Source organism: Sphaeramia orbicularis, chromosome 9, assembly GCF_902148855.1.
Source record: "Sphaeramia orbicularis chromosome 9, fSphaOr1.1, whole genome shotgun sequence".
Classification (NCBI taxonomy): Eukaryota; Metazoa; Chordata; class Actinopteri; order Kurtiformes; family Apogonidae; genus Sphaeramia; species Sphaeramia orbicularis.
Genome location: NC_043965.1, coordinates 32,181,281 through 32,469,638, shown reverse-complemented (window position 1 = coordinate 32,469,638; position 288,358 = coordinate 32,181,281). Strand labels below are relative to the sequence as shown.

The 288,358-nt window shown below is 38.6% G+C and overlaps 13 protein-coding genes and 1 long non-coding RNA gene across 18 annotated transcripts; 7 read left to right on the top strand and 7 right to left on the bottom strand.

The window, feature by feature from the left end:
- Window positions 1-80,729: 80,729 nt before the first annotated feature.
- mfsd3 (major facilitator superfamily domain containing 3) lies at window positions 80,730-114,825 on the bottom strand. 2 transcript variants are annotated; one of them, XM_030143187.1, is made up of 6 exons: window positions 114,734-114,825; window positions 113,439-114,267; window positions 101,385-101,532; window positions 91,199-91,299; window positions 85,930-86,039; window positions 80,730-83,492 (listed from the first exon to the last, which is right to left on the bottom strand). In XM_030143187.1, the coding sequence occupies exons 2-6, from the start codon at window positions 114,139-114,141 to the stop codon at window positions 83,286-83,288; spliced, it is 1,269 nt and encodes a 422-aa protein (XP_029999047.1). In that variant the 5' UTR covers window positions 114,142-114,267; window positions 114,734-114,825; the 3' UTR covers window positions 80,730-83,285. The 2 variants fall into 2 exon arrangements, with proteins under 2 accessions (XP_029999047.1, XP_029999048.1); XM_030143188.1 differs by having other exon boundaries at window positions 114,771-114,814.
- A 1,574-nt stretch (window positions 114,826-116,399) lies between these two features.
- anxa1a (annexin A1a) lies at window positions 116,400-121,519 on the bottom strand. Of its 2 annotated transcripts, none has more exons than XM_030143189.1 (12): window positions 121,376-121,519; window positions 120,702-120,782; window positions 119,810-119,900; window positions 119,495-119,589; window positions 119,272-119,385; window positions 118,939-119,029; window positions 118,760-118,839; window positions 118,285-118,429; window positions 118,117-118,212; window positions 117,960-118,018; window positions 117,021-117,143; window positions 116,400-116,899 (listed from the first exon to the last, which is right to left on the bottom strand). In XM_030143189.1, the coding sequence occupies exons 2-12, from the start codon at window positions 120,759-120,761 to the stop codon at window positions 116,843-116,845; spliced, it is 1,011 nt and encodes a 336-aa protein (XP_029999049.1). In that variant the 5' UTR covers window positions 120,762-120,782; window positions 121,376-121,519; the 3' UTR covers window positions 116,400-116,842. The 2 variants fall into 2 exon arrangements, with proteins under 2 accessions (XP_029999049.1, XP_029999050.1); XM_030143190.1 differs by having other exon boundaries at window positions 120,702-120,778; window positions 121,376-121,450.
- Window positions 121,520-126,508: 4,989 nt separating this feature from the next.
- kifl (kinesin family-like) lies at window positions 126,509-140,512 on the top strand. The gene is made up of 11 exons (XM_030144223.1): window positions 126,509-126,674; window positions 127,170-127,338; window positions 128,507-128,695; window positions 136,312-136,504; window positions 136,650-136,830; window positions 136,913-137,150; window positions 138,973-139,133; window positions 139,223-139,327; window positions 140,111-140,208; window positions 140,301-140,379; window positions 140,462-140,512. The coding sequence occupies exons 2-11, from the start codon at window positions 127,239-127,241 to the stop codon at window positions 140,510-140,512; spliced, it is 1,395 nt and encodes a 464-aa protein (XP_030000083.1). The 5' UTR covers window positions 126,509-126,674; window positions 127,170-127,238.
- A 776-nt stretch (window positions 140,513-141,288) lies between these two features.
- On the bottom strand, window positions 141,289-147,632 carry cyp1d1 (cytochrome P450, family 1, subfamily D, polypeptide 1). Its single transcript, XM_030144585.1, has 8 exons — window positions 147,492-147,632; window positions 147,096-147,392; window positions 146,381-147,010; window positions 145,685-145,808; window positions 145,458-145,547; window positions 143,130-143,253; window positions 142,946-143,032; window positions 141,289-142,785 (listed from the first exon to the last, which is right to left on the bottom strand). The coding sequence occupies exons 2-8, from the start codon at window positions 147,384-147,386 to the stop codon at window positions 142,503-142,505; spliced, it is 1,629 nt and encodes a 542-aa protein (XP_030000445.1). The 5' UTR covers window positions 147,387-147,392; window positions 147,492-147,632; the 3' UTR covers window positions 141,289-142,502.
- A 4,936-nt stretch (window positions 147,633-152,568) lies between these two features.
- LOC115426082 (retinal dehydrogenase 1) lies at window positions 152,569-160,274 on the top strand. Its single transcript, XM_030144029.1, has 14 exons — window positions 152,569-152,712; window positions 153,836-153,984; window positions 155,509-155,613; window positions 155,693-155,833; window positions 155,946-156,075; window positions 156,158-156,219; window positions 157,000-157,128; window positions 157,293-157,406; window positions 157,659-157,761; window positions 157,941-158,125; window positions 158,316-158,480; window positions 158,576-158,733; window positions 159,061-159,135; window positions 159,649-160,274. Exons 1-14 carry the CDS (start codon window positions 152,673-152,675, stop codon window positions 159,719-159,721), a joined length of 1,629 nt encoding a protein of 542 aa, XP_029999889.1. The 5' UTR covers window positions 152,569-152,672; the 3' UTR covers window positions 159,722-160,274.
- Window positions 159,992-173,987, bottom strand: tmc2b (transmembrane channel-like 2b). The gene is made up of 21 exons (XM_030144028.1): window positions 173,961-173,987; window positions 173,381-173,527; window positions 173,195-173,236; window positions 172,417-172,813; window positions 170,450-170,593; window positions 169,302-169,392; window positions 168,324-168,405; window positions 167,594-167,700; window positions 167,408-167,506; window positions 167,123-167,265; window positions 166,792-166,939; window positions 164,880-165,074; window positions 164,589-164,768; window positions 164,177-164,335; window positions 163,917-164,045; window positions 163,139-163,206; window positions 162,078-162,317; window positions 161,623-161,748; window positions 161,356-161,434; window positions 161,115-161,247; window positions 159,992-161,019 (listed from the first exon to the last, which is right to left on the bottom strand). Exons 2-21 carry the CDS (start codon window positions 173,424-173,426, stop codon window positions 160,814-160,816), a joined length of 2,814 nt encoding a protein of 937 aa, XP_029999888.1. The 5' UTR covers window positions 173,427-173,527; window positions 173,961-173,987; the 3' UTR covers window positions 159,992-160,813.
- Window positions 173,988-176,309: 2,322 nt separating this feature from the next.
- tmc1 (transmembrane channel-like 1) lies at window positions 176,310-201,984 on the bottom strand. The gene is made up of 19 exons (XM_030143812.1): window positions 201,862-201,984; window positions 198,225-198,666; window positions 197,937-198,128; window positions 197,751-197,841; window positions 197,591-197,672; window positions 191,092-191,198; window positions 190,872-190,970; window positions 187,715-187,857; window positions 187,472-187,616; window positions 185,159-185,353; window positions 183,262-183,441; window positions 183,023-183,175; window positions 181,668-181,796; window positions 181,478-181,545; window positions 179,298-179,537; window positions 179,084-179,209; window positions 178,523-178,601; window positions 177,686-177,821; window positions 176,310-177,518 (listed from the first exon to the last, which is right to left on the bottom strand). Exons 1-19 carry the CDS (start codon window positions 201,896-201,898, stop codon window positions 177,289-177,291), a joined length of 2,874 nt encoding a protein of 957 aa, XP_029999672.1. The 5' UTR covers window positions 201,899-201,984; the 3' UTR covers window positions 176,310-177,288.
- On the top strand, window positions 180,652-185,471 carry LOC115425929 (uncharacterized). Its single transcript, XR_003936289.1, has 3 exons — window positions 180,652-180,704; window positions 184,821-184,888; window positions 185,178-185,471. It is a non-coding gene; the product is annotated as an uncharacterized LOC115425929 (long non-coding RNA).
- Window positions 201,985-211,654: 9,670 nt separating the features above from the next.
- Window positions 211,655-219,083, top strand: zfand5a (zinc finger, AN1-type domain 5a). The gene is made up of 6 exons (XM_030143135.1): window positions 211,655-211,888; window positions 215,312-215,473; window positions 216,029-216,131; window positions 216,257-216,342; window positions 216,870-216,998; window positions 217,123-219,083. Exons 2-6 carry the CDS (start codon window positions 215,314-215,316, stop codon window positions 217,269-217,271), a joined length of 627 nt encoding a protein of 208 aa, XP_029998995.1. The 5' UTR covers window positions 211,655-211,888; window positions 215,312-215,313; the 3' UTR covers window positions 217,272-219,083.
- Window positions 219,084-224,951: 5,868 nt separating this feature from the next.
- snrnp200 (small nuclear ribonucleoprotein 200 (U5)) lies at window positions 224,952-240,736 on the top strand. Its single transcript, XM_030142973.1, has 44 exons — window positions 224,952-225,227; window positions 225,447-225,610; window positions 226,368-226,539; window positions 226,644-226,836; window positions 226,943-226,998; window positions 227,102-227,200; window positions 227,316-227,468; window positions 227,571-227,670; window positions 227,763-227,899; window positions 228,012-228,089; window positions 228,201-228,374; window positions 228,486-228,623; window positions 228,718-228,873; window positions 229,006-229,176; window positions 229,284-229,477; window positions 229,677-229,800; window positions 230,324-230,473; window positions 230,568-230,810; window positions 230,896-231,084; window positions 231,181-231,378; window positions 231,478-231,630; window positions 231,716-231,796; window positions 232,081-232,164; window positions 232,263-232,369; window positions 232,467-232,585; window positions 232,666-232,820; window positions 233,840-234,029; window positions 234,125-234,298; window positions 234,513-234,673; window positions 234,767-234,994; window positions 235,096-235,287; window positions 235,401-235,579; window positions 236,348-236,499; window positions 236,594-236,702; window positions 236,797-236,905; window positions 237,055-237,244; window positions 237,369-237,533; window positions 237,630-237,751; window positions 237,857-238,000; window positions 238,091-238,267; window positions 238,362-238,522; window positions 239,151-239,232; window positions 239,889-239,981; window positions 240,081-240,736. Exons 1-44 carry the CDS (start codon window positions 225,183-225,185, stop codon window positions 240,228-240,230), a joined length of 6,411 nt encoding a protein of 2,136 aa, XP_029998833.1. The 5' UTR covers window positions 224,952-225,182; the 3' UTR covers window positions 240,231-240,736.
- A 26-nt stretch (window positions 240,737-240,762) lies between these two features.
- ciao1 (cytosolic iron-sulfur assembly component 1) lies at window positions 240,763-246,194 on the bottom strand. Of its 2 annotated transcripts, none has more exons than XM_030142975.1 (7): window positions 245,784-246,194; window positions 244,859-245,007; window positions 244,663-244,774; window positions 244,493-244,581; window positions 243,038-243,239; window positions 241,834-241,903; window positions 240,763-241,220 (listed from the first exon to the last, which is right to left on the bottom strand). In XM_030142975.1, exons 1-7 carry the CDS (start codon window positions 245,920-245,922, stop codon window positions 240,986-240,988), a joined length of 996 nt encoding a protein of 331 aa, XP_029998835.1. In that variant the 5' UTR covers window positions 245,923-246,194; the 3' UTR covers window positions 240,763-240,985. The 2 variants fall into 2 exon arrangements, with proteins under 2 accessions (XP_029998835.1, XP_029998836.1); XM_030142976.1 differs by having other exon boundaries at window positions 241,834-241,900.
- A 230-nt stretch (window positions 246,195-246,424) lies between these two features.
- On the top strand, window positions 246,425-250,157 carry tmem127 (transmembrane protein 127). Its single transcript, XM_030143732.1, has 3 exons — window positions 246,425-247,200; window positions 247,584-247,748; window positions 248,685-250,157. The coding sequence occupies exons 1-3, from the start codon at window positions 246,963-246,965 to the stop codon at window positions 248,993-248,995; spliced, it is 714 nt and encodes a 237-aa protein (XP_029999592.1). The 5' UTR covers window positions 246,425-246,962; the 3' UTR covers window positions 248,996-250,157.
- Window positions 250,158-250,779: 622 nt separating this feature from the next.
- gatd3l (glutamine amidotransferase class 1 domain containing 3, like) lies at window positions 250,780-258,978 on the top strand. The gene is made up of 7 exons (XM_030142596.1): window positions 250,780-250,985; window positions 251,075-251,127; window positions 251,628-251,741; window positions 251,856-251,987; window positions 252,103-252,195; window positions 256,626-256,791; window positions 258,462-258,978. The coding sequence occupies exons 1-7, from the start codon at window positions 250,863-250,865 to the stop codon at window positions 258,594-258,596; spliced, it is 816 nt and encodes a 271-aa protein (XP_029998456.1). The 5' UTR covers window positions 250,780-250,862; the 3' UTR covers window positions 258,597-258,978.
- Window positions 258,979-259,905: 927 nt separating this feature from the next.
- Window positions 259,906-286,469, bottom strand: igsf9b (immunoglobulin superfamily, member 9b). 2 transcript variants are annotated; one of them, XM_030142594.1, is made up of 22 exons: window positions 285,914-286,469; window positions 279,414-279,509; window positions 277,812-278,018; window positions 270,918-271,064; window positions 269,973-270,124; window positions 269,713-269,830; window positions 269,205-269,346; window positions 268,810-268,955; window positions 268,527-268,669; window positions 268,289-268,429; window positions 268,081-268,197; window positions 267,835-267,985; window positions 267,609-267,720; window positions 267,308-267,483; window positions 266,973-267,208; window positions 266,684-266,768; window positions 266,374-266,544; window positions 266,220-266,256; window positions 262,611-265,940; window positions 262,304-262,461; window positions 261,930-262,138; window positions 259,906-261,731 (listed from the first exon to the last, which is right to left on the bottom strand). In XM_030142594.1, exons 2-21 carry the CDS (start codon window positions 279,472-279,474, stop codon window positions 261,942-261,944), a joined length of 6,027 nt encoding a protein of 2,008 aa, XP_029998454.1. In that variant the 5' UTR covers window positions 279,475-279,509; window positions 285,914-286,469; the 3' UTR covers window positions 259,906-261,731; window positions 261,930-261,941. The 2 variants fall into 2 exon arrangements, with proteins under 2 accessions (XP_029998454.1, XP_029998455.1); XM_030142595.1 differs by lacking the exon at window positions 261,930-262,138.
- Between the last annotated feature and the right edge of the window lie 1,889 nt (window positions 286,470-288,358).

The window sequence follows — 288,358 nt, the reverse complement described above, 5'->3', positions numbered from 1 at the left end:
CAATGATACAATCTGGACAAACTGTGACACTATTGAGCAAATCGATAGTGTCACAAGATCAAGGTATTTAAAGGTAAACATGCTGGTTAGGGCTGGGAGAGCAGGAAAAAATCATATCACGCTAATTTTTTTCATATCAGATGATATCGATATGTATACATGATATACATCAAATCACTATTTATGTCAAGCTTAAATTTTCCATTATCATACTTTCCGGACTATTGGCCACATCTGACTAAAAGCCGCACCCACCCCATCTCCAACATCTCACCATTGATTCATTGATGCCAACCTTACATGCAGCAGCTCTCTTTCCTTCTTTGACAGCTGTATCGATCATTAGCCCACAAAACTTAAATTAGCCGCATCATTTTTGAGCATCAGGTTCACAGCGTGTGGAAAAAAGTAGCAGAAATTACGGTACTCATAAATTAGTTGTGAAGACATCAGAAGGTTATTTTTGATTTAAATCAGGTTTATTTTCTGTCAGAGGTTGAACATAAGAGATGTGCTTAAGAGCATTATACAGCTGTTTCAGATAAATAAAACAGGTATACATATTTACAACTAAACTAAAAGTCTGACCAGCAGGCCAAAGCTTTCAAGGCAACACAAACAGACCATCTTCAGATCACCAAACAATGCCAGGGGTATATACGAGGGGATGCATTCCGTAACTGGCATAACTGGTGTGTAAACCGAAAATGAAACTTAACATCCTTTGAACGTCCGACTCCTGGCTTCTATGCTGCATCCTACTTTTCAGTAACGCCCGAGTTCTCTGTCGAACTTCCGTCTGAGGGAACACTCATTACCTCCCACTGCACCCCAAATGTTAGTGTGTGTGCTGCGGCTGCTCTTACGCCTGTGCTGTGTGTGTCAACCTAACTTGACATGGCTCTAGCATGATTGGTTCGGTGTGGGGCTATTTAATTAGGATTGGCTGTTCTTATGTCTGTCAAAACATGGATGAATGAATACGAAACTGTATCGAGCATGTGTCATATTTTTATCAAGGGAAAGTTAAATCGCGATATATATCGTTATCGTTTTATCGCCCAGCCCTAATGCAGTTATTTTATTTTTTGGTTTCTGTCCTGCATTGTTTTTCCAAGTGGATAAATATAAGTTATGACTCCACAGTTTTAACCATTTTCATTTTAGTTTCTGTTCACACTGTAATACACAGAAAATGTAAGATATACAAAGAAGTCCTGACAGAAGCTGTAGACCAGGAGTGTCAAACATATGGACTGTGGGCCAAAACTGGCTCGCCAAAGGGTCTAATAAGGTCTAGGGGATGAATGTGTAAAGTCCAAAAACTATACAGAAGACATTAACAGTCAAGAGTTTCACTGAGTCTTCACAAGTTGTATTGATCATAAAGTTAAATACTATATTTTTCATTTCCAGATACCTGTTACTAAAGTGTTTTGTGTCTTTGTAGATCTGATGTGATCTGTAAGTTGTAATGCACAATGTAAATGATAAACTGAAGCATAATATTGTTGAAATTTACTTATTTTTCAGGTTATCCGTGGTTTTTTTTTTTCAGGTTATTCACATTTTCATAATGTAATTTCACTTTTTTTGCACTAAAACAAAGAGAAAAATCTGGATTTGACATTATTTATACATTATGCTATTTTTTTACAGGTCCAGCTTAAGATCAAATTGGGCTGTATGTGACCCCTGAACTAAAATGAGTGACAACCCTGCTTTAGACAGTTTACCATAACATTAGAACATGGAGCCACTGAAGTTTCTCACACCATCTTTTTTTATCACGTCTTTATTGCTTTACTATAGAGGTGAACTGTTAGGTAGAGATTACAATAGGCTCCTGCTTCCCAAATGTACAATCTCTTATATGGACAAATAAATAAATACATAAACAAGAAAAGCACTCAGAGAGTGCAGACCTCCGCCAAGACAGATCTGCCCCCCCCCCCATCACCACCAAAATTTAATCATTTCTTCCTTGTGCCAGTTTCAACATTTCCTGAAAATTTCCTGAAAATCTGTCCATAACTTTTTGAGTTATCTTGTTAACAAACAAATAAACATGCACGCAAACACACAAAGCAAAGTGATCACAATACCTCCTGGCAGGGGTAATAAACAAGAAAAGCACTTGGAGACCACAGACCTCCACCAAGACAGATCTGCCCCCCCAGATCACCACCAAAATTTATCATTTCTTCCTTGTGCCAGTATCAACATTTCCTGAAAATTTCCTGAAAATTCGTCCAGAACTTTTTGAGGTATCTTGTTACCAAACAAACAAACAAACATGCAAACAAACAAACAAACACGCAAACACACAAAGCAAAGCGATCACAATACCACCTGGCGGAAGTAATAATATTCAAATGGAAAATTATTTTTGTGACAGACATAAAACACAAAGCAGTGGGTCAAGATGTTGACCCAATGTCAGAACAATTGGAAAATCATTTGGACTTTATTTTATTTATCCATTATTTGTTGTTTATCTATTTAGAAAAGTCCCACTGAGATACAGGATTTCTTCTTCCAGGAAGTCTGACTCAAAATGGTGACACATAGGAAATAAATTCACATATAAATCACACAAAATGCACAAAAGAAGAAAGTAGAAATAAACTAATAGACCATATCACTGATTCCATAATTGACACCCTTCTACACAGTATATGCAAACACCAACACGTTTATTTCACATCAAAATGAAAAATATCTTATTATTTTAACAAGGGGGTATTTCAAGTGAAATGGTGTTTGCATTTTTTTGGTCTATTTCTGTCTTGTTAATTACTCACAACTTTAATACTCTAGATCTCACCTCAACTTAAACTTATGTACTGACAAAAATGTCAATATCAATGTGTTCATACATTACTTGATGTGACTTTAAGTTTTCTGATGTGAAATCACTCAAACAACCACAACTGCCACATCAAAATCACAGAGCTTGGTTTCAGGTTTACGTTTTTGTGCAGTAAGTACATAAACAGGCCTAATGTTGATGGAAGTGATAGCAATCCTCATGCCTGGAATTAGAGTGCCTGATTTGACAGCGATACTGTAATGAAAAAAAGTAAGATGAAACATCTTTTAAAGGATCAGTTGAAATTGCCAATCTATTTTAATCTATTGTCACCTTGGGAGAGTAATGTTCCGCTTTGTGTGGACTAATTGGATTTTAAAATGTATATTGAAAAAAGTCTAATTAGATATTCATCACGCGGGGAGGTACGATGTGATTGCATGCTAAGGAGTGCTTTCCTTCATGCAGGTGACAATCCTTCACCCTCCTCACCTTCATCACCCCACCTCGGTGTCTCTTTTCTCCTTTTCTCTGTCAAAAATAGTTCCCTACCTTCCCGCCTCACTCTAAACTCCACAGTGTCGACGAAACCATTCTCTTAAGATCACATGGATAACCATTTGTCATGTTCAACTAACCTCACGGAAAAATGAAACACATCAGAGGAAAAAGAGAGTTTAACCATTGCACGTCATATCTGATCGTCATGTCATGTTAGAAAGCATTGCTTCGACATAGATATCTAAATAGATCTCCTGAGCCTCAGAAGTAACACTGTCATCTTTACTTTCATGTAAAACTTAATGTAAGCATGTAAAACTTCTGAACAAGGTGTATAATGATGATGGTTATCTTCTGATGTACCTCTGAGATTATTACTGATATCACAGATATATTCTTGTCTGATGTAAAAGCTTTTATGGTGTAACTGAGTGAAGGAAAATTGCCATAAATGTGGATGAAATGTAAAAAAGCATTTCATGTTCAAAGCCTGCATGTATATTCCTGCTCAGAGAAGGGAGATGGGTTTGCTCTCGGTCTACAGTGCTCTGCATAAAAACAGTTTAGTCCATGCTTGCTGCTTGTTGAGTAATGTGGAGTATGTGTCCGCTGCCTCTCGCCCCCTGTGCCATGCAGAATGGCTGTTTAAATGAGATTAGTCTTGACAAGTGAACTTCAGCTGGTAATAAAAACCCCTTTTTATCTGCAAAGCAAACATTAGAGCCGCCCACCCGAATGAATACCTAACTCCTGAATTACCATAAGAATAGCTCAGCTGAGTACACTCATAATGCTTAAACTAACAGTGCAGAACACACACACACTCATGGCTCTGCACAAAGACACACACACACACACACACACACACACACACATACACACATACACACACCGTCCACGCTAATGAGTAGTTTCACTATTTGAGATTTGCTGTCCCATTTGGGGCGGTGGCTGTGGTGGCTGTGGTGGCTGTGGTGGCTGTGGCGGCGGTGACAGCGTCGCCGTGACGATGAGCAGGAGGAATGTCGAGAAGCAGACAATATTGTTCTGCAGCGTCCATCCAACACTCCCACCACCCTTAACCCCAAAACCTTCTCACTTCCCCGCGCAAAACCACTTCCAGACCTCCATAGTCTGGGGCAGCAGCTTAAAAGTCTGTGTAAACTAATAAATTCAGAGATTTGTGTCCAACTGTGAGGAACTTAGTCGTGAATTGTGGAGTTAGTTATCAGTTTTGTCTTCAGTGAGTCAGAAACACTGCTGGAGCCTTAATTAGCTTGAGCTGTCTGCTAACACTATAAGATAACAATATAAAAAACAGAGCACAATAGTAACAATGAGTCTCCAACTTAATAGTGACTAAGTTATGCTAATACAGTAATACAGATTGACATCATGCAGAAATGGAAAGAATCACTGACATTAATGGGGGGAAATGACTATAGTTGTATTTGACACTTAGACAGGAGGTAGACAGGGGTACTAAGAGGACAGCTAAGCCATGCAGACTACTGCTAAGGACAAACTAAAGGTTGTTTAGCCACCTAAAAAGGCTCACCAAAACATATCAATGTCCATTTAATTGCATGCTGTTTTTACTATCTTGTTACTACTTCATTCCATCACACAGCTGTTTCTGATGGTTTCCATGAGTGTGATGTCTTCAGTTTATCCATGGCAGTGAGATGAAGTGGTGAAAATACGTTAAATTCGTGTACACTTAAACGGATACAGATTTTTTAAGGTGATTAAAATGTCTTGGTGCAGTTCTGATACAGGTACATATTAACTTCATATACTACTTTGTTGGTGCTGGTTCTTCTGCCTGAATCTGCACCTGCAAACAAACCTAACCAAAAATACTTATCATTTATTATGAATCTTGATTTTGCAAAAGAGATTATACAAGATAAGAGATCAGATTCAGGCAGTTGTCAATAATACAATTTTGTGATGAACTGTAAAAAAAAAAAAAAAAAAAAAAAATCCTGTTGTTTTTACAGAAGAAAACTTGCAGCTGTGTTTTCCAGAACAATACTGTAAACACACATCCAACTGTAAACATATTTACAGAGTAACATGTAGGTTTAACATTTTAAACATGTAGATTTAAATGGTAACTGGTCTGCACTTATTCAGAGCATTTTCTACACCTTCATGGTATCCAAAGCCACCAGGTCAGTTTAGGGTTCAGTGTCTTCCATGGACACTTGGACATACGGACAGTCAGAGCCAGGATTCGAACCACCAACCCTCTGGTTACTAGACGAGTCGCTCTACCAACTCTACCAACCCATTAATTTACAAATTTAAAATATTAAATTGTTAAATGTTTACTTTTTTCCTACTTTTTTTATTGAAAAAAAAAAAAAAAATCGAATAGGCTGTTATTTCAACATTATGGTCTTGCAAATTAAACGGCATCACATTCTTTTTCAATTTACAGTTTTATTTTCTAAAAACAATAGAAATACATCATTTCTACATACAAATCTGGTTTTGTTCACATATTCTTCCTGTAAAAACTATAGCTATATTTGATTCAATTGTTAACACAAAAATCTTTTCAAATAAACAACTTTGCTTTGTATTGTCACTTACAGTTTTTTTTTATGTTGCAATTTTACAACTTTTTGGTGTTAATTCTACAGTCATTTTTTACAGTGTGTGCCAAACTCAGAATTTATGTGTGTTTTTGCTTTACGAGGACTTTTTATCTGAACGAGTGATTATATATCTGAAGAGTCTCTGAAGTAGATTAGCATTGATGTCAATTTTTATTACTGTTGTGCTTTTTTTAATTTTATTTTTGCAGTCTTATTGTTAATTTCTTTCAGCATTTGATACTAACTTCATTGTGAATCATTTAGTTGTGCAGTGAAATGTGCTGTACCGTATCGATTTATTTTAATGTCATTTCTTCACACATAACAGCCTGTACTGTCTAATCCACTACACTCCATACCTGTGCAGATTCTGTCCAAATCTTTAATCTAAGAAAACCTCTATCGTCACCCACTCCCAAAGGTCTGAGATCCCAACAAGTCCAACCTGATCGACCCGATATGTCAGGCCCCCAAACCACAGGGGACCCTCGACCCATCCCATGGCCAAAGCCCCTTTGTCTCCCTCCTCTGCTCCTCACACCACCACTGTCTCCCGCTGTCTCCCCCTTCCTCCCTGCACCCCCACCTCCAAACCCACAGGACCATCGCAGGCCCGGGCTGACCAGAACTGCAGCAGGGTGCAGAAAGCAGGCCGTTGGTTCCCAGGACTGCCGCGCACTTGTCATGTAAATGAAGAAGTCACAACCAATTAGAGTAATTGCAGCGCATCGCCCCGTCTTCTCCACGGCTACTGAGTTGAGGAGGGGCATGGGAGAAAGAGAGAGTGAGGGCGGGGGGGGGAGGGATAGAAATGTGGGAAGGATGAAAAAGGAGGGAGGAAGGAGAGGAACAAGGGAAGCGGAAAGACTGAAAAAAGAGGATGCAAAGGAAGAGTTAAAGAAAATCATCAGTGGCTTGTTTTTATTCTAAGTGCATATCTGAGGTGTTACTGTTAGATACTGTTTAATGTTTGTCTGGCTCTGTAACTATAATCGGATGTTAAACAAGATAAAATTTGACGCATCATTAAAGAGTGCATGGATGTTAGATCAGTTGCAATATTAAAATTTCCTACAGGTGAACACATCAATTATGGAAAAATCATTCAAGTACCATTATCTTTTAATTTAGAGTTGGTCAGTGTTTTTCCCCAAAGCTCATTCATGTTTAAACACAGAAATGAGTAGAAAATGCAGCAAATATTGCAGCGCATTTGTTTTTTTATGTGCGTAAGAAAGAAAGTAGTAGTGAGTAAGAAAAGGCAATTTTCTGCCAAGTGTGTGTGAGTATGTGTCTGAGTGTGTGTGTAGAGAGACAGCATGAGTGGGTGTATCACAGCAGGTGGTAGGGGTTAATGGAACCCCCTCTGGCCTATCAAGAGCAGGGGGTGATGGTGCGATGGAGAGTTTGTGTTTGTGTGTGTGCATGTGTGTGTGTGTATGTGTGTGTGTGTGTGAAATGGTGGTAGTGCAAACCTGAAGACATAGACAAAACTGGAAAAAAAAAAAAAGTTTCTGTTCCAAAAAAATCAATAGGAAATACTGAATTGATGGTTTGGATGGTTTAAAAAAAATCATATAATCAAATGAGTTAAATCAAAAAAAGGTGATGAAAATGATCAGAATTAAGAGGAGGAGAATTTGTGGTAAAATGGACAGACAGACAGACAGAAAAAAAAAAGAGATGGACAAAGAGAGAAACAGTGATAGTGCCTGAGGCTTCAGTCTCTTCCAGTGCGCTCAGTCAGCATGTAATGTAATGCCTCTAATATATCCATCCATCCAGCCATCCATCCATCCATCCATCCATCCATCCATCCATCCATCCATCCATCTGCACTCTCTGTCAATGGGGTTCGGCATAAAGCCTCGGCGCCTTAGGCTACCTATACAGCTAACACAAACACAGCATGGCTATTATAGTCAGAGTATGTGAGCGTGTGCGTTTGTGTGTCTATGTTAACATGTGTGTGTACGTGTATGTCTGAATAAAAGCCACTTGTAATGTTTGCTGAGATCCCAAGAGGTCTAGACAGTTCTGCTGAGAGAACACCACTTTTATATCCCTCCATCCCCCCACCGCCTCATAGTCGAGCCTACACTTCACTGTAAGACGCTCACTTACTGTCACTGCTTATACAAAACACATTAAACAAAGCAGAGAACCCAGGCTTTAGTAGATACAGTATGCACAAGTGAAAGACAATAACACGGCTCATGTCGTTTGCTGATTTCTATCCTAGTGGCTGATTGTTTTTGTTGCTTTGGCACCAGTTTGCAACAGAGTCACAGGTTGAATCACAGCAGTAAGAAGCTGTATTTTATGCTTACGTTTGACACACACACACACACACACACACACACACACACACACACACGCACACACACAAGCACATATGCCATATTTGGTGTTTCTCAGCCTATTACTTTTTAATGTTGTGTGAATATTCCCACACAGCACTTCCTAGCCTTGGCTGTGTATGCGCCAGAGGCCTCTCCCAAGGAGAAGTGAAGATTCAATATGTCTGCCTCCATTTAGGCTCTGAAACATTCATGCCAGCCAGCACAGACTGGGACACACACACACACACACACACACACACACACACACCTTGAGCTATGATTGGAAGGAGGATTGCTCTAATTTTGTGTCTGTATGATAAAAGTCGCAAGAAAAAAAAAAAAAACCTGCACAAATGACCATCCATCAACTCACGACACAGATTTACATATAATGCTTAAAGTTTATTTTAGGCAACTTCTCTTTTTTAATACATCTTTTCACATGTTTTTGTACATAAAATAACTTCTCTTAAATTAAAATCTTGTACACCTTTAAATTAGTTCCAATGATGCTTCTCTTTTTCATTTAGGGCAGCGTCTCAGCGTCTTCTGTTCTGCAGCACATCGTCCCAGCAAGCCACAGCGATGAGTGTATATGTTTCTCCTCTTATGAATTATAAACACAGTTAGCTCTTTTGTTTATGAATTATTACTGATCTGCCTGCTTCCACAGGATAGTTGCTGAAACAAATGCATTTACAGTGTAACCAATCACATTATTGGCCTTTTATTTTAATACATATTTGTTTCATTGAGACTTAGTTGTTTGGGGTCGAGCACGAAACTAAACAACTCATTTCAGAAACATGCTTTTCATTAGGAGGAAACAAATGTTTATTTTACCAGCACTTTGTGAGGAATCATGAATAAATATGGTGTTTGTCTCTGAGGTAAATAAAACAACAATGCAGCAGCAGAACTGAAGAGATGTAGATACAACAGAGATGTGGTTTTGTTCTCTGTGGACTTCTGGTCATAGCTGAGGAAGAGGGAAAAAAAACAACAAAAAAAAAAGGTCTGTTATTCTGGTTCCAGTATAGAGGATCCGATTCAGTGTAAATAAGATGGAGGCACAAAGTATTCTATAAATACGGTCTTAAATGAAGAAGTGAAGTCAGAAATGCATGATGGGGGGTGACTCCAGACGAGAGGGGGGAAAAAAAGCAAAACAAAAACACAGAGGTCATGAATATGGAATGTGTATTCCTTGTGATTTAAATATTCATGACATGACGATTAGTATGTCATAACGGCATTATCAGCTTCAGCAGCCAAAAGACGAGAAACTCTGGCTTGATTGATCTCATCAGGACATCATCAATAATGGATAACTCCAATCATAGTACAGGGAGCCCATGCTCACAAACACACAGGCAAGCACACGCACACCGCGACATGCACAACCAATTATGACACAATCTGTAATTTAAACCTGCAGTTAAATCAGCCTTACTCCCAGCCCAAACACATCATCACAACATGATTCACCTTCTTAGGTTGCTAAGTAAGAAAATATTTATTAAAAAAAAAGGATAATGCTAATAATTGAGCTGTACATGCCAAAGGCTACATGTGAGCCCACACGTAAATAAAAATACGTAACGAGATGTACTGCAACTGAAACTGTTTTCCTCCAGTTACCAAAACTGATTAAAAAAAAATATCAGCTGTGAAAATAAAACACAAAAGTGTTTAGATTTTTATGCCTTTTGAATATAGTGGACAGGTGCCAGGAACCATCTCAGACCACATTTATTAAGGTTTGCAAAATATGATGTATTTTCCATAAAGTGTTACCGTTATGCATTTATATAATTCCACCATTTCTAGAAAAACAGTGTATTTACTATCAGTGTTTCATTACCGTTGCTCTTTCATTTGAGGAAACAAAAAGGGGCAAAAGTAACAGCTGTGTCTCCCAGAAACAACAGGATTACTTAACTTTCTATGGTTAAGTTTCGAAAAAAAATACTTCTCTGGAGCCATAAAAAAGGTTTGATCCCTTTAAATGTAGGTAACAGATGGTATAAGACACATACATAAGACATATTTTAGTTGACAAAATGTCTTTTTTTTTAGTTGTACGATTGCTTTGTTTCATAGTAATTACACTATGTTTGTCTCTTTCTGTAAGTTTTTGGCATTAAACCATTCAAACACCAAACTGTGCTCATTTAGGACATTAATGCTCTTGCTTTTGACACTACTGCCTTTGGTACTTTTTTAAATATTAAACATTATTTTGTCCTACTGAAAGTGAATGGAGACGATTAGAATGGTAACGTCACACTCTAGCTTTCAGTGTTTCTGCTTTAGAAAAAAATGTCTCACTGAAGCTCTTCTACCTTTGACCGATTTCACTTATGCAACCCAAAAACGAAGAGAAATTTGTGAACTTTAAGGGAGAACAAAGTTAAAGTTGTGTAACTCATACTTTCTGAAATTTTTCAAGCCTAAAGCAACAAATGGTGATTGATCCCAAACACAATGAACACACACACACACACACACATACACACACACACACACACACACACACACACACACACACACACACACTGCAGCTCCATCACACACAGAAGAGGTGTGGTGGTTCAGCGCTTAAGGTTATTATATACTCAGGGCTGTGAGAAAAGAATGATGTCATTTTTTTTCTACAGCTTGTTCTTGATTTGTCATTGGGGCAGAACTTTTTTCTCATTTAGTGTCTGACGACTATTGTGTGATTGGGCAGAAATTGGAAGTGGTTAATGCCAAAGAGCAGAGGATTTTTCTAACAAACTTTGTTCTTTTTGCCTCTTTGAGAAAACAAACAACTTTCTCTGTTAGTACAGATCTTAAATGCTGTTGCCTCAGCCACTTAAGTAATACTTTGTAACTTAAGCAGTTTCAACTAAATTCATGTTTCAACAATATTTCAGCTGCATTCCAACAAAACTTCATCCATCAGGAATCGCACAAGGTTGAACCTGATCTAGTTCTTGACACAGTCCACACATTTTCTAAGATTGACTGAAAAGAATGACAGCATTTTTGTCCATTTTCAGAGACAAAACATTGAATATTTTCCTGTACCATAGAGTTTTTTACGAGTTACCTTCACTTACACTTCATATTGAAGCTGTCACCCTTCTTAGACTTGGAGTTGAATTGGTCACTCAAATGATTTCAGATTCAGCTTCTTTGTGATTCAGATTTTGGTTTAGTCCTTCATTTAGGTCTGTTTAGGTCCAGTTCTCATTTAAGGCATTTCTTCTTGACTGTCTGGCATTCTCCATCTTATCACAGGAGATTTTGTTTAGATTGTAGTGAAGTAAAATAGTTCAAATAAAATACTTGTTTTATGTATAAAAGAAAGGAGTAAACTAAGAGTACATCCACTCCTGACTTAGGTGTTGGTAGTAGACAGAAAAAATACTGGACAAAGTCTGCAAAGGTGTGATAAAAATGACTCACAGTGTGTTTTTTTGAAAGATATTTTTACGAAATAACACTATTTCGCTAATAGTAACTGAAGTGCTTTTAAAGCCTAAACCTGAGAACATACTCTAACGTGAAAGCGGAGTCTGCAATGCACTCTGTTGATGGTCATGGATCTGAATTTCATCCCAATAAATTTTTGTCTATTGAAAATAGTTAGATTGTACAACTATACTGATGTTGAAAAATATCCAATGTCAGTGGAAAAATACAGTGGCAGCATTTATTGTGGAGTCATGACAGACATTCTATTCTATTCTATTCTATTCTATTCTATTCTATTCTATTCTATTAGATAGATAGATAGATAGATAGATAGATAGATAGATAGATAGATAGATAGATAGATAGATAGATAGATAGATAGATAGATAGATAGATAGATAGATAGATAGATAGATAGATAGATAGATAGATAGATAGATAGATAGATAGATAGATAGATAGATTATTGTCTTCATTAACTTATTGATTATTTTTTACTGAAACACTATAAATATCTCTTATTCCACTGAGATCATACTAAAGCTGAGGAGCAACAAAGAAGCGTAATAGTGAAAAATTTTCTCTACCGCTGTTTTCTTCCACCTCCCCTTCCCCCTGCTGCCTGAGGAGACGATCTAAAACAGACCATGATGAGGATTTTGATAATTGAAATGTACGTATGCGTAAGGAGGGGTTAGAGACAGATATAGCAGGATGAAACTCGAGGATGTGTCTCTTGGAGAGTGTTCCATTTGTGAGAGAGATGTCCTGAGTGTCTATATGAATGTCTGTGTAAAGGTTGTTCGTACGCTCTCATGTCTGCCTCTTTCGCCGTCTCTGTCTGAATCGCTAATTCAACCCCCCAACACACACTCATATCTAAACACACACCGCCTCCCTCTGAGTCGTACAGTGAGCTCGACTGTACTTAGACCTCATAAAAATTACATTGAACCTCTTTTTACATCACAGCCAGTATTCCATGTTGGAATACAGCTGCAAACACCTGAAAAACAACCCTTAATTTGAAGACTGTAACCTTTAAAGACCTAGAATCTTGACCTTTGTGGCGACCTCCAAATGAATTTCTCTCTACATTTAACTATTAGTGATTTATCACCATTTTGCATTTTTCAGTGAAAATTAGATATTTTCCTATATTTAATCTGCTAACCATGTGGATATTCATAAAAGCTCACAGTACATTCAAAGGGTATAAATATGGAAGAAAAGCATTTTTTTTCTGCCAAATGCATGATTAACTGAACATAAAAACACCCACAGTCATTTATCAAAATACATGGGACTTTCTGGTGAATCAATGTTGTAGAAGACGACAGTGTTTTCACATTCACTACGGAACCTCTGAACGTCCAAAAAAGACACATCTGATGTCAATGAAAAGCTGAGAAACTGCATTTTACCTTCTTAAATGCATTAATAGGATTAATGGTTCAAAATGTATTATGCGTTTTAGATCAGAAGATGCAGTGGGTCGGTGACAACTGCTTAGGTTTTTGAGGGTTAAAGGTTTGTATTATTAATTTTATCATGTTGCCTTTTCCTTTCTGTTTCATCTTCTGTCTTTCCCTCTTCTTTCCTTCTCTTTAGTCTGGTTGCTCATTTTAGACTCTGTGTAGCCTGGAGGTAATGTTTAGAACGTGTCTAGCCTCTTTACAGCTGGGCCTCTTTACCAGACAGACCAAACACACATAGATCCAGTGATGGGCGCAAATGTTAAGTATAAATCTAAACTAAACTCTCCAAAAAAAGCAGCTTTTGAGCAGCTGGAAACCTGACACTAAAATTCTTGCACTTGTATTCTTGGCATATTTACTCATCATCAGTGAAACCACCTTTCTGGGAAAAAGGTAACAAAGAAGTTGTTTTCCATCCAAATGGACAATAAAGTGTCTTTTGTTGAACAATTTCACAAGCAGTTTTTTTCTTTCTCTCTCGCTTTTTTTTTTTTTTTTTTTTTGAAAGCAGTGGAAGACAGAAAGAAACCTGCATCCCTGCTCTTTTACACCTCAGTCACAATAGGGCAGGTGTCTTGTCTTAGATTACCCCTGAGATTATCATCAGACCTGCTGCTGGTGCCAAATATTGAGAAAAGTGTATCAATATACACACAGCTACACAGGCATAGTCATTACACACACTGTATTCATGCAGACAAAAACAAGGAAAGGGTTTTTTTCCACTCATGCACTATCATCTCCCTTTGCTTATACTGCTTTTGTTCATCTTTCTCTGACCCGCGCTCATGTTTCCTATTCAGATTCCGTCTATGATCCCACTGTCCAACCTGTCTTCCGAAAGCTGATGTGTAGTTTACAAACTGTCTACAGCCAATGAAAAATTGCTCATCTTTATTATATTTCTCTTGTTCTTCCCAAATCTGCATCTTGTCCCACTATCTGAACTACAAAAGAAATGTTATTGTGTATGGAAGCGCATATGACATAACATTCCCACAACCTGTGCTGCCCTATTTTCACAAATTACAGCGTTAATTATTATATTAATACATAGAAATACATGTAACGCACTTGTATGAATAGTAATAGCTGTCTTAAGTGTGTCTGTGCGTGTGAGGGGCAGGTGTACGCTGTGTTTTTCCTTAGGCTGTTAAATGAAGGTATGAATTATTCGATGGCCCGACTCTAAGGTGCATTTGCTTTGGTGTACAGTCGCTTCATCACAGTGACGTGTCATGTGATGCCTTCCAGTGTCAACAGCTGTAAGACTCTTCTTCTTCTTTGATCTTTAGAGTCAGTCCACTCCGTCACCTGCAACCTGATCACAAATAATGGGATTCATATACATTCATGTCACTGTCGTTATAGTATAACATGTTTTTGAAGAGGCTAAAGCCATAACCTTCCTACTGCTAATGTGTCTTTACAGCTGTTTGTATATTCAAAATATGCAAAATCATTCCCTCAGTTGTCGAAGGCTGAACTAACACTGAGATAGGATTAAGGTATAAAGACATGGATTTATAACTGAATGGTGGAACTGTCATTTTCTGCCATCAGTTGCGCTCCAGCCACAAAAACATCATCAAATCGGTCTATTAAACCACAAATTATGCAAATATTTTCACAACTAGTTAGTGTAATTGACAAGGCAACAAAGGAGACCTTAAAGCTATTTGTCATATATCTACTTTAAAATATTGAAAGATGATTTATCATTGGATCATTGGAGTCTGGTCCGCATAGTAATAAGCCGGATCTGTTCCCAGTGAGGGTTGGACTCCGCCTGGGCTGCCCTTGTCACTGGTTCTGTTCATAACTTTTATGGACAGAATTTCTGGGCTCGGCCTTAGAGATAGGGTGAGGAGCTTGGACATCCAGGAGGGACTCAGAGTAGAGCCGCTGCTCATGTCGAGAGGAGCCAGTTGAGGTGGTTAGGGCATTTAGTGAGGATGCCTCATGGACGCCTCCCTGGGGAGGTGTTTCGGGCATGTCCGGCTGGTAGGAGACCTCGGGGCTGACCCAGGACACGCTGGAGGGATTATATCTCTGGGCTGGCCTGGGAACGCCTGGGGATTCCTCTGGAAGAGCTGGTGGAAGTGGCTTGGGAGAGGGCTGTGTGGGCCTCTTAGCTGAGGCTGCTGCCCCTGCGATCCAGACCCGGATAAGAGGATGAAGATGGTACGGTATGGATTTATCATTGGAGTGTGTACAAAAGAAGAGTTTGATCATCAATCGATCCATCAGAAGCCTCAACTATGTATATACTGTATATAGTATAATATGTATATATACTATGTGCAACGTACACAAAATCCTTACTAATGTTGAACATATTTTTGTGTCAAAAAACTGTTGAATGTGTCCTTGTGGACATACTGCTCAGAACGTGAATACATGTTAAATCCTGAAAACCTCCTTGACAGTTGGAGGCACGTAACCTTGGAAACTGGCCAATGTCACCCCTGTGATTCTATCGACTGACTGGGCCACGAACTGCATTGCATTATGGAACATCCATGCTAATAACATGTCCATAGATTTTATACTAGAATATTTACCCAGAAATAATATGCAGTTCATGTACTATTGGCTCTATACTATGGTTTCAGACATATTAAATGATCTTACATACAGTTGTAGCCTGCTCATTAGCATGTTAATATGGAATTTTAGACAATGCCAATGAGTTGAATTGCAGAGACTAAACTGATTCACAGCCATGGGCCGACGTGTCAATGGGAATGTATGAGACCACTAGAGGGGGTTGTGAGCCACTCTGTAGTCTCTCATGGCAAAGAAAACTAATGCCAAAGCTGTGCTGAAGATGAGAACCAGTAAGACACAACTTACAGAGTCAAAGAAAGGGATAAAGTGACAAAAAATTGTATTTTTGTTGATTTCTTCACTGGAAACAGCTCTAAAGTAAAAAAAAAAAAAAAAAAAAGTTTCATTCTATTTCTTACTCTAGTTGAGGTTAATTATGCAGCTTATGAAGCTATAAAGTTATAATGTGATGTTATCATGTCTTCTAAGTTCATCAGGTGATCACACATGGTTTAGATCAAACTATGACAGTTTTGATCTTTTTGTGGACACTTCCAAACAGGTTTTTAGTGTAGCTATTAACACAAACCATACAGAAAACCATAGTAGTTTAGCTGTTTTAAGACAGCTGAAATATTATGAGACACAGTGTTATTACTGACTTTGGGTTTTGGTTTGAAGGTTAAAATGTGATAATACCATAATACAGATGTGTGTGAACAATCAGGTTCATACTTTATTCAGTGAGTGTTACAACCTGGGGTGATGTAGCGTTGATGATGGTTTAAAGGTCAAGTACGAGATCTTGGAAAAATAGTTCAAACAAGCTACATCGTGAAAATACACAATTCAAAACTCAAACCCCTTTCTTCAGACTGCCCACCGATGCCACATCTTCAGAGTACCGGACTGTGCAATGCTTGTTCTGGAGGGTTCACGAGCACTGTGCAGCATCAATTCGCTAACCTTCGCTAACTTTTTCTCATGGCTCATTCACAGGTAAGAAAATACCTGACATCATAATGAACCTAAACAACAAATGATTATTCTTTCAAGTTATGTTTATCAGTATATTAGATTAGAAGTTGGACTTTTCACTTGTTATTTTGATACATGTTCGAAGTAATCTCGGGCTAGTAAGAACATCTGATTGCAGTAAGACTGATGTCAGGCTAGCAGCCCACTGAAGTTTAATTTGAGCGCTGTAATCTATGCATTTCACTATAATGTTTGTCAGTGGAACAGCCCCAATTCATTCCTAGCTGGCTAACATTACATTCCCTAGTGATTTATGCTAGTGACATTAGCATAAGCCCTGTATGGTCCACCATGCTGTTTGGTTTACATCTCACTCCTACAGTTCCTTGCACTCAGGCAGGTCATGTCCATACGAAACTGCAGCTCTTCCTATCCAATGTTTATCTTTGTCGTTTTCAAAAAAAGTGCTCCATAAACACAGAGTCATTTCAGGAAATATCTGCATCTCAATGAAACACAGCATTAGCCCTGTAAAAAACTGCAGCAGAATAATTAACATAGCAGCAGGGCTGTTTCAAGATATCTGGGGGCCCTAGGCAAGAAAGTAAAGTGAGGCCCCTAATACGTGAAGATGTGGTGGTCGAATCACCGAAGAACAAAAATAAAATCTAGATGCGATTTCCTGTTTTCTGGTGCATTTAATGAGTCATGAATTACTCTGTATTACGCTACACAGAGTATCCACTAGAGTGTAGTAAAGGACACAGTGTCTTCAATTAGGCACTGTTGATGGGAATGACACAAATTGTCACTATCAATTGGCGCTGACATGAATTTAAGCAAATCACCTAAAAAAGCAAAAAAAAAAAAAAAGGCATTTGGTGAGTAGGCTACTTTTGTCCTTATTCTAGAAGTATATGATTAAAGTCCGGAGGATTTGATAGTAACTTCGCAGGACAAGATCTTCACTTCCCATAATGCACCAAATGGTAACATCAGATTTCATTGGCAAGACTACCTGAGCACATGATGCAAAGTGTTGTGATGTGTTGATGGGCAAGTGTGGGAAATATAGATAATTACAGAGTTTTAAATGTAGGATTGTGATTACATAGTTCACAGACATGGTTTACAGACACCGCCATTCTTTTTTTTTTTTTTTCTTTTTGATGTTGTATATGAATAATCTGAATATTTGACGGTCTTGAAAAGTGTTGTAATTTCCTAATTATTCTAATTGTTCCTGAACGCCTCATGTATTGTTTACGTGTGCCTCCTTGAACGTGAACAGAACTCAGTTCCGCAGTGAGGGCACAGAGCTGATGTGAGGGACTAGAACAAATGTTGGCTTGAAAATCCAAACTTTTGCTGCAGTCCTACTCTAGTCCTCTTCTGTGCCTAAACCAGCTGACACACAAGGAACAGACGAATGGATGAGACGGACAAACACAATGGAAAAGGGACATTTTTCTCCTAATGGGATGGACAGATCACAAACAGAAATTGCTAGCTAACCGAAAATGTCCACTGAACTGGATGGATTATTTGTCCAAACTGGATGGGATTCATTGGACCAGACAATTTTGTTTGGAATAAAGTTGTGTGGGTGACCGCAGCAGGAGGCAGACAACCGTCCAGAGTAAGTGAAAACACTTCAGTAGGCTTAGCTTTGGCTTTTCATAACTAAATACTGTTAATGCTGTCGTACTTCGGTCCTCCACATCCAAATTATTTAGCTCCAAAGAAGTTTTGGAACGCTGTACAACAGTAGAAAAGGGTGATGGAGAAGTTGTGTTTATTCTCTCCTTAAATTCTTCAACAGAACACAGTTGTGTTGTGTGTATATGATTAGTTCTTGAACTGAATCCTCTCCCTCTCATGCTAACATCTCTCTGTGTGTTTGGTCACTGATGTGAGGGCTTTTGTTCGCACACTTTCAAACATATCACACAGTTGTAGCCAATTTGGAGAAAACAATGGTTTACTTAATACTTACCGCTGTGTCATTGGCATTTTTCCTCTTCTTTCTTTTTTTGTCTTTTTGCAAACCCTGAAGGGTAGGAGCTTCATCATTGATGTTCTTTTAAAATGGCCGCCGCCGTGCTCAGTGTGGACAGACCGTTTGTTCCTCCACTGACAGAGAGTGGGGGGTGTGATGGGGGGTGCGCGAGGGTGGAGGTCACTTCTACATGACCCTCATAGCGTTTGTCATTGCATAGGGGGAATCCCTCTAGTTTGGGGGGCCCCAGTCACAAAACAGTACAGGAGAGGGTTTGTACTGCCTCACTGTGGTGGTTTGTTTGCAATGGATGGTTTTTAATAAGTTGTACAGATAAATGACCATACGGCCATCGGGGGCCCTCTTCAGCGAGGGGGCCCTAGGCAGCTGCCTACCTTGCCTACGTCATCCTGATGGCTCTGCATAGCAGTTCGTCCAATTTGTTTTATCTGCTAACTTGACTGGAAACTTGTTAAAATGACAACATAATGCCAGAGACCAATGAAAACTCTTAAAAAAAATCCTAAAGTCATAATGTTATCTTACCTATCAAGTAGAAATAGGGCCACCATGGCATCACTTTGCTGCCCTTTCTTTTCCTTTTTCTTGGCAGTAGCCTTCTCAAATACAGTTTTTCGTTTTTGACCCATTGTTTGCACCTTTTCTGCCATAATGTTCCAGAGATACAAATGTCTACTGTATTTTAATTTAGTATGCTAGTACAGCTACCCAAGCTCTGGCTTTGGCGTCCTTTCCTGTACAAGTGCTCCAAGCCTCTGAGAACGTGCGATTTGTGCACGAAGAGGGGTACACGCAGAGGGGGGAGGGACAAATGGCAGGTGAGTTTGACAGACTTATCACCATTCAATCACTCATTCAGTCACTTTAACCGACCCCTCATTTCAAGGGGTCGGTTAAAGTGATTGAATGGTGTTTTTTCAGTCCTGTCCGTTCCACAGGTGACTAAAATTTTTTATTTTTGTGTTGGTGCATTTAATTAATTGGTTGCAATCAGGGTGTGAAGGGGATTTTAAGCAGTATAGTAAAAAATGCTCCAGGAAAACATCTCCTACCCTACCGTAAAGTGTCTTTAAGTGTGTTCTATTTCATGACTCACAACAGAATACTACATACAGTCCCTGTGAGTTCACACCAGGACAAGAAATGTAACTAACTCTAATGATATGAGCATCCTGATGAACAGTAATGCTCTGTAAACATTGTGCTCCAGCTGTGTCAGAGCCCCAAAATGAAAACTGAAAACCTGTTATAAAATACAAACTGGATGCAGAGTGTGTCGACATATATTTCTTTTGTTTTATCTACTACGTGGATTAGTGGTGTGCACGATCATTCAGTTCTAATTTGTGATTAGGTGCAACTGGTGCTTTTGGTTTTTGTTTTTTTTCTCAATTTTTTGTTCTTTTTTTTTCCATTGTAATTTCTAAGCTTGGGGCTCTATAATGTTAAACAAAAGGGAAACTCAATTCCAGTTTTTTATGCACCATATGTTACCCTTCCACCACATCTCATCAAAGTCAGTGAGTCAGTTTTTGTGTGATCTTTTTGAGCGATGGTCAGACAACCAGAGGTGAGCACATAACCTCCAAGGTGGGGGTAATTGCAATTGATACTTAATCATATTTCATCTTTTTTTCCATTTTATTTAACACATTTGTATTAATTTTCAATTAAATATGCAACCAAATATGCAAATACCTGGGTCTATGGTTTGTTTTTGACTAGGAATCTCCATAATGTTGTAGTTAATAATGAGTGTGATATAGGAAATAGCAAACTGCACACCCAAGCCACATCTACGTAACAAGTATGTACTCTTTCAAGTTGAACCTCTTTGTTTTATTTTGGCTAGAGACCAATTTTTGTGCAGAATTACCCCATTCTATTTCTTTTTTTTTTTTTTTTTTCCTTTTCTTTACAATGTAAAGTGTTATCCAAATTATAAAGTATATTCCTATAGAAATGGGATAGTAAACAAAGGTTTTTCTGTCATCACACAATATATAACATGTTATCAGCCAGCCTCAGTTGGTTTATATTAATGCTGTACATGTGTGTATGTATGTGTCTAACATGCTCAGTCACAGTGTTGTTTTTGTTTATGTTGTCTGGTGTGATCGTGTCTCAGGGTGCCTAACCAAATGCCTCACTGACTTGGTTGTGAATATTTGTGTGTGTGTGGCCTGGCAGTCTGTTTGTTGTATTTCCATGTGTCACACTGAGTCATCAGTGGGGTTGTCACTGCCATAGCGACTGTGAAGTGACATATGCTGGCTTCTTTGCTCTCTGACTGACAGGACCGTTGCCGTGGTGAAATCCAAAGGATGTTGGAACAAATCACACCTCTTCCTCTTCCTTCCTCTGACTGACACGCTCATCTCATCTTCTCTTGTTCTGTTTATGTACTGCAAGTTTTAGGCTAGTTGCAGATCTATTATATATAAACAAACATCAGTGAGGTTTTGTTAATACTGGAGTATTGTCTCTCAAGGTCTGAATTCAACCCTGGATGTGACGTAGCTGTATCTGCAAAGATATAAGAATTGTTTCATCTAACTGAGAGAAGGTGGACATGTCTCTACTTGACATCTTTAACAACATTTCCAATTTTTTATACACACGCACACACACACACACACACACACACACACACACACACACACACACACGTATATGTATGTACAGAGAGAGAGAGAGAGAGAGAGCTGTTGTATAAGTGTGACCAAACATGTACAGAGATGTGGAAGCACATGGTCACACAGTGTTAAAAGGTGAGACAGGGCAGTCAATAAAAGCATAGAGCGCCAAAAGACATCCTTAGGCAAGATCTGCTTTTGTGTTAGTTTATGCATTCAATATGCTAATAGTCAATACATTTTTACAGTTACTTTGCTGGTTTTTATTATGCTACCATTTACAGTGATGCTCAGCCATATGTGATGATACCTAGATGTCCTTGGTCATGTCAATCTTTCCACCCAGGAGTTACATAGGCAGCTATCAACAAACATGTAAATGCAATGCATTCAGGCAGAGAGGCTTTGAGCAGGTCAAAGTTGACCTAAGCCATGATCTTTTCCTAAACCAGTCAATGTACATTTAAAAGTAACCAAACAGAGACCAAAAATACAATTCAAGACAAACAAAACTGCAAAAATTCAGTACTGTTTAACAGGAACTTAATCCAGTTACATTGAATCTTCCATGATGCATATTTTGCCTGCATGTTTGTGGATGTAAATAGCTGAATATTTTCTGCATTGAATTTATTTATTTATTTATTTACCAAAAGCTAGAACAGTCAGCCTTACAATATTACAGATGTTTGAACATCTTTCAGAGGTATATAGTTGGTCTTCTCCATTGTTTGGTACCAGCTCAAACAGATCAGTGTGACTGGTCATCAGTGTGACTCACTCGGCATGAAACTGACATGGTGTTATCTTTTACATGACACACATGGGAACAATGCAATATATCAAAGGGTTGTTGTTGTTGTTGTTGTTGTTGTTGTTAATCCTTGTTATGTGGCTATTTGTCACAGCAAGGACATAGATTTAGTTTCAGAACCTGTTGGCAGAAACACGAAGTACTGCTAAAAAAAATAGGAAAGATTGGGAAATATACAGTTCAAATGACAAGACGACGCAGTTATAGTGATGATTCTCATTGAACACTTATAGTCTGCAGTGTTTTCAGCTCAATTCTCAAATGTTCCTCAGGTCACTCAGAACCTTAGGAGCGATGATACAAAAAAGGAGAAAAGGTACAGGGTGCCAGGTAGTGTCCACTTTTGCTCAATGGAAAACCAAAAAAAACTGGTGAACCCAAGTGAATGTTTATACCCAATTAGACAAAGGCTTTAAAGAAATACTGCATAAGATATTCACTTTTGACCAAACTTGGTTCAGTCCATCCTTTCATTCAAGTGAATGTTTGTGTCAAATTATTAAATTCTCTCAAGCCCCTTCTGAGATATTAGGGGGCTGTATATATGAAAAAAAACACCTAACCCTAAAAAAATTCTAACAAAAGGTTTCTCAGCTGTTTTTGTAGTATAAGGTGTCCTTAATAACATACTAAAAGTTTACCAAAGTTTGACCACTAGAAAGGTATAATTTTCAAGATGGTGTCCAAGGTGGGCGCCCTTAAAATATTCTAACTCCGTCATTATTTGACTTAGCCAAGTAATCTTCATGTCTAACCCTATGTTTTCTGGGTCTGTGAATCCAATGGATTTGTCTAAATTGTACTGACATGATTACATACTAATGGAATACAGGTAACTCCTACTCAGTACATGTTTTTGGACACATACCCTTTTTTTTTTTTTGCTAAAACGCAGACTTGACATTCAGTGTAAAAGTTATTGGACCCAAATGTAACTTAAGTTGTAGTTGTATAACTTTGATTATAAACAACTCTGAATTAGCCCGAACACAGGCCTGCGTGTGAATCCTCTAGTCCTCTGACTAATGGTAAATCTAGTGAAGGTCACAGTGCAAAAAAGTATAAAAAAACTGAAGAAAATAGAAAAAGATATGTATGAATAAGAAAAGTATTAAAAACATATTAAAAACAACAGGCAAACAAACAAAATGCATTATACATATATATATATATATATATATATATATATATATATATATGTATGTATGTATGTATGTATGTATGTATGTATGTGTATATATATATATATATATATACACACACACACACACACACACACACACACATACGCACACACGCGTTTTTTTGACTAATTTTACAGTATCACACAGTTCTAAAGAATTTATTCTTTACTGGAATCAAAAGAATGGTTATGAACCACAGAAACCACCAACACTAGGCAAAAGGATATGAGAAAGGAGACATATGCAATTACTTAAGAGAAATTGTACTTATATTTTGCATAAATATGCTTGTAACCAATTGCTTTAATATATAATTGTACTTGTCATCACTTGTCTATTGTGCAAATATGCTAATTAGAATATTACATGCCAAAACATGTATCAGACACCAGTATTCCTGGTCTAGGAGGAATACAAAGGAGTAATGGTCATTTTAAGGAGTCAAACTTTGGTAACATTTTAATATGCTTTTTTGTACATCTGATACTATATCATACTATACCACTCAACAACCTTTTGTTAGAATTTTTTTGGGGTCAAGCCATATTTGCAGCTGACTATATATATCACATTTTGCAAATAATAGGGACAGAAGAATGTAGAAAGTCTTACAAAGATACCTCATCTTAAAAATCCAAAAAATTTTTCTGGCTATGACATAATATTTTCAAGTAGCTGGTAAAATGATTTTGTCACATTCTTAGCACAGAGACTGATTGTGGTAAACTAGAAAAATTCCCCAAACACACTTAAAGTTTTAAAAGATATAACCTAACAGTAGAATAGATTAAAATAAATTTTCATTGATAGGAAATGTGACTATGTTCCATTTGATTATTTCACCACAGGGAAAAACCATGACTGTTTTATTGATAACGTCATGTTATTTAAAGTGATACATATGGCATCATTTGTGTGTCAGTTGGTAAAAAATGTAATATTTTATCCCTGTGCTAATGTTGTGTAGAGCCACTTCATTGTAACTGGGCCTATATTCACACGAGAAATGTCGTGGAATGTTTTAGTGTCCATTTACATTTCGTCTTTGCATCTCATTGTCCACAAATCAGTGCGTCCTTGCCGACACAAAGGGTGTCTCTTCACTCTGGTCTGCAGCTCACTAATGGGAGAACAAGCTGTGTGAAGAGACAAAATGTCACTAGGCGGTCCCCACTCCGCCACCTCCCCACTCAGGGCATACTTAGCATTTAAAGCCCCCCCACCCTACCCTGAAAAAGGCGTGCTAACATTTATCAGTGAGGGAGGAGAGGGAAAGGACGCACAGACGGGCCTTGCCAGGCAGGCGGCAGGCGGTGGAGTCTCGCGGCCCTGTAGTGGAGCCGTGGGGAAGTTTTTAATTCCTCCACCCTTATGGTTCATTTGCCCTCCAGATCCCCCATGTGAAGCTCTGCGATGACCACTCATGTGTGCACTGCTGTTGAATTATTAACGAGAGAGATAAGGGAAGACGGAGGCGTTGGGAAGATAGAAGGACAAGGGAGAGGGTAGGTGAGAGGAGGAGGTGAGAGGGGAGAGGTGTGGAGGTGAAGCTGAGAGGCGACGTGGGGGAGGTGGGGCCGGTAAAAATTAGGTGAGAAGAGCATTTGGGGGTGAAGGGTGAGGGGAGACACAAGAGGAAATATGGACAGTGAAAACATTTTGCCATCATCTCTGTGATGAAACAAATGTCTTCAGCCTTAATAGGATATTCATGCTAATACTGTACTATATTTAACAGGTCAAAAGCTAAAGTAACAGTGTGCACAACATCCCAGCAGAGGAACACAAATATTTTATTTATTTTATCAGTAACACAAACACAACTGTAATTTCATAAGGACTTTTTTTTGTTGTTTGAAGATCTCGCAGTAGCTAGCTAGCTCAATACATTGCCAGATTTTTTTTTTTTTTTTTTTTACTCAATCCAATATCATTTTGCTGTATTTCAGAATATTTGGCTCATTTTGGGCTGTGAAATGTCTTTTTAATTACAAAGTATGCACAAATGGTAACACACCTCAAAAAATGACAGCATCCCATGACTTTCTCAGCTGCATATATCTATGGTAATAGCCCATACACGATATCTGCGTAGATGCTTATTTCTCTGTGAAAACCCAAAGTGTAAATAAATGTTTATGCTTGAAATTGAGATGAATCCACTTATATCACAGAACAACCAACTCTAGACACAATACTAACTCATGCACTGTAAAAATCAAAATCTTACTAAGTGTATTTTTCTCATTTCTAGTTAAAATATCTCATCACACTTAAAATAAGACATAATCGCCTAAACAGTAAATTTTCAGTGAGATATAAGAACATATTTTTGGACAATAGATCTTGAAAATCTTATTTCGAGAAATCTTACCAAGACAGTTTTCACTTGTTCCATTGGCAGATTTTTTTTTTCTTAATTCAAGATTTTTTTTTTTTTTTTTGCTTAATTCAAGATTTCTTGAAATAAGATTTTCAAGATCTATTGTCTAAAAATAAGTTCTTATATCTCACTTACAAGTTACTCTTTAGGTGATTATGTCTTATTTTAAGTGTGATGAGATATTTTGACTAGAAATTAGAAAAATACACTTGGTAAGATTTTGATTTTTGCAGTGTGCGTACGTGTAAATGTACATATTACACCTTTAACATATGTTGACTTAGTGAAGGTCGAGAGAAGGAAACAAAAATAAATTATTGTATGCTATTAAATATTAGTGTAACAACTCCCTGTTTTCAGGTGGGAGATATCCTCAAAGCCTAAAACCGGTACTAAAATCAAGATAAAATGTGTACATCAAATGAATTCACACATAATTTAAAAAATTTAATGAGTCATGCTCATCTGTTTTAGCTGTTTTCCATATTGATGTTCAGTGAAAGGTGATACACCTCTCTCCACTGACCTACTGCCTTTCACTGTACAGTCTCATGTGATCACAGTGATTACATCTCTATTGTTTGCTGTGGGAGACTGGCAGGACCTGGTTCCACGTCACACAGTTACCAGACTGTTGTAATGTACTGCTGTGCGCTGTGATAAGGACATAATTGGGTTATAGTGACGCAACACACACTGTTAATGTCAGCAACATCATTACACAGTGACAGTTACCTGAGTATGTACAGCGTTCACACATGTATCCTGCCCTAACTAAAGAAAGGTGTATATCTGCAAACATGCACAATTAGCTGTGATTTATCTCTGCATGTCGACGACTAAAATCAAGTATTCTGACTTAAATGTGAAGACAGACACACACAGACAGACGGAGAAGGTGAGTGCTCTGATTGGACCGTGTTTATACACTTGTGTCTGCATATGCGTGTGTGTGGGTGGGGGTGGTGGTGGTGGTGGTATCATCCTAAGGGAGAAGAGAGAAGCCCTGTACACCCCCCACCCCTCTCCACAGTCACACATACACACAGTGTCTGGGGGGTACAGTAAGCCCTGGCGGATTTGTAGAAAGGCCCGGATTGTTCATTAATAAAGAAAGGATGAAAAAGGGGGGGTGAGGTGGTTGGCTCTGTGTGTGTTGGGGAGGGGGGGAGTGAAGAGAGTGGGAGAAAAAGAGAAGGGAAAGAGAGAGGGGGAAGAGGATGAGGAGGAGGAGTGGGTACACAGTATTAGACAGTAATTAAATAATCATCTGTGTTGCTCTCGTTTACTCCCTCCCCTCTTCCTCCTCCGCCTTCTCCTACAGCACTAGCGGCCACAACACCTGTCACAACTCATCACCCTCACACACACACATGGACACACACTCACACACGTGCACAAGACGAATAAATAACATCAGAGCCATGTACGTACAGTATTATGGACGCACTCTTAAAATATATGCACTCATACATAACAGAGATGCTCACATATGGCTCTGCTCTTAGATGTGTTGAGAAAACACACAAGGGAGACAGTGTCAGTGATGGTGTGAGGGTCTAGGGTGGGGTTTACAGTGGGTTTTGGGAGGCTGAGTGCTTGTCAAATTAATTTCCCCTACCCTTTGGTTCTTCTGTGGCTATCCTCTCACCATCATTACCCTCCTGCTCCTCTGCTTCCATCTGTTTGTCCACTATGTCTGGGCTATTACCAGGTAAAAGCTGTGGTCGATGGCAGGTAAATTCTGCATGTGACAGACTCCAGAAACTTCATCAATAGTATTTGCATCAGGTTGCAAGTAGTCGTATGCAGACAAATGATGTGGAATGTTAGATAACGTAAGAGTGTTGCGAGACTCTCACCCAAGGAAACTGATGCTTACATGAGATTTGGAGTTTTTTTTTTTCAGTTTTCAATGACACCAGAAGTCACATTTTAGACAACAAAACCACTTAAGGCACTAAAATCAGTTGTTCAGATTTAGGGGAGATTGTGTTTTAGGATCAAATAGTCCTATTAGACAGCTTTTCTGGCAGAAGAATTTTCACTCAGGTATATATTGGATACAGTCACAAGAGTACAAATTGTTTCTGCCATAAAGGAAATGATTATTGCTATCATAGAAAACCTTTCAGTGATACAGTAGCAGTGGCAATTATATAGCAGTCATCAAGAATAAAGGGTAATTCTGGTGAATGAAAATGTACATGCTGTTCAGAGATGGTGCGTTTGTAGATCTCAACTTAATTTCGGTTATTAGAGCTGGGAATGTGGTTTTATCGATTCAACAACATCAAACTGTCCAATTATAAAAAGAAAAATAACAAAAATGTGTTAAATTAACTCTATATAAAGTGGTTTTGATGATCTGAGTAACTTTTACAACCCGTGAGATCATCTGGTTGTTCCTGTTTCTTGCTTTGTTGGACTTTGCTGTTCCTAGATCTCAACAGTGTACAGTGTGTACAGAGTGTATGGTGCTATAAGTGTACAAATGACTCATATAAATGGCCATAGCTATATAACTACAGAAAAAAAGAACAGAGTTGCAATAAAATGAAATCATTCTTTAGAGCACATTCATGTAGGTGCAATAGCGGGAACACTCACTTTGTGATATATTTAGAGAAGAGCGGGTGAGTTTGAAGTGTAGGTCAATGTTTAGTGTTAATCTAATTTGTTAATTTTGGTTTATTACCTTCAGTTGTAGAGCTGAGAGGAACTGGTGAAAAAATAAATTAAAAAAATTAAAATCTGCTTTATTTTTGTTGTACTTGCTTTTAGTTACTACAATAAAAATAATAAGACAATGGCATTGTCCTGCAGAAAATTGTGGCTGAATAATTGTGTTTTTACTAAAGCAGATACTAAACCTTTTAATTAACACTAACACAGAATATTATACTACATATTCCAAGAGAACTGTGGCATTATAGTTGATTATACTGACATACTGCTTGTAATTTGGTTGGCGCTGTAATCTCCATCTGGCTACATATTAACCACATGCATGTACACATGTATACAGTACACAGCACGTATAGCAAGATGAGCATGCACTGTACATACAAATGGGAACAAACACACTAATAAAGACTGAGACATACATTCTGCACATGCTCACCAACATATAGTCGACAAAGAAACTCCAACCTGACAGAAAGTACATTATGTATAATTACAGCCAGCCATATGGCCATAGGAACTGTTGTCCAGACTAACAGGGTTGAGCTGGAAGGGGAACACACACACACACACACACACACACACACACACACACACACACACACACACACACACACACACACAGACTGCAGAATAAACATGCAATAGTGTGTTACTGTGGATTTATTCACTCAGTCATTGATTAATATTCCTGTTCGCAGCCACAGGGCCTCTCAGTGAAATCCAGCGTACAGGCCGGTATGGCTGGATAATATGGTCTTTGTTAATGACGATCAGTAAATTGTGCCTCTGTGCAGCAGGAGGTAAACAGGAATCTGATTAACATCTGCTGGGAATTACTCATTGATTTTGTCTCCTGTTTTGGTGGTGATTATAATGTTGCTTGAAACAATCTGTCCTGGGCAGACAAAAACAGTCAGACTGGTCAACCTGGTGTCCCATATCACAAAAGACTGCAGACAGAGGAAATGGGATTCTTGTACCTCTGTCTCACATATAAGTCACAGCCTTATTCAACTAAATTCTAACTGCAAGTACCCTGCATTACATTTTAACAAGATAATTAAATGTTATTTACATTGATCATAATCGTAAATGTAAATTGTCCACAGGCGTATTTTGTTCCATTATAACATCAGCCATGGTCATTTACAATATGACAAGGTTGAAACTTTGAGTATCATTATTGTGAAAAAAATATTGTGGAATAAATGTATACCTTTCATGCAGTGTCATGTGTTAAATGTATTGGAAAAATTGGGTAGTTTCAGAATATAACATCAAAAAATGTATATCTCTTGTCCTTGTGTGACTTTTTGCATGATGTTTGCTGAAAAGTGGGCAAAAATTACCCTTTTTCAGTGACAAATAATTTGAAAACCCATATTAATCCTGTTGCTGCTTTCAAATTTTCATTGAACTTCCTTACTTTTAACCTTAGAAGAAGAGCGTATGGTATGCCCTTTTGAATGAGTATGAGTTTCAGTGATTTCAGTTCAAAGTCAATGACGTCATATCAGCCAGTTCCTCAGAAGACGTCCTGTGACAATTTTGTTTGGATTTTTTGGCTTCTAGGTAAGAATTTGACTTGTAATTCTTTATGTAGAGTTGATATTATCATAGATCTGTATGTATTATACCCCATTCTCTTTCTTTTTCCGTTGTGAATAAAGCATTACCCAACAATTAAGTATATTCTAATATTAGATAAGTAAAATCCTTACTTTTTCTAACCCTACCCCCATCAGTTTTTAGTTTGTGAAAAAAATACATACCATTGTAAAAAAAAAAAAAAAAACTTGCATTCACTCAATTTTCAATATCTAGCCTCCAGATGTAATCAATTATGCCCACCTACATGGGCTACAATTAGTTTATATTATTTAGGCCCATTTACTTTCCTAAAGTGAGATCAAGTTTATTTACAACCAAATTTTCATATTTGTTTTTGAAACTGCCCACCAATTTGTTAGATTTTGACTTGCTCAGTCAATGATGAAGCCAATTTAACCAGAGATTTTGCATAAATGATTTCAAATTCAGATTCCTGAGAAAATTTGACCCTAAACTGTTATATTTTCAGTCCATAACCAAGAACTTGAATTTTTGCCCTTAATGTCACTAAAATGCAAGTCAAACCTTGAACCTTGTCATATCAGCTATTAAACTTGTATGGTTAGAGTCACAATCCTGCCTAACACTTACCAAAATGCTTTTACTCATATATCTAATTCAGCAAGGGAACTTTTAATTCGTGATGGCAAAGTCCTGGATTTTATTAAACCAACAACCTACTGAGCACTAAGGACAAAAAAATTAAAGCTTTACTTACGTTTATGGCAAACATAAAGGTAGTAGTTTGGAATGTATTACAAAACATAACTGCATTTGCTGTTAATTTAGACAGGAATCTACACTATATTGACAATATTAGGTCACATTACATGTACAGCTTCTAAGACTTTCCATTTCCGTTAATTTAAAGGATTTTTATGATGAAAATGTTCATGTTATAGTAATAGTCCCAGTTGCTGAATGCTTCAATAAGATGCAAAACACCACAAAAAAAAAAGGTTAAGTTTCTAATAAATGTTCTAAAATCAAACTCAAAGCATTTCGGCATACAACGCTCTCATTCGTCAATGAATGTTGATATTTAAGGTAAAAACCTGATGGCTGGAGGAAACTCTGGGTGAAAACTGAAGGTATTTAGATTGTAACATTGACTCCACATTCCCATTGATTTGAAATATTACAATTAAAGTGTTCAAATCAATTGTTGTCAATAATTGTCATGATTAAGTTAATATTAAACTTATTATTTAAGTTTAGAGGCTGATTTTTCTTTTTGACTGACAGCTGACAAAACCAGATTTATGGTCAGAATGGGAATAATTATTTCAGAAATCTACAACCTACAACCTTTGTTTTACAAAATATAAGATGTTTTTTTACCTTTACACAATAACAGTCCAACTCTTTCCAGCAAATAACAACAAACTACAACAAATTGTACATTATTTATATGGCTGATGGTGGTTTTCACATGCATCCTGTAGAGTTTCTGTAGCTTTTCAGACAGTGGTTTGCTCCACTGAAGATCCTGAGACTGAATAGTGCATTACGTTAACTATCACGTCAGTTACCTTCTGTTAAATCAATTGCTTCTATTTAATTAATCAATTCTTCTTATGTTGCAGTTTATTTTACACTCCAAACAGAAAACCATTAGGCTGCAGGCATTTGGTTGGTATAAATGGTATTATCTTCTACATCTGGGTGTGAAAGGACAAAAGAAGAAAACTAAATTCTGTTGTTCTGTATTGACACATGTAAACTTACGGAAGTTCAGCAGCAGCAGCAAACAAACAAGCTGGAAAACAAACACATTAAAAGTTACAATATCTGTAAAAACAGAAAAGCCAGGATGTGATTATTGGAAAGAATGAGCTTCTTCATCTGTGTAACATAATGAAAAGGAAATATTCATATTAGGGGAAAACAAACTATTGAAAAGCTGCTCATTAAACCTCATAAATAAATGCAAATCATCTTAATTAGTTCGAGGACCTTGGGTGCCTCTGCGCTTCTTAGGCTCCTCTCCCTTTTCTCTCACTTGTTTTTTCCCTGTTGTTTGTTTTTTGCCGTTGTTGTTGTTGTTTTTGAAGTCCTTTTCCACTTCCCCCACTATCTCCTCCTCCTCCTCCTCCTCCTCCTCCTCCTCCTCCTCCTCCTCCTCCTCTCCATCTCTGCCATTCGTCTCTCCCCTCTCTCCTCCCCTCTGGTTTGGTTGTGGACTCGTGGAATCGTGGTTCTTTCATCACCGCATAGTCGACCCAGACTAACCCTCTCTGGATGCCCGAACCAGTGGAGAGTGACTGGGACGTTTGGGTGGAGCAGATGGGTGGGGGTGGGACACTGGGGGTTCTGGTGCCATTTTTTTGGCATGTGAGACATATATGGGCTGCAGCCAAGTTATCACAAGGAACTCAGGAGCACTAAAAGAAAAAACACAGTGCTTTGGTTTGAGGAAATGCTAATACTTTATAGTGTGGTAATGCAACTTACAGAATAATATCAAAACACTGATTCTCAAACAGATTTTCACATTTATGTATTGTCAAAAATACCAGAGTGTTGGACATCTGTGCCAGACTAAAAACCCTCTTGGGCCATCATAGGAATTCAGGGATGTTTGGGTAGAAAGTTCATGGAAAATCAGGGAAAGAAAGAGTCATTTTGATTGTTAATAACCAAGTACATGTTTATGCACATTTTGATGCATCACAAAATATGTATGGAAACCACACAACTGGAAAAAACACTCCCCAGTTCAACAAGACTTTCACACCTGCTTAACCCATAAAGACCCAGTGCTACTTTTGTGGCAGTTCCCGAATTAATTTTTCTCTAAACTTAACCTTTCTTAAGTGATTTATCACCATTTATTATATTATCCTCTGTATTTTGTGTTTTTTTTTTTTCAGTGAAAATCATGTATTTTCTTGTATTGAATTTACTGATCATATAGATTTTCCCAAAAACTCAGATTAAAGTTGAGGGTTATTATATCAAAAACAGAGAAAACTGAAAAAACAGTGACTTTTTCAGCAAAGATTTCAAAAATTGAACATAAACCAAATGTGTCCATCCAGTGTCATTGATCCAACTCCATGGGTTTTACTGGTGAATCAATGTTTTAAAAATGACGGTGTTTCCACGTTCACTACGGAGACTCTGAACATCCAAATGGGTCATATCTGATGACCATGAAAAGATGATAAACTGTATTTTACACCAGTTATTTACATGGATTGATATGATTAATGGATCAGAAGTTATTAAACATTTTATACCAGTAGATGATTGTGTCTATATGGGTTAAGGTGGTTTTCACTGTATTGAAAATAAGTGCTTAATGATTCATGGAAACAATGACTGTTGTGTTTCTGTACTTGGAATCTATATTGATGTTTATGACTTTCATTTTGAGCAATTATTGCTGTTAAGTTTTTTTCTGTGAAAGTTCATTATCTGAATGTTTTTAAACTCTTTGTTTTAAGTAAAAAGGTGGTAAAGTCAGGACTGTAGATGCAGACTCATGGTGTTTGGTCTAGATCTGGCTTTCTCAGCTGGTGAGTGCTGATGTAAAAGTCTGTTGTGGACCTGATCTGAAATAGTCAGAGTGTGCAGTGATGTAGAAAAAGAAGAAGAAGAAAGAAGCATAGTAATCTGATGTACAACATTTACTCTAATGTAAATATTAAATATATATGAATATTATATTCATGTAGCTATATATAGAAAATGTGCATTTAATGTGAATGGTTTTTGCCACAGTAACATCTATATTTGATAGGATGTTTGTAGGAGGACAGAAAGTAAACAGCAGAGATGAACATGAGAGCCTGGACTCTGCTAGTTTAGATGATTTCACAGAGGAGCTAGAGTAGTTTAGCGTAAATAAACCTCATTATCACCAGAAAAACTGAGTATCAGGCTTACAAAGCGAACCATCAGCTCAAAGTGACTGACGCGACAGACTGATCATGAGAATCAGTTTGGACTGTATGACTTTTTATGGAATCATTTTATTGATATATTAGCAAGTAAGAGTGGTATTGCTTTCAAATATTTTTATAGTTATATAGCATTTTGTATATATTAACTCCATCCAATACAGTTGAAACTGTACTTTCTCAGTTGAAGCATTTAGGCGCTTTGTGAAAGTGCTTTGTATTTTCTATGTAGAGAACAACTTCCTACCCTCCATCTGCTCCAATATCAGAGCAGGGGAATGATCAGCTCTAAATATGACATGATGGGCTATTTGCATTGATTGTAGGCATCTCATCTCATCTCATCTCAAATATGATTGTGAGATGGTGTTAAAATACTAACAGATGGCGAATGAAACTATGAAACCATCAAAACTGAAACATGCAGAATCGAACGTTTCCATTCTTCCCACACCTGTACTTGTTCAGTAAACTGGGTAAACAGTTAATTGTATTCATTTTATCAAGAATTGGCAGCACCCCGCTGAGTAATGTGCTCTTTGTTATCATAGTAACATATTTCAAATCCAGAGACAAAAATATGAGTATGATGACATTATATGTGCGGACCAGTCCATATGCTTCTATTGAATGAAATAAAAGTAGATCACTTCATGATCAGGTGGGTCTCAAAGTGAGACTGAGTGAGAACCAGTGGCCCAGACTCTAATTGTGACAACAGCATAATTATATCAGCAGCCAAAATAAATATGTAGTAAAATAACAAGCCAGATGAATTAGTGAATTTTATTAGTAATTAGGTGCCGGACAAATCTCAGTCACTTCAACAGAAATGTAATCATAGATTCTAGATTATAATCTCATGTTTGCAGGGGTTGGAGGGCTGAGCTTTTATATGTTTTGCATTTGTATTCCTAATAAATCTACATACACTTATTGTTTGAGTCCGTCAGGGGTTTGACTTATGTGTCTCTGGTTTGTTTGGGTGTAGACTGGGCCTTGGGGCTTTGTTAGACACATGCAGCTGTGAGAGAGATGTAGACTGGATGCCTGTGTTGTCACTTTGCTACCTGCTGTTATTAGTTTAGGGACACTTAATTGGTCTCAGGTCTATCTGTGATATCTTTATGGACCTCTAATGGGGCCTTTTGGTTACAGATGACGATGAGAGGAACAGATAATTGGTCCTGAGGTGAACACAGACACCGGACCGCTGCTACGCTCAATTTGCAATTTACCAGGACTTCTCACACCTATTCACTCTAACAAGGTGTTGTAAATCACACCTGTCCGGCAGAGAGAAAGCAAGTAAAAATAGATGCAAAATTCCCCTAACTTCTTGTTTTCATTCAAATGCCAACATTCTAGCTAACACTAGCCAGACCTGCTGTTTGATGGAATTGGAAATGCATCAAACTGTCAGCATGAGCCTTTACACAGGAGAGTGAACAAGAGATCAACAGCACCTCAGTGTGAAAATAACCAGTGAAGTATCATCAAAAGTTACATGGCCACTGGACTTTACTGTGCCTTTATTACATGTGATCTGTGGCCTTCAGGAAAGGCAACCAGAGTTTGCATTTGGTCACGCTTTAGTTAGCAGAGCCACAACTTTTCCGAACATATACAATTGCATAATCCTGAACATTCCTTAGGCATTTATTACGTCCCTGCTGGCTGTACTTATGCAGAGATTCGAAACAGTTTGATATTGCTAAAACCTTGCCAATGGACATTAAAAAACTGAATTTTGTATGAGGTGTTGCAGAAAATTTGTTTTGCGACAGGTTACATTTTGTACATTTGAGGGAATCCCAGACCTAGTATGTGGACTGATATGCAGGGTGGAGAGAGGAGTGCTATGAGATCTGCGGAAGTCAAAGTGTTATGCAACATAATCATAGGGTGTGACCCCTGGTGTCACTTACACCGACCTACATACTGCATACAGGCCACTGACACACATACACACACTGACACAGATAAGCCTGAACTGCATTCACAAGGTACAGGTGTTAAAAATGCATGGCGATGCTGCTCACCACAGCATGCAGAGCAGCATATTATCACCAATATATCAACAAATTAAACAATTTAATTGGCACTAATGACCTTCAGAACTGACAACTGATAAGTTACAATACGTTTAATCAACTAATAAATTTGTGCTGCTGCTGCACCAGCTCCCTTCAAGCAGTTATGATTATTTCAATGTTACAAAACACCCAGAGGAGGTCTAATTAGATTAAATGACCAATAAGTCACACTTATTAAGAGTGCTCCTCAGCTACATTCCTCATAGACGGACTTCTTTCCCTCCACTGGCTCCAACAGCCTGTGATTTCTCATGTTGTTATTCCCGCTACAATAAATTATTCAATATTTGTTTGAATAAGTGAACATGAAAAATAATCTCCGATGGTTACAGAAGGCAATAGTTAATTGGAATTTTAAAAAAAAAAGTTTGAGGGTTCTTTTTTGTTGTTGTTGTGCTTCTTTCTTTTGCACTCTTGCCTTTTATACTTTCTTGCATTGTACCATTGGACTTTTTTCTTCTTTCATGTCAGTTCATTACATTTAATTTATTAATGTCCAATATTTAATGTGCCAAAAATGTCAGATTCAAACAGATGAAAATGGGGCATTTTCTCCTGTTACGAGGGATCCACAAGCTGTTTGCTGCTTCTTGTTGTGACTCTGGGGGCCGAACGAGGGATGGGAGGGGAAGAAACAGAGAGGGAGACAGAGGGAGGGGAAGAGAGTGAGAAAGAGTGAACTCTTCAGTCAGACCTGAAGTTTATCTTTAACCAAGCTTCAAGCTCCCAAACCACAATGCTGCTTGCTGCCAAAAGGCACAACTTTACAGAAACTAACCTCAAAACAGGGCTGGAGACGGCGAGAGGAAGACAACTTTACAGAAACAAACAAACAAACACAAACCTTGCAACCTTACTGTAACTCCAAAAAGAGCAACTTTCTATGGACTAAACTTAGTGCTGTTCAGAAGTACAAATCAACTTGACTTTTCAGAGGTTCAACTTTTGCATTGCAGTGAAATCTATATTTGATAAAGTGATGTCTTATGCAGCAGCAGTTTAAATATGAAATGTTTTCCTCCATAACAGAAAAACAATACAAGCTTCAAGCAGACACACACATAGTGCAGCAGTGCAACTATTGATCTACAAGCAGTTTGTCCTTGGTGTTTGTCCCACTGTCACTGTGATCGATGTCTCATTGACTCACGGGGGGAGAGTCAGCTGACAGACACACAAACTGACACACACACACACACACACACACACACACACACTCTTTGGTGATGATAAGATGTGTGAGGCTACAAGTGTGACTGTCATCACCTTCCCTCTGTGATCATCCTTTCCGAAGAGAGGAAACAGACAGACACTGGATCACAGCACAGATGTGTTTTCTTTCCTGTGTAGGATTTGGTACTTTTTCTTCTCAAACCTTGTCGCTACTTAAAATTATATTGTCTTTGCAAAATGAGGAAATGACCCACCTTAAGCAAATCCCGAAAACCCAGAAAATTATTCATCTGAAAGACTGTGGAGAGACTATGCCATGTACAGTCAGTAATAGCTTGACATTTTTGATAATTTCATCTTAATAATGTAACTTATTACATTTGATTCCATTTAATACTATTCTAACAACTAGGAAATCAAAGTAAAAACCACCAAAAACATACATTCAAACCAGTGCTCTGCTCTAATGTACAGGTCTTTTATGATTTCAATGGCAAAATATTGATGAATATCCATCAGCAAAAGGCATTTTTGTCCAATAACATACTCACCCACTTTGTCATGTTATAGTCTACATGTCTTTTACCAAAAAGAATTTGCACCTAACATATAATGTATGTTTTTTCCTCTATGTGGATGTATGTCTGCATCTGTAACCCAAACTCTTACAGCACTTTTCCACTCACAGTTTTCACATAAGATCCTCCTCAGAGATGTCTTTGATGGAGTTCATTAAGGATTCTTCACCTTTGAGAGATAAGGCACATAGACATTATGGCACATAGGGATCTAAGAAAAAAAAACAAAAACATGACACACCAGATGCATGACAATATGTATCAAAATGGCCAATTTCTTGTTGATCCAGAGGATGATTTTACTCAGAGGATTCTATCATGAATACTTAATTACAATACTTGGTGTAATTCAGCTGCATTAGCTGATTTTAGCTTTCATTCATATTAAATTAAATAGTACACCACTAGCCTGCTAATAAGCTCAGGTTTATTAGTGCATTTGTATATTTTATCTTGACATTACACAAACGTATGTGTTATTCATTAAGTAGTTGAAATTACTTGTCAGTGTTTATTATCACACAGTAAATCAATGTGATTTTTGGTAAATTCTAGGTTCACCCATGGGTTCTTTCCAACTCAACCTGATTGCTTTTCCATGTCAACAGAGGGTTTCTCTTCATTTATTCAGTTTATGTATGGGACCTGTCTATAGTCTGACCACAGAACTGACACTTAAGTCACATCCACTCCATCAAAAGTAACTTCAACACAACTGATGATCAAATATATGTTGTCTTTTTTAGTGGATTCTCAACATAATGGAATCATTCAATGTGACGGATGGGATTGTCTTGTTTACATACTTTTTTCTAAGTTACTGTACTTGATTACAATTACATGTATTTTGTAGCTGAACGACACAACACTGTTAGAGTTGAATTGTTACGTGTAACTCGTTACTGATGGTAATTGTACGTGTTTGGCTCTGGATGGATGTGTGTGGTCCTAGATGATGCTTCCGATAATCATTTGTGACTTTTAATGTGGTCATCAGACACAACACACACACAAATGTAGACACAAATTTAGAGTTGCTATAGCAACCACGGACAGCACAGAATGTTCAAGAGGCGGTTTCTCGAACCATTTGCCAATTTGGTTAATTATGTCTTTGTGCCAGTGAATAGGCTGTGACTCCCCTTGCCTCCCCATAGTCCCCCACTCCGATCCCGGCTCCGGCCTGAGCGCAGCCAGCTGACACACGCACACAGACACACTCACTCACACACCAATTTTGTTTGGGGGGGCTGGGTCCTGGAAAAAACTGGGAGGGGGCGAACGGAGGTAGGAGCATAGAACAGCAGCTCTAATGAGCCACTGGCTGTCAGGAACGGTTAGGCTGCTGTGCATGGAGAGGAGGGGCCAGCGGAGGGGAGGGGGTATTCACACACATACACAAAACCACACACACAAAATTCACATCATACACGGTGATTAAGACTGAGGTGGTCAAGCAAAGGTCTCCGGCTCTCACGATGGCCTGTCTGTTCAACCCCTCTCACAGTCAGAGGTGGGGAGTGCAAACACTTTGATACTGTGCTTAAGCAGAGTAGGAACTTTATTTACTTTTATCCACTTTTTATTTATTTACTTTTCATTAAATTTCCATATAAAAAACATAAATAGAATCAGAAGTTGGTATGTACCATTTGGATACAAAACATAAAGAGGAAGAGAAAGAAAATAGTAGAAAAGAAAAAAAAAGGAGGAAGAGAGAAACTTTCACAGAAAATAACACACATTATATACACAGTCACATGTTTACATGCTACGCAACTATATTATATAAAATCAGTCCTTGTAGTTGGCATACATGAGCCATTTTCAACTATTTACGTGCTTTTCAGGCATTTACCTCAAATTCGCCGTTGCCCATAAAGCTGGAATAAAATCTTTTCACCTCCTCTCATGAAATGATTGTGACACTGATTTATTCTTGATAGACAAAGTGTAACATGGGAGTCTGTGTCATCACTGCACCTGCTCAAAGCTAATTACTGATGTGTAGAACTAGGAATAAAAAGAAGAATGTGTCTTAAAATTCAATTATTCCAACTTTATGAGGAACTTAAAGTTGGCCTTAAAAGGCAATTTTTTGCATTTTAAAATAGGCTTATTATTGTGGCTTTAATGTGTCTGAGCAGAAATATAACTGCACACCTTCGTGACATCAAGATTAATTTTAGCCAAAATGAATGGGATAATAGCAATCAGGTACAACAAGTTTAATGACGTTAACAACACAAACAAGAGAAAACACTTGGAAAGGAGAATAGATTGTAGGCCCTGTCATTTTTTAAAACTGAGAAGACAACTGATTTGCAAATCAGAGTAAAGTTTCATATATTATATGTTTTAAATAATTTTAGCCATAATTATTAAATGGTCATTTGGGGTCAGTTTTAACTTTGCTCAGAAACAACCAGCAGAAATGTCTTTTAAGGGGCTGCTGTTTATACATTTTTACATACATCATACCTGTACTTCTACTTGGGTAAAGAATGTGCGTACTTTTGCCACTCCTGCTCAAACTTTTTCATTGTTCATGGTGTATATGTTTGCCTCTTTTCACTCCCTCTGGACATTTAATGCTTCACAGTCTTTTCTTCTTCCAGCACAAACCTCCCACTGTTTGTCAGCTCCTACACTGATATGATGATTTCATATTAAATGTAATTTTTGCTTTTTCTTTCACAAGAGCCTTCCTGCCAAACAAAAATCCTTACTTTAAGGAGAAAATTCAGCTTCTATCACAAAACACACGTATGAGTCACACAACTGGCAAGAGATTACCTTTGTTAAGAAGGTTACTTTAAAATGTATTAGACCGTAGATTACTACCTAAGTGTAAAAAGTAGTAATACTTATTTCAGGATTTTGTCTGTATAATATATCTTATTATATTTGATTACAATGATTACTTCTCTAACAATAAAGGACCAATGAAGGTGAAAAATCCCAACTTTGAGCCAACAATTTACAGTACTGTTTAAACCATTCTCAGATTTGTGAATTTTCTGATTACTGGGGAAAAAAAACAAAACAAAAAAAAAACAAAACTGCTCACTTTGGTGTGGTCAGCAGATATTCATATCACAAGTACAACTTTTACCACCAATATGTTGGTTTTATATGTAGTAATTAATTCATTATTTTTTTCTTTAATAAGTGACCAGAACTGGTCAGAATTGCATTTTATTTTGTAATTTAAATAACACCATATGTTTATTATTTCAAATTATAATTTGTTATCAGTTACTATGACCACATAATCAAATACAGATCTATTAGTTTTCATTACCTTAGAATGAACTGTTTATCTCTACAAAGTAAATAAGTCCACTATGTTACTGCAGTACTCAGAACAAACTTCCCCCGGTTTTTTCTTTTTACAGTGGGTGTGAGTGGATTTATATTGTCATGGAATTTGTACTTTAAAATATTTTTTAAAAATTACTCAAAAGTATCATGACAGTGTTAAAAGAAAAAAAAGTGAAGTGAATTTATTAAGCCATGGACCAACATGTTAGTGTGAATATATCTGACCACTAGAGGGAGTAGAGAGTCACCCACTGAGGATGAGAATCAGTAAGAAATTACTTTGAAAGAGAGTGACAAAGTGATCAAAGCTAAAGACACTGTTGGTTTCACCATATATACTGTAAGTATATATTAGTACTGTCAAACATTTAAAATTCTTAATCAGATCAATCACAGGGTTGCCGTGGATTAATTTAAATTCATCACAATTAAATATCATTCATTTTTAATCTATATTAATCACGTTTCATTTTCTGTGAGCAAACGGAGTCAAGAAAGAAGGGAATATATATGCACTTCACGTGTTTATTAAACACCTTCAACAGTTTCAACAAAACAACTTGAAATAAAACAACTTGAAACGACTGTTCCGTCTTGGATTTTTATCCTCATATTTCCATCCAGAGGGCCAACGTGTTGTTTAGTGTCTTCCATCTTTATGGGTTGGTTCTGCTGCCTATCACTACCAGATCAACTGCCCATTTGTGTGAAGGTAACTGTACTTGGTCAAACTGCCCCAAATGTGGTGGCAGAAACGTTCAGAGTCATTCTGCGCTGCAGATGGGTTAATTGCGTTAAAAATTTTAATCAGATTATTCATAATGATGGATTAATTTTGACATGATGATGGATGAATTTTGACATTATAATACATATATGTATGAATTGTAGTGTTGGTAAATTAAAAAAAAACCCAAAAAAACACCCTAAACTGTCACTTTCAGTTTTGCTCTCATACAGTCTTTTCTCAGTTAGCTGTATTTATACCAGTTGTTTTTGCACTTCACTTTGACATACTGTATGAGTAAGTATTTATAACACTGGCCTCTCTGCTTACATGCTAATCCCCAATACTATAGAGTACTGATGTACAGCTCATATAGCCTGAACATGACTGTAATTGATGCAGTCAGAGTGTGTTTGGCGTGTGTTGTGAACGTGCATCCTTTACTTCCAGTCAGCGAGTCCTGCTGTCCACTACATATGTTGACTATGTTTCTCTGCCTCTATTACATGAATGTGCAAACCAGCTCTCATACAATGACAACCATCTGTCAATACACACTCACGCATACCCACTTGAATTGTCGTAAGCTCCGCCTTCTAACAGTATTCAACACTGTCTGTCTATAAAGTCAGCAGGAAAATCAATGGAGTTCTGACAAAGACAAAAGGCCTGGGAGGAGAAGCAGCTGAACTTTTCCGTTTGTTTCGTTCTGTCCCGCACTTTCCTCTCCAGCAGATGTCACAGTAAAATTTGATGAGCTTCTCGTCCCGCGTGTCTGTCGAGATAACATAGCTGGAACACGGGCTGAGGTTAAACCGATGTGAAACCACACCTGAGACTTGAGGACTCCACTGTCGATTTCATTCAGCAGCTCCTTTGCGTTGTCGTGCTGTGCGAGCATTCGCTTTGATTCTGGAGTCTTGACAGTTCAAAAGCCCAAGCAGAAAGTGACTGGGTAGTGACTTGTGCTGAGTCCTCACATACAGCACACTTCATTAATGTACAGTGTAGTAGGGAGTGTGTTTGCTGTCTGATCGCAGGTTGTAAATTAGTAGTGCAGTTTGCCCTCGGTAGGACAGAGCAGACCTGCCCCAAAGTGAAAAAACCAGCACAGATGTTGTCAATTATCAAAGGCCTAGGAGTCATTTACTGTTCTCTCTGCATTCTTCCTTTACTGACGTAGATTTACCAGTATGTCTAGTCTACAGTCCCCATTTCTTGTTGGTAATTGGCCTGTTTTTACTGCATCTTATTCCTCTTGCATTGTCACTTTTGTACATGCCTCTCAGCCTCTTCATCTATTTCTTTTTTTCTGCCTGTCTGTGCCTGTTCCGGTGACATGAGCACCATGATTTGATAATGAATGTGTCAAGGTTTACTCTGTTTATTGTATTGCTGTCCTTTTTTTTTTTTTTTTTTTTTCATTTTTTTCTTGGCAGCAGAGGAGCCTGTCGGTTAAAGACATTGTCCTTCTTCTTGCAGTTTCAAGCCATCATCTTTTCTAAAGTGTCCTTGGGTGTGATGAGTCACTGTCCAACTCCAAACAGAACTACTGCACTGAAGATTTGCAGACAGCATGACCTCTGACCTTTACTTAAGAATGTGGGGTCTAAACGCAATTTCCTTTCAGTAACAATGGTTGAGCAGTCTTTTCTGTTTAGGAAGGTTCTTAACTGAGTGAAATGACCCAGAAGTATCTAAGTGGTCACCATGGTAATAGTCAGTTGTATCCTCTGAACTCTAAATGAAGTAAAACTGCTTCATGGCTTCGTTATTCGTCTTCTTTACCATAAAATACACTGGATCATCCTACGAGACAGGAAAGGAGATAATGCTGTTCGACATATCCTTGCAGCAACAACATTTAAATCAATATACCGCTGACTACTTACAAAAATAATCAAAGTAACTGTTGCTTATTCATCCCTTTTTTTATTCAACAACATATTAAACCTATCATCAGTCTATGAACATCACACTACTGCTGTTTTAAAATAAAGTCAATTAACTTTATGAATATCATTACTTACAAATCAGTTTTTTGTGTCTCCGGACAAAACTAAAACTATAATCTTTCATTGTGTTGTACAAATGTTTTGTGAAGAAATAAAACTTCCATGTAAATCTTGGTGTTGTTTGAGGCTCTGGAAAATCTTGACTACAGTAGACAATGTCTTGACTAACGTACGGAGAGAGGAGGGACCTGTAGGAGGATGCTTTTTTTTTTTTTTTTTTTTTTTTTTTTTCTAGGTTTTTTTGACCTTTGCATACTGTAGCTTTAAATTTACTTCAGTCAGAGACGTCTTTATAAACACAAGAGTTAGAGTAATTTAAGTCTTAATGGGGCTACATATAGTATTTCTACTTCAAGTAATAGAAGATTATCTAGAAGTGGCATTAGAGTGTTTAGAATGAAAAGTTCTGAAGTTATGGCAAAGACACCAGTGTATGATGTGAACTGAACATATTTACACTGACAGGCGGTTGCATTTTTGTGACCACTAGAAGGAGTTATGGGTTGAAAGAACGTAACAAAATGATAAAACCTAAAAGCACTGTTGTTGTTTTCACCACTGGATAAAGCTCTAAATGAAAAGAATGCAATTTGATGCTGAAATCACAGAGTGATTACACGTGATTTTGATTACAAAGTAGGGCTGCTCGATTATAGGAAAAAAAAAAATCACGATTATTTTAGCAATAATTGAAATCACGATTATTAAAAACGATTATTTGTTAACCTTAAAGTTGTTTACTTTTTTCTTGCAAAACAATGTAAAATATACTCTTTAAACATAAATAAAGCTTTTAACCACTAAAACAAAGTATGTTCACTTTTGTACGAAACAAAAAAATCTTTGAATGCAAATAAGTGTACTGTAAATTCAAGTGTTTCCTTTTGTAAATAAATAGTGCACTGGAATTAAACTGCTATAGACTTGCCATAGAACTGTAGCAATAAAAAAAAACTCACGTAAAGTGCAAATTATAAATTCAAGTATGTTCAATGTAGTATGAAACAGTAAATTCAGTGGCGTGCCGTGAGGTTTCAGTTCAGGCCTTCTGTATACATCAGCCATCTAGAATACGTACGTTAGGGTTATACAGGTTAGGGTTAGATTAATACGGGAGTTGCAGCGTAAAGAGATTCGGAGACTGAAGATTGCATTGCGGACGAAGTTGTAAATGGAGTTGTTTTTATGTTTTAGTTTTTCATAAGATTATGATAAAGGTGGCGGTGGTTAAACTTTAGATGGTTAAAAAGGTTTGTTGTGCTAGCAGTCGGTGCGGACACAACTACGAAACACTTTTTGCATGTGATGTGTTTTTGCTCTTCGTCTTCTTCATCAAACCCAAAGTGATTCCATACAATTGAATTGGACTTGCCTTTTTTGTTTACCAAGCACTTCTGCTGTGATTCTCCTGCCGTTTTTCCAGACCGCTAGGTACAACTTTCCTCTTGGGGTGGACCTGCCGGCTAGCAGCAGCAGTAGCTTAGAGGGGGGCGGGGCAGAGCAGCTCATGGGAGCTTGCGTGCGCGTGAATTAAATCAACTCAAAATTAATAATCGTTTTTTCTCGATTATATAATTTTTGTAATCGTTGCGTGTAATAATCGAAATCGTAATCGAATTTCGATTAATTGCACAGCCCTATTACAAAGCGTATGAAGATATAACATTATTATGAAATGTTATTATTTTCGCTAAGTCCACTGTTTATTGATCCATACCCAGCTAGCAAATTTTTGTTCTCAAAATATTCTGAGAATGTGGCCAAAAATGTTCTTGTAACGTTCTCAGCAGGAAGTTTTTGCTATGTTCCCAAAATGATTCAAGATAATGTTATCTCAAAACATTCTAAAATGTTTGGTGGTATCCTTCTTAAAATGTGTGGTGACAACATTGTTTGAACATTATCCCCTAATGTTCTTAAAACGTTCTGAGCGGGAAGTTTTCTTTACGTTCCCAGAATTATCCTAGATAATGTTCTCTGCAAACATTCTAAAAATATTTTGGGTTCACCTTCAGAAAATGTTAAGTTAAAAGCATTGCTAAAATATTATGCCCTAATGTACTTAAAACATTTTCAGCTGTTTTGTTTGTTCCCAAAATGATTTAGGATGTTCTGTAAAAAACATTCTAAAAGTGTTTGCATGCAACTTCTTTTTAGAAGCAAATTCACACAATTCCTGAAAGCAGACATCTGAAAATGAAAACATTTTCCAAATGTTGCTTTGAGAATGTTCTAACTATGTTATCATGTTACATTGGGGGAACATTTTGTAAAAGAACATTCTATAATCTGTTACCTAAAAAATGACCCCAAAACATCCTCAGAATGTTACAGACAACATGTTCTACCTTTGTTCACATATCACATCACAGGAACGTTAGGGAAAAACTTTATGTCATCTGGGGCCGTAATAATAGCTCAAAATCATTTTCAAAATGTTGCTTTCAGAATGTTCCCTCTTTGATATCATGTAACATTGTGGGAACCTGTCATAAAAAAGGTCTTGTAATCTGAGGCCTAAAATTACATCCTTAAAACATTTTTTGAATGTTGCTAGGAGAGTGTTCCTCATTCGTTACCAGTTAACAATGTAGGAACATTTTATAGTAGAACATTCTATGATGTGTTTCCTAAAGAATATCCCCAAAACATCCACAGAATGTTGGCCCTTAAACGTTATGCCTCTGTTAACAGTTAACATTATAGGAACATTATATTAAATGATAAACATTTTTAAAATGTTCTTTTTGTCATGTCTGCTCCCAGACTGTGTCTGTCTTTTCTGTTTTCTCTGTCATTTCCTGTTTTATTTTGTTAAGTTTCCCTCTTGTGTCATGTCTGGTGTCTTTACTTCCCCTCCTTGATTGTTTCACCTGCTCCTGATTACCTGACTCCTCCCTGATTGTCTCCACCTGTGTCCTATTGTCTTCCCTCCCTCTTGTGTATTTAAACCCTGTGTTTTCCCCTGTTTCTTTGCCAGTTTGTGTTCTACCTTTGTGTGCTCACTTACCAGCGTTTTTGGATACCTGTCAGTCTGTCTGCCCGTTCTTGACCCGTTTTTGCCTTCCGACCACCGATTCCGCCTGTTCCTCGTCTGCCTGCTCGTCTGGTTCTGACCTGGTTCGTACATCGACTTCTGATTCTGCCTATTCCCTGACTACCTCAGCCTCCAACGTGTTACCTTGTGTTTCGACCCTCGCCTGGACCCTGACCGTGAGTAGCCTTTCCCTCATGTCCCGTTGCCTCCTGAATTGCCCTCCTGTGTATGACCTGGCTTGTTTTTTGACTATCCTCTGTTTTGCCCTAGTCGGGGTGTTGACGGGAATCCTCCGGCTCGGCCGTGCTGACCATCCATATTCTCCGTTCACAGCCCGGACGAAGAGTCCAGTATCACACGCCTTCATAGACGTGTTAACAATTTTGTGCTGTGTTTTTACTACTGTGATTGTGTTTAATAAACACACTCAATTGGTCATCTGTGTTCTGGTCTTGCATTTGGGTTCAGCATTTGTACTAGTCCCATTACAGTACAAACTGGCCAATAAGATGAACCCAGCAGACCTAGACCAGGTCCGGGAGGCAGTTCGGTCCCAGGGGCAACGCTTAGGGGGACATGAACAGATTTTGCACTCCCTAATGGATAAGATGACTCAGCTGTCCGTTCAGTTTTCCCAGTATTCTGGTAACCAGGCTTCTGCTCCGGTCCCGCCAGTCGAGAATATTAACTCTGTCTCACCCGTTAAAACCTTGGAGGAACCCAACATCCCACCTCCATCTAAGTACACAGGTAACCCTGATACTTGCCGTAATTTTTGTACGCAACTGCAGCTCATTTTGATTCCCAGCCCCGCCGTTTTGCTAATGAGTCAGCTAAGGTTGCATATATTGCTAGCCTGTTGGAAGGCCCTCCTTTAAGCCTTTTCAACGCAGCCTATGAACAAAGGTCTCCCATCACTCAGTCAGCCTCGAGTTTGATGGCTGAGCTAAAAAGGATTTATGACCATCCTATCCGTGGACCACAGGCCGGTCAAAGACTCATGAGGCTGAGGCAGGGAGATCGCCCCATAAGGCAGTATGTCAGTGAGTTTCGTTCGTTGGCAGCAGAATCTGAATGGAACGAGAAGTCTCTGATCTCTGCGTTCCAGAGCGGTCTTAACCGCACTATCGGTCGTGAGATGGCGCTCCGGCAGGAACTCCATTCACTGGATGAGGTCATCGAGGCAGCTATTCGGGTCTCTGACCAGTCGGCGTTTTGGCAGCCAGAACCATCATGGAACCGCCAGCCTTCTGTGAGTAAGCCCCACTCAGAACCCCCTCACCCAGTACCTGAGTCCAGCGGGGGTTCGAAGGTGGAACCGATGCAAGTGGGTCGGACTCGTCTGTCAGCAGAGGAGCGTCATCGCCGTCTGGTGGCTGGTCTGTGTCTTTACTGTGGTCAGGAGGGGCACCGAGTCAGCAACTGCCCAGTGAAGCCTGGAACGATGGCAGGTGAGGACTCTCTTTTGAGCAGAACGTTCTGTGTGTCCAGCGCCTCTCGTGTTCAGCCCTTGGTCTGTGTGTGCTCTAACTCTGTGTCTCTGCAGCTTCCAGTCCTGATAGACTCCGGGTCAGACGCTAATCTGATGGATGAAGAATTAGCTAAGCAGCTCCACCTCAGTCTGCTCCCGGTTCTGAAGCCCCTGGAGGCGAGGGCTTTAGACAATCACATTATCTGTAGAGTGACTCAACGGACTCAACCAGTTACTGTCCGGTTCAAAGATGGTCACTCTGAGGAAATCAGTTTTCATATTTACCACTCTGACTCTCACCCTCTCATATTAGGTCACCCCTGGCTTTCTTTCCATAACCCCTGTATTAACTGGCAAACGGGGGAGGTCCAAGCTTGGGGAGAGAGGTGTGGTTCCTGTCGTGAGGGGGTCCGGGATCCTGACCCTCTGTCCAAGCCAGTCCAGGTCACTGTGGCTCCTGTCATTTCTCCGGAGGAGCTGGAGACGGTGTTTCCTGCTCTTAGTAAGGTACCCGAGTGTTATCACGACCTTAAAGAGGTATTTAATAAGTCACGCGCTACTGCGCTGCCCCCTCACAGACCGTATGACTGTGCCATTGATTTGCGTCCTGGTACCTGCCCCCCTAAGGGGAGGCTGTATTCTCTGTCTGGTCCGGAGACGGCTGCTATGAAAAAATATATTGATGAGTCCCTGGCGGCCGGCCTGATTCGACCATCCTCATCTCCAGCTGGGGCAGGGTTTTTCTTTGTCGACAAGAAGGATAAGACGCTACGCCCTTGTATTGACTATCGTGGCCTTAATGACATTACCATCCGTAATAGATATCCGTTACCCCTCATGTCTTCAGCCTTCGAACTATTACACGGGGCCAAAGTATTCACCAAGTTAGACCTCCGTAACGCATATCACTTGGTGAGAATCAGAGAAGGGGACGAGTGGAAGACTGCCTTTAACACCCCAAGTGGACACTATGAGTACTTAGTGATGCCGTTTGGTCTCACTAACGCCCCCGCTGTTTTTCAAGCATTAGTCAATGATGTGTTACGTGACATGCTCAATGTTTTTGTATTTGTGTATCTGGATGACATTCTTATTTTTTCTTCGGATGAGAGGTCACATGTCCAGCATGTCCGCCAGGTGCTCCAAAGACTGCTCCAGAATCAACTGTTTGTAAAAGCTGAGAAGTGTGAGTTTCACCGCCCGTCTGTTTCCTTTCTGGGTTTCATCATCGCGGAGGGGAGTGTCCAGATGGACCCAGACAAGGTCAGTGCTGTCAGGGATTGGCCCACGCCCACCAGTCGTAAGGATGTCCAGAGATTCCTTGGATTCGCTAATTTCTACAGGAAGTTCATTAGGGGGTTCAGCAGTGTGGCTGCCCCTTTGCATGCTCTAACCTCTCCCAAGTCCGTTTTCAGATGGAATCCCGAAGCTGACGCAGCGTTTGTGAAGCTGAAGAGGGCGTTCACTTCGGCCCCCATTCTGTCGGTTCCGGATCCAGCTCGTCAGTTCGTTGTGGAGGTGGACGCCTCTGATCTGGGGGTTGGGGCAGTCATTTCGCAACGCTCCCCAAAGGACAACAGACTTCACCCGTGCGCTTTCCTCTCCAGGAGACTGTCGAAAGCGGAGAGTAATTATGACATCGGCAACAGGGAGTTGCTAGCCATCAAGGTGGCCCTGGAGGAATGGCGCCACTGGCTGGAGGGGACCGAAATACCATTCATGATCTGGACGGATCACAAAAACCTAGAGTATCTGCGGTCGGCTAAGAGACTCAACTCCCGTCAGGCCAGGTGGGCTCTGTTCTTTACACGATTCAACTTTTCACTGTCATATCGGCCTGGTTCTAAAAATGTGAAACCTGACGCTCTGTCTAGACTCTTCATGCCCGTCAACTCTGATTCTGAACCGGGACCTATCCTCCCTGAGACCTGTGTGGTGGGGGCGGTGCAGTGGGAGATTGAGAAATCTGTTATTGATGCTTTACAAGACTGTGATATCCCGGCTGGCGTTCCGCCAGACCGTCTGTTTGTCCCTGATCACCTCCGCCCGCAGGTCATCCACTGGGCTCACACATCCAGGCTGACATGTCACCCGGGAGTTCAGCGGACTGTTTTCGTTATTAAACAGCGTTTCTGGTGGCCCGCTTTGGAGAAAGAAGTGGCGGAGTATGTCGCTGCCTGTCCCGTCTGTGCTGCGTGTAAGACCTCCAATAAACCTCCGGTTGGTCAATTACACCCTCTACCTGTTCCCAGTAGACCCTGGTCTGATGTGTCACTAGACTTTGTGACGGGGCTGCCCCCGTCTGATGGAAATACCACTGTGTTGACCATTGTTGACCGTTTTTCGAAGATGGCTCACTTTGTTCCACTACCTAAGCTCCCCTCTGCTAAGGAGACAGCAGAGGCCATGTTATATCATGTCTGTCGATTACATGGTTTTCCCAGAGACATTGTTTCGGACAGAGGTCCTCAGTTTGTCGCACGTTTTTGGCGTGCTTTTTGTTCCCTTATTGGGGCATCTGTTAGTCTGTCCTCGGGCTATCACCCACAGTCCAACGGTCAGACTGAGCGGCTCAATCAGGTGCTGGAGGCCGGTCTTAGAGTTTTGGCCTCCCAGAACCCTGCTTCCTGGAGCCGCCAGCTGATCTGGGTTGAATATGCCCACAACTCGCTGCCCTGTGCTTCTTCTGGTCTGTCTCCTTTTCATGTAGTTTGTGGTTATCAACCTCCTCTGTTCCCGGCCCTGGAGAAGGACGCCAGTGTCCCCTCAGCTCTGGCGCTGATAAGGAGATGCAAGAGGACTTGGATTCGCGCCAGACAAGCTCTGTTAAAGGCCTCGGGGGTCTACAAGACAGCTGCAGACCGGCACAGGACTCCAGCCCCAGTCTACCAGCGCGACCAACGTGTGTGGCTGTCAACCCGTCATCTTCCCTTGAGGGTGGAGAGCCGCAAATTGGCACCCAGGTTCGTGGGCCCATTTCCTATCTCAAAAATTATTAATCCTGTCTCTGTCCGTCTGAAGCTACCTAGGACCATGAGGATTCATCCTACCTTCCACGTGAGTCAAGTTAAACCGGCTAAGGAGAGCCGGTTAGTTCCTCCCACCCAGCCACCACCGCCACCCGGATCATTGATGGAGGGTCCAGCCTACACTGTACGCCGGCTCCTAGCGGCCCGTCGCCGGGGAAGAGGATTTCAATACTTGGTGGATTGGGAAGGATACGGCCCTGAAGAGCGTTCCTGGGTGCCCGCCTCTTACATCCTGGACCCGGACCTGATCCGGGACTTTCATCGCCGCCACCCGGAGGTTCCTGGGCCGTCCGGTGCCGTCCCCTAGAGGGGGGGGTACTGTCATGTCTGCTCCCAGACTGTGTCTGTCTTTTCTGTTTTCTCTGTCATTTCCTGTTTTATTTTGTTAAGTTTCCCTCTTGTGTCATGTCTGGTGTCTTTACTTCCCCTCCTTGATTGTTTCACCTGCTCCTGATTACCTGACTCCTCCCTGATTGTCTCCACCTGTGTCCTATTGTCTTCCCTCCCTCTTGTGTATTTAAACCCTGTGTTTTCCCCTGTTTCTTTGCCAGTTTGTGTTCTACCTTTGTGTGCTCACTTACCAGCGTTTTTGGATACCTGTCAGTCTGTCTGCCCGTTCTTGACCCGTTTTTGCCTTCCGACCACCGATTCCGCCTGTTCCTCGTCTGCCTGCTCGTCTGGTTCTGACCTGGTTCGTACATCGACTTCTGATTCTGCCTATTCCCTGACTACCTCAGCCTCCAACGTGTTACCTTGTGTTTCGACCCTCGCCTGGACCCTGACCGTGAGTAGCCTTTCCCTCATGTCCCGTTGCCTCCTGAATTGCCCTCCTGTGTATGACCTGGCTTGTTTTTGACTATCCTCTGTTTTGCCCTAGTCGGGGTGTTGACGGGAATCCTCCGGCTCGGCCGTGCTGACCATCCATATTCTCCGTTCACAGCCCGGACGAAGAGTCCAGTATCACACGCCTTCATAGACGTGTTAACAATTTTGTGCTGTGTTTTTACTACTGTGATTGTGTTTAATAAACACACTCAATTGGTCATCTGTGTTCTGGTCTTGCATTTGGGTTCAGCATTTGTACTAGTCCCATTACACTTTTAACATTAAATGACAATGTTTTCTTGAAACCCTTAACAGAACTTATGGGGAATGTTTGCCAAAGTTGTGGGAATGTTCCCTCCTAGCTGGGTAGTTCCCACTAAACTGTGACAGTTCTAATCTTCTTTGGATGATTCCAAACCGTTCTTTATTTCAGCTATTGACGACACAAACTGTACAGAAAAAAGAAGTGATTTGTGTTTTTTCTTTGGCTATTTTGTCTAAAAACAGAGCTAAGCTAACAGAGCTATAATGTAAACTATCAGCTGATGAAACGTGAAGATTGTTAGTTAGAAGAGTGTTAGTTTGATCGACTGCCAAAAAAGAACAGAACTCGATGATACCATAATACAGATGTGTGTAAACAATAACATTTATCCTTTATTCAGTGAGTGGTACAGTGTGTGGATTCATAGATTTCATTTGTTGGTGGTTTTGGTAGTCCAAGGAGGATTCTGATATGTGACATCCCCTGCTGTCAAGAGTTTGGAATATTAATGTAACATAGAAACTCTTCAACCTCTGTTGTGAAGTCAGATCATACAGAGGTCACTCTGATCACTCCTCTATCCATAAGAGACACATCATCTCCATATCATAGGGGCAGACAGGTACTGTATTTCACCTAAACTATTTCCTTCCATCAGCCACTGTACTCCTCTTAGGGTTGGTATATACAAGCTTTGTACTTTGGGAACTACATTCAGAACTGGATGTATCAACGTACTGTGGTGCTGTGTTCCCACCAACAAATGTTTCCTGTGTAATACATCCAGAGTCGTTTGAGTGTTCCTCAGCCTCTATCAGAAAGGGTTAAACTGGATTTTCTCTTCAGTGAGAGGAGAAATCACCTTGAAAGGAAGTATATTTAAGAACAAGGTTTCTCCAGAGGATGTTTTTAATTCAACATTAAAACTTAAATCTTCAGGAAATGAAAGTGTGTGTGTGTGTGTGTGTGTGTGTGTGTGTGTGTGTGTGGGGGGGGGGGGGCAGATCAGAATCTGAAAATGTTCACCTTCTCCCTGCAGCTGTCTCCTCTTAGTTCAAACCAGAGGACTAAATGTAAATATAAAGACAGAAGACCTGAAGCTGTTTCAGGCTTCTGTGGACAAGAGACAACACTTCTATACACTCATATGGTAATCTGTGGAGTAGAGCAATAGAGTTTAGTTTTGCTATTGATTGATCCTTATTATAACCACTATTTCTTGAATTTCCCTTGGGATTAATAAAGTATCTGTCTGTCAGTCAGTCAGTCAGTCAGTCCGTCCGTCCGTCCGTTTATTAGCTCTAGTCTGACAGACATATAAAATCATACAGTATAGTACATAACATCTGGAAACACTGCAAGAAAACCAAGAGAGGTAGCATTAAAACACACCAAGCAAATAAACAAATTTTAGAAATCTGTAAAACAAAAGTCTAATATAAAGCAATACACTGTTAACACACAGTGACATTACACTCATGTCTATGTACATCTTAATAGTCATTAACCCATAAAGACCCAAACATCCACCATCAAACAAAATCATCTACTGATGTAAAATGTTTAATATCTGTCGATCCACTAATCCTATCAATACATATAAATAATTGGTATAAAATGCAGTTTGTCATCTTTTCATAGTCAGCAGATATGACCCATTTGGATGTTCAGAGGCTCGGTAGTGAATGTGGAAACACCATCATCTTCTACAACATCAATTCACCAGTAAAACCCATTGAGTTTGATCAATGATAGTGGATGGAGACATTTTTTAGCGTTTCTTAGTGTTTGATATCTTTGCAGAAAAGGTAACTTTTTCTTCGGTTTTCTCTGTTTCTGTAATAATAACCTTCAACTTTAATCTGAGCTTTTATGAACATCTATATGATCTCTAAATTAAATATAGGACAATACATGATTTTCACTGAAAAAACACAAAGTAAAGAGGATAATATTGCAATAAATGGTGATAAATCACTTAAGAAAGGTTAAATATAGAGAAAAATCATTTGGGAACTGCCACAAAAGTAGCACTGGGTCTTCCATGTGCCTGAACACACCTGTAAATAGCCAAAGTCTACATCATTATCAACTGAAGTTCAGGAGGAAATAGCTCTTTTAGTAATCCATCTTCAGAACATTGTACCTTTTCCACATCAGATGAACATTAATAACTTGTGTCATCGCATAATTACACAGCTGAGTATCTATAGATGCAGTTTCAGGAGGTTATCCTGAAACTGAAGAAACATTGTGTTAAAACAAATACATGGCAGTGATGGCATTTGTCAGAGTTAGAGCAACAGAAGGATCAAAACAACAATGCACAACAATGACATAACAGACATTAGACGTGATCATGATATTATTGGACGGATGATGACGTTAGCTGATAAAGACACCCCTTGGAGACAGAGAAACAGACTCACATAGGTGTGATTGTCAAACCCTCCCCGCCGCCGGGTTTGGTTTGTGACAGACATCCAGACTGACACATGGAATAATGGAGAGCAAAAACAGAGGGATTATCTACAAGGAGACAGAGTGACACCAGTACAGGACAGGGTTTAGACAAAGATGGAGGGATGGACGGCAGGTCAGAGGGATGGACGGCGGCAGGAAGTATAGATGTAGGAGAGGAGAGGGCTGTCACCGAGACTCTGTTAATGATGTACAGATGGCCTGTGAGTCTCCCCTCCCCACACCAGTAATCTAATGAGGAGACGTGGATTACCGTTAACGCAGATTAATTTTTAACATGGTGGAGGAGACAGTGATGACAGCCATGATTATTATCATTACCATAATCATTCCCACTTTGTCTGCCACTGTGTGTGTGTTTGTGTATGTGTGTGTGTGTGTGTGTTTTTTTTTGTCACGTGGTAGATACTGTACGCACACTTACGGGAGGTTTCTATCAACCTTGTTCATTTGCATGGAGTCTAGACATGACATCACGTCATCATCCTTTTGTTTTTTAGTAAACAATATGTATACTGACCCCCAGTCAGGCCGGGGCAACATGTCTACATGTAAGACCAGCAGAAAACACAACAAAACAAAACATAAAAGGCCTTTTGTTTTAGTATGAGTGAACGAGGAGGGGAGGCAGGAATCAGGAAACAGAATACCCCTCGTCTCTCTGCTCTGAGGGGTCTGATGTGGAGTTAAAGCTGAGAATGCACCAATAATGTGAGGAGACAAAGCAGGAAGGAAACTGGAAGGAGTGAAGGATAGATTTAAAGATTTTTGTGTCAGGAAATAACACCTAAAGTCATGTATTACATCAGGATTTATTATGGGATTACTGGCTTTTAAAAACTGTTTATTTCAGCAATATTCGTGCTGTATAATGTTAATATAAATACACCATAATGTGATATTATAGTGATATCTATTGACTGAAGGACATTGTAAGTGTGGGGGTTGGGAAAAGTTTGCGTATGTTTTGTGAGGTTTGTGTGTGTTAATGATGGGGTGGGGGTGTCAGGCGGAGTCAGACAGTGTCTAATCCTCAAATCGCTCTCTCTTACAACAACAATAACACAGGATGAGACCAGATAAAACAATTTCAGTCATTGTTGCCTCAGATAATGAATAAACCTGTTGTTTGTGCTTCAGTAGCATAAAGCATGCTCTGTGTTTTCAGAGCGGTAGTTTATGGGTAATATTAATTTACTAACACTATATAACTTTAAAATAGCTCTTTGGTTGATTTAATTTATTTATCTATTTGCCTCATTTGTTCTCATCACCACCACAACTTTATTCCTGTCTCCATCTTCAGGCATAGGCGCTGTATCACTGACACATTTAAGCTCTGCTAAACATTGTTAGTGTTACCAGGATGTCAGTGATATATACACACTTTCATGATCGTACTCGCCCTCCTGCCAAACGATCGGGGTCTTTGATGCAGGGATATGGAAGCAGAGCTGTCACTTTGCCTGTCTGTCTGTCCATGTAGACACGAGTATGTGTGTGTGAGGAGTTATTCTTATTAAGCAGGTCCCTAAAAGCATGCCGATTACCCCAATTAAACAGCGTTCCCATCACATCTCTGGGTCCTGCGGCCCTGAAAGCCTGTTGGCCTGTCTGAAAGAGTTGACAATAGACGATGCTGACACACCCACTCGACCACACAAACAGAGAGAGGGAGATCTTTACTTATATAAGCTGACTTTTATCAATATGTACTCTCTTGATTCTTGAAAAGGAAAAATGAAGTGGAAAAAAGTGCATTTTTTTTGCAAATTTTACTCCACATCAATGTTATAGGACTTAAAGCTGAATTTAAATGACTTACGACTTGCACATTTCCTAAAATGTGGTGCAACTAGCATCTCTTCTACTACTGTTAAAGATTTAGGTGGAAATTTACAACAAAAAGTTATAGATTTAAGCTTTAGCTCTAATAAGACACAATTTATTTTATGGAAAAACAAGCTAGTGTCACCATTAATTTAACTTTTAACTGACATTTAAACTGTTGCTATGGCATTTAAACTGTAGCTATGAAAAATATCCATGCACAAATCTGCAAGTAAATCAAGAATGCTGAGTTCAAATTCCAAACCAAAGAGTTCTGAATTATGCATGACATCAGCAGCATATCAGGTCAGCTACTTCTATAGATCCCAAGTGATCAAAACTCAGATGCTTTTAATATCCAAAAGAAAAATTTGGTGCGGTCCAAATTGATGCAAACCTGAAAGCTGGAATTTTCATTGGACCCCAGGTTAAAGAATTCCTTGGTGGTCTTGTGTTCAAACCTCAGCTTTAGAATTTACAGTTTGGTACTAACGTATGCAAGTGGTGTAAAGTTGTCTGGTCATCTTGTTGTGGACAGGCTGAAAGCGTATGAATGAACAGGCTGCACAATGTCACTCACATTCATTTCCTCTGCTTGTACTTTTATTTTTTTTTCACACACTTTGAGTGATGTAAGTGATGAACACTGTCACTGTTTTCATTACAATATTTCTGAAAGAAAACCAGGTACCAAGAGGTTGCAGCACAAACACCATGGTGATTACTATTGGTTCCTACAACGGGAAAATGTCACAACACACAATTAGAAGAAACAGTGGGTGAGGCATTTTGGAAGAGTTTTGAGCCAACCTGATTCTACTTAGATTTATTCTTCATTGGCCTTGATGCTCATTTCCAGGGGCGCCGCTACCAATTATGGGCCCCATAAAAGCATAAATGTTGTGGACCCTACAGAAACTGGCTCTGTCGGACCGGAGGAGGGTGCGGTCCATAAACAATGTCATTTATGGTACAGTGAAAATGAAAACGAAACTTAACATGCTTTCAACATTCACCTCCTGACTTCTACACCTCGCTTATACAGCAGATCTTACACGAAATTTTCACAACTTCTATATCCACTGGGCCCCTCCACTGCTCTGTGGGCCCCCCACAAATACTGGGCCCCATGAATTTGTCATGTTGACCCCCCCCCCCCCCCCATCGGTGTCCCAGCTCATTTCTATAAGTAAATTTGAAATTTAACCCATATAGTCCACAGATTGTGAATATATAATAAAAAGTGGTGGTGTGAGATTAGAAAGGTAATGTACTGCAGAAATTCTGGTTTTAGTTTGGAATCAGTGTGCCTGATTTAGTGAAGATCACTGTTTTTCCTCAGGTGTATAGTCAGTGTATATCAGCAGAACATTAGCATAAGATGATATCTGCAAATAAAGTCACATGCACTGATAGTAACATTGATCTATTGACTTAAATTAATAGTTGTTTCATCAGTTTGTATGGTTAACTTTCTGAAGGGCTCGCAGACATTAAAAAACAAAACATTTTCTTTGTTTTCCTGGCAGAAAAAGGATAGCAAATGACAACAAATGCTTCGGCTATCAGCCAATTTGATATTTTAAACATCAGTATCAAATGGTTTTGATGGTGTTGTTCACCATGAAATCCATTCAAAGCAAAGGCCAAACAAAACATGTCAAGAAGCAAAGAATATGGGGATTATTTTTCTCTTTTTTTTTTTTTTTTTTTTACACCCCTGTAGCAGATGAGACCTGTGTTTTCAGGCGTTTTGAAAGATTATCTGTGCAACCCATTATTTAGACAAAAACAATTTCACATAACACACGTCACCTCATTTATATTGTTACTCCCCAAAATAAATATAATGATGTGCATTGTGTCTAAGTTACATCACAGCTGTCACCTGAATGTGGCCTGATGTGCAACCTGCATCACCACTGTTTAGCATCAGGAAAATGAAAACCACAGCGTTTATGTAGCATTTTGGAGATTTTGACCACTCATCTGATTATGTGACTCTTATTTTTCACACATATTTATTAGCTTTTTGCTTCCCATTCACACACACATACTTTCTTTCTGTCACACACACACATCGAGGGTGCAGTGGTGTCTCATGCTGTCGTCTGGTTGTCACAACCCACTACTGGGCCTGCTATTCAGGAGAAAAGCCTGCACTGGGCAGATCCTATTTAGACAGATTAAAAAATCCACGTCCAGCTGTCTACATCAGTGAACACACTGCCTCTGTGATGGTCCCACCAGATACACCGCTGCTCTGCTCTAACTCTGCCGCTCACATCTATCTATTTTCATCTACATGCATTACCTTCTCTGTCTCCACCTGCTTCTTCTCTTTTCAGCTTGTTCCTCTTCTCATCTTTATTTTTGCTACATTTTCTCTGTAAGAATATAATTTAGTGCTTGAAGCGTATGAGCTGCTGTCACAGGGGTTTTAGCAGTTGAATTAGATTAAGGAAAGCACAACAAATGCTGGTGGGGATGAGCTGGCTTTTCTCGGCAGCGTGGCACTGTAAGCCTTTTTTCCCTCAAAGACTGCAGAGATACATGAGTGGTGTGGCTTTCAAGGTACAGCGCGAGAGAGAGGGGGACTAAACGGTTGCTCTTTTGTTTCACGGATGACACATCAACACTTCCATGAACGTTAACACCAGATTAGTTTCCCCAGGAAGCAACAGGACAATAGGTTGCATCGCAGCATGCTGTACATACACAGTTCAATTCAACATGACAGTATGTACAGTATGAGCTCAAAGCTTTGCACAGAAAATTGTGATTTATCAGTGTGAGCAAGCAGTTCTACAAGGAAATATAGATGTGGTTATTTGTTATTTTAAATTCTATATGAAAACCTTATTGGATTGGACATGGCAGCTCAGAGTTACATGTGCATGTGTGTGTGCATAGTTTTGCACATGTGTGTTCACATGCGTCTGCTTCTGTGGCTCTGAGCACTGAAGCATGTATGAATTCAGAGCTTTACATGCAGTGTGCATTTAGAATGTGATTGTTATGTGTGTGTGTGAGAGAGAGAGAGAGAGGGGAGAAGAGAGAGACCACCATTAGGAGCTCTGGCCCCAGGCCGAATCCCTGATGATGTCAAAGAGCGTAGTAATAGTCCTGCCTCCCCCTCTGTCCTTCCGTCCCCTCTTTCCTTATTCCAGCAGATACCCACCCTTCATCCTTTCATCCTCTCTTCTCTGCTCCATCAACTCGTCACTACATATTTTCTCATATTTTCTCTCAACCAACACGCCAGTCAAACACATCTTCACATTGAGTAATGACTGGTAGTCCCAGGTCACAATACCAGTCTGGTTTTCATACAAGTATAATGTATTGTAAAAGAGATCTCGGTCTCAGTGGAACTCTATCTGGTTAAATAAAGATCTAATAAAAATAATGAATAAAGAAAATATTGCAAATTTCAGCAAAATTCAGAGAAAAAAAAATTGGAGTTCATTCACAGAAGTAAGCAATAGGTGGATATTTTAACAGCCCATCTGAGCAAAAAAGGCTAAGACTGAAACAATAGTTAATAGTTATGAAGCTCCCGTCCTTCAATGTTCAATGTTCTGGGTCAACCTCAGGAGAATCAGAGGAGAAAAATTTTTGATAGCTGCTTTTTTTAAAGAATGATAGCTAATTGTATTTTTCAGAACATTTTACCATGTGTCCCTTGTGGTGGGAAATGAATCTTGCTTGATCACAAGCTGTAACCACTTTGATGTATTGATACTGTATTAATTTTCCTGTGCATTTAAAAAATAAAATGTCAACATCTCCACACCATAGCATTAACATGAAGAAAATAAACTCTATAAATCCAGGGGGTCGATGAAGGTGAAGGTGTTATAACTTTGTGTTCAGTAGGGCATTGAATAAATGTTGTGTTTAGAAAATAACTGCATATCCCTCAAATCACACTAAGTAAGACCCTTATATTAAAGAAACTATTTGATAATTAGCAGAAGAAACATAGTATATGCCTATAAGGGGGAAAAAAATCATTTGTTCCGTTGTGATTTCATGTCTTCTCTTAACCACACGCCCATAAGTCTGCAATCAGTGGAAAGACCAAGATCTTCTCCTGATCATACAGATGGATACAGATAGATTGGATGAATGGTGTTTGATCTAATGGTTGAACTCACTCATAACCCCACAGAGAACCAAAATGAATTGCCTCGTCACAAAGGGATGTAAACTTAATGAACTCATTGCAACATGAGGTACGTTTTTAGCATCATTTAAAGCATGACTAGTTAGATTAAATAAGTCACAGGAGTGTAGTTTGTGAACAACTGCAACAGCTTGACAAATTTTACTCCACAGTAATGTCTGAAAGTGTAGCAGCTGAAGCGACTACAAGAGATTTACAATGACAGGAAAGTTTCTGAAATAGCATTAATGAGACTGGTAATATAAATGTGCTATATTTATATATTTTCATGTATAGTTTTTTGCATGAATGTATTTTGTGACAATATATTATGTGTTCACTGGCTCTTGCTCGGTAGACTTCAACTTTCAATGTCTTTTTGACAGTTTTTAGGTGTTTGAGTTTTTCTAGTTATAGTTTTTAGTCTTGTTCATCTTTTCAAAGTCCTATAAATTAAAATGCTCTTATTTTACATATTTGGTTGGTAATAATGAAGAATGCTGTTTGTTTCCTTAAGACTCCAGTATCATCACTATTTTGTACATACAAAGAACATGCATATAATCTGAATTGAGGATGAAGATGTTAAGAGAATCCATTATTATAAGCCTGTATACAGTTGCGGAAAAAATTATTAGACCACCCTTGTTTTCTTCAATTTCTTGCTCATTTTAATGCGTGGTTCAACTAAAGGTACATTTGTTTGGACAAATATAATAATAACAACAAAAATAGCTCATAAGGGTTTAATTTCAGAGCTGATATCTAACCATTTTCCAGGTTTTCTTGATAGCAACCAGCATCACTTCAGTTCTTTCATCAATAACTATGGTATTGTACTGCCAAAAACAGTGCTTTAAGGTATTCCATGTTTTCTTTTTTGTCTGTTTTAGTCACATGATACACACAGGAGTTAGTACTTGATTGCATAACCATTGTTTTTGATGACTTTTGATGGTCTAATAATGTTTTCCACGACAGTATTTTGCCTAAGTGTCTGAAGCTGCTTTATATGTTATAGCCTTGGCCTGACATTTGTTTCTTCAGCTCTTCATACATTGTGGCACTTTGGTTTTGCAGTTTTCTCATCAGTTTCCACTTTGCACTTGGTCACATTTTTTAGCTTACCGGCCGACAGGCCATAAGCTATTGTCGTCATGCAGCTTCCATCGTCGTCTGTTGTCGTCATCTGTTGTCTGTCGTCCATTACAAAAATTTCAATCGTCTTCTTCTCCGAAACTACAATTCCAATTGACTTCAAACTTGGTATACAGCTTCTTTATGATGATGTCAACAAAAGTTAGGGAAATTATTTGGATCCGGATCTGATTCTGGATTTGGTGCGACTTTGAAAAGTTTCCCCATTATAAGAGATAGGAAGTGGATGGATGCAATAACTCAGTAAATATAAATGATATCCAGTGTAAATTTCTACAGTCCAGCCCTGATGGGGAGATGACCAGAACATAATGTCCACATGCTGATCAGGATCTTCTTCTGGATCTGGGAACTTATGGAGAATTTAACATGGGCTCTTACGGGGAAAAAATTTCAATCGTCTTTTTCTCCGAAACTACAGTTCTGATTGACTTCAAACTTGGTATACAGCTTCTTTATGATGATGTCAGCACAAGGTATTGAAATTATTTCGATCTGGATCTGATTCTGGATTTGGTGCGACTTTGAAAAATTTTCCCATTAGAGCAGATAGGTAGTGGATTGATCCAATAAATCAGTAAGTATCAATGATATCAAGTTGGAATTTGAATTTTTTACAGATCTGATTGGAATATGACCAAAACATGGGCTATTTCTGTAATATAATAAATACACATAACTGGGTGATAGTAAATGGCATCTGGATACATTTCCCAAAGCTTTTAATTTGGCCAGTAAGATACAGGGCCATTGGTCCTATTTTTTCTTTTTATTGTTCCACTGTTTTGACATCTCCAAAATAGTGAATACGTTTTGTGATATTTTCAGGTTCTGAGAAACAAATATTTACTGGCAGCATATCTGTAGCCATTTTGTTTCTTAATCCAAATTCACTAACTCAGAGGTCATGGTAAGTTTATTCCAGGAAATTATTGTTGAATCGTGCGTAACAGAGTAACTGCTTTTCTAAGATGACTGTAATCAGGTATGAATAGCACAAATTTGGAGACCATCAGCTGGGTGTTTGTGTTGGCTGTAGAACAATATTTCCAAACTTTTGTAAGCGATAGCAGCATGACAAATTTGACATTTTCCATTTATTGGTAGCCTGAATTTCAAACCTCAGATAGTCTGATATGGGATTAGCAGAAATTGGAGTCTTTCTTGTGTGACTGCACTCTAAGAAACAATAGAGTATGTCCTCAGCCAAACATTTCCAAAGAACGAGTTCCCTGAAGATACTGAAAATAATATAGGTCTGGAATTAGATATGATCAAGTCTGCCAAAGAAAACTCAACTCCTGAATGAATAGTTTAAAGAGGTTTTCTGAATCATGCACAACAAAGAATAGATAGATAGATGGATAGATGGATAGATAGATGGATAGATGGATGGATGGAGATGCACGAATGGATGGAGACGGACAAATGGATGGAGAGGGATAAATGGATGGAGACATAGATAGATAGATAGATAGATAGATAGATAGATAGATAGATAGATAGATAGATAGATAGATAGATAGATAGATAGATAGATAGATAGATAGATAGATAGATAGATCTTTTTAACACCATCTCGATGCAGTGTTAACTCCTCCGTCAACAACTAGTCCTGACGGCTTGTCTACATTTGAGGGCAGCGAGATGGAGGAAATGAAAGGATGGCGTCAGAAAAAACTTGACAGAAAATGAAAGAGAAGAAGTGGGGTGTGCGCCAGAGAACGAGGCTTCTCCTGTCTTGGCCCTAATGGTCCAAATGAGGCTGGGGGAGAGGGTGTGGGTGATGGTGAGGGTGGTGGGATGGAGAGTTGGGGTGCGGGGGGGCGGTGGAGCTCAAGGGGTTTGAGCCTGGAGACTGAGGCAGACCAGAGCTAAGTGACTCAGGCTCAACACCATATGAGCTGGCAGCTTGTCACATCCCAACCCATCACTGAGGGACCAAACAGCAGAGCCTGTTTCACCACAGAGCAGTTCCCATCACTTCAAACACACACTGCTAAAAAAAATTACACTTTTCGAAATCTGTATGCGCAGTCACATCAATGTTTAAAAAGGAAACGTTCACCCTCTTTTACTGGTGTCTTTACCTGTTAGCAACTGAGCTAACAGGCTGCTAACTGGCACCAAACCACACCTGCCAATGACTATGTTTAAACTCTCATTTTTTTGCCCTTATTCTGTAATAGACAAACTTTCTAATAAGTTGTCGATATGCCAAATGAAAATTAACATTCCACTAATATTCCTGTCAACATTCAGCCACGCATACTGCTTTAACCCCTTAAAGGTAGGGTAGGAGATCTTGGAAAAGCAGTTCGAGCAGCTACATTTTGAAAATACTCAATTCAAAAGTCTAAACCCTTTCTTCAGTCTTCCCCCTGAAGCCATGCCCCCAGAGTAGGGTTCACAAGCGCAGTTGCCCCCCGTCTGTATATCCGTATATTACATTAGAAGTTGGACTTTCACTTGTTTTGATACGTGTTCTAAGTAATCTCGGGCTAGTAAGAACAACTGATTGCAGTGAGACTGATGTCAAGCTAGCAGCCCGCTAAAGTTTGCTTTGAACGCTGTAATCTGTGCATTTCACCATTATCTTTGTTGGCAGAACAGCCCCAATTCATACCTATATGGCTAGCGTTACATTACCGAGTGATTTATGTTAGTGACAAAACAGTTTGCCGGTGAACTTTCCGTCCTAATAGAGCTAATATAGCCAAGGTCTGGCTCTGGCTTCGTTTCCTGAACAAGTGCTCCAAGCCTCTGGGAACGCGCGATACGTGCACGAAGAGGGGTACACGCAGAGGGGGGAGGGACAAATGGCAGTTGAGTTTGATTGACATATCACCATTCAATCATTTTGATGGGTGCTCAAAATGATTGGATGGTGTTTTTTCAGTCCTGTCCATTCCACAGGTGACTACATTTTTTTAATTTTTGTGTTAGAGCATTTAATTAATTGGTTGCAATCAGGGTGTGAAGGGGATTTTGAACAATATGGTAAAAAATGCTCCAGGAAAACATCTCCTACCCTACCTTTAACATTGACTGTTGCAAATTTGCGTCAAACTGTTTCCATTATAGAATCAGCCGAGATAGTGTATGCATTCCCCCAGATGTTCAGGCATATTCGATATGTACTTAGTCTGGATACTGAAAGTAATTTTGTGGCATCAATAAAACCATATGTGCTACAATTAAATTAACAATCTCGACTTAATTTAGCATCTACTTGAAAGCAAAAACACAAATAATTAATTTTTTCATATACTTGTAAATAAAGTCAGGTGTTAAAATAGTGTTTTATTAAGTTTTCCACTAGTGTCAGATTGTCCACTGTGCAAACGAGTGTGAACACAGCATCCCTCTTTCATTGCTTCAAACCCCCTCTTGAAAAGGTCAGCTTTTCAGTAACGTACTGCATGTGTTTGGATGAAAGTGATGTTGTTCTACATTGCATTTGTATATGTTATTTATTACAAAAAATGTTTGCTCTAACAGTGTAACAGCACAACAGGAAAGAGAAAAACTAAGGATCAGGCTCTCAGGTTGTGTGACCCTATGCTCGCATTAGCTGATGTTTTGTGATTCTGCGCTCTCATTGGCTGGCGTTCTGTGACGCTGTGCTCTGATTGGTTGACGTTCTGTGATGCTTCACTCTGACTGGCTGACGTTCTGTGATGCTGCGTTCTCATTGGCTGGCATTCTGTGACGGTCCGCTGTTATTGGCTGACGTTCTGTGATGCTGTGCTCTCATTGGCTGGCATTCCGTGATGCTGTGCTCTCATTGGTTGACGTTATGTGATGCTCCACTCTCATTTGCTGGCGTTCTGTAACGATGCGCTCTGATTGGTTGACGTTCTATGACGCTGCACTCTCATTGACTGGCGTTCTGTGACGCTTCGCTCTTATTGGCTGGCGTTCTGTGATGCTGTGCTCTCATTGGCTGGCATTCTGTGATGCTGTGCTCTCATTGGCTGACGTTATGTGACGCTCCACTCTCATTGGCTGGCATTCTGTGACGATGCACTCAGATTGGTTGACGTTCTATGATGCTGCGCTCTCATTGGCTGGCATTCCGTGACGCTCCGCTCTGATTGGCTGGTGTTCTGTGACGCTCCGCTCTTATTGGCTGACGTTCTGTGATGCTGCACTCTCATTGGCTGGCATTCCGTGATGCTGTGCTCTCATTGGCTGACGTTATGTGACACTCCACTCTCATTGGCTGGCGTTCTGTGACGCTACGCTCTCATTGGCTAGCGTTCTGTGATGCTGCGCTCTCATTGGCTGACGTTCTGTGACGCTTCACTCTTATTGACTGGCGTTCTGTGATGCTTTGCTCTGATTGGCTGACGTTCTGTGACGCTGCGCTGTTATTGGCTGGCATTCTGTGACGCTCCCCTCTTATTGGCTGGCGTTCTGTGATGCTCTGCTCTCATTGGCTGGCGTTGTGTGACGCTGCGCTCTCATTGGCTGGCGTTCTGTGACGCTGCACTCTCATTGGCTTGTGTTCTGTGACGCTGCGCTCTGATTGGTTGACGTTCCGTGATGCTTCGCTGTGATTGGCTGATGTTCTGTGACACTGCACTCTCATTGGCTGGCGTTCCGTGACGCTGCGTTCTCATTGGCTGGTGTTCCGTGACAGTGCGCTCTCATTGGCTGTTGTTCTGTGATGCTGCGCTCTCATTGGCTGGCGTTCCGTGACGCTGTGCTCTCATTGGCTGACGTTCTGTGATGCTCTGCTCCCATTGGCTGGCGTTCCGTGACAGTGTGCTCTTATTGGCTGGTGTTCTTTGACGCTGAGCTCTCATTGGCTGGCATTCCATGACGCTGCACTCTCATTGGCTGGCGCTCTGTGACGCTGCACTCCCATTGGCTGACGTTCTGTGACACTCCGCTCTGATTGGCTGGCATTCTGTGACGCTACGCTCTTATTGGCTGGCGTTCTGTGACACTCCGCTCTGATTGGCTGGCGTTCTGTGACGCTGTGCTCTTATTGGCTGGTGTTCTGTGACACTGCGCTCTCATTGGCTGGTGTTCTGTGACGTTGCGCTCTCATTGGCTGACCTTCTGTGACGCTGCGCTCTCATTGGCTGGTGTTCTGTGCAAGGTTATAATAGTTTTGGATTTTTAATTATAGTTTAGTTTTAATTAGTTTTGACTTTTTTTTCTCTTATTCAGTTAGTTTTAATTAGTTTTTAGTGCAGGTTTGTTAGTTTTTATTAGTTATCGTTTTTTTCTGAATGCTTAGTTTTAGTTTAGTTTAGTTTAGTTTTAGTATTAGTTTTAGTTATTTCATATATTTTATCTTCCTCATCATCCTATTCAAAGAAATTAGTGAGGCGCGGATATGGGTTACCCTGGACACTTTATTTGGGGGTCGGGTTAGGGCGGCTCATGGACTGAGCAGAGACACAATGTACCGTACAATGTATAAATTCCCTATAGCAGGTTGAGGGGGGGTGCAATCCATACACAACGTCACTTACGTGAAACAATGCGAAGATGTGCAAAGCATGAGAGGAGATGCACAAAGCAGCCAGCAGTTAAACCAGATACAAACATATATAACCAGCTAACCAGCAGTTAAACCAGATAGAAACATATATAACCAGCTAACCAGCAGTTAAAGCAGATAGAAACATATATTAACCAGCTAACCAGCAGTTAAAGCAGATAGAAACATATACAAACCAGCTAACCAGCAGTTAAAGCAGATAGAAACCTATTATAAACCAGCTAACCAGCAGTTAAAGCAGATAGAAACATATACAAACCACTTATAAACATATATAACCCAGTTCCTCAGCAGTAAACCACACCTTAGCAGATCTCTCATCTCTTAATCATCTCCAGTTCCATTATTAGCCAACTTTGCTTCAGTTCAGTTCAGCTAGCTGTAGCTAGTAACATCAAACGTTTTTTACCATTCTAACAGGTTCCATACCTCTGTAATTGGATTAGTTTTCATCCTCCTCTTTTCTCCTCTTCTAAACTGTGCAGTTCAGGGCTTGGAAGGTCTTTTCATGGTGATAAACTCTCCAGTTTTAACCTGGATGCTAGTTCAACACTGACTCTGTCCTTTAGCTCTGCTCTGTCTCTGTCACTCACGCGCACACACACGGTACGCCAAAAAAAAAAAAAAACAACCCCGCCTATCACTACAGTAAACCCCAGACAGGACTGTGCTGCTGTGTCCCAGCTTTAGTCCGTATGTTCCAGGTAGAGTGGGGACCAGAAGACGACTGGAAACCACCAGTGACCAGACATGACAGACTGTGAAGTGTTGTATGGTGTTACCAGCTAAAACTGCTGGACCGAAATAAATTAATTTCATATCAATCCGACATTGACAAAGACGAAAACGAAGGGAATTGTATCCATAATTTTTATACGTTTTAGTTAGTTTTGTAAGCTCACGATACAGTTTCAGTTAGTTATCGTCTTTTTCTTTTAATTAGAGTTTTTATTAATTTCAGTTAACAAAAATGTTTTTTCAATTTTAGTTTTCGTCATTTCGTTCGTTTTCATTAACAATAATAACCTTGGTTCTGTGACGCTGAGCTGTCATTGGCTGACATTCTGTGACGCTGCACTCTCATTGGCTGACATTCTGTGATGCTCCACTCTCATTGGCTGACATTCTGTGACATTCCACTCTCATTGGCTGGGGTTCTGTGACGCTGCACTCTCATTGGCTGATGTTCTGTGACGCTCCACTCTGATTGGCTGGCATTCTGTGATGCTATGCTCTCATTGGCTGGTGTTCTGTGATGCTCCCCTCTCATTGGCTGCTCAAAACAAATAAATGAATGAATGAAAAAAAGCCTGTTTTGTTTAAAATCATGGCTTCCTGGTGCTTTTTAAGGCTAAAAACTCCAAAAAGACTGTTCTAGGTAATTTGCAAATGCCCATGTTCCTGTGACTTTAATAAAAGAAGCCTCAAATCATTGCAACTTTCACCGCAATTTTTTGGAAAAGCTGCCGCAAAATCAGGCATTTTAGGCCACAACAATCAAAAAAAAATCAGAAAGAAATCCTGGAGGGGCTGGTATTTTCTCATATCCACAAACCTGTCGATATCGTCTGTCCTCATGTCTAACAGTGGGTCTGTTTCTCCTGAGCAGAAACATGTCCTTTCCTTTGGATTCATCCATTGTCTTTATTCCTACTGATCGTAAACATTGGTCATGTGTCATAGGCTTTGGTAAAGGCTCAAAGTAAGATTCATTTTCTGAGTCTATTGTACATATATCCAGAGAACCCTCAATTATATCAGCGTATGCTATCTTTCTTAATTGGAAAAATGCTCCATTCCAAAGAAGGCCTAATGCAGAATATCCCACTGGAATCTGCTGTCAAATTCAGATATCATTCATATCATCATATTTGGATAAGTGACAGATAAACAGAGATAAAACATGCTAACCCCTAACCACCAAGAGCAGTGACATATGGATTTTCTAAAGTTAAGCTAAACAACATGATTAATAGAAACATAAAATTTTTTGTTTTATTTATTTTTCCGTAGGTTTATGCAAAAAACAGTCAATCAGTTTCATGAAACTTGGTAGAAAATGTAACACAGACCAAGAATGAAGTTAAAGTTTAGAGCAGATGATTAAAACTTCAGTGTACTTTCCCTTCTCTTTTTGGAATCACTGGGCAAAAATTCCATAATTACCTTTCCATATATTCAGTTATTTGAGTGGTCTGAGTGGAAAGTAAAATATAACCAGTTATGTTTGAGTGTGGATCAGAGTTCGTACCCTTTAACCCAAAAAACAAACTGGATCTAATAATCTACAACTTCACCACTAGATATCATCAAATATTACACACTGAACCCTTGGTGATTATACAAGTGACCGACTGACTACACACCTAAGCATGTTTTGGATGTTAGACTGAATAACATGACAGTCTGAATTTGAGGTGTGAATAGTTTCTCATATATGCTGATTGAGACTCATTCATAGGGGAATACATTAGGTTTTTGATGTTTTATTTACCTCGGCTCTCTGCATGACACCCCCCCCTCATTTTAAAATGTTAAATGTAAAAAAGATTGTAACTGTTCTTGCTGTGATTCAAACCCCGGTCTCCAACATTGTAGTCCGTGGAGTTATTTACTTAGCTACAGCCATTCACATATAATATAGAGAATCAAATGTATGCATCCCAAGGATCTCCTATGTCTGGTATGGGGGGGGGTGTGTGTGTGCACATGCACCATTTATGACAAGAGTCTATTTGGTAAAGGGAATTAAATCTAATCTAGACTAAAGTCTAATTATGAAGAGACAACTGTCTATTCAAGCAGCATTTGGGTCTGGATGAAAAACAAATGGGCAGCCACACAAGGTATGGAATGCATTACTATACAGTGGAACTATAGAACTGTATGGACTGAAGATTAAATATGTTTGAGTGGCTGCAGAACACAGTCAGTGATTGAGTGAATCACACAAAGATGTCAAACATAGGCCTATACCTGTACTGTATCCTGTTGTTTCTAATTAAAAATGATTTGGAATGCAATGGAATTCAATGCCATAACTGAGACCAACCTTATTAAGCCAACTCTTTGCTTTGGTTCCAAAAGTGGTGACATTAGTGAGGTTAAATTGTATTATTTTCTTAGTGTATGAAAAAATAGATAGATAGATAGATAGATAGATAGATAGATAGATAGATAGATAGATAGATAGATAGATAGATAGATAGATAGATAGATAGATAGATAGATAGATAGATAGATAGATAGATAGATAGATAGATAGACAGTTTTATGTGATTTGAAGCATTTATAATGTTAATTTTGCTTCACTTTGCCCTCTTGGACCCTCACCGGAGCTCCCACCCTGCACCCCACCATTCTCCTGCCCCCCCCCCCCATGTTTTTCTGGGTCTGCCTGTGATTTTGCCAAAACTCTAGTTAATATTCTTAAATTTTGGTGCAGTGATTCAGACTAACCTCATGTTGTTACTCAGACACTACCCCCTTCCTCTTTTGCACATGCATTGCCTCAGCTCTGAGGCCTCCACCTTTAGGCATTACTGGGGCTGGATCAAACCATCCTTAGGGCTCAGGACCACCGTGGACCTCCACCTCACTGAAGTCTGCACCAGTGGATTCTGGAGTCATAGGTGCCTTTGTCATAGGAGCCTTATGATTCCGTGTTGCTCTTCATTTTTCTCTGGCCTGGGGATGTCACAGAGTAACTGCTGCCTCACACATCCTGCTCCCCCTTCCCCACCTGTCCGCTCACTTTTTAGCATTTTTCCAAATTATGCAGGTGGAGTTCATCTCAAAGCTGGGGGTGAAGTTACAGTTTAAAAACACAAGACATGTCGTTAGATAATCACCTTCGTTTTCTCTACTGAAAGTTAGAAAAAGTGTGTGAGTGCACATGTGAACACATGCCATACTGTATGTGAAATAATATGTAAGCACACGCACATGCACACGTACACACACGCGCACACACACACACATACATATACACTGTTTATGCTGCCATTTTCAATACACGCTAGTTTGTCTCTCATTGGAATATTCATGCCAATTAAAAGCCAGACTCCAAAAATAGACAACTATGATTATGTTGGCAGGGAGCAGAGATCCTGTATGAAAATTAGTTGTGTATTATTAATGAAATGAGTAGAGAACATACAATTTATTCTTACATTAAGTTATTCAGAGGGCTTGGGCTTGCAGCTATTGCGCAAATATGGATTCATGGCATTTCAGTGGAAACTAATTGGAAATTTTACTCAGGCTCATCAAAATGGAAAATAGATGTTTCTATATTAAAGACACAGGATTAAGATTTTTGGAATTAACTGTAATTCCCCCAAATTCTCTTGAACACGGTTAACAAACACCACGAAGGAACGAGATAACTGGTCATGTATGTGTGTGTGTGTGAGAGCCAGTGGTGATTCTTAAGACGTTAAAACAGCAACAACATTGAATGATAAGACTGACAGTAACTACACTGTACAGTTTTTATGATTGTTGAAGTGTATAACACATTTCTCTCAGGTCTTTTTATGGGTCTGAAGTCTAAGGGGCCACATCTCATTGCCCATTCCCACAGTGGTGATAAGGTCATGTGATCTAGATACAGGTGTGTGTTGTCACCAGGTAAAGATATCTGGCTGCTCACAGTGGAAGAAAATACAGCAGCACTCCTCTCTCCTTGGGCTAGAGTTACTGCTTGGTTGCTGTGTCTTCGCTAACACCGAACTAAACCCTCTCTGCTCCTCTGTCCATCCAGCATTACGACCGCCTTCCGCTATAATTCCTCTGCATACCCTGAACAGACGTGGCTCTAGTTTCTTTTCCTCTTCTCCTACGAACAGTCGCTGCTGTAGGTACATGCATTTTACATGACCAAAATATCTATTTGATCTTTGATCTTTGTGTGTGTTTACACGGCATCGACAGTGTTCACATCACCTACAAAACAGGATGAGTGTTGGGTTTAATGCAAAGACTGAAACACACTTAGAGACGGAGCTGCCAACATTAAAACCTAACAAAGACAGATTGACAATGATCACATCCAGTATTAATAGCAATGATTTGCCACTGCTTGCATCAAGTTAGAACCTATTGAATATTCGTATTAGCCTCTTTCTGTCCTACTTTCTATTTTTGGTCTTTTACCTGTCACTTGTGTCTTTTTTATTGGGGCTCATTGTCTGTTAACCTTCAATATAATTTTCCTACTATATGTTATTTTATGACAAGAATTTCTCCACTTTTTTTAATACCTTACCTTTAAATAAACCTATATTGATGTTTTTTGACCAATCTAGTTTCTCATGAAAGTTTTAGTGTTAATTAAGAGCTGTATCATAACAATAAGTTAAGTATAAGTTATACTTCCTCCCACTCCTTCTCAAATGTGCAAATGAAGTCATGGAAGTTCTGTTTTTGTTATTTTGTTTTCTTCCATGACTTCTTACAACCTGTTTTATTTCTAAGGACTAAGTAAGATTACTTTGTCTTGTTGCATATTCAAAATAAACTAAACTAAACAAAAATAATTAATTAAAAAAAAAGGACTACTATATAAAAAAATATATAGTATTTTACTCTGTATATTCATGATATAACTATGTACAACATTCAAAAGCACTAAATATTGGAAAACTTACAACATTTTAACCACATGAGATTACATTCTTCCTGCTATAACTCAATTGAGAATATTCATTCTTGTGTGATTTCCTGCTTAACCCATAAAGACCCAAAGACCCACCACTGACCAAAACCATCTACTGAGGTAAACTGTTTAATCACTGTTGATCCACTAATCCTATTAATACATGTAAATAATTGGTGTAAAATACAGTTTGTCATCTTTTCATGGTCATCAGATATGACCCATTTGGACATTCAGAGGCTCCATATTGAACGTGGAAACACCATTAGTTGGATCAATGACAATGGATGGAAACACTTATTTTTATGTTTAGTTAAGGATATTTTTGCTGAAAAAGTTTTTTTTTCCCTCGTTTTTTTTTTTTTTTTTCAGTTTTGATGTAATAACCTTTGAATTTACTCTGAGATTTTAAGAGCATCTACATGATCACTGAATTAAATATAACAAAATGCATGGTTTACGTTGAAAAAACTTAAAACAAAGAGGATAATATTACAATAAATGGGGATAAATCATTTAAGAAAGGTGAAATATAGAAAAAAAATATATTTGGGAACTGCCACAAAAGTTGCACTGGGTCTTTATGGGTTTTAAGAAATTACATAAATCTATTATCAGGTGACATTAGAACTGGCACATGGATTATTTAGGATAATCAGGGAACACTTAATATCAAGGTCACCTTATTCATTATTAACTAGTTGCCTATTAGGAGGTTATTAGGTGAAAAGTGTTAGTTAATGGCCAAGTAACTGTAGGAAATAAGGCTTTATAAAGATAGAAAGAAAGAGCCAATATATCAGTAATATATTTGCTAAAATGCATTTAGTTTGAGCTGAATACATTGGCCTTAATATGCTGATACGGAAAAGAGATTATGAAACGATCGTCTTCAGTGTTGGTGTTTTCTGTGAGTAAAGTCAGTATATGTCCTAAGGCGCAAAAAAAAAAAACAAAAAAAAACAAAACAACAACTTTTGAGACCTTCATGTGAGCGAATAATAAAGTTAGCTGAGAAAGCAAAGGAGGAAACAAAGACAAAGGAAAAAAAACTGTGGGAAGAGTGAGAGGAGATGAGCCTGGAAGAGAGAGAGAGAGAGGTGTCCATGTCTCTCATTCTGCAAATAAACAAAAAGTAAACACCAGTGGAGGAAACACTGTGACACTTGATGCTGCTGATCGCTCCTCCACCTGCCCACTCAGGTTTCCCAGAAGACCATTCTGCCAGCCACAGGACAAAAGCAGCTGCAAAAAGCCAACACCTCTTCCCCCTGAGGTGCTCAGAGACAAAAGAGAAAAAAAAAAAAGCGATACAACACCTTTGTTTGCTGAGATTAAAACATGTTGCATTCTCTGCCTCCCTCCCTGTCATCCTCTCTCACTGCTCTTTCCTCATTCTCTCCCCAGAGGTAACTCTACCGGTTGAGAGATGTAACTGTCAGTGAACTCACTCGCTCTCTGCTCTCGGTGTTGGTGTTAGTGTGTTTCCTGTTGTTTGGGTGTCATTGTGATGCGTCTGTGATTAGCCGATCGGCCTTGGCACAGGGTGAATGAGTAGGCCTATCCTTTAGCTGAGCGTCCTGTGTGATATGGGTATAAAGTTGGGGATGTGACCAGACTTGTGCCCCGGCCCGATTGTTAATGACTGAAACTGAATATCTATTGGCATAAAGGAATACCGAGCCTTCCCCCTGCATATGGAGAATCTGACTCTCATGATAACACCTTAGGAATTCACACATGGATGAACACGAGCGCCATATTTACTGGAATTTCAAAGCAAAGCATTCACCGAACAACGTCTGGTCCGCGTTCTTTGATAATATGACACGTTCAGGTGTAAGATAAACTTTTTATTTACCGCACATGCCTGACAAATTGACTCATCTTCTCTCACATTCACGTCTTATGTAATTCACATGGCCGTTACCACTCCCCAAAGTTTATTTTCGACACGTGAGGAAACACAACACATCAAATCCAACAATCTATCACTACAATGGTTAGTGCGGCAGGGAGCGTGGCCCCCTGAGACACGCACTCTCTCCACGGGGGGTTTCAGCCAATCTGGCAACCGCAGTGGGAGGTCTCACTCTCATCAGCACTGCAAGATCCAGACCACTTGTCTACCTTTTGTCACTCTCTTGTCTGCACTGGCTTTAAAGTAAAGCTTACATGTGGTGTCCCCACAGTTGGCAAGTTTCCTATTTTATTTAGTGTTTTTCTACAGAGAAAACAGCCCTCAGCAGTAAAAAAAAAAAAAAAAAATTGACACTAGTTTTATCATCTGAAGTAGTTAGAATTTCACCTTTAAATCAATAATCAGATCATGACGTATGCTTAGTATTTGTATCTGAAAATAGTAAATTTCATGGCAAAATGGGAAACAATTTTTTTCAATTCTTTAAAGAGAAGTAACATTTTAATATTTTAATCCTCATGACATCTGAGTGGATAGTACTGACTGAAAAAGCTGGTCAGATCCAAGGTTATCATTAATGAAAACTAACGAAATGACGAAAACTAGAATTGTAAAAACATTTTCGCTAACTGAAATAAATAAAAACTATAATTAAAAGAAAAAAAAAAGATAAACTAACTGAAACTGTATTGTGTGCTTACAAAACGAACTAAAACGTATAAAAATTGTGGATCAAATTCCCTTCGTTTTAATTTTTGTCAGTGTTGGATTGATATGAAATCGATTTATTTCCCTCAAGCAATTTTAGCTGCTGGCACCATATGATATTTAATGGTCTCGTCACTTGTGGTTTACAGTCGTCTTCTGGTCCCCACTCTACCTGGAAACATAGAGACTAAAGTTAAGAGAAAGCAGCAGAATCCTGTCTGGGATTTATTTGAATACGACGGCCAAGAAGATAAAAAATATAAAAAAACTTAAACTAAACTAAAACTAAGCATTTAGAAAATAACAAAAACTAATAAAAACTAGCAAACCTGCTCTAAAAACTAATTAAAACTAACTGAATTAGAGAAAAAAAAGTCAAAACTAAATAAAAGTAAACTATAATGAAAAACTCAAAACTATTATAACCTTGGTCAGATTCAATACTCTATAAAATGGACTGTTTCTTGACAAATAAATAACTATAGTGGCCCTCTGAGAGTTTCTCCCAGTTCCACAATATTATTAAACCACAAACTATGCAAAATACAACTTATGTTTTCATCTTTTCACCAGTTGGTGATGCTGCCAAGGATATTATGTTATGTGATCACTACTATTTGTTGGTCTGTCTTTCCCCAGGATTACACAAACTGCTCTGGATTCATTAAACTTGGTAGAAAGGGAGGACGTGGAGGACAGGTGCATAAAATGGGGCGTAGGCTGCCACTGTTTTTCTTTCTTTTGGTAACAGTGTAGAGCTCCTGGCAGAACTGCAGCTTACAATGGTATCAGGTAAATGAAAATAAATGAATAAACAATAACCAACAGCTTGGTCCTGGGTCAGCTGAGGCCCTTCTTTGCATAGTTTTCTTGTTTTCCTTGTGGTTGTGTAGGTTCTCTCCAGTTTCTCCAACCATCCAGTCATGCACCTTAAACTGCCTGTAGGTGTAAATGTGAGAATGTAGTTGGGCTTTTTATAATGAACTTAACAGCCACAGATGACAGAGACCATCTACTGATCTAAATTGTTTTATAACTTTTGAACCACTAATCCTATCGTTACCTGTAAATAATTCAGGTAAATGACAGTTTTTTATCTTTTCGTTGTCATTAGATATGATCCATTTGGACGTTCAGAGGCGCCATAGAGGACATGGAAATGCTGTTATCTTCTGCAGCAGTGATTCACCACTCCAACACATTTAGTTTGGCAAATGACAGTAGTTGTAGACACTTGTTTTAACTTTCAATTAATGATATGTTTTGCTGGAAAAGTCACAATTTCTTCAGTTTTCTTTGTTCTGATAAAGAAACTTTAAAATTATCAGAGCTTTCATAAACACCTACACATTCAGTAAGTTAAATGTACAGAAACACCTGCTTTTCACTGAAACATAAAGAGAAAATTTACTTTGGAAGTTACCACAAAAATAGGTCTAGGTCTTTAAGTGTTCAAAACTAAAAACAGAGGCTTGACATGACAGTCCTGATAATATATTAACTTCATAAGCAGTAATATGTGAGTATGTGTGTGTGGTCAGAAATACATCAGAATGTTCTTTGGTAAATCATATCCAATTATTCGGAAGTAAAAGTAGAACATAAGATTTTAGTAATTCCAAACATAACAGTAAACATAGCCCCACATCCTGTAGCTACTTAAGTAGTGGAATAAGAGTGAATGCGTCCATCACACAGTGGTGAGATTATCATTCTCTTTTATTCGTCTATCTGTGCATCTCCACTTTAACGCTTAAAGCCCTAAACAGAACAAAACCATCTACTGATCTAAAATGTTTTATCATTTTTTAACCACATTGAAATAATTCAAATTTTTCTCAGGTGTTCGTGGTCATCAGATATGACCCATTTGGACGTTCAGAGGCTCTGTAATGAGCATGGAAACTCAATTTGTGCAACACTGATTCACCAGTAAAACCCATTTTGTTTGACAAATGACACTGGGCATAGATTATTGTTTATGCCCACTGATGAAGAGGAAGAGATTATAATAAATAGTGATATATAATATTTATGACATATACAGGGTGGGGAAGCAAAATTTACAATATTTTGAGGCAGGGATTGAAAGACAGTGTATGACCAATTAGTTTATTGAAAGTCATGAGAATTTATTTGCCACAAGAAAATTTACATCATAGAAAATGTTTTTATTCTATGTGTCCTCCTCCTTTCTCAATAACTGCCTTCACACGCTTCCTGAAACTTGCGCAAGTGTTCCTCAAATATTCGGGTGACAACTTCTCCCATTCTTCTTTAATAGTATCTTCCAGACTTTCTCATAATAGTTTTGCTCATAGTCATTCTCTTCTTTACATTATAAACAGTCTTTATGGACACTCCAACTATTTTTGAACTCTCCTTTGGTGTGACGAGTGCATTCAGCAAATCACACACTCTTTGACGTTTGCTTTCCTGATTACCCATATGGGCAAAAGTTTCTGAAAAGGTATGGATAATAGTGTTAGGTATGATTATGACATCAATATATGTTTGGTTTCAAAACAATTGACGTAGTGCCTGCTGAGAAAAAACAACTAAATGTTCATTGTAAATTTTGCTTCCCCACCCTGTAACAACTTAATATATAACTTATGAAAAGTTAAATATAAAGAAAAATGTATTTGGAAGTCACCACAAAACAGTTCTAGGTCTGTAGGGCTTAAAAGACTCCTTCATACATGACAGAACAATGGTCTAAAAGGATTTCATCAGAGGCCTTTTCCTGTGCACATGTTCAATTAAAACTTCTCTTCTGAGAATTATTTTTGCAAAAGTACTCTTGCAGTATCTGCATAACCCCAACTTTTACTCCTATTCTAGAATGTTAGTAGAAGGTGCCAGGTTTGGTTAAGTGCTTATGGGTGGCCCTATGTGTCAGCTGGTATAGGCTCCAGCCCCAAAAAACAACCCCACCCCCTTCCCCCACCAACTACCCTACAGAGGATTATACAGAAAATGAGTGAATGAAAGGCACTGACAAATTAAAACCTTACTTACCATGGGGACAACCAGTTATAGTGACTAGTGACATCTCAAGGTCATACATTAAACCAATCTCTCCCCCTTTTTGTGGATCCGCTTTAACATTTTAAGGGTTGATCCTTGGCCCACCCATTTCCTTAAACCTTGTATAATGTAAATCCATATAGGTTTTTACTGTAATCCTGACGACAGACACACATATGGATCACCAGACAAAGGGGACTGATCATATAACCTGATTAATAACAATGCAAAATAAACCATGTTTTAGTTGTCAGAAGTTCAAGGCAAAAACCACAGCTTTAGACTTGAGTACTGGGTTCTTCTGAGCAAAAGTGTGACAATAATCTAAGTTAAGTAATAATTTTATACTAATATAAATCATCTAGACATATACAGTAGTGGAAAAAAGGTTTCAGACACTGTTAAAACTTTACACAAATATTACCATGAAAAATATTTTTCATGCAATCAAATAGACACAAACTAATGCAAGTTTTGCTTTGTGTTTAGTGTTAAGTTTCAACATGTCATACCCTGAATGTGTTTAATTATTTTGCTGAAACATCCAATTTTGACCTCGATGGAACAGAGCATGTGCAGAGGGGATCATGTGAGTTTGGAGAATGAACCAATACTTGGCGGAGTTCAGTGATTTAAGATTGATTTCACTGGTCTACAATTTTTCAGAAATGATTTGCTTCAGAGATTAAATGTGCTAAATGTTACGTATTTTAATAAGATTAATTGGAAAATAAATGACAAAAGTGCCGGTTTGCTGATGTTTTCAGGGTATATGATTAAGTGTTATTACACATGTATATTGGTTTATGTACATTTATGTAATAGTTTTATAAATCTTCCACTAAATAGAACCTGTACAGTGAATGTATTCTAATGTGCAGACAGTGTTTTGAAGTAGATCTTGTAGCTCTGAGACAAATATTCCTTTTGAGTCAAACCCATTCTCTCATTAATTCTTGAATTTCACATTTTGACCCAAGGCTATATCTTGGAAAGTTCAGCCAACCAGCATTTTTTACTTGATTTTTCTTTATCAGTGATTCTCAAGTGGTAAAATTTCATTACTTTTATTCTGGAAGCTTTTTTCTTGTAGACCAGTGTTCTTAATCAAATACATGACAAATGCATGGGGTGTCCAAAAACTTCCACCACTGTATAAGACATATAAATGGGTAAACTCCAGATGTCTTGTCTATGATGCTTGTCCAGTCACATCAACCTCCAGACAGCAAATCTTTCCTTGATAAGCTGGAGAATATAGTTCAGCAGAGAAAACTAAAAAAAAATAACCCTGCTCTCTTCGATGCACGTCTCAAAACACACCAATGTAAACAGGCCTGTTACTCATTTCGGAGAACCGAGTGGATAAAACGTAAGTCTCTCTCCAAACCCTCCCACTCCTCAAACACTGCACTAAGATAATGAGGCCGGGTAAGAAAGTGTAAAGTGGAGGTGTATTGAGGGGCCGTGTAAGCTGGCCTAATCCTCCTTCACCGCATTTGTTGTGTCATTAGAGCTGTATGGGTTGGGGATCCTGTGACACGGGCCCTATTCAGGTCTATAGCCTTCAGCCAGTGTACCACAGAGAGCCAGCGTTGTGTTCAGAGCCGCTATAAGCCACGGTGGCCTTTCAAAGGTGGGACCGTCCTTAAAGACCACACAGAAACGCTCCCCTGTGGATAGAAAATATGGTGACAGTACAGCTACAGGTAGAAGTGCAACTAAAACACTACATACTCCAAATTTCACTCAGCGGCTTTATTTTTTTTTTGTGCAAATCTCAGGCAACACAGTAGCTGAGAGACAAGAGATGTGCTTTGCAAAGAGTGGTCTACAAGTCAGAACAAGACAGATCCTGGATACATGGATGAACCAATTAATAACTAATAACAAGTAGGATGACTTCCCTTTATTTGTTACGTGGATGAAAAGTGGCCTGTTGCAATATAGCTAAATGTGCTGAAGATATCACCGTTGTTCTTTCCCCCATCAATGCATTTAACAACTATAAGATTACATTTCCATTACATTCTCCTACATGAAGGAAATTCTCATGAAGCAAAGTGGAAAAAACATTCTGTGCTGCTGTTTCATTCATATTTTAAGCCCAGAGAAACTACTTTATATAGTATACAGTACCAATGACAGTTATATTTTTGAGTACATGTTACTGTGCATTTAATATTTTTCAGCATAAAAGACAAAGTCAAACAGAAACTGCAATGTTCCACTGACATTGGTCGTTCAAGTTTTGTACAGAACATTTGTATTGATTAATCTGATTCTTCGTGATGGCACCATGCAGTGTGTAAGGCTGAGATTCAATCAGTCTACGCTGAAAACCAGTGAGTAACTATGTTTAATATATTACTGAACAAATCCAGTATCTGCAAACCTATGTCGTCACTTGGGTAACATATGGTGTTTGTGTTTCTGTTGCCAACCAACAGCATAACCAATCATTTAATGTGAATGAGTGTACGTGCTACTTAATGCAGACACTGTACCAAGTAGAGTGGATGTGTGTGTCGTACCATACAGTGTTGATGCGAGGTAGCAGAAATTCATTCATATGTAACTGTAAACCATACAACTGAAGAGAATGATAATACTCAAATACAGTACGATATGATAGAACAAACAAAGTAGCAATATTGCTTTTGGCTGCTTATTGCTGGCTTATTAAAACATTAAAATGGCTCAGATGATAAAAAACAGCTTAGATTCTATCTATCTCCTATAGTTTTTTTTCCTTAAAACACTGTGTACACATGTATGTTACTACCAAAACATACTGTACTTTCTACTGTAACCAGTCACGCAAAGGGTTCAATTATCTCATCCAAATAAATTCAGCAAAAACTAGGGCTGGGCGATATAGCCATTTAATAAACATAACTGCGCTGTTGATTTTTAATGAATGTAATTGTAATCTTGCTCAACAAATATTGAAAACCCTGTTTTTTTTTTCTTTTTCATTGTGGATGTGGTTCTCCAGTCATTTCCTACCCGTCACGCTTTATTCTTAACAAATACAGTACTGTGCAAAAGTCCTAGATCACCTTTATTTGTCATTAATTGTAAATTTGCATGGTTGAAAAAGAACATACGTAGACTGTATGGATAGAAGTACTGGGACACAGTGAATTCATTGTAATTGAGGCTGGACTATAAAACTATAACTGTATCTTGTGATAAACATCATTGCAATAAACCATTACACTTTGTCTTTAAGGTTAATTCTGTTTACAGTCATCTAGACTTACATAATGAATTAGTTTTCAGTTTATTGAAAAAAAAAATAAAATCAAATTGTATTTCATTATAAATACTGTAAATTCTCTACCTCTAGACTTCAGAAATATTTGTCATGTTCTAACCCTAAATAATCATTGTATTGTATAGAATGCATGAACGAGGAAAGTATGTGCTCAATATTAAACACACACAAAAAGATAAGTCATTGTGTTGTAGTATATTATGTCATGCTTCCTTCTTTATATTTTATCTGTTTTATTTTTTCTTTGTCCAGGTAATTGAGCTATATTTTTTTTCTGATTCTGCAGTTTTGTTTTGTTTTTTGTTTTTTTTTAATGTTTGCACATTTTTTTAGTTGTATTTTAATGCAGAGATTGAGAAAAGCATGAGTATGATCATTATTACTTTGCTAAAATCAACCTAATAGCAGCTTTAGACTTTTACACAGTGCTGTAATCCATACTGACTCCCTTATGAGGGCTCTGTTTTATTATTGTTTGTTGATATTTCATATATTTAATAAAGAAAACTACTTTTGAGCCCTTGATTTCATGTAGAAATCATTAAAATCACAAATCCCCCATTAACACTGAATAAAAAATCAACATTTAATTTGCTGTCTGTATCACCCAGCTCTAGTAAAAACACAGTGCAGTCTTCCCTAAGTTCACTGTATCTGCATGTTTCATAGTAAGACTTTTCTAGAAATTAAATACAATATAAGGCCAGTGAAATGACAATAAGGTTGATTTGTGCAGTTTAAAAAGGCAAAACAAACACAAAAAGAATAAATAAATAACTTCCTCTGTAACAACAGAGTAAGTAATGGCATGGCTAATTTCTCCTTAAGGAATCGCGATGTAAGAAACTCAACTTATTGAATATATCTGAAACTGATATGAAGATTCACTGAAGTCATGAGGGCTATGTCTACTGGGACTTGGGAGGTGTTGAAATGCTAGTTCTCAAATTTTACATATTTTAAGACTTTGTCAGCACCTGCAGACGCCTCGTACGAAAACCCAACACCTGATCTGGATGTCACTTAGGCTGTTCTTTGAGCTGGTGTTCCCTGAGAGCACCAGTGAAGGTAGCCGTCCACACATGCAGGGCCGTCCCAGCGGAGAGGGTGAGGAAGAAGAGGAAGGCAACTTGGAAACCAAACCAATCCACTACACCTCCAGCCAGGGCGCTGAATGTCAGCTTTCCCAGCACCTCCAGAGTCGCCAGGAAACTGTAGTGGGTCGCCTGAAGGAGAAAGGAAGAAAAACAGAGTTAGGATGAGGTGACGAGAGAGGGAGGAATGTTGAGATGAAAAAATGAGATTTACAGAGAGAGAAGGGAGAAAAAGGTAGAAAAAGAAAAAAAGAACAAATGAAAGGGAGACAGAAAGAAAAACAGAGAAAGAAAGAAAGAAAGAAAGAAAGAAAGAAAGAAAGAAGGAAAAAAGAATGACAGAAACAAAGAAAGACAGAGTGAAAGAAAGAACGAACGAACAAGAGACAGAGAGAAACAAAGAAGAAAGAAAGAAAGAAAGAAAGAAAGAAAGAAAGAAAGAAAGAAAAACTGTTTGTACAGTGTCCTCAAGTGTAAAAGCAGGATTTTCTGCTGTTTCCTTATACATTTTCTGATACAATATGTGCATAGCATATGTTCTGGAAGAACATCTATGGAAAGGGGTTAAAGGAGATTTGATGGAAACATGGATGATGATGGAAATATGGAAAAGGTGACATTCTGTAATTAACCAAAACACACAAAGAAAAATGTATGATTAACAAACTTTAGGAAAAAGCCCCAAAGTTCAATAGGAAACAATAGAAGAGAAGAATAAAAAAAAAAAAGGCTGGAAACCTGAAAGAGAAAGCGTGAGATCATGGCCTGAGATGCTGGACAGACGCCAAGCGAAGAACAGTATCTGATCCCAGCCTTTAGGCTTTCAGGACAGAGTGAGAGAGAGAGAGAGAGAGAGAGAGAGAGAGAAGGACAGAGATTACCTAATCTCTCCAAGCCTCCTCCCTCTGCCTGAGAGCGCCATTCAGCAGGCAACTCCAAAAGAAAAAAACAAACTCAAGTACTGCAGTGACACTTACGCTAATGACTGAACAAATTGATTTATTAGGCTGGTACTTACCTCGGTTATTACAAAGCCTGTAAATCACCCGTCGTAAATACATGCTTTCAAAGGCTTCAAACAAAGACAGGAGCTGACAGAAACTCTGATATCCAGATCCACTTGAGGGCTACAAGCACTGACTTTATAGTAAAGGATTTCTATTGTGTTTGTGTCCCTTTTAAAATACAGTAGTTTTCTTGTGTTTTACGTTGATGTTCTCTTAAATGTCCTCTATGATCTTTTAATATATGCCTTTTAACATATGCATGTGCAAGACAGAGACAAACTTCTGCCTTTTGAGTGAAAGAAGTAGGCAAAGCATTGCAATCTAAATACAGTTTATACATGTATAAATTGTGTTTTACTCAATGACCAGCTGTACTACCACACAATTACCACGCGATGTGAAAAAAGATACTTCTTACTGGAAAAAGAGGCTGAAATTGCAATGATCTTTAGTGGCTGAGTGTTGGTGGTGGGTTTAGTCTATCTGAGCTTCTACTGTGGTCTGTAGGATGAGGGAACGAGCACTGAGAGCCTGTGTGACCACAGCTAAGTGGAGTGCCTTTATTCTAAGCAACTTGTTTAACAGATTCAGTTTCGTTCTCCTGGGGATCGTTAACAAGCACTCACACTATCAGCTTTCTGTCACTGGATACACTACCTTCAATAACACACACAACACACACACACACACCAAGCACAAGCCGGCTAATGCTCTCCCCTTCTGTGTGCACAAACACACACATACCGATTCACACACTCGAAAGCAAACTGTATATGTGTCATGAGAGCCTCTCATATTAACCGTGGTTCTCATCATCGTATGTTGTGATTGATTCACTCCCATCATTTATTTTATTAGTGATCAAATCCTGACAGTAGTTCTACAACATGTGGTTTTCTTTTCCTTTTTTTACTCTTACGGTCTCCTCTTTTAAACTGACAGCAATTTAAATGATAATTTGTCACCTTCAGAGATTGACTGAGTGACGAGTTGAATGGCTGTGTTAACAGCGAACACCTCCAGGCAACGATAGCCCAGTTACAGCAGGGACAAAAGGAGTTATGCCAAAGTGGAGAAAAACAGAGAGGAGAGGAAAAAGTCAGAGTGGAAGAGAGAGCGTTTAAACGAATCCAAGATTACAAAGAAATGGAATGAGGTGGGAAGAAAACAGTGCCAGAGATGGTAAAAAACAAAAGGGGAGGGGGGCCAAATGAAAAGAAGTGATGAATAGAAAATGGGTGTGCTAAGATGTTTGAGATTTTCCAGGTGGAAACAGCTGATGAGAACTGACAGGTAGAGTCGGCGACAGGGGAATAGGTGATGATAGGTGTGGTACTGTATGCTGAGGATCTCCCTTTGACAACCAGAGGAAATGACCTAACATTATAAAATAGCACAATTACAACCGCACATGGGGGGGGGGGGGGAGGGGAAGGAAGGAGATAACCCAACACCGACAAATGACATAATGACCAACATGAGGAGAAACTTTATTACATAAAAGCTACCTGGGTATTTAGAATGAAAGAGTGTTGACAGGTGTGAGTGATAGCCTGTGTTACCTGAATGCTTTCCTCAGCCCTTTGAGTGCAATGCATCATGGTAGTGAAAGTGAGAGTGGTGATAAGACCACCCAGGAAGTGTTGAATGCTCATGCTCAGGACAGCCATACCTAAAGGAGACGAGCAAAATCAAAAACACGTTACACAAAGAAGAGGAAAAACATATCTCACATCTGAGTGAAGTCAGACGATGAAAAATAAGTTCTGTTTCTGAGAAAAGGCAGAAAACTATCAATTTTACAATGTTCTCTGCTCACTTCTCGCTATACTCTGTACTATTCTCTGTCAAAGCAGGGGAGACAAAGCAGTTGGAAACGGTAAAGCTGCTGAAGCGTCTCCTCTTCCTTCTTCCACAACCCCCCCCTCGTCCCCAAAACACATGTAGTGTATCCTCTGAGGGGAAGTGGCAGAGCAGTGTTGGTGGGAAACACAGAGGAACCACAGAGCCTGTCTATCTCTGCTGCCGCTAACACTGAATTATTCACTCAAGCCGCCAGAGTTTTTGCCGAATAAGACTCTTCAGTCAGCGACACAAGGCTGTTGGAGTCACACAGATGCAGCGACTGATCAGTCTGGAAGAGTGAGAAGCGGAGGGTTATCATGTAATATTGAAAATTCTGAAACTGAATGTGTTCTTTTCCTCTGAAATCTTTGTACTGCGCGTAAAGCGGAGTGGAGATAGGCCTCAACTTTCAGTCTGAGTGGCTTGATTGGGGAACAGACAGCTCTAGCTGAGATAAATACCACAGATCTGAATCCCAAATGCTTTGCGACTTGCTGTGCCACAGAATCAGATGTGTCATTCAGACATTAACAACTGAATGGCTCTCTGGAGAGACAAAGCATCTGTCTATCAATGTCCTTTGGAACATTTGGCTCAATATGTGGACTTAAGGCGCAGGTTTAGAAACCTTAGCTTCATCTTTAACCCTCAAAGACCTAAACAAACACTGATCCAAACTGTTAAATAACTTTTAAAACACCAATCCTACATACATATGTTTAATAATTAGGAAATATGCAGTTTCTCGTCTTTTCAGTAGCGTCAGATACAACTCATTTGGACATTCAGAGGCTCTGCAACATTTATTCACCAGTAAAACCCATGTAGTTCAGCAAATGACACTGGTTATCGACACATATTTTTTTCATTCAGTTAATGATAAATTTTGCTGAAAATTTCACTTTTTCTCCTGCTTTCTCTGTTAAACTTTGAATTTACTCTGAGCTTTTATGAACACCTATATGGTGAGTAAATTAAATGTAGGAAAATACCTGATTTTCACTGAAAAATGCAAAATGCAGAGGATAATAATATAGTAAATGATCAATTAGGAAAGAAGATGTAGAGAAAAATTAATTTGTAACACGCTACAAAAAGAGTTCTAGGTCTTCAAGGGTTAATGGACAGATATGAATTGCTTTTCTCACTTTATATCTACTACAAAATATATGTTTGTATATTTAGAGTTTAATATGTATATATTTATATATTTCTCTTTTTCAGTTGTATTGATATTTTCTTTCCTGCTACTTATCATACTGTAATGGATAGACTGTGACACTCAATAATTTCCCCTGGGATTAATAAAGTATTCTGATTCTGATATGTCTGGGGCTAGATCTTCTCATTTAAAATTCTCCAAAAATTGTATTTATCCCACTCTTGAGCCACATGCCCATAACTGTCCATGAAAACTATGTAAGGGCCGACTCATGGTTGTTAGCTTACTGGCCGACAGGCTGTAAGCTATTGTCGTCATGCGGCGTCCGTCGTCGTCGTCCGTCGTCGTCCGTCGTCGTCCGTCGTCGTCTGTCGTCGTCTGTCGTCCGTTACAAAAACTTCTATCGTCTTCTTCTCCGAAACTACAATTCCGATTGACTTCAAACTTGGTATACAGCTTCTTTATGATGATGTCAACAAAAGTTAGTGAAATTATTTGGATCCGAATCTGATTCTGGATTTGATGCAACTTTGAAAAATTTCCCCATTATAAGAGATAGGAAGTGGATGGATGCAATAACTCAGTAAATATAAATGATATCAAGTTAAAATTTCTACAGTACAGCCCTGATGGGGAGATGACCAAAACATAATGTCCACATGCTGATCAGGATCTTCTTCTGGATCTGGGAACTTATGGAAAATTTGACATGGGCTCTTATGGGGAAAAAATTTCAATCGTCTTCTTCTCCCAAACTACAGTTCTGATTGACTTCAAACTTGGTATACAGCTTCTGTATGATGATGTCAACACAAGATATTGAAATTATTACGATCAGGATCTGATTCTGGATTTGGTGCGACTTTGAAAAATTTTCTCATTATAACACATAAGAAGTGGATTGATCCAATAAATCAGTAAGTATCAATGATATCAAGTTGGAATTTGAATTTTTTACAGATCTGATTGGAATATGACCAAAACATGGGCTATTTCTGTAATATAATAAATACACATAACTGGGTGATAATAAATGGCATCTGGATACATTTCCCAAAGCTTTTAATTTGGCCGGTAAGCTACAGGGCCATTGATCCTATTTTTTTTTGTTACACCGTTACACCTGGGACCACACTAACACATCCTGTCATCATCTACACATGCAAGGCCTCCAATTACAATGCCCCATAAGTCTAATGTTAGCAGGTTATTAATTCAGCTTATTTTTAACTTCTGTCTTTTCATTTATCTTCTCCCACCATAGCCTTGTTCAACTTCCCAACTGAAAAAACCAAACCAACACCACCTATTTCAGCGAGACCAAAGACTGTGTGTTTGGTCCACATCATGGTCCAGGGGAGGATTCAGTTCAGTTCAGATAAAACTGGAAAAGTCCAAACAAAGTAAGTGTACCAGCCCCTTAGAGCTCTGCAGTGCAAAGTTATCCTGGACAAAAAGGACACATTTTTTACATTTACATAGGTTTGTAAGGTTGAGGTATGTTTTTCCCCCACTCTGCTTACATTCCCTTGACCCACAGACCACAGACACATACTGGAAAGCCTCAGGGCGGAAGACACCAAAACTGTGACAACTATAAACTACACTTTTAAGAAAACAGTTCATTAGACAAACAGCCCCCCCGGTCAGCATCTCACAGACTACACAGGACCAGGTGTCTGATTCAACACAACATTTAGAACTTCGACTGAAGCCCATTGTCTGTTGTAAAATTCTTGCTTTATCGATGTTACATAACCTTAATATCATGTTAAATACCTGCCAGCTGAACTGACAAAATCAGTAGACGTATTGAGTAGAATGAAAGAGAAACCCGAAACTTGTGGTATGTTATACTATCCTTAGGCTGAAAACACTGAAACCACTTAATCCAAAGATAAATCAGGATCATTATAGTATTCCGTTCTGAGTGTTAGAGGTATTGACTCCATAATTTAAGGTAGTCAACTGTAAAGGTTTAATTAGCAGAGCTTTGCCAGATTTAGTTAAACTTCTAGTATTTTTCTATTTGTTTCAGACTGTCACACCCATTCCAGGTGACGATGTCTTGAAGTTTGTTGAGAAATTGCTATAACTGTACAAAGCTGTTATCAAGGTTACACACTTCTAAACGTATAATTTTCTTGTTTGATGTCTTCAAGGACAAAACACAGAATAAATATATATGCACATGCAATTAGATTTAAACATGTATGAGTAAAAAAAACTCATTATGCACTATTTTTGAGATTATACAGGAATTTTCAGCAATTTGTCACTAGATGGCATCTCATATGTAACAGAAGACAAAAGGTTAATTTTACACCAGGGGTGAATCAGGGGTGAAATTCTGCGCTGATTCCAATGTTTACAATAGCAATACCAATTGAGTTCATGCTTGGACAAAACAAAAAAAATCCCATCTATAATAATGTAAAAAACTAGGGCTGTCAAAATTAACGCATTAATGCAGATTAATTCATCATCATGATTAATCCAATTAAAAATTTTAACTCAATTAACCCATCTGTAGCGCAGAATGACTCTGAACATCTCTGGCAACGCATTTGGGGCAGTTTGTCCAAGTAGAGTTAGCGTCATGCATGCGCAAATGGGCAGTTGATCCAGTAGTGATTGGCAGCAGAACCAACCCATAAAGATGGAAGACACTAAACAGCACGTTGGCCCTCTGGATGGAAATATGAGGACAAAAAAAAAAAATGCAACAATTGTTTCAAGCTGTTTTGTTGAAACTGTTGAAGGTGTTTAATAAACATGTTAAGTGCATATATATTCCCTTCTTTCTTGAGTCTGTTTGCTAATGCAAAATGGAATTAACATAGATTAAAAATCAATGATACTTAATTGTGATTAATCAAAATGAATCCACAGCAACCCTGTGATTAATCTGATTAAAAATTTTAATTGTTTGACAGCATTAGTAAAAACGAAACTAAATTTTTAATTTGATTCAATTCAACGCACTTTATTTGTCCCCGAGGGGCAATTTAAAAAGAGCATGAAAGTAGCTTTAAAAAGCAACACTTGTCACCAACTTAAAAAACAAACACAGACCAGGGTCAACACGCACAAAACAAAGAAAACACACATAGGTAAAGTGCTTAGTGTGGTGCAGTTGTAAAGTTCTAAGTACTCAGGATTCAAAGTATATTTATGTTTCTTAGCAATTTAAATGTGTAAAAAGTAAATCATTGGTATTCAACTAACAACTTCTTATAAAAAACATTAGATCAACACTGGGTATTGTTTATGTAAGTAATTACATCACACGTAATTAGGACATTCCTGTTCTAGACTATGTGAGATATACACAGTCTGGCCAATAAACAAAAAAAAGTCCATAACTGAATGAACAGCAAGTTCTTTAACCATAACTGATGCGCTGAGTCACATAAAGATTGGACTGTGTTTCAGTGGAAGATGGTCATGTGTTTTGATCAATCCAGACTGACAATGTTCCAGAGTGATCACAGCATCAGACAGTTGATGAAGTGATTACCCATCATGCCTACTGCCTATAGTATGAGCTTATGGGGGCAGTTGCGTGAGTTATTCTGGTCAATGTTCAGCAACGTTACATGCCCCCAAAAAAAAGATGTAAATAAATGTTGTGACATTGCATAAGCTTATTGAAATGATGCCCCGGCAAATATGTGCCATAATCAAAGCTAAAGGCAGTCTAATGAAATATTATAGTGTGGGGTTTTTTCTTAGTCGGGCTGTGTACAATATACAGGGAAACTGGTAAATCAAAAAGAAATGCTATGACCACCACTGTGCCCTGGGCTGTGTTTCAGTCTCACCTTTCATGAGTGGTGATGGTTCCAGCACAGTGAGAAGAGAGCTCTGGAAGACCATGCTGATGGTTCTCAAAACAAACACACGTCTCATCAGAGCCCCGATACTGAGGAGAGACCAGAAAACACACCACGAATCAAAGACATGTTCACCAACTTTAATGTTTGACTATCGATGAGCACTATGATAAGCAGTGACAGTAACTCCAGGCTAGTATCATTAAATTCAAGAGTTTATGCACATAAACACTCACACACACACAAGGCATGCACGCACAAACACAAACATATGTGCACGTGCGTAAGTAAACAAGTCCCCAGACACTAATTGATTCCCTGTTAGTGCAAGAAAATCATCCCCCTGTGGGTTTGCTTCATGACGTAATCAATAACCTAAGGAGATCCCCAGCATGAGAAGGATAATTAATCACTCTTAACATACACACACACAAACATGCACACACGCTGTTGTGTGACATCAGGGATTAACAGTGCCAATCACACAGAGGATGCCTGCCACTCAAAGAGGTGTGTGTTTGTTTATGTTGTTTTGCATCTAATTACTTATGTGTAAAAAAGGCTGTGAGGGAGACGAGGCCTGTCCCACAGAGCTTGATGTCTGTATCTGGTGTTGGATGGCTGCGAGGGATGGGTACCCACTATGAATACTTATGACACTGAAGAAACTGCCTTCATACTATCAAGCAGCAAAAATGTCTGGTTTCTTATTTCAATACAGAGTACAGTACTGGGCAGAAGATTTAGCCCACCGTTAGATTTGTTATTTTAGCAGTTATGACCAATTCTAACCATACGTACATAATTCTCTGTTTCAGGATAAATAGGAAATATGTATGGTCATAATTCAAAACAAAGATGTCCAGAAAAAACAACTTCCACAGACAATGAAATTTACTGCATTAATTCTCAGTTTGTTTTTTTTTTTATTATACCAGGTAGGGGTGGGTGATATGGCCAAAAAAATGTAATCAGAAACACATTCACAATAAGTATATGAGAAGAAGAAAAAGAGGATCTCCAGTGAAATAAAGTCATTCTTATCTAATTTTTCACAATTTTCAGAAAGCAATCCCACAACTAATTGAATTAATCCAATGCACTGCGTAGCCCTAATACCAGGCTTTACTCAAAACAGACTTTTTTTTATTCTTTGGGCTACTTTTGTAATGGAACAGTCTATCACCAGTTTTTATCTTTCTAATTTTGCCATCCTTATGTGTCTCCACTCCACAAAAATCCACTCAAACTCCAAAATCTACACTCTGCGGTCCATTATTCAATCTTTTTATTTGCATAAAAAACAGTGTCATAAAACACTGTACCTGTACCCATACCCCTTCCTTTAAAACAGACGATGGTTATACCTACAGTGAACCCTTACTCTTAAATAAATGGACAACTAATAAGACTATTATTAACAAGCGTTCAGAGAATGCAAACCTCTGCCAAGCACCCCGAACGGTGTGCATGTGTGGATCGACTATTTCTTTTTAAAAAATGTCCACAGAGTCCACCTTCCACAGTGGATGTGGACAGTTTTGTGCCAGATACAAGATTTTGTTATAAGCTACGGGTGTATCAGACTGGAGGCTAATCGGAGTCATTTTGAATTTTTTATGAATTTTCGAAAATTGCTCAATGATGAGAGATAGAAAAATTTGGGATTTTCTGACCTTGATGTGACCTTGAACTTTGGCCTACTTGGCCCAAAATTTAATGGGTTCGTCCCAGGACCTAGGCCTATCTGTGGGTAAAATTTGGTAAAGATGGTTGTAATAGTTTTCCCGTAAAGTTGCTAACTAACAAACAAACAAACACACAAAGCAAAGTGATCACAATACCTCCTGGTGAAGGTAATAAGCCTATTTCACAAAATGAACAAAAGAGTCTTGGAAAAGTAATTATTTTCTTAAAAGGGGCAACTAAATTTTAAAAAGGAAAAGAAATATTTGCACATATTAACTCCAAATTACAGCCCTAACAAATATTGTGCACATATTTTCTGTAGTTTCTCATTGAAACTGAAGAAAAGAGACTGAAAAATAAATATGTACTTTATATCATTACAACACTGCCAAAACAACACTTTTGCACAGTATTTTAAATATCATCAGTCTCAGTGCATACATGTCACTTCTATATGGTTTCATTGGTGACATTATGTTACCAGACAAGTCCAAGTTATGGTAAATTGGTTAATTTTTAATGTTGTGAAACTACTTTGAGAGGAAAAATTACAGGGTGTGTGAAATTTAAACCAAAAATATGAAATACTCAACTTAAGCTAAACAACGCTGTGGTAAATAGATTAATGTATTTTACACTGTAAAACTGTGTTGGGTGTATAAATATTCCAAGGAGTTGAAAAATAAAACTAAAGCTCGGTACCAAAATGTGAAATATAATTTTGTTTGTTATATTTGAAAATTAATATTACCAGGAACTGATGTCAAATCCAGGTACCAGAAGTTGTACTGGTACCAAACATGCATGAATGATACCCTGGCCGAATGTCTGCACCAACTAAAGCCACAAACAAGTCTTTTAAAGTCCATGATTAAGATGTGATTAAGTCCCAGGTTATTCAAGCACACGTCTCCTGTTACCTTTAGAATCTAATGTGATAAACATTCACTGCCTACAGATATCACCGCGGATCTTGGATCAGTTTGAATTCCATGTATTTTGTGTGTTTATGTCTGCTCAAGACAGCCCTTCCTCTCCCCCTTCCCTTTTTCCATATCTTCTCTCCTCACCATGTTTCCCCTCTCCATCCGGCCTTTCCTTGCCTCTGTAGTGGAAAACCAATCCTGCATCATTCACATGCTAAAGACATTCTTCTCTCTGCTGCTCCTTTGCCTCCCTTCTCAATGACAGCCTTTCATATCACGCACTCTCAAGAGATGCTGTGGTGTGTGTGTGTGATTTCATGTGTGTGTGTGTGTGAGAAAGAGAACCTGCCTTGCTGCCACCTCACACGGGCCAGGCCCAGATAAGAATAGCCCTGTTCTCAGGTTGCCAGTGGCGGTTGTAAAGGGGGTCACTCACTGACCACTCAGCCGTTTCTGATGGTGGAGAGGATAAACCTTCCAACTGAGCTTTTAGAGGTGGGACCACAGCCTACTGGACAGCATTCCCTCTGACTGATAGGCAGGAGCCCCACAAGTACACACTATCAAAAAAATAAAGTACTTAGCATTTTTTTCATCTATGTAAGAGTCCTAACATTTGCATAAAAATAACGCTCATTGGACTCCATATGTCGCAAACACATTCCAGCTTTATAAAATACAGGCTGATTAATATATTTTCTTTCCAGGGCTAATACCAATATACCCCTTATTCACAATCAGTAGAAAACAGTAGATGACATATGTCTGTATAGATATTTACAGCAAAACTTAAAATGTTGCCTTCAAATCAATCAATCTAGTAATATGCTATAATAAATAACTTGCCACTCAACACATTCTGTCCACATTAGGTTCTTAAACTTAACAGAGGCCATATATGTACACATACTATCAAAGAACTTGTATGCCAGTTTTGATCTATATCCGAGTCAGAGCTTAGTTGAAATGGCATTTCAACAGTATTTATTGTCAGTTGTCATATTTAACTGATGGGATTACATATAGTAGCTACTAAATAACTAACAGTAAATATATTCTTAAAATAATGTTTGCTTAAACTTACTTATTTAACCAATATTCGAGTTGTAACGTGAAATTATTAGGACTGTCAAAATGACACTTTCACTTAGATAAATTCGTCCATCTTCTGAACCACTTAATCCTCCAGAGGGTTGCAGAGGTGCTGGAGCCTATCCCAGCTACCTATGAGCAAAGGCAAGGTACACCCTGGATGTGTCACCAGGTCATCGCAGGGCTGGCATATAGAGACAAACAACCAATCACTCTCACATTCACACCTATGAGCAATTTAGATTAACCAATTAATCTATTAGTCCATGTCTTTGTGGACCTTCTTGCTGTGAAGCGACAGTGCAATCCACAGCACCACTGTGCTGCCCCCTAGATAAATTATTAAAAAACATACACACACAAAAAAATCCCGATGCACCCTTGACTCCATTTGATATTCAACACTTTCCATCCACATTTCCATTTATTGTATGTTAATGTTACAATGTGTACATCTTCAGATTTCCCTCAGGGTCTGCTCCAGCTATAAAGTTTTTACAAGGATCAACACTGTCCTTGAGGAACGAGAGTGTTACTATATGGTAAATATTTAACGTTTGAAACCAAATATTTCCTGTTTTGGGATGTTTTGCCTCATATTGAATCATTCAGTGGAGGGTCTGATCAAGCGAAAGTGAACATCAACATCAAAAAGTAAATATGCACACATCATTTACCAAGTGGGCTCATATTTTAGCTAAAGATCTCTATTTTATGGAACTGTTATCCTTTTTAAAATACCACTTATACAGTACAGGAGAAGTTCCGAACCTTCTGCTAGGCTGCATTAAATTAACAAAAAGGCATGCAAAACACTGTCTATTACTTTGAGAAATTACAATTCTGAATGATGAAATTTGTGAATTCATACACTAGTCACATTTAAAAAGATTATCTGTGAACTGTTACCAAGAAATTACTTTTTATTTGTAATTTACCTATATCAGTATGGACCACCACAAGTTGTAAATAACACTGTTAGTATTAAACACATTAAATAAAGCATTGTGATTATATCTGGCTTGTTGTTTTAAGAAATAAGCCAACATTTTGGGTGACGCATACAATGGTAGAGTCGTCCACGTGTTACTATGGCAGCCTGTCCATGTGTTACCACATCCTCATGTCAATAAAACACAGACTTCTCAATATTTTACTCCAAAATGTATTTTCAGCATAGTTGAACATAATATCTAAAAGGTTTTGTCCTACTTGATATCAATTCCTGTCGAGAACTGCATGTTTTGAATGTTTGCGTAAAGCTTAAAAAAATTTGTCAGTTTCAAGTCCACGTGTCATGAGCAGTAATTTGACATTTTTCACCTAAAAATTTTATCTCCCCAAATTTTCTTATACATAATGTTAAAGTGCTTATAAATTCCTACTCAAATATGTATAATACATGCATAGAAGTTACTCTGCTTACATGACAGGGACTGTTGAACAAGAAATATGTCCATGTGTTACCACTCGATCGGACCCTGAAGCATCTTCACATGGGATCATTACAATAACGTAAACATTTTTATCATGATACTTCAAATCAACAGTAATGCAAAGTTCTTTAAGCTGTAGGTATGATGTGACCCAGTGGTTTTGTCCACATAGTGTATGTGAATATTGGATTTGATAATTAATGCATTCCAACTGTAAGCATGACGAAAGCAGATAACAAAACACTGTCCGGCCCAGTGAAGGGAAATTAATGAAATATCTGTCAGTTCAAATCTTTTTGACACAAGCTTCAACGTCAGACCAGGTCACATCTGAGGTAGAGGCAGTTTAGATACATGTGCCAGCAGTAACTTTGTTTTATGCTATTTAAACACATTTTGGAGGCAGATTTTAATTTCCCTCTCAAGTGTATCAGATTCAATAAAACACTAAGTACACTGGTGATTTAAGTATTGTGAGTACAAGTGTCCATTCCATATTCATGCACCATTTTGCGGGGTCAAATTGTTGACTTTTCTGCTTGTGCTGACTGCATACTTTAACTCAGCCAACTTTAGGTAATTTAGAAAAGATGAGATTTATTATCTAGTTTTTGTAGAACCACAAGCTTTTCATTCCATTTTATGGGCAAGACAGCGAGAGTCAATTGGACAGTGCCTCTGTTTTTAAATCGCTATGACCTCAGCTAAATTTGCACTTAGAAAAAAATGCACTTTGAGAATTGTCAAACTTTTCTGTTACTACTAAATTTACTGTTCTTTAATTTATTGTTATTACCTGTCTTTTAAAACCTATATTCTTTTATGGTGTGTGCTGCTGACCTTTTGGCCAGGTCGCCCTTGTAAAAGAGATTTCGATCTCAATGGGATTCTATCTGGTTAACTCTTTTGGTGCCAGACAGTTAAGGGGCTAATAAGCCTTAAAAGTGCCACAGATTTTGGCCCTTTTTCAGTATTTCGCATCGTTTTTATAATATTTGAAGAATCCTGCAGGAAACCGCTCGGTAACATCCGACCGATTGCTAATTAGATTCAAAACGCACCGGACGCAGCCGATTCATTATTGATCGTAATTTGCATAATTCATAATAATAATAATAATAATAATAATAATAATAATAATAATAATCTTTATTTATATAGCACTTTTCATACATTAAAAACTGTAGCACAAAGTGCTTTACATATCAGTTTAAAAATCAGTACCGCCCCCCACCCACACCCACCCACTCACCCGCACACACACACACACACACACACACACACACACACACACACACACACACACACACACACACATATACATGCAAACCCACAAGCTCACACATACTTAAGAAGACTGACTGAACACGGGTAGACCAGAACAAAAATGTACAAGTAAAAGTAAAACATCAGTTTAGGAGGTGCTGTCTCAGGGAGCCATCCGCACCAGGATGCAGCCGCCGACCCCGGCGACCAGGCACCAGCAACACAGCCCCGCATCCCAACTAGTGGGAGAGGGCCAACTGGGACCCCCACCCACCAGAAAGGAGCGGACCCCAGTGAGAGAAGGCGCCACAGCCCCCGGAGTCCACAGCCGCCCCCCGGCATGGAGGGCTCCCTCTGATGAAACACCGGAGAATAAGAAACATTAAAAAGATATAAAAATATTATTCGGTCACGTGACCTCAAATTCCCGTCTGATTGGTCTCAAAAGGGGGACACAGAAAGAACGTCATCGAAATGTGAGAAAGAAATGGGGGTGGATGGTTTGTTTGTACACAAATGTGGCGTGTTCTCCAAAGCCGATCTGATCGGCCCGTGGCACTTTAAAGGTTGTATTCGTAAAGCCGATTTAATCGGCCCATGGCACTGAAAGAGTTAAATAAAGGTTAAAAAAAAAAAAAAAGGTTGCAAGTTATATAATGAGATACATATATTAGTTTTGAGTCAATATTCTACCCTATATCTGGACTATTTATCTTTCTGTGTGTAGACTACAGAACCTAATAAAAATATGAACCAATTAAGTGTAAAAACACAACTGTCAAAGGGCTTACAGACAAATATTACATTTGTGATTCCCAGAGCATGTCTGTCTTCACCAGAGATAGTTTAGATGGTGTTACTTCATACTGTTTTCTGTCTTTGTCAGTGTGTGAACGTTTCACTAACTTTACAATCTACTGAGAGATGGAGAGAAAGAGCAAAAGATACAAAGCAAAACTATAACAATGACATCTTTTCAAAGCACTTTTCCCTCAAGAAAAATGTTGCCTTTGGAGACTTGCACTGTGTTTGCTAGTGTCACTTTACAAGAGAAGAAAAACCTGGGAGTCATATGAAAACACAACATGGGACAAAAAGACTGACATTAGGACGAGCAAAGAGCAACTGATACATGTGAACAAAACAAGCACAAATAACCACATACACATACTGTAGATCTAGATACAGTTTGCAAGGGCTGGGTGATATTGATTTTAATAACATATATGACAAAAACCAGCAGCAACTCCTGACATGTATGAGTTTGTCATTTTACTTGACAAATTAAACAAGTAATGTCGGTTCACTTTCAGTGTATCTACTCAACATTTAATCTAAAATTATTTCTGTTGTCTTCAACTTTAGCTCTTTATCGCCAGAATCACTGATCACTCGATTTAACTACTTGCAAAGTAAGAAACAACATTAGTCTCCACAGCACCTGATCTGGTTACGTTAAGTAGTTTAACTGATATACCTTCATCGATCAGTGTCCGTGCCTGAGCTCTGGATAATGAAAGCCTTAAGGTTGGACAGTTTGCAAAGTCTACAGTAACGCATGATGTGAGACCTAAACCACTATCCTTCAGGAAACCATTGTTGTTATTTATAGTCACCATTACATCACACATGCCATCGGCAGAGCTGGACTATAATGTGATACTAGTTAAAGCAGACGTAAAACCTTATGCAACAGTGTTTTGGAACTAAACATTCATTGGTAATATGCTGATGGGGTAAGCTGATGTAAATGTAACAATACATGCCATGATATGAATACACAAGATCTAAAAAGAAATTTGTAAAGGTTTCTATTTACCGGCTTTAAATTAAATATACTCGTAAAAAATACAGCTTAAAGAATACTACAGTACAGTAGGAGACACATTCCAGGTTACATGAACAGGATACGCACAATGAAAGGAAATTAACACCTCAGTAAAAAGCGGAACTTGGCCATATGGCTGAAAAACTATATCTTGATTTTTTTCAATGTTATAGTTGATTTACAATTTTAATTTATTGTTTTCTAGCTACATGAACTGAAGACAAAAATTGATGCAAAAATACTCTGTTAACTCAAACTATATGCAACATATGACTGAAGTAACACATTCACATTTAATATATTAAAAGACCCAAACAAGTTGTGTTTTGAGCAGGAAAGTGCTCCAGAGGAACAGCATCAGTTTTTATGATTTTCAGAAAGTAAAACCTTTGTTGATGAATTAGTTCCATATATTGCCAAGCCCTGGTTAAAAGTGATTTTTTTCCCCCCTACATTTCAACAGGTACAGAGTTTTCCTTGTCGTTTACAAGACTTGGGCTTGTGGCACCTAAGCTGAAGAAAAAGACAAACCCTAACACTAAGATTTCTCCACCACTCCTGAGTGTAAAGATGCCATAGGCAGTGTCCTATTCTTGGAAAGAAGCCGCTTAAAGTTGGGACTGTCTCTTATTTGTAACCTTAAAATAATTTATCCAATGTCATCAATCAGCAGATAAATTTCTTTGCGCTATTTTCTAATTATTATAATACAGCTAAAAAAAATCTGTAAAATACATCACTTTTGGTCAAATATCAACAGCAAAATAATACCCTTACACCAACTAAGCCTTCTGTGTGCAAGGTGAAAAAACCTGTGTAATCATAAATCTGATCCAATACATTGTAAAGCAGCCAACCTGATATTTATCAGACAGTCTGACATCCTAGTTTATATTTGTAGTGAAAGGTTAGAGGATTGAAATCAACTAGAGTTACTACTTGTCTGTATGATCAAACCCTGATGGTGTATGTGTGTGAATGTGCATGTGTGATGGATTCACTGCTCATGCTGTTCTCACACCACACACCACACACAGGGGGTCCCTGAGCTCTCAAACAAGGCTATGTTTACTTAAATTACTGTACACACACAGTCGGATAGAGAAACACATTCACACATACACAAAAAACCTGTAAAGGCTAATGAAAGAATAAGATGTGTGATGTGGAAGAGGAAGACAGAGGCAGAAGAGTAAGAACAACTGTAAGCAAACTGACTGGAGAAAAGAAGCAGAGGAAGAGGTGATGATCGCAAGATTTGACACGATATGAGCACAGCAGGTGAGCAGTAAGATACATAAACATATACAGTCATCTCTCATTTTTCCTCACTGCTGGAAACTCAGGAGTAGTCTTATAGAAGAACACTGGTTTCCCTTCTCTGCCCTTTAACATCTCATTTTAACCCCTTTGTCCTGTTTTCACAATAATGGGTTTTGTGTAGTGTTACAGTAGTTTGTGTAGCTGTTAAATATTTCTATTCAGCTGGCTGCAAAGTGCAAACATTCGCCATCTTCAGAATGGTTAATTTATTTTTAAAAAAATCTTAACATCTTGTCCCTGGGGCTCTAACAAATTACCAACGGCTATGTGGCCACTTGGGACTCAATCTAAATATTAAAGCTAAAACAGTTGGTCTTTTTTTAATAAAAAATAATTATAATAATGACAATAATAACTGAGAGAATTCTCAGTAGTCAGTCTTTGAGGGTAACCTTGAAAGACAGACTGGGGTATTTATTTATGCTTTCGTTTTTGTTAACAAATCCAGTGGAAAGACAAACAAAAATCTATCCATCACACAATTTAACTGATTTCTTTGCAGCATAGAGCAACACTGTCCAAAAGTGATGATTAAAAGTGCATCATTGGGAACATATACATATATATATATATTTTTTTTTTTATATAAAAAAGATGGTGCTTATGAATGCTACCTGAACTGAGCGAGCAGCAGGCCTCCGAGGGACGACCCACAGATGGAAAATCCCATGGCGATGACGCCATTCCAGAAGCCCAGCTCCCTGGCAGTCATGTGATGATCCAACAGGAAAAGGGGAAACATGGTCACTGCACCCTGCTCACCTACATGAAGGTAATGACAGTATAGAAAAGAGGGTGAAGAATAGGGAAAAAAAGAGAAATGAGAATAAGAATTAGGCACAGTAGAGAACTATATACAATCAGTTCACTGTGTATTGTACTGGTATCTCTCTGAGTAAGCATAGCTATTTTCCACACTCAATAAACACATCCTGAATACACAAGCTTACTCCAATGACAGTCAGCTATGATAAGGATGTTATGCCAAACTGTTAAGCCAGCAAGAGTGAATAACATGGGTTTCTTGAGATGACGACAACAGGATCAAATACAGCACCCCAACACTCTGCACACCTAGGCCTATTCCTGGAAAGTGTCAATAATAGATGCCTGACAAGAAAAAGAATACCCTCAGTCACTTTATCAAAAGGGGACCTGGCACTTTTCCTAAAGCACAAAAAGGAAAACACAACAAAAACACAAAAACTTCCACAGATGAAACAGACCTCACAAAGACCTTTCAGTCAAAATAAAAAGTTTCTGTCAGACAGTAAGACTTTCTCTGTGTGGCATTGAGTGTGGGGGTAATGTTCTGCTGAACATTACAGTAAAATATTCAGTGGCACCGACTATACGCCATTATTATATTAATGGAGACTGACTTCAGAAAGACAGTGGGACCAAGGAGCTGCATGAGTGACAGCTTGGTTCCCAGACTGCTGTCAAAGACGACGCAACACAACCAACGACTCACTCATTCAGTCAGCCAGGAGACAAACAAAAATAGAGAAAGAGGAAAAAAGACAGATGAAACAGACTGAAATAAAAAAAGAGAAAGCTGAGAAGCTCCCAGTGATAGGAAGTGCAGCAGGAGAACGAAGAGTGTCACCGCTGTAACAGTGGTATGACAACACCGCAAAAACGTGGGCTTGGATTCTCTGTGTAGGAACCATGTCTCTCACTTCTGTCACTCACGTTTCACTGACGGCAATTTACACATGGCAATGAGAACAATCAAAGTGGCTTTTAAAGTTAAATCAGCCAACAAAACATGTCTGTAGCGACTTTTCAAAAACATTTCTGTTTCTCAGACTGGTGCACTTTGTTCCCATTTAATAAAGTAGGTAAATAATTCACAAATGAGAGAAAACATAACAACTATGTTTATCATTTTTTTGTATTTGGTCTGGGCAACAAATGAATTTATATAATGCTGGACACAAATCTTATTGTTCTTATTATTCCCTTGGCTTCTGGGGGAATTGGGTGCTGTGGTTGCAGTTGGAGATTGTATGGTCTTAAGGTTTGGAAAATTTGATGTTATTTGACAAAAAAAAAAAAAAAAAGAACTGGCGACACGTCCAGGGATAGGCTATAGAACCCCCATGACCCTCTTGAGGATTTAGTGGTTTGGAAAATGAATGACAAAAACTATGAATTTTAACCATTATTTTGACTGTTATAATGTCATTATTTAAAAAACAAACAAACACAGGTTGCAGTTTTTCACATTCCATGATTACTTATATTGTAATTTTCAGTAACTCTAATTTTCAGTCGCTGCCATGTAATCAATATGAGAACAGTGAAAACAGCAACTGATAAAAACTGCCCAGCCAGTGAATCAGAAAACAATCCATTCCAGTCCAGCATCCCAGTTTCGCATTCATATTTTTTTCTTGATAGGCAAACAGAATACACTGGGCAAAACTACAGGAAATAATAACTTAAGAATCTTTTGTTAATTTAGTTAGTCTAAAGATAAACTTAAAGAGAGAGGAGTGGTGAGAAAAAAAGCTGTGAAATTGAAAAACAAAGACATTGCATTACTTTCCATTTCTGTCATGCCAGTTATGTTCTACAAACACAAATAAACACAAATAAACACACCCAAACCTTCACAAAACTCTTTATGGTAATGTTTACATTCCATGAACAGCTGAAGCTAATCCTTCCTTATTTCTGCTGTGTTGACATATGTCGACGTTTTGAGGTAGAATCATGAGCCACTTTCTGAATCTGAATTTTCTCTCATATCTATCTCTTAGAGAATGTAAGAGAACTGCCACCAAAACCTGACAAGTTTTCCTCTAGTTGTGTGTGGTTTCTGGAGCCTTATGATGTGTTTGTTGGCCTTTGTGTTGAGCAGAAATTATTCTCCCTTTCCTGTACATAGAACAACCGTAACTCTAGTAGTTATCTCAAACTGTGGCCTAACTTGTCCTTTTAGACCTCAATCAAAAATGTTTTTACACTCAGACCAGACTCAGCCAAACCCATAGCAGATAGGCTAACCTTACAGTAATTCTTTGCCATTACTTCCTCTTCAGCAGCAACAGAACACATTATATAACTTCTGATAGTTATTTCAAGCCAAAAACTTTAAAGTGGACAGATACTAAGTGCAGTTATAAACAAACTGAAATAAAGTCTCTAACCTAGTAATATGTACCAGTGACATTAATACTAAAAACCTGTGGGTCACACTCTGTAAAATACTGTAATTACATTGGTTAATGGGTACTTAAAACAAAAAGGACAAGTTTTAACAGCACAGATTTTTTTTTTTTTTTTTTTAACGCTACGATGTTTACAATCCCTTTGAAAAGCAGATAATGTGCCCAACTGGGATCAGTCACAATGTGGGATCATGCAACTGCCCAGCTTTAACAGTGTGTATACTTTACCCTGAGGTTTGTCTCACAGATAAACTGTGCAGTACATAAAAGGAGAGGGAGAACAGAGCTGTATAGTTTGTCCTTCTGTATTTATTGTTACACCTATGAACGCTGTATGATGCCATTATTGATTAATGGCTGGAGATACAATCCTATCACCTGAAGGTCAACACCTAGAGATGTCCCGTACACAGAACAACATGAGTAAAAAAGAAAATACAGACAGTAGGTAGTAGGTCTCTGCAGGTAAATACACTACCACATACTGACAGAGGGCTAGAAGTGATTATTGAGATGGATTATTATTGTAGGGATTGTAAATTCTTATGTGCTTTGCCTTCCGGTTAGGCGTACTCCTCCTGTGTATACATTTTATAATGTATGAGTCAGTGTGTTTTCACAGCTCTGCCCTGATGTGCAAAAAAATATAATCATCATGGTGATGACTGTATGAAAAAAGATTATTTTAGTGAAGGCATCAAAAAAAATTAAATTTAATAAGAAAAAAAATTAAATGCCAGCTTCATTTAAATCCAAAACCCATGAGTTGCTCAGAGCTGACATGACAGATTTAGATTTACATTAGCTTCATTTGAGAGCTGCACTGATAGACTTCTCTGTGCATTATTCATATTTTAATCACCGTCATCCTCCGCGCTGGACTGCTTTGAGTTGCATCAAATGTGCAGTAACCGTATTAGTCATAATAAAGTAAACATTGGCAACAGTGGTACCCATGATGCCTGTGTTGTTTACCCATGGTTCTGTGCTCCCGTGCCTGTCTGCCTGTTGTTTAGCTCAAAGCTCTGAGCTTTCACAGTCCTGTCTTCAACTAATTATTTCTTTAAAGAGGGGGGTTGGGGAGGGCGTGTACACAAACACAACCAGGCTGATTATTCCTTTCTATAAATATTCTCAAAGCAACAATTGTCCATTTCAGCAGGGATTTCATTAGACATCCGCAAAGATTAAACAAGCAGAGTGGAGGGGAAAGAGAAAGAGCAAAGGGGGGAGGAGGATGAGAGAAGGGGAATTAGAGATGTGGGAAAGAGGGGGAAAAAGGAGAGAGGTTAGGACAAAGTCAGCGATGGAGGGGAAAATGAACAAGGAAGGAAAGAAAAACAGGTGTAAAGGAACAAAAACTAGATCGAGCAGGAGATGGCGATCATAATGGTTTTGTACGAAAAAGAAGAGTGAGTTAAACATGACTGGAGTGAAAGGAGAGTAGCCAGAGATGGAGACAACTAAAGACAGAAGAGGAGGGGGGGGACAGATGAACAGAGACATTGTTAGGAGGTTAGTGAAGGGAAAACAGAGGAGGCATGGCAGGCTCAAAGAAAACTCTGCCTTTGTGCTTACATTAGAGGCAGACCGCGCAGAAAGACAAAACAATGTATTATTAAAAGGGAGAGTGACAGAAAGTAGGATGAAGGCATTGTTTGTATTGATCCTAGTTATTATAGGTGCTTCGGGATATAAATCATTTAAAACTGACACATTAGTATGGTTAATACTAGTTTGCTTGTGTAGATATATAAATAAGACAATAAATATGACTGCCTTGCAAAGGGTTTCAAGGACTTTTTAAGACCATTACAATTTTTAAGACCCATTTACAAGTACAAAGCATATGATGGAATCTTTTCTCCATAAACTGATAGTTTGGTATAAAACATAAAAAAGGAGAAAAATGTTGATCAGTGTCTCTGAAACCCCAAGGTGACATCCTCAAATCCACTGTTCAGTTCAGTCCACAACCCAAAGATGTCCAATTTACTGTCTGTAGAAGAATAGGGACACAAGGAAATGATTTTTACTATTTCTTTTAAACAATTATATCAAAATAAATGGAGATTAATTGGATAGTTGGCAAATAATTAGCTTATCAATTAATCATTGTAGCTATGATGCCATTATACACAAAGTGTTTCCTTGTATAACGACGTACAGTGGGACTCAAATGAATTATTCTCAACTTGTTTTAACCAAGCAGTAAATTCTACTTCTAGATTTATTTCTTCATATTCACTAGAATAACAGTTTTACATTCCTACATCTAGAGGTTGTTTTTTTTTTGTTTGTTTTTTATATAAAAGCAGACACCACGTTATCATACATACAAAATCATGACAATCTAAGGTGGGCTACTTATAGAATAGAATAGAATAGAATAGAATAGAATAGAATAGAATAGAATAGAATAGAATAGAATACACTTTATTGTCATTGTACTCATGTTACAATGAAATTATGCAGGCCTTTTTGTTTTATAATTTTGTTTCTAAAAAGAAAGTCTAAAGTTATCACAACTTTGCAAAAGAAATGTTACATTTCTCATTTAAAATTGTCTTTAAGATATCTTACATCATACACCACAAAAGTAAACTAGCTGTGCATAGCCTAATACAGGGTGGGGAAGCAAAATTTACAATATTTTGAGGCAGGGATTGAAAGACAGTATATGACCAATTAGTTTATTGAAAGTCATGAGAATTTATTTGCCACAAGAAAATTTACATCATAGAAAATGTTTTTATTCTATGTGTCCTCCTTCTTTCTCAATAACTGCCTTCACACGCTTCCTGAAACTTGCGCGAGTGTTCCTCAAATATTCGGGTGACAACTTCTCCCATTCTTCTTTAATAGTATCTTCCAGACTTTCTCGTAATAGTTTTGCTCATGGTCATTCTCTTCTTTACATTATAAACAGTCGTTATGGACACTCCAACTATTTTTGAAATCTCCTTTGGTGTGACGAGTCCATTCAGCAAATCACACACTCTTTGACGTTTGCTTTCCTGATTACTCACATGGGCAAAAGTTTCTGAAAATGTATGGATAATAGTGTTAGGTATGATTATGACATCAATGTATGTTTGGTTTCAAAACAATTGACGTAGTGCCTGCTCAGAAAAAACAACTAAATGTTCATTGTAAATTTTGCTTCCCCACCCTGTACTTTAAGAAACTCAACATCTTCTTCACTAAGCCTGTCATGAGTATTGCATAATCACTTCATCGCAATTATTTTAAATAACCACACTATTTTTCGGAATTCTTTTTCAGTTATGATTCTCACTGTAAATTATTGCAACTTATCACATTTAGCTTGAATCTTACACTCTGAGTTGTTGAAATGCTCCACATAACACCTAGATCCCATCTGATTGACTTGAGAGTGATGGACAGTGTGGATTTTCACTAAGTGTGATTGCAGGGGGTGGGGTGGTAGCACAGAGTGGGATCAGAGTGGGATGAGGGTGAGAGGTCAATGAGGACAGTGGGGTCAGAGTGTGGAGATCACTGAGAACATACAGTCAGCCAGCCCTCAGGACAACATTATCCCTCGCTGCCAAGAGCATGGTAAACAGAGACAGGTTCATACATACTACATGTATGAGCACACACCCACAACACATAGAAATCACGCAGTACCGACACACGCACACACACCTTTCAGCTCATCAAGTTCCCTGAGGTCAAACCAGTAAACAGAGCCCAGTCTATACACACTTTCACAATATCATATGCATTTTAGTCTTCTGACACTCTTACATACACACATGGGGTGTTACTGAAAAATCAATACAGATGTCAAGCAGTTCCCTCTGGGCCTCAGGGCTCACAATCATGGGAAACACACTCCATAACCAGGCAGGAGCAAGAAAAACTAACAACTAATATCTCTCCACTCAACTCCAACCTGCTGGGTTGATAGTTAGCTAGTTGATTGTCTATGTTTTGGGATATATTGTACATATAAATTGCTCTAAGTGTTAATTCAGCCATAACTGAAGGGGCTTTAATGTGCAACATCTCCAGAAATCTATCTTTTAAAAGGAAACTCAAGTTTAAAGAGGCTGAAGGGACTAACCACGAGTGTGGTATACTTTACTGAAGTATCCTTTTTTGTTAAAGACCATATGTGAAACCCAAACATGAAGCAAACATATCCAAAATAAATTTAAGATTAAGAAGAAACAAGAACAAAATTAAGGATCTCTCAGAACTTGAACAGTGTTTGAAACAAGCAAAAAATATCCATATTACACAATCCTAGTAGTTTTTAGATATCTTATTGCAAAAATGTTGCAAATTATACCTTTAATATAAAACATTTAGAGAGATAGTGTTTAAACTGTTTAAACAGTAATTGTAGAAGCAATTAATAATTACTGTTTTCCATGCTAATAGAGGTTTATTCACTTTGGGAAATAATAATAATTTATCTCAGCTTTTGAACATTAACACAGATAATGTACCTTTTCTTCTCTGCATGGATAAATGTGCTTATTTCTATTGCCATTTTGCTCTTCATCTCTCTCAGGGCACCATGTGGTGGTTGTTCATTAATTCATCCCCTCCTTAAGCCTCCCTCCCTGCAGTCCTGCTTTCTCCCTCTGGAAAATACACACTCATCCCTTCCCAAGTTTCCCCCGTTTTCTCATTCATTCTCTTCCATTTCCCTTCATGTCCCTTAAGTCGGCTGGGAGTCACACTGACCGTTATCCGCTGCTGTTGTAGAGTGATGTTAGGGTTTGGTGTGTGTCAGGGCAACACAAAAAGTTGAACCCATTTTGTGATTATCTTTTTTCCAATTTTTCCAAACAGTCTGACTTTAGATTATACTAGTGAAATACAGTAATATCCCGTTGTCCTTGAACTTTGTAGTTGTGGAAATATTAAGACTCAAGCATGGCAGGTGACTTTAATGCCCCTTAACACTGGACGTCACCTACTACATGTGTAATATAAAAAAATACAAGAATAGATTAATTTAGAGCTAATATAAAAACAAGACACTACAGCATGGTTCCTTCTGTTGATATAAATGTGTTATCCAAACATAACTAAAAACATAACCATTCTTATTATTGTGCAATTATACACTAATGATGGATTCTGCTTATACACAGGACCTTTAAAGAGGGATGTGTAAAAGGATGAAGCAATACCTAAAGAATCTCACACAGAGGTTAAAAAAACTATATACTTCGTATGTAAATTTCCAGTTAACAGTGCAGAAAAGAAAAAGTCGTATTGGGACTACCATTCTTTTAACAACTGAGGCCAATTAGTCAATAATTTCAACTCAGAAAGTGTGTAAATAAGCATTACTTTAATCAAACTTTCATGAAGGTTATACTGCTTTTCAACATGTGCTTTTAATGACTGGGTTTTTAATGTTGTACCTATTGCAATGGTATCAGTTATGTTGTAAATACTTTCTGAAGGGAAAAGGTTGGGGCGGGGGGAGCAAAAGGTTGTGTCAATTCTTCACTACAACCACCTGGTCATTTCCCAGAGGAATCTACCACCATGGTCTCTCACCCCTCACCATCACTCACATCTCCTGTCACACAGAGTGGGCTTCTGATAAAAATCTGACCAGTTCTCTAACAGTGCAGCAACACTGGCTTTAGAGCAACAACAATTCATGTCAAGCAGTTAACACTTACATGCTGAAATACATGCAATACGTCAATTACATTCTTACCAGCGTGAAATGATAGAAATCCTCAAGTTCATAATACAGCTCAAAAAGGTGAATAATCAGATTAAAAAAAAGATAAATTGAGCAATTATTTGATGAATATAAAAAAGCAAAAACCTTCTTCAAACATAACCCCATGCTTAACTTCCTCCTCTGTCTGACACGAAAACACTCATTACTTAGACATAAGGGACTTGTTTCACTACTTTTAATCCTTATATGGGGCAATAAATAGATTAATCAAGGGAATACTTGTCAGATAAAATCAACAATGAAAATAATAGTTAATTGCAGCCTTAGTTTGCAATATCTAAAAACATGAGGAGTGTCACTTGAGCCTAAATGGTGTAAGTCTCTGCCTGAAACCATGTTTGTATTTAGTATCCTGTCTTGTTCTCTGAAGCTCTGTTGTTTGCCTCTTTCCTTTCTCCATTACTTTCTCTGTTACTAGTGCTTATTGCCCTCCCCCCTCACTCTGTCCATCCCTGGAAGCCTAGCCAGACAGTTCTCCCAACATGCCCGAGCCCTCCAATGGCACAGAGGTCGCAGTTCAGACATGAGGCTCCCAGTGATTGGCCACTGTGTTGGACCCGGCGCAAACGCAAAGTTCATTAGGGATAGATCAGGGAGAGGGGTCTCTATGTGTCTGTTTGTGAGTGCGTAGAAGACAGAGGGAGGGGGGTTCAGACAGCCACATCACCGGTCTCACACAAACATACCCACACACCCCTTGAACAAAAACAATACTGTCTCACATAGTCAATTATGCTGGCACATCTAGGCCTAATCTAAAATATTACACAATCCCTTTTTTTGCCAAGGTGGGTAATATTTAGTCTACTACAACAGAAAACATTACCAAGAAACAAGGCTGTTAATGAACCTACAGAGCTCAATCACAACATGGAGAACACTATGAGTAATTATTGTTGTAATCATGAGCATCAGCCCGCTATTTGTGTGTGTGTGTGTGTGTGTGTGTGTGTGTGTGTGTGTGTGTGCGCTCATGTGACAGAGAGAGTGCTTGTGTGTTGGGGGGTGGGGGGGTACTCCCTAGACAGATTAGGGGGTCCAGCCAGCCTTCATATTTTGTCTAGTAGTGTTGTCTGCTGGGACTCATCCGATTACCCAGCCACCACTCTCTCAAAAACACACAAGTACACATAGTGTTAAAACAAAGCCATATACACTTACTTACACACACACACCAGTGAAGACTATGTAAATGCAAGGAGACAATTATATTCCCACCACCCACATGTACACACACATAAACACACATCGGCGTGATGCACTGTCTTCCGCTGCAGTTTCTAAACGCTACAGACACAAAGACACTCTAATCCTTACATAATCCCCTTCTGCTACCAAACACCAAACTCTGGTCATATAAACTCTCTCTCCCACATAGACACATTTCAGTTACCAAAAAAGTACTTTACGATTTCTTTTATTATAAAAATTGTCAGTATTAATTTCACATGCATTTAAGCAAACTCCACCAACTTCACAGTAGTTAAGGTTTATACTTGTGTAAATAGTCCAATATCCAGGCTTGGGTTGTTTTTCCCAGTGTGCAGACAGGATCTGCTAAGGCTTGATAAAATGCCTTACAGTGATTACTTTCTTAACTTTATCAGTAGACTCAGTCCTGATTGAGTGTTAATCCAAACACCAACAGAGACATCTAGTGGTGAACTCTAGGCTCTACATGAAGTCTGAAGTGTATAGAAGAACTCACTAATGGACAAAAGGAACTATTTAAGAAATACTTGATGCTTTCAGGAGAGTTTTGTATAGGTTATAACACACACATATATGTATGTATGTATGTATGTATACACACACACACACATATATGTATATATGTATATATATATATATATATATATATATATATATATATATACACACACACACACACACACACACACACAGGGTGGGGAAGCAAAATTTACAATATTTTGAGGCAGGGATTGAAAGACAGTGTATGACCAATTAGTTTATTGAAAGTCATGAGAATTTATTTGCCACAAGAAAATTTACATCATAGAAAATGTTTTTATTCTATGTGTCCTCCTCCTTTCTCAATAACTGCCTTCACATGCTTCCTGAAACTTGTGCAAGTGTTCCTCAAATATTTGGGTGACAACTCCCATTCTTCTTTAATAGTATCTTCCAGACTTTCTCGTAATAGTTTTGCTCATAGTCATTCTCTTCTTTCCATTATAAACAGTCTTTATGGACACTCCAACTATTTTTGAAATCTCCTTTGGTGTGACGAGTGCATTCAGCAAATCACACACTTTGACGTTTGCTTTCCTGATTACTCATATGGGCAAAAGTTTCTGAAAAGGTATGGATAATAGTGTTAGGTATGATTATGACATCAATGTATGTTTGGTTTCAAAACAACTGACGTAGTGCCTGCTGAGAAAAAACAACTAAATGTTCATTGTAAATTTTGCTTCCCCACCCTGTATGTATATCCATTGCCAATAGGTGGCACAGCTTTAATTTTACATTTTTCCACTTTTTTTCTTTGGACATTTGACATGTTTGGTCACCTCAAACCCTCCAACAAACTGTTTAAAGTAAAAAAAAAGTCAGTTGTTTTATTCTTGCAAGCAATATCATTTTTATGAAAGATGTAGTCAAAATATTAGTATAACTATGGGTCCTATGTGACAAAGGAATAAAAGTAAAAATGACCACTAAAGTTTACAATATTTGGTTTTATTTGTCTGGATTTTTTTATCAATATCTTTATTCATTATAAACACAGGTATAGCTAATTTTCAGTAGTTTATGTTGTTACCTATTATTTCAGTTAAAGCTGCGTATGACTTTCATCACCGATTTTTCATCAAATCTGTGAAACCTGAGTCAAAGCCTAAGTATCACAAATCTGTAAGTCTTTCCTTGTTTACACACCTGAATCTCTTCCCTCACTGTGAACAATTTCAAAGTGTACTCCACCATAAACAATCCATTTGTTTACAAACAGAGCCAGTAGGTCATTCAGGCATTTTTGGAAATTTGTCGCGACATGCATTGTGGGAAGCGGAGCTCCACGCAGCCGCATTATGGCCGCAGTGGCAACATACACGGAAATGGCGTCATTGCCTCTTGCTACTGCAGTTGCATGGAACTCCGCTTCCCACAATGCACGACATGACAAATTTCTGAAAATGCCCGAGTGACCTACCGGCTCTGCAAACAAATGGATTGTTTATGGTGGAGCACACTTCGAAATTGTTCACAGTGAGGGAAGAGATTCAGATGCGTAATCACGGAAAGACTTACAGATTCATGATACTTAGGCTATCACTCAGGTTTTTTAGATTTGATGAAAAATTGGTGGCAAAGGTCATACACAACTTTAAGTTTCTGGCTTCGTGTTAATTTTGGTTAGTTCATAAACTGTTTTATTTAGTTTTAGTCATTGAAGTACTTATTTTTTCAGAATAATGAACATAATGCTGGGTAGATTTTGATAAATGTTAGATGATAGAATGCTGAATATGATTTAACAAACCACTGTTTATTTGAAGCCCCAAGTCATGCAAAACTACTGTATTGTGCAACATGACAAGCTTTTTTTGGTTTTTCGTGTGTCACATTGAAGTTTTTATTTCATGTTAATATTTTTAATAGCTGTCAGTTAATAATATTATTTCTCCTAATATTTTTAGCTTAGTTTTTGTTAACTACAGTACCGCCGAACACGTGTCTACCTCCATGTAAACATGTGCCTGTCTATTAGTTTGACTCACCCAGTTTGTACGTGAGCACATACAGGACTGTCCAAGGGGTGCCAGGCACTGCCAGCAGCTTCCTCCATACTCTCCATGGCTTCATGGCATCTGCTCCCTGTCCTCCCCTCTTGCTGCCATCTGCTTGTTGGCCCCTCACAGTCTCCTCATCCAGTACAGGGGCCCCCCACACAAAAAGAGCTACACCTGCATACACAAACGTCAGCAGCATAAACATCCAGCTCCATCCAGCCACATCAATTACAGCCAGCAGCCCTCCTCCTGCGAACACAGACCCGGCTTTATAGCCAACGACTTGGGCTGTGTTGCCCAACCCGAGCTCCCCACGACCTTTCAACAACCCCACTGCTGCCCCATCTACCGCAATATCCTGGACAGAAGCCAGGGTGTTCATGGCCAACAGGGTTCCTGCTACTCCCCAGATATGTGCCTCTGGGGCCAAGGCAGCACTGGAAACACATGTCAGTGCCAGACCAGATACTGTCCCCACTAGCCATCGACGTTTAGTGCCAACTCGGTCCACCAGTGGGGCCCAGAGCACCTTGAGGACCCAAGGGAAGTAGAGGATTTTGGTAAAACCGATGCGGGTGAGGGAATGACCAGCTCCACGGAGATAGACAGGAAGCAAGGAAGACTGGAGACCATAGGGGATGCCCTGGACAAAGTACAACAGGCCCAGGAAAACTAGCTTGTCATTCATCATCTCCCTCCAAAAGTAACCCTCTGACTGAGCCAACAATGCAGTGGTCCATTGGTCAGGTCATTGTCAAACCCCAGGTTGTGTAGGCGCACTTGAAGTGGACTGGCTGATCCAGATGAAGAGACTGACCTGAAATGAAAAGACAGGGTGGGAGTCGGGGTTAATAGCTTCTTATTATAGAGTTAGGGGGTGCTTTAACACTTTCAAAGCCCCTAAAAGGAGCTGCCAAGATGAAGCTACTTGTGCTGGTTGACTGCTGCTTTACCCCAGCTAACATTAGCCACCCAAAGTCAAACGATACTTGTGCAGAGACGACTTTTATTTTATAGTGGACACATGTGCAATCCTCATTTGATTTCCATTCAAACACTAATGTGACTGTTCGTCGCTGTCATTCTACCCACAGCACCACAGCTAGCTTAATTTAGTTTGTCAAACTGACTAGCTACTGTTAGCTAGCTAGCTAACTGTCATGCTAAAGAGATTGCTCGAATTAGTTTAAAACGTATTCGTGCAGCTTGCCAGTCTTTGTTGAGGTTTTACCGCAGATCATAAAAAGTTTCTTATCTGTTAGGAGATATGTCTTGACACATACTGAGGACAGAAAGTTGGTTAGCTTAGCGTTAGCTGACCATACAAGGTGCTCCGGCTCCGCTTGTTTGTAGCTGAAGTCCATATATCTATGGCTGGAGTCTGTGAGCTATGAAGTTGCCAGGTCCTAACATAGAAATCCTCCTTCTGCAGCAAACATGGAACAAGTAAGTGGCATGGGTCGTGTTTTTTTTGTTTTGTTTTGTTTTGTTTTGTTTTGTTTTGTTTTTGTAATTATGTAGTTATTACGAATACCCAATATTTCCTGCTTTCTTTCATTTCCTTTCAGGTACATTTTAACCATTATTTAACCAGGAAAGACTCACTGAGATTAATAATCTGCTTTACAAGAATATCCTGACCAAGAAAGCAGCAGCACTGTTAACCCTGTTACTGGCAGGATAGCAGCCAAACATATATAGTCACAAACATCATATGAAATATAAGACGAATGTAAAATGATAAGTGCAGAGTCAGTGGTGTATATGTTAAATTGGTTTGATAAAACATGTACAGCAAGGTACCTCTGACTTCATGTCATTTACAGTCTCCTTAAAAGTGTGCAGTGACACCAGCCTCTTAAATTTCAGGTATTTTGTGTTTGATTCCAAACAGAGGGAGCAGCATATATGAATGCAGGTTTTTCCCAGCACAGAAGGGACCTTTGAACAGACAAAAGGATTAAATCTGGAGACCAAAATTTTAACCATCTGTACTTTTTTGACAGATGTAATTTTGGGGATATGATGAGAATATACCATTGTTTCATTCTGTGTGTTGACAAAGGAGAGCATCAAATACAAACATACAACAAACGAGTGAGATGGGTGAGGCCTGTAAAGTTCGTAATAAACCTCAGAGCTGCATCAACAGTTTCTAGAGAACAAATGCTTTGAGAGAATGGATACATGCATGTATATCACATCACCATAGTCCAGCACACATAGAAATGGTGTAGTAATAAGTCTATTTTTTAGCCTCAAAGACATTAGATAATTCTGAAATATAAACCCAGTTAAAAAATTTTTTAACCAGTTGTTGAAAATGGGTTGTGAAAAAAAGAGAAAATACCAAGAATACCTCATAAAATGCCACTATATGGGCAGTAAGATGCAATCAATGCAATGGGACATGGTGATTAAAAGCAGCTTCAGTGATTGTTTTTTAATCACATAAGGTCTCTTATGTGATTTAAAAGGTAAAGGTATAGTTTATTACTCCACCTGGCGATCATTAAAATGCACCACACCCTGAAACATACTGGCAACACTGCATTATGTAACTTTGTCTGAGTAATATAATCCAGTTAATACTGAGCTAAGTATAACTAATGTTTTACATCATTTCCAGCATAAATATGATCATTTCCCTCATTTTAAAAGCAAACCCACTTCCTCAACTTACCTATTCAGAAAATCAAGTCCATCTTAATTGTGTTTTCATTGCTAGTAATAAGCACAACTTGCTTACTTTTGTAAAGTTTCTTCTCATTAAGCAAAATCAAATTACTTTATTGGCAATTTTTTGTCATTTACATGACAGTTTGCTGTTTTTACACCCACTGATGTCTCATGCTCTGTATAAATCTTTACAATTAAATCAAGTTTTTACATTTCTGATATATACCCCATTTTGGTACACAGCAATGTTAAAAAACCAGGACACTGGTGATTGGCCTTCATACAAAAAGCACTTTTTATTTATTCATTTGCAGATTGTCTAAACTCCTTCAGTGGTGCTGAATACATTTGGCACATGGGAATGTATACATCTGTCAGCAGCTGCATTTTGTGTTCACTGAATCCAACTCCAAGCAAAGAAACCTAGCACATGTGAGCAGAGTCTATTAAAATGCACAGATCTCAGAACAGTGCAGTTTGCAGATCTCTGCTGGGATGAAAGAGGTGGGCAAGTTTTGGGAAAGTGCTGAAGCTGTGCCAATTCAATGTTAATCCCTTGCTCATTACTGTAAGCCTAAATATGTTCAATAATGGTTGACAGTCACAAAGCAAGAAGATGGTTAATTCTGCCAGTTCTCCACAAGAGGGCACAATATGTGTCAAGGGATTATTTGTCATCTTCCACAACAGGACATGAGACATGGCCCTGTTGATTAGTTTTCTCCACAAAGAGCCAGAAGGATCTTCTCATAGTCTCCTTTGGTATCATCCTGAAGAAAAAAAAAAAATGTCCAGATCTTTAAACAGTAAAAATAAGAACTTGATATTTCTGTATTGCATAGCATACAGTATCTGAATATCTTTAGCATTAAAAAAAATATGCTTGCTGACCAGAATGTCCTGGTAGAGTGTTTTGCCGTAGTTCTTCTTGTATTCTTCTTTTATCCGTATCATGTCAATTTCAGACCGGCTCACCATGATACGGGTGAGGATGTTTTTGCGTGTCCCTTTGCCCTGAGAGTCAGAAAAGAGTCAGGAGGGACAGCAACACAAACAATACCATACATTTTGAACAATATGTGGATAGACCAGTGGTGTTATTAGACTTATCTATATTCATTTTCATTTTACTCTTAAAAAGGTACAATGCTTGTAAATTAAATAAAGTACATTAAAACAAAGAATATTTTGATTTTACATGAATTAATTATGGAATATTATATGATATATTAAATACACTAATATATTGAAATATATAGAATATTAAAAGAAATTGTGGTACATAGAGAATATCACAATATAGAACAGAAAAATACTGGTCAGCATCAGCTGATTTGAATTATTAGTCCCTTGTAACATACAGAATAGTAAATGAGAAAATACAGAAATAATTGATTAGTGGTGACTGATAGATGTGTGAGTACTATGAATGTGGGATGCACCTTGTGATCACTACATTCAATTATTGGATGTATAGATGTATACTGCAGTTATTTGGTTAGTTGTGCAACTCTTCTATAGTCTAAGTGTTTATACTGTGTGTGTAGGAATATTAGAGAAAGGAATCTGAAGTTTTTGCTTGTATGACTATACCCTCAGGTAAAATTGTTAACAGCTGCACTTTTTTAATCACTTATTTTCTTGTTTGTTTTGTTAATTATTGCTTTTTTGTTTGTTTTTATAACTGCGATGTGCTGTACGGGGTTAATTTAAATAGGTGCCAGGCCCTAGGAATAATAGCTGCAGATAACTTCTAAGTTGGACTAAGTTTCCAGTGCTTCAACAGACTAATAAATGCCTCTGCAGTAGATGACACACAATGTACTGTACCTTCATGGCCAAGTAGAGCTTCTCAGCAAAGAATGCTGGCCTGCTTCCAGCGCACTTCACTACCATTTGAAAGAGAGGTCAAGCTCAAATTAAATCTGTATTAATCAGTGAATATTCAGTCAGTGGATAAATCTTCAGTAAAAGTTTGTGCTCTTACCTACTGCTGTGAGACAACTTTCAATATCTCCCTTCATCTCGAGGTCAATAGCTTGGGCCACGTCCACTTTGCTGTACTTAGAGTACCTCTCGAAAACTGAGAGAAAAATTAGGTGTTAGATCTAATAGAGACAAACATATTACTGAGGAAGGTCGCCAGCTTTCTAACCTTTACGGAGATGGGCGGCACTCCTGGTGGTGAGGATTTCTATGAAAACAGAGCAGTCTTTGCCCTTCCTTCCTTCTCCTGCCTCATACAGAGCCCTGGCATCACTGTCAATCAGTGGCTCAGAAACCCCTTCAGTCCTGCTGGCCTGTAACATGAGGAAACAGAGCAGCTATGTAGCACCAAACCAAACAGACACCAGTATCTGTAGAAAAATAAAATACCAGCATCCACTTTGAATGATGCATGAATAATTAGAATCTAATATAAAAATCTTACATGATATCCAAACCTAACTAATACAAAGCCATTAAAGTGTTCAGCTTCTGAGTGACTGTAGTGGCTACAGTAAGGAGTGTTATGTTGCCTCTGAACTTAAGGACATCCTGGTGCTAGAAGTTAACAATCATCTGTACTACGTGTGTCTTCACAGCCTCGTCACAAAGTAAATAATGGAAACAGAAAGCAATATCAGTACCTTGCATAGCTCAATGAGGGCCTTCTTGAAGTCTCCACTTGTGTCTGACTTGATGTCATCCTCCAGCTCCTTCTTGTATTCTTAGCAAAGAAAATCATGCATTTATTTTCATTGCAAGAGAAAAAAATGAAATTTTATTTTCTCTTTCAGAGTAATGGCCAAAATTTTTCAGCACGCACCTGCCTTGTAGGCTTTCTTTACCTCCTCAAGCTCTCTGTTGGTCCGAGAAGCTAAAATCTCAATGAGTGTGTCCTCATCTGTACCAAGACCCTGACACAGGAATGCATGGTTAATCAGCTGATTTTAGGAGAGCTCACACATGTTTCACTGGTCTAATTTGTGCACCCTTTTACCATCCTGTTAGGAAAACATTAGATGAATACATGGAAGTGGGTGGATACTTTTATATGCCAAAAATAATAGATGAAGGCAAAGGTTCAGTTCACAGGCAGTGATTTTCATTCTGGTGCAAAAACTCTTCCTTTTGGGTTGGATTGCATATGTTTGTGTACCTTCATGGCTTGTTTCAGCTGTTGAGCGTCATACTGGGCCGGTGTTTTCAGCAGCGCCAACACCACATCTTCCAGATCTCCCTTCAAAGCGTTCTTCAGTGCTGATTCCAGAGGCTATGAAGGAATAATCAGAGTGAATACAGTGTCTTAGTGCACATGATTATGTGTCTGTGTGAGTGAACAATCCCTTCCTAGAAACATTAACATAAATGCTTTCTTTTACCTTGCCACTGGCCTGCTGGTAAGCTTCTTTAATTTGCTGTCTCTGCTCGTTGCTCCTTTTCACCAGAATTTCAATGATGGTGTTCTCATCCACCCCTGCAGAATTTATATTCCATTACATAAAGCCATGGTTTTCCTTTGGTTTTAGTCTTGAATGTTTGCATTCTGTGAGACCACGGCTAACAGCACTGTTAGTAAAATGTCACATTTTGGCCAGCAGAGGGTGGTAAGGTTTACAGCATAAGTCAACACTGTGCTAGGAGGCCAACACATGTTTGTACATGCACAAAAGCTTCCCTTTGTACTATAAGACCACCTTTTGCCTTGATGGCTTTGTCCAAGACTGCTGCATCTCCACTGGGGCTGAAATTGGGGGCTGCAGTGACTGTTCCCTCCTTCTTCAGGACCTGAGAGACATAACACAGATTATTATGTGTTTTGTAAATATTTGACCTAAATCCAGTGGCATGCATGAAGTGGCACTGCTTGTACAGTGTTGCAAAAGGGATTTTCTTAAATTTTTCAGCTACAGAATAGCTTTTTGGCAAAGTTAGAATCACATTTAAAGTGCATCTGCACATTAATGTGTCCTTCAAGTTGTATGGCAATAACTAAAATGTGTTTTTGAAAAAATAAATACACTTTCAGCTGAGTTTAAAGTTCATTTTGGCCATGTTTTGTATCTGTTTCTGGTCTGAATGCCTGTCACAGATCATGTAGGTGCCCTTTAATGTGTAGTCACTTTAGTCTAGACTGGACAGAGAAATAACACAGCAACAAAGGCATGATAACCCTGTACAACTTTCCCCCGTTAAGAAACCAGTGAAAGGAGAAGCAGTGGAAGAGTTTATAAAGGGAGGGGCACAAATTCCTGCTTCTGAGTCACAGACTCACAAGATTAGTAGCCTATGGTCATCTTTCTCTTCATCTGTATATGTGTGTTCACAAAATTATCCGTCTCACTGTATTACTGTTCTCATCTTATCTTCCAGTTCTGCTCCATTTTTTTCTCTCCTTCTTCCCACTATTGAACTTCCCACTCATTCATTCCTCTCATTATCTTCCACACTTCACTTCTGTAAACTCTGATTTCTTTTCTGTCTCATTTTTTCCACCCTAGCATACCACAGGAAGAGGGAAAAAAAAGGAAAAAAAAAAAAAACAGAAGTTGGCCATAGCAACTGGAACACAACCACAACGTTACGTACTGAGTCATCGGGCATGCCCAGATAGATGCTTTGTTGCATGAGTGCTTGAATGAAAGACATGGTGGGACTGCTGGAGTCTGTCTGGAGAAAGAATAGAAAATGTTACAAAATATATTGCATTCAAATATGTATTCAGCACCCCGCGTGGAAGTTTTAGAGAGTAATGAACATCATTGTCTGCAAGGCTTGATTTTACATCTCACACATTACAGATAATATTAAAGGGAGAGAAAACTAGACTAATGCTGACTGTAAATGTCAGTCTTCATCCTGGAGAATGTAAGTCTGTAGATGTTTGGTGTAGGATTATGTTAGGTAGTTTTCCATGATTGCAAGCATATGGAGACTTTGTGGCCACACCCACGCAGAACTTTAATATTTATTGTAGGCTTTATTATAGAACACGTGTCCCTCAGTGTTCTCCTATACTGAGAACTCTTTTCTTGACTCCACTCACCTCACTTTACTTGCTTTAAATGTGTAAATTTGTCTGGTTCTATGTTGAGAAACTACAGCTGCAGTTTTCTCAACCACACCCACATAAGTTGCATCAATACCTTGCGGGAAAATACACTTGAAGCGTCATGAAATCACTACCAAGAAGCAAACGTCTCTTAAATCACAGCCGGAGAATAAGTCAGAGTTTTTATTATTATTGAAAGAGAGTGACTTACCGTGTGACTTTAGAAGGAGAAGTTTGTCTCACTGAGTTTCCAGGGGCGTTGTAGTGGAACACACAGAATATTTATACCCAGGGTAAACCCCACCTAGTAACGGTCCAGCCCATATTCTCCTTCACTGCTGCAATTGGACTGAGCCCAGTGCGCAGCCTGTTCCTTTCCAAAGAGCAGCGACGTGCGTAAAAACGAGGAAGAGTTTGTCCAGCAGCAGATTTAGCAGGAGATGATCTGAAAACACATGCGGATCAAATGGTAAGACGTGATCTTACCAAAGGAAAAGCTGTTCACTCTGGGAAATCTGATGGAAAATAACTTCAAAAATTTTAGCTTTCTGTCGAAGGGCGCAAATGACGCACTTTATGACGCGCTACACGGCTTTTAAATCGTATGTTGCGCTTTTTTTTTAAATTTGTGAACCTGATGTTACTTGAATTTTTTACATTTCATATTATATAAGATTGCCCCCCCCCCCCAATGAGGTCTCATGGATTCTGACACTTTTCACTCATGTTCAAACCACTCCTTGGTCTGCTCTGCATTATTCGCAGTACCTCCATCTGTTATCACTAAACTTTAGAAACTGCCTCTATACTTACAGCCTCTGCCTCATCATCATGTTGACCCATAAAGACCCAAACATCCACCTTTAACCAAAACCATCTACTGATCTAAACAGTTTAACCCTTTCATGCATACTGGTCACTAGAGTGGACAGCTATTCTACAGCTGTTCTCTTATATGTTCATGGATTTTGTTGTTCTTTTCTTTTTTTCTTTTTTTTTTCCACACATATCTTTATTAAAGTTTTAAGACACTGCATATCTTTTCTGACATGAATTGGTAACATTATGTAGATCTTTCCTGAGCATAAACCCCCAGAATCACAAAGCCCTCCCCATAGTTTTCACACAATTTATCAGTAAATACATGTTTCTGTGCATCTAAAATTAAACGTGTGGTGTCCAGCTGAGTGGACATTTTTGCAACTTCATGAAAAAATAGGTTCATAAGATTTTTTTTTTTCCATTATTATTTTTTTTTATGTTTTTTTTTTTTTTTTTTAATTTTTATTTTATTTATTTATTTTTTATTTATTTTTCAGAAGAAAAATTTCAATCACTTTGTTTTTGTCATGCCTAAAGCGGAATAAAAACACTCAGGAAAATTTTTTATTAGGGTTCTCATAATTCGTGCATGAAAGGGTTAATACCTGTTGATCCATTAATCCTGTCAATATATGTAAATAATTTGTGTAAAATGACAGTTTGTCATATTTACATGGGCATCAGATATGACCCATTTGGACGTTCAGAGGCTCTGTAGTGTACTCATCTGTTTGTAAAGCACTTTAAAACAACCACAGTGGACCAAAGTGCTGAACAGAAAAATAGATAAAAACCAATGTAACAGAGTAAAATACAAGAATAGATTAAAAGACATAGAACAACTGTAAAAATAAAATTAAAAATTAAAAAATAAAAATAGAAATAAAAATACAGAAGAATAGATAAAACCTAAATAAAAGAATAAAATACAAGATTAGATTAAGACATAAAAAGCTGTCCAGTTAAAAATGGATGTTCAGTTAAATTCACTTTTTCTTCAGTTTTCTCTGTTTCTGATATAATAACCTTCAACTTTACTCTGAGGTTTTATGTACATCTACATGATCAGTGAATTAATTAAAGGAAAATACATGATTTTTACTGGAAAAAAAGTGCAAATTACAGAGGATAATATTAGAATAAATGGCAATAAATCATTTAAGAAAGATTAAATAGAGAGAAAAATGAATTTGGGAACTACCACAAAAGTCACACTGGGTCTTTATGGGTTAATCCTGTTACCTTGAGATAGATCCCTGCATTCCCCATCACTGAACCCACCCTGATACTGTGAACATTCTAAAACCCTGTATTACCATACTGCTTAGTATGTCAGAAAAAGATTTAATAAATCTCGATGCATTGTATGTCAAATGTAATTAAACAAAATAAATAATAGATAAAAATACCAGGACCATTACAGTCACATTTTGCAGTTGATACTTATTTGCTAGTGTTGCTCTTCACTTCTTGTGAATGTAATCATGTGTTGCTTTTTCACTTGTACATTTTAAATATGACCTGTGCACCTTTTGTTTCATAGAATTTTGCATTGCTGATTTTATAATATTGTTTTTCCCCAAATGAGATGTCATGGATTCTGACACTTTTCACTCATTCTTCTGTATATCTGTTGATTCTATCTCCATGTTGAAGCCACTCCCTCTGTCTCCTCTTCATTGTTAGTAACCACTTTCACATCTTCACTCACCTGCTCATCTGTTATCACAAAAGTTTAGAAACCACTTCTCTACATGCAGGATCTGCCATCACCATGTTAATCTTGTTACCTTGAGATAGATCCCTGCATTCCCCATCACTGAGATCATCCTGATAGAACGTCAACCTTCCAAAACCTGTATTAGCATACTACTTAGTATGCTAGAAAAGGATTTAGGGAGTCCCAATTCCACTCTGTTGTAAATATGTATATAGTCTGTATAATTTTTTATTACTGTTATTATTTTTTATTTTATATTATTGGTTTTTTGCACTATCTTTATACATGTACACTTTTCTTCTTCCACTTCATTCTGTTGCGGCCTTGACAGTTGAATGTCCCTGTTGTGGGATCAGTAAAGTCGAATCTAATCTAATCTAATCTAATCTAATCTAATCTAATCTAATACAACAGTATGTCAAATGCATAAAATAAAATAAAATAACAGGATTGCCTACTACATATAGTTTTGCAGCTGAAGCTTTTTTGACCATACTTCTCAATTTTTCTGAATGTGAATCTATGACACCCAGAAGATCCTGTACAACGTAACCATCTTTTAATAAATTAATAAATCCCAGTGATATGCATACCACATGCAACAATATGCACAAACCACATATCAGACAGTATATGCTAAAAGTAAAAAAAAAACAAAAAAAAAAACAACGTATGTGACTTGGAAGTTGGAACACTCTCTGCACCACATTTTCAGCCTCCTACCTCCTGCTTTTTCACCACAATCACCTGGTCAGTCCGGTGATTATCCATTCGCACCAGTATGTCTTCATCCATCCTGCTGCTGTGTGTTCCAGTATTCACTTTACAACTCTAACTAAACAGCATTTGAGTGCGGTTTCCTGACTCCCACATCACAGGAAGAGAATTTCCTGCATGTCAGTATTGCTTGACGATCCCTACACTTCCAGTATATTATTACTAAATGCTTGTTGTAGGGGTTTTTTATGTGTTGGGACACAGATGTATACACATGATGTGAGTCTCTAAAGCAGTGCTTTTCAACCTTTGGGTCAGGACGCCTGGAATTCAAATGGGATCACGTGAAATTTTTAGTAATTGATTTAAAAAAAAAAAAAAAAAAAAAAAAATTACTAATAAAACATATATAGTGAGTTGAAAGAGACAATCCCAATCCATAAAAGACATGACAAACTCTGAATCTGAAACTGAAGCACTATGGTACTGTTTATCTTTCAAATGTTCATTGTGGTCCGTTTCAGATGCTGCAGCTCTTTCATAATTCATAGTTTGAGTTCTTGTTTTTTCAGTATTAATTGTCAGCCTTGTAAATCCAAGCTGGACTGACTGTACATATCCTGACCAGGGAACATAAAATTCTCACTTTGTGCAGTAATCTACTCCTGGCTTTTCTGCCTCTGTCCATAATAACATACATTATATAGCCTAAATGTTGTCTAAACGTTTATTTGCAACATAGTAAAGCAAACTATTGATCAAAAACAGATCCATTTTAGCCACAAAAAAAAGTCTCAGTTTTGAATGTCTGGGGCCGCCAGAAATTTGTGATGTTAAAATGAGGTCATGAGCCAAAAAAGGTTGGGAACCACTGCTCTAAAGCCTCACTAGTACTGTTCTCAACCCAGTGTTTCTCTCTGGATAAGAATCATTGTAAGTGTTAATGCTATTCTTTTGTAAATAGCATTCTCCACATTCCTGCTGTTATCTCCACTGCCACAAAATGTAATCAGTTTTTTTTTTATTTTTTTTTTTAAAGGCAACTTCATCAAATTAAATCAATGCCCTATTGTGTGTATATCTGGTCAACTTTGATCCCCAGCTATACATGTGATTAAAACATGCATATGAACAAGTTAGCAAAGACGGCCTTAACATTCCTTTATCTGATGAGGTAATGAGTTTGTCTAAGGTGTGGATTGTTGTCATGGCAGCACAGCCAAGTCATGACGTTTCCTGCTGGCTACATGCCTCAACACAGGATAATGCTTTCACACAGATTACCATCCAGGATAATGACACATTTGACTGATGACTGCATCTTTCTTACACACTCCAAAACCAAATCAAGACTTCACAGGCCTGTGATGAACTAATGCACTGTGCAAACTTTGTGTGCACTGTTTGTTTTTAAAGTCATTTTTGTTTGGTTTAATAGTCATATAGTTTTGAGATGGTCTGTTTGTTGTGCTTACATCCACAGTAGAGCACGGTCACCATTTGGATCGTGAACTTGGAATGAGGGGCAGAAGCTGTATTTTCATTAAAGTGGCATCATGAGGAGATTTATCTCTAAGTAAGGTGTGTTAACCAGATGCTGAAGCTGTGGTCCAAATGTTTCAAATGAGACTCCTGATCAAAAAAGCATGGGAAACTTTACAGGATCTAGCCATGGAAAGAACAGAAAAGAGTACATTACCCTCCATCTGCATCATCAACAGCAGCAGCAATGACGATGATAGTCATTTATTTTACAATGCACAATCTGAGAATGCAGATTCTGAACATTTTCAACTCCAAATTATTCTGATGCTGCTCCGACTCTATTTGCTTACATGTAAGTGACCTACTCTATATCAGGCTTATCCTCCATCTACTGTTCAGAAGTGTCACTTACTTGCTGTATAAATGTAGGGTATCCAGGTAAACATACCGAAACAGGAGAGACTGAGTGAACTGTGCGTACATACTTTACAATATGTGTGTGAGTATGAGGGAGCATCCAGTTACAATCTCTATCTTACACACAGGAAACCTGAGGACTGTTTGGGGCATCTTTTTACTGACAGGCTCTATGGGGTTTAAGCCAGTACCTGGTGAAACTTCATCTCTGCAGGTTTAATATTTTAAGACTATTCAGAGTTCGGTTCCCTTTAGAGATCAGGATCGGCGCATCTTCATCCTCGTGGTCAGCAATAGTCGGACTCTGAACAGAATCACACTGACGGAGTCTCATCTGCTCTGGAAACAGGTAGACTTTTAGAATCAAACCTGTTTTATTCTTTTACTATTTAGTCATCAAGTCACTTTCTTGAATATTATGTATATTTTTTTTATTCTTTGACTTTATAGATTATGTTATTTTGGCATATTAATGGGTAAAAGAGATGGCCCTTTGCCAATTCTAGTCAAGTGATGTGCAGGATTTATTCTTAGATAGCACCCTGAGGAATTTATACAAAATTAGACCCACATTTTGGGATTTTCAGGTTTTCCTGTTAATAATTTGAAGGTTACAGTAGCTTGGGGAAACTGTCAGGTGGATTTCAGCCAGTGAATCTTCGGTTTGACTTTTTTGACAACTGCAAATACTTTTAGGGTTCAACTAGAGTTCAAAATGTGAATTAGGATATTTTTTGAGTTTTCAGTTGCATTTTGATTGAAATTACAAGTGTATTCATGTGTCAAGGATCTGTGTGGATATAAAATAACCCTAATTTTTTCTTAAAATTTTCAACAGTTCCAGTTGCATATGCCTCTGGACAAAAATCAAACACAACAGGAGCAGTGAAAGCAAACCCATAACGCAAACATCATGTATGTGAACTCTCCTGGAGCCTACAATGGATATTCACTGACCTTCCTGGGCAAGAAAGTGGGGAGGCATCACTCTGTGGCCCCAGCAGGGAAACAATGTGAGTATGAAGAAGCTCCGCTATAACCAACACCTGCAAACTAACAATGCATTGTATTTTTCTTAATAATGATGACTATGTTTTTATTTTAATTTATAATATAATTGGACCAGCACCAGGGGAGTCCTGAGTGATAAATGCGGGCAGACAGGTGAAGATAGATGAGGTGTAAATATTTCAGCTGCCTGGCTGAGTCCGTTGTGAAGCAGTGAAGCAGTCAGCGTATCAGAACAAATAACACATTGTTCCTGGCAGGATCTGGTCGGAGATCTGGATCTAAGGGCCAGCTGGGTCCACGAGAAAAAACACACAAATGCAAGGATATGTGATAATATACACACTTGGAAAATTCCTCTGCAAAGGTGCCTCTCAAGCTGTGGGCGGACATAATCAGAGAGGAGGCAGAAGAATTCTAATGAACCGGTTCCTTTGGGGGTTCAGACCTGAATGTCCTGTAGATTCATGTCTTCTAGTCCAGGCAGTCCATAAGAAACTGTCTGGGTCATCTTATTTCACAGTTCTTAGGCTGGCCAGTGATTTATTTTTTATTTTTGTTTTTTTGCAACTGTGTCTTATATGTCCCCTTTAAAGAACAGAGGAAACAGCTAAGGCAGAAGCAAGTGATATTTTAATTGTGTGTGTATTTTACTTTTTTCAGGGTGTCTGCTGCTCTTCTAAATGTTTAAATATCTTATTATTTTGTAACATGCATAATATTAATCTTTGGAAGTCAATGCATAATCTTATACTTGGTGAAATCTCAATAGCCACCAATATTTTATTTTAATTCAACTTAACCTTCTTAAATTGATTTATATCAAGTTCCTCTTTGTTAAAGGTCCACATTCATTATTTAGAATTGGACTTAATTGTTGGCAAAAGTAGAAAACTCCAGTAATTTGGGTAATCTAATAATTTGTAAAACCTCTGCATTGGACCACATTTATCCTTTATATTTACTTGCAATTTTTGAATAGAAAAAAAATTATTTGTGTAAAAATTCCACAAAATTTGTTAAAAATGATTATGAAAACACTTTTCATATACGTGCAAATAAATAGCCAAAATCCTGCAAGCACAAATACATTTTATTTTTTTCATTTTTCAGCATTTTTAACATTTTCTTGCAACATCTTACACATTATTGTCTCTATGTGTATTTTCTCAGTGGCCTGGGAGACGACTAACAGAACCACCTGTCCTGATGATCCTGGTGTGTCTTTAAGACCGGGTCGGGTTGCAGCAACAGCGCCGGTGCTGGAGGATTTACCGGGCAGTGTACCAGAGATGAGGGATGAGAGGCCACGTCCAGTCATTCACAACACACAGTTTGACCAGTACAAAGACAGCACAGCAGGTCAGAGCAGCAGACCACCATCACACACACAAATGAACACAACTCATCTCCAAAAACGCATACTTAAACTGTTGTAAGTTATAATTCCCCTGCATCCTGCTCACAGTTCAGCCGAATTTATGACGTAATTTCTGTTTTCTACTAAAAGGTGTCTCTGGAAAGAAAGTAACATCATGACGACACGCCCACATTCCTGTACGAGGGAACAAAGATGGGAGAGGGTGGGATAGGAATGTAAGAGAATGATGAAATATCCAGACAGGGGGATTTTTATGTAATGTATCAATATTTTCAATAGGTCTGAACTGATTGATTAACCTCAACATAAACAACCAAGTGAACTGGGACATGCTATGATTATGTCTCCAGAAATGATTTGCATACTTTATATATTGCACATTATTAGTATTTTTAGCTGTGAGTGTATTATTCAGCTATACAGAAATGTATTACACATTAAACTGCATGCTAATCTCTTCATAAAAGATGTAAAATGTCTTTTAAACCAATAAATAAAATTATAACTTTTGCTGAGTTTTATGTGTTTTATTTCCCCTAAGACATCATTTCAGTTCAATAAAGACAATAAAATGATCATAAAATTACTTTAAACCAACAAATGAGCTTTTCTTTGAGAAATGAGTCAGAATAAGTTGACTCCTGTTTGACTTTGTTAACTTGTTCTACAGCGACAACACCTCTGAATGTCATGACACAAATATATAAATAGCAAAATAGCAGGATTTTTAACACTGGGTGAAACTCTATATTGGGTTTTACATTTAACAGTGCATTACAATGATTATATACTTAAATATTTCAGTCAGCTCTGCAGCTTACAGATCAGAAATGCTTGAGTGTCTTGAGCTGTAATGACACTTAACTATGTTTTTGGTGATGATTGATTAAAAAGGGTGTGGTGTAATTGCAAAATGCAGTGTCACAATATCAAAACATCACCAACAGATTCATGAAGTTCCAACATGGCAGTATGTGTTGCTGGTCTTGCCTATTTGCCATCCACTCCATTCCACTCCCTACATTGTTTCCAACTGTCTGTCAACATTTGCTTCATTGTTCAAGCTGTCATCCATCACCAAACCCTGTGGATGAGGAGGTGGGCTGCATTCAGACGATGGTTTGGTGCTGACAGAAGGAAACACCCCGGACCAGAAGTTAACCGAGGTGCAGTGAATAGATGAAGAAATATGTGCAGGAGGAGGAAGAGGAATGATAGTGCGCATCTTTGTGGAGGGAGGAACTGTTTTCATAGTCATGGCATTTTCTTAAGCATTTATGTTTTTTTTCAGTCTTACAGTTTGTTTTTTGGTTTTATTTCAGTTTGGTGCATAAATAATTTACTTTTTATTTGTATAATGTAGAAATTAACTTTAGTTTAGCTATGATTTGGTTATTTTTTCTCGGGTAGTTCAAAAAAGCTTTAATTTATAGGTGATATAGTTGAAAGAATGTAAGATATCAGATATACACTGTTGCCCATTAAGTTGGAATATTTTTGTTTTCAGACACATTACTTTTGTTATTCCTTTTTATGGATGTCAGTAATTACCTTTGACCAGGTGCGATGATTACATACTGAGTCCCAGTTACAATCAAGAATAAATCACAGTGTCAAAATCATTTAATGAGAAGAAGTAACATTTGATTCTAACTTTATAAGAAACAGTGGATCATAAAGCCAGTGTTTATTAAAGGTCTAATATTTGCAAAGGAACTTATACCACATTTTATCACTGTATAACATTAACACAACTAGAAAAGCACTCGGAGAGCAAAGACCTCCACAAAGGCAGATCAGTCCCCCCTCCAATCACAACCAAAATTTTATCATTTGTTCCTCGTGCCAGTATCAACATTTCCTGAAAATTTCATCAAAATCCTTCCATAACTTTTCGAGTTATCTTTCTAACAAGCAAACAAACAAACAAACAGACAAACCCCAATGAAAACATAACCTCTGCCATTCCTTGGCAGAGGTAAAAACTGTGCTGATTTTCCATTTCATTTGACTTGGTTTTACTTCTTGTTTTGATTCAGTCTTAGATTTTTGGTGAATTAGTTTTAAAGGGTGTGATGTGGGGGAAGAAAATGCCATAAATATATAAATGTTTTGGATTCAATGCCTACTGCTGTTACTGGATGCTCAGTTTAGACTATTACTTTAAATTGTGATATGAAGCATGTTATTTGTGCAGGTTTGTCAGAATCACAACTGTCAGACAGTGATCAAGCATCAGATGCTGAGAGGCCACAAGATGACAAGATATACATCCCCTATGAGTCAGCTGAGCTCTGCATCACTGAGGTACAGTAATGAGCACTGCAGGAAAGCAGTGCAATGCTATTACTGTCAAAGTGTAACTCTTTACTTAGAGGGTAACAGTATATACATTATGAAGAAAATAGCATGCATGACTCTAAAGTCAGCCCACAGGGTCAAAATAAAATACATAATCTTCTAACATCTTGTGAAACAGTGACTATTTTTTCAGATACATAACTCCTGGCTGTGTCCAGTTGCTCAGGGAAAGGGCAAGAAGACACACAATGAAAACCTTGTCACATCTGGTGTTGTTTTCTTGCTCACACTCACATGGCTGTCCTGTGCTGCTGCCGTGACAATAGAAGGCATTTGATCAGTGCACACATGGTACCAGGTTACACTCTTTATGTACGTTGTTTACACAGATAGCTGAGGACATGGAAACGATGAAGAGGAGACACCTGGAGATGGTGCAGGAGCTGGAGGAAAGCTTCCAGATCACAGCTCGAGAAAACCAGGTGAAATAATGAGTGTTTGTGTGTTTGAGCTGACTGATACATGATGATTGTGATGATGATAGTCATTATATTGTGTGATCAGGAATGGACGATGCAGCGCGTTAGGTCTTATTACCAAAACAAACTGAACACTCTGAGGAGGATGTTGAATGTCTACCAGGAAAGAGTGGAGAACAAGAACACTGACCTTCAGAAAAGAATAATGGTTAGTTACATGCTTCACTGTCTTGTCTTTTCTTTCCTTCTATTAAATATTTGGCTTAATATTACAAAATATATCTTTGTTACCTGTTTTCTTCTTATTTATTTCAATATAAAACACAAGATTCTCCAGAAACTTTTTTTGCAGTATTTGTACTGAAATAAATTTAGCAATTTACTCCACAGACGAGTTTGTGCGTGTGTTCATATCAAGCAGTTTTTCATGTCTATATCTGGCCCTATTTCCTGCAGGCCTTATCTGAACAGAATAAGCAGCTTCTGGAGGAACAGAGAGCTGAGAGGAGGAGGAGCAAAGAGGAGGCCATGCAGTGGAACAGAGAAAAGGTTGGATAGTGAACTCATGTGGACCTTTTAACAAGTCAAACCTCAGCGTGGAGCCCCACCTTGTGGTTTGCTTTGAGCACGACTAGAAGCACGATAAGCTGGTGTTCAACTTCAGTTTGTAATTATCAGATATTTTCTTTATCTCATTCTTTTAGAGCAAAATGATGGAACTGTTCTCCAACAGACTGGATGTGTTGCACAGCCACCAGGCCTCTAGTGAGTTCAAATGCACACATGGAATAGTCAAGTGTCTATATTAGAGGTGTCAAACAAGCAGCCCAGGGGCCAAATCCGACCCACCGAAGGTCCAATCCAGCCCGTAGGACGAATTTGTGAAATGCAAAAATTACACTGAAAAAATTAACAATCAGTGGTGTAAAAATAATTTTAATTCAGGTTCCACATATAGAGTCAACTGGAGTCAGTCAGTTAGGTCAGACCAGTAAAATATTACCAAAATAAACTATAAATGATGACAACTGCAGATTTTATCTTTGTTTTAGTGTAAAAAAAAAAAAAAAAAAGTTAAATTACATGAAAATGTTTATATTAACAAACTATCCTTTTACAAAAATTGCAAATAACCTGAACAAATATGAACAATCTGAAATGTCTCAAGAGAAGTAAATGCAATGTGCTGCTAAATGTTTTGTGTATTTATGATTATAATGTGAGTTGTGATGCACATGTGCAAATGATGAACTGAGGCAGAATATTACTAAAATTGCACTTGTTTTCCTTAAGACATTTCAAGTTGTTCATGTTATTCAGATTTTTAAGGAAACGTTGTAGATGTAAACATCATCATAATGTAATTGTACTTTTTTCAATGTTATTATTTTACTGGTCTGGCCCACTTGAGATCATATTGGGGAGAATGTGGCCCCTGAACTAAAATGAGTTTGACACCCCTGGTCTACATGTTCTTTAATTTTTATACTGAATAATACATTTATGAACATCCTGTAAACAGCACTGCAGGAGCTGCAGATGGCACGACAGGAAGTAGGGAAAGTCCAAGAAATGTTAACGGAATCAGCAAAGAAAGAGGAGGAAGCTACAGAAGGTGAACCCACAGAAAATAAAGAAAAACAACAGCCTGCGGTAGGTTGGATTAGTAATTATGGTATTCTACTGCCTAAGATTATAAATATATCAACAAAGCTAAGAACAGAGTATCTCCTGAGTCACTTTATGAGGGACAATACGTAGAGAAAGATAGATATTAACCCTTTCATGCATGACTTACAAGCACCTTAATGAAGATTTTTTTTTTCCTGAGTGTTTTTATTCTCCTTTAGGCATGAAAAACAACAGTACAATTTAATTTTTTATGAACCTATTTTTCTTGGAGTTACAAAACTGTCCACTCACCTGGACATCATGCATTTAACTTTAGAAGCAAAGAAACATATATTTACTGATATACAGTATGAAAACTATGAAATAAAAACATTTTATAATGCCGCTAAGATGATATTTTCTCACATTTTAACATCCTCAAATAGTAGTTATTACTTACTTCAAGGACATAATATGCAAGAAAACAACAACTTTTTGTTTAAAAAAACAAAAAAAAAAACCTGTTAATTACAGTCTAATAACAATTAGCATTTTTTACACTCAAACATGTTACTGCAGATCAGGTTTTTCAAGACGAGCAAAGTTACATTAATGGTATGACTTGCAGTGTTTGGGATGATGCTTAAGTGTCCACTGTGTTGGCTGATATATAACTAAAACAGCAAAATCCATGAATATACAAGAGAATACCTTTGAACAGCTGTCCAGTGTAGTGACCACTATGCATGAAAGGGTTAAGACCAACACAAACCTGTAATGTCACAATATTGAGATTTTGTTCATGTCAGATTTAAGAGAGACACAATTTCACGGAGAAACATCAGTACGGTCGAATATCTGATAAGAAAAGAAATAAAATATTTGTACTGGCTTGAGTTCTTGCTTGGTTTTATGTGCAGACTTGCAGTGAGTCAGGTCTTCCACTGGAGGGTGCTAAAGTCCGACTGGAAGAGCTGAAGGAGAGCCTGTACCAAAAGGAGAGAGAACTCACAGAGCTGATGGAGGCTCAAAGCCCAGCCCCTCCTATACCTCTGCCCCCCTGCAGTGTGTTACTACCTATTGTGGTACAGAAGGTGGTGTTCAGTTATTAAACTTTGTCTAATTCCTTTACTTAATTCCTGTGTGTTATACTTCTTATATTCTTTATGATTTTACTCACGTTCCTCTGACTAAGTAGTGACTTTGGTGTATTGAGTCTTTGCTTTGCCCCCTCAGGCTCATGCAGTTTGCAGTGCTGTGGCAGAAAGCAGAGCACTTTTAGACAAGATGATCGAGGAGAATCGGGTTGCTCTGATCGAAGCCAGAGACAGAGTTGAACAGCTACAAATGACCAAAGAGGATACCTGTGAAAGAGCTGGACAGAACACTGACGAAGAGGGGTTAGACAAGACAACATGAATAGCAACATCAAAAAGTCAGGTTAAATCAGGCCATCTTATGTGTTAGCTTCTTTATTTTTATCATTTTTCAGGTTAGATGAGAATGAAACTTTGCTACAACAAACTGTAAGGGAGTTTGAGGTTTCTCAGCTGGCTCTGGATTGTATCAGAAGTGGAGAAAGTCCTGTCATGAATGGTAAAGATGTCATAACTTAAAGCTTCTGCAAATTGCAACCAGTGACTGATCCCAGTAAATGACGAATAAATGAATATATTTAAATTACATACAGTCACTACTTTTAAGAGTAGTAATATTTAACTCTTTAAATACGAGTCACTTTCCAGGAAATTTGTTTCACAACAACTTTGTGTGTCTGTGTTTTCTCCACTTTCTCTACTGGGGTGCAGACTGTGATGCCGTCACAGAACTGGAGGACATCCTGGGACGAGGGACAGTCCAAACCAAGGAAGGAGTGAAAAATATTGGTCAACAACTTGTTTTACTGCAGGATGAGGTTAGTTTTCAATCACAAATACAACAAATAGGTTAATATAATAAATCCCAGAGCCTTTTATTGGTCTTCTTATATAAGGAACACAGTCAGGTCCATATATATTTGGACAAATTTTGCTGTTGTACGTCACCACAGTAGATTCACAATGATGCAATTAAGATATGATTAGAGTGCAGAGTTTCACTTTTAATTCAGGGGGTTTAAAAATATTACATCAACCATTTGGGAATTACAACCATTACACCCGTTCATCCATTTTCAGAGGCTCAAAAAGAGTTGGACGAACAAAGACTGTTATAAATATGAGGAAGTCTGGAACCTATGGACATCACCACATGCTGAGTTTCCACCCTGATGATGGTTTTCCAGACCTTTAGCCATCTACAGTTTCAGCTTGTTTGTTCATCTTTCTGCCCTCAGTTTACACTTCAGTAACTGAAAATTACGCTGGTTAAGATCAGGTTACTGACTCCCATTTCTTTACCCCAAAAGGTCTTGAGTTTCTTTAACAGTATATTTCAGGTCATTAATCATCATTATAATCATCAAGTCATAATAAATTGTCTATGTCTTCCATGTCTTTTGTTGTTGCTGTGTTGCTCACCAGTGGATTGTTTGAACCAAATTGTTGATTTGTTTTGATGTTGAGTTGAATGATGTTGAGCTGAATGACTTCACTTACATTGACACCTCTTTGGATTTCGTATTGAGAATTTCAGTGAACATCCATCTAATGCAAATTCAACATTTGGAATCAACTCCAAACCTTTAATCTGCTTTATTTGTCATAGAATAATGAGGGGATCAGTTGTCCAATTACTTTTGAGCCCCTGGAAATGGAGGGACTTTCATTAAAATGGTTGTAATTCCTAAATGTTAATGCAATATTTTTATTAAACCTTTGAACAAAAAGCTGAAGGTCCACACTTTAGCAACAAATTGATTTCTAGTGTACAGAGGCAAAATAACAAAATATGTGTCCCTGTCCAGATATGAACATGACTGTACAAGTTTTAGGGTTCTATTCCAAGAATCAATCAAATATTTCAGGAATCTATAATTATATTCTTCAGTGGTACATATGTGTGTTATTTCTGTAAAGTTGAAGGCGGCAAAAGATGAGAAAAAGAAGATTATTGAGACCTACACATCTGAAAGGATACTGAGGAAGAAGTATTACAATATGGTGGAGGATATGAAAGGTAAATGGAATCAACTACATGATGGTTTTGCATCACTTTTAGGCCTTATGTGAGTAATGAGGCCTTTTTGGTTATTATGTTTTTCTTAGGTAAAATCAGAGTGTTTTGTCGAATTCGCCCTGTGAGTCGAACTGAGGCGGCGCAGGGCGGTGCCATCATTTTGGAGAAAATAGATGAATACTCTGTCACTATGGAGACGCCGCGAGGGCAGAGGGAGTTTCAGTTTGACCGGGTGTTCAGTGCTGATGCCACTCAAGAGGACCTGTTTGAGGACACCAGCAGGTGAAGGAGACACTGCATAGTAACAGGGGAATCCACACTGTGTGTCTTTTAGTCACAATGAACATGTACTTTGTGATAGTTTAAGGTGCACATTTTTAGTAGGGTGGTGTCCATTCAGAGGTTCAGGTTAATATTCTCTCTACAGGCTCATCCAGTCGGCTATTGATGGTTACAACGTCTGTATTTTTGCATATGGACAGACAGGCTCAGGGAAGACCTTCACCATGGTGGGGGACAAAGAGCGTAAGAACCCTGGGATTATGCCGAGATCTTTTAATGCCATTTTTGATATCATACGGGAGAACGATTCTAGATTTGACTTTAAGGTATGCGGATTGTAAACGGAACATGAGTCATGTAATTAGATGTGAGTGATTACTTCTACCCGTGTGCATCCCTCTACCTCAGGTCTCTGCCTATATGCTGGAGCTGTACAATGACAGGCTGCAGGACCTCTTTGTGAGCCTGGCTGGTGAGGCCCATGCACAGCCCCAGTCCCATGGCCAGGTCAGGCGGGTGGAGATCAAGAGGAACAGAAAGGGGGTTGTGTTTGCCCAAGGAGCACAGACAAAGGAGGCCTCCAGTGCCCAGGAGCTCTACGCTCTGTTCCAGCAGGCCTGCGCCAACCGACACATCTCTGCCACCAGTGAGTCCACTATACTGTGCCATGCCGCCCAGTTCAAACAGAGCCCTGCTAAATGGTTTGGATTAATCGTATTAGTTACAGTCAGTGTGAGGGCGAGGTATCTAGGTGCATCATTACAGAGGCAAACTGGGAATGAGCAGACTATGGGAAGAGGAGGACACTGTTTCATAGCTACACACAGGTCATCAGAGTGCGTACCTGTAAATAATACAAATGATACCGATGATTCATAAGAGGGACCTAAGAGTTACAAATGGACACTCACATATAGAAAGTGTATTATATAGTAGATACATGAGTTGGAAAACAGCTCCCACTTGACTTTCCCAGTTATATCATGGAAGGACATTAGCTTACATGATGAAGCACCAGTTTATCAGGTGTTAAACACAATAACAATGGCTTTTGGCAAAAAAAAAAAAAAAAAAACAATTGGTAACATTTTACAGACAAACAATTACTTAGTCAAAAAATGTGTTTTCACAGGTGAAGTCAAATTAAATACAAGATCTATAATGAAATATAATTCTTTTAATTATACATTGGCACAACAGTACCTGCAACATTTATTTTTTTCCTTGTTTTTTTAAAAATCATTTTTAAGAGACATATTTGAAAGCATTTTTGTATTGTTTATGTATATCAAGACACTAGGTAATTTAACAGTGTGAGGATGTATTGTAAGCAAAGAAACAAACAATTGTACAGATACTGGTAGAAAACAGTCAAATTTTATTATTTTATTTAAAAAAAAAAAAAATCCTCCTTTTGCTGCTCTTACAGCTTTACACAGTCTTACCATTTGGACAGTTAATGTCTCCAGACTTTCAGCTGAAATACTTTGCCATAGGTCAGGTGACAAGGTCAACTGTTTTCTCTCTAAATAACTTACAAAGTTTGGACGTGTGTTTCAGGTCATTGTCTTGTTGCAGGTAAAGTTGATGTTGAGGAATGGAATGGAGGCCATGCCTTATGTACTGACCTAAATTACTGAACCATCTGAAAGTTTTCCATTGTTTTTCATTCATCAGTCCACTCAATTACAGTCCACAGGGTATTTAACTTACATGTACACAGTAAGTTTACATGTTCCCCAAACCTGTAGTGGAAGTGGAACATCAAAAATCTAATGTTACTGTCTAAGGTGACAGTTTGATGAATATATCTTGGAACTTTTTTTTATTTTTACCAACATCAGTACACTTATATCTTCATACAGTTAAGTTATCTAGTTTGTTACATATAAACAACATGCATGTGTCTCTCAAAAATATAAAAATGTAGATATATCCAAGTACAAATACCATTCCAAATGAAAAATATGAAATGTGAGTGAAATTGTCTATGTCAGTGTTCCACTATATGATGTTTGGATTTGATCACACTCTCTTGAATTACTTAATCTACAGAAAGGTCTAATATTTGGTATCGTCGTCACACACATTATAGGTAATGTTCAAGTCCTATGAAAACCGCATACGTCTAAAAAGTAAATTTTTCATGAACTGCAAAAAATGTTCCTTTTGTTTTGTGGAAGAGAGGGATTTTCTCTGCTTTAGTTCATCAAAAGTATTCAGAATTAACACATTTGGAGTAGGAAAAAACTACAACTTAAAAATAACAAAAGGTGTGAGGAAAACAGGTGTAAAAATAAGAACAGTATTTGTGCTACTGTACATCTCTGAGTTCTTGGCTCTGGTTGCATTTCACCAGTGAGTGAAGACCAGTCAACACAAACATCAGGGCACAGTGTTTGATCAGAATAGTTATAATAACAAATATGGCATTCTGTTCATTGCTTTCTTCATGATTGTTTCCTCAGAGATGAATGTGGAGAGTTCCCGGTCTCACCTTATTGTTGGAATCAAAGTGGAGAGCAAGAATCTGACTAATGGAAGTGTGAGCACGGGGAAGCTGAGCCTTGTGGACCTCGCAGGAAGTGAAAGAGCAGCCAAGACGGGCGCCAAGGACCACCAGCTGAAGGTCGGATTGTAGAGCATTTTTATTCATTATTGAGTGTCTACTAACTTCCCTTGCTAAATGTTCTTGCTCTTATCTCTGCTCTTTTGCAGGAAGCGAACTCCATTAACAAGTCTCTGAGCGCTCTGGGTGATGTGATCTCAGCTTTATCTGCTGAACTGCCTCATGTGCCCTACAGGAATAGTAAACTGACACAGGTGAGGATTTTAACCCTTAAAGACCTAGAATTATATTTGTGGCATCTTCCAGATGAATTATTCTCTACATTTAACTTTTTCTAAGCGATTTATCACCATTTACTATCATATTACCCTTTCCTTTGTTTTGTTAAAATCAGTTAAAATGTGTTATTTCCGTATATTTAATTTACTCATCATGTAGATGTTCTGTCAACCCTGTGAAGAACTGGCAACTTGTCCAGGGTGTACCCCGCCTTCGCCCCTATGTAGCTGGGATAGGCTCCAAGCGACCCCTGTGACCCCAGTGAGGATAAAGCGGGTTCAGAAAATGAATGAATGAATGAATGTAGATGTTCATAAAAGCTCAGTTAATTCAAAGGGTATTAGAACATTTTCGGCAAAATGTATCATTAACTGCATGTAAAAACAAGCATCTACAATCACTGTCATTTATCAGACTACTGGGTTTATATAGTGAAACAGTTATGCAGAAGATGATAGTGTATTTCATGTTTACTACAGAGCCTCTGAAGCCACATCTGATGCTTCTTAAAAGCTGAGAAATATTTTACCTTAATTATTAAAATGTGCCAATAGGATTAATGGGTAAAAAGTTATTAAACATTTTAGATCAGTAGATGCTTTTAGTCATTGGCAGAAGTATTAAAAAACAGAATAGTAACCTTTGATTAGATCTTGATAAGAAAAACGCGTTTTCAATATCTCACTCATATTTTAACTGCTAATTAAAACTGCTAATTATTTCTTGGATATATGCACTATATTTTCATTTCCCTTTAGGTCATGCAGGACTCGCTGGGTGGAAATGCCAAAACACTCATGATCGTCAATGTCTCTCCTTCAGAATGTAACCTTGATGAGACGCTCACATCACTCATGTAAGAAACATTAAAAAAAAAACAAAAAAAAACGAGGAAAATCATTTATACAAAGTCCATGCTCTCATACCTGGACTTCCTTTATCCTCCAGTTATGCCACAAGAGTGAAAGCCATCACCAACAATGCTCAAAGATCTGTAGATAGCAAAGAGATAGCCAAGCTGAAAGAGGTGTGTGTCACATCTGTAAGTGTTTAATCTACACAGTCGCTTTAACTTAATTTCTAATCTTTCTCTCTGCTCCTTTTCCCAGATAATCACAAAGCTGAAGTCAGGACAAACAGTTGAAGATGAGGACATTTAATCTGTTCTGAAATGCCAATACTGCTCAATGGTAAACTGATGAAAAGAGCTTGTTTGGACCTTTTTAATGTCCAGATGCTCATGGAGGCTTTTATTAAACTCATTCAGAATGTGCCTGTGTTTGACATGTACATTTTTAACTATCTTAATGTTAAATTTACAAGATACAGACATCATTATGTGACACTGACAGCTGTGTTTGGGTCAGTCGGGTTGTGTTCAGTTCGTTAATGGGTCCCTCATGCTTGGATCTATGTCAGTGATGACAGTTTCTATAAGTAGACGGTCTTTTGTCTGCAGTCGGGCCCACTCTTCATTATTCAGCATTTTTAATGTCTTTGTTATGCCATATTAGGGACATAATTCCTAGCTTTGCGTGCTGTGTTTTATTGGCTGCTTTAGATCAGAGGCCCCTCAGAATATGTTTGCAGTGATTCAGGGCCATATAGTGGAAATCATCCTGCAAGCTCTGTGGATGAAAACAAAGGGACAAAGGCACAGAAAGCTAGTGAGAGGACATAAAGATGGAACAGGGTTGATGAGGGGCCGAGGTCCGATCATCTGAGTGGGTTTTGTTAATTAATCAACACAAACCAACTGACTGTAAATGGTTTGTTTACATGACCACACACAGGCAAACTGGGAACGACGCTGCTCATACTGTGAAACGGCTGTTGGCCTGCCACCGTTATGAACATTACAACTTTTCATACCATAACTGAAATCAAAGTACACTGAAGCAAAACCAAAGTCAAGCATGTTCCCTTTTATTTTGAAGTAGAGGTTGTTAGAGGTTGATATTCACATTGCTATTTCAGTTCACAATATTTTAGTCATTTTTTTCATGAACATGAGACTATAGCTGCTGCCTTTTCCAGAATATTATCTGCAGACCCTGGCAATTATTATAATGATGGCAGTCCAGAGGTAACAGTTATAAATAATAAAGAAAAAACTATCACAGTTATGCATAACAAAACATCAAATTCAATGGATTTACAAGAAATTCATTCATAATTGTTCAGATTCATAATAAAAACTAAAAACATGACCTCAGCATTTAAACAGGACTAAAAGTACTTAAAATTCACAACCTTTTGTTAGTGAAAAGTGACCTGAAATCTGTTTTGTATCATTGACAAACTGCACAACAGGTTTAACAATGTGGAGTCTGTGGCTGAAATAGCTTCTTCTATATGTGAAAACATGAATCTGTCATGAAAGGTTCCAACTTTTCATCTTCACATAAGTAATCCTCCCTGAAGACTTTTTCTGCAAACTCATACTTCTGTATATATATATATGTCTCAACTCATATAGAAATGTCTTACTATATGTAATCTGAGCATGTGGGAGGTTATGGTAGTAGAACTAGCCACTAGAGAAGACTACAGTGGCCAGAGGAATAGAACATGAGGGAGACAAGAAGATGAATGTAATCTAACTGATAGGGATGAGACAAAAGAAAAGTTTATGAGAAGTGCAGAAGGGGAGAAAAAGGCTGAGAAGACCAAAGATGAACCCTCCATGAGCACAGTTTGAAGCCTGAAGCAGTGATTGCTGATGTGTAACACCCCCTCTCTCCCTCCCACAGTGTTTAACTGTAACTAATTACTTAAGATAAAGGCTTATAATGAGGCTACTTTCATTTTTAATGTGGTGCAACAGGAAAGTGGAGGGATTTCAACCTATCAATGTACACACACAGAAGTAATTTACATGACCTCCTATTGGCAAATATTGTGTCCCAGAAGTTAATGTTTTACTGCAGTGACTGCTTTTTTGTTGTGTCTATATTTTATTTAACATATGACCAGCTTTCTCTTTTGTTGTTCATTTGGGTTTTGATCGATCTGCTAAAATGGATACTTCAGTCTGTTCGTGGTGAGAAAGAAACGCATGGCCAGTAACAGCTAATGTTAATGCAATGAGCATCTGGTCTGTGATATTGTCAAACGTACAGACAGGACATCATTTAGGTTTACAAGTATCTAAAACCTTGAGGAGATGGTAATCCTATATGGACGTGGTTTCATAGTCAGGCCAAAATCGGTGCTGAGATCCAACTCCTGCCCAGGAACATTTTGAATCTGCAGCCCGTGAAGCAGCGTGGTGAGGAAGATGAACATCTCCAATCGTGCAAATCCATCACCAAGACAGCGTCTCTTGCCCATGCCGAAGATGAGAACTTTCTCTGTCAGCTCCTTGCTGAGGAGTCCTGATGAACCCAAGAAGCGTTCGGGCCGAAATGTGTCAGGGTCTCCCCAGAGGTCACTGGGAAAAATTACAATAAATTAATCAGCCAAATACACTGAACATACTTTGCCTGAAAATTTAATGTTCCAATTGAAGAGTATGGATTGTATTTCATCTGTGCTGCTATCACAATTTGTAAAATATCTACTTAATTCAGGGATTTGTGATGATTACTCACATATCATGGTTGACTTGATACTGGTTAATGAAGACACAGGTATCTTTTGGAATTAAGTACCCATTCAAAGTGATGTTTCTGGTAGTACTGAGAGGGAAAGTAGGAAAAAAGCCTTTACAGTTATACATTACAATACATTACTATCATACTATGTTCTGCAAACTAAGCTACTGCCTTACAGTACCAGTGAGGAATGGTGAAAGGAACGTAGGAGGCATGTCGAAACACTTCATAGATAAACGCCTCAGTGAAAGGCATCTCAGGCTTGTCTGAAAACCTGGGGAGTCTGCCTGTGCCAATGTGGTCATCTACAAAAAGAGAATTTTGTGAGAACTTTAAAGGGAAATTGCATTTAAATAACTATAATATATGTGTGTTTCCACATATACTATTCACTGCCTGGTCAAAAAACAAAAATCCCATAAATAATATTTCACTGGATTGCCTTTAGCTTTGGCTACAGGATGCATTTAATGTCACACACAACGCTTATGCAATGCCACAATAAATGTCACAACAATTATTGCTATCCAGACTTGCATTAATTTTTCACAAGATCTTGTGTTAATCATGGGAGAGCCGGAACGCTGTGTTAAGTCTTTTCCATCACATCTCACAGATTCAGTGTGGTTCAGGTCTGGACTATGGTGACCAATCCATGTGTGAAAATGATATCTCATGCTCCCTTAACCACTCTGTCACACACCAGATGAACTCGTTGAATCCTGGCATTGTCCAGTCTTCATGCTCTCTATGGTTGTTTAAGAAATTAGAAGCCACTCACTGCTTCTCATCAATTAGAGTTAAATAACTTGTTTCTAGTCAAAGTATGTTAATGACAGTATTAATTATCCAATGGAAGGTTTTTACTTTTTGCTTAGTTAAAATCATTTTGAGATTTTTTTTTTTTTTTTTTTTTTTCGATAATGCAATGTATTTTGAGGTATGATAAGCTGGGAGGGATGCAGTATAAAGTGCTTTAGCCAGTAAATAACTTGACTTCACCATCCAGCTCTTTATATTTCTAATACACAACATTATGCAGTATTAAAAATCCCCTCCACTCATGCTGTATACAAGCAGTGATGTCTTCAGGTTAGTGTTGTGTACTAATAAACGTTGCATATTAAATACCCTACATAGACATCTCTCTGTGTGAAGAACAGAGAAGCTCAAAGATTTATGCTGGCTAGTGTGAAAGTTGTGTAATACAGAGACAATTCCTGCAAAATATTTATGAAATCATAATTCCTACGGTTTAGATTTATTGTTCAAAGGACATCAAACCCTGCACACACACTGTGAAGCTCTGTGATTAATCCCACTGAAGTTTTTGTTACTGTTGTTAAAGTTACAGTTCCTGTAACCCACTAAAACTCATCTGGCTGTAAAAGTCAAATCTTCATTTGGAATTAAAAGAGAGAGCTAAGGTTCTTAGGGTTCAGATTCAACTCCATGTGTTGAGTTTGTAGCATTGCACATATATTAATATAAAAAAAGATGTACAGACATGTTCCCAACAACACATAGCAAATTCATCAGTCCACAACCATACAAGAAATGTAATCCATAGATCCACTGATGGTGTTAATTTAAAACTAATTTAAGTGACATGAGAGTGAGAACATTCAACTACAGTATGTGTGTCTGAAGCCTTGCGTGTTACCCCTTTGTGCCGTTCTGGAACAACTTTGTAACCCTTTTTTCTGAGGCTGTTTGTGCCTCCCTCTCATCATTCTGATTCATCCAGTCCCTTCATACTCTCACCATCTCTCTCCCTCCCTCCCTCCCTCCCTCTCTTTCTTTCTCTCTCTCTCTGTGAAAATGCAACGTGCCTCAGAACAGACAAGACCAGTTCTTTCAGTCCACTTCAAAAGTAACTCTGGCGTCAGCTAATTGGACTCATCTTCTGTGAGTGTCTCTGGTGGCTGTTTTATTTTTTGTCTCTGTGGAGAAAGGGTTTTCAGGTTGTCTGTTGAACTGTTTTTATTACAGTATGTTGACTCAACCTGAATTGACACCCAAAAATAAACCTTCCAGATCCCTTGGTACCCATATGTTGATTAATGTAAGTGATGCATTGTCAAAAACATCTTTTTTTTCAATCTCTTCTGGTTTCATCAGGCTTCATCTGTCAGAGCTTAATATTCAGGAAGCCTCTTTTTCTCCTTATATAGTTTTACTGGCAGCCACAATCGTCACTCATTTGTGACGTGTTAATCACTAATGAGAAAGCCTCTACTCCCGCACTATGAGAACAAAGTGAATATCAATATCATGTTGCGATTCATGAGTGGCAGTGACATGATAATGTTTTATTTTGTAACACTGCCCTGATTCACCTCAGATAAATTGGATTTAATGTCTTGCTTTTCAGTTAGTAAGTTATTGTAGACAAAGACTTTTAATACAAATCCTTTCCATCACTCTTTTCAGCAAAAACATCTCAGTGGGAAAACACAAAACACATTTTGTGGAACACATTTCACAAGTGAGTCATATAAAAAGATACCTATTTCCTGGTGTATTCTCTCCTGGATGTCAGGAAACTTGATGAGGTACAAGAGGCTCCACTGTAGACCAGCAATGATGGTGTCAAATCCTAAGAGAAACCGTACAATACACAGGTGCAGTGAACAGATGCAAAAAATATGCATGATTAATTTTACCAGCAGTACTTCCAGTACTATCTGATGACAAAGTACAAGTGAAATGCTCAAGATTTCCAGTGTATATCACCTGCTCCAAAGATGTCTATGACAGTGTGAATGACCTGTGAGTTGGAAAGCATAGATGCATCTTTATTTTCCTCTCTGTCCTCACAAAGTGCAATGAGAGCATCTGTAATATCCCGAATGCAATTCTGCAATGACACAAACAAAGAAACAAAGAAACACGCATCAACTGTGTCAATTATAGAGTAGCTGAGTGTCTCACAGTCATCATCATCTCAAGAAAAACAGCTTTTAAGTGATTTGTGATGAAGCAGATATAATTAAAATTTTAAAACTAACGATTCACAAACACTCAGCAATCAGTTTTGCACGACGCGTGTCTTCCAGTGAATTGCTAATTCCTAATTAGAGTGCGTGCGAACATTTTAGCCACTCTGCACAAGAACAAAGGTCCTTCCCAGGGAACTTGTTTGTTATTTTTTGGCTACAGTTGCACTCACAGCTACTACTGTATGAGTGCAAAGTCACATTCAATGGTGGATACCAAATTAGAGGGGAAAAAAATCTATGAAAAGAAAACACAGAGAAAACCCAGACATGCCATCCATTATAGTCATGAAAATATTCTCTGTGTATCCTGCGTTAACCAAAGATCAGCACTAAAGATATTTATCAAACACATGGACAGTAATATTCTTCTAAAACCTGTTGTCCCTTACCAAATATGTATTCTACTATGCATTTATATCAATATCCTTACTTTGTCAAAAGTGTTGATATGCTCCTCAATACTTGTCTCCATGAATGTGTTCATTCTGCGAATATGTTGGACCATCTTCCTCAGTGATGGACTCGGAAAGTAACGAAACACAGGGAAGAAGTCAGCCAGGTTCCCTGCAGCAAAGATCCTCAGAACTTCATTGTTGATGTGCACAATTGTGAGAAACTCCTTGTCATTGTAATCATACCTTTTCCCAAAACAAAGGGCACACACAACATTTGCCACTGAGGTAACTATAGGCATCACTGGATCTATTCCTGCTACATCTGGGCCATTTTCTTGTTTCAGTTTTCCCTTCACAGCCTGTCCTCGAATCACCTCCACCATTTCTGCAGCCTCAGCACATACATGCTCCTCCAGCAGACAGGTGGCACCAGATCCCCTGGGCTCAGTTTGTGAAAAGGACCTGAGAGCATTCTTGCATAGCTTCTTATGCAGCATCCAAGCAGGTCCATACTTTTCACTGAAGGTCATACTGGTCCCATTGGCTACAGCAGAGAAGGTGAACAGGTCAGGTCTTCCAGCAAAAGCCTCTCCTTGTCGAACCAGCGCCTGCCTGATGGTGGTGTACCCACTCAGGACAACAACAGTCAAAGAGCCAAGGCGCATCTGCAGGAAACAAATGAACAACTGATTGAGTGAACACATACGCAATCCAGTGTCTGTCTAAAACACACAACAGAACATGCTGCACCTTGAAAACATCTCCATACTGTTGCCTTAAGCAGGTAAAAGAGAGATGAATCTGGTCACCCATCTGGAGCAGATTCCCAACAAGGGGCCAAGGTGTGGGACCAGGAGGAGGGGGGTATTTCATGTAGTCCAACTGGGAGCAATGGTGGAGTTGGAAAGGATATCTGTGACTCTTGTGGGCCTTGAGGATCATCAGGAGAAGGGTAAGAAGAAGCAGTGCCACAGTGATGCTGGACAAAGAGGCATACTGGCTGTCTTTGATTGGAAAAGTCCCAAACATCACCCTCATCATGCCAAACTGCAGAAGTGCAAAGAAAGTGAGAACATTAAGAGACATAGCCACTATAAATAGAGAATAAATATTCAGAATTTAGCCCTTTTTGTCTGGAAAACTCACCTTGCTGTGTCCTCGGTGGCTTTGGTGTGAGATACAGAGTGAGTCCTGTATCTTATAAACTATAGCAGAGATCAAAACACTCACAAGGCACAGGTTTGGTGTCTGGGTCTTGGTAACTTTGCGGTCAGGACGGCTCACAGACTGGGACGTCCCTTTCAGCTGCAGCTGGGACCCCTGCAGAGGGAGCTGCTGTCCATACACAATAGAGAGGCACACATGGCGAGAAACTTGGCTCAGGGTGAAGAACAGAACTTGGCTCAGCCTGTCAGTGACCACATCGGCCCATTTGACTGCAGACTGGAACCATTCATAATTCAGACCCTCCTCCCCAGTTGCTACTGTTCCTCTTGCAAAAAAAGGCCACCCATTAAAACTTTTAAAATATGTTTCTTGCAGCGGTGCATACTGTTGGTTTGATCAATATTTGAATCAGAAAGCCCATAATCAAACATCACTTTTGTAAGACATATCAGATTCATACTTTGCCAATTTATACTTAATCTTTTTTAGGGGAGCTTCAGACTTTGACAATGTTGTTGCACTTTTCCTTTAGAGTATTTTCCTCCACCTCTTCACAGTGCACTGGCATGGCAAAAAGTACATCAAGGGAGAGTGTAATTCTGTAATGTATCACAAGAGGGCGTCCTTTATCTGTAGACCAGGGGTGTCAAACTCATTTTAGTTCAGGGGCCACATTCAGCTAAATTTGATCTGCAGTGAGCCGGACCAGTAAAATAATAACATAATAATATATAAATAATGTCAACTCCAAACTTTACTTCATGTTTACGAGAGAAAAAAGTAAATTTACATTATGAAAAGGTTTACATCTACAAACTATCCTTTCAGACAATTTGAATATCATGAACAAACTGAAAAAATAAGTGTCATTTTAACAATATTCTGCCTCAGTTTATCATTTACACATTTACATTATAACTTACAGATCACAGTGGATCTAAAAACACACAAAACATTTAGTAACAGGCAGAATATTGTTAAAATTGTACTTCTCTTAAAACGTTTCAAGTTGTTCATATTTGTTCAGGTTATTCACATTTTTTGTGAAATTATACTTTGTTTTAGTGTAAATACATGAAAATATTTACATTTACTAAGAGAAAAATTTGGAGTTGTCATTACTTATATGTTATTATGATAGTAATGTATTTTACCGATTTGACCCACTTGAGATTGAATTGGTCTGAATGTGGAACCTGAACTAAAAGGATTGTTATTATCTTCAATGTAATTTTTGCATTTCATAAAAAACATCCCAATTGCCGGACTGGACCCTTTGGCGGGCTGGATTTGGCCCCTGGGCTGCATGTTTGACGCCTGTGCTGTAGACTAACTTTCATTCAGTTTGGACCAAGGGCATAGTTTCAGGCTGCTGTGGTTTATCACTGACATCTGTTCTACCAATTATAAATAACATCACAGCAACAACACCTGAACGTAAAATGAATGAATGAATGTAATAATCTGGTGCACAACTCTATGACTGATATGTGTGTAAGGTTTCTGACTTTTCCTCTGGTGTTTCTGTGACCATTCGAGCTACAACAGTGTGCCTTACACAACTATTCAGTCTTTTTTGTGATATCCTTAATTTATTTTAGTTTTGACTATAGTGGAAAAACTATAAACATCAGATATAAATGTCAAACATATGAGCTTTGAAGTAGACTTTATACAGACTCACTGAAAATATAATTAAGTGGGACATTTTTCATTGTCATCATTGGGTTAATGAGATTCTTTTGTACTGTATAGCTTATATATTTTGTATGATTGGTCATTTTCAAGAGCAGGTTGAGATTACGATCAAAATGTCTGTCATTTATGGAGAAAAACGGTCTGTGATGTGTCATAAAAACAAAAATTAATATGACAAAAGGAATAACTACACTACACTACAGATCTTCCTGAGAACTATAATTAAGCAAAAAACAAAGTTCCATATGTGCAGTTCCAATCCAGAAGATGAGATGAGAAAAATTAATTCCACTCCAGAGGACAGGCATCATATGTTGGATGAACAAGGTGAGACTAAAAGTGACATTCATGTTTTTTTATTTTGCATTTGTGTCTACAAGAACTTAAGGGATGTAGCTATTATCTACATCAGTTGAACATTTTGCTGAACAGATAACGATATTACAGTTTCCTTCATTTTAATACAAGTTTGTATTATGTTTTTATCATTTCTCTTCCGTGGAATATTCTCTTTCTTCCTTCAGTGTCACGATCTGTTTTGTTTCTTTCCTTTCTGTATGGTCATCAAAATACATAACACCATCTTCTACAGTTTTCTCTCCCCATCTCACATTCCCTTCTTTCTCCTTTTCCCCTCACTCTCCATCAGGCTGTCAGTTTAGCTCAGAGTCAACTATGGGAAACCCGTGTGATGTCAGGCCGAGCGACAGCTCCTTTGACCCGGTGCGCCTCTTCTTCTGCCGGTCCTGTCATTAGTTCTGGCAGACAAAGCTGAAACACAGATTGACTCTGTGGAGCCAGACAAGGCAGTGCAGGGAGAAGGAGAATATGTGGCCTAATATGAAGGAAGACCGGGGTTAGATCAGGATAAACCTCTCCTAAAGCTCCTGTGAACATCTACACATGTATATGTTGGTTTATCTTTGTACTGAGTGAAAATAAAAACAGCCCACTGGGACATGAATCCCGTCTGGCTACATACACAAACATGAATCAAAAGTCTTATAGAAAACTGAACATACTGCACACTTAACCTACTTGCTTCATTGCCTAAAATGAAATTATAAATCTAAGAGATGAATACCTCCCAAATGTAGTTTTACTGATCTTTTCTTTGTTTAACAAGGGTTAATTAGAGCTCCTGTATTGTCCCAGGGGATAATTCTCAAAGCGATGTGTGTATTTCCAGACAGCCCAGATCAAAAATAGGCACACCAGACAAAGTTATGTGATCACATTGTTACAGGGAGACAGTGAAGCAGCAGGAGGCCCCTTATCAAAGCAAACATCTTCCCAATTATGTTTCCTGCATTGTAACTGCATGGGCCAACCATAGCACTTTCCTCAAACCCATGGAAAAAGGAAGTAATGGGACAAGTCGCAATTACTACAAAAACTATACAGCCATAATCCAATAAGCATGTTAAAACTTCAATATATTTTTAGGAATGTGTTCTTTTGCACACACTCTTTAAATTTTTGTACATAGATGAACATGAGTGATGTGATTAAATTATCATAGCTGTTATGTTTTCATGTCTTTGATAAATTAAGACATGGTGTTATGTGAGAGCAGTTGCTTTTTCACCGTAATCACATGCTACAGAAACTAAAAACATACTCTCTCCCTACCCTCTGGGATATTAATGAAGGATTAGCCTTCCATTTACTGATGTTAAAAACCAGTTTATACATGTAATCTGTGGTCCAGAATTTGGTATCAGTACTTCTTTTGAGAGGATTCTTGGGCTGGTTCTCACATAAACTTGACCGTAGAAGGTAGGAACAGGATGCTAGTGTTTATAGTTACCTGTAACTAACTTGTTAAACCTTAAAATCTTGGCATAGGTCTGGTAAATTTATCAAAGGAATTCAGTCAATCAAAGTTTGCTTTCTGAAAATTCTTTTCTATCATTTCCTAATCTTTTCCTTTCAAAAATTCCTAAATCATAAAATCTAGACTATTCCCCTGCTGACATTTCTTGTTCACTGAAAATTTAACATGCAACCTTTTTATGTCTTAAAAAATAAACGATAGCTTGCATCTTTCTCATCAATGTTGCAAGAAATTGTGCAATATACAGCTCTGGAAAAAAAGAAGAGACCACCGCAAAATTATCACTTTCTCAGATTTTACCATTCATAGGTATGTGTATGAGTAAAATGAACATTTTTGTTTTATTCTCTAAACTACCAACAACATTTCTCCCAAATTCTAAATAAAAATATTATTGTTTAGAGCATGTATTTGCAGAAGACGACACATGGTCAAAATAACAAAAAGATGCGGTGTTTTCAGATTTCAAATAATGCAAAGTAAACAAGTTCATATCCATTTCTAAACTGGGAAAAGTTCAGATTCAATATTTGGTGGAACAACCTTGATTTTCATCGACAGCTTTCACGTGTCTTGACTCTCCACCATTGCTGTTGGATGACTTTATGCAGCTCCTGGCATAGAAATTCGAGGAGCTCAGCAATGTTCCATGACTTGTGACCATCCATCTTCCTCCTGATTATATTCCAGAGGTTTTCAAAGTGGGTTCAGGGGTGCAGATTGGGCTGGCCATGATAGGGTCTTCATCTGGTGGTCCGTCACCCACACCTTTATCGGACTAGCTGAGGCTAGGAGCATTGTCCTGATAGAAAAACCAGTCCTCAGAGTTTGGAAACATTGTCAGAGCAGAAGTCCAGTAGTTTTCAGTAGTTATTTTTGGATTCCAATTGTGTCACTAATAGCACTGTTTTTGCCACCCAGCTAGTCCTATTGCAAGAGTGGTTGTTATACTTCTCCTTCTTAACTAAAGAGGTGTTTATTCAGTAGAATAAGGTGTGCTTGTGTTGGAATTCAACAGCTGCAGGAATGGAATGGCTGTCTTACATGCAGACCTGCTGATTTCACAGGAAATTGCAGTGGTCTCTTAATTTTTTCTACAGCTGTATATTGTAAGCAGCATATTGATCCATGCCAGCACAGTGTATAGTTTTAGGGTTCGTATGGTTTTGGGGATTGAAGTGGTGAGGTTCAAAGTTGATTTTTTTTTCATGGGCCCCCACATCCCTGTTGACACCTCTGCTGGATATTTTAAACAAACTGAAATGAACTCAGTAGGTCAGCAACATTTTATTTTATTTACTATAGAAAAATATCTTGTCCCATTCTGACTCTCGCGGTCAGATTAACTACTGTGCGCGCGCCTGTTTGGTGCCACGTGGGGTGAACTGGCTTTGCAGTCTAAATGTGATTAGCGCGTGCGGGGGGACCCTCAGAGGAGCGGTGAGATGGTATGTGAAGGGGTTCTAGTGTTTATGTGAAGGGGTTCTAGTGTTTATGTGAAGGGGTTCTAGTGTTTATGTGAAGGGGTTCTAGTGTTTCTGGAGCCGCAGGTGGGTTATATAAGGCACGTCCGTGGACTCGGGTCCGACACCTCAGCACTGAAGACGGCGGAGAGCGGCTCAGACATGCCGGTGTCAGGAGTGGGAGTAGCAGCATCCCATACAGGTACAGAAAACTAGAGACTCATCACATATAATGTGTGTAAAAGTCAGGTTAGATTCAAGTCATTCTACTTTTTTTTTTTTTGGTCCATTACATGGGGCAGTGTTGAATTACCAGGACTCCTTTTTTTTATCGTTTTATCGTATTTAAAAAAAATACATAGATCAGTTTCTTCCTTTATATATAAAGGTGAAAAATATAGGCTAATGCTATATGACCGATTAAAAAAAACTATCATAAAATATGCAAATAATAATTGAACTTTGGAAAAATATAGCCAGTATTTTCATACCTGAATGTTTTTATTTAACATTGAATTGTTTACAGGCTCCATTAAATTATTTGTTCAAAATATATTTTCAGATATACCTACCTAAATTACTGTTAGGACCTTTGAAAGCTTTTTTGTGAAAAAACTTCCAAATGGGATTTTTATAGTCACATTTTCCTTGTTTTATAAATCTACATGGTGAATATTTCATTCACAGACACTGCACAGGATTTTAAGAACAAAAATTACCATAATATATTTAATAGTGGTCAAATATTAATATTAATATTAATATTAATAGTATAATATTAATATCTCAGTGAAGAGCTGATGTAAGAGGTATAATAAACCAGATCACCTTCTCATGTTGCCCAATCCAATAAGTACATGAGAGGTGTATCGTTGTTAATTATCCTGTTTTCATCATGCAAATGTTTATTATTTCTTGTGACTATGACCATTCATGATCAAAACTTTGAGATTCCTGGCAAAATGATGAATCACACCTCTGGCAGTGCTTTCCTCCAGCCAGATATCCTGCTGTCGTCTGATCTTCTCTGTCCAAATGAGGTCAGTCCAGTCCACAGCTCAGAGCCAGCCGGACTTTACGGTGCCAGTCATAACCTCTGACCCTCTGGTGTTACCCTGCTCACAATGCCAGTACCTCATTTGGCACAGTTTCACTCTACTCCAGTCGTTTGCGATGGCATCTTGTGCTCAGAGTTATGAAAGAGGTTGAAAGGGGCTATTCTCAGTCAATGATCCAGATTAACTTTTACAATCAAGGGATCACTCACATACATGTACTCCACTGTAGCAGTTACCAATATCAATTTCTTATTTTCTGTTTTTCAGAGGGAAAGCAGACCAACATGAACACTCAGCCTGATCTGCAGTCTGGTAACGGATACAAATGGCAGAACTGCAAATCACAACATGAAGATTGCCCCGGGATGCAGGTCCTGCCCATGCCCATCCAGGATCTTAGAGTCCAGTACACCAAGGTAAGAGGTTAAACCAATCAGTCCATAAAAACATCAGGGATAGATGATAGAAGTGCACATTATAGAGTCACTAAAAGCTTACCATGCTTAATTTTGTAGTTCATGAAGCTGGGTAATTGCATTGATTGCCTTTTGCAGGTTGAGTTTATTATATTATTAATTATCTAATTAAGGTTTATAGCACTTCATTATTTTCAGTATGTAAAGGTTCAACATTTATTCAATTAAATGATTATCTGTAAGCTATTTTGATTAAGTATGTCATGTATGGAATCAAAACTATGGCTGAATTTGTAATTGGTCTGATATCTTTTTGATTTTGCAGCCTTTGTTTAGATTAATTTAGTAAAATGTATTTAGTAGTTGTTAATATAATGTATATGTGTAACATTTCCGTCCAATCATTTTCTGAACTGCTTAGTCCTCATGAGGGTCATGGGTGCCAGAGACATTCCCGGCTACCTAAGGGGCGAAAGTGGGGTACACCCTGGATGTGTCACCAGTTCATCACAGGGCTTGTGTAACTTAGTAGCTTAATATTACTTTTTCTGTGGGTAATTTCCATTCCTAAGGTTCATTGTTTACATGACGGCTACATAGGAACCAAATTTACACATGCATTGGGATGGATGTGAACACAGCAGTAATAAGGATTACAGAATCAACTTTGAGTTCCAGTTTGATTCAGAGGACCATTTATCTCACAACAGAAACACATGTTTTCCACAGGGATGTTCATTACAGAGAAAATTTGTTAAACAGTGTGAACTTTTTTGTTGGTAATTACTTATAATTACTCAATAATTTAATTATAATTGTCCGACATGAGCTTGTGTAGCTACACACAATCACTACACACACCAATCTGTATTTTCAGTAATAACCAAGCACAGGCCACATGATTCTTATGTTGCTGTAATTGCAACAGTTTCCGCAATAATTGCTAAATTTTTATTTTTATTTTTATTTATTTTTTTTTTTTTACCAAATCAGATTTATCTTCTATCCTCACCCTCTACATGTATCCTCTTATATGCAACATTTTCAGTATAGGAATACTTTTCTTTTGTCCTTTTATAAGTCAGAGTTTGATCATCTGGTTTATGTTTGTGTAAATAAACTTGCCGATAACTGGTTCTTTAATAGGGCTTTGTTCTCCAGTTTGTATGTATGGTTTATGTCAAAATGAAAGTGTGTGTTGTTTGTAATTCATGGAAATGTGGTTTTATTTAACTGTTCCATCAACAGAGGACTGTGAGAAAATATTTACAAGTCCTTTATCAGTGCACTATAGAAAGTCATTATCTGAAAAAACCTCTTCTGTGCTTCAACTTCTACTAAACACATTTACAGCATGCAGATGCATCCCATAAAAACTCCCACTGTATAAGGAGCATGTTATTATTATTCACCTGAAGGGATGATATACTGCCATGTCTTGAGAGGAGGAGTATCTACATGATAACAAATGCTTGTTCTAGATCTTTCTCATTGGATAATCTTGCTTTCTCTTTGGTATCTCAGTTGTTTATCAATAATGAGTGGCAGGAGTCAAGCAGTGGGAGGAAAATCCTTGTGAATAATCCTGCAACAGGAGAGCTGCTGTGTGAAGTGGACGAGGCTGATGCAGTAAGTACACCACTGACATGTCTGATGTCCATTTAACTTTCAGGAATTAGAAATTGAATGTGTGTAAACTGCCTTGTAGGATGACGTTGACAAGGCAGTGAGGAGTGCAAGGGCCGCCTTCCAGCTGGGGTCACCATGGCGATCGATGGACGCCTCAGACAGAGGTCATCTTCTCAACAGACTGGCTGACTTGGTGGAGAGAGACCAGCTACTACTTGCAGTGAGAAACACAAAAACAGCACTATCAGTTTGGATTTTACCATCACAAACAGCCAGTTGTTACCATGAGGTGATAGTTCTTAACTAATAACTTCTGTGTTGTGTATGTATAGACACTGGAGGCTCTGGACTCAGGCAAAGTGTTTCTCATGGCATATTATGTAGATCTCATGGCTACAATCAAAACTTTGAGGTATTATGGTGGCTGGGCAGACAAAATTCACGGCAAAACCATCCCTGTAGGTGAGGTGCCTACTTTTACATTCATTGTGGCAATATGATTCTTTATGTTTCTGTCTGTTCATGTTGTTATGTATGATTTCAGATGGTGAATACTTTACTTACACACGACATGAGCCTATTGGGGTGTGCGGTCAGATCATCCCAGTGAGTATAAGTACTTTTTCTTCAAACAACAAACAATCTAAATAAATATCATTTCACAGTAGTAGTATACTATATTGCTAGCATATGTTAACAATTTCTGCTAAATAACTGTGGTAGTAAAAAACCAAAAAAATTCAGGGAAAAAGCAACTTCTACAAACTAAAGAGGTAGTATTTAGTGTAATGCACTTTGCACTTAATATGTCTTTAACCCTTTTGTTCAGACAATTTGAGATGTATTGCATTAATTTTCTGATGTTTTATACCAGGTTTCATTGAACACATGACAGATGTTTCTAACTCTTTGTGCTGTTTCTTGTCAAGGGGTCGGGGTCACACTAAATACTGATTTTAACCTTTAGAATACATTTAGCTCAGTGTGTGTGTGTGTGTGTGTGTGTGTGTGTGTGTGTAGGTGTGTGTGTGTGTGTGTGTGTGTGTGTGTGTGTGTGTGTGTGTGTTTTACGGCTATGCACATATTCCCTGTATTTTCTTGTTGAATCTAAAGAAAAGAGAATGAGAAATAAATATGTACTCATTTCATCCTTACAAAAACAACACACTGGTCTCGACTTTTGCACATTACTGTACGTTCACAACAAAGGGAATATAGAAAAATTGTGATTAAAATATTTGAAGGCATATTGCATGGAAGAAATTACCAGACATCTGTGGGCTTAATGTGATCTTTTTTGCAAAAGGACAAATATATATATCCATCTTGGATCTTAGATCTACTCATGCATACAACTCATTCATGTGAGTATGTTTTGGTTTGCAGTGGAACTTTCCAGTGATGATGTTTGCATGGAAGATTGCTCCAGCTCTGTGCTGTGGGAACACTGTAGTCATCAAACCTGCTGAACAGACCCCATTATCAGCCCTGCACATGGCTGCACTCATCAAAGAGGTGCTTGGATTTTTATTGCTTTCTACAGTGATAGAAGATCAAATAACATATGGATAAAATCTTGCATTATTGCGCATTATTAAGACGTCCCTGTAAAAAAGTTAAAAGACTCAGCTCAAAATAAGTTTTGGCATTTGTCACTGACGTCCCCCCCCTCTGTTCAGGCTGGGTTTCCTCCAGGAGTGGTAAATGTGGTGCCAGGTTATGGTCAGACAGCAGGCTGTGCCATTGCCCAACACATGGATATAGACAAAGTGGCCTTCACTGGATCTACAGCTGTTAGTATCTGCTGTATTTAAATATAAAGAGTTCAGTTAAATGCAAGATATTTTCTCTTCTCTTCTCTTCTCTTCTCTTCTCTTCTCTTCTCTTCTCTTCTCTTCTCTTCTCTTCTCTTCTCTTCTCTTCTCTTCTCTTCTCTTCTCTTCTCTTCTCTTCTCTTCTCTTCTCTTCTCTTCTCTTATCTTCCCTTCTCTTCTTTGTTGTTGTTCTTTGTTTGTATACTATGTGATATGTTTGTCTGTTACAAGGTTGGGAAACTCATCCAAAAGGCTGCAGGTGATAGCAACCTGAAAAGAGTCACCCTAGAACTTGGTGGCAAGAACCCAATAATTGTCTTTGCTGACTGTGACAGTGAGTATTTTGTACATTAGTCATGTAAGATTGACGACATAAACTTATTACGTGACACTGATCATGATAAATACAAACATTATATACATACAGACACATTATATTAAATATTTTTTTCCTGATATCAACAGTATAGTTTTTGCACTAAAGTTTTCCATGTGCAAACATTTCTCCTGTAGTAGAGTATGCGGTGGAGCAGGCCCACAGTGGCCTGTTTTTTAACCAGGGCCAGTGCTGTCTGGCTGGCTCCAGGGTGTTTGTAGAGGAATCAATCTACGAGGAGTTTGTCCTTCGCAGTGTAGAAAAGGCCAGATCCAAAGTTGTGGGAAACCCACTGCTACCAAGAGTAGATCAAGGACCACAGGTACTGTATAGAGTCAGCTTTTTAATCTTGACAACTACTGCATTTGTTGGTGGCAACAATAGATAAATAAAATTAGATTCAATATCTACTCAAATATTTCCCTGGCACATGTGAAAGTCCTTTTACAAAAATCCCAATCTGCACATCACCACAAAGAGAAAATAAGTTACCTGCTGTGTCTGTCATCCAGATTGACCAGAGGCAGTTTGATAAGATAATGGAACTTATCGAGAGTGGGAAGAGTGAGGGAGCCAGGCTGGAGTGTGGAGGATCTGCATGGGGTCAACAAGGACTTTTCATCCAACCCACTGTCTTTTCGAATGTCACAGATGACATGCGCATCGCCAAAGAAGAGGTATAGTACTGACAGGTACACACGGCATATATCACTCCTACTGTTCTGTGTTTTTAAATTCCTCCACTAAATGTTACTGCTTTTTACTCTCTCAGATTTTTGGTCCTGTGCAGCAGATCATGTGCTTCCATAGTATTCATGAAGTTATCCAGAGAGCTAATGCCACCCACTATGGCCTGGCAGCAGGGGTGTTCACTAATGACATTGACAAAGCCCTCACAGTTTCCTCTGCTCTGCAAGCCGGCATGGTGTGGTATGGATCAAGTCTTCTAGTCTGCTTTTAGAGTTAAAGGGTTAGATTGGATTGTTTGCAGTGGGATTGTATTGCACTTGATTCGTGTTAGACCTTTGTAAATGTCTAAAACAGTTTTCTTCCTGCTTTCGACTTGCTTCTCTAAATTGAGGCCATACCATCTCCAATATTGATAATGGAATGACTATGCATCACACAACCACACTTCAAATAATATCTAAGCTAACTTCTTCAATATGTAGAATTTACAACTAAATCATTGCAGAACTCTCTCTTAGGGCCTTTGATAACCTCTGTAATCTAAGACTAATTGTTGCTCATTTTTAGGGTGAACTGCTATAATGCCATGAGTGCTCAGTGTCCTTTTGGTGGCTTCAAGATGTCTGGAAATGGAAGGGAACTGTAAGTAATAGCATTATGCAATATGCTCTGTCAAGTTCACCATGTCTTGTGCTGCATTTTAGGATGGAGTTGTGAAAATAAGATTTGCATGTCATTAGCCTCATAGCATTATTGCCTAAGTCCTATTTTTTTCAGATCATAGCCAGTGATGAAAAATGAAGCAGCAGTGTTAGGAGAGTGAAGTTATACAGATATCACAACTTGGATAAAAAAGATGCATGATCAATGCACTTACTGGTTCTCAAAAGTGCATGTAACTGCATGTGCATTTTTTGCCCTCTTTGACACCTCAACAAGGATATGAATTATACCAACATATCAGAAAGATCAGGAAAAATACCAGAAGTGATGTTAATTTTTGCCAGTAGAGAGTAGACACAAGTTACTAGGGCTCCAAGGAAATATGTTTGTGATGGTTAGTGTATATCAAGTATGACTGTTAAATGTTGCTTATGTGCAAGAATTCTTTCTTTAACAGTTGGCATTTTGTTTGTGTTGTTAATTTTCTTCCAGAGGGGAATATGCTTTGCAGGAGTACACCGAGATCAAGGCAGTAACCATCAAAATCTCACAGAAGAATTCATAACAGCATTATTCAACAGGACTCGCTTTTTGTTTTTTATATTACTTTATCAGCCCAAGGCTTCAGATGCTTCACAGATTTTGTTCCTTCATGAACTTCGATGTTTGGAAGGCATCAGGGATCCTATGTTACTCCATGAACATGTATTTGTATTAAGTCTGATGAGATAACAGTGTGCCTCTAGTCTACAGCATCTATGAATTATATTAACAGTTTAGTGGAAAGTATTTTATATGTTAGTCTCTGTTAGGTTTGTTAGTTGAGGTTTTTTCTGATGTAAAATCAAGAATAGCACTTTGATGACAGAAATAAATATTTTAATAGACCTTGTACAAAAAGCAGTAATACATTTTACAAATTATTCACAGGGATTTCCAAATGAAATCAATGAATCTGTTGACCCATATTCATAACCAGTAAACTGATTTCAATACCGTAAACATGATGATTTTCTTTCTATTCATCAGTGTTACAGCAGGTTAACAGCTGTGCTTTTGTTTAGCAAAGACTGCAGGTTCTTTCTTGTCCATTTTTACACATTAAAGTTTGAGAGGAGGGTTTGACTGCCATTGCATTCATTTTGTTTTTATCACTGGTGAATAATTGAGTAATACATTTAGCAGAGATTCTGCAGGTCCAAAACAAATCCAATAATGTGATTCTAATGTGCTTTTAACCAGTCTTAAAGTTGATTGGATTAAGTGCTAAGTTAAAACTGATGAACATGAACCCCAAGGCTCAAATTAGGAACACTGCATATAAAGTATAGTGGCACAGGAAATTGGAAAAACAAGGCTTTCATTCAAAAAAAGTCACCAGGAAACATGTGCTATCACATAATATTGTTCTGTTTTCACACTACGAACATCAACAAAGTTCAGCTCTAGGGCTAGTGAATGTAAAACAGTTCTTGTATTATATTCAGAATAGTGAAAAATGTCAAATTTGATTTGTTTAAACCTGCAGAAACCCTGATTCGTACTAGATATCAACATTTAACAATGGAATAATTATTCCTGTGGCAGTCTCCCCTCCCCAGGTTGTCTGTGGTGAGTTTTAAGTATCGTGTGTCTTTAAGTCCATGAATCGCAGCTCTTATCTTGCAGACCGACCTCGGCCTTTCTCAGGCCCAGGCTGAGGCCCCCGTGCATTTCCCCCTCTTGGTCCTGGGGCACGGGTCACTGGACCTCTGGGGTTTGAGGCAGCCAGTGATACTTCCTTTTGCAGATTTACTCCTTTCCCATTTGCAACTGCACCTGGCTTTATTTTTGGAGACTTGCTGCTCTTTTCAACCACAACATCTGAGAAGACAGGTGGAGATAAAAACAGGGTGAAGACATTGTGGTGCAAATTGGCTGATAGCATGTGTGATAAAGAAATATGAGTGTGTGTTTACCAGGTACTTCTAGCTCATCTTCTTCGGTGGGAGGCGGTATCAAAGATTTGTTTGGAAGTAGCGCCTCCAGGTCTTTCATCACTTGGTTGGTGCTGTCCTTGTTGTTCCTGCGGTTCTTCTCCTCATCTCGGGCCTTATAGAAATGACCAACAAGTTATTTTTTCAATTTAATCTTCAGTGAAAGTCAAAAGAGGGAGAGTAAATGAAGAAAACAGAGCATAGACATTCAAAGAAAACTAACCATCTGCATTTTTCTCTTCAGGTCCAAGTTTGCTTGTTGATAGCCTTTAGACACTGCATTCAGATAGTAGATGGCCAACCTGTTATAAAATAGAAATAAATGAAATTCCTCATCAGTATGCAGATGAGTTGACCCTTGGACACATTTAAGCAATGCATTAAGATTCAGTTTCTCATTAATACATTGTGGGCCAAATGAATGTAGACCATGACGTAGAAAAGGAAAATTCACAGATCTAAAACAACATTTATTTTTTATTTTACTTACACCATGAGAAGAACTGCAGGCATGATGAGTCCAGGGTTGGTTGCATATGTAAATATGTTTCCTATGAAGGAAGGTAGATCATTTTCTATAGTCTCCATTACCACGTCATACATCTTTTCCTGGCCACTAGAAGGAAACAGAAGTTGATTATTAAGTAAATTCTACTTGCAGGAAGTAAATGGCACTAGACCACTGGATCAAGAAGATAAGCAAATATAAGTTTTTTTGTGTGAGTGTATGTATAACTGTAACAGAAATCCTGCAAATGAAGTAAGATTTTTGCACTAAATAGAAAAAAACCAAGGTGCTCAAATACTGCTGTTGGAATTTATGTTAACGTTGGATCCTGAAGTTTTCCACAGAGAAAAGAATAAAAGTCAAGATACTTTGTTTTCTCCTGCTTAGAATAAAACCATTAGTTAGTTGAAGCCATACTCCTTCCATGTCCTACTGACCTAAATGGCCCACAGTCAAAGGACGGTGGCAAAGTCATGATGGTGTAGACGACAGGCAGTAGACTGAGGAAAAGGACAAGCAGCAATAGGCCCATGTAGAAGTTATTAGAGCGGGAGGCTTTGAAGACTCGCTCATGAGGGACGTTACAGGACATCACAGCCCAGCACTGGTAATACATGGAGGTCAGGAGACGCAGAACATTCAGACCCACCAGACCTGGAGCATAAAACGCTCCCATCCTGAATAAAACATCAGAGGAAGCAAGATTATTCAGAAGTTTACACTCAGAACCCTACAAACATTTATGTCGTTTAAAAGGTAAGTGAGAGATACACTTCTGGACCATGGCACCTGTTTTTAGTTTTAGCTTTGTTACATGTCATTGTGATCGGTTCGGCTGTAGATCCTGTTTGTTTGTTTATTTGTGTGTGTGTGTGTTTGTTTGTATGCGTGTTGTATATATAATCTGTTCTGTTGTTTGTTGTACATGTAACCTGTGCTGCTATTTATTCTGTTGGTATGCTGCCTCTTCATCAGGTCGTTATGGTAAATGAGCATCAGTTCTCAACTAATTTACCTGGTTAAATAAAGGTTAAATAAATAAATAAATAAAATACAGTCTAAACATTTCTCAAGTGACTGAGGGTAAGTTAAAGCTGTACAAAGATGGTAAAACAATTTGAGAACACTTTAAACACTGCCTTGTTTGCATTAATTCTATGCATAATGGAGACAGACGACACAGAAATATGAGCTGTTTTGCAACAAAGATAAATTGATCAGTCAACTATCAAAGCCAGAATTGTCACACAGAAAAAAAAATCAGCCATGAAGCTATGAGAAGTTAGACTTAGATTAGTCTTAGACTTAGACACTTTATTTACTTTATTTGTCAGATTTGCATCAAAATGAAATTACGATGTAATGGCTCAGTGCACAACAGGAACAATGACAGTCTTTATATAAAAGGATAAATATACATATTAAAAATTAAAATTGAAAAACTTGAATAAAAGATAAATAAGGATAAATACATTCTAAAATATTATATATTATTCACCATATCATTCCTTGATTGAAGATAAGTCCCAGCACATTGCCGCTGATGTCAAACTCTCCGTACGAAGGCTGGAATAAACACAACAACATAATTAGCATGCTCACCTGAATTAATAAAAAACAAGACAGCACCACTTTGCATTTGTTCCTGTCTTTGTGCCCATGCTCCTCTATCTCTCTCGGTAATTAAGTTCTCTTTGCAGTGTCCTGTTTCACTGAATGTTACAGATCAGCTGTCTTGCCAGATGTCTTTGTATAGTATCAGGTTGACTTGGGTCCAGCAAGAACAGTGCTGTACTCACACAATGTACAGTAATGGCTGGATGACATGGCAGTTGTACATAGATTATATAATGACTAAGATAGTACACTCACTTCAAGATCACAGTCAGATACATCAATGCACATACAGTACAGAGATAAACTACATCATGCTTACTTTGTGGAAGACAACACTGTCACTTACAGTAATGAGTTTAATGTACATGTGAAATATCTAACTTTGAGATTTGTCAATGAAATAAGAAACAAAATATTCTTTAAAACAATCTTATAATATCTAACAGACCGCTCTTACAGGAGTCTATTATTTGCAAAACAATATTAGTCAGACTTGATGTTGAGGTAAAATTTGAAGTTTGGTAAATCCAGAGTTTTTCAGTGAGCACATTTTGTTAAATTTTGTTTTGTTAAATGGCTAGAGAGAATTCTTTACTAATTAACAAAGCGCATTTAACCCAGCAGACACCGTGACCCACTAACACACTGAGATAACTCACAAATCCAGCCTCCAGATCCCAGCACCAGCAGTAGTTGAGAAAACGGACAATGACCGCTCTTACAAAGTCACCAATCAGGATGGTCAAGTAGGTTACTTGCATGTCAGACACAATCAGCTTGACAAATTCCTAAATGGCACAAAAAAACAACACATTAGATCAGATTCAGATATTCGGCACTGTATTCATGACTGTATTCATCTCATTTTACAACCCTTTTTCATTCACCCCTGTGCAAATTACATAGTGTCACTACTGACTATTCCCACTCCAGTTTCCCAGCAGGGTCCTCTGATGACGTCGGCTGGGTGCACATCTGGAGGAGGCACATCTGTAGTGTTGTAGAAGGAGCTGTAGTTGGCATAGTACGCATTCAGCGCCCATATTGTCTCATTTTTGATGGACTTCTCTTTCTCCAACTGAAAAAAGACAAACCCACCAAAGTAAAATCATATCTTCCTACTCCTTTTCGACCATGCAAAATTCAGACTCGCACTTACTTCAAGATAGATTCTGTTCATTTAAATGTTATTTTGTTTTTGTCTTAATCTGCTTTGTTTTGTCTTATTTTGTTTCTTTGCATGTTCTTAATAAATAAATAAATAGTTTTGTGAAATGCTCCTCTGCATAGCAATGGGGTAAATTATACACACACTGCTGCATCTGGTGTACCTTTGCAGTGACTTCATCAAACAGGGCAAAAAGGAAGGTGTAAAGGTTTCCCAAAAACAAGGCAAAGATGCGTCCCAGCTGCCACTTAAGAGCAATACGTGGGTGATAATCCTCCAGCTCAGCGATGGTTTCAAACAGAGGAGGACACACCAGCCCCAGAAGAGACATCACAAACTCAACCTGACAAATGGGGCACACGGATAAGCAGATTCTCAGGCTTTCCTCTGAAAATCTAGAAGATCATAAAGTTTATATGTAAATAGTTACTAGTTTATTGTGAGTTTGACCTACTTCATTCTTTTCAAACCACGAAAGCTCATCGTTATCCCTCTCAGCAAAGTCCTGAGAACGTTTCACTACAAAGTAGATGAGGAATCCACTGCCTCCAAGGCTGCACAGGATCAGAAAGTTTGCCAGAACTCTAAGAAACCGACGGAGATGTATGTTCTCATCTTTTTGGTTTTCCTGTTCATCCACAATTGATTCCTACAGTAGGGAAATACAGTCATTGGTAGTAATAGTAGTAGTTTTATAGATTTTACATTTTAAAGTCGCAATTGCAAAAATGTAGGGAAATTGTGTAAAATGTGACTGAAAACAGAACGCAATGATTGGCAAATCCATAATATATAGAAGTTACAACAGCAAAGTATACCACTTCAAGAAAAAATTAATTTTGAATTTGATGGTGACAATATATCAAGGAAATAATAGTTTTGGATATTTCATTATAGTTTAGTTTAATTTAGTTTGACTTTTTTTCTCTAATTCAGTTAGTTTTAATTAGTTTTTAGAGCAGGGTTGCTAGCTTTTATTAGTTTTTGTTTTTTTCTAAATGCTTAGTTTTGGTTTAGTTTTAGTTTTAATATTAGTTTTTTCATATCTTTTATCTTCCTCGTCATCGTATTCAAAAAAATCCCATACAGGACTCTGCAGCTTTCTCCCAACTTTAGTGTCCATGTTTCCAGGTAAAGTGGGGACGAGAAGCCAACTCTAAACCACAAGTGACGAGAAGTGACAGACCGTGAAGTGCCGTAGGGTGCCGCCAGCTAAAACTGCTTAAGGGAAATAAATTGACTTCATATCAGTCCGACAATGACAAAGATGAAAACAAAGGGAATTTAGTCCATAATTTTTATACATTCTAGTTAGTTGTGCAAGCACACAATACAGGTTCAGTTAGTTTTCGATTTTTCTTTTAATTATAGTTTTTATTTATGCCAGTTAACGAAAATATTTTTTCAATTCTAGTTTTCGCCATTTCATTAGTTTTCATTAACGATAATAACCTTGCAACATATCCCCAGAAAGTCTGGACAAGTTCATCTTTAATACTATGTAACATCTCCTCTTCTTTTATTAACAGTCCATAAATGTCTGGGAACTGAGGAGACCAGCTGATGGAGTTTTGGAGAAAAGATGTTGTCCTATTCATGATATAAAATTCTAGCTGCTCAACAGTCCTTGGTCTTCTTTGTTGTATTTATTTGTTTCATGATGCATCAAATATTTCCAACTGGTGAAAGTACCTGGACTCTTCTACTACGAAGAGGGTAGTGTTTCTGGATCTTATTCACATATGGCATCTTCTTTGCGCAATAAAGATTTAAACAGTATTTATGGATGTCACATTGAACATTGTTCATAGTCAATAATTCTGGGAATGTTTCTTAACCCATGCAGTAATTTCCATTACAGAACCATGGCTGGTTTTGATGCAGTGTTGCCTGAGGGCCTGAAGATCAAAGACATCCAGTATTAATTTTTGGCCTGGTCCACTACCACTGATGATTCCTACAGATTCTTTGAACATGATGAACATTATTTTGAAATTGTTCCACAACTTGAAGATGCAGTTTTTCACAGTGTTAGTCAAACTTTGCCCATCTTTACTCCTGAGAGACTCCAACTCTCTAAGATGTTTGTGTTATTGACCTGTTGCCAATTAACCAATCTGGCTGTAAAATCAACCTCCAGATATTTGTTTTCAGCCCCATCTCAGCATATTGGAGATGTGTTGAAACTCAAAATGACCAGATTTTTCTTTAAAATATTTCTCTGTTTTAACATTTTATACATTTTCTATGCTTTATTATGAGCAAAATATGAGGCCATGAGATTTGCAGATCATCACATTCTGTTTTTAGTCACATTTTATACAGTGTCCCAACTTATGGTTCTAAATCACATCACATCTGCTAACCTTGAAGCTGGTGGTAATGGAGGCATATTTATTGTCTGCAGTCTCAGGGTTTCCAATCAGATAATCCCAGCTGGTGAACATTTTCCAGCTGAAGGTAAACTGGCCTTCTTCCGCTCCATCTCCACCTTCATTTGCGTTTCGAGCCATCCTGGGAACAGAAGCAGGCAGAAAGAAAAAACAATAATTATGCAGAAAAGACAGTGTCAAAATATGTATTTAACTGTCAGTGTGTGTGTTTGTGTGTGTGTGTGTGTGTGTGTGTGTAGGTGTGTGCGTGTGTGTGTGTGTGTGTGTAGGTGTGTGTAGGTGTGTGTGTGTGTGTGCTGCTTACGTTCTAATAACAACCATCAGGCTGTATCCAAAAATCCCAACACCCACCAGTAGGTACGACAGGGGCAATCTGAACTTCAACACCCCTATCATTCGGTCACTGTTGTAGAACCCGTAGAACAGAAAGGAGTATTTGCAGTATCCCTGTTAAAAACATGTGACAGAGTTGTCATACTTTTTCATATAAAGTTGTCAAACCACTAGTATCTGTGTGTTAACATTGTCTACCCTTCATGTCTACATATACCGAGGTAGATATGAAATACAAATTGATTAAGGTCCTCACATTAAAGTCAAAAAGAACAGCGTAGTCCATAGCTGTTGCCTGTTCTTCTCGGGGCACAGTCTTCCGGGGGAGAGACCCATAAGGAAGACCCATAAGGATCTAAACAGGAAGGAGAAGAAGAGAGTTGATGGTATGTACAACACCATTAGATATCACATGGAAAATGTGTTATGAGAAATGCTGTACCTCAGGCAGCACCACGAGACCAAACATGAACCCAAACAGGACCAGATTCAGGCCATACATCCACCGCAGGAAGATGAAGTAGGATGCCACAGATGATCCAAAGTGGCCTATGAGGAGGCGAGAAGAGAACAGGGCTCAAGAAAGGAACATCAGCATTTAATAATCACTGGAAAATACATGGATTCAGTGTGTAATTTTTAGTGGCCTCCAGTGGTGAAGTTGCAGATTGCAACCAACTGAATCCTCACCTCACCCTCCCCTGTGGTTACCAGTAAAAAAAAAAAAAAAAAAAAGGAGAAAAATACAAAAGACATAACAGAACCAGTGTTTGTTCCATCTGTTTTGAGTTCTGGATAACTCTGGCCCATACTCAAACATTGTAGGTGACATTAATGCAACAAAAAGGGAAAGAAATTCATGAAAAAGGCATTCTGTAGAAACTGAGAAGTACTCAGATGTAGCCTTGTAGACTACGTGACCGTACACGACACACCATCTTCACTACATGATACACTCACACCAGTAAAAGACACCCCCACCCTGACCTCCTCTAACCCTAACCATGTGTAAACCTTACTATATCAAGGCTGAATCACATGGAATGTGTGTTTGGATACTGCAGCTGATATGAAGAACACAGTAGGTTGATTGTACACAATAAAGACATAGTTTTTTATTTGCTATTGGAAGCTTCTAAATATTTCACACTGAATTTTCAAGAGGTACTAACTTTCTACTTCTTTTATCTTCCTCTCCCACGGTATACAGGCAGTTTTGAAGTTCTCAAAGTCACGTTTAAACTTGATAAGTTTCTGCAACAACACAAAGAAATATATGTTATAAAATGATTATTGTATCAATGTCCTCCCTGTTATACAGTGGTGGGCAAAATTATTATAACACTTGGGATATTTAAGAGGTTTCATCATTTTTTTTGTTTTTTTGTTGGCCATTAAAATACCCATAAAATGGATGAAATATCTACAAAGTCATCCTTATGTTTTAAATGGAATAGAGCCATCATATGGAGATTTATGTCATTTTCCTACAAAAAACAAGCTTATTTCACTGTCAATGTCATACAATTATGTTCCCCCAGGAGAAGCCAAATTTAGTTAGTGAAGTCTTATTTCGAGCTCATAGAATCATCAGATAACAAAGAACCATACAACATGGTCAAACAAAATTTTTCAGTGCTCGAAAAAGAGTGGGAAGAAGTATAACATAGATTTCCACCGCCTTTTTACAAATTAATAATTAAATTAATTTCACTTCCTTTGCTTTGTTAACACATTTTTTTTCCTATATATTTTTACAATAACACAAAGCATCCATACAAACCATTCACATACACTTTTTTTTTGTCACCTCACACACAGTCAGATTTGCATAATTGCAAATTGCTCGTGTATTCATTGCCAGGTGTGATTGTGGTTGAACTAATGGTGATGCCAGAGTCTTAGGACACATGTGTGGGATTCTGTTGAATGTACAAGGCCTGTTCGGTTCAGTAAATATTAAAGCTAAAAGTGGATGAAAAAAATAGATAATAGGACTCACTCCATCTAATATTTGTTGTACTCAGAGTGACCATCTCCATGTATTTTTAGATATGTCAGGTGTTTTAATAATTTTTGCCACCACTGTAAACCACAATAATTTTAATGTATAAGGTTCAGGTGTCAGCAAACCTGTAAAATGACATTACCTTGGTCATCATGACTTTATATGCATACCATTTCCTGCCTTTGCCTTTTCCCAGAGCTCCTTCAAACTTTTCAACAAACTCCTGAGCCTCCCTATACGACCAATCAGAGAAAACACAATTATAATACAGTGAAGCACAGTGAGAGTAACCAACACCGCTTACTGGACATACCAGTAAGTGTATTACTTAGTGGGGACAAGATGAAAAAAACAATGGTTTGGTATGATTTACTGATTGATGATACCTGACATATGCTCAAGAACATAGACCAAGGAGACTTGGCAAAGAACAGGTCAGTCAGCCACAACAACATGCATTAAACAGTGTCAAGCTCATGAAAAAGTTAAAGCAGCTGGCCTCTCATGTTCCCCTCTCAGAAGCTTGCTTACCGAACTGTACATAAAGAAACATACACACTGAGTACACACACACTAACCTACACGGCTCTCAGTCTTGGCTCTGGCTGTGAAGAGTGTGTACTGTCATTCACCATGAATAGAAGAGCAGCTAAACTACAGCGGCTTCATGTGTGGTCATGTGTGTTTTACATTTAGAGAAAGGTGTTTCAGACTTTTTATTGCACTTTAAGAAATATGAATAAATTATTAATATGAGTAACAAAATATGTAACTTTAAAATGAGAGTAATTTCACTTTCAGAGGTTTTTTATGTTGCTCATGAGCACATTTCTCTGAAGGTTAAAGTGAGGGCACGTCATAAATAAAACATAGATCTGACCATTAAATGTATTCGTCCACATTTCTACCGGTGTCAGTTTTCCCCTAGCTTTGATTTCCAATGTCACAAACCACTTCACTCTGAACATGTTTCAAAAATGTTTTTCTGAGTAGTAATAGTGTGGAGTTTCATAAGAATCAAAGCACTGCAAAAGAGGAATCAAACAGCAAAGTGAAAAGCTTTAATAGTCAATCAACAGCATCACATGTACATGACATGTGGGATGGCAGGCAATAGAGAAAGTGATGCAATAATCAATAAAAATGATAATAATTGAATGAACAACAGGCAAAATGTAAATTAAAAAAACAAGCAGAAAGGGAAAAAAAACAGGTGCAAAGACCCATCAAAATAGAGCCACTAATAATAACAGGAAGAAGTCAAAGTTGACCGTTGGTTCTTATTTTTACTTGAGTTGAATGAGTCTCCTCTGCATGCGCCATGGTTTGTTTCTTAATGTAGCAATCAGTTTCTTTTTCTCTTCTACCTCTTCCTTCAAGGCTGCCATCTCTCCCTCCGACATAGATTCTTCATCATCATCAGAGGAAGAAGAGCTGATAGAGGGAAAAAAGTGGGAGCCAAAGCTAAACTTCACAAGTTTGAGCAAAAACAGAAGTTGCAAAACTAAAATTAACATCTTATTTTGGTGAAATTACAAGCAGCTCACTGAACCCCACATAGTTTTCTCCAAAGAAATAAAGATTTTGTCTTATTTGTCAAACCCCGTTCATCACAGGTTTTCCATGGACCAACTCTGGACTTGCTGCTGTGGTCCTGCCCCTCTCCTGCCTTCATCGTCATCACTCACTTATCCATATGGTTGTGATAGTGTTTATCATATAGATCTATAGATGGTCGAGGTTTCTATTATTTGTACTACCTGTTGTAGTAGTAGTATGTCCACTGTTAATACTTGTATTTGTAGTCTGTTAATACTTGTATTTGTAGTCATAGTATATCCACTGTTAATACTTGTTATGTAGTAGTAGTATATCCACTGTTAATACTTGTTATGTAGTAGTAGTATATCCACTGTTAATACTTGTATTTGTAGTCTGTTAATACTTGTATTTGTAGTCTTAGTATATCCACTGTTAATACTTGTTATGTAGTAGTAGTATATCCACTGTTAATACTTGTATTTGTAGTAGTAGTATTAACAGTCATGGACCTTTGTTCTGGTTTCTAGTAATTATATTAACACCAGCTGATCTACTTTTGACAGTTCTAGTTCAGTTATCTGTGCATCAATCCATGTGTCTCCCCCTACCTCCCCCTCTCCCCCAGTCTCTCTCTCTCTCTCTCTCTCTCTCTTTTTCTCCTCCTGAACCCTCTCTCTTTTACCCCAACTGGTCAAGTTAGACGTCCATCCTCCAGGAGTCAGGGTCTGCTCCAGGTTTCTGCTGTTAAAAGGAAGTTTTTCCTTCCACTGTCACCACTATCAAGTGTTTGGTCCTGGAGGATTCTGTTGGGTTTCTGTAAATTGGCTTGAGAGTCTGGTTTCAACCGGCTCCATTTGTAAAGTGTCATGAGATAACTTTTATGATTTGGTGCTATATAAATTTGATTTGATTTGATTTGATTTTCAAGATTCGTGTTATGAGTCAATTAGAATTGTTTGATCCATGTAGATTATTACAACTTTTTAGCATTCAAGTACAGAGTCATTCAAGTTTTGACCCCAGTTTAGGAATTTTGACACATAATGGCTGTGTTTCAGTTTAATATCTCAAAAGGTATTGAATGTTTCAAAAATTACAAAATTGAAATTAGAATCACAACAATCAGGCTAAAAGGTCATGTTGTGGATTTCATTTCCCAAAAAGTCAAACTTTTTTTTTTTTTGTTAAAATGCAGTCAACTTAAATAGCACCATTAATTATCCAGGGGGTATTTGTTATGTCATGACAACAGTTAATGATGAATGAAGGTTGCCTCATCCATCACAACAGCATCACAGCAACTCAACACGAAAAAAGCTCAGGTTGACTTGATTTTGTCTTCTGTAAAATATCTCATATGATGAATACTTTTCTGTCACTTTGCAGGTTATAATCCTTTTATAAAACCAAGAAAAACAGTATAACTATGTATTTTGTTGTCAATGTAATAATAAAAACCTCCTTATAAAAGTCCTTATAAAATAAGTTCACTGGAGTTGTACCACATGAACAATCCCAGTAAATTGACTGACTGTTGAGACACTATAGAACAAAAAAAAAAAACATCAATTACAAATGCCATATATTCAGTTGGACAAAGGTGGCTTAGTTTCTGTGTCCTGAATATATGTCCAATAGCTTCATGTGTGGCCAGAGTTTTGGAGGGTAAAGGTGCGTGCAGGTATGTGAGAGACAGCTCTCAGAGAATACTGCACCTGTTCCCATTCTTCTTTTTCTTGTCCTTCTCTCCACCTTTATTCTTCCCTCCACTCCCTTTAGCATTTCCCTTCTTCTTATCATTCTGTTCTTCTTTGCCCTTTTTGGACACAGCCTTGCCTCCATTTTTCTTCTTCTTTTTGTCATCTTCGCTCTCCTCATCACTCTCCTCCTTAGCAGCTTTTTTCCTCGAGGCTTTTGAACTTTTGCTTTTCACACTCCTGTTATCTTCCTCGTCTTCTTCTTCATCACTGTCCTGTGGTTTGCGTTTCTTTTTTCGCGCCTTCCTCTTCGGTGCCTCGTCCTCTTCTTCTTCCTCCTCCTCGTCGTCACTAACCCGTTTGGGTTTGCGTTGGGCTTTGGCTCTTCTGTTTTTAGTTTTTCTCCTGGCCTCCTCTGATACACACATATATAGATTTTTATAATAAATATAAGGTTGAGACATTTTAGATCAACACTGACATCAAGATGCTAAAACCTGAAGTCATATTGAAAAAGAGACATTGGAGAAAAAAAAGTAAGAAGCCTTAATTGTATTTATTTTCAGAAGCATAATCTATTAACCTTGAGTTCCGAACCAAAAAACACTTTAGTCATACTTGTCTGAAGTGTCATTGACTGAATTTATAGCCTTAGCTCATGTAACAGTAATGACAGTGCAAAGTATGTAAAAGAAACTAGAGGAAAACAAGAAGAAAAAGGAAATAAGTGAGATATCATAAAGCTTTTTCCTACTTTAATTTAACTGTTACTCACTGAAAAGGAAACAAAACTCACCTTCACTATCATCCTCTGACACTGCATCAACTTCCATCCCAACTGTCAACAAAAATATGCATAATGACATTAAAATTCAGTGGACAAGCCTCTATCTAATTTACAGTGAATCTCTCCTGAGGGAAAAAAAATGTTAGTGTCAAATCTTAGCAAACAATGGAGGAAAAAAAAATCAAAAATCCTCACCATCATCAACCTCAACTGCAGCGTGACTTTTTTTCTTGGGAGGCATTATGATCTTCAATTAATTTTCTTATTTTCTTATTGGTCCTCTTGAGTAAACTTTATCCTGCTCTCCTCCCATGAGGCAGTAAGAGTGAACAGCAACTACACCTGTGTGGATATTGTGACAAAACAATGAGATGCCTACACACACACACACACACACACACACACACACACACAGAAACAGCTGTGAGTCTGTTGAGGCTTTTCAATGAGTGAGCTCCTTGACGACCGCTACAGACGCAGTCCATTAGATGATAATCAGAAGCCCAGGGCAAGACAACAGAGGCAGACAAAGGACCTGTCAATCAAAATGTTAATCAATCAAGAAATCCCAAGCACACAGTGTTATGAAGCCGACACCAAAAACTGGAGGTTTGACATTTGCCATCATTAAGCTGTAACCCAGAAATCAGACACCAGAGCAAATGTAGACATTAAGGTCAAGGCCACATTAAAGTTAAATGAAACCTTAAGTAATTCTGAGTGAAAAGTGAAACACTGCATTTAAATACTATAGACAGTAACCTATAGGACTCACAAACAGTATGACGCAGTCTGATCCGAGAAGAAGATACTCCACGCTGCAAAGAAAAGAAGCCATGCGTTCTTAAAAATAATGAAATTGTCAGTTTTGAGCAAAGTGGGGTAAATTAACTAGATTATTTTAAATTAGATTGAAAGCCTGTATAGTGAGTTTTAACTTTAATTCTAGATTTTAAAAAAGTAAGCAAATTCTGCTCATTTTAAGTACTGAACAGTTAATTCATAGATTAAATAACTAAACAAGTAGTCTTTAAAGACTCTGAAATAAGTAAAACAGTATTTTTGCTTGTTCATGGTTAAATTCAACAAAGACAGAATTATATTTTCTCTGAAAAATTAAAAAAAAAAAAAAAGACCCATTTTCATTTTTTTTTTCTTTCACATCATTGGTGGAAAAAGTGAGAGTAAAGACTGATACTGAAATGTTCCATCCTTGTTATGTACTTCATTCCCTGAGATGTATCCTCTACCTTTGTGCTTATGGTCAAATGTCAGATCTGACCCTCTGAATAATTCAGAGAAACTGGAGATGCCAACACAGGCAGCATCACACATCCGGGGATTATATGAATGTTGGCCTGAGGGCGTGTATTTAAAAGACAACCTAAGCCCTCATGACAGACGCTTTATACAACCTCCTCATCCAGCTCCTCCTCTTGTTCCTCCTCCTCCTGGACATCCCCCATCACTTCCTCTGACCATTCAACCCCTCTCTCATTCCTTTAGGTCTTTCTTTTTCTCTTAGTTTCAGAGAAAGCCTGTTCATCCTTAAGATCCATTAAGTAAAAAGGCTTCGTCAGTTCACGCACAGGCTCAGTGCCATCCTTTGGTCTCCAAAAGCAAAACTGGACGCCATCTGAGTAGTCAAATCAAAGCTTGTGGCGCCTCACTATCTCACTCCTCCCTTCATTAGCGTTGTGAATAAGAGATGCTTGAGCTGTACGGCGGACATTGAGATATCCGGTAATGTGCAATCCCATCATGGCTCAGTTTTCTGCCACATTGTACCAGCATGGAGCGAGACTGGGACGGAGCCAAAACACAACTCCAGTAGGAGGGTGACACAGCGGGCATGAGGGGGGTGGCATTACCTGGGTAAACACGTGGAAAGAAGACTAGAAGGCAGCCTCCAGGTCTGCAGTCTACAGAGGAGGTCAACATCTACATCCTTCCTTATCAAAGTTTGCATTACATAATGTGATCGACAGTTGCTGGCTCGTGATGACAGAATAAAGCATAAGAGCTTTCTCCATCCTTTGGATCTCAAATAACTACAGAATGAATACTTAATGCTTACTTGCCATGAATTGGTCATGAGCATCAATGGAACTGGATCTGAATGGCTCTGTAATTTAATGTCAGCAGTATTATGAGCTTGTTGACTTGTTATCTTAAATCATTTAAACATGACATTTATTCATCTTACACTGCACAAATCTTAAATTTTAATTAAATCTGCCCTGAAAGATGTGATGAATGAGTCTAATTTATACAATTTCAGTTTAACTAATGAGACATAACTGCATCTGGCAAATCAGATAAATGAAAGTGTGATTGACAGGATTGCAAGAGGACCAGGATCAGATATGTCCATGAAGTTATCAGATGGTACAGGCCATCTGATAATACGTCAGACCTCTATGTCCATGATGACAGCAGCAGATCAGCTACATTTGAATATTCATCACAGATTTCATATTTTTATTGAAGTCTGGCAAAGAACAGTCCAACTCTCTAATCAACAGCCATGCGATTTTGGACTTAGAGCCAAAAATGGTTCAAGTAAAGGTGCAAGTCCTGCCAGAGATGAGTGAGTGATCCCTTTAAGGCCAGCTAGCTAGGTTAAATGGCGTCCATGTCTAATGAATTGTTTACTACTTTGGCCCAGTCGCAAGACTAGGGACAGCTCTGCTCAGAGTCTCAGAGGAAAATATGTGTCAGGATGACTCAAGAGAAAAAACAACAATGTGTAAAAAACTGGTTGAAAGTGGGGTGGCTTGTGCATTTGTCACCATTTGACTAGAAAAAGTAAAAATATACAATAATAAAATACCTTTTTTGTCCAAACTGTATGTTTTACATTGCAAAGTACTGCCTTTATGAGACAGTACACCTCAAAAAATTAGACCCTGTAATATAATTTATTTCCGTGTAAACATTCTACCAATTTGTTTCGTATTTGTCAGTCAAACATATATGAAACAGCACTAGTAAATCTAATGAGTTTTAAATACACAGCCAGGGTTAATACAGTACAGTCAGAGGTGTCAAAAATATTCACATTCATTACTCAGGTAGAGGTATAGGTACTAGGGTTTAAAAAGACTTCTGTAGAAGTTGAAGTATCAACTCAAGCTTTTTACTCAAGCAAAAGAATAAAAGTACTGGTTTCAAAACTACCTAAAGTATAAAAGTAAATGTAAGGGGGGAAAAAGCCATTAGGGCAAAAGCTGAGGCAGCACCACAGGGGCCTATAGTGCACTACCCCACCTCCCCAAAAACAGTTTTCTAAAGGCCATAATGACTATAATGATATATTAAAATGTTAAAGTTGAAACATCTGGGATGCACTACTCTACCTGTTTCAGCTGCATATATGCCCATTGAAAGTGAATGCATTTGAGTACAATACAAATGTATTAAAGAACCATATATGTGCACTACTGAGCATTAACATGTGTTTCATGGAGCAGAAGATATGATGACTAGTTGAATATAAGTATTGGAATGGTGCAAGAAGTCAGGTGCGATGGATCATGTACAAACCAATAGGGTGTAGGAATGGTATATGTTTATACTTCTTATCCAACCATAATCAAATTCACTCGATCCAGATGACGCCATTTATCTGGATAAATATATAAATATATATTTATCTGGATGGTTTTTATGCCATACTTTTCAGTTCACTTTTTTTCAAGTTTGAAGTTACTTCTTTCATTTCTGTTTGACTGACAAATACGTCATACTTTAAGTTTTATTGATTAGTTTTGGTTAAAAACAGGTAATCCAAATGGATGGAAATTGTATATGCAGCTAAAATACATAAGGAGTCCTGTGTCAGTCCATGTCAGTTAGATCTAATACGGAGTCTTCTGTCAATAACCAATGTAACATAATAATGAAGAAACTTTTTCCACTTCATTTACTAATCAGTGGGTTAAAAAGAAGCTAACTTAATAGTAAACTGAAAAAAAATTTCTATCAAGTAAACAGCTGCTAAAATGAACTTCTTATTGGTCATAAAACAAAGTTATGAAGAATATCAGAACACTGTATAGTTATCATCTCAGTTCACTGTAAAGGCAAATGTTTTCACTTTCTCAGTGTCTCTGCAGGCTCGGCACTCTGTACATCCTCGGTTCACTTTGTCGAGGACACCCAGGCAGATATCCAGGAGGCGTCCCATGGTTGCCATGGTGATAAGCCCTGGAGACAGGAGCTCTGGTGGCTGGGAGTTGTCCTGTTCGGTCTCTCACTGCAGGAGGAGGGTGGCGTCCATTCTTACCATGGTTAACCCTGTCACTGCATTTTTCTTCATCTTCTTCTTCATCTTCTTTTAAAGGGAGTAGAATAAGAACATTTCTCATTTCACTTTATATCAGGGAGTAGGAGGCAATACATCTGAAATTGGTGTGAAGTAAAATTCTAGTGAACATTGACTTTTCTATATGCAGTCAGTTGAGAAAAGCTAAAAATGCTTTTCTTAGTTTCGTTCACCTTCGTTGTATTGTATTGAAGCGTTGTTGTTCTTCTGTTGAACTGCAGCCTGTGATGCAGCTTTTCTGGCCTCCTCTAGATCCATTGCAGCCTTCAATGCTGCTTTTTTGTTTTTCTTTTTATTCTCCTCATTTTGCTTGATGGAGAAAAATAAAAGGTAGAGGATTAGCAACAGGGAACATTCATTTACTCATATAAATCCATTGGCCAGGAGTGATATTAGAGTGAGAGTCATATTTTGAAGTTAGCGGACTAAATACTGATGCAAGACATTGGACTGAACTGATTAACAATAAAATGCATTTTAAAAATAATGATAATTCAGAAAAATAACAGAACTGTAAGAAATATTACAGTGTTAAATGAATGAAGCAGCTGCAAGTTAAATGTGAATAAATCCCTCAGCAGTTTGTTTCAAGCTGCAGGTGCACAGTGACTGAAACTATTAATTAATCAATTCATCCTGAGAACAGTGTGTAATAATACAATGTAAAACTTAAAAACAATAAGAAAATTCAGAGCAGTTTCTACACGTTGGACTTCTTTATTGAGACATGAGCTGTAACTCTGCTGCTCCCTGTTGGACTGATGATACTAATACAACTACTGGAGCTTCAAGAGGCTAAATCCACATCTTTGCTCTACTGAGAGGTTCCAGGGCTGCATAAATGCACCCTCGAAGACAAATAAATATGGATTATGAACCATATCCCCTTCACTTTCTGACCTGAGACTGAATGTCTCCACCTAGAACACAAGTGCCCTAATTTCAAAGCACAAATTAATCTCAAATGTTAAAAGTAGAATCCAAACAACATGTAATTCACTGAGGGTTACCGTTTGTAGTTTCTTCTTTAGCTCCACATTAGCTTCTTTGTAGCTTTTGGATGTGGATTGCAAGTAGTAAATAGCCAACCTACAAGATATAACACAGATTATTACCATGCAAGAGAATAAAGAGTCATGTGCAATGAAATTAGGGTGTTCAGACCAACACAGTGTGGTGCACTGATATAAAGAGAATTAACACGGTAAAACAAATTCACAGTATAAAACAACGGAATAAATAAACAGCTGTAAAATATCAAATATAAAATATAAATCAACAAGGTGGAGTAAAAAAAGGGACAAGGTACATTTTACTTGAGCTTAATGCACTGTAGAGTAATAATGTCAAGGCGCATTTAGCTGGAGTAAGTAAAATTATTACATATTTTAAAAGTAAAATATATTTACTATTATAATATTATAGAAAATGACAACAACATATTCATTATATTTCTATTTAGAGCTGTAACTACTTTGTAATTCAGTTTTAATTTTAATGAATTTTGTTTGACTTACTGAATAAATGCAATCTGAATCTTAGTCTGAATGTAAAATAAGACCATAACTCACACCATAAGTAATATGAAAGGAAGCACCAGTCCAGGATTAGAGGCGTAGCTGAAAACTTTACTAAACCAGGCGGGGAAGTCTGACTCCAAAGTCTCCTGAATCACATCAAACATTCGACTCTTCCCACTGAGAAGTGATTCGAAACAACCGAAGTAAGAAAAGGCAAGTAATCAGACTAGCAGAGGCAAACTTCCTTAATTAGGGTTTTAATCACCTGAAGGGTCCACAGTCAAATGAAGGGGGGATGGAGACGATGGTGTAAATGGCAGGTAAGGTGGATAGGAAGAGGATGACCAGCAACATGGCCATGTAGAAGTTATTGGAGCCAGAGGCCTTGAAGACCCGTTCCTGTGGCACGTTACAGCACATGACGGCCCAGCACTGCAGGTACATGGACACGTGGAGCCGGAGGACGTTCAGGGCCGGCAGGCAGGGAGCGTAGAATGCACCCATCCTGGAACAAAGGGTGGGTAGAGGGCAGAATGACAGCGTTATTTATCATCAGGGATTTGTTTTTTAATTAAACCACAGCTGCTGGTCATAGGACGTGGTTACATATGGCTGGAAGTAAAAGTACCCATCAAAATAGCAACTTCACTGGGTTGCAACTGATGATCATTATTCTTTTATTTTTAATTAATTGAGTTCGTGTTTGGACTAAAAAATGAAAAAGGTAAAAAAGTGCTTCCAAAATATCAATATATCACCCTCACATGTCACAGAGAACAGGAAATTTTCACATTTAAGAAGCAGGAATCAAAGAATTTTGAATTTTATATCTTAAAAAAATAACTCAAACCAATGATCAGTTATAAAAATACTTGCTGATTCATTTAATTTTAGGTAAGTATTTGGGAAATTGTTTAGTTTTTGCAGCTCTGTGCTTTAGAAACTTAAAAAACAGAGGAGAAAAAATGTAACTTTGGATATAACTAGAGGTATTTCAACCACATAAATCTTCATGAGGCAAAAGGAATCACATGAAAAATAAATAAATAATAAATAAAATAAAATAAAAAATATATATACATATATATATATATATATATATATATACATATAGATATATATATATATATATATATATATATATATATATTAGTGGTGGGCAGCGATTAAAATTTTTAATCGCGATTAATCGCATGGCTTTCTGCGATTAATCGCGATTAATCGCATAGTTGTTGGGGGGGGGGGGGGGCATCAACAGCATGTATTGCCTTTCAGTGATATTCCAGACTGGAAGTACTCCAGTGATAAAAAATAGTTGCACGTCAGTGCTTCCAAAGAACTGTGTCCTTCTCAACCCCACCATCTGAAGACATTTAAAATGAAAATGTCCATGTAAAAAATCACTACTTTTACACATGTTTATGTCCCCACCAGTGTATTTACATTTGTGAGTGATTGACAGGAGTCTTAAGCCCCCTAATCAGTACTAATACTAATAAGCCCATTAATATGTGATGTTTAGTTGTTCAAAGCAAGCAAAAGGGGCCCTGAAGTCGTCAGAATAAGTTGCACTAACCTATGTTTTGTCCTTTCCGTGTTACCGTAGTTAGTTCGGACATAGACAGACATGTTTCTTTCACTCTTATTTGTATGGCCCCAGAAACGTTTGCCTGTGAGTATTTTATGTTCAGTTGTTGTAAGAATGAATAGTATCAAATATCTCTGATGTGAACCTTTGTTGCTGAATAAAAAGACGTTGTAAATCTTTAATTAACCTGTAAATGCTAATCGTTAGCGTGTCTATGGATTTTCCCATTCAAGTTAGCATCGAGATAAAATGACTGCTAATACAACATTCACATCGTAAATGAGTAAAGGTTAGTTCAAAGGCTGACATATTAGACCTAAACACAACCAATGAATTAACATAAACTTAACATGAGCCTGCATAAAGAATTAGCAACCCATCTCCGACTGCTTGCATAAACAAATTAGCTTAAACATCAACATTACTTGTAAAGTTTGCCGGTTTTCTCCTCTCAGCTGCACATACACACAGCACCGGTGTGTGGACCAGCAAAATAAAAGCATGAGTTTCAAAATAAGAGTCCGTATGTATAAATCAACTAAGACTTGCTTGAAAGGCAGAACAATAATAAAACGGCGTTAACGTGAGATAAAAAAAAAATTGTCGGCGTTATTTGATGAATGATAGATGATAGATGCCCACCCCTAATTTATTTATTTATTTATTTATTTATTTATTTTTATTTATTTATTTTTTGTGTGTGAGATAACCAAAGTAAAAACAGACCAATAAATAGAAGACTGAAGAACATGTAAAAAATGTAAATGCAGTTCATGACTACCCATTTCTGCTGATCATAAATGTGGTATTGAAATTAAACTAACTTTATGTAAACAGAAAAATGGTCATCCTCATACCATATCATCCCCTGATTGAAGATCAGACCCAGGACATTCCCACTGACATCAAACTCAGAGTAAGATGGCTTTAGAAAAGGACACAAAAAAAAACATAATAAGCTGACTGTGACTCATACTTTTGTTTCCGGGCGCACTTTCTCCAAACACATAAATGATGCACTGTGGGATTTCAGTTCAGATGACTCACAAATCCAGCCTCCAGGTCCCAACACCAGCAGTAGTTGAGGAAACGAACAAGCACAGCTCTCAGGAAGTCACCAATCAGCAAGGTGATGTAGGTTGTCATGGTATCGGATATAATGAGTCGCACAAACTCCTACAGAGGATGACGCAGTGTTACAGTGGACATCAGCGCTTGTGTGTTTAGTCTGTAAATATCCTGAAACTGTTTCGTCCTGATATAAAATATACAATATTACATAGACTGTTGTCCATAGATTTGGAATAAAATATTTGTACCTCTTCTCATTAAATCATTGTGATAATTGGATTTATTCTTGATAGATGAAGTGTAATTGGGACTCAGTATATAAGCATTTTTACTGATTACTCATGTGTATAAACAGGACTAAAAAGAGGAATGTGTCTGTAAAGAAAATTACATGCAAATTACATCTAATCACCAGAACTAACTCTATTTCTATACATTTGTACATTTTATTTTACTGACAATATCATTTAAGGTAATATTTGAAGAAAATTAAAGCTTATTACTTGAGAATGAAATTTTGGGGTGTTTTCATCACATATACTCATAATCTTTTGAGCATCATTGAATTTTTCTCATCCTGTTATGCATGAATCATGAGAAAAATATTCATTAAAATAATTATACCCATGGTAATGCACAGTTCCAGGAAGAAATAGAAGAAAGTGAGTCATGATTGAAACCCAGCTATTTTTGCACATGGCAGCTGAATAAATTCTGCCTGTCATTTACTCGATATACTGTATAAATAAGCCATAAATATAGATGGTCTGTCCCAGTTATTTAACAGTTAACGCCTCACTTCATGTGTTTACAGGAAAAAGTAAGAATCAAGAGCTGAACATAATAATTCACACAGAAAACACACATGACCTGTCTATTGCATTTAATCTTTTATTCATTTCCTTATGCAGTGTTATAGCTGAGAGATATTAAACACTTTACATCAGTATGAAGGTAAATCCAGAATTTGACATTAATCGCAGAAATCCATATCTGCTTTACTTTTATTTTAAGGCTATAAATTTATGTCTATTTATCTCCAGTTAACATATTTATTTTTTATTTCTAAATGATAAAAATATGCATATTTTTTCTCATATTTTACAGAGAAAAAGTTGATTATATTCAATAGGTTATCTATTATAGTATGTTAAAAAATACAATATTATGATGTTTATGTTTTTAAAGTTAGTTTTCCATATTAATTTTACAGATTATGTATTGTCCTCTGCCTCTGTCTCATGTGTCTGTTTAATATTATAACATAATTTAATGCTGCGCCAACACATAATTAAATCATGCAGAGTTACATAATGTAAACACACACTCACTTGGCCCACCATGGTCTCCCAGCAGGGCCCCCTGGGTATGTCAGCGGGGTGGATAGTGATTGGTGAAGCGGTGCTGTTTTCTGATACAGTGCCATTGTAAAGACTGGCTTCCCACATGGTGATATTAAACTTCACTACCTTCTCCTCCTCTCTCTGTAACACACACACACACACACACCTGAGGTTAGTCACAAACCAACATTATAAAAGCTCACACTCTCCCCACACTCAGTTCTGACTTTGAGGTTAATCTCATCCATGAGGGCAATGATGAAGGTGTAGAGGTTTCCCAAAAAGAGGGCAAAGATGCGGCCCAGCTGCCACTGCAGGGCAACTCGAGGGTGGTAGTTCTCCAAAGCACTGATGACGTCAAACAGCATGGGGCAGAACATCCCCAGTAATGACATGACCATGTTCACCTGAAAGACACAGGAACTGAGCCTCAGAAAACTCAAAAAGGAACAAATAAGTGTATTAGGTTGATTCATGTGCATGTTATGGCAGGAAAAGAAGATTAACCCTTTCATGCATGACGTCCAGATTTATGGACACACAGTTTAAGCTCACTTTCCAAAGGGTTATAAAGGCAAAATTTTCCAAACCACATGGGGGCAGTCACTAACAACCCTAAGCAATACAGAGAAAAAAGTATCATCTCAGTTTTAGAATTCTGACTGCTCTGTGATCTCATAAAGTTCACTTATGGGTTTTCTGTCCATGTTTGTGGACAAGAGTTTCACAGCATTATACAAAAAAAAACAAAAAAAAAAACTGTCCACCGCAAAAAACATTCCATCAAAATTTCCAATATAGGCAATTATTTGATCCAAAAAAAGCCAAAACTTGAACTTTCCTGGGTCTCAGGAGTTTAAATATTTTCTTAACAAAACCATATTTTAAAGAATTTTTTTTTTAATGTATTTCAACTTTAGCCTAATTTTGAGAAATAAAATCAATCTAAAAAAAAATCTAGATAAATTTTTTCAAAATTCATGCATGAAAGGGTTAAATAAGTAATAATGATGATGTCAAACAGTATGAAGCTAATTTGATTGAAGTTGTTGTACTCTGTAACAATTTATTTAGTTAGTCCACTCACATAGAGTAGTATTTGAAGATCAAAATCAAATTTTTATTCAGCACAGGTGTCAAAATTTCTCACTTTAGAAGATGCTGTCATCTTTGCTGTTGTAAAAATTTTCAAAGAACATTCCACTTGAGTTCAGATTTACTGCTTATTTTAATCCTATTACATTATATTAAGCTTCTTAAATTAATTAATAAAATGTAACCCTGTCCAGAAATATAGACAAGGTAATTTTTTCAAGCAGAGAATTTTATACACATATGAAATTCAAAGTGCTTTACAGAAATGCAGTAACAGGATCATCAAGAGGAGAAAAACAATGTGATTAAATATTGAAGAATCAAAACATTAATGTTAATGTTATAATATGCACTGGGTCAAGTACTGTACACTACAGTACTACATACAATCCTCCACACTTACATATCAAAAAGACAAACACTGTAATAAGAATTAATCACTACTTACAGTGCAATAGGGGTGTTAGTAATAGGGTAAATTCATAGGTACATGAAAAGAGAAATATTGTTAGTCCTTATTTAGAGCAAATCTGAGCTGAAAGTCTGTTTCAGCTTTTTGCAGTATAGCAGCTAATATTTAATACAGAAATACTGAAAACTGACGATACGAAACATTTGCATGAACAATTTGTTGTGCATTTGGATGGAAACCGAATGAAATCTTGACGCAAATTCACACCTCTGTCAACAGATGATCTATAGAATATATGTGATGATTCGTCTACAAAGGGAAGCAGATGGACAGCTGAATGTTAAACAGTAAGCTGATGAATTGTTATGAACTCTGTAGGTGTACTTTCTAAATGACGTGTCATTCAAATCTGTCCTTTTCCTGCTGTTACAGAATCACCAAAAGAGTAATTGCGTTGAAGGAAAATTGCCATGTTACATTTTCCAAGTAGTCTTTGCTTTGTTTAGGCTTGCCAAACAAATTATAAGTTAAAAAAATGTTAATAATCATAGGTAGAATATTTTTCCCACCTTTGTCTCTCAGTGTCTATATGTCTTTTTTTCATTCTTTGTTTCTACCTCATTTCTTTCCCACCAGGTGTGATTCTCCAGTCCATCAAGAGCAAACTTCTGAGAGCGCCGCACTACAAAGTAGATGAGATACCCACTTCCAGCCAAGCAGCAGAGGACCAGGAAGTTGGCCAGAACCCGCAGGAAACGAGTCAGATGGATGTTGTCGTCTTTCCGACTTTCTTGCTCTTCTAAAATGGCCTCCTTGATAGGGAGAACAAAGAACAGAAGATAAATAAATTTGTGACATTAAGGGCAAGGCAAGGACCAATATTAATATACAAACACTGGAGCAGAACATTCAGAAAATATGGCAAACAAGCAGAACAAAAATATGAGGAAAACACAAGGTAAACAGACTGGAATATGTGACCATTCTGATCTCACAGAAGAACAAAAACAACAGTTCATTGACTTTTAAAAGCTGATATAATAACAGCAGTTTGAAGCAGGAAAAGACCGATTAATTAGCTTATATTCAAAAGTCAGAAATATAAAGTCAATCAGATGCATCCACTTATATTCCAACATAATCTGTTCATGCAGTTCTCTCAATTACATGTAATTTTTATGAGGTCACAACACAAATTACCAACCTCAACTCTGAAGTAAACATTTTCAGAAAGTTAGACAAAAATCCTACAAAGCATTTTTGAAATGTTACATTCACAAGAATACATAGACGTGAGTTCACAGAGAGATTGACCTTTGACCTTGGGCACTAAAATCTTTGCAAATTTAACAAGATTTGGGTCATTACTCTGTTCATTAAATGTCACATTAAACTATTAAACAATTACTTGTGTAGTTGTTCTGAAATTGTTGTTGAACTTGCCCTTTAATAATGTCATCTTTTGCTGTGTAAAATGACATGTACTTATTTAATTGTTGTGTCCTGATTTGTTTTTGAAATAATGTCTATGCTGCTCTCCTAGCCTCCTGGCCACTGTGGATCCATCTAAAAATCCAGGCATTTGTGGGCGCAACTTTAAGTGTCTGAGTGTCTATTGTTTTCCCTTAACCCTCCAGTATCCTGTCCAGCAAGGCCCTTACTAAGCACCAAATGTGCCATTTTCACACGTTCGTTTTCGGAATAATGTCAAAAACATTTTCATACAATTTGTTTTTAATTCTTTTACACTTTTTTCTATTTCATCAACTTGAGCCGTAAATAAAAATACCAAATACTCAATAATTGTCACATTTTTTAACCCTTTAAATGCCATGTTTGTAATGTAAAGAAACCATTTTTTTTGGATGCAAAAAACACAAAAAAATATTTTTTTTTCAATATTCTACATAAAAAGTGGATCACATATTATTTGATTTTTGCAGCCTGGCATATGTCAATGATTAACTCCAACATTGGTTACTTTGCATTATTATTTTTGGCGCTAGGTCAAATGTTCAAAAATACTAGCATCTGTCCCCAAGTGTGCCAAAAAGGCACAACTACAAATCAAACTATTAAATATTATATATTGATTTATTTTTCTGCTCTAATTTTATTTTATTTTTTTAAATCAAGGTCAGCCCTAATCATACAGATCAAATGGAAGAAATAGTGCGTTTTTGGCACACTTGGGAGACAGATGCTAGTCTGGTAATTTTCTTTTGTTTACAATGTGCACATTTTAGTTGGTGGCCAGAATTTTAAAGATCATGCAAAAATGAACAACTTTTGATTTCTAACCTTTTTTAAATAGTGAAAAATAATATGAAGTTTTTTAAAATGAAGTGCAAAGTGTGCCTAAACGGCGCACCCGGATACCGGAGGGTTAAAGTCCATAGTTCCGGTAGAGAGGAGTATTAGCATCAGAAACTATCTATACTACACAGGTTTACAAAATATTTCAGGTCAAAAGATAGATCTGGTGTTTAATTTTTGTGACATCTACTTCTTTTCCTAATCCTTTAACCTTCAGTCACTTTATAAAGCTGATGTTTGTGAGAAGAGAAGCACTCTGCACCACATCTCTAAGAGAAAATGAATTTACATATCATAGGTTTATAATGCTTTTTAATATACAAATGAAATGGTGACTCACTGAAAACAGGTTCAGAGTCTCCTCTCCAGGTTTGAGAATATCAGGTGTAATATATATATATATATATAGTGTGTGTGGATTACTAAAGGGCACTCTGTGTATGGCTGCAGGGGAGTAGAGGTGGAAATGCACTGATGGAAACAGCATGTATAATGGAGTAGAGTGAGCAAACAGAGGAGAGAAAGAAAAATGAATGCAGAGTGGGAGGGAGATCGTGACAAAGTAGTTGGTATAAATAGACTTATATCAAACACACAAAAGCGGCTCTTTTGACCTTGAAACTGGTGGTGATTGAAGCAAATTTATTGTCTGCAGTCTCAGGATTCCCTATCAGGTAGTCCCAGCTGGTGAACATTTTCCAGCTAAAATTAAAGCTGTTATCGTCACCGACTCCAGACTCATTTGCATTACGGGCCATCCTGTCAACAAAAGTAATTAGAACTCATTTATTGAATTGCATTGCATTGCATTGATGGGGCTACTGCATGTATTCAGAAAAAATGTGGCATCCTCTCACGTTCTAATGACCACCATGTAGCTGTACGCCACTGTACCCACGCCAACCAGGAAGTATGACAGAGGCATGCGAAACTTGAGCCAGCCGATGGAACGTTGGTTATTGTAGTAGCCGTAGAAGAGGACTGAATACTGAGCGTAACCCTGCAGAGACACATATTAGTCGACAGCATTTTAAAAGTGTTATAATTTAGATTCATTTACTAATTTTACTGAAGATATTACAATATACAATAACAAAACTTAACAAGTGGTGCCAGGCACAACAAACCCCGCCCCTTGCACATCTTGTAGCTTATTTTGGCATCGATCCAGCTGATGTCAACATGTCTATGAGTGTGATGATGTCAGTATATCAATTGCCTCTATATATGTGCCAAGTCTGAAGTAAATTGAATAAAAAAATTAATGTTTTTATAGACATGTGAAATCTCGCCCATTATAAGTAAATGGGAGAAAAAAAAAGATTTAAAAAAAAATCATAAAAATTTTGAATTTTGGTCCACTGTTCCCAATATGTAACCACATCTATTCTGCATTACTGGCAGTCTATACACCCAATTTGGTATGAATTCAACCAATAGTTTTGCTGTTACACACATATGAATTTTCACCCATTATAAGTAAATGGGGGATTTTTTTTTTTTTTTTTTTTCATTCATAAAAAAATTGAAACTTTGATATCCATTCTGGGTCACTGGCAATCTATAAACCCAATTTGGTATGAATTCAATAAGTAGTTTTCCTGCTAGAGTGTTAACAAACAAACAAACAAATCAAAACCAATACCCCTTCCCTCCCCTTTGGGGGGCGGGGTAATAAGCTTATATTTAAGGTGGGTGAGTGTCAGCCATATAGAAAAGGGGAGTCCTGTCCCTTCTACGTGTGCCACATGGGACCTTATTTTGGTAAAAATGTGGTCAGTAGTAAGAGATAAGTGATGTTTGGATGCATTATGCCATCATTTACACCTTACACATTTACCTTTATCTCTGGACCTGCTGCTGTGGTCCTGCCTCTCTCTACCTTTATCATCATCACTCACTTATCCATATAATTACGACAGTGTTTATTATACTGTTCCATACATGTTCTAGTTCGGTTATCTGTGCATGTGTCTCCACCTACCTCCCCCCTCTCCACCCTCTCCACCCTCTCCCCCAGTCTCTCTCTATCTCTATCACTCTCTCTTTTCTCCTCCTTTACTTTCTCGCTGTAGAGGTCCCTATTGTAATGGTGATGACTGGGTCAGAGCATCTCCACAACTGCAGGTCTTGTTGCGTGTTCCTTGTCCGCAGTGGCTAGTATGGACCAAAAATGAACTAAGGAAGGACATCCTAGTCTGAGGACATTTGATCATCTGTGGGAGGTGTTGGACAAATTCATCTGAACCATGGAGGTCGACCTCTTACAATCAGAACTTCAGGGATCTGCTGTATTGTCTTATTCCAGATACCACAGCATACCTTCAGAGGTCTGGTGGAGTCAAGGCCTTGGGTCAGAGACAGGTGGTAATAATGTTCTGCTCCCAAAGATGCTTGATTGGTAAAAATCTGGTTGTTCTTTAGACTTTTGGTAGGTATAAACCACTTTACATTGGGAATGGACAACAAGATCTGGAGATGCTCTGACCCAGTGATTTGACCATCACAGTTTCTCTGTTGTCAAAGTTGCTGAGACCCCTACTCCATGCCCATTTTGCTGTTTCCAACACATCAACTTTGAGGGCTAAATGTCATTCTCCTGCCAAATATATCCCACCCACTGACAGGTCCCAGGGTAATGAGATAATCAGGATTATAACCACTTTGCATGTCAGTGGTTATAATGTTATGGCTGATGTAACGTTGTGTCTTATTGTCCGCGATCTCTTCTTCTTCCCCTTCACCAGCTCATCGTTATAATTCTGCAACAATTTCCCCATCCATTTTCCCCGTGTCCTTCTGACTTTTTGTAAATGATCATTGCCTCAGCTCTTCCCTTTGGATTTGTTTGGCTGTTTTTGACTTTCTATCTGTGTCCATAACCTTTCAGTAATAAAACCAGATCTGATTTCCCCTCTGTCTGCGTCATGCTTTTGAGTCAGAGTCACAACTTTCTGTCAATATGTTCCTCCCTTTAACAGATCATTTCACAAGTCAACAACGTCACAGTTTGTTGTAACAGTGTTAAAGTATCAGATTGTGAAAAATGCATAACTAGACTACACATCCAGAGGTGGTGTTATCTTAACTTTATCTCTCCACAATCAGTTGAGTCACTGAAGCTGTGTCTGCAGCTCCAACATGACCAGACAAATGATTTTTAGCTTCTTTGAATACTTTAGGAATGAGGTGAAAAGTACCAAGTTAACAATCACTGGTGTCACTGGTGAGATGCAGTCCACAGCAAGGTTATTATCGTTAACAAAAACTAACAAAATAATGAAAACTAGAATTGAAAAAAACATTTTTGTTAACTGAAATAAATAAAAATTATAACTAAAAGAAAAATGATAACTGAAAATGAATTGTGTGCTTACAAAACTAACGAAACATAAAAATTATGGGTAAAATTCCCTTTGTTTTCGTCTTTGTCAATGTCGGATTGATATGAAATCGATTTATTTCGCTCAAGCAATTTTAGCTGGCGCCACCATACGGCACTTCATGGTTTGTCACTTCTCGTCACTTTAGAGTCGACTTCTTGTCCCCACTCTACCTGGCAACATAGAGACTAAAGTTGGGAGAAAGCAGCAGAGTCCTGTATGGGATGTCTTTGAATAGGACAGCAAGGAAGATAAAAGATATGAAAAAAAAACTAAACTAAAACTAAGCATTCAGAAAAAATACTAATAAAAAAAGTAGCAAACCTGCTCTAAAAACTAATTAAGACTAACTGAATTAGAGAAAAAAAGTCAAAACGAAATAAAAGTAAGCTATAATGAAAAATCCCAAATTATTATTACCTTGGTCCACAGAATCATCTCACACAAAACAAGATGTTACTTCAGTATCTTTACCACAAACTATGACTTTCTTGAGTCGTGAAATTATCTTTTAAATTGTCAGAAATATGTGAAAATGGTGGCACAAAAGGTCTCTCACCATTGATCAGTTTTAATATTTTTTACGCAGTTAGATCCAAAGGGGCACACCAGTCATTTACAGTGAACTTACACCAAAGTCCCATAACACAGCGAAGTCCATGGCACTGCCCTCCTCAGCTCTGGGGACTGTTTTTCTTGGTATACTGCCATAAGGCCGGCCCATTAAAGCCTGTTAGTGGGAGGACAATGAGAAGGGAACCGCAAACCAGTGAAACATAGAGGGAGTGAACAGTGAACAAGAGAAAAACAGATCCACTCGACAGTGATGACCAGAAGGCTCTGTAACGTACCTCAGGCACCATGACCAGGCCAAAGGTCAGACCAAACAGGATCATGTTAATGCCGTACATCCACCTCAGGAAGATGAAGTAAGAGGCCACAGAGGAACCGAAATGACCTGCAAGGCATATCATTGTACGTCTGGCAATTCTTTGTCATCTGAGATTGAAAAAATGTTAATCCAAAAGATGCATATGAAGCAAACACATTAATTATTGCAAAAATGTCTCTGAAATAAAACAAAAATGTTTAAAATATGATCAAGACCCTATATCCTTTCATTCATGCCAGCATTTACTGAACTTGTTCTTGAATGTATTTACTTTAATTCCTTGTGAATATGTTAATTTCATGTATGCCAAATGAGCGTCAATGTGGCTCCTACATCCTTTGGTGAGCAGGTTACCTGAGGCTGTGATATCACTGGAGGATTAAATAATAAGACTGCCCCTAGCCTGTAAGAATTATTTTTATTTTCTATTTCTATGATTGGATTCAAAAGGCTTTCAGGACTCAGGAATCAGTCCCTCCAGGATTTCACAGGATTTTTTTTTTATTGTTGCGGCCTAAAATGCCTGATTTTGTGGCAGCAATTCCAAAAAATTGTGGTGAAAGTTGTGATGATTTGAGGCTTCTTTTATTAAAGTCACAGAAACATGGGCATTTGCAAATTACCTAGAACAGTCTTTTTTGACTTTTTAGCCTTAAAAAGCACCAGGAAGCCATGATTTTAAACAAAACAGGCTTTTTTTTATTCATTCACTTATTTGTTTTGAGCAGCCAATGAGAGCGGAGCGTCACAGAACACCAGCCAATCAGAGCGGAGTGTCACAGAACGTCAGCCAATGAATGCACAACGTCACAGAACATCAGCCAATGAGAGCACAGCGTCACAGAACGTCAGCCAATGACAGCGCAGTGTCACAGAACGCCAGCCAATAAGAGAGTACCGTAACAGAATGCCAGCCAATCAGAGCACAGCGTCACAGAACATCAGCCAATGAGAGCGCAGTGTCACAGAACGCCAGCCAATCAGAGCGCAGCATCACAGAACGCCAGCCAATCAGAGCGCAGCATCACAGAACGCCAGCCAATCAGAGCGCAGCGTCACAGAACGCCAGCCAATCAGAGCGCAGCGTCACAGAACGCCAACCGATCAGAGCGCAGCATCACAGAACGTCAGCCAATGAGAGCGCAGCATCACAGAACGCAAGCCAATGAGACCGCAGCGTCACAGAACGCCAGCCAATGAGAGAGTACCGTAACAGAATGCCAGCCAATCAGAGCACAGCGTCACAGAACATCAGCCAATGAGAGTGCGGCATCAAAGAACATCAACCAATCAGAGCGGAGCATCACAGAACGTCAGCCAATGAGAGCGCAGTGTCACAGAACGCCAGCCAATCAGAGCGCAGCGTCACAGAACGCCAGCCAATCAGAGTGCGGCGTCAAAGAACATCAACCAATCAGAGTGGAGCATCACAGAACGTCAGCCAATGAGAGCGCAGTGTCACAGAACGCCAGCCAATCAGAGCACAGCGTCACAGAACGCCAGCCAATCAGAGCGCAGCGTCGCAGAACGTCAGCCAATGAGAGCGCAGCATCACAGAACGCCAGCCATTGAGAGCGGAGCGTCACAAAACGCCTGCCAATGAGAGTGGAGCGTCACAGAATGCCAGCCAATCAGAGCGCAGCGTCACAGAACACCAGCCAATCAGAGCGCAGCGTCACAGAATGCCAGCCAATCGGAGCGCAGCGTCACAGAACGCCAGCCAATGAGAGCGCTCCGTCACAGAACGCCAGCCAATCAGAGCGCAGCATCACAGAACGCCAGCCAATCAGAGCGCAGCGTCACAGAACGCCAGCCGATCAGAGCGCAGCGTCACAGAACCTCAGCCAATGAGAGCGCAGCATCACAGAACGCCAGCCAATGAGAGCGCAGCGTCAGAGAACGCCAGCCAATCAGAGCGCAGCGTCACAGAACGCCAGCCAATCAGAGCGCAGCGTCACAGAACGCCAACCGATCAGAGCGCAGCGTCACAGAACCTCAGCCAATGAGAGCGCAGCATCACAGAACGCAAGCCAATGAGACCGCAGCGTCACAAAACGCCAGCCAATCAGAGCGCAGCGTTACAGAATGCCAGCCAATCAGAGCGCAGCGTCACAGAACGTCAGCCAATGAGAGCGCAGCGTCACAGAATGCCAGCCAATGAGACCGCAGTGTCACAGAACGCCAGCCAATGAGACCGCAGCGTCACAGAATGCCAGCCAATGAGAGCGCAGCGTCAGAGAACGCCAGCCAATTAGACCGCAGCGTCACAGAACGCCAGCCAATAAGAGTGCAGCATCACAGAATGCCAGCCAATCAGAGCGCAGCGTCACAGAACGTCAGCCAATGAGAGCGCAGCGTCACAGAACGCCAGCCAATGAGACCGCAGCGTCACAGAACGCCGGCCAATCGGAGCGCAGCGTCACAGAACGCCAGTCAATGAGAGCGCAGCGTCAGAGAACGCCAGCCAGTCAGAGAACGCCAGCCAATCAGAGCGCAGCGTCACAGAACGCCAGCCAATAAGAGTGCAGCATCACAGAATGCCAGCCAATGAGACCGCAGCATCACAGAACACCAACCAATCAGAGCGCAGCATCACAGAACGCCAGCCAATGAGAGCGCAGCGTCAGAGAACGCCAGCCAATCAGAGCGCAGCGTCACAGAACGCCAGCCAATAAGAGTGCAGCGTCACAGAATGCCAGCCAATGAGAGCGCAGCGTCACAGAACGCCAGCCAATGAGACCGCAGCATCACAGAACGCCAGCCAATGAGAGCGCAGCGTCACAGAATGCCAGCCAATGAGACCGCAGCATCACAGAACGCCAGCCAATCAGAGTGCAGCATCACAGAACGCCAGCCAATCAGAGCGCAGCGTCACAGAACGCCAACCGATCAGAGCGCAGCGTCACAGAACGTCAGCCAATGAGAGCGCAGCGTCACAGAACGCAAGCCAATGAGACCGCAGCGTCACAAAACGCCAGCCAATCAGAGCGCAGCGTCACAGAATGCCAGCCAATCAGAGCGCATCGTCACAGAACGCCAGCCAATGAGAGCGCTCTGTCACAGAACGCCAGCCAATCAGAGCGCAGCGTCACAGAACACAAGCCAATCAGAGCGCAGCGTCACAGAACGCCAGCCAATCAGAGCGCAGCGTCACAAAACGCCAGCCAATGAGAGCGCAGCGTCACAGAACGTCAGCCAATGAGAGCGCAGCATCACAGAACGTCAGCCAATAGGAGCGTAGCGTCACAGAACGTCAGCCAATCAGAGCGGAGCGTCACAGAACACAAGCCAATGGGAGCGCAGCGTCACAGAACGCCAGCCAATGAGAGCGCAGTGTCACAGGACGCCAGCCAATGAGAGCGCAGCGTCACTGAACGCCAGCCAATCAGAGCGCAGCGTCACAGAACGCCAGCCAATGAGAGCGCAGCGTCACAGAACGCCAGCCAATGAGAGCGCAGTGTCACAGAACGCCAGCCAATCGGAGCGCAACGTCACAGAACGTCAGCCAATGAGAGCGCAGCGTCACAGAACGTCAGCCAATCGGAGCGCAGCGTCACAGAACGCCAGCCAAGCAGAGAGTTTTAGCCTTAAAAAGCACCAGGAAGCAATGATTTTAAACAAAACAGGCTTTTTTTCATTCATTCATTTATTTTTTTTGAGCAGAAGAAACATTTAAACATTTTTTGTGTACAAGGAACTAATATCAGAGCAAATACATTAATAAAGATGATCAAGACAAAATAACAATTGCCAAGTACACTAGTAATAACAAAATAAATTCAAAATGTACTGCTCAAAAAGGAGTGGGAAGAAGAAAACTTATTAAATCCCACCCCCATCTCACATTTATACAACACAACACATGACTCTTTTGCTTCCTTAATGATATAGTAGTGTATTTAGGGTTAGGGTTAGATTGGTCACATGCACACACACACACACACACACACACACACCTACACCTACACACAGACACACATATACACACACAGAGCAGTCAAACTTGGGTTGCTTTCTATCTAACACATGAGAGTAAACATTAATATTAACACCAAGTTTAATGACTATTTTTGTTTGTGAGCTCGTTTTTTAACTCCACACACAGACTTGTGCTCGCACTCCCTCACACACACGCGCACGCACGCACGCACACACACACACACACACACACACACGCACACACGCAACACATACAATACACAGAAAGGAAAGCATGCCTCCACAGGTTCTTTCTTCTTCTCTTCTGTTGCCTTACAGAGTATATCTGCGCTAACCTTGACCCTTTCAGCTCCTGCTATTGTTCTGGATCCAACAGCCTCTGTCATTGGGACTTGTCTTGTCTTTCCTCTTCCAGTTTCAGCCGTTCTCCTGCATGTTTTGTGGTTGAAAAGTGTCTGTGGAGCGGCCACTTTTGTTCGTGTTCCACCACAATACTGCAGGCAGTGCGGAACAGTATACTTCTGCTTTTGTGTAACACATCTGGAAACTGACTTGCATGAACTTTGGCAGTGATATTTGTCGGTAAATATGAGTGTTTTGAATCACACGTGTCTTCATCTTCTCAACCGTCAACAAGGAAGTGAACGTGATGATGTACATGTCACGTAGACAGGGGTGGGCGAAAGGGGGCTAAGGGGATTAGTCAAATTTGCAGAAAATTCGCGGTGATTAGACAAAATTGCAGTGCCGTGCAGAATTCGCAGTGATTGGTTGAATTTGCGTTAATAGTTGCGATCGCAACATCACAAATTCCTGGAGGGACTGAAGAATGAACTTAAAGAAGGTCATTAACCTGCTCTAAATGTCACCGGTAACAAAGTTTTGTCCTGTTCAACCTGTTAGACTTCTTTTTAGTGTCGTCCACCTGTGTGTTTTGTCCTGAGGCTGTAGTTTAATGGAGTTTAAGGCAAAATGCCACACACAGGTAATGTAGAGCCTCACAGGAGCAGCTGGTCTATGGACAAGTGGACAGGTTGTGAAGTTGATAACTGGAAGACTGGAGCTTGGGTCATGCAACTTAACTGATCTTTTCTATTATTTTTCTTTTTTTTCCACAATAAACACTTTTATCTACCTTTTATTTTTTATTATGCATGTATGTATGTATGTATGTATGTATGTATGTATGTATGTATTTTAACCAGTTTTTACCATTATAAGGGGAACAGCTGTGTTTGGCTCAGCAACTTCTAGGTAGATGTGTCTTGTTCCACTACTGCACCATTCTGCAGTAGAGGTAAAAACTCCCCTGGGCTCTTTGGATCATTAATATTCTTTTAAATTAATCTTTGTCTTGAGCAGCATTGTTTTTGCAGATATAATATAATAATGTTGTTGTTATTGCATGCAGAAAAGCAAGTTATGGTATTATGATGACTAAATCTCCATACAGGAAAACGATGTGTCTGTCAAAAATATTTGGGGTGTTGTTCTTTCATATAATAAGGAGGACTTTGAAAACACCAACACAGAGATGGTTGTGAACCAGACTAATCATTAACACTTATACTGCTGACATTTTTAATTAAAGATGAAAAAGGAGGATCTGTGACTATAACTTATACCCTTGGCCCAATTGTTGTATCTGGTATCTTGTTCTGTTTTCATAACTATATATGATAAAGCATGGTTAATGATTAGCCCATAAAGACCCAGTGCTACTTTTGTGGCAGTTCCTAAATAAATTTTCCTCTAGATTTAACCATTCTTAAATGATTTATCATCATTTATTATAATATTATCCTCTGTATTTTGCTTTTTTTTTTCAGTGAAAATCATGCATTTTCCTGTATTTAATTTACTGATCATGTTGATTTTTATGAAAGCTCAGATTAAAGTTGAGAGTGATTATGTAAAAGAAAACAAAGAAAACTGAAAAAAGTTACTTTTTAAGCATAGATATCAATAACTGAACACAAAACTGAGCATCTACAACCACTGTCATTGATCCAACTCCATGGGTTTTACAGGTGAATCAATGTTGTAGAAGATGACGGTGTTTCCACGTTCACTACGGAGCCTCTGAACGTCTAAATGGGTCAAATCTGATAACCATGAAAAGATGACAAACCTCATTTATACCAATTATTTACATGTTTTGATCGGATAAGTGGTTCAGAAGTTATTAGACATTTTAGATCAGTAGATTATTTTGGTTTTAAGTTGCTGTTTGGGTCTTTATGGGTTTATAACGAGTGTAAATAAAGATGTTCTTAAAGATTATATAAGCCATAATTTGTCAACCTCCCCTTTTCTCTCGTAATGAAAATTCTATCTTCTAAGTGTCATCTCTTTTCTCATCCAGTTTACATGAGTGGGGATCGTTCCAGTTAAACAAATGTAAACACACTGCCTTTTCTACCTGCTCCACTAGATCAGCTAACAGGGTTAATTCATGTCAGAAATGTTAGTGTCAACAAATAATTCACATGAGCGATCAGATATATTCATATACCTACTTTCAATCTCCTTTATTTTCATCTCCCACGGGATGCAGGCTGTTTTAAAGTTTTCAAAGTCTCGCTGAAACTTCATCCATTTCTAAAAAAATAAATATATTTAAGCACAAATGTGTCTCACTGTAAAATAAACCTACATTGATCCAACCTTCCTCCTGACCTTGGTCATCATGACCTTGTATGCATACAGTTTCCTCCCTTTTCCTTTCCCCAAAGCTCCTTCATATTTCTCCACAAACTCCTGAGATTCCCTACAGAAAGAACGATTATTTACAAGTTACTTTTCATATCTGGAATTTTCTCTGATCCTGGAAAAATTCAAGGCTGTGGATTTATCGTGTGTTACCTTAAAGTGACTAGTTTCTTCTTCATGGGCCAGGGCTTCCCCCTCAGACCCTGGATCAGTTTCTTCTTCTCATCCACCGCCTCCTTCAGCTTCTCCAGCTCCTCTGGCGACAGAGACTCCGGCCTCACCTCTTTCTCCTCCTCATCTTCCTCCTCTTCTTCATTGTCTTCCTCACTTGTCTCCTGTTCTGAACTGGGGGATGTGCAATGCTGTTTTTATGTGTTCATGACAAAATAATGATATTACTTAAAATTACCGATATTTGGTTTTAATAGTACAATATTTTACCTTGTCTCAACGACTTTCTTGTGCTTTTTCTTCTTTTCTTCCTCTTTTTCAGTTTGTTTGCCTCTGTCCTTTTCTTCTTTTTTCTTCTTTTTCTTAGATTTTCCCTCTTCGGCGTCACCTTCCTCTTTTTTCTCCTGCTCTATTTTCCTTGTCGTTTCATTTTTCAGATTTTTCTTACTTTTTGCCACCTTACCATTCTTTACTTTGACCTGCTCCTCATCCTCCTCCTCTGGTTGTTTTTCATCTAGATCATTTTTTGCTCTTCTTTTCTTTCCCTTTTCTCTTTTTTCTGTGCGATCCTGTAAGTCCTCTTCACCTTCTCTTTCTCTTGATGCTTTTCTCCTCCCATTTCCCTTCTTCTTCTTTTCCTTATCGTTACTATTTCTTTTCCCTCTGTTTTTTCCTCGTTCATGTTCAGAAGTTGAAATTTCATCCTCATCCCCTGTAGTAAAAGAAACACTCATTATTTACTCTTAGATTAGTAAAACTAATTGTTCTTCTGCTTCAGTGTGTAAACCCTATCACTCAGTGAGGTTTCTTCAGTCAGTCCTTTCCTGTGAAATGTTTTTATTCAGATGTGACAACTGGTGATAATTGGTGACACAAATGGAGACAAAAAAAATACGTTAAATAGGACTCTAGTGATTGAAAAGCTGCACTGAGGACAAATTGAACAAATATGAAGCACAAAAAGCAAGGCTGAATACAGGAGAAAGTGAAACTTGTCAGAATTATTCAACATAGACAATCTGAAGTAGGCTATGTGAAATAACCAAATCAAAATTTCGCATTAATTTTGCAACAGAATTACTTGAGTAATTTTAGTACATTTAAATAACTTTTTTAAAAAATTGGAATATATTAAATCACTATACTCAAGATTTATATAAACCAAAGTACATGCACCACTATTTTAAAATATTTATTCAAATTAAAATAAAAATACACAGCATGTGTTTTCAGTCATGTATTTTTCAGATGCAAATTTTACCTGTCTATTCTTCAAACACGCATATTTTTCTATGAACCCACTGTTAAAGTCAGGCTTGTCCCTGATAAGTGTCTTTTCCACTGATAGTATGGCCGATGCATTTAGACCAGGGGAGAAGGTAGTGTGAGTAGATCGCATGGCATTGAAAAAATAGAAATTCAACACAGCAGTTGAAACATATTGTCACAGACTGTTCTATGTTGGTGAGATGTACTCCCCTTTAGGTCCCTAGACAGTAACTGTAATTCGTCTATTGAAGTTGTTTAAAATTTGTATATAAAAACATGTAGATGATTTAACCCTTCCAGCTGAGACAGGTTTCCAAAAATCTGAAGATTTATCCCCTCATCTGTCCAAATATATGAAAGGAGTAGTTCTACTTTTTACAGTTTATGTTATTATACAAAAAATTCCTTTTTTAAATCATTTCTTGCCTTGAATTTAGGTAAAGTATCATTAAAGTTGAAATGTTTTGTGCAAATAATATGTCCAAAAGAACATACTTATAGTGTATAATTACTGGTCCCTTCCTCCTCTGATGACCTCAGTTTAAATTCAGTCCATTTTTTAAAACTTTAATACAACAATGACCCTTTTCACTGTTGGACCTTATTGTGTACCTGGCACTATTGTCCTGCAGTAAAGGAGGATAAAGAAGGAAACAAAGGGCACCACTGACAGATTGAACAGATATTTATGTAGTCTGTCTTTTGATGTGTGTCCTTGGTGTAACCGGAGTGGCCGGCATACGGGTCATTACGGTCTTGTGCAGCAGAGGGGCACAAAAGACACAAACAAAGGCCTAATGAAGGGAGACGGGGTGGGCGAAGGGGACACAGCTGAGGGCCACGGGCCAGGTATATGTGCAGTTCAGTGAGAAGGACAGAGGAAAATACGGCAGGGTTATGTTTTCAACCTGGAAACGACTTATTTAGACCTTAAGAATCAAGATCCCTACATTAGATTATATTGTCTTTACTGTGACTGATTTAAACCCTTAAAGATCTAAACTTGTTTTTGTGGGGACTTCCAAATGAGGTTTTCTGTACATTTAACCTTTCCTCAGGGACTTATCACCATTTACCAGGACTGAGTGTTATAGGAAGTCCTTCCTGCCAGCAGCCATCAGACTATTGAATGTGCAATAAAATGGAAGTGCAGTTTCAGTGCAGTAACAGTCACTGCACTATTCTTATGTCTCTTCTTGTACATCTCTGTTGTGTAAACTCTAGTTTTTGCACACTGAATATCTCCTGTCTCCTACTTATTGTTCTGCACATCAAGTACTTTCTTTTTTTTTTTTTTTTTACTAACAACTGTATACTTTTGTGTGTACGTTCTTATTCCTTTATTATTTCTAACTTATTATTATCTTAGAGTGCATTTCTTTTTTATCATCTTAGAGAGTTGTTTTTATTTATTATTTTTATTTGCTTTTGACAACCAAATGTGATTTCTCTTGCTGTAATCATTGTAATTTCCTGCAAAGAATTGATAAATTAGCTATCTGTTTTTTTTTTTTTTATAATATTCCCTTTACATTTTGAATTTTTCCTAAATAATCAGGCATTTTCCCATATCTAATTTCCTGATGGTGTAGATGTTCATGTAAGATAGGAGAAAATTCAGAGGATATTGTATTGACACAGAGAAAACTGAAGGAAAAGTGACTTTTCCAACAAAATGCTGTAAATCATTAATTGAGCATGAAAACAGCTACAGCCGCTGTCATTTGTCAAACTACATGGATTTCATTGATGAATCAGTTTTGCAGAAAATGATGTGTTTCCATGTTCAATATGGAGCCTCTGAACATCAAAATGGGTCATATCTGATGGTGATGAAAAGCTTTAAGACTGCATTTTACCTGAATTTTGATTGTGGTTCAGAAGTTACTAAATATTTTCAGTCAGTAGATGCTTTTGGCTGCCTGATTCTTAATATATTGTTCCAAAGCAGATTAAAATTAAAACTATATCACTCTCAAATGATGCATCATGCATATGTAAACATTTGAAACATGTTTCATCATCATATTTATGGACAGTCAAAATTAAGTCTGAAGTAAGTTATAAATGAAGGCTTTTACTTATCAAAAAAGTTTCAACAAATAATAAGTTCAATCAAGCATCAATTCTTTGAACACAGTTAAGTAAATAAAATTGGTAAATATATAAATTAATCCATTTTTGCAGGGTGTGTATGTGTGTGTGTGTGTGTGTGTTACATTGCACTACATTTTGCTGTCTTTGTTACTGAACTAAAAAGTTATTTTTAAGACAATTATCATTCATTTCTGTGCAGAATTATTTAACATAAGTCCATCAAAATAGAAAAATTCATGGGCTTGTGAAATATTTAGTAAATCTAACCATTTTTGTTAGCACATTTGAACACCTTTTTAAGAATTATTTTAATTGGTTTAGTAGTTCAAATGTCATTGTTTGCCATGAATAGATTATGTCACAGTGTGTCTCCTTACAACATAAATAAAAAATTATGTAATTCTGCAATAAATTTAATAAACTACAGAAAAATCACGACTCTGCTCCTAAAAAGCGAAAAAGGACTTATATCAACTGTGCCTGCATAATGTAAAAACCATAATACCAGTTTAATCACAGACATAAAGATGCCTTGTCTTACTGTCATTGTCAGAGGTGATCAGATTGTCCCAGGGCATCTTCCTCTCATGAGCCGCCTCATGCAGCCGCCCCTGGACTCAGCAGATTCAGTGCACATGTGAAATGAAGCAGTGGTTTAAGTGGCCTCTCGTCTTCTGCGTCCTTACAGGAAATGAGTCCGTACAATGCCATGAGAATAAAGAGTGTCTGTTTATGTGTGTTTGCGCTGGTAGATGATGAGTAACTCGCATGAGAAGTTCACTTTTTCCTCGCCACCCATCGACCCGAAACAAGGACAATGACAGCATGGAAACCCTAGAGCCACGCAATTTCACTACAGATGAATTATTCAAAACAGTTATGACTGCCTTTATGCAGCTGTGTGTGTTTGAGAGTGTTTATTAGTGTGGATTTTGACTACGTGGTTAGAGAAATACCATGATATGAGGGTTATGAGAGAAACAGGCCTGAGAAGAGATAAGACAGCTATGAAAGAGTTTTCAGAATTTAACAACACATGAACAACATTTAACTGCATCACCTTTTGACATCTTTTAAATAGCTGAAGTTATTTTTTCACATAGAGATGACTTGCTACCTCCTCATTCTGATCTCTGATACACATTTTTAGTATTTGCAACATAAACAGTGAATAATGAAATCCCAAAACTGTGAACACAAACTAAGTTGTTTTTTTTGTTCCAATATCACACAAAAAAGTGAGAAAACCTAAATGACTATACACAGCCAATCAGTCTCCCTTTGTAATTCTGTTATCTATTGGGCTGGACCCATAGCCTGAATGAGCCGCTTGGGAGGACAATGGGACAGTTCTGATACCATCTCCAATGAGTCCGTTCACCAGCTACCACCTACTAGGACCCTCCCATCTGCTACTGGCCTCATGAACCAGAACCAGAATTCTCACTGACACAGTCCCCCCCTCCCACACACACACACATACACACACACGCACACACACACACACACACACACACACGCACACACACACACACACACACACACACACACACACTACATGATATAACATACATATATATGTAAACATCCTTTATATGTGATACAGGAACACATATTTTCACTCTGTGCAAATGTTCCATACTGTTAAATTCTTGTTTTCCCCATCTCTTATCTCTATCTACAGTACTTACTTGTTTTATGTCTACATTGTTTTCCTTTTTTTCTGTTTGTGATGCACCTGTACCTGTTTCTCATTCTTCTCAAAGTTACAACAGGTGCATTTCAAGTATGTCTCAGGTGTTAGTTCTAATTTCTAAGCTCTATCATAATACATGCATATAATAATAATAATAATAATAATAATAATAATAATAATAATAATAATAATAATAATAATAATAATAATAATAATAATAATGTAACATTATGCAAACTCATCCCACATTCATGTACTAGAAGCTGGTCTTCATAAAAATGCATTTTGTTCTCGGGTTAATTGAAAATTCATTTTAATGTTAAGGCTTTGTTGAGCACAAGGGTTGTAAGATTCATCTTATTTCATTGGAGATCAGATATTTACGCAGATGTGTGAGCCTCTGAAAATGTAATATTGTCATGTTTGCATTTGACTGTCAACGCAGACATGTGCTTTAAGTCACTAAACCTGTAGAGGGCAGTGTTGCTCTATATCGACATGCAAAACGACATTCCTCTGCATGGTTAAAAAAAATTATCAGTGAATCTGTGTCTGACTTGAATATTGCACGTGAATATTTGTGCATGTCTGTGCAGAAAAAACTAATCATCATAGACCTCGAAGCGTATCTATGTACATGTGCATGAACGTGAGTGTGAGAAGAGGAGGCATATCTGTTTTCCTGTGCTTAAATTAGCTGCAGCTATGAGGGAATCATAGTACAGAAAGGTGAAGGAGGTCATGAAGTTCACTTGAGCAGAGAGCATCAAAACAAACTGATACCAACAACTGACTGTAAATGTATACACGCTATATGGACAAATCCAATCCCTGACAGTGTGTAAATCAGTTTAACCAAGGTTACAGAACCTATTAAAGTGACATTTTGGTGTATAATGTAATTCTATATTATGAGAATATATTTTCATACATGCTTTTATATCGCTTATTTATTTGTAAACAATCTACAACATGTCCATGTGTAATTTGCAATAATTCTTAAACACATATATTTCCTCCCTTTTCTTATAGTTTGTTGAAAAATAGATTTACATGAATCATATGTAGCATGCTGTAGTTTACACAGAAAGGGACTCTCGGCAGTATTTTCAAGCTATGTTAATAAAAAGTCATATCAAGTATAATGGTTGTTCATGTTTGTGTATATGTACATTTTATTTAAGCCTTTTATTATTAAAATGCCCCTTTGTGCCTTTTCGTGTCTGATATGATTTGAGTCTGTAGCATACCATTTTACTGTTCCTTTCCAGCTAAACACAAACATCATTTGTGATCAGTGTGAAGGCGTTAGACGATGATTCATCCCACTCTTGGCGCAATAAGAGGCTACTGATCCCTGCGAAATGCCTCCATGTACTGTATGAGTCTAACCGCAGCTCCGTAACAGATGATCTGTCTGTCACCCAGCTCCCTAAAACCTAATGCAGGTCAGGGAAGCAGGAAAACAACACTGGCTCTGAAGACGCCTGGTTAGTGAGGTCTGGGGCGTTGTATTGCACGTTGCTATAAATAAATAACAGGAGTTAACAGAGGAAAGCAGTTTCTGTTATAAATGGCAAAAGTGGAGTTTCTAGTTAAATTAGGCAACAATGTTAAAATATTCTACATTATTGAAATCCTTCATGAGCTGTTTTCTGTACCGTGTTAAATGTAAACAACTTGTATGCATTGCAGGCTGTCTATACATCCCTGTAGTGAATGATTAACCTGTGAACTTTGTATAGAGTTAGCTGCACAAGTGTTGACATTAACTGTAAAACAGCATGGAGTTGTAGCCCAGAGGTTAAAACTTGGTTGTTTTTGTCAGAGAGAGCAGATCTGAGAGGGAAATGCAGGTTATTCAGGTGTGAGTGTATGAGCACATACTTGTTTTTTTTGCTTGAGGCATTCAAAAAGAGACAGCACATGTCTACAGTGCATTCTATAATATGCAATTTCAGTGTGATACATTTCGTTTGCCTCGAAGGCTGCCTGCAGTGATTGATTGGTGTTGAGCTGGGGTTGGACTTGTTTTTTAGTTTTTGAAATGAAGACACTGCTTTGAATATTCCTGTATCTTTGTTGATGTAGAGTTATTTTAACTTTTATGTAATCAGAAGATAACAAATTAACCGCTGTAGCTGTTCTCCATTACAAAGCCACATGTGTTTTCCTTAAAAAGTGTTCACATAGACCTGGATTTTTTCCCTTTAGTAAATTCTCTCCTCCTGTTTCTGGGAATTTGTCAGGGGGAGAAGTGACTGTTGCCCCTGTATGGAAAAAAAGAGGAAGAAAGTAATAGTTTGGGAAGGAAATTTGACTCCAGGCATCTCGAGATCTAGAAGGAGAAATGAGAAAAAGATATGAGTTTACATGGATGAAAGAGGAGAAGTGGGTTGCTCAACTTTGTGTTCGTGTTGCAGCTAGAGATAGAAACTATGTTGGTGTATGTGTGTGTATGTGTGTGAGAGAGAGAGAGACAGCATGGTGAGAATGCATGCGTAAAGCAGCGTCATCAAGTAAGAGGTGGGTCCTGTCTGACTATGGGTGTTTTAAGGGTGGGACTTGGCTGCTGCAATTGACAGATTATAGCAATGGAGGCGTGGCTTGTCCTTGCAGACAGAGCAGCACGTGGCCAGGCCCATCTGCACGAGGGAGCAGCAACAAAGACCAGCCAGTCTCGGGAACAGAACAGAACTAAGGACATCTGCTGCACACACATGCACACACAACCTCTCTGTTTGGCACACGTACTCACATGCGGGGGTTCACATTTGTTCACTCGCCACATGCGTACAGTCCAACATAGATCATATATCACCTGAAAAGGGCAAATACACACAAAAGAGCATAATTTGTCCAAGGCATGTACTTATTCTAGAGCTGAAAAGGTACATTTCACATGCATATGCACCAACTTTCTGTATGTTTTCCTGTAACTCGAAGAAACATTTACTTGCAACAACACAAATATATTCAGCCACTGTGTTATGACAGTAATGACCAGATATCCATGTATGGTAATGTTTGGGTGTATGAAAAAAGAGAATGTAAGAAATACAGAGCAGGAGTTTGAGAGAGAAGCTGCAAAATAGAGTGGACTCCTCCCTGTGCAGAAATAACAAGAAACACATTCATGGGAGTTGTAGAGGAGTTGTGTAGCAGCCCATGCAAAAGACTGAATGGTCAGCAGTTGCTTAATCAGCAGGTCACATCCATTAGAACAATTCTTGTTTTTTGTCATTTCTGCTGTAATACAAAATATGTTTGTTTCAATTCAATTTTAGGGGAAATGAATTTATTAGCATAAACCCCTTGAGATGTCCCGTCTGGTTTTTAAAGGGAGTGCCAGTTTACATCACCAATGCCACATAACAATGGACTTATAAACTAAAGAAAAGATCAGTATGGATAGCACTTAAATCTTACAACTAAACCGGTCACCAGTAAATACACAGTACAGTCAAGTGTTAAGCATGAGATACATACACAGTAATGAATTCATGAAGACATGGCATGTTTAATCATACAAATTAATGAGATGGATTTAATTAAAGCCGGTAAGTTATTTTAGTCACCTAGGTTATTAAACATGATAACTCTTCACCTGATTGTGTTTTATTAACTAGTGAAATAGAGCTGGGCAGAATGCTTAATCTGATAATTTGACTTAAACAGAACAAGATGTCATTGTAAACTAGAGGGATAATGAACTAAGTACAGAATAGAAAAAACCACACACAAGAACAAACATGCAGTCTGTTATGTGCTGTGTTAAGTGGGGCAAGGTCTGCTTTTGAAACATTCTGATAGAAAGTATCATAGTAATCTAGGGTAGGAACCACAACTTAATACACAAGCTGTACAAATGTTACAAAGCAATTTTGTGAACAACATAACTGATTACCAGGTTGACCTTAGAAGAGACACAATTAGTATGTGAAGGATATTTCCAAATCCAACTATACACCGATATATTTGAAATTATCAACTTTATGCAAAGGGATGTTGTCATCAAGGATTAGATTACATTTTTTGTCTACTACCAACAATCATTGTATCTGACAAGGTTTTATCAAGGAAGAGCTTGTTATTTAGAGGCCAGAATTATGAGGTATTAAAAGCAGACTGAATTTATGCTAAATTGGGTTTGGTGGTATATATGATGGTATCATCCGCATATACAGTAGTTAAACAGAACAGTTACAAAAAATTGGTGGTAAATTGTTAACGTGAAAAGAAAAAAAGAAGTGGTCCCAATATTGATCCTTGAGACACACCTCTTCATTGAATTTGCCCTACATCAGGTTTGGAATTACAGTATATGTGATGCTATCACCAGCATATTCAGTTGTTATACGGAACAGTCACTGAAAATTGATGGCAAATTGTTAACATAAATAGAAAAACAATGATTATAATATTGACCCTTGGGAGACATGTCTGTTGAATTTGTGCTAAGTCAGGTTTGGAGTTATATATGACAGTAACATTAGCATTTACAATAGTTAAACAGAACAATTGCTGAAAATTGGTGGTAAATTGTTAACATAAATAGAAAGAAGAAGTGGTCCAAATATTGATCATTGAGGCACACCTCCTTGTTGAACAACTACATGAAATGTATTACATTGTAATACACTGCATTGTTTTCTATAATGAAACCAAAGGACAACATGTTTGGCTTTGGGAATAACACATATTCTATGTTACCCATGAGTATTAGTGATTTTCAACATTTCAACTATTCTCCATATTTATTGCTGTATATAAACTAAACAAATGAAGATTTAAACATGTAAATAAGCTAAGTTTAATACATAGCAAAACTGATCCTGAACTTCCAATAATCATGCAGACAGGCCTCCTCTGTTCACAATGTTTTTTTTTTCTTTCTACTCAAGAGGCCCCTCCATCTGGGGCTACACATGAAGTTGAATGTGGACAGAACAGGGTGGGGAGCAAGTTTTGAGGCAATGGTTTTAGTCAACCTCAGTGCAGAGCTTATCAAACTCCGCACACAGCTTATGTAAATGGATAAGCTGCCATTTCCACCACCAGCCTCTTTATCAAGTGTCTCACCACACTGACGCCAAACACAGGCAAGCTGTGCCTTAGTGTGTATGCATGTGTGTGTGTCGGATGGGCCAATATCTGCCTGGTAACTACAGACTGGCTGCTCCAGATTCACATAAGTAATCCTCACACACGCACAACAAACAGGGTAGCTATGAATTGTATGCTCTCGCTGTCATAGCAACATTGCCACTTTCAGCTCACGTGTATGTGTCATGGCTGTGGAAAGGGATCTCTCTAGCCCCCCTTTCAATAGTACAACCACCACCAGCTCCACTCTATCTACCCACCCACACACACTTGCTGGTACCAAGACCTACAAACACACACACAGGCATGTTTAGAGCCATAACAGCACAGAGACGAGGGGGATGGGTAACGATACACGACACCTCCCACTCTCTCCTTAGCTGCCCCCTCCCCTCACTGAAACCCATGAACCTTCACATACTAAAAAGACATACATTTACATTACACATGCTCCTTCTTTCTGCTCATACAGGGCCACCATTAACAAAACAATCACACACAAAGACCTCAGTGTCAAACACAGACAAGGTTTTCCTTGGCTTCCCCCACCCTTCCTGTGCTTTCTTTACTCGCATAAAGAAATAGAGGCTTATGTCTGCACAATAGACAGCTGTGTATCAAATATGGAGGATAATTTGCATGCATATGATACAAGATTTTTAACAAGCATTGTTTGCATTTAACAAAATACTATGAAGGAAGTCACTGTGTAACAATCCTTGTAAAACTGGCTGCTGGTCTGTCAGTGGCTTTGAATATCTTCCCATTATATACCATCTTTGATTACGTTATTTGATCACACACTGTTACTGGAACCACATAATAACATGTTCCTTGTTTTTAAGGATATATGGTGTGTACGAACTGTATGCAAATAGCTTTTAATCTATAGCCTTTGCGGAAAGGATAAGTAAAGAGGACACGATAACCACCAAGTCATAGAGAATAAGTTAATGATAGTTAGTGTTAATATGATGTTCAGAGCTTTGTTTGTGAGTCGTCATATAACAAAGAGCTTGTAGCTGACTCATATAGCTACAAGTATCCTACAGTTAGAGTGACTCAGATAATCACTAACTGGATTATAGATATAAAAGATCAACAAACAGAACACAGCTGATCAGGGACTGTGCTATTATGAAGCAAATATACTTACAACTCAGTAGCAAGGTCGCTAAAACCACACAATTATTTTGGACAGAGAGAAATTCTGAATTTGAGCAAATATTTTACTCACATTTGCATGATGGATGTGTTTCATATCATTCAATAACAACAATACAGCCAACATACCAGTACTTCCATTATAAACCAATAAAAGCTCTGTGACCGATTGTGTGGAGAACAAAAACAGACAAATACCTTATGCTATCATACTTTATTTTGTTACACCATAAAAATCCAAATATGACTTTGTTTAGTAAAAGATGTTGTTTTCTGTTGCTTCCATTGATAGATAACACACATTTTTATAATAAGGTTATGAAGAAACTAATTTTATCTGTTTGAAAATGAAAATGAAAATGAAAGAAGCAGAGGAGATTATTCCCTCTGGAGAGTTTGGGGAATTTCTTGTCTGGCCCACAGGTGAAGTACAGACTTTTAGCATTAAAATGCATCCTGGGTGACCTGATTAGTGGCCGTTAGGGCAAGGTGTGAACATATTCAGGACACATTGAGATTCAATGACTCAGGATGCATATTAATGCAAGGCATAAACATGGCTGTTCTTTTACTTCCACCTGGATACGCCTTCTTAAGGTTAAAAATGAATTCTGGTTTGAGCTGGAGCAAACAGACTGTACCAATAGCTTCCAGGCCTCTGAGTTTCCATGAATCGACACCTGTAGAAGACACTATGTTCCCTCACAAAACACACATGCACACATACACACCAGCCTAGTCTTGAGTGTTTGTTTTCTTTTCAATGTCACTTGTAGTGCCTGGGGATATGGGTGACGTTATTCTGAAACAGTAGGAAATACGTTGGGACTTGTTCAACCTGCAGGGCAAACTATACAGCGTTCAGTACACATTACAGGGGAATGAAGGTACATGTTTTTATATTTCACAAAAACATGACCAGTAGATGTTGTGTTCTAATGGCTGTTGGTGTTAACACAATTCAATTCAAATAAAATTCATAAAACATAACCAATGGATTTGTCTTATGTAGCATGTAATATAAATAGTTTGAGATCAGCCTCTTAAAGTAAATATTCTCTTATTATGTTATTTATTCATAATAAACAAGATAAGCGATTTAGCCTTGAGCTTGAAAAGGCCCAGACACTAAATAAATAACATGAAACTCTACAGGTACCAACAAATTTAGAGATAAATATTATGATTTCAAGCCACAAGTTATCTAGGGCAAAGTGAAGATCTAATGATAAAGTAATACCTGCTCCTTACAAAATAAAACCCTACATTATTACTCATTTGTTTCATCAATCTTAGTAAAATAGGTTAAAGCAGACATTTACACTGAATGAAAATAACAATACACTTTACACAAATTTCAAGTTGAAATCTGAAGAAGAAACATCAAAAAACTAATTTATTCACATTCACAAAAAAAAAAAAAAAAAAAAAAAAATATATATATTTAATTTGTACCGCAGGATAATCAAGAGAAAAAAACAACAACCACTGAATTCCCTGTAACATTTTTGAAGACATGACTGTTCTACTGGTTTTGTCTTATTTATTTTAGGCATTTATATATGATCCTTTATATCTTTTACTGGATGCTATTTTAATTCATTGTACATGTTACAGTAACAACAAAGAATGTTTTGTAGCCCTGTTTCCTATTTGAGTTTGAGTGTGAGCTAGTAACAGGCTTAATACATCTATTCTATTCTATTCTATTCTATTAGGTCAGAGTCTCAGCCCTGTTTACCATTTGTTTGTGTATAAACTAGTGACAGCCCTACATTTCACAACTGGTTTTTAACAGCTGTATGCCCTGAAAATACTCTGATCTCTTGGAACTGCTTGGCTGTTATCTTTTGTAACCTACCACAAAACATGTTTACACTCTCAACAGTGTTTATGAAGGTGGGTGGGCAGTCAAGTGACAGCCTCAGCTCACCAATAACAAACAAGCTTGTATATCTTCATAGTTTACAGTGGTTTTGTTGACAGAAATAGTGACATAAATAATTAGTAGTCTGCTATAGAAGGGGGGAAAAGAGGCATTCCCTGGTGATTACTCGCTTATTCGTGTTTTTCTTTATTTTAATTTCAGTCATGTCAGCACCATTATTCATCTGCCCATTCATTTAGGCCGATTACTCAATAAAAAAAAAAAAAAGATTCGTGTCCTTGTAGGAGGATGACGAATAGATGTGTAATAACGCAACATTGGCTTTGCGCAGGCGCAGACACGTCTAGCCCCCGCCGCCCCGCCCCCCTCCTCGGTCTCAGAGAACTGTAGTTATCGCTCGGGGGCTCCGCGCGCAGCCAATGGAGACACGTTGTTTTACCCGTGACATCATCCGCCACTCCTCTTACTAAAGAAGGAAACAAACATCCATCCAGAAGGAACGGGACACGGAGCGAGAAAGAAGGAGAGGCAGGAAGGCGAGGAAGGGAGAGGTAGCTAAACACTATCTGAACCAGCCTGACACGGAGGACGGCGCCGTAAACACTGCTATAAAAAGGCAGAGGAGATCCACATAAGGACCCGTCGACCGTTTTTCCTGCCAACACTAACGTCTACTTTTTCTGTCTGTCGTGAAACTTCATCGATTTTTAGCAGGTGAGGATCTGGGATTATTCACGTTTAAAGGATAAAAATACGACCCGAACTCCGTAAGTAAACACGGAAAAGGGTTTTAACGCTAACTAAGCTGATGTTCGGTCATGGCGACCTTTAATGGTGGATTGAAAGGTCAGGTGATATGTGCGTGTCGGTTTGTGTGGTAAACAAGCCTTTTTCTTCGTCCGTCTTTTGCTCGTTGAAGTTGTCACCACCATCTCCTCCTCTTGACTGGAAATATCACAAGTACTCGAACGTGACTCCGTCTGGTTTAAGAGAAAAACAAGGGAGGGAGCTAGCTTGTGCTGTCTGTTTTTCTATTTGCTCAGAGCTGGGGGATGGGGGAACCAAAGCCAGCTAATTCCTGTCTAGAAATAGAAAATTCATAAGCCGAATGGCCAAGAAGAGCAAGAGTAGCTCTAAAATTACAACGGAACATTGGCTAAAATATTAAACGACGTCCCGGTACATCGGTACGTGTTCGTCAAGTGTTTGCAGTAGTTTCCACCTTCGAGAGAACAACGCTGGGTTGGTGTTGTTAAGAGCTATTTGGCTCCACCAATTCGTTTCTAAGTACTCAAGAGTGGTTATATAATAGAGGTTGTGCACACTGCTTCACTGAAAACATGTAGAAAATGGTTATTAGTTAATGTGTTCCGAGAACTAGGAGCTACAAAACGATGTACAAACAGGAAGCAGGGAGATTGCAGACAAAGGAAGAAAGAAGAAACAAAGGGAGCAGAGACCACACTGTCTAGACTGAGGAGGATTTTTAGGAAACATATGTGCTGCTGCTCTGTATCGCTCTCATGCTGACTATTTGTACCATCATGTCCTTTTTATAGAGATTATTTACTGCTTGTAAGCATACAGCAGTGGTCTTTTTCTGTTCTGTCCTTCAGTGTGACTCAGTAGTTTTCAACCCAGCAGGGCCTGAAATATGAGCTGAGCTTGCGGCTGATAAAGGAGCACAGTCTTCCCCTTTTGTTGTCTTGAGATTATCTATTACACGTTTGTTTTTCAAACTCAATTGTCAACCCCCTCAGATACTTAAGAGTCCAATTTCGAGCCAGACCAGTTTTCACCATTTATTGCTGTGAGTTTTGGGGGATTTCAAGGAGGGAAGTTGGTGGTGGGTGACTGTAGCTGGTAGTCTGCTCTGTGTTGGAAACCCCCTGACTTACCCTGTTGGATGTGCTTGACGATACTCAGTGGATTGATTATATTACATTTCAGCATACTATCCATGCTTGGAAGCAAGACAGGTTGTTTAGTTCCCGAGCAAGCACGTAGATATCACTAATCAAGCTTGATGGCTGAATACCTCAGTTGATGGCAACAACATTAACACAGAGACTATAGATTTTAACATGCATGTATTCAGTCCTATTTCAAGGGGATGTTTTAAACTCTGTAAGACCAGTGATTTCACCATAATCCTGTTCATGAGAAGTCTTCTCAGAAGCTAGGTTAATATGTCTGCTGTTGATCTAACAGCTGGGCCCAAACGTGACAGCTGAGCCACGCTGACTATTGTTCCTTTGTGTCAGAAAGTAAACGTCATAGCTCATCTGTAAGCAGCTAAGGCGCTTGTTACATTTTCCAGTGTTTATTGTTGTTGCCTGATGCAATTAAGTTTGATTTTTGTTGAATCCATTGTCATTCATGTCGGAGAACCAAAGCCTCAAATCCCAAAATGTGAATCAACTGTCCTAGATACACAACAGAAACTGCTGCAGTTGGGTTTAAAGGGGTTGCCGTCTGCGATCGCATTAAGAAAAAGTCTTTTTGAGCTACATGCTGGCATTAACAACCTCAACCTCAGTTCTCCTGCGTGATATTTTTCTGTAGTCAGCAGCTGAGCATGTGACACAAAGGAAGAGATGGGCTTTGTGGGCTTTTCCAAGGAAACCCTTTGTTGACACAGTGGTGAGTGCATGCAGGGGTAAAAAAAAAGAGAGGTGGCAGTAGGAGAGGGGGTGGCTCGGGATTTAATAGCACTTGTTGTTTGCCGATGAGGTCAGGACACCTCAACTGAACTGACAGGACGTTCTGAAACAAGTGCCAGCCTCTCCAGGAACATTAAGCTCCTGCCCTGTTTGTGTCTGAGACCAGAATACAAACAAGCTTCACAACAACGCAAGCAAGCAGCTGCTATGTTGCAGCACAACAGGGCCAAAGGTTGTTTACATGGGAAATATGATACTGTTGCTGTGTGCTGGATTTTGCTGGATGGATGAGTTGATCAGATGATTTGTAAAACAGTCCGGACAGGACTGGCAGACAGGATGCCTCTTAGTCAACTAATCTAAGCCTTCCTGCCTGTCTGTTTGTTCATTCATCAAGGTGTTTTTGTACTGCTGCCTCAAAGACAGCTTCTCCCATTACACAACTTCCTGCTGTATTGCATTGCAGCAGAGCAGAGCCACGTCATAGGGCTTCACATTTTCACATAGAAAAGTTTTTTTGGGAGGGTAAGGGTGAGGAGAAATGACGTCAGAAGTTTTGAAATACCTTTTGTGGTTAAAAACCACAAGTAGGGAGGTGGAGCACTCCTGAAACCATGACCTACTTTGTTCATCTTCATTCATTGGCTCGTCTTTTTCTCACAGAATTGTGTATTATTTACCTGGTGTTTTTTTCCTGGTTTTTCATAAATGTGAATCAGAGCTCCCTTTTTATGTGCAATAAGAAGAAGTGATTGGTCTGAGGGTGTGTGAATTCATTATGAAATCATTCGTAGTCATATAAAAATTGTGAAACTGAATGATGATGCTATCATTAGTCTTCAGTCTTTGCTCTTGGCTTTGCGGTAATTTGTGTTCAACAAGCCGACATAATAATGTACTTTTTCACTTGTAAGCCAGTATCGCAATGGCTATAATTAGTTCCAGAAAAAGGGAGCAGCTGATAAGTTAGTTCCTAAAGTTAGTTCCTAAAGTAGTAAACAGACATGAAAATGTAAGATGGTCTGTAATTTAATTTTATTTTTTAAATAACCATGTCAGCTGTTCTCAGGACTAGACAGGGGTGGGTTGGTGAAAAGGGCTGTCGAGCAGTGAACAAAGCTGTGGGACTGGATAACTCTTGCCAAGGTGCTGACCAGAACAGTGACTGTTGTTTGTTCTGTGGACTTCCTGCTGAGAAGCGTTCATTACTGTATCCAGGCCAAAGGGCGAGTCAAAACAGACCGGCTTGCTGTTGTCAAATTTTCATAACATGGCTCTTCTGTTATCTGGCAGCTCTGAGTTTCATCTGAACTGGATTGGCAGGACAGCAGGCTCCTTATAAGGAAATGATTCCTGTAATTGAAGCCATCAAAGTATTCATTTGTGTTTCTCAGTCACATGGTTGTGCATAAACATGGCTTCTCTGTGTGAAGCATTCTCACACACACTCTGTCTCTCTCTCTCATTCTGTTAGCAATGGCCCAAGAGACGAACCAGAGCCCGGTGCCCATGCTTTGTGCCACAGGCTGCGGTTTCTATGGAAACCCAAGAACCAATGGTATGTGCTCTGTATGCTACAAGGAACACCTGACACGGCAGCAGAGCAGTGACCGTATGAGCCCCCTCAGTCCTATGGGTAAGCACAGCACACACACAAAGAAAAAACAAAATGTAAAAATAATTCCAGTCGTTCAGAAACCTCAAGCATGCCATGTAAACAAATGAACAGATCACATCATATACTTAAAGATACAGAGGGACAATAAGACAGCAACTTTGTTATGAAATACAACCAGTTCTAGCACAGTCAGTATATTTTCCCAGCTCTCCTCCACTGCCCTCCCTCTTTGTTTTTCCACTCTGTGTAATGAAAGACAGCTGTTTTCTTCATGACAGTGTTCAAGGTTAGGGGGGTGTTGACTCCTTCAGACATTTCTAAGGTCAAACATTGAAGTTTCTCTCACAGTGATATTAGCAACCTGTTAAAACATGCCTTTGAAAACAAGGCAAACTTATTATAGAGGAGAAAACTCAACCTGGAGTAGAGCTTTAGATAAAAATCCACAAGGTATTCCTGGTATTATGAGAAGATGGTAATAATAAAAGCCTTATCTTTGTCCCAAATCAGTTTTCAGTTGCCTTTGTTTTCGTTTAGAGTTTGGTCTGATGATTGTTCCCTGTTGTCATTCAGGTTCAGCTGCTAGTCCTACCTCAGAGGCTTCTGCTATCCAGAGACTAGAAGCCAGTCTAGCCAAGGTTGATGCCTCTCCTGCCTCTTCGCCAGGCATGTCTAGGTGGGTACTAGCTGTGTTTTGACCATTGCTAGAGATTATTCATGTTTCAGAGTCAGAATATTTATGAACTGCTCTCTGGTTAATCCCATATCTGTAGCTCATGCACCTTTTGATTATACTTTCAGAACTGTTCAAGGATCTCTCCCTGTGACTCAACAAATGACAGAGATGAGCATCTCAAGAGAGGACAAAGCAGAACCCCTAGAACCTGGTAAATACTCATCCGTTCACAGAAAAACAGACAGAACATAATTCACATTTGACAGACACAAAATAAACACACGTGCAGTGACTGCTCTCATGTAGGCCTTTTTGGGCAAGTTGCCGTCTCAAACCCTCCGTGACCACAGTTTATTTTAGAGGCAGTGTTGCATACCTTAGATCCAACTGTTGGTTTTACTTACAGCCTCCAAGAAAGAGAGGCTACCTAAAAATAAACTTGTTTAAAAATACCTCTACACCAGAGGGCATTCTCAGATTTGATGGTCCCTGCCAGCAGCTTTCTCAGAGTAGTGTACTATTTTCTGCCAAGAACAAGAGAAGACAATTTATAGATAAGGCATTTAGAAATTACCATGTAGATAGTCATTAAGGACAAAAGTGCACCATTTCAGTCACCAGTGTGTTTATATCTTAAACAAAAATAGGAAACATCTGATGCTTTTGCAAATTAAAGATCCCAGATAACAAATGAAGCTTAGAATGACTGAGATTCTTGTTTCATTGTCTTGTGTGCAGTTGTAAGCCAGCCTGCTGCTTCTAGCCCTGCCCCAGTAGCCTCTTCCTGCAGTGAAGAAAACAAGGGAGACACCCCCAAACCCAAGAAGAACAGATGCTTCATGTGCCGCAAGAGGGTGGGCCTTACAGGTGAGGAGAGGGGGTCACAAAGGGACCACTAATGCCACAGTGTTATTTTTAGTTCTAGTTTATGGAGAAAAAAAAAACTATGTATTGTGTATAAACTTTTGACCTCTGATTGTTTTGCTTCCAGGGTTTGACTGTCGCTGTGGCAACCTGTTCTGTGGCATCCATCGGTACTCTGACAAGCACAACTGTCCCTATGACTATAAAGCTGAGGCTGCTGCCAAGATCCGTAAAGAAAACCCAGTGGTGGTGGCTGACAAGATCCAGAGAATATAAGTTTGGCAAAACAACAGTGGCAGCGATGACAACAACACCTTTGACACCTTTGGAAAAAGACTGGAGTATGAGTGCGAACCTTTTGAGATGATCACTGGCATGAGTGGCTAAGTGAGGATTACAAGGACTTGATTTACAAAATTGCAACCTCAAGAAAAAAGAAGAAAAAAATCCAGAAAAGATCCTGTCTGAGGGAGATGCATGAATGATCACTTTTCTCCTCTTTTGATTAATTCATTAGTTTGTTTTATCCTATTTTCTGTGGTGTGACTTTACCGCTGTTCAGTCCTTTTTTTAAGAATATGTATCGTCTTATTAAGAGCAGCCCAGGGTAACTGTCCAGGATATGCTGTGCTCCTCTCACCCAAACCAGGCGCCATTTTGTGCCAAACCGTAGACAGCCATTTCACCCATGACCCCGTCACGTGTCAGATATTGGCGGGTCTTTCAAAGCATTCAGACGACACATTAAGAGTCCGCACGCGTTTTTAACTTCTTGTACTGTGTCCGTTGGTACTGGAGTCAGTCAACATTTTGGAGAACCGTACAACTGTCCCCTACTGTGCACAAGGGGCTTTGTTACTTTGTCTCTGTCTTTCCTAGCTTTACCTACCTCACAGCTGCTGTGTTAAGCTTTGTTGTTTTCCCCTTTTCCTTCATGTGTTTTCATCAGCTTTGACCCCAGCAAAATAATGGGTCATCTCACTCTATCCACTCTTAAAAGTCGGCCTCGATGACCCTCTGATCAGCATGTCGGTGTTGACTTTGATCGGTCTGATTGTGACGAGGCTGTTTTGAAATGGTTGGAGGTATCTGCTAGACAGGGACAACGGTTTATTCCGCAGTTTACTGAATCTAAATATTCACAATGGACGCTATCAGTAAAGGAGTTCCACAGATTGTAATCACAGATGCCTGGTGTAGGGCTGTGTGTACTGATGTAAGTGGCCTGGGTGGAGGTGTTGCACCCTTCTCTGGCAGGCCTGGTAGGTGGGTTTAGGCTACTTTTGTGTAAGGGGCATGAATGATCGGGATAAATGCATGAGTTACTCTTAATCAGCATTAGTATTTCAGGAATAATGTAAAAGAATTTGGCATCACTCAACTAGAGTTTCAGACTTTTATTTGCTGAAAGACAATGTTATGTTCTATTTGTTATTTTTTTTCCTTTTCCATTGATATTGTACTGACGTTAGCGCATGTATTCAGTGCATTTGTGGAATTAGGGTATGTGAACCATAATTTTTTTTCTTTTTTGTTTTTTTTTAAGGCGCTAACAGAACGTTCATGTGAGCACAGAGTGTGTGTGGGAGTGTTGTCCCCTAACCCTATTGTCTGTGGAGCTACCCGGTTTATCAGCACATGTTTACAGAACTACAGGAGCATGCCAGAGCTAGATTTACAAAAAAATAATAGATACCAAGATTAGATGTAACTTCTCATCCGTCTAACAGCTATCGGTCTGTGTGTCTGCTATAGAGCACTGTAGAGACGTGTGCGTGTGTGTATTTGTGCGAGTGCATGTGCACATATCTGTGCAAAGTGTGTTTTCATGGCTGCCTGAACACATTGAAACCCATGTATGTTTGTGACTTGTGTTGATCCCCCCTTTTCTCCCCTGTAAGGATGTTTTTCATTTACAAAACAATTGTATGTATCCGTTTGAGTTTTTGATTCTTAGTTATATGCAAATTTGTACAAAAAATTAAAAAACAACAAACTGTGTTGATATTTATGTATTACATATAATCTTGCTATCCAGCATTACAACAGAATAGTATCATGTAAATAAAACTGTACAGAGAGACATTACCACGTCTTCTTGTGTGCTGACTTATATTTTTACCATTTTTGCCTGAAGAAGTTATGTTGTGGTCATGTTATCAAGGTGACGCAAAAGTGAGTGTGCTCATGTTAATGAAACTGTGAAAGGCAAAGCAGAGGACAAACGCATTACATTTTGGAGCAGATCCATAAAAAGGGGCTGAATATCACTGTGTATTATTGTGAGTTGGTCACTTCTTTCACTGGGAGTCTGAAATCAACCATTAGAAAGTTCTATTTCTCTATACAATTTTTTCTATGCGGTCTATCGCTATGTGATCAAAAAATATATTGGTGCTGCTCTAATTCTTTAACAAATCTTTTTCCTCAAAAAAGTGTATACCACCCCTTCCTTTTAACTAATCTATCAGAATAATCATTATCAACAAGAAAATTTAACCCATAAAGACCCAAACAGCCACCAGTGACCTAAACCATCCACTGATCTAAACTGTTTAATACCTGTTGATCCACTAATCCTATCAGTACATGTAAATAATTGGTGTAAAATACAATTTTTCATGTTTTCATGGTCATCTGATATGACCCGTTTGGACATTCAGAGACTCCGTAGTGAACATGGAAACATCATCATCTACAACATTTATTCACCAGTAAAACCCATTGAGTTGGATCAATGAATCAGTGGATGGAGACACTTATTTTTACATTCAAAGATTTGCTGAAAAAGTCACTTATCAGTTTTCTGTGTTTCTGATTTAATAACCTTTGAATTTACTCTGAGCTTTTTTATGAAAATCTGCATGATCAGTAAATGTTGAAAAATAAATGATTTACACTGAAAAAATGCAAAAAACAGAGGATAATATTATGATAAATAGTGATAATTAGCTTAAGAAAGGTTAAATCTACTGAAAAATTAATTTGGGAACAGATACAGAAGTCACACTGGGTCTTTATGGGTTAAATATAAAAACAGCCCAAGAGGAAATATTCATTTTTCATAGGATTCAACAAAAACTACACAATCATGAGTTCACCACACAGCTCTGACTGTACTATTGAACTACAACACTGGTCTAAGTATGACCTTGTAGATTTTCATTTCTTGCTATTGTAAAAATCTCATTGTGTATTGTAGTATGTTGGTCAAGGCTCCTGCTTGTTTACGCCACCATAACACACTAATCGGCTCTTATTGAGAAATCATACTTCTGGTTCTGCTAAAAATCTAGATTTCGAGTACCTTACTGCAATGAAAACATTAAGAATATTCTGGAAAGTAGAACCAACACAAGATAGGAGTGAATACACCGGTACTCATTTCAGTCTGGACTAAAGTAGTGTGGTAATCACATGTCCAGTGCTGCAGCATTACACTGTAATACCTCACCTAGTGTAACCCGGCCTGTTTAGCATCCTCATGTTAATACAGCACTGGCAGAACAGACACTCAGTGGACTCCACCAAACCTTGTCTGGGTCACACAGGAAGTATTAGTCCTGAGAGTCTGAAAGAACGGATCCTGTTCCACTGTTATCTAGGCTAAAGCTGTAGATTGTGTGTTCGGAGACAATGTGATTTCAAACAGTTGTGTTAGAGACGCCGGGGCAGATGGTGTCATAGAAGCAGCTGCTCGGACAGTTGAGGTGTGCATGTGCTGCGTTTGTACGACACAAACCAACAGACACCACATTGTCCGGACACTGATATAATGGACGGATTACACTTAAACAGGAGGAGGACCGACTTCACTAGGAGACTGTGGTGCATTATGTGGTAAAATAGGACAGTCTGGAAAACACCGTGTTTGTGTTTGTGTTTGTGCTCTTTTATGACAGTCATGTGAGAAGCAGCTTGAATATTTAACCACTGAAATGAGGACCTGACCTACAAAGTGATGTCACTGTAGCCAGTCTTTGCCTCCAGAAGGACCTTTGAAAGGGTTAGGGGGAATACACGATGGCAGTCAGTGTTATTTGACATATAAATGCCTGTGTGTTGAAGGGGAAAATGTTTGGACTCACTCTAACGTCAGAATCCTCCTCCTCACAGCGGTTTTAACCTATAATTTGTTTCACTGATGTGTGCAGCCTTGTATCTGTGTCACCCACTCTGTCTCTGTCTGCCACTGGGTGTAACTGAGGTTGAAAAGTCGGTTCATTTCAAGTAAGACATCAGAGATACTGGGAACGACAGATGTTGTAGCCAGATGTGCAACAGGGTTGAAAATTATGTGAGGCGACAGACAGTAAATACAAACATGACCACACTCTTCTCACGAACATGGTCACACCCACAGTGACGGCATCCTCTTACTCTACTTACTGTGTCACACTGAGACACAAAATGTAGCGTGATACATACTTACACATCAGATATGTTCACACTGCAGACATGTGTGTCCCAAATTTGATTTTCTCACTCATATATGGCTCAGATCTTTTTTTTTTTTTTTTTCTTGAGATTGAAGTCATTCTTTTCAAGTCTGATCCAGCCCACTTCCACGTGGTCCTGAATCAGCTACAGATCTTTTCAAAGCAGCTTCACTTGGAAGACATTCACATCAGCATTCATGTGACTTTTACTTCACTTTAAAAGGAAATCTGGGATATTTTTGTACAGGAGGTAGTTGCTCACATGCTATAAAGCAGTTCACATACAACACATACATGAACACAGCTGTCAAATTCATCCAAAACATCTTATTTAATAGTAAAATACTCATGATACTTGGATATTTTAGTAAAATACAGTGTGGATGATCGGGTTTTACACATAGTGGAAAATTTTCACCATGTATCAGTGCTTTTGCTGATGGAAATAATCTGTATACTTCAAACTCCAGTGGTTTTATGGATGACCGGTTCACATGGGAATCTGACATCACAAAAATAACACAGACAAATGTGGATGAAAAGAACATACTTTAGCCCCAACCCTTTAATATATTAACAAAAGTATATTCAAATTAAGTATCGGGTGATAAAGGCATGCAGTGATTTAAGAAAGACTTTGTGTTACTTCATCTTAATCCTTCATCTCTAACTAATAAAACAAAAATTTAAAAAAGAATGTCTCAAGAGTAAAACACAGTTAAAGGACATGTGAATATCATGGATATTCAATTCATGGGCAATCCCAAACAAAAAGTTCATAAAAAGTACATTTTCATGCCTTGACTGTGTCCCTTTTAACTGTAATAGCTCTGTTATTCCACAAGGTGGTGTAGTAAAGTTGTGTTGTGATGTCTGGGTAATCTCACAGAAAACTTAAAGAAACCAAACGCACACCTGAAATGAAAATGAATTCTTTTAAATTCAGGAGGTGGTGGGTTCCAACAGACTGAGAATGCTATGAATAATGACAGTGACTCCAGTAACTTTCACTGATTTGTTTGAACTGATGAATATGAATGGTACAGACGGCTCTAAAAAACAGGATGTTGTGAAGTTTTAAACCTAAAGATTAAGATATTTTATTTTTTGTCTAGACTGGTTTAAAAATTCAAGACACAGGAATATTGTCAGTCCTAAAATAATAAAAACTTGCATAGCTGAATGGAGTGTCAAGGTGCATTATAAATCTAAGAACACAATTTGTGTGTGTGTGTGTGTGTGTGTATTTTTCTAATTTCCCTCCTTGTCTTATCACAGCTTGAAATGTCACATTTGAACCAAAAACAGTGCCCCTTGCCTCCCCTTCGGGGGCGAGGTAAAAAGTAAACAAGTGGTGCCAGATAAAACAAACCCCGCCCCTCGCACCTAGCTTATTTTGGCATCAATCCAGCTGATGTCATCATGTCTATGCATGTGTTGATACCAGCATAACAACTGCCTCTATATATGTGCCAAGCTTGAAGTAAATTTAAACAAAATTGATGTTTTTATAGACATTTGAAATTTTGCCCATTATAAGTAAATGAAAAAAAAAAAAAAAATTTTTAAATTCATACAAAATTGGAACTTTGACCTAATTTTCCCAAAATGTAACCAAATCTATTCTGGGTCACTGGCAATCGATAAACCCATTTTGGTATGAATTCAACCAAGAGTTTTGCTGCTGGATGGTAACAATCAAACAAACAAAGCAAACCAAAAACAATACCCCTTGTCTCCCCTTCGGGGGCGGGGTAAAAATGTTTACAACACCTCATAACAGCTATATTTGTAAAAAATTATAGTACCTGCGCATTGATTATTTTCACTTATGTTATGTTTTATGTGACAGAGATAGTTGACTTTAATCAACATAATCATAATAAAGCCTGTGGCTAAATATCATCTTTTGTCACTAGACTGATGTTGAAAGATAGCCTAAAAAAATCTACACAACAAAGAAATATCACATGTGATATAAATCATTAACATAATGGGAAAAAATACAATAAAATACTGTACCATGTAATCAGGCCATAGTCAATATAACAATTCTGATACTTATTCAATAAATACATGAAAATACTATACAGCAGTAAGGTAACGGGTAAGTACAACAATATTCAATATTCATATGGGGGTGATTTCTCTATGTGGAGGGGTCAAAAAGTTTATTGTTTGGATGCTGTTATTAAATTTGCTGATCGGCTAAAACCACTTCTTCCTCTTCCAGGAATGATCTTTCTCCTGGTTATTTGAGGGCTGGATCTTTGCTTAACAAAAGCTTTAAGGAGAGTAAGAGAAGGATTATATAGAATTTAAAAACTGAACAGGTTAAAACAATTCATAAGATTTTCCAACCTCAAAAATTTGTATTTATTTAGGATTTGACAGATTATGGAAGCAATGTTTGGTGTCTGATCCAGCAGGCTTATACACAGTTTTGAACAGCCAGTATTGTTTTACTAGCCTATGCCCAGATTGTCAAATGTGATTTTTTGCAATAACATTAATAATGCATTAACAAAAATGGACTGTCAACACTGCAAATGTGTGACATCCTCGCACGTTATTGTACTGGAAGGAATGTTTTATAATAAAATATTAAATAAATTTATAGTATGATTATAGCTGTGTTGTGAAAAATAAACATAACCTTCAGTACAAATCTATAGATTTGTCCTTGCTTTTTTCACTGTCCCATACCTTGCTGTTTTGTTATCTTTTATTTATTGATTCCTTTCTTGATTTTTGCTTCCATCTGTGTTGAAGGACCATTTTCATCATTGTTGAGCAAATTCTACACTTTCCCCATGTAAATATATTCTCTGTTTTGTTTTAACCTGTCTAAATCAAGATTTAACCTTTCAAGACCCAAACAGCCACCGGCAACTAAAACCATCTACTGACGTAAAATGTTTAATAACTATTGATCCATTAATCCTATCAATACATGTAAACAATTGGTGTAAAATACAGTTTGTCATCTTTTCATGGTCATCAGATATGACCCATTTGGATGTTCAGCTGCGCCATAGTTACTGTGGAAATACCATCATCTTCTATAATATTGATTCACCAGTAAAACCCATGGAGTTGGATCAATGACAGTGGATGGACACGTGTGTTTTTGTGTTCAGTTAATGACAGCTTTGCTGAAAAAGTACATTTTTTTCTGTTTATCTGTTTCTGATGTAATAATCCTCAACTTTAAACTGAGCTTTAACATGATCAGTAAATTAAATATAAGAAAATACCTGAGTTTCACTGGGGGAAAAAAGCAAAATAAAGAAGATAATGTTACAATAAATAGTGATAAATTACTTGCGAAAGGTTAAATAGAGAGGAAAAATTCATTCGGGAACTGCCGCAAAAGTAGCGCTGGGTCTTTATAGGTTTTTAAATAAATAAATATATAAACACATTAAACAAACACATTAAACACAGCCGCTGTGGGGCGCTGTGGGTTTTGTGATTGTTATGTTGACATTTGACACCGGAAACGGAAATCATTGGCAGCGGCGCTTGTTGTGCGCTCGTGTTAGCAGTGCCATTGTAACGTACGGGAAACGCATTTATAGTGTAAAAGTCGGACATTTTGGATACAATCCCAGGATATAAAGTTAAATTTTGCACTGATGCTCAATAAAAGGACAAAGTGAGCTGAACTTTGTGGCTATTTAACGCGAGCGAACTGCTCCACAGTGAATAAAAGTGCGGTAACTGCTAAAGGAGAAAAAGCCGCACCATGGCGGATGTCACTGCTCGTAGCCTGCAGTATGAGTACAAAGCGGTAAGTTAATTGTATAGAAACTTTAAAAAGATAAGTAGACTCAGTAGTGTGTCTTATCAGGTTGTACTACTTTGCATAACTCTTGTAAACTAACCGATTTCGTATGAGCCTACTGAAGCTACCATTATGGTTTCCACTATGCTAGCTAGCAGTTAGCCTAGCCACTGGTCAGATTGACACACAGACTGATCATCTCCTTTTGTCTGTGTGAAATTAAAGAACTCCAACTTGGTGCTGCAAGCTGATCGGTCTCTGATCGACCGCACACGAAGGGATGAACCCACGGGAGAGGTGCTGTCCCTGGTGGGGAAGCTGGAGGGAACCAAGATGGGAGATAAAGCTCAGAGGACCAAACCTCAGAAGCTGGAGGAGAGACGAGACAAGTCAGTATTGTTACAACACACCTGGTTCATAACCAAAGATCTGTGGCGGTGTTTTAAAGATAGAAACAATAATGTTAATGCTGTAGTTCCTCTGTAGCTCTGAGATAACTGAAGAGGCCACTGGATTTTGTATCTAGTTATGAGTTTGAGTAAAATTTCGATTTTGTTTATTCTGCAAACAAAACTACAATATTTCTGTTGTGTTTTCAGGCATCAAGTCTATGTTTGCCTTCATCTTAAGTTTATTCATTCAGTTTTAGACGGTTCAATATTTATGTACTAATTTAGAGTGAGTACCAAAATTAACTAGAGTAAACTTTGAATTCGTGGGTCTCAGGTGTTTTTTTGAAATTTGGAGTGGTCTTTTAATTTTCATTCATTTTTCTTACTGAATAATGTAAGGGTTTTCATGTGGTTAAGGTCTGGACTATACCAAAGGTTTCTATGATATATGCGGTGTACTGAAATTCTTAATTTGATATCCTAAAATACCAAGTTTGGCTGAGAGCAAAACAGGACTATAGCTGTTTTCTCTAAATGCAGTATGTTTTTGTTGTGTGTATTTTATAGATAAGTATTTACATCTATAGTATCGGCTGTACGATTTTTATGTGTTGTGATGTATGTAATGTTATTGAATACACAAATTAAAATTGAAATGTTTTTCAGTGAAAGAGCCACAACATCCTTGTGTTGTTCAAGGTTCTACTTAGTGATGCCAGTGTTAATCCTTCTCATTCAACTTCTCTCCTCACAGGAGGCGAAAACGAGATGAGGACAGACATGACATCAACAAAATGAAAGGCTTCACTCTGCTTTCTGAAGGCATTGATGAAATGGTGGGCATTGTATACAAACCAAAAACCAAAGAAACCAGGGAGACCTATGAGGTGTTGCTCAGCTTCATCCATGCTGCTCTGGGAGATCAGGTCAGGAAAGAAACAATCCTATTTTAATGGGAAAAGTAACCATATTACATATACATTATATCCATTTTTGACGGAACCAACACCTCAACTTTTCTTCTTTGCAGCCACGTGACATTCTGTGTGGAGCAGCGGATGAAGTTCTCGCAGTGTTGAAGAATGACAAAATGAGAGATAAAGAAAGGCGTCGTGAAGTAGAGCAGCTTCTTGGGCCTGCTGATGACACTCGATACCATGTGTTGGTCAATCTAGGCAAGAAGATCACTGACTATGGAGGCGATAAGGACTTACAGAATATGGGTAAGTGTATGGGAAGTGGCTGTATATTAATGAGTGAGTACAGCTTTTTTTCTTGTTGATTCACAGACTGTTTAGTACCAGCCAATCATATTCATTTCTTCTACAGATGACAACATTGATGAAACTTATGGTGTGAATGTCCAATTCGAATCTGATGAAGAGGTGAGGGTTTTATCTGTATTGCACCTACAGTTTTTTTAATAGATTTTTAGTTTTTGTTTCCAAGTTTACAGACTGCAGTGTTTCATTTTTCCTCATCATTTAGGAGGGGGATGAAGATCAGTTTGGTGAAGTACGAGATGAACATTCAGATGAGGACAGTGAAGGAGAGGAGGCCACTGTGGGCGGCACTCTTTCAGCCAATGTAAGTTCAATATTTGTACCATTTGAGAGAGTATTTTCCACAAAACCAAGTCGATGTTTGTCAAATAATTGCATGCTGCATTATAAACAATGTTAAAATGTTATTCCTCTTTTAGCTTGGTGTCACAGGTGATGTGATGACAGTAAAGAAAAAGGATCTACACCCACGAGACATTGATGCTTTTTGGCTTCAGCGTCAGCTCAGTCGTTTCTATGATGATGCCATTGTTTCCCAAAAGAAAGCTGATGAAGTCTTAGAAATTCTCAAGGTATGTCTGTTAGCTTCTCTTGTTTTTTTTTTGGTTTGTTTTTTTTGTAGGTTTTCTAGTTAATGACAGACTGACTGAGTCTTTTTTCTCTGTATTAAACAGACTGCCAGTGATGACAGAGAATGTGAGAACCAGCTGGTGTTACTTCTGGGCTTCAACACTTTTGACTTCATCAAAGTCCTCCGCCAGCATCGCCGTATGAGTAAGTCACTGCTGAAGAATGGTGACATTCACAATATTGTAACTTGAGGCTTGAAGCTGATTAATATTGTCTTTTTTCTATCTGGCTCACAGTTCAGTATTGTACAATGCTGGCAAGTGCTCAGAGTGAAGCAGAAAAGGAGCGGATCATCGGGAAGATGGAATCTGATCAGGAATTGTCAAAGATCCTCTATCAGTTGCAGGAGACAGAGAAGGAGGATATTATTAGAGTAAGATCCCTCATCTGTAAAAAAAATAAATAAATGAATTTTTAAAAAATGCTATAACATTTGGGAATGGGATCTCTTATTTATCATATCTGTCTTTTTTTGTGATTTTTAGGAAGAGCGATCTCGCAGAGAGAGGGTTAGGAAGTCACGAGTTGATGACTTGGAAGCCATGGACATTGACCACGGAGAGGTGAATATTCTATAAGACTGGTGACGGTGAAGTTGCAGGTTGTCCACGTATTATATTTTCTGCAAGTATTTGTGCACAGTATTTAGATCCTCTCTCCTTCATGTCCTACAGTCAATGGCACCTCGACAGCTGCTGGACCTTGACGACCTGGCCTTCACGCAGGGAAGCCATTTCATGGCCAACAAGCGTTGCCAGCTTCCTGATGGTTCATTTCGTAAACAACGTAAAGGTTATGAAGAAGTTCACGTCCCTGCCCTCAAACCAAAGCCATTTTCTGACGATGAGGTTTGTTGTGTCTGTTATTACTATAAACACAGTTTCTAAACATGTTTTCTCCTAATAACCTGTAGATTGATTTATTCATGTTCTAAATGCACTGTATCGTTGTGTCATCAGGTGCTTGTCACCATTGAAAAGCTGCCCAAATATGCTCAGGCTGGGTTTGAGGGATTTAAAACCTTGAACCGCATCCAGAGTAAGCTTTTTAAGACCACCATGGAGACTGATGAGAACCTGTTGGTGTGTGCACCTACGGTATGTCAAACCTGTCGAATCCAACAATCCCACAGCAGAATTACAACTGTGATCACCTGTAATAATGGGTTTGTGTTTTGGCTTGTATCTGCAGGGAGCTGGTAAGACTAATGTTGCCTTAATGGCAATGCTGAGAGAAATTGGAAAGCACATCAACCTGGATGGAACCATCAATGTTGATGATTTCAAAATCATCTACATTGCACCCATGCGCTCTTTGGTACAGGAAATGGTGGGAAGCTTCAGCAAGGTGAGCTCTGAACTTGGTACCTGTGATGAGCTTCTTATGCACTCTACATGGGTCATTAATCAAATTAAAATGGGATCTGTTTCTCTTTGGAACTGTGTGAGCATCATAATATATTTACTTTGTTTATTTCAGCGCTTAGCAAGTTATGGCATCACAGTATCTGAGCTGACAGGAGATCACCAGCTCTGTAAAGAGGAGATTAATGCCACTCAGATTATCGTCTGCACCCCCGAGAAATGGGACATCATCACTAGAAAAGGTGGAGAGCGTACCTACACCCAGCTGGTGCGCCTCATTATCATTGTAAGTACACAGGTTGTATTGGATTTGGTCATAATACACATCGAGTAAAGCACATGAGAAGGTTTCACATGAGGCGTACAGAATAACAAAGGTAATGTCTTGTACAGGATGAAATCCACCTGCTCCATGATGACCGTGGGCCTGTGCTGGAGTCTCTGGTGGCGAGGACTATCCGTAATGTGGAGTTGACACAGGAGGATGTGCGTCTGCTGGGTCTCAGTGCCACACTCCCCAACTATGAGGATGTGGCTACTTGCCTGCGTGTCGATCCTGCCAAAGGACTCTTCTACTTTGACAACAGGTACGCCCTTTGGTAGCCAGTTTGATCTCAGGGCCCTGTAAGGTCTGGTCTGACTTGTGTCATGTGAGCTGGTAGTCTTATGGTCTGACTAATATATCACTATCTTGACTGCTATCCTCCATACTTGATTATATAAAAATTAAACGTGTAATTCCTCTTGACCTTGCATTCCTAGTAAATATAATCTGTTTTTCTGTAGTTTTCGCCCTGTGCCCTTGGAGCAGACTTATGTTGGCATCACAGAGAAGAAGGCCATTAAGCGTTTCCAGATCATGAATGAGATTGTCTATGAAAAAATAATGGAGCATGCTGGGAAGAATCAGGTGAGTCCAGTCTGGCAAGTTCATCCCAATTTGTTACCCAGTGGAGCACATGTTATTAGTTATCCGCTTCAAGGATCATACTAGAGATTTTTCCGTTTTAAGCCAAATAACTACAATATTTTTACACCATAGCTTAGCTACAGTTAAAAGTCTAAAATAGGCATATTTCATTTTTTGAAATATTATTCACAATTCCATCAACCCTGTGAATTAAAATTTAATTTAATTCACAACAAAATCTAGAGCTTTGCCTTACATTTATATACAGTCATGACTTTGCTCAACAGTAACTGATACTTCTGATTTTCTGTTCTGTCTGTTTATCTATTTTGTTTTTTATTCTATCTTTGAAATTGTACAATTTTTGTTTAGTTTTGTAAACTATTGTTCACTTCTCTTCTTGGCTCCTTAATCAAAGTGCTTTTAACTGCACTGGCTTGTATGAAGGGTGCTGTATAAATAAAGTTGGAATGAGTGATTTAGCTAGCTTTGTAGACTCCTTATATACTCTCCTCCCCGACAGGTGCTGGTGTTTGTCCACTCCAGGAAAGAGACAGGGAAGACTGCCAGGGCAATAAGAGACATGTGTTTGGAGAAAGACACACTGGGCCTTTTCCTTAGAGAGGGTTCAGCATCTACAGAGGTGTTGAGAACTGAGGCGGAGCAGTGCAAGGTGAGCTGTCTGAAGGTTTACTGCAACTAAATGGACTGATACGCACATGAGACTAGTGTTAACTGAGTCTTACACCTTGATTTTTCTTATTTAGAACCTAGAGCTGAAGGATCTGCTGCCTTATGGTTTTGCGATCCACCACGCTGGTATGACCAGAGTGGACCGTACACTGGTGGAGGATCTGTTTGCTGATCGACACATCCAGGTTCTGGTGTCCACAGCTACTCTGGCCTGGGGTGTCAACCTGCCAGCGCACACCGTCATCATCAAAGGCACTCAGGTCTACAGCCCCGAGAAAGGCCGATGGACTGAGCTTGGAGCCCTGGACATTCTGCAGGTTGGTTTCTACAGACTGAGCTGTAGCTACAGGAAGTCACGACTGCCTATTGAAAGTGATAACTCGATGAACTATGTTATTTCAGATGCTTGGTCGAGCTGGTCGTCCTCAGTACGACACCAAGGGGGAGGGAATTTTGATCACATCCCACGGAGAGCTGCAGTACTACCTGTCCCTGCTCAACCAGCAGCTGCCCATAGAAAGTCAGATGGTGGGAAAGCTGCCTGACATGCTCAATGCTGAGATTGTACTAGGCAACGTACAGAATGTGAAGGTTGGTGGCTGAAATATAAAGACCCATCTCAAAACAAGAAATTATTGACACTTCTAGTTTTTAAGCTGTCTGAAATTTCTCACAACTGATTCTCAGGATGCAGTAAACTGGCTTGGATACACCTACTTGTACGTTCGTATGCTTCGCAACCCCACTTTGTATGGTGTCTCTCATGATGACCGGAGTTCGGACCCCCTCCTGGAGCGGCGTAGGATGGACCTGGTGCACACTGCAGCCAACGTCCTGGACAAAAACAGCCTGATTAAATATGACAAGAGGACAGGCTCCTTCCAGGTTTGCACTTTATTATTTTGCTCGGTTTGTCTTAACATTGTTTTATTGTATTTGTAATTATGATCTAAACCTTAAATGATTACGTCTCTTCCTCTTAAGGTTACAGATCTGGGGCGTATTGCCAGTCACTTCTACATCACTCATGACTCAATTCAAACTTACAACCAGCTGCTGAAACCCACCCTCAGTGAGATCGAACTGTTCCGTGTCTTTTCACTTTCCTCTGAGTTCAGGAACATCACAGTGAGAGAGGTGTGGTTCATTCCAGTCCAATCATACCCACCAGCTGCATTTAAGGTGTTAAACTTTAATATTAATATATTGCCCATGTTTTTAGGAGGAGAAGCTGGAGCTTCAGAAGCTGCTGGAAAGAGTTCCCATTCCAGTGAAGGAGAGCATCGAAGAGCCCAGTGCAAAGGTAGCAAACAAATAGTGGTGTTCCAGTGTATGGAAATATTCTTTGTGTCGGTGATATGAGACTGTTGATTTCATGTGAATGAAAATGAACATTAATAGGTCAGTTTAAGCATTCTCTAATGTCTGCTATTGCCCCATTTTCATTTGTGTTTTGTTTATGAACATGTTGATGCTAAGTGTTTTTGTTTTTTGATTTAGGTTATTTGTGACTTAAGTGATTTCTCAGTTTCCTCCAGCAGCATAAGATCTAAGTGTCTCTAATTCTTCTTTTTTTTTCCTTTTCAGATCAATGTCCTGCTCCAGGCATTCATCTCGCAGCTCAAACTGGAAGGCTTTGCACTTATGGCAGACATGGTTTATGTCACACAGGTATTACAGACATTGCAAAACAAAAACTAGGTCACTTGATGAAAATTGCTTTTTCATAAAGGAGTAACTGTTCATGTGTATACTTAATTTTCTTTCAGAGCGCTGGCAGGCTCATGCGTGCCATATTTGAGATCGTCCTCAATAGGGGCTGGGCTCAACTCACAGACAAGACCATGAACCTTTGCAAGATGATTGACAAGAGAATGTAAGTTCATCACTCTTGTATTTATAATTAAAAGCTACCTAAGATGTGATTATTAGCTAATGCAGGTTGTGATGTTGTGTGTCCATGCCCTCCACAGGTGGCAGTCGATGTCTCCTCTGCGACAGTTCAAGAAACTGCCAGAAGAAGTGATCAAGAAGATTGAGAAGAAAAACTTCCCCTTTGAGCGCCTCTATGATCTCAACCATAATGAGATTGGTGAGTTTCTTTTCACACTTTCACCTCCTCAAACTATCTCTGCAGCCTGAAGAGAGGTTCATCATATTCTTACATTTCAGGTGAGCTTATCCGAATGCCAAAAATGGGGAAGACCATTCACAAATATGTCCACCAGTTCCCCAAGCTGGACCTGGCGGTCCATCTGCAGCCCATCACCCGCTCTACACTCAAAGTGGAGCTCACCATCACTCCTGACTTCCAATGGGATGACAAGGTCAGTACTTGAACTCAGTAGGATTTCTGCAGGTTGTTATAAAGTCTAAAAGCCAGTAATTGATTGTAGAATACAATTTTCACAGGTTTTAAAAACTGCAAGTATTATGATGATAAGATAAGTTGCATTAACTTCATTCTTACTGAATACATTGTAAGGACAGAGTTCAAATGATCGTGGTGTAACCAAACGACAAAACAAAATCAACATGAAACCAGTAACTTCTAATGCAGGCTTTGCATCAACCTCAAAACTGAGTATACTCAGTTTATATTGTGATGTGTTTTTTGGGCTATTTTGGCATCTCCTGTCATCAAAAAATACTGCTACTCCTAAAGCTGATGAGCTTAAATTGTTTCTGTTGATGCTACTTTGATCTAATTTGTTTAAGTACACTGAGATTGGGCTTGAGAACAGATTGTTTAGGTGTCGGTTGGAGTCTGTTGAAATAACTAATATGAAGCCTGCTGCACCTGGAGTTGCATGGGAAGTCAGAAAAACGTAAAGCAAAGGTAAAAGGCCACAAGCAAAGTTCAGTACTGCTCTGTATTCACGTTACAGGATGCATGTTTATGTTGAATGTAAATAAAACTAGAAACGCACTTGGAGAGTGCAGACCTTCGCCAAGGCAGATCAGTGTCACAACCTCCCCCCCCCGCCGAATCACCACCAAAATGAAATAATTTGTTCCTTGTGCCAGTATCAACATTTCCTGAAATTTCTTCCAAATCCATCCATAACTTTTTGAGTTATCTTGCTAACAAACAGACAAACCCAGATGAACACATAACCTCCACCATTCCTTGGTGGAGGTAGTAATTTACTCTTTCTCCTTCACATTCGTCCTCCTTTTTTACCAGTATTGACATGAAATAGGTCTTTAGTTGCATTCCTTAATGTCTTAATATGTCTTATGTTCACCCAAACCTGCAGAAACTCAAGTATTCCATTGTGTTGTGCTTAAACTGAACGATGTTTGTTTCATTAATCCTTAATGTGTTATCATGTGTCTTCTTTAGATTCATGGATCATCTGAGGCTTTCTGGATTTTGGTGGAAGATGTGGACAGTGAAGTCATCCTCCACCATGAGTACTTCTTGCTTAAAGCCAAGTACGCCCAGGACGAACATCTGGTGACTTTCTTTGTCCCAGTATTTGAGCCTCTGCCGCCGCAGTACTTCATCAGAGTGGTGTCAGACCGCTGGCTCTGTAAGTGCCATCAATCAAACAGGGTTTAAAATATTCACATGATGTTGTAAGCTCTTTTCCCCATAGTTACCGTTCTTTGCTCTTTCTCTCTTCAGCTTGTGAGACTCAGCTTCCTGTGTCATTCCGTCACTTGATCCTGCCAGAGAAGTACCCACCACCCACGGAGCTACTGGACCTGCAGCCACTGCCCGTCACTGCCCTCAGGAACTCGGCATTTGAGGCTCTTTACCAGAACAAGTTCCCCTTTTTTAACCCCATTCAGACTCAAGGTACGGAAATACAATTAAGTGAAAACCTTTCTCTTGTCATGTTGTTTAAAACCATTGTGTTAGCACTAATTAAATAAAGGCAGTTTTGAATGATGACTGCACTATTCATATTTACTTATGTTAAAAGATAAGTGATGAAAACAACACAATACAAAATTAGAGGAAAATAGGAAATAAAAAAACTTTAACTGTCATTTGGTTTCTCTCTCCACAGTCTTCAATGCAGTGTACAACAGTGATGATAATGTGTTTGTGGGAGCTCCAACTGGCAGTGGAAAGACCATCTGTGCTGAATTTGCTATTCTGAGGATGCTGCTGCACAATGCAGAGGGGCGCTGTGTGTACATCACCCCTATGGAAGCTCTGGCAGAACAGGTGTGAAGCTGTTTGGAAACATGCTTATCAAAACCAAACGACACACCCAGTCACTCAAATAACTTTTCTTATTTCTTGCTTTTTGCATATCAGGTGTTTGTAGACTGGCACCAGAAGTTCCAAGACATCCTGAATAAGAAAGTGGTGCTGCTCACAGGAGAGACAAGCACAGACCTGAAGCTGCTGGGAAAAGGGGACATCATTGTGAGTACCCCCGACAAATGGGATATCCTGTCCAGACGTTGGAAGCAGAGGAAGAATGTCCAGAACGTCAGCCTCTTCATTGTTGATGAGACTCACCTCATCGGAGGAGAAAATGGGGTAAGACAATGAAGGCACGAGTCCGTGTCTGCACATGAGCTTTTACAGTCATTTGCAGATTTGGGTTTCTGTTAATGTAACTGAATGGTTCTGTTCCCTAGCCTGTGTTGGAGGTCATCTGCTCAAGGATGAGGTACATCTCCTCTCAGATTGAGCGTCCGATCCGCATTGTGGCGCTCAGCTCATCTTTGTCAAATGCCAAAGATGTGGCTCACTGGTTGGGCTGCAGCACCACGGCAACATTCAACTTCCACCCCAACGTCAGACCTGTACCTCTGGAGCTGCACATCCAGGTTTGTAGGCAGTGTGTTTACAACAGTATGACCTTTTAAGTAATAAACATCCACCAACCATGAGCTCCTTATACTTTACTGATTTGACGTTTGCGTCTTTATGTTCTGATCAGGGCTTCAATGTAAGTCACACTCAGACTCGCCTGCTGTCCATGGCCAAGCCGGTGTACCATGCCATCATGAAGCACTCTCCCTCCAAACCAGCCGTGGTGTTTGTCCCGTCACGCAGACAGACCCGACTCACAGCCATCGACATCCTCACATTCTGTGCTGCAGACGTCGTCCCTCAAAGGTGAGTTGAAACACAGAAGTTGATCCTAAGTCAACATGAGGATCTGACTGTGACTCTGCTGATTATCGTTATTAACATTTTACTCCATGACGTTTTGGAATACTAAATATGGTTTGTTAATGAGAGGATTCATCTTTTATTTGTATTTACCATCCCTTTGCTGTGTGCACACTTCTGATCATTGACTGGAGACCATTTTTAAAACTGTTTCCATCAAATTATTAATTCAGGGTTCCCACTGGGTCTTAAAAAGCCTTAAAAGTCATGAATTTACAAATCTGTATTTATTTCCTTGAAGTTTTTAAAAGGTATTAAATTTGATATGATAGGCCTTAAGTTATGTTGCCATAAACTTGTTTGCTGTAATGTGTCTGGGTAATGTCCAAGCTGCAAAGAAAGTAACATCAGTCTACTCAGTTCCACCCGTTCCAACCCACTAATTTATATTGAAATTAGGAACTAATTATCGCTAACTTTGCAACCCCTGGAGAGAAATGACTTGTAACCGTGGGAATCAAGGCCTTGGAGTAAATAAATACATTTTCCTAAATTCTTGGAGTCACGAATTTTTGCCAGTATGGCTATGAAATGGGCATTAAATTCTGTTTTAAGTTGTCTTGAAAAGGTCTTAAATTTAACTTGTTGAAACCTGTAGGAACCCTGTAATTACTTATGTTTGTAGAAGAGTAATATGCAGGATAACATACAGGTCATTGTTACATAAATGACTGAAATGTGCAGAAAAAGTAAATGTTTGTGTTTGTGCAGGTTCTTGCATTGCACTGAGAAAGACCTGGCTCCATTCCTGGATAAGATAAATGATTCCACTCTTAAAGAGACTCTGGCTAACGGTGTGGGCTACCTGCATGAGGGCCTGTCAGCGACCGAGCGCAAAATAGTGGAGCAGCTCTTCAACTCAGGTATGACTCACAGCTGCTCTCCACTCCTAAGTTCTGTGGAATCAGTGGATCATGGGTTGTATCATTATTATTTTTGGTCCTTTTCTGCTTAAAGGTGCCGTTCAGGTCGTGGTGTCCTCTCGTTCACTCTGCTGGGGGATCAACATCTCCGCCCATCTTGTCATTGTCATGGATACACAGTACTACAACGGCAAAATCCATGCGTAAGTCTCCCGCTACATTGATGTTTGACGCTTTCATAAGACATTTAAATCATTTTCTTCATGACATTGTCTCATTCGTCCCTGTTTCTCTCAGCTATGTGGACTATCCCATATACGACGTCCTCCAGATGGTGGGCAAAGCAAACAGGCCCATGTTAGATGACGAGGGACGCTGTGTCATCATGTGTCAGGGATCCAAGAAGGTACGTCCTCTATGACAAACCAAGTGAACATTCAATCAAACCACACTCCTGTCATTGTCATTGTGCCATGGGTGTTTCTTTTTCATCTTTTTAATCAAATGTCTAGATCATTAAAAGTAACAGACCGTTTGACTTTCCTTCCATGGTAGGATTTCTTCAAAAAGTTCCTGTACGAGCCTCTGCCGGTGGAGTCTCACTTAGACCACTGTCTCCACGACCACTTCAACGCTGAGATCGTAACAAAAACGGTGGAGAACAAGCAGGACGCTGTGGACTACCTGACATGGACGTTCCTCTACCGCCGCATGACGCAGAACCCCAACTACTACAACCTGCAGGGTGAGTGGCATCATGTCAGCTTTAAAAGGGTAGAAGACAAAACGAGGGGTTTGACTGCCCATTTAGTGACATTTGACTGAATGCATTGAGTTTAAGTGTTATTTCTCTCTTCTTGTCATTTTAGGGATGTCTCACCGTCACCTGTCAGATCACCTGTCCGAGCTGGTGGAAAACACGTTACACGACCTGGAGCAGTCCAAGTGTATCAGCATCGAGGATGAGATGGATGTGGCACCCCTCAACTTGGGCATGATCGCTGCCTATTACTACATCAACTACACCACCATTGGTTTGTGCCAACAGAAAATCAATGATTAGTGATTTATCAGATTCTCTATTTCAACGTAAGAGAACGACTGATCTGGTTTGTGTTTGTGTTTGACAGAGTTGTTCAGCATGTCCCTGAACGCAAAGACAAAGATCCGTGGCTTAATTGAGATCATCTCTAATGCTGCAGAGTACAAGAATATTCCCATCAGACACCATGAGGATGCACTTCTCCGACAGGTAATCATATCAGCTCCTACATCTGAAACTAAATGGACCACATGTTCACACTCAAAAAAATCATAACATGCACTGATGGCATTCTAACATACTGTTGTGTTTCAGCTGGCACAGAAAGTGCCCCACAAACTGAATAACCCCAAGTTCAACGATCCTCACGTAAAGACCAACCTGCTGCTGCAGGCTCATCTGTCCAGGATGCAGCTGAGCGCTGAGCTGCAGTCGGACACAGAGGAGATCCTGAGCAAGGTCTGATTTAAGAGAATGAACCACAGACCTGCACACATCCTGGTTTGGATCAGTTTATCACATTCAACCTTTGTCTGCTGTGTTTTTTAGGCGATCCGTCTCATCCAGGCCTGTGTTGACGTGTTGTCCAGTAACGGCTGGCTCAGTCCTGCTCTGGCAGCCATGGAGCTGGCTCAGATGGTCACCCAGGCCATGTGGTCCAAGGACTCGTACCTCAAACAGCTGCCCTTCTTTACATCTGAACACATCAAACGATGCACAGACAAGGTACTGATGATCCTGTTGGACCCCTTGTTGCTGTCTTTGTGGGACACTTCGATACATTCAGATCAGACTGAACCTCTTACCACTGTTTCCTCAGGGTGTAGAGAGCATCTTTGACATCATGGAGATGGAGGATGACGACCGGACTGCTCTGCTGCAGCTCTCAGATGCTCAGATGGCTGACGTGGCTCGTTTCTGTAACCGCTACCCCAACATTGAGCTGTCGTACGAAGTGGCTGAGAAGGACAACATCAAGAGGTACAGTAGCAGCTGTGTTTGGAGAAGGGCTGGGCAGCATATCATATTAATTAGGTTTTAATGTTGAGCAATTTTAATAAATTTTGAACTCAAGACTTCCTCTGCTGTCACTAAAACACCAGCATCTGCATTTCTATGTAGTAACAACACTCCTTAAGATTTGTTTTGTGTGAGCTTTTCCAATCAACGAACAACAGCTGCAGCCACTGAAGATAACAGAAAAAAAATCTAGTTATGTTCCCCCAGTTACAAAGGATTGTTTCAGTTTTACTAGATCTAACATGGAACAGAAGACTGCAATATTTGATGTTTGGAAAAAAAAATTGTTAAAACATAACCAGCTCCTGAAATAAACAAATGTAGCAGAATGGGACCATTTACTGAGTTAGTCATAAAAGCTTGCTTTGTTATTTAGATTTTATCATTTTATCAATCTCAAGGTACAGTAAATATTGAAGTTAATTGTTTAACTAAAAAAAGAAAAATCAAGGTTTCATTTTTTTGTAGTAAGGATCACATGCTGCTTATCACTGTCCACTTTTCCTCAGTTTTATTTTAAAGAATGTGTCTGATTTTATCTAACATAGCTAAAGCCTTATGTATATATGGCATGTTTTTGTTTGTTCAGTGGAAGTCCAGTCTTAGTCCAGGTTCAGCTGGAGAGAGAGGAGGAGGTGACCGGACCTGTCATCGCGCCTCTCTTCCCTCAGGTCAGTGCACAGTATTGTTTCTATGAGTATTTATGATTCACAAGTAGGTGTTAGACTCCTTTATCGGGGTTCGTACGGGTGCCTGAAGTCCTTGAAAATGCTTGAATTTCAATGTTGCATTTTCAAGGTCTGAAAAGGACTTGAAAATTAGTTTAAGTGCTTGCAATTTTAACTCTGTGATGTCATTTATTTATTGACTTTTAATATGAAGTCTGCCAGGTTTGATGGCAAGCCAAAGCTACTTACACAGAGGTGACACATTTAATGTCAAAAAGAGAAAATTCCCAGGTGTTCTCAGGTCGACTCCAGGTACATTTTTATCTTAATCTTTGGCTCGGTGCGAATATGCCTAAAGAACGCTTAGTGGCTTCCATTTTTTTGGATAAAACTTTGTGTTCCCCTTTCATTTCTAAACTCTGCTTTTACAAAACATAATTTTAGATGTTTATAGCATAATACAATGCACATCATTGGGATAAAGAGTGACAAAAATAATCATGAGTATATTTTTTCCTGTATTTATTTTACCCCAGCGATAAGGTGCTGTGCTGGAAAAATTTGAAAATGACCCCAAAAAGTGCTTGAAAAGTACTTGAATTTGACTTTGAAAAATGTGTACAAACCCTGCTTTATGAAATGCTCTGGTTTTTTTGTAGAAACGTGAGGAGGGTTGGTGGGTGGTGATCGGAGACCCCAAGTCAAACAGCCTCATTTCTATCAAGAGGTTGACTCTGCAGCAGAAAGCAAAGGTCAGTGAGTCTCCCACTGTGGATATTCTGCTCCAAGTGATCTTTAAACCTTTAGAGGCCTCATTTTGTTTTGTTTTTTCCTCTGTTTGTGTTCTGCAGGTTAAACTGGACTTTGTTGCACCAGCGATGGGCATCCACAACTACACACTGTACTTCATGAGTGACGCGTACATGGGCTGTGACCAGGAGTACAAGTTCAGCGTGGATGTGAAGGAGGCGGACAGTGATGGAGACAGTGACTCAGATTAAGCAGCAACACCAGCCTCTGACTTTTTGTTTCATACAAACAGGGATCAGTTTGTTTTTTTACTGTAGATATTCTGCCTGAGTGACGCCGTGACTTTATAATTGTCATTATTTCTGCTCCTGTGATGAAAATAAATCCTATTTTATTGTTGTTGCCTGTTTAGATCACCATAAAGATGTACACCAGGCTAGAGTAAGTGTACATGGGTTTGATTTTTTTACAAGTAAATGAAACAGGACATGTGTAACAGGTACATAGGAAATTTCTGTTCCGTCACATTTGAAAATGTTGTACTTGGTCATCTAGTCAGTTTTCATTCTGACGTAAATGTAATAAAGTCTAGTAGATAAAGAAACACCCAGTCAGGTTGTTCTGTCCCATGAAGTTACTTGTGGTTCAGTTTTAATCCAGAAAAGCTCTTGAAACACAAGAAAACTGTCAATTTCTAAATGTTTTAGTATGATGTGCTGTCTGAAATATTTTTTGCAATAAAGAGAAACCATGTAAACACTTTTCTGTCAACCAATCTCTGTGTCAGGAAAAAGATCAGATTACTTTATTAATATAAACATTCATCAACAGCTGTTATGACAAATGGCAGAATGTGCTGAAGCAGACTTTTGACAAAAGTGACTTTTTCTATAAATCATTACATGAAGCAGAGCTGTCAGATTAACTGAAGTAAGTCTGTTTGACACTTTCCAGTGTGATGTACAATAATGAGAAATGCTTTAGTTCGTGAAGGCTCTGATGATGTTCAGTCTTCCTCTTGGAACCTCCAAATGGCGATATCTCCGTCGTCGCTGCAGGAAGCAAGGAGTCCCGCCTCCTTCGGGTTCCAGGCGACACAGTTGACGTCCTGGCTATGAGCTTTGGCCATGTGGGCGGCCAGTGAGAAAACCGGCTGCTCCGGGTCGGCCGTCTCATCCTCCTTAAACACTCGCACCGCATCGTCACCACAGGCTGTCGCCAGGGCGCCAGTCAGATGACACCTGGAACCACAGACACAAATGAGCACACTTTGATTTCCAAGAAAATAAACCCAGAAAATAAGATAATAACTAATAAATAATAACAACAATTTAACCCTTAAAGTCCCAAACCTCCACTGTCGATCTAAACCATCTACTGATCTAAAATGTTTTATATCTGTTGATCCACTAATCCTATCAATACACGTAAATAAATGGTGTAAAATGCAGTTTATCATCCTTTCATGGTCATTAGATATGACCCATTTGGACGTTGAGAGGCTCCATAGTGAACATGGAAACACTGTCATCTTCTACAACATTGATTCACCAATGGAGTTGGATCAATGACAGTGAATAGAGACACTTGGTTTATGTTCAGTTATTGATATCTCTGCTGAAAAAGTCTGAGCTTTTATGAACATTTACATGATCAGTAAATTAAATGTAGGAAAATACCTGATTTACACTGAAAAACTGCAAAATACAGAGGATATTATAATAAATGGTGATAAAACATTTAAGGAAAGTTAAATATAAAGAAAAAATATTTTGGTAGTGCCAGGAAAGTAGCTCTGGGTCTTTATGGATTAAGACATAAAAGAGTTAAACCGAAATGTGAAACTGGTCTTACCAAGCAACATCATACACTGTTCGACTGTGATACCCTGACAGAGTACAAACGCACTTCCAGGACACGTCTCCTGTCAAAGAGAGAAGAAAGAAACTGAAAAGTATTTCTGGTTAAAAGAAAACACTGAACATTACAGCAGCTTTTATAGCTAGTTTTTAACATGTTTATTTGTAGAATACTTAAAATGTGTTTTAAAGGAGTAATCAACAATAATTAAATGTCATATTTCTAGTTTTGTCTAATACAAAATAAAGTAGGGAAAAAGAGTTTTGACAAATACTTGTGTGAATTAATAGCATTTTCCTCATCAGCACAGTCTGAACATGACTGATAAACATATGGTAAAAGACTCAAAACACTGAAGCATGACAAATAAGATAAATCATTTTATTTACTTCAAGTCTTGCTTGAAGCAAGCAAATGAAGTCAGCAGCCTCATTATTCAATTACAGTTTGGTTTTTTGCGACTGCAGGGTTAATTTACATATTTACCACAAGTTCTATTGTCATCTTAGTATTGAACAATTTTAATCCCACATCAAAGCTTTTCTCATGTCATGCAGGTCTAATTAACCCTCCTCTGAGAGGATTTGAGGGTCAAATTTGGCCTGTGTTGTAAAAAAAAAAAAAAAAAAAAAAAGGATTTCATTCCATAAAATATTTGTCTTATTCTTGAATAAGTATTAGATTTAGTTGGTAGTTATAGTAAGAGATGGTCCAACCTGTACATACAACTTTATGGAAACTTAAATCGTCTACAAATATCTTCTAGTTGAAAAAAAAAAAAAAAGCATAATTTATCTGTTTTACTCATACTGAATTAGCACAAAGAAAGATATTGTATTGTGTACATGTATTTTTATAGGTATTTTACAACAAGAAAGGATCAAAACATGTTTAATTATACTCAGTAGGTTGGTGTTCAGATTCAGATGAAGCCTCATTTTAATCACAACAGTTAAAGGTATATTTCACCCATTTAAACCTAAAACAAACACAACAGCCGGGTTCACTCTATGGCCAGACTAGCGATTACACCTCTTGTGTAATTCTCCTTTACACTGACTTTAATTCCAGATCTGTTTATGAAGTATATACTTTTTGATCCTTGTATTGATTTGAACTGTTTTTGACTCTCGTAAAGCACCTTAACTGTGAAGAGAACCACATATCTACATTTCACTTTCTTACAACACCCACTCACCTTGTCCACTTTCTGCCGGACATTCCCTCCAAATCTTCACTGTGCGGTCGTCGCTGCATGAGGCGAGTTTCTGTCCAGTAGCATCGAAAGACAAACTCCACACGGTGGATGTGTGTCCTGTTAAGGTGGCCCGGCACTCCCAGTCGTCATCCTCTTCTTTGTAAACACAGATGTTGTTGTCATAGCTCGCTGAAGCCAGAAGCTACAAAAAACAGTAAAAAGAAAATGAATTAAGAAAGCAGAAAACAGAAGCCGGGCAGATTAGTACTTACGCTCTAAATATTTGCCTGTCCTTCATGTGGTGTTATATCTAAAGACTGACATCGAAACACTTCAATTTGAGGTAAACGTGTTTTATCATCAACAGGGGACATGATATAAAGTAAATCATATGTGAACTATTGCTTTGTTTTATTCATACCAATATAATATGCCAACAAAATAAATATATAAATTTACTGAGTATGTAAAGAAATAAATGTATGCTACAATCTGTAATCACCTATGACCTGGTGCAGTAATTACACAATGAGTGCCAGTTACATTTTATCTATCAAGAATAAATCACATAGTCACAATCATTTCCTGAGAAGAGGTAGAAATGTTTTATTCCAACTCTAAGGTGTATAAAGATAAAATCTGAAACTTTAGAGTTCATTTAGTCCCAGTGATCACCTCGGTAGGGGCATGTATTGGCAAGAATCTGGCGATACAATACAAATCACAATACTAGGATCACGATACGACACATCATGATACTGTTAAAAAGGCAATTTTTTGTTTGTTTCTTTTTTTTAAATTATTATTTCCTGGAAGAATTGAATTATACAAGAAATCTGCACAAACACTAAACACATTTTTAATTGATCAGAACAGGATCTAATGTTATATCTCAAAATGTTTCTGTGTTTAAACTGAAATTATGTTTTACAGACATTACAGTTTAAGATCCTGTTCAAATGTTTATATTCTATTAGTTCAGAACTAACATCAGAACATTATAATAGTTCAACCCCAACAAAGGCACTACCATCTGCCTCTCAGACAGTAAAAAGTGCTTTTAGGATGCTTCAAATAACCATTATTTAATAAAACAGTGTTCAATAATAATAAATAAAGTATAAACAATAAAGAAAACCAAAAAAGAAAAATGAACCTTCACCATATCTGCATTTGAATAAATACCTAAAAATATCGATACAGTGCTTTTTAATATCGATACAGTATTGTGAAATGAAGTATCGTGATATTTTGAAGAACCGATATTTTCTAACACCCCTACACCTCGGCACATAAAATATTTCTCAGTTGTTTTATTATTTTCAGACCTACATTATCTGCTCTCTAATCATCTGTAAGTGTTGGTGTCTGGAAGAACAGACTTGGTTTTGCTTTGCATCAGATCAGAGAGGAAATCAGCGGTGTTGCACATCATCAGAGCAGAGTGTGACCTACTTCTTGTGTCGGGTGCCAGACAACATGCTTGACATCCTGTGTGTGCGAGTTCACAACAGTCACACACTCGTATTCATCCTCTTCGTCCACTGCAAAACACAAAAACAAACCATCTTAAGCATGAAGTGATTCCCACTAATAATCAAATTATCTGTGGCGGTGAAACGCACCTTCCCAAACCCACACGCTCTTGTCTCTGCTACATGTGGCGAGCAGATTCCCTGAGGGGGCCCAAGCCACACATTTCACCTCATTTTCATGGCCTTCCAGCACAGTCAGACTCTAGGAAAAGAGGTAAAACTCCAATTAAAATCAAAAACAGTGGTGTGTTTTGCTAAATAAGATGAAGATCAAACGCCATGGAACCTCAAACTCATCACTCTTCTTTTTCCAAATACAAGTTGTTGCGTCAAAGCTGGCAGAGGCCAAATAGTTTCCACAGGGAGACCAGGCCACCTTCCTCACTGTGCGCTGGTGTCCATCCTGAAGCACACTCTTACACACCCAAGATTCCCCTGAAAGAGAGTAAAGTCATGTCACTCTACTGCACCTGAGATGTCAAACTGTAGATTTAACACAGGTCATGCTCATTTCATGTCATATCTCATAAAGGTAACAACACATTATTGATCCAATAACAGCAACATAAGTAGTGTTCAGATCCTCTACTTCAGTGAAATCTGTTATACCCTACAGCAAAGTAAAATCACTCCATTACCAGTAAAACTTTGTAAAGTACAACTGTGTAAATATTAGCAGGAAAAAATGGAGCTGAAGTCTTGAAGTAAAAGTAGTGGTTTGGTAGTATTTCTGATGAGATTATTAATACTTCAGCATCAGTGCTAGAGCATTATCTTACTGTTTTAGCTGAAGGAGGTGGAGTATGCATAAATAACTTTACACACAGGGATATCAGAAAAAAATTAGGTCTGTAGATGTTATTCACTGTAAAAAAAAATATATATATATACATCTTAAAAGCAACTGATAAATAAAGTTGAGAAATACATGTAGTAGAGTAAAATCTAGCCTGTGTGTTTTGCCTCTGGGAAGAAGTGAAGTGGATATAATGCAGGTACAGTGGATTACTTGTACAAGTACTGAGGTAAAGTACAAGTACATTCACTTTGCAGTTCAGTTCTTCGCCAGTGTCTTACATTATCATATGATTCCTTTGTAGATAAATAAAATACTACACAAAGGCAAAAAATTTTTACCCAGCTTGTATGTAAAGATAAAGTATTTTTATTGACCCGAATCAGTAAAAATGGCTTCTTGTTTTGTAGTTTACCTTCTTTTCCCCATATCCGGATGGCCTTGTCACCTCCACAAGAGGCCAATAGCGTCCCGTTGGGGCTCCAGCTGACGAACCAGCACCGGGAGTCCGGGTGCGCGCTCAGTCTCTGAACCAGGGACAAAGATTCTTTCATATCTAAGCAGAAAACGGACCGATAACACCGTGAAGTCTTTGAGTTTCAGCTAGTCACTTCAGTCTGTCCGTTACTGCTGACAGCTGAGATAAACCGAACTAAAGCCCGCTGAACTGTGACAACACCCGCAGAGCTAACACTCTTTAAAAAGAAAAGAAAACAGTCCAAAAGTCAAGGAAATATAAAACAGGAATGTATTTATACCAAGGAAAAAAATCTATGTGTAAACGTTCACATATACAATCATGTCGTACATGCCGCCATCTTTACTGATCAGACTCGAAGCATTATGGGAATTTATTTTATTTTATTTTATTTTATTTATTTATTTATTTATTTTTAGGGTGAGTACCGCTTTTGTCATTGTATTGTATGTATTTTGTTGTATGTTCTATCTAAAAATACATAAATATAATTAGAATAATTATAATAATAAAACATGACTTGCCGCCAGCAGGTGACAGCACTCAACTGGCAGTCTCGTTTCCGCATCACTTTGTTGAAGTAACGAAGAAGAAGAATGTGAACAAGGAAGTCAACATTTTACAGGAAGCCAGCGTAAGCTGCCTTTTGTTTTGTTTTTTGTCTTTGTTTTTCTGTGCCATATTGACGGACATTTACCATCTGGTTGGTTAGTTAGATAAGTTAATTGTTTATAGTTTCTTTCAATTGTTTCTAGTTACATTTTGTGCTGTGTGACAGTCGGGGACATTTGGCGTTAGCTGAGAGCTATCTTTACATGCTAACAACAGAGCTAACACAGGCCTGAAGGCCATCTGTTCATTGTTTGCCCGTCACTCAGCTCCACATCCTCTTTTTGATTAAATCACCATTTTTTATGTTAAACATCTTTGGGTAACATTAGATATAACAGTGATCGATCCGGCGGCTGTGCTGTCACCTATACCAGTGCCAGGTAACGTCAGCTGTGCCGGCTAAAAGGGCTTATTTGGCTAGTCCGTTGGTTGACCTTACTGACGGAACTGTAAACAGGGGTACAAACGGGACATCGCAGCAGAACATAAGGGTAGTGGGTGACTATGTATGCCCCGCCGGGTTCTAACGTCCCTGGAGTCCGGAGGAGGAGAGGCGGCACCTCTCTGCCTAAGCAGCCGGAGCGGAGCCTGGTGTCAGCGCTGCCCGGAGCCCTGTCCATCACTGCGCTGTGTACGGCTTTAGCGGAACCAGCCTGGCTCCGGGTCCATGGAGGCACCTGTCCGAAACAAGAACTGGGGGTGGCTGATGTACTGCGCTACGTTGACCCCGAGCTTTTGGATGGTGTGTATACCTGGTTCACTCACACACAATCAGTACAAATATGTTTTACCTGACTGTCAGGGGCAGTAACCTGTTCTGTGTCTGTTGTGTTCAAAGCCCCCTCTCATTTAATCTTTGATGATAACCTTATATATTGTAATGTTCCCTTCATGTCTTCCTCTTGGTAGAGAAGGCGGAGCTTGGATATTGTTCCACCGAGTTCCTTTTACGGCCATTTTATTTGTCAGAAATAAACACAGATGACCTCTAAATAGCCTCATTGTCATAACATTTTTATAACCAATACAATGCATAAGCCCACCAGATATATGAGGTCTATAAGAGGTGAACCTTTGCAGAAATGTAATTTTTATGACACTCTTTGCTGCCTCTGTGTCCTCCAGATTACTGTGTGAACACACAAACCATTTTACTGCTGAGGGTGATTGCTGCCTTCTGTTTCCTGGGCATCCTGTGCAGTCTAACTGCTTTCCTTCTAGATGTGTTTGGACCCAAACATCCAGCTCTCAAAATCACGCGCAGATATGCATTTGCGCATATCCTCACAGGTACAGATCAATCCTACTTTTCATGGTCATTGATGGTTTTTATGATTCCCACATAGTGTGGAAAAGCATGTGATTTTCTTTACTTACCTTCAGGTTGCAGAGTAGAGAAAAAAAGAAAAAAAACGAGAAAATGAAATAGGGCTGTATGTTTTGAAAACTTGATGTGTATATGGGGGTTATGGTTCAGTACATGGTGATATTGCAAGCAAGGCAATGTTGTCTACAGTGTTTGCTTACAGCTAGACTTAAAAAGTTCAGTCACAACAGTTGGATCTCCATTTTAATTTATCACAGTCCCTGGTATCTGTTACAAATGTCTGGGAGTTTAAATGCAACACAAAACTGTTAAAAATTGCATGAACATTATGATAATCAGTAATGCAGTATTTTTGAGAAATGCAATATCATAACAAACAATATTGCAATGTTCATACCTCTTGCTTGAAAAACTATTTGTGTTCTCAGAATATTGCCTGATTCTGAAATATAAAATTTTTAATTTTGACTAATAAATTGGCCGATTGGAGCAGGCACTAGTGCAGCCACAATGTTAACTTTTCTGTGAAGCAACTTAGGTGAAAGTGGGCTTGATATCCTCCAAAGAAAAGCAAGAGCTATTATGGAAGTGAGCACCCACTCCAACGCGGAGGTTCCACTATAATTACACTGTTATGAGTTTGAAGTTCATTTTTTATTCTGGCAATGTAATAGAATATGCAGTATGTCACATGTATTTATTAACAGTTGGATTTAAACCTGTTTATTAACATATTAAACATATGGCTTTGAACTCAAATGTCAAATATGGTCTGAAAAATCAGAGGAAAGTATGGAAATTCAAAGTTGAAATGTGTGGCAACCCTGGGTTTTAGGTTTGCAGGTTGTCATTTCATGATTATTTGCACTGACATGTTTCCTCTTTTTCTCTGTGATTAGTGTTGCAGTGTGCCACAGTCATAGGTTTCTGCTACTGGGCCTCGGAGCTCATCCTGTCACTACAACAGCAGCACAAAAAGTACCACGGCTCCCTCATATACGTCACATTCGCCATCAGCTTCTACCTGGTGGCGGGGGCCGGAGGCGCCTCGATTCTCGCCACAGCTGCAAATCTTCTGCGCCACTATCCGACTGAGGAGGAGGAGCAGGCTTTGGAGCTGCTCTCAGAGATGGAGGACAGCAGTGAAACTTTTCCTGCTGATTATGACATTGCCAATCAATTTCAGCCGCCGCCTGCCTACACGCCCTAATGCTGCCAGACTGGCCTTCTTAACACACGCTTCTCTCTTAGCACGGCTGTCGGCTTGATGAGCAAACCCACTCTATCAAATGGATATCTTCGCAAATACTCTCCATAATGAACACAGTGTGCTCAGTTAATGCACAAACTCCTTGACTGTCAGTGCTTGGGTGCATGAAAGCTTTCTTTAGTGGTGGCGGAAATTAAGGAGATGATTCTTACTTTCACCACTGAAGTCGTTAGTGATTTGCATGTAAATGGCTTTTAGGATTTGGTCCTTACATGTAAAGCAAATTAAACTGCAAGGAGTGCTCAACATAGCTCACGACGATGAGAAATGATAAAATGGTGGAAGAGAGCTGCGGCCTGATTAATGCCAATTTGTGAAGTTTGGCTGTTGGCAGAGTTTCAGCTTGTATTGGTTTCAGTTAGACTTGAATGGAGCTTTGTTAAGCAGAATTTTGAGTATTTGATATGCTTGCCATGTGTATGATTTTACTTTACTGATAAATCAAAAATGCAGAACTACACTGACAAGTTTTAGACATTTTTTTATATATAATATCAAAAGAACCATTATTTATTAATTGGTCATTTCTGTTTTGTCTTATTTCCATTCTTTTGCTTTGTAGATTTTTGTCACTGGTTTAGTCTTATTTAATCACATCTGTATTTGTTGGAAAGAAAAACACATTTGAGACAGGTTATTGCGGTGTTTAAAAAAAAAAAAAGGATCATTGTATGTGTTGTGTGTTGAAAGCTAATAGCCACGGAAAAATTGGGAAATGTCTTATGTTTCACAATTAGAATACCATTTAGTAAATGAAACCTCACCACATATATTAGTCTCGTCATGTTCTTGTATTTGATTTGAAAAAAGAAACCCTCTTTGTGCTTTGTGGTTATCATATGTGACAGTTTCAGTATGTTTTTTTTATGCATGAGTTGTTTTGTGTGCTGATTTTAAGCCTGCAGACGCCTTAGTGGTCAGTCTTCTAAGATGCAGAGGCTCAAAATTGTGATTGATGTGGTGATTCCAGTTGGTTGTGTATTGTTCTGTTAATGCCATTTCTGCATTTTGTTCCTTGGATTGTTGCTATACTTTCATCATCAGTATGTAAATATTGATTGTTTATACATAAAAGTGGTCATAATAAAAAATTAATGCCCTATTTTGCCTGGTTGTCATCAGTAACCTAAAGCTGTCTGTTAGACTCCACTGTCTCATACTAAATGTAGTCTATAGTACGATGTAGTTTTGATTTAACAGTATATTGAGTTTGACATTTCCGTCTAACTGGGGTATTTCAGGGTTTAGTGTCTAGACATAGTAGACTCAACATGGCATTACACTGAGTAAGAGCCTTAAAACCTAATGGACTTTAAAGGGCAGAGAGTATGCCTTCTGCATCACATCATCTACAAATGTAAAAATGTACATACATGCACAGAAAAATGCTACGTCAGTCAACTACCACAACATATGACACTTGGTTTTCCCAAACACATGGGAGTTTTCAGGCAGGTAAGATGCTAAGAGTTTTAATTTTAATCAGGTCAAGATATTCCATGGGGTAAAGGACTACACGTTTAGATTACTCTCCAGAGCAGAAGTGTCATTCTGCAGCCAAATGCCTTAGGTTAATCAGATGAATAAACAAGGTATTAATAGGGAACTGTGTTCAGGAGGGGAATAGGTCAAACAAGGCAAAGGGGTAATGGATCTTCTCATAAGGTGGAGCTTATATAACAACGTCACTTGGTCAGACTGGGGTATATATACAGAAAACCTCAGCGAGATCAATATTTCGACCATCAAAAGTCGGTTTCCTCACACATCTTCCTCCTAAAACTCGGAGACTAAACTTACTGAAATCATGCTGGCAACTGCAACCAGGACTTTGCTGTCAAAACAAACCCTGACTGCTCTGGCACGTCAGCCTGCCTGCTTTGTTCACCACGGTGACTATGGCAACTGGGGAAATACCAATGTGGCAGTGGTAAGTGTGTAAAACATACCTATACAGGATGAGAAAAAGTGCGAAAAAGAGTGATATGGTGAATTATTGTGCTTAATAATGTGTTGCAGGTTTTCTCAGGATGTGGCTGGTGGGATGGGACTGATGTTCATGAAGGAGTGTAGTAAGTATCACTGACAGAGATCTTTGTATCACCAAGTTTGAGAAGATAGAGTTCCCCCTGCTCCTCCTAATCCCATTTATCTGTACCCCTGTAGAAAAAAAAATAAGACTTGAGAACCTGCTAAAGGAATTGTTAGTTTTGTTTTTAACTCACTTTAGTGGTGTCATTTTCCTCATCTCTGTAAAACTTGGATAAACTTGCATTGCATGTCACCACACAGAGACGACTGGTTTTTATTGTGTTTTATTGCATCTTGTTTTTATTTATTTGATCTTATTTATTTATTTTATTCTTTAACTTATCCATGCTGCTATACTGATGAATGGTGGAACACTGAGCACTTTTTGTCTTTTTGTCCTGTCTGTAAGCGTGATCAAGTACCTGTCTTACATGTTCAATGTATGTACTGTTGTAATACCAAAGCAATCACCTAGACTGCAAAACAAATCTACCTGCGGGTACAAATAAAGTAACCTTGACCTTAACCCCTGTGTCTTTAGCACTATGTACCACCTGAGCCGTAATGGCGCTCGCTTCCAGATGTTTGCACCCAATCAGCAGCAGATGCAGGTGATGGACCATATGAGAAAGCAACAAGCATCTGGAGAGAACCGGTAGGCTCCTCATGACTCACTGACACATTTTCAGGTGGATTTTTTTAAGCTTATACACATGACTTGACTAATTCCATACAATAGACTTTATGATTATTTCTTCCCGTTACGTAGGAACATGATGATGGAGTCAGCTCGCTTCAGTCATGGTCAGGGAATGATGCAAATGCAGGACTTGTCCAAGCTGGATGCCAACAGCTTTGATGCTGTCATCTTTCCTGGAGGACATGGAATCACTAAGAATCTGTGAGGAATAATTCAACACAAAGCAATGACTTAGAGAATTTATACATAAGTAACAAATAAAATCTGATGTGATGAGAGGAGCACTAATGTTAATATGTAACCATCAACTCTTTAGATCCACTTTCATGAAGGATGGAAAGGACTGTAAGCTGAATAATGATGTGGAAAGGGTGCTTAAAGATTTCCACCGTTCACGCAAGCCTATTGGGTATGTATCATTTCATAAAACAATCCATCTCTAATTAACCTTTACTTCTAAGTTTAGAGCTCTATTCAAGTGAGATCAGTAGTATGAGCAAGGAATGGAATAGTTAGCAACGTTTGGGTTTTTTGTGGCACAAATTGCAGACTTGTACTTCCTTGAAATCAGATTACATTAGATTACATTCAATTAGATGAACATAAGAGATTTAACAATCCCTGTAATGGAATTGGGACATTGAAGCAGCTGTAGACTGAAAAACGAGGTGAGGAACCAGGTACAACGCTGATTACCTCCGCCAAGGAGGTTATGTTTTTGCCAGGGTTTGTCTGTCTGTCTGTTTGTTTGTCTGTCCGTTAGTGTGCAACATAACTCAAAAAGTTAGGGACAGATTTTGATGAAATTTTCAGGGTTTGTTGGAAATGGGATAAGGAAGAAATGATTAAATTCATTGGTGGTGATCGGGGGTGGGGGGGCCCACGGGGGGGGGCCACTGATCAGCCTTGGCGGAGGTCTGCGCTCTCCGAGTGCTTCTAGTTTATAAATGTAGATGTGTAAAGAGATGACTTAAAAAACACTTAAATGTTGCTGAAAATGTTACAAAAATCAGGATAAATTACATAATTTTGCTGATAAGACGGACTTAATTGTCCTACTGTTATTTATGAACAAACACAAAAGTAATATAAGCCACATGTTAAAAGTAACTAAAATATATCAATGCTACATGCAGTATCCGTCAAAATTATAGTATATTATATAATATATTATATATAAAAAAAATTTTTAAAAAAAAACCCTCACTCCACAATGTCTAAAATCTGCCTGTTTTGTAGCATTTTTGTAACTTTACCTATTATGGTTTTAACAATTTAGTTTGTTTCATATCATATTTTATCAAATATATTCAAGGAGTTTTTAACAAAAATGTGTACAAAATGGCAGCTTTCCAAATTCAACCGAAATATGACAGAAAAAAAATCAGAAACAACTAATTTCAAGTTTCATGTTTTTAGCAACCTTAAGCACTAAGTGTATTAAAAGAAAAAGTTTTTACTCGTCAGGATGCAGGACAACAGGAAAGCGCTCAGACAAATTCCGACAGGTGGAATAAAAGGTTATAGTGCTGATCCTTGGCTGCCTCCTCTGGTTGACAAGGGGAGCCAGCAGACGGGTGACAGGGTCAGGTGAGCGTGGACACATGGAGGCCATCGATGCAGGACGGAGGAGATATAGGATTAAAGAGAGGAGGAGGAAGAGGAGGAGGAAGAGGATGAAGCAAATGACACCATGGCAACACAGGATTAAAATCCATATTGAGTCACTTTATGATTATTTGCTCAAACTGTGGAAAAAAGACAAAAATAGACACATATAAAGTTAGAAGGGCATGTTTCTGATAGTGTTTGCTGATCTACTTTCCGTTCAATCTGGATTAGCTCTACAGGCATTTTTGTACAACAGCCACTTGACAAAATAAAGCCAATGTCTAAGATTACTGATAAAATTTCACTGATCTATTAAACATGTGACTGAAACAGAAATCTATGGTGAGCACATTTTACCAGGCTTCATTTTAGATTCATAAGCAAACTTTTTTTCACAGTAGCAAACAAACTAAAAGGCACTTCAGCAGAAAAAAAGGACACTGAAGTCCAGATCATTATGTTTTCCAGCATCAGCTCACGGTCTTGTTCCAATTATAAAGCAAATTGTAAGGCACGGTTACACTTGAGATGGGCTGTAGTTTTAGATTACAACATTAATAAGGTGAATCTTATAAGAGAGTAAATGGAATTCATCATAAGAACATAAACCTGTCTAGAGTCAGTTGTGCTGTGAGGTTGCTTCTGTTTCTTTTCTTTAAATATGACTACACTTCTACCTGCACCAAGTCTATGCAGCTCCATCACTGCTGAAACCAAGATACCTTTCATGAAAAAAAAAAAAAAAAATACTGTGAATATAAAATACACAGCATGTTTTTTACTGATTCATGAGTGCATAGATGTTCATGTCTGTTTGTGCTGATATTGTTGATGATGTTTAATGTGAAGGGGGCTCAGCCACTCAGACCTGGGGAAAAGCTTCTGTCAGATGCATCAGATCCAGTCCCAAGCCTTAAGTACAGGAGCTCTGTGTGGCTGAAGGCGTCTCCAGGCTTTAAATTAGATCATGTGGTGAGCTCTTACAAGCTGCTATTGCCACTATTACTAAAGTCTCTGTTTAGCCGACTGATAAGAACACAGCAGACATTCCTACTTTAGAAGTGCTACTAATGGCTTTAAGTGAAAACAGTGTCAGAGCATTTTACTACTTATAGCTGGGGTGTCAAACTCATTTTAGTTCAGGGACCATATACAGCCCAATTTGATCTGAAGTGGGCTGAACCAGGGAAATAATAAAATAAAAACCTATAAATTGTGACAACACTAAATGTTTCAATTTATTTTAGTACCAAAAAGTTAAATTATAAAGATGTTTATAATTACAAGCTATCCTTTCTTGAAAAACTGTGAATAATCTGAACAACCATGACCAACCTGAAATGTCTTAAGAACAATATTATGCATCATCTTATCATTTACACATGTGCATCACAACTTCCAGAACACAGTGGATCTACAAAGGCACAAAACATTTAGTAAGAGGCATAATATTTTTAAAACTGCACTTATTTTTCTTGTGAAATTTTAGGTTGTTCATAGGTTATTGTCATTTTTTGTGAAAGGATAGTTTGTAAATGTAAACATTTTCGAACAGTAATTTTACAATTTTTCACAAACAAACAGAAACATTTGGAGTTGTCATTATTTACAGAGGTGTCAGGTAATGAAGTACAAATACTGGAGTAATAATTTTTCAGGTGACTTTTTACTTCTACTCCTTACATTTTCATACAATTATCTGTACTTTCTACTCCTTACATTTTAAAAATAGCCTCATTACTCCTATTTCATTTTAGGTTGTTTTCATTCTGGCTTGTCATTGTTCAAATAAAAAAAAAAATCTATCCAGATAAATTGCACCATCTGGACAGAGTGAATTTGACTGTGGTTGAATGAGAGGTGTAAACATTTATCATTTCAACACCCCACTGGTTTGACTTTTTGTACCATTCCAATACTTATATTCTACTAGTCATGCTATCTTCTGCTCCATGAAACACGTTAATGCTCAGTTGTGCACATATATGGTTCTTTAATACATTTGCATCGGACTAAAATGCATTCATTGTCAATGGGCATATATGCAGGTGAAACAGGTAGACTAGTACCCCTGTGGTGGTGCCTCAGCTTTTGTCCTAAAGGCATTTTTCCCCCTTACATTGACTTTTTTACTTTAAGTAGTTTTGAAACCAGCACTTTTACACTTTTACTTGAGTATAAAGCTTGAGTTAATACTTAAACATCAACAGAAATCTTTTTAAACCCTAGTATATATACTTCTACCTGAGGAATGAATGTGAATACTTTGGACACCTGTGATTTTTTTAAAGGTTTTCATACTATAATGTTACTGGTCTAACCCTCTGCAAGGTTATTATCGTTAACAAAAACTAACGAAATGACGAAAACTAGAATTGTAAAAACATTTTCGTTAACTGAAATAAATAAAAAGTAGAATTAAAAGGAAAAAAACGATAACTAACTGAAACTGTATTGTATGTTTACAAAACTAACTAAAACGTATAAGAATTATGGATAAATTCCCTTAGTTTTCATCTTTGTCAATGTCAGATTGATATAAAATCGATTTAATTCCCTCAAGCAATTTTTGCTGCTGGCAACATATGATATTTAACAGTCCATCACTTCTTGTGACTTGACATATTTTAGTCGTCTTTTGGTCCCCACTCTACCTGGAAACATGGAGACTAAAGTTGGGAGAAAGCAGCAGAGTCCTGTCAGGGATTTATTTGAATTCAACGGTGAAGAAGACAAAAGATATAAAAAAAAAAACTAATGCTAAACTAAAACTAAGCATTTAGAAAATAAGAAAACTAATAAAAATTAGCAAACCTGCTCTGAAAACGAATTAAAACTAACTGAATTAGAGAAAAAAAAAAGTCAAAACTAATTAAAACTAAACTATAATGAAAAATCCAAAACTATTATAACCTTGACCCTCTGGAGATCACATTGGGCTCTATGTGACCCCATGAACTAAAATAAGTTTGACACCTTTGACTGTTTATATCTTCAGTGTAATTTTTTCAGTTTGCAAATTCATCCTTTGGGTCAAATTGGACCCTTTAATGAGTTGGTTTAGGTCCGGGGGCTGTATGTTTGACATCCCTAACTTATAGTCTCAATCATTCAGGTAAAAAGTACATGATTAGATGAAGGAGTGACCCAGTGGTGCACAGTACAGTTATTAGAACAACAGTAGATTAGTCTTAGCTTCATACTGACTGTTCTCTATGTGTACTCCAGCCTGGCCAGTATGGCTCCTGTACTGGCCTGCCGTGCCCTGCCCAACATCGAGGTGACCATGGGCTACGAACGGGACGACAACACCCGCTGGGGGAACTGGCCCAACACAAACATGGTGCAGGCTGTAAAGAGCATGGGTGCACGCCACAATGTCCGTGAGCCATATATATCCTTTAAAAGGCAGCTACAGTTACCTGCAGAAGGTGGTTGAAGACATAATCATATTATATTTACACCAGAACCACCAAGTGGGGTCAAATGTACCTATGGCTGTTTTTTGTTTGTGCATTATACTGTTTCAATGAAATGTTGAAGCTCCCCAGTTTTGTCCTTTTTCTTAATCTGTTATTTTACATTCCTTATCATTAAATATAGTCAAGAGCAATCCAATTTAAAATATAGACATTTATATCTATAACAGCCACCGGGGTCACATTTACCTCTATAGGAATGCAATGATTTTTGCACCATTTATGTCTAAATATAGTAGCTTTTCAGGTGATGGCATCCGATTGTGTGTGATCTGAGATACATGATCCAACCAAAACCCAAAAGATGATTAAACAAATTGAAATAGAAAAGGTAAATAGGTAAATTTGACCCGTTTGGACATTTTAGGTATAAAGTTGTTTCTGGTGGTTCTAGTGTTAAGTTGCACATATTCATCATTAACCCATAAAGACCCAGTTCTACTTATGTGTCAGTTCCCAAATTGATTTTTCTCTCTATTTAGCCTTTCTTCAAGTGATTTATCATGATTTGTTATAATGTTACTATCTGTATTTTATATTTTCTACTGTAAATCATGTATTTCCCTATATTTAATTCCCATATTTAATTTAGATGTTCATAAAAAGTCAGAGTAAATTTAAAGGTTAGTACATCAAAACAAAGAAAACTGGAGAAAATGTGACTTTTTCAGCAAATTTATCATTAACTGAACATAAATCCAGTGTCTCCATCCACTGTTATTGATTAAATTCCATGGGTTTTACTGGTGAATCAATGTTGTAGAAGATGACGGTGTTTCCACATTCACTACAGAGCCTCTGAACGTCCAGATGGGTCATATCTGATGACCATGAAAAGATGACAAACTGTATTTTACACCAATTATTCACATATATTGATAGGATTAGTGGATCAGCAGATTTTTAACATTTTAGATCAGTAGATGATTTTAATCACCATTGGATGTTTGGGTCTTTATGGGTTAAGCAGGTGCTCATTAGTTAACATGTAAGTAGCTCATTGACTCTTTACTAGTCAGCATAAGACACCTATTATTCTGCATGGACAAATCCTCCTGAGACCCAGGAAAGTAAAAGGTTTGTTTGTTTGCTTGTTTTTTTACATTAATTAATTGCCTTGATTGGAAACATCATGGTGCAAGTTTTTTCAGATGCATTTTTTATGGAATGTCCTCTTCAGTGGATGGCTGTTGGTTTTTTTTCTTTCTTTCTTTTTTATGTAAAGTTGTGAAACTCTTGTCCCCCACAGAGGACAAAAACGCATTGCTGGGCCTAAGGGGGATATTCTAAAAATATTGGTTTTACTGACCATTAAGAGCTTATTGATAGTAAGTAAAGGAGTGGTTGTACATTAATATAAAACATTAGTGCAATTAGAATATTCTTTCTCATATTAACATCATAGTTTATGCATGAGATCAAACAGTAATCAGATTACACAGTGTAGTAGCTATGGAATATAGTAATGCAGAATAAGTGATTGATAATGATAATATTGGCGATAAGATGAAATGTACTGTTTTAGTTGTTTTTGCTAATGTTTCCAACGTTGTTGTTCAGTTCAGTCCTTAACCCTTTCTTCTACGAGGCCTATGTGGATGAGAAGAACAAGGTGGTCAGCACTCCTTCCTTCATGTGGGAGACAGACTATCACTACCACTACATTTTCGACGGCATCGGCAACATGGTCAAGCATGTCATGCGTATGTCAACCAAGTGAGCTGAGCTGATGAGTCGGAGACAGAAGTAGAGGAAGTTGCTGTTGGCATAAAACATGTGTACTGTGATGAATTCTGAAACAATATAAATGGATTAGTTTAAGAGCAAAATGGCTTGATTGTTGTGATGTGATGTGAACATGTGATTTTACGTATACAAAAAGACAGTTGGTTAATATGGGAAAGTACAAGTTTAGGCAACATCTGCCAACATGTGACAGAGTTAGGGTGAGTTGTGTTACTACATATTATGTTAAACTGAAGACACGCAGGAAGGAATTGTCTTATCAGTCAAAAACACGATCACTCAGGATCTGCACTTGGTTAGTTTTCTGGTTTACAGTTTACTCCATCAATGTCATGACTTTGTTTCCATGAGAATAATAAAAGCATGAAGGTGTTCAATCTGTGCAATTATTCTTCAAATAAAAGTCAATAGACCGGAAAATCAAAGGCAGTATTTTTTGTGGAGATTCATGATTTATACGAGCTGTGACTCCAGTGTGACCGGGTGACTGATTATAGTGACTGAAGTGGTGGATGAAAGGCTCACATCTCTTACCTGAATAAAAAGAGCACTATCAGTGTCAAAATAATAAAATAAGTAAAAACTGGGTTTTTTTTTTTTTAGAAAGTGCAGAATGGTCCCTTTCAGAAGAAGACACTGAATATAATCATAAGTAAATGAATGTGCTCATCTTTAATGCGACATGTGGTAATAATAGGGCTCTTTATTCTGTAAACACACTTTATTTCAGTTTTGTTTTACTGAAACGCATATCGTATCGGTATAGACAAGCCTGAGCTGGGAGGAAAAGGGGAAAAAAAGCAAAACATTTAAAAGAAGTGAAAGTGAAAGAAATGAAAATAAACAACAAAACACTAAATGGAATTACTAAAATTAACAAATTCATAAATGATAGTTTCATTTATACATCAATTATTGTTACTTCATATTATCTGTGATCACTCAAATCTGTAAATGTTTATATCCTCTCTGATCTATAAGTTAATAATATGTTAATGACCAAATATCAATTAAATCCATTGTCATTTCTCTCCATCAGCAACATTCAAAATACCTTTACACCACTGGGTTATAGTAGGGGGGTTTTCATGAACCCAAGTACATAACATGTATTTTCTAAATACATATAAAGATTTGACTCATTTTAATAACTGCATATACTGTTTGATAGTCTGTAATGAAACATCATGTTAATTTTTAGTTTTCATCAATAACATGGAAGTACAAAGTTACTAAAGATGAATTTAATTGATTAAAATTATTCTTAGAATTAATAAATATTCATGTTCAAGTACCTGGAGTGACAGAATCATACTAGACTTGAGTAACATTCTTGCAAAGGTAAGTACCAGCAATAAAAAGAAAATTTATAACTTATTGTAGAGAATCTAAATAAGTTATTCTTCACACATTTTTTTTTTTTAATATTCACTTTCTATACTTAAAAACACAAAAATTAAACTCTTAGTCCTATACATTCAGAATAAAACAATTTATTCAAACATATCAAACATATGAACATATAAAAATGACAATAACAACCAGGTGGCAAGATATAAAAATTTCCAGTTTGTACAAAACTTCCAAAACCATCATCAGAAATGCATACTCACTCCATAAGATGTTCTTTGGGGTTATTTAAGTATATATATAGTACAAATGTTGACTCTCTCCAAAGAATAGCTACAAAATTATCCAAGTTATTCTTTCATCTGTCAGGAAATGTACAAAAACAACTTTTTTCAGTAGGTAATGGGCACAAAATTCATAACAGACTCACAATTCATATACAGAATTAAAAGTCGATGAAATATTCACAGTGTTGCTTTCACATCTGTAATGTGAATTGTAAACAGTTGCATATCATAACTCATCTCAATAAATACACAGAAATACTCTTCATGAGCAAAACCTATGTAAAAAAAAAAAAAAAAAGTTACAAACTCTGTTATTGTTAATCCTCTGGTCTGTTTTATAAACTATAGCTTCTGAACTCAACCCTTTCATGTCAATCAACTAATGTACTTAAGATATTAACATAGATAAGGCAAAAATCATTTTCCCTGTGTGTCTTCTCAAGTTTTTCAGTATAATTTCAAAGAACTAAATGAGGCAAAGTCAAACCAATTCATGTGGAGTAAAGTAGCATTTTCTCATGTGATGAAAGGATGAAATACATTACAACAGGAGGGTTGATTCACATTAAGGTACATATAAACATTTGTACATGCATATGTACAAACAAATACTGTGAGGCTATTATAAATGATTTGTTCTATAACATCTCAACAGGACAATGCTATTGTGAAAGGTAACATGCACGAGAAAGGAGATGATTTCATGGAACCAGCACGTAAAACATAAAAACATAAATACAGTGGATTATTGTTTGTAATAATGACGTTAGATAAAGATAAGGAGGCCCTCCCATGGCTTTAGGAGAAAGTCAGAGCTTGTTTTCTGGGTTTGTGCAATATTTAAGTACTACTAATGGAGTACTTTTGTCATTTAGTGAAATAGGGATGTGGAAGATTATATAACAAACACTGACAATGTTATAGACATTTTTACAAACTGATGTTATCTTGGACAGAGACCTACGTAATTGTCATAAGCATCTCACTTCTTCAAAAGGACCAAAGATAATCCTGGATGCGACAAAATTCACTTGACATGTAACCGTTTTAATGTAGCATGCTTTTGCTTTTATAAGACTTTTCAGTTCAAACACATCTTCGTCCAGGATGAGCATGCCTTGTCTGAAACAGGTCCTGTTTGTCTGATTGTCAAAGTTTAACACAAATCCCAAAATGTAGCTGTATGAAAAATAAATAATCCCTTCTCTCTAAGCATCATTTTCCACAGAACAACAGAAAGAGAACAAGAAAAAGAAAACAACTGAGTTGTTACAGATGGTTTGCACATTTGATGGCATAAAAGGTACTGATGTGACTCTTCAAACTGTCCAGCTTTAAGCGTGATACAAGAGAGGATGAAAACATTAAACAGTGACTTCTTCCACATGACAAGGCTCCAGTGAGGTGGGACAGTGTCCAGGACCACAGTGCTGTCGTCAATAACTGCTATTTGGTATCTTTTCTACACATACCTGTGAAAGAGAAAGAACAGGGAAATCACAGCGTTAGAAGACAGCTGTCACAAAATGTTTAGTAGCATTGTGTATCTACGCATGCACAAATTCACGGCACATGGATGATCGAGTAGCAGGCAGGAAAAGGAGGCAGGCAGGCGAGCAGTGACAGGTGGAAATAAAGAGGAGAGAGGTGAGAGGGCGGGCAGAACGGACCGAGTTAAGCTGCTAGAGCAGTGCTGAGGAGTCAGAGTCTGAATCGTTGCCAGGGGTGAGGCAGGGCTCACGGGAACAGATGGACTCCTGAGCCCGCCTGTACTCCTGGTACTCCTGGCGGAGAGCGTTGAAACGTGCTTCACTGAGGGAGCGGCTGTACTGGCAGCGAGGTGGGTTGAAAACTGGAGGAGTGACTGGGGAAGATGGGCCTGGGAAGGGCATTGCGGAGAGGAAATGGATGCATTGTGGGACAAGCTCACAATAATCACAGCACAAGGACACAAGATGAAAACATGCAGTGCAAATACATCAAGCAAAACACTCAAGACATGCAACGTGATAAACATCGCATAAAAACAATGAATCATCTTTACCTTTCTGTCGCTGGTCCTGGAGGCCACCACTTTGATCATGTCTCCCTTTCCGAACACCAACATGTGACTGATCAAACTTCATGGCCTCCAGGACCTCCATGTCCACACAGGCATCAGCAGAGTCCCATTCATAACTTTCATCTACTGATGTGTTCCTTCTAACAAGATACACAAAACACAGGTTAACAGTGATCACAAAAGAAACAGCAAACAAGTTACTGCTATTTTGGCAACAACAATAATAAATCCCTCTGCCGAGAAGACACTCCATTGTGTTTGTTACTGTCCAGGTGTGGTGGGGTTTCACCTTTTGGCTCTTCTCTCAGGTGGCTCCATCTCAGCTCTGTGTCGCTCACCCTCCTCTGTGGTTTCTGGGGAGCTGAGCAGGGTGGGGGTGATGGACAGGGACTGGCGGAAGAGACCAGCACTTCCTCTACCACTGCTTTGACTAGCATAGCTGGCCCTTCCCCCCTCCCTGACCTCTCGAATTTCAGTCTCCCCTGCCCTCCCTACCATCCTGTCTGGTGGTCTGTACGTCTCTCCTTCCCTGGGTGGAAAGGGGGCATAGTAGGGTGAAGGCCAGCTGATGCCTCTGGGCAGGTAGGATCTCGGTGGGCCCCTCCTGGGCTCCATGGGTCTCATGCTTTCCCCTCTGGACCCTGGCCAGTGTTGGTACTGGGGCACAGGAATGGAGGAAGGCATAGGGACATATTTATGGGCAGTCGTTGGCATATCATGATATGAGGGAGACCACCTGGCGTACTCTGGAAAAACAGCAGCTTGTCTACGTGGATCAGAGGGTTCCAGCATCGGGGAGACTGAGGTTTGTCTGAGTGGGTACATTGAAGAAGTGAGGTAGGGAGGACTAGCTAAAGATCTTTGTGAGTGGTGAGGCCGCTCTAAGCTGCCTATGCTGGGTCTTCTAATTGGGACATACTCCCTCCAGGAGGGACCTGGTCGGGGAAGGGAAGATGGAGTATGACCCAAACTGTAGGATTTCACCCTGACGTCTGGGTGTGGGAACTCATCCCAGTAACATGTTTCTGAAATGTAAGCCCTCGGGCTCTCAAAGTGTTCCCACCTCTGTGAGCCTAAACTGATGGATTTCTTTAGAAAAGGGCGTCCCACACCTGAGAGGGTTCTACAAGGGCCAATGCTTAGGGATTTTTTCAGAAATGGCACAGGAGCTTGACATATTCGTGATGCAATATTGTTTTTCCTACTGCCCTGAGAAGCTTGTTTTTGGGATGACTCTGATAAAGACTCACTACTGTCTCCAAAACTCTGGGAGTGTTTTGACATTATATCTGCCATGCCTCTAGCTGCACTAAACAAGGTGTGGGCTGACCTGGATCCCAGTTGGGTGTCAGGCCTACCTGTGCTTTTGTTCTCAAGCCTAAGTTGTGTTTTCTCATTATAAAGTTGTTTGCTAGTTTTTTCTGGACCATGTGAAGATGAATTTATTTCATCTGGAAATCTGACTCTGGGTGAGGGACCTCTAGTCTCCATTTGGAGTGACTGTCTATCACCTTGTTTTTCACCAGCACCAAAGCTTGCCTCTGCAGCACTTATGGACTGTTCACTCTGCACAAAGCGAACTTCCTTTTGGTTTACGTCTTTTCCACGGGTTTCCTGAACATGAACCTCCCAGTTTTTAGGAACTACATCTGGCTTAGCCACTTTTGAACTTTGTCCAGAAGTGTCTGTGACTTCACCTTCTTCTACCGGTTCATCCACACTCATTTCAATGAAACCTGGAAGACTCAGGTATTCAAGAATTGCACTTGTCTGCACAGGAGACATTTTAGGAGACTGAGCTGTGGGTTTGGCCTTGAAAGACCCTGACATTCTGGGGACAGAAAATTGAGACTGGTCACTTTCAACCTCTTCCACAAGAGTTAATGTTGTAATAGGACTAGGACTGTCTGAGATAAGACATCTATCACTCCTCCTTGAGCGTGTTCGTACACCCTCTCGCTCTATTTCTGAATAAAAATCTGAACCTCTGTGGTTGTCCTGACTATGAGATTCTCTGTCTTTTACTTTTGCCCTTTCATGGTGTTCATAGGGTAAGGTGGAATAACTGGAGGGACTAGGATCCCTTGTGGATGTGTAATCTACTTCTACAGGTTGCTCAGGACGATTATAAGCCTGAGCTGGACTGTCCAACCTCTCTGTGGTGACTGGAGAACTTCTGGCAGCTGAATCCCAGGGCTGAGTGCCAGCATAAGCATATGAACTTCTAAACCTTGAAGTAATACCTCCGCTCAGTGTTCTTTCCATCAAACCCTCCTCTACTGTGAGCTTCCTGCATATATCTGGCCTTCTAGGAGGACTCATTGACCTGGCTCTCTCAGGTATTTCCAAACTTTCTGAGGTACCACCAGGGGAGAGTAGGGGGAGGGAGGTGTTCTGGGTAACTGGAGAACGAGGTGAATCAAGAAGAGAACCCTCCGTAGATGTGTGAGGACGCAGTGACCTGGGAGATGTGGCGTCCCTGGGAGTCTGTACAGGAATGAGACTGGTGACTGATGTAACAGGACTTATGTCCCAATGTATGCGAGAGGTAGAGAGCCGATCCATGGGGCTGCTAGTGTTGCCAAAGTAACAAGCCTTCCTATAATCAGATACCCGACTGGTCTGACCTGAGGGCCTGTGTTTGTGTCTGATTGTAACATCTTGTGGTTTCCATATAGGCTCATCCTCTGATTTGGGAAGTTCTCTTTGAGGGTTTTTTGCCTTATCCAATTGACTTTGACTTCTCTGATTGGCTGTATAGTTCTTCAACTCCCGCTCTATTTCTTCCCTTTCCTTTGCTAGTTGGACACATTTGTTAACACTGTCCCTCTCCAGCTCACTGTCAAGTTGTGAGAGCTGAGTACTGTTGTTTGTCAGCTGACTTTCTTTTTCTATAGGCTGGTAAGCAGTAAGGGGTGATCTGTCTCTTTCTCTAGCTCTCCGGCCCAAACTGGGGAAAAGATCTTCTGTGTGGCCTGGTATGCGGTGTCTCCTGAGAGAATCACTGGGTTTTCTTTCACTGTTGTCTGAATAGAAACTGGCTCTTTCCAGCAGGGCCTCTGAGCTTTGTTCATCATCAGAGTAAAAGCACCCGTGACGAGAAAAGTTTCTGGCCATTGCCCGAACTCTCCCTGGAGAGGAAGGAGGCCTGCTCAACTCTGGCACATCTACAGTAAGCGGGGAATCCTTTCTCTCATCCTTTTCTGAGCTCAGGATACTTGACTTTGGGGAGTCCCTGAATGACGTCCGGTTGCTCCCTGAGCCACTTGCCCCACCATTACTTTGCAGGACATCCTTTTTGAGATTTTTCTTATCTGTGGGACTTGAACCCTCCTGTAATGGTTGCACAATGAAGCGTCCATCTGGACCTCTGGAGATGGATTCTAGAGCAGTTGGGGAAGGGGCCTGGGAGCCCAGGTGACTCTCAAACAGTGTGTAATGTGGTGGTGGAGATGAGTTGGACAGGAGCTGTTTTCGCTGGTCATGGTATTCACCACGACTGCCTTTCTCAAAAGATGACCGATCAGACTGTGCAGAAGAGGAGTTGGGGAAGAAGGGAAGTGGCGGACACAGCTTCAGCTTTAGGACACTGTCTGGGCTCCGAGGTGGCGTGCGAGCTCTGGAAAAAAGGAATAGAAAGAAAACAAATGAAACTGTGAAAGTGTATTTATTAAAGCTGGAATAATTATGAAGTAAGGCTTTTGTTGGTGACACAAAGGATGTCACAGAATAATAAACACATTATATTGAGTCTTATATTGATGTCTATATTAACAACCTATAAATTAAAAGGGATGTAAGATTTCCATAAGTACGTAATATAAGTCCATTGCCTGTTAAATCAATATTGAAAAAATATGGAGCATAAAGGTTGTCTGAAATTTACAGATGTACTTACTGTGGAGATGTACTCTTCTGGAAGGCAGGAGGTAAGTCTAAAAAAGGCAAATAAGGATTAAAACGTTGTTCATTACCTGTTTCTGTGTTAACAATTCATCACAATTATCACAACTGTCGAGAATCTTTGGTTAAAGCTGTGCATTTTTTTTTACCCTGTTGCCGCTTTCTGCGCCGGCGTTGTCTCCTTTGACTCATATAGCACGCTGTTACCAAGGACAGGATGATGGCCACAAACAGGAAGCACACTCCTGCTATCACACCAGCCAACAAGGGCTCGGGGACAACTTCCAAGAAACTTGGCCGTAGGGGGTAAATCTCCATCCCTGCAATCAAACCAGTCATCAATGGTGCTTCACAAATGTACAAAGGCAAAGGCAACAATTTTAAATGTCTTATTATATGAGGAAACCAGAGCCAAAGTGATCCAGCTGTAACAACGGCAGCTTATACAAAGCCACTCACCGATTGTGGATATATTCACAGAATCACTTGGGGCACTTAGGACTTTATTGCTCCGAGACATCAGCCTCAGATCATAATTGGAGTCCTGAAAGAAAAAAAAAAAAATTAATACAAATATGTTAAGCATTAAAATATAAACCAGTCCACCAGTGAAAAATGCTGCTTTGTTTCTTTCAAAGTAAAGTAGCCAATAGGTAGCTAATGAAAGGAAGGCGAGTTCTCCAAGAGAAGACAGAAGCAACTTTGGAAAGTGAGGATGATGCTACGTCAAAAATAAGCTCCTCTTTACCCGTAGCAGTCCTTGTACCAGCAGTTCACTCTGATTGGCACTGATATTGCTGCTGAGGATGACCCATTGGCCCTGATTCCTGCGAGCTTGAAGCACATAACCAGTCAGTAGAGAAAACAGAGTCTCAGGAGGCAACCACTGCAGAAGAACACCCTGACTGGTCCGGTTGGCTGATAGGAGTATGGGGGGATCCAGGGATGGGAGAGATGAGGGCGGAGGTATTTCTGTTGGCACAGCTGATAAAAAGAAACGTATACAAACAATCATCAATTAAGATCAAACATTATTTATGAGTGAAAGAAAACCATATAAAGAATATATTCACAACTACACACCCAGGGTTCGCACAGAAACAATTTCACTGAAAGGTCCAGAGCCAAGTTTATTCTGAGGTAGGACACTAAACTGGTAACTGGTGCCAGCAAGAAGCCCTGTCACCAGCAGATAGTTTTTTGATGTTGGCACAGGCAGAGATGCCCATTCATGTTTCCCTCTGGATGCCTGTTTGACCCTAAAAATGGAAAATGAAAAAGAAATACTTAAAGTCAAAGTCAAAATAAAGGTTTCAATAGTAGTAAACAGTTAGCTGGATAGTTCAGTGATAGTTCCATGTCAGAACTGTTGTATGTTTCCTACCATACAGTAAACTTCTGGGTGTAACCACCATCAAAACCAGGCACCCATGACACATTGGCTTGGTTCATCTCAGAGTTGACAGATACTGAGGATACACCATGTGGGCTAGTCCCTGAAGAACAGATAAGTTTGACAAAGTAACAATACGTGTAAACTCTTGTACAAAAGGTCTTCATTCATTTCGCCATCACAAACTGGTGTGCAGGAAGCTGGCCAGTCCACTTACCCAGAACCATCACCACAGTGCCTGCACTGACAGTGGCAACACGATTAGTAGCCAAACACTCCCAGCCCCCATGGTGGTCCTTACTGAGTGGCTGCAGCAACAGGGAGCCATTAGCCAGAACAGTGTAAGGAGAACGAGGAGTTGAGCCAATCTGTAAAGAAAAACATATTTAATTGATTAAAAAGGAAAAAAGGGACGATGTAGGTAACTGCTCTACAGTTCACTGTTGAGAATCTCTTCCTATACCTTGCTCCATGTTATGTTTGGAGTGGGATCTCCAATAGCCTCACAGGGGATCATCAACTCTCTGCCCACCTCCTGGAGATATTCAGGTCGAGGAAGCACATGGAACGATGGTGGATCCTGGAGGATGGAAAGACTTTATCTGTAACCATCACCTGACAACTGAATGTATTTATTAGATTGTCTCTATAAGATGGCTAACAAGCTTTACCTGCAGAATGACCTTGGTGGGTTCAGACTGGCCCATGGTGCCGTAACTGTTATAAGCAGTACACGTGTACATACCCACAGCATTATCATTGGCTGTTGCTATAAAAACAGAACCCTCAGAGTTCACCATCCAACCTGGAAACTGGACAGTGCAAAATATAAAGTAATATTGAGATTCACATAATTCAGACAGTGAGTGAGGAGTTTCAAGAATATTTTGCTCCAAATACATAACTTACATTGTCAAGATTCAGATTGTTCCCATCTTTGGTCCAGTTGACATACAGCACAGGGGGGTCAGCCTGGACAGGGCAGATGATGACCCCCTCCATACCAGCAGGCAAAAATGTTTCCCTGGGCATTCGGCCTATCCGAGCAGGATCTAAGAGACAAAGTAGTGGAATTAATCTCAAAAAGTACCTTAACAAGTTCACATCTAGAGCAGATTGTCCATTTTTCTGAGCAGGTTTAGAGTTGACCTAAACAGACACTGACTATAGTAGTAGTAGGCTAAACCCTTACGTTTTACTTTTAGATGTGCAGAGGCTGAGGGTGGGGTCAGTATCCCATTAGTTGGGATGCAGGTGTAATTGCCAGCATCTTCTGGAATAAGATTTGGTATAAGAAGTGTTCCATCCACCAAAACCTTCACTCGAGACTTTAAAGACCTGAAATAAAAAATTGTGCATTTTAATCAGGTGTATAACTGACTTGATTATGACAAAATCCACTATTATAGAGGACAGACATACTATAATACTTCATAAAATACGAGTAAACAAATATGCGCTTACAGATTGGTGCTGTTACTGGTCTGCAAATCATTATCATATTACCTTGATTTGACGTAAAATGTGTATTGAAATGCTTAATACTTAACTACATGGATTATTTTCTGAACTCTGATCTAAACTCACTCAATATGGTAAACATTCTGTCCTTGTTTCATCCATTCATAGGTGAGGTTAGAGGGGTAGGCATCAGCCTGGCACTGCAGAACTGCATCCTGGGACATATTCAGAGTGGTGTCCTCTGGAGAGATGATGATGATTGGAGGACCTAATAGACAAAGTGGAAGAAAGAGAAGTCAGCCTGATGTAAATGCCTTTCAGTAGTGATGTAGTCACACACAGGATTAATAAAACAATGTTGACTGTTGGTGGTTTTTTGAATTCACTGAAATTACAAGGGTTGGCCTGTAGGTGGCAGTACAGACTTGAGCTTGTTGAATTTTAGAGTAGGTTTGCAGTGGAATAACAAGATAATCTGAGGATAGGAATTATAAAACAATACAATCCCTTTATCAGGAAAAAAAACACATGTTGCTTTCAAAACATACTGATTATGCTGTGAACACATCAAAAGACATGACTAAGATGGGATGAGAATCATTCTTTCTCTGATGACCGACAGCTCAATACAGACCTTTGACCTGCAGCTGCGTAGAGTGGGTCAGGTTCCCTTCAGAGTTGGACACGTGACATTTGTACACTCCTGAAATATTTCGTGAGACGGAGGCTAAAGACAAGGTACCATTGAGCACCTAAAATGAGGCACAGGTAAGAAGGTCAAAGAGTTGGAGGAAACAACAAAGCTGCAGCAAAGGAATATCAAAGCAACAAAAAATGGTAATTTTAAAGCATCTCATTAAAATACTGCAAATGCCATCTGCTAATCCTCCTCACTTTTATTTTCTCATGTTTCTCAATCAGGCTCTCATCTTTATGCCAAACAACAGTTGGTCGAGGGTTGCCATGGGCTCCACAGCTGAGTGTCAGTGAGTCTCCGAGTAGAACTTCAACAAAAGTTGGAGGTGTCTTGATAAACACAGGTGGAGCTGAAACAAAGACAACAAAGTATTATTTATATATTCAAATGACATGAAAAAAGCTATCAGAGTACTAACATGATACAGAGCATAAGTAGAGTCAATCCTAAAAGCGTGAAAATCCTCAATAAATGTTACCACTAATCAAGATTAACTACAGTTACCGCTAGATGATGTTTGGTATGGTTTGTAATATCACAGGTACCATTAACCAGTAATGTTAGCTTAAGACCATCAACAGGTTAGCATAATGAAATTTTCAATTATAGTTAACAAATTATAGATTCCACTAAATTATAATAGCATAGCATAGGTGTGTTTAGATGCAGTATTTGAATCCAGAAATGCTACATACTGTGGGTTAAAGGGTACTGCATGTAGTAAGCAGTTGACAAATGTTCTATAAATTTTATGTTGAGATGGGGTCTTGTGATTAAATGTTTCATCTTTCCAGATTTTATGTGATGGTCATTTAAATGTAACTGGAGCACAGCATGTGGGATAAAAAGCTTTCAGCATTTGCCCCAAATCTTTAGTCAACATAAAACAGATACGCTAACGCCATCTTTCACATTAGCTTCCATTATGCAAAGGAAACACAAAGACAAGATGTGATCACAGTATGCAAAAAACATTACATAGATCCCCTGATACACTAAAATAACACCCATGAAATTCATCTCGCCAGGGCCTTCTGTGTACCAGCCAGGCCCCATGCTGTGACTGTTCTAAACAAGGACAGTGCCGATGATGAGCAATGAAAAGAGCAGTTCCTTGGTCACCAAACCCTGCAGTGCTGCACCTGTGATGGAGAGAAAGGTCCATGTGCCGTTTTGAAAGTCATCTGTTTTGCTATCCAGGAGCAGGATGCGACACTCAAACCATCCCTCGTCCTCCAGGGTCAGCCGTTCTACCAGCAGAGAGGCACCCCGGGTCAGGGACACACGGCCTGTGTGAAGAGGGGTGAGGAGGGGGTGACAGACACACAGAGAGGGTCAGCACACAGTCAAACAGGCCGAGTCAGCACATACAGGAAGAGGGCTTATCATAGAGAGGACACCGGCATCAAGTGTAACAAAGGCTACATTTTTTAACAGCTGAAAATCCAACGAACACTATGAAGACTCCAGCTAATGCTTGCAGCAAATATCCAACCACAAAATCAAGAATTATGAAAATAGGAGAAGTGGCAGGCAAATATGTAACTGAGACATGACATAAGTAGGCCTGAGTGCAAACACATGAATCATTCATGTGATGATTGTAATGATGAGCTAGATTACAGATGAGAATGCTTTCCTGTCATTAAGGGTTTGGCTGGCTAGGATCATCGAGCCAAGAATACATGAAGGCAGCTTCATAAAATCTCTGAAATAGAAGACGTGTTTGGGGCATATTTGTAGTGCTGCTCTTGAATTTCATTTCTAAAACACATGAAATGCAAATGAGTTTCTTGTTTTTGTTCGTTGCAGAGTAACAGTTGATAATTCAGAGCGTGGCATGAAATTGTGAATGTTAAAAACAGGGATGTGAGTTTATGCACCCATAATAACACAAATACAGACACCAACATGCCCCTATCACATACGCTCATGCCCCGCTCCCACTCCTCTCTGGACTTCTTACAACTCCTTGTCAGGCTTTGAAACTTGATCTGTCGGTTGCCTGGTGACTACAGCCTGGTTTTCGGAGGACTGAAGTTACCCTTCTCCCCTCCACTCCCCCATCTTTTTATTCTGTCTTTCAATGAACTCTTTTTTCCCCCCTTCAATCTCCAGCCTTTAAAAGACAGGAAGATGCATGGAGGGGGCAATACACGTTGCTCATACCAGGCCAAAGCAGTTTGAAAGTAAACAGTCATTCTTGTTTTCTGCTAGGATGTTACTTAGATGATGTGGGTTCAAACCAGTCAGATTCATTCCTCTATACAAAATGGTAAAAAACAATGAAACTGAAATATGGCACTGCTCTTATTTAACCTTAAATTTGAGCAGGACCAAACACTGTGAACCCTCAAGATATTAGTGAGATTTCTTTAATGCCCTGCCACCTTGATGCAACAATATCACAAGAAACACAATATGCTCACTATTCACACTGGTTTCCCTCCAGACAGCAGTGTCTGGAGCAGAGCCTCAGAGGTATGAAATTCATTTAACTCTATACACGGCCTTAAGACAAGGCTAAACACACGCTGAGAGTAAAGACAGACAACAATGGCTAACAATTAACCCTGCATTCCTGACTGGGGCTGTTGCTGTGCTTAATTGTCAGGTTTAATGATTGACTGACCTCCCAAAAGACAGACTAGTATTTGATGGGCGGTGTTCACTCAGGGGCTCCATAAAATGAATGCCTCTGGTTTCAGGTCAGCATCTTTCAAACAACTGGGCAGGGCTGCGAGAGAGGAAATGTGCATACCAATGATAACAGGTATGAGGATAACTTTAGGCATTTTCTCTTATCTCATTACAGGGGGATCCTCCCTGTGCTGCCCATTTCCTTTTCAATTTTTCCAACTGGGCAAGGAATTAACTGTGTCGTGCAAGCTTAGAGGAAAAACACTTCCACGTGCAAAATCATGCAAACCCTCTTTAACATACTCTTAATCACTGCGCTGTTAAATGTTGTAGAGTACCTTAGCAATAGCACCTTTTGTTCTATACTGAAAAAAGAATAAAATCCAGATTAAAACAACCCACTGCAGGACCATGTGGCCTGGCCTTGCGGGTTAAGAAGCACGTGGGTCTGTGTACATGTTGATTTTCAAAATTTGGTGTGTGCCCTGCCCCCTGGATCTCCACAGGGGAATTCTGGTTTCACTGTGAACACTTAACCCTTTCCCATAGCCTCCCTCTTGTCCATCACTACAAAGAGACAGCAGCCCCCACTCCTCATTCTCTCAGGTTACCATAGTGATGAGACGGAGAAAGGCCCGGCTGTAGGGTTAGATTTGAATTCAGTTGCTGTAGAAACACGGCGGGACCAAACATGGGTAAGGGAGGGTCGATTCAGAAGGGGGTGGGGTCCTACTGTCACAGATTTGAAAAATTACAAGGATGAAAAAAAACATGTTTAGGTTTAAAACCAGCCTTGTGTCACATCCAGCAGCACTGGAGGCAGGATGAAGAGTAAGAGAAACGAGCAAAAGGCAGAGACATAGGGGACTTTGTTTTCCTTTCAGCCTATAGACAGACAAAAGGTTGGCACTGGGTGACAAATGTTGCTTTATTTAAATGTGAATGTTGCATCCTGGACTTGAACTCTCAAATGGCACATGGCAGGTGTTTTCCACTAAGCATCGTAACAAAAAAGATTGCTTTTCTTTCTGGTAGCCTGATACAAAATACAGGTATCGGGTAAATATATTCCAAAGCTACCATATCAGAAGAAGTCCAATCTGATTTTGAATCCAAAAGGAATTGAGTGAGAGGTTATGGAAAGGTTACTTGGAATGTAGGCATTGATAATCCACTGACAACCAATGAGAGGTTGACCTTTCTGACCTCTGTCCTCCATAACTCCCCAGCAGACACATTCATCACTCTTCCTGGTTCAACACAAGCACAATGTCCAAAGGTTTTCTTCAAGAGCCAAACATTATTAGAGAGAATGCCTGAAACAATAGCTGCTGCTCCTTTCTCGTGTCTACACACCTCCTCCTCCTCCTACATCCCCTCCTCCCCCTAGCTGTTTTTCCTCCAGCAGCTATCACATGACAGCACCAGTCTACCTTAAAATGAGCCTTGTTCCAACAGGTCGAGCTGCAGTGCAGCCAAGGGTAGAGAATGGAAAGGCTAATCCACTGGTGCTGTGTGAACCTCTAAGACGCACCCTCTTCATATTAGTGAGAGTCAGGTTCTTGCCCGGTGGGTGGCATGTTAGGAATAACCCAGCTTCAGAGTTGTGCCGCTGGCTGAGAGCTGGCCTTGTCTCACGGTTTCTGATCTTCTTTATTTCAATGGACAACGATGAGGCCTTTAGTGCAAGTGAAACCACTGCAATGAAACTGAATAGCAGTGCTTACACGACACACATCGTACCCACATAATTCTTGTTTGACAGTTAAGATTTGCAACATTTTCTTTGCACGCATTGCGGTCATGTATTTTTCTTGGTTTTGTGGTTACTATATTTCTAGGAAAAGGGTTTAATTTCTGTAAAAAAAAATGACTCAACATGTGATTTTTGAATTGATTCCCACTAGTACTTACTGAAAACAAGTAAGTGGGATATAGTGAAATAACGTGTGATACAATAGCAGCAGTAACTATGGAGGAAGACAGATTATTCTGTTTGGAGAAGCATCAGTATTGCTTTTCTTTGTCCATCCGTATGTGCATAAGAGAGCCGGGTAGAGGTGCATTGTGGGATGTGTTTTGATTTGAATACAATCATAAGTCTGGGACCGGCCCCCTGCCTCTGACAGCTCACCCCTCCCATTCCCCCAAATTTCTCTCTTCAATCCTCCTGTCTCTCTAATCAGTTTAACCCTCTTATGAATAGCTCTTTGTTGTGAGATAGATTACAGTTAACTCTGTCCCTCTCACTCTATCCGGCTCTGTTAACCCCTGTGCCAGCAAACACCGCTCACGTGCCAAAATTCACAATATCTGCAACTCAGCTTGCCATAGAGAGTATCCCTCTTACTTGGGCAAAGAGTAAGATATTATTGTTATATATTTAAAAAGTTGGGGCAATAAACCAGGAAATGTGTTTGGTCAGATTTCCTTTCTGATACAGAAGCTCTAACATTGTTTTTTGTGACACAGATGCAGGAAAATATATACAATAGAGAATCCTTATCATTTCATGTAATTGCAGAAATAAAAGCTAACCTACATAAAGTTATTATGTAATCTTGCAACAGTGGAAACATTATATAGGTTGACCACAAACATCCTCTCTGAGTTCAGACAGGAAAGACATTTAGACTATATCCCTGTGGAGAATGGGATTTATTATTAGTACCTACACACAATACAGACCTGAACCTGATCCCATGAACCTTATGAATTGGCCTCATAACACACCTCAGGCATGAAGTTACAGAGCCTTTGTAATAGCCTCTTCTTTAAACTGATAAACATAAAATTCCCAAGCACCGGTCATCTAGTCTGCTTTCATTGTGTCACTGTTGTGGTATCCTGGTCTACTTGCAGCAGAAAAACTGGTTGGTTATGGATACAGGCACTTTTGAGCCTTTCACTGGGCTATTTTCTCTTCTTGAAACATCAAAAAGACCTGTATTTGCAAAAGCAGTTGCTCAATATTAAATTCCATGAAAGGTTAGTGAGAAAGTGAAAGGTTATAGGGTTCAAGGTTTGTGAGTGTTTGCACTGTTCAATTCAATGGTGTCCTCACATGTATGAGTTGCATGTGTGCGGTGAATGTAAGTCTTAACTTATTGAGTTTTCAGAGGTCATACTGAGCGTGATGTGGCCCTGCTGAGATCTGGGGGGTTCTCCATTGTCGTCCTGCCCTCAGGTCGCCGTACCCTGTTCACAGTCTCTATTGATTTACTTCAGGCAACATGATATATTTGATCTGAACCTACAGCAGTAAACTATCCTGACACCACAAGACTTAAACTATTTTCTCTATTAAGAGAGCTGAAACAGACTACAAAATATGTCAGTCAGAATGTATCCGGCCGTTTCCTCTTTGTTGTAAGTTGACTCATGTTCAGCCCTGCGGGGCATTATGGGTGTGAAACACTGAGGAAGAGGGATGAGGGGCACTAATACCTTCCTGATTCACTTTAAGCACATGAGAGAAGCTCTTAGAAGACCTAGACAGGCTGGTGTCTCAGGGTCGACAGAAGGACACTGCTATGTAGTCATGACACTATTCAAATACAGAATGCAATCTCAACTACACCTGATATCATATCAAAAATTGTCAGTTTAATGGATGGCTGAAATACTCATCTAAGATATTGCAAGCTCTTGCACTTTCATCTCAGCTTCTAAAAATGGCTTGCAGCATTAGTGAGCATGAGAAAAAACAGCAGACCAAGGACAGATAGCATGATTTATTTTGCCTGTTAAAGTGTGCCATCTGTAAACCAAAAGACACTTAAAATTTATTATTTAATTCAATATGCTGTATATTCACTCCAGCTGAGCACAGCACAGTTCTCTGCTAAACCCATAATTCATATTCTTAATCTCAAAACAGGGTCTTGATCTTAAACCTTGCTGTCTAAATTATCTCTACTCTCTTGTTCCACATCTCTGACAAGCCAAGACAAAGATCAGGAAATGGTCTTTCTACTTGACAGTACTGTGGTTAAATATGAAATCCCCCAGCATTTTAATTTGAGGGTAGAATACATTAGATCCACAGCACTGACACGCTTCACATGCTGCCATCTGCCTCCAGTGGGAGGGGAGATATGAGGATCTGAAGCAGACAGGGTAAACCCTTACCAGACAAGTATAAGGGGAACACAGGGCATGGATATGGCAAAATATGAGGACACCACAAACACTCACATCTCTGCAATGTTGTTTACTTCATTATGTGCATCAGATGACTGCCCCGAAACAATGACGTGGTTAACGGTCTACAGGACGTTTAACACAGTTGTTTGTGGCTCACCCCTGTAAACCTTCGATTGGTTCTTGAAAACAAACACATATCTATGTGTCTTGGAATGTTTTTATTTAATTGCAGTTAGCTGGCTAAATTTTTAATCAACTAATTGACTAATCACTTTGTTTAATCTCAACAGTGCTGTCAATTACTTGATTAGCTATCGCAGCAATAATCACATTCTTTTTACAAGATACTGTTGAAAATAAGCGGTAAAATAATCAAATTTGTTGGGCTTTTAAATGAGGGCCCCTGTACATTATACTGACCTAGATGGGACAGTATGTAATTTTGAGTGTCCTAGTAGTCCTGTTGGGTTTGGCAAAGCAAGGGGAGGTTGTGATACCCCTCTTTGTCTTTTGTCCTCTCGTAGACAATGACAGGATTATAGGGGACCAGCAAGAAAACTCACATTATTCCCAATGCTTCATCTATCCTCCTTCCAGCACAACAATCTCCCCTTACTGGGTCACCCCTCAGCATACTAATAAAACACTGTCATCAGACCACCAAGCCCCCACCTACACTCTTAATCCCCCCATGCGCAGTGCTACTGGTAACCCCCTCCTCTTGCACACTCAGCTACCCCAACCCCCTTTAACTGCCACCATTAAAACTCATCCATTCTTGCTCTTCCCTGGTTCCTTCTCTACTACTGCAGTCTGGAAACACACAGACTGAACACCCACAATAATTACAGGGATTTAGTTTGGATGGATTACTTATTTGGGGTGCTGTTTCATCCAAACTTCCCCTCCCCTCCTCTTCATAACTACCTGTGTAAAATTGTTGTGCCTACCTCTGCTAGCACAGGATAGATGCAATCAGGGCAAGATAAATTACTCAAAGTTACCACACAGACATCTCCTCCCACCTTATAGTTATGGTTGCAGCTCTAGAATCAGCTGAAAAATGTGTTTGAAGCACAGATTAGGTTTTGTGTGCTGTCAAACTCCTAAAGCAATGGACAAAACATGGAATTAAATCAAGGGCACAAAGCAAGAAAAGGAGTTCAAGTAAGATATGTTGTTAGGGCAACAAGTCTATCATCAACTTCCTGAAAAGAGTGTGTGATTGAACTTATCTGAATATCTCTTACCCTTGTAGTTTGGATGAACACGAGGAGCATACACTCCAAATTTAATGAGGATGGGAACATTGTAACCAAGGCGAACCCACTCCACCACATGCAAAGGAAAGAGGTTAGGGGTGGTGGCTCCTCTGGAAGCCGAAGTAAGACTACAGCTCAGCTCTGCAGAGTCCCCCTCTCTGGCATGAACCAACGATGCCACACCCTGAGACGCACCTGTAAAGACAGCAATGTATGACAACGAAACGGTACTTAGACAGTTTGCAGAAGACACACTAAGCAGTAACAGTAAAGACATGAATCAATAAATCAAGCACTCGAATGCTCTATAAAATATGGGCCATTTAAAGAGAGTTATGGCAACCAGAGCGACCAGATTAACCTCTGTGGAATTTTTTGGTCAGCTCAGAAGAGTGAGTGAGAGGAGGAGAAAACAGGACTACACGGGCAGCAAAACACAGAAAAACTAGAGAGAAAAAAAAGACAGGAAACAACCAGTAATCCCTAAATCCTCCTGTTTAACATCAGTCAGTAAGTGCTGTTTGTAAAACTTTGTCTATCAGAGCACATGTAAAACAATGCTGTACCATTTGGTAAGAAGATCGTATAACAGTAAAGCCTGCAAACACACTGCAATCCCATTAGTGACACCTGGAGAGGTCTCTCCTCTCCTCTCTCTATCTCTGCTTTGCTGCCATGTGCTCACGTCGGTGTGTGTGCTACTGGGTGCCAGTGTTTGCTCTACTACTCATCTGGCCTGGTGATTACTTTAATCTCAGGAGGGGGGTCGGTGGTGATATTCTGATGCAGGGCAGCAGGGCCCTCTGTGCCGACTCTAGCCGACCTCCCACCACCCCCTGGGGTCCACACATGGTCTGCGGACCAGCACAATCAATCTTGCCACCCCTCCCTTACAAGCACATGCACACAGACATAGAAGTGTGCCTAAGGGTGGGGGTTGCATAAATCCCAGATTGATCTAAATCCACAACCATCAGAGATATTATTTAAGTTGGATTTTGGCCCCATTCTCTCTTGCCTACTAATGTTTATACCCCCCTCCTCTCTACTTTCCCAAAGCCCGTGCAGTGGGAGTGATTCCCATGCATATACACTGCAACATATGTCAGCCACTACACAATGACATGAACAAGAGACACATTGCAGGTCATGTTTGATGTAGGTAAACAATGAACTTTTGGTGAAGCAATCACAAGACAAATGGAGTGACAGAGGAACACAACCAGTTTTGTAACAATATGAAAAGTCCCATGATAGTCATGTGAAAAACAAACAATCAAAATAGCCAGAGTGTGAGTTTCATAAATAAAGATAAAGCTGACATAAAACATATTGCACACAATATGCAAGTCTGAATACATATGTAAAAACCTTAAAAAAAAAAAAAAAAAAAAAAGAGATCCCAACACTTGAAACAACAGACACTGAATATCAAATTAGCATAATAACCAGGCAAATGTGATCTAATTTTCATTAAATTTAATCTGTACTGACAACAATATATTGCTGAGAATATGCTCTTCGACAAAGACAAACAACTGACCAAAGCCACAATGTATGCTATGGATGTGTTTGCAATTGCATACTTACTTAGCAGACAGACGGCTACAGCAGTGATGACAGCCTGAAGCCACCGTCTCTCCAGTCCCATGGCCGTGGGTCACACTCCTTCACATATCTCCCAACCTGAAAGGAAAGATCACACATCCCATTTACTGTCTGGCTGACTACTACCATTCACAGATGCACAAGGACATCCCCCACATCCCCTCTCAGACAAATGTAATCCCTGAAGTTAACATCAACTCATAATCCAAGAACTACACTAAATTCCAGATGTTTCTTGGTTAATAAATAACTGTATTCTTTGAAAACACTTAATCCACCAGAAAATTGCATGTCTGAGCTGCATTTGGATTAAGGCAAATAAGCTATTCCAACAAGTGCTACAAATAAGCAGTGTGTCATGGGATTGCTTAGAGTATGCATGCTGCAGGAGTTTGCCCACATCGTGTTTATGTTTGTGTGCTTGAGTGTGTCCAGACGGAAAACCTGTAGAAAGCTCTAAAGTGCATGAAGATTAATCTGATAATTGACATTAGTTCCACTCATCCAGAAGGTCTTGTCTTAACTTAAACAGGTCAATAGCGAGTGGCAGAGGACACAACTAATACTGAAAAGGTGCATCTATTCCAATCCTGATGTTGTTTTATTACCAGTGCTTGAAACAAAGTATTTAACTGGCATAAATACACTATAGATAGAACTGCCATAAATACTTGATTGATTCATTGAGTTGACATATTGTTATTATAGTTATTTTTAACAATTTTTCACTTCCACATTGGATTTACTTTCAGGCTATTAAAACTCAATATGTTTGAGTTGTGCGACAAAAAGCAGATATTTGAGGACAGAAATTTTTCACTGTGTTGGCGTATTTTGATATTTTATAGACCATCATCGACATTCTGTCCCAGCCAAGACTCCTCGTACAACATTTTACCACATCTTCTTGTCAGGTATGGCCACACAGAGGTCATCAGCACTAAACCTTAATCACAGTGTCCTGTAGGGGAGATGAGTTTATCAGAATGCACTAGGGCTACTCAAGGGCTCCAGAGGAAGACGCAAGATAGAGCTTTGCCTTCACCTTCATAGCAGTGACCCAGAAACAGCAGTCTTCTCTAAGGGTTACAGAGAGGGGTGGTAAGTCTCAGTAGATCTCATCTAAGGTAGAATGTGCTGACCAGCAGATGTTTTGAACCCAGTATATGTTCCATCATGTTATGGTCCATGTCTGATAAGCACAGAAGGATACATTTGACAAGTGATGTGAACAGGTCTATCTCTAGATTCTTGGCAAGATGGGAGGGTCATTTTTTTAGGATATTACAAGCTTTCCAAACCAGAGATCTTAAAGTCTTTACAGAAGTTCCTTAGGTAGGAGTCAAAGTACTCAAAGTCATCCAATTCAAACACCTAGCCTAATCGATTGAGAAAAGAATGAATAAATTAGATAACAATGAAAATGATCATGAGTTACAGCTCTAGTTAGAAAACACATGTAAACTCGAATTGACTTTTCTCCAAATACTGTACTTCAAGTGCTACTCAGGAGAAATATACTCACTCACTCACTCACTCACTCACTCACACAAGTCACATAATATAATCTCCTTAAACCCAACTTATCTTGCACAGATTCTATGCCCTCTTTGCAGTCTGAAAGATGACAGCAGCTGCAGCACCTTGTGTTACCCTCCTCCTTAAATTGGATTGGAGGCACAAGTTTAAGTTGTTGTTGCTGTTGAACATAATAGAGGACCCTCTCCTACAAAGACACTCTATTCAGTAGCCTTAATACCAGCTTATTACTTTAAGTTCATCTAACTAATATGAGAAGGGGGCTATTCTTAGAAGGCAGGGAGGTGTTGGATATTAGCTGCTAATATGAACAGGTGCAGGTGCACTGCATGTACAGGACAACCAACTCATGCAAGGGACACATTTAGTATCTTAGTGACAATGTTTATACTTGAGAAAACAAACAATCTAGAATAGAACAGAAGAAAGATAAATTAATATGGGTATAGGGTGATAAATCTGTTGTACCAGCAAGGAAGCATTATGATATCTTTGCTTTGCATCTTTCTAAAACAAAGAGAAAAAAAAGCTACAAACTGCATTAAAGAGATATGGGAGAAAAGAATGAGGTTGGTTTCACAGTAAAAGTGCAGGGATAGAGGAGGTTAAAAGGGTAAGAATAATAGCTAAAGATAGGAGCTTTACTTAATACAGTTACCCCAATAACCCCCAGAGTAACATAAATTCCTCAGTAGGAGGATTAAAATAAACATTACTTTTCTAATGGATGAGAAAAGTAAAGACATGAATCTTTTCAATATTGTTTTTGCATCACCTATAGCAGGAAAAAAATTATAGTGATTGTACATCACTGCATGATCTTAGCTACCATCTTCACAAGCATCCCAAGACATTTAGATAACAGTATTCATATCATTAATCTGAAATTCTAGCACATAAATAGACCCTGCATGACTTTTGACAGCCTGAGGAGAAAAGAAATGCTTCATTGCTCTTGCCTACTGTTACAGTCATCTGCTTCCCACTCAAAAGTACATGACAGACTTGTGAGAACAGACAGACAGGGTTGTGCCCACAGAGCCAGTATATTACAGAGGAAGCCTGGAGGGGATTTGTGTGCAGGTGCAGGAGTAGGCAGAAGACAACCAGGTTATGTCCTCAAGCAGCAGAGCAAAGCAAAGCAAGGGGATGTTTTATTGACATGTACAGTGAGGAGGCCTCAAAGAAACAGCTAGTTGTTAAAGTCAGAACATGGACTCTGAAGCAGATCTAAAAACAGACTTTTGCAATTTACCTGACCAAAATGTGTCATTAATACTATACTAATATTTGACACATAAAGAACATACATAGGTCTTTTAACAAAGAGGTAATACCATCATACAAGGCATGGGAGGTGACAGGGTTTACACCACGGCTACTTACTAATCTACTCACAAGGGTATTTCAGGGAAAGTTGATATAATTACCAGTCTGAAGTCACAGAAACTAACCACACTAAGGGACTAAATCTTTCCTCTTAAATTAATGCAAATTGTGATATTACTGGGATCCAATCTGCAGTAGAATAAGACACAGAACATCTTATTACTGATCAAGTAAGAACACACGTGCAGGCACAGTTCATTGGCAAAGTGTCTCACTGGATTGCAATGACATAAATTGCTTTGGATCTTGTCGTGACTTAGCCTTCTGGTCTCTACACTTGTAACACCCAGACTAATCCTGCCCTGCTGCTATGTGTGTTAATAATGTAACTGAATTAAAGATCAAATTAGTGAGACAAATCAAGGACAATCTGTCATCTGACTGTGCAGTGATCAATCACTACCAAATCAAATCACTAAAACACTTTCCATTTATCATTCTGCCTACTGGGATATTATTAATGCTGGATGACTGAACATGTCCACCGTGGTTGCTATAAAACCACCAGGTTGTACTGTGTGCATTTCATGGAGGACAGATGCCATACCGATGAGGAGCAACATGAAAACAGAGGCATTAGTGCATCTTGATCATGCACTAATCTTGAACGACTGGCTATTATTCACTATAAATAATAAAAACCTTAAAAAGAGAACTTGCCTTTTTAAAAAAAAAAGGCAAATGTGTTTACAGTGGCAACATTCAAAAGTACATGGATTCAAGGACTTAAAATCTTTTTCATGCATTAATTATATTTGGATGCAAGTTAGGAGCTGTTTCCAAGCTGTCAGCTGTAACAGCTGGTGAGCCTGGCCTTTCCATATGCATCTACTTCACATCACACTAGGATAAAATGATGAGCAGAGATGAACTGAATAATTCAAAAGTTAAGGTAGACTTCATTATCATGCATACTGTCAGTGACACAGTAGGAGTGAACTTGTCTTAATTTGTCTTTTACAACTTAAAGTTACAATTAAACTTTCACTTCCTTTTTCAGCAGGACGTCTTCTTGACATTCACAGTGGACCAACAGTAAACTTCTGACCTCATGTGTGAGGGTGTTTGTCTATGCTAACCCTCAGTACCTAAGCACAATCATCAGTGATGTTAGTGACAGATACAGGCCTGATAAGCAGGGGCATTACTCTCATGGTAATCCTGGTTAATCCTGACAGAGGCTATAGCCTCAGGGCAAACCAGCCAGTAGGAAGAAACTACTAGTGTCATTCAAATACAAACTTCTGTACAAAGATTTACATAAGTATTTCATACACTCCAAAAATATCATGAAACTAGAGCAAAGGTAACAGCTAACGACATAGACTATGTCAACTACAGCCATTAACAAAGTTATTGGTTGTAAATCATCAATCAGCCTTGACTGGTTGGACCAGCCTACACAGTGCAGTGATCGATCAATTGATTTCTGCTTTGCATGCCAACCCAATTTAGTATTTCTATTGACATAACTTTAACAAAAGGAAATGAGCTGAGCAGACAGTGGGCACGGGGGTAAGGCCTAGTCTCATGAGAGGGAAAGCTAGAGTATATGGATTATATGGATTGTTACAGGGGTTGCTCGGATTACTCTTATATGTATACAAATAGTGATTCATGTGCAACACTTCAGTATTTTGAAAACATTCACAAAGCAAAAAAAGTACAATGATGTCTTTACTTTACAATGTAATTTTGAAACCATTGCAATCTCCTGGGCAACTGCATAATCACCAGTATTTACACAAGTTCATATCAAGTGTTTTTATCTGGTGATTTCATAAAACTCAAATATCCCCGGGCAGAGACTAGCAGGTGTCTACAGAAAGGAAAGCAGCTAACTTTTTCTTTTAACTTTTTGTCCTTTTCTGCCCCCGACCCTTAGGTCAGTCCCATAAAGCTACTTTCATGACCCGGCAAAGGAAATGAGGGTCAAAGGCAACAAAGAGCAAACGACTAAAGAGCAGTGATGAAGCACAGTATGTCTGGACTTATTTTACAACTTGGAGACCACTTAGAGACAATATCCCAGGATTTCTAAACACCCTTTTAGTTGAAGCCAGAAAAGTTTGGAGAAATGTTTGTGATTTCTTTGACTTAGGGACAGCTGTTCCAGGACTCTTTATTTCAGATCAACAGTAAGAATGGAACATACGCAGACACCCGTTTATGATGCACTGAATTGCACATAAACAATGTTAGGTGTTTTCTTACTCTTGCCTTAGTTAGAGTTTTCTCATATTCTTTAAAAGCCAACTGGCTCTGCTGTTCTGTCACTGTCCACAGACTTTGTAGTAGACTACAGACTCCATCTTAACCACTAATAGTACAGCATTTTGGAGGAACCACTTGCAGCTCATGAATAATTTGTTTCTCTACGCAATCAGTGTCCTTCTACATGACAGCCTGACTACAGGGTACAATTGGCTACACTATGTTTTAAACAGGGCTCCAAACAAGGGATATGTCAAGGCCTTTAAATAACAAAATGCATGAGATGATGCCTGACCTGGTATCTTTTACATGCAAGCACATTCTTCAAGCCTGATGGGCTGCATTACATGCTCATTACTGATTTCAAGCATTTTTTAAGAAAGGCGCAATACCATGAACATTGTTGTCACGACTGCAAGAGGAATGACGGACTGTCCTGTGATTCCCAAAGAGGGCTGCACTATAACTACATAATGTTTACATTTATTTAATGAAATGTAACAGGCAACTAAAACCTTTGACAACCTACAAGATGATTAAGATTACGTTTCTGTACACAGAAATGTACACAGTCTTAACAAAACACAAGCTAACACACAGGATTACAGATGTCAGGATTTATTTGTGCCTCTGTGCACTATATTTCTCACTAATTAATATTCACAAGCTAAACAAAAAGAAAAGCAAAGAAAGAAAGAAAGAAAGAAAGGATATGCTTAAGACTAAAAAAACACATTATAAAAGACATTGGGACAGTAGTTCAGTGTGAAGAGAATTCAAAACAAGGTTCTGTCCAGCCTATTGTATTAAGTGAAGCAAGAAAATAAACTGAACTGACACAGAGCCCCAACAGTTTTCTGCACCCTACAGAGATGTGTGATGCTAGGTCCTCCATGTCACCATTCTGTACAAGAAAACAGGTGCTTCTTTTGTCTGACGCATACAAGCATAGGCAGCAGCCCCAGAGGAAATAATGAAATAAATGGATAAAAACATTATGGCTCACTATTGCTCCACTGCTGGGTATGTAAACATTGTGATACACCTACTGATATGGTATTAGGAAATCACAGTCACTGGTGGATCACAAGTGGTGCGTATGATACACAAAACATAAGCAAAGGAAAGAAGGAAGGTAGAAAAACTAACACTATAAAACTGTAAGTGCTATTGAGAATATCATACTGTAAAAACAGAGAATTAATAAATAAATGCAGACGCACTAAGGGATATAATAAGACAGATACAGTATTTTGCTTCTGCTATTACAGACTACATCTTTTACTATTCTATGATAAATTGGCGGGCCTATAAAAGATGCTTTAGCATTGCCTTCTTACCTTGCTTGAGGCACTTTTCCACTTGAAGCTGAATGTAAAACCTTTCAGTCCATTGATGCTCTTCTTCTAAGACTATTCTTGTCCACTTAATTCATCATACTCTCTTTAGGAAGATGTAAGAAAATAAAAGTCCAAAAATAAATAAATTAAAAGAAGATTAAGGTGATAAAATGCAGGTGGTCATGTTTTCCTCAGTTCGGACGTACACTAAAGGAAATCCAGTTAATCCTGAGCATCTGTGGTTTTCAGAAGTCCTGCTGAATACTTCTGTGTGTCAGTAAATTCCATTAACAGAAGCTACCACCACGAGTCCGACAACAGCCCATTTAAAGTCCATTTAAACTTTATGCTTCTTGGCTTTTAGCTCCGCGATCTTCTCAGTCCAGACCATCGGAGAGCACCTATAATCAGAAGTGAGAGGTGATACTTATCTCCACAAACACACAGGTACCGCGGCCCGACGCTGTGCACGTAATATAACCAAACAGGCAAGTTTCATCCGAAAGAAAAGCACACTGCACGTTTAGTTAGAGTCCTGCTGCTGATGATGATACTCTTCGCGTCTCTCCACCCATTATTACCATCCCCTCCTACTACTACAACCAGCTACGACCTGCTGTCATGTCACCGGTAATAACAAACAACTTCCCCTAACACACCTTTCAAAATAAAGCCACTATTTATTCTAACGCAAGGCAAGGCAGCTTTATTTATACAGCACATTTCATGTACAAGACAATTCAAAGTGCTTTACATACAACATTAAAAGCATTACAGCAGAAGGCATGAGAAAAACAAACAAACAAACAAACAAAAATCAGATAAATAGGTAAAACAGATAAAAGAGACAAGCAGATAAAACATCACCATAATTTACAAAAAACTGCCAACATGTTCCATTTTTTATCTGAGAATCCTACTTTTACTATGCAGGCCTCATCTACCTTTATTTAATTTTAATTCTGGGCATTACGTTAAATGTATGCATGCTTTGTGCAGTCTTTGTACACTCCTGGGTGTTTTTTTTTTCTTCAGGTTAGAACATGTACCAGGTAGAATTAATGTTTTAGTGTTGGAGCACCCTGGACTCATTGTAGGGACGTACAACAAACAAACCTACTGCCATGGTGATGTGTTATTAGATTAGACAAAGAGGTTAGGTTTGGAGAACGGACAAGGATTTTACTGTAAAAGAAAAATGTACAATGTTTGTGTTTTGCATAGTTTGTACAGTTTGCATTTTAATGTTCTGAGACGTGCAATGGAAACTGGCTCATTGCAGCCCCTGATATTGTTAAAATATTCATCTTTGTTACCAATATTTGTTTGTTGTTCTAAAAAAGTAACTTTATTGTCATAGTTGTAAGATAATTCTGCATTTCCTATTTTTATTTGGAAAAATATTGTCTCAGGGAGCAGTCTTGTTGAGTCTATTTGTATTGTTCAAGCAAAAATCGAAGTTATTTTTAATTTGCACAACAAATTATTCAAGGAAAAGCAGAAAGTATTGTTAAGATATAGCCTAGATGTTTCTTTCAATAAAAGTTACAATTGTACCCCTGTTACAATGTTGTTGGGGTTGAGCAGGGCCTGGAGATTTTTTGTCCTCCAAAGGGGGGGGGGGGGGTGCCCAATGGAAAAAGACTGAGAACCACTGGACTGAAGGGACATTTTCACTGCTTTACAAACACTGACAGTAAAAGTCTTGACACCTTCTCAAATGTATATCCTGCTGAACTAGAGGTGTTCAATACATTTTAGTTCTGGGGCCACATACTACCCAATGTGATCTCAAGCGTTAAATAATAGGCATAATAACCTTTAAACATCTATCCAAATGTTCTCTTTAATTTAGTGTGAAAAAAGTACAATTACAGTGTGAAAATGTAAATAACCTGAACAGCCATGCACAACCTCAAATTTCTTAAGAAAAATAAGTTCATTTCAAGAAAATTATGTCTCAGCTTTGTATTAACACAACTTACAGATCACAGTGGATCTACAAATGCACAAAACATTTAGTAACAGACATTATACTGTTAAAATTTGACTTATTTTTCATCATACATTTCAGGTTGTTCATATTCCGGTCATTCGTGTTGTGAAAGGATAATAAATGTGAAAGACAATAGTTTGCAAATGTAAATATTTATATAATGTAATTTTTTTTCCCACATTAAACCAAGAGGAAAATATGGAAATATCTTTATTTATAGGTTATTATGCTATTATTTTACTTGAGATCACATTCAGCTGTATATGGCCCCTGAACTAAAACAAGTTCATCACCTTTGACCCTTTCTTCAGTGTAATTTTTGTACTTTGCAAACTCATCCCATGGGCCAGACTGGACCCTTAGGCAGGCTGGTTTTGGACCACAGGCTGCATGTTTGACACCCCTGTCCTAAACCCTGCAATGTATTTTTGTACTCTAAGTGGAAAAAG

What these genes read in the sequence shown, in the direction of transcription:
- mfsd3 (XM_030143187.1), bottom strand. Translation starts at nt 114,141, where the DNA reads ATGATGAATGACAAGCTAGTTTTCCTGGGCCTGTTGTACTTTGTCCAG. An exon ending in TGTGCTCACGTACAAACTGG is followed by an intron (nt 101,533 to 113,438) that starts GTGAGTCAAACT and finishes ACCTTCATGTAG; the next exon opens with GTGAGCAGGGTGCAGTGACC. An exon ending in ACCATCACCACTCATGAAAG is followed by an intron (nt 86,040 to 91,198) that starts GTGAGACTGAAA and finishes CGTCTCCTTTAG; the next exon opens with GTATGGCTGTCCTGAGCATG.
- anxa1a (XM_030143189.1), bottom strand. Translation starts at nt 120,761, where the DNA reads ATGTCTTTCATTCAAGCACTCATGCAACAAAGCATCTATCTGGGCATG. An exon ending in TGGGCATGCCCGATGACTCA is followed by an intron (nt 119,901 to 120,701) that starts GTACGTAACGTT and finishes TATGTCTCTCAG; the next exon opens with GTCCTGAAGAAGGAGGGAAC. An exon ending in AGCTCTACTTGGCCATGAAG is followed by an intron (nt 117,144 to 117,959) that starts GTACAGTACATT and finishes TCTGACTCTCAG; the next exon opens with GGCAAAGGGACACGCAAAAA.
- kifl (XM_030144223.1), top strand. Translation starts at nt 127,239, where the DNA reads ATGTATGTGAACTCTCCTGGAGCCTACAATGGATATTCACTGACCTTC. An exon ending in GGAATAGTAAACTGACACAG is followed by an intron (nt 139,328 to 140,110) that starts GTGAGGATTTTA and finishes ATTTCCCTTTAG; the next exon opens with GTCATGCAGGACTCGCTGGG. An exon ending in AGATAGCCAAGCTGAAAGAG is followed by an intron (nt 140,380 to 140,461) that starts GTGTGTGTCACA and finishes TCCTTTTCCCAG; the next exon opens with ATAATCACAAAGCTGAAGTC.
- cyp1d1 (XM_030144585.1), bottom strand. Translation starts at nt 147,386, where the DNA reads ATGATGAGGGTGATGTTTGGGACTTTTCCAATCAAAGACAGCCAGTAT. An exon ending in AGTATGGAGATGTTTTCAAG is followed by an intron (nt 147,011 to 147,095) that starts GTGCAGCATGTT and finishes TGTTTCCTGCAG; the next exon opens with ATGCGCCTTGGCTCTTTGAC. An exon ending in CCTTTCACCATTCCTCACTG is followed by an intron (nt 143,033 to 143,129) that starts GTACTGTAAGGC and finishes TTTCCCTCTCAG; the next exon opens with TACTACCAGAAACATCACTT.
- LOC115426082 (XM_030144029.1), top strand. Translation starts at nt 152,673, where the DNA reads ATGCCGGTGTCAGGAGTGGGAGTAGCAGCATCCCATACAG. An exon ending in AGTAGCAGCATCCCATACAG is followed by an intron (nt 152,713 to 153,835) that starts GTACAGAAAACT and finishes TCTGTTTTTCAG; the next exon opens with AGGGAAAGCAGACCAACATG. An exon ending in TGTCTTTGCTGACTGTGACA is followed by an intron (nt 157,762 to 157,940) that starts GTGAGTATTTTG and finishes TTTCTCCTGTAG; the next exon opens with TAGAGTATGCGGTGGAGCAG.
- tmc2b (XM_030144028.1), bottom strand. Translation starts at nt 173,426, where the DNA reads ATGCCTCCCAAGAAAAAAAGTCACGCTGCAGTTGAGGTTGATGATG. An exon ending in AAAAAGAAGAATGGGAACAG is followed by an intron (nt 170,594 to 172,416) that starts GTGCAGTATTCT and finishes TCCCTCTATCAG; the next exon opens with CTCTTCTTCCTCTGATGATG. An exon ending in CTGATGGTTGTTATTAGAAC is followed by an intron (nt 166,940 to 167,122) that starts GTAAGCAGCACA and finishes TTCTGTTCCCAG; the next exon opens with GATGGCTCGAAACGCAAATG.
- tmc1 (XM_030143812.1), bottom strand. Translation starts at nt 201,898, where the DNA reads ATGCCCTGGGACAATCTGATCACCTCTGACAATGACA. An exon ending in CAATCACCACCAGTTTCAAG is followed by an intron (nt 185,354 to 187,471) that starts GTCAAAAGAGCC and finishes CTCCCTATCAAG; the next exon opens with GAGGCCATTTTAGAAGAGCA. An exon ending in TGGATGAGATTAACCTCAAA is followed by an intron (nt 183,176 to 183,261) that starts GTCAGAACTGAG and finishes TGTGTGTTACAG; the next exon opens with AGAGAGGAGGAGAAGGTAGT.
- zfand5a (XM_030143135.1), top strand. Translation starts at nt 215,314, where the DNA reads ATGGCCCAAGAGACGAACCAGAGCCCGGTGCCCATGCTTTGTGCCACA. An exon ending in GAGCCCCCTCAGTCCTATGG is followed by an intron (nt 215,474 to 216,028) that starts GTAAGCACAGCA and finishes GTTGTCATTCAG; the next exon opens with GTTCAGCTGCTAGTCCTACC. An exon ending in CAAGAGGGTGGGCCTTACAG is followed by an intron (nt 216,999 to 217,122) that starts GTGAGGAGAGGG and finishes TTTTGCTTCCAG; the next exon opens with GGTTTGACTGTCGCTGTGGC.
- snrnp200 (XM_030142973.1), top strand. Translation starts at nt 225,183, where the DNA reads ATGGCGGATGTCACTGCTCGTAGCCTGCAGTATGAGTACAAAGCG. An exon ending in TGGACATTGACCACGGAGAG is followed by an intron (nt 228,090 to 228,200) that starts GTGAATATTCTA and finishes CATGTCCTACAG; the next exon opens with TCAATGGCACCTCGACAGCT. An exon ending in CTCTGCAGCAGAAAGCAAAG is followed by an intron (nt 239,982 to 240,080) that starts GTCAGTGAGTCT and finishes TGTGTTCTGCAG; the next exon opens with GTTAAACTGGACTTTGTTGC.
- ciao1 (XM_030142975.1), bottom strand. Translation starts at nt 245,922, where the DNA reads ATGAAAGAATCTTTGTCCCTGGTTCAGAGACTGAGCGCGCACCCGGAC. An exon ending in CCGGATATGGGGAAAAGAAG is followed by an intron (nt 245,008 to 245,783) that starts GTAAACTACAAA and finishes ACTCTCTTTCAG; the next exon opens with GGGAATCTTGGGTGTGTAAG. An exon ending in TCCGGCAGAAAGTGGACAAG is followed by an intron (nt 241,904 to 243,037) that starts GTGAGTGGGTGT and finishes TCTCTTTGACAG; the next exon opens with GAGACGTGTCCTGGAAGTGC.
- tmem127 (XM_030143732.1), top strand. Translation starts at nt 246,963, where the DNA reads ATGTATGCCCCGCCGGGTTCTAACGTCCCTGGAGTCCGGAGGAGGAGA. An exon ending in TGACCCCGAGCTTTTGGATG is followed by an intron (nt 247,201 to 247,583) that starts GTGTGTATACCT and finishes TGTGTCCTCCAG; the next exon opens with ATTACTGTGTGAACACACAA. An exon ending in ATTTGCGCATATCCTCACAG is followed by an intron (nt 247,749 to 248,684) that starts GTACAGATCAAT and finishes CTCTGTGATTAG; the next exon opens with TGTTGCAGTGTGCCACAGTC.
- gatd3l (XM_030142596.1), top strand. Translation starts at nt 250,863, where the DNA reads ATGCTGGCAACTGCAACCAGGACTTTGCTGTCAAAACAAACCCTGACT. An exon ending in GATGTTCATGAAGGAGTGTA is followed by an intron (nt 251,128 to 251,627) that starts GTAAGTATCACT and finishes CTGTGTCTTTAG; the next exon opens with CACTATGTACCACCTGAGCC. An exon ending in CGTTCACGCAAGCCTATTGG is followed by an intron (nt 252,196 to 256,625) that starts GTATGTATCATT and finishes TGTGTACTCCAG; the next exon opens with CCTGGCCAGTATGGCTCCTG.
- igsf9b (XM_030142594.1), bottom strand. Translation starts at nt 279,474, where the DNA reads ATGGGACTGGAGAGACGGTGGCTTCAGGCTGTCATCACTGCTGTAGCC. An exon ending in TGTTCATCCAAACTACAAGG is followed by an intron (nt 271,065 to 277,811) that starts GTAAGAGATATT and finishes CTCTTCACACAG; the next exon opens with GCCGTGTGTCCCTGACCCGG. An exon ending in GCGCAGAAAGCGGCAACAGG is followed by an intron (nt 266,257 to 266,373) that starts GTAAAAAAAAAT and finishes TGCCTTTTTTAG; the next exon opens with ACTTACCTCCTGCCTTCCAG.